The 288,358-nt window shown below is 43.6% G+C and overlaps 1 protein-coding gene across 10 annotated transcripts; it reads right to left on the reverse strand.

The window, feature by feature from the left end:
* Nucleotides 1–2,159: 2,159 nt before the first annotated feature.
* On the reverse strand, nt 2,160–200,868 carry TMCC1 (transmembrane and coiled-coil domain family 1). Of its 10 annotated transcripts, XM_084635337.1 has the most exons (8): nt 200,769–200,827; nt 195,319–195,567; nt 189,415–189,658; nt 159,009–159,066; nt 155,178–155,880; nt 15,341–16,266; nt 6,621–6,756; nt 2,160–3,289 (listed from the first exon to the last, which is right to left on the reverse strand). In XM_084635337.1, exons 5-8 carry the CDS (start codon nt 155,721–155,723, stop codon nt 2,975–2,977), a joined length of 1,923 nt encoding a protein of 640 aa, XP_084491463.1. In that variant the 5' UTR covers nt 155,724–155,880; nt 159,009–159,066; nt 189,415–189,658; nt 195,319–195,567; nt 200,769–200,827; the 3' UTR covers nt 2,160–2,974. The 10 variants fall into 10 exon arrangements, with proteins under 10 accessions (XP_084491463.1, XP_084491465.1, XP_084491461.1 ...); XM_084635339.1 differs by lacking the exon at nt 195,319–195,567 and having other exon boundaries at nt 155,178–155,422; nt 200,769–200,868; XM_084635335.1 differs by lacking the exon at nt 195,319–195,567 and having other exon boundaries at nt 200,769–200,868.
* Between the last annotated feature and the right edge of the window lie 87,490 nt (nt 200,869–288,358).

The following is a 288,358-nucleotide window of genomic DNA, read 5'->3' on the forward strand; positions in this document are numbered from 1 at the left end:
AGGAGCTTTAAAGCTAGAGTCACATTTCCAACAATATAATAATTGTTAAACTATTAGAAGTCATCACAGAATTTCAGATTGAAGGGGGAGGAAATAAACCAAGTGTTCTGCTAATGAAAGGCAAAAACCCTCACGCTAGTCCTGTTAGAATATTAAAAAATAAAAATGGATGCAGCATCATATATGGCATTAACTGCAGACAACTTTTTGGAATGGAAAACTGTTGGAGAGAGAGACACAGACAGACAACATTGTCCAGGACCAAGTAAATGGCCTTCACAAAACAGTTTTGTGGTGAATGTTTCTATTAAGTCCATTACTTCTGGCAAATTGCTTCTTTGCTAAAGAAGATTAAACACATCATCATCGAGAGACTGTAACTGAAGGTAGGGTATCTAGCAGAAAACAGGCAAATACTTCCTTCAGACATTAACAGGATGTGGGTGTATGAGTGTAAAAATCAGTTGGCTTTTAATTCATTCCCAAGTTTGTTTATGTACTAAACCAACTGTATACTTTTATAGTGTGACCTAAACTATAAAGAGGTGCAAAGACTGGACTTCAGAAATATTGAGGCAACAAAGCTCTCAGATCGTGTGTCAAGAGTTTATTACTCTGATCTCCCTACCTTTGTTTCTGTGGAAACCTAACAGGAACAGAGTATTTTTATATGGGTGGATGAAAATTATAGATCTAATTTAGTCAGACAAGGGCATTAAACCCCATCGAGTTTTGCTGTGGCTGGCAACTGTCATCTGTTAAGGGAATTGTTTATACATACACGCTCTCTATCTGCAACTTTTGTGGAAACAGAAATGATTATTTTTGGCTTGAGTCAGTTGCAACTGGCAACTTGTTTTTAACAAGGACAGTAGTGGATTAGTGCACAGTGACAAAGTGAGGTGTGCTGGAATTGTCACAGGGTACCTGAGTTTAAAGACAGAAGTGTGGCTATGAAGGTGACATGCTGAATCTCTGAAGGAGGAACAAGGATGGTTGAACAGCAGAGAACTTTCTTCTCCTGGCTGGCAGTGATCAGAATATTAAGACCTTCGTCCCAGCAGAGAGGGAGATGCTAACTTAGATCTGGAGAATTTCCTGGGGTTTGGGGTAGGCACAATAGCATGAATTCCTATACTTGCTATTACATATTTTAAGTCACTTGGCCATAATTTGGTTCCTACATAGAACTTAGGCCAAGGGAGAAGGAGAACAAAGTCTGATTAAATACTGCAAATCAAGTGAAAGAGAATCCATGAGTCTTATTTGTGCTACAAAGACTTTCACTGGAACTAAAAACTTTACTTTGTTCCAGTGGAAACAGATACTGAGCCAAATTTTTTTTAAAAAAATCCTTCAATATGAAAACTTGCCAGTATCAACAGATCACTGGGAAAAGATGTTGCTGTGACTTGAGTCATATTTGTAACTGACATGTTCTCTAGTGCTTTGACAACGGAACTGTATTAAGTCCTTGCCTTCACGGCTGCAGGAAAGGGGCTCTATGTGGCATGCTACCTGGATACACAGCATACAAACATAAAGACAATGATCTTACCACAGTCTGATGGGATGACAACTTTGGTTTCAGTTATCAGAGGTGCATTTAAAAATAAATCATCAGGGATATTTATGAGGGGATCAGTCGTTTGAATGAACTATCCCTTTAATAGTTTTTCTCTCTTTAAGAATCTGTCTTTCCCCAAAAAGGGATGAGGAGAAATTCCTTGTTCTAAGGAAAACATTCTGAGGCCAGGTGGACAGATTTGGGAATGAGAAATCTAACACCCCATGCCTCCCTCACACCCACAAAAAGGACAGGAAAAAAAATGGCATGACAAAAATGTGTGGAGAAGGAGGAAGTTATTCATGATGCTGCATCTGCAAGCCCAGGAGGATAGTTAAACGGCATGGGAACAGCTATGCCTTCCTCAGACCAGTGTCAATAGAAACTACTTTCCACCCTCCTCAAAACTGTTTCAGGACAAAACTGCTCACACTTAATTATTCACGCAATTCTTCATTTAAAAAACATCACTTCTTTATTAAAGAGGAAAATAATGACCCTCCCAACCCCTTCCAAAAACCCATAATAATAATAATAATAATAATAATAATAAAAAATCCTATTATAGAAACAATAAGGAAGCACTGAGAGTTTGAGTATTACACTCTTCAAGTATGCTGTTCGGATTTTTTTAAATCTGTGAATATACATATATAAAAAAACCTTAAAAGTGCGACCAAGGGCTTTTGCTTAAAGATAAATATTTAAAGGGCTACTTCAAAATACTGTAGTACGACTGTGCAGTTACTGTGTACAGCATGACGCTTCCACTTGGTATGCTTAGCAAGACTTAACAGGCCTTCTAGAAAATTATTGTGTCAGGTCAGCACAAATGGCTGACACAGAAGCTGAGTTGGGGGGAGATCCATGCGTTGTTTTTTCTCTCATTAAGGAAAAAAACAAGCCACCCTGAATCCAAACATTCGGACATGGAATGTGAGCAGGCTTCACAGTAAACATTAGCGTTACAGATTTGCTGTGGTACCATTGTACAAGGCTGTGCACACTAGCTTAATCTTTGCTATTTTTAAGCTAACCACGTTCTCCTCTTCCTAACAGGTTTAGTACTGTAGTTCAAGCCATAATTTAAATTGCCCATTGGTATGCTCCAAATTTTTATTTTATTCTTTTGTATACTTAAAGAATCTTAAGATTTGCATCCAAAGAGAACCATGCTACATAAAAATTATTCAGGATTCTTGCCAAAAAGAGTTCTTGAATAAAATCTAAAAAATACTATTGCAATGCATCTCGCAGAGAAAAATGTTATTCTAAATGTAAACAAATTCACTCGGACACTTTAAAATTTCAGCGGAAGAGTTGCTGACTAATCTTTGCTGCGCTCACTTGCCCGTGAGCGCCAGGGTGGGTGGGTCAGTGGGGTGAAGCAGCTGATTCCTTGTGCCATCATCTGGGGGGCGACAAGAATCGTTCCAAGTAGCCAGCGATGGCGTCCCAGTGCTTCCACATAAAGGCGATGAAAACCACCACAAATAAAGTGCTGAACGTCCTGTTGCGAGTTTTCATGAGGGGGACAACGCAGTTGGCCACGGTAGAGACAAAGACTAGGAGAACAGCCATGACGGCCAGAAGGATGTTGATGAATTTACCCAGGAGGTTTCTGGCAGTGGCATTTTCCAGCCCCTCCAGCTGCACCACTTGCTGCTGCTGCTGCTGAAGTTCCATCTTGGAGATCCTGGTCTGACAGGCTTCTAGCGCCTCCTGTTGGGAAGAATGGGACGGTTATGTTTTCAGTGTTTGCATGGTGAATCACAGGGGTACTTAAAGACTTTAATTGGTGCCTACTGGAATGTAGTTACATTCTTTGGGTCCTGCTTACCCGCTGCAGGATATGAGTCACTCAAACTGATTTCATATCCTGCAGCAGGAGAAGAGGAACCTCATGCCATTTCTCATGATTTATATGACTCCCTCATTAAGTAGGAGCTGGAGGTTGCAGCAAAATACCTGAGTCTGATCTCATTTACGAGTGTTCCTCCATTGACTGCAGTGGAGTTAATGCTTGATTTACTGTGGTTTTCATGTGTGTGACAGGTTGGGGGTCACATCTGTTTCCCCAAATTGATTTTGTGGAAAAAACCCACCATGTTTTATTTCAGCCTCCCTTTTGAGTGTTAACTTGTGTTTCACTGTATATTGTACCAGTTTTGTTAGACTGCATCATCCCTCTTGTGTCGGAGGAGCCTGGCATGTAGCTGTCTAACCCTGAATGAGAGGACCGTCAACCATTGAATAATCTTCCCATATTACGATGATGGAGGTTCTCCTCTGTTGACCATTAATGAAGCTGTGTAAGCAATCCCACAGAGGGTGGGAGAATGGAAAAAACTCACCAGAAGGACCACGAGGTGTTAGAAACTGGTTTTAAAAAGAGACCCACTCTGCCAGAACAAGTAAGGTTGGCCAGGAGGGATCTCGACCCCTGCAGGACACTGACCAAAGTCGAAATGATATTCAGGAATGGCAAGGACACTGGATGGAGGGTCTTGGGTCCAGGTGTTTGTTACTCTTCCACAGATCTGTAAATTGCGTGTACCTCCTAATAGTTTAGCGTGTGGGTGTTTAAGAAGCTACTTTGCAAAGCCCGTCTGGTTTTTCCTGTAACCGTCACCTAGTTCCCAGAGTGCCTGTGTGGGCTGAGTCTAATACCCCAGCCTGGTGACTGCTCACCAGGGAAAATTCAGCCAGGGCTGTAACAGAGGCAAAAGTATTTTCCACCTCTTCAGTGCTATCAGACATTTTAGAGTCAAAACCAGATTCTGCTTAGAGGGATGAGAGATGGGAGCTTTTCAACCTTTTATTCCTCTGTTCTAATGCCGTTTGGGTCAGTAGTTACCATCTGACAGCATCCTATGTAAAATGAGCTTGTGGCACTCGTGTTATCCTTGTTGGCAACCTCAGAGACGTGTAGGACTGAATGGGCTGTGGAAACTGAATTATCCTGCCTTGTTCCTAGAGGTAATCCCTTCACGTAAGGGACTCTTGCATTACGTCTGCCTTTACTGTGCTGGTTTTGGAGTGAGAGGACTTCAACGTCCAGGGCTGTTAATCTAGCTCTGTAGCGGGGTGGTCACCCGCTCCTTCTCTGAAGGGCCTGAAATCAGCCCTAGGAGACGGCTGCTGCTAGGGAAAGCAGCAAGCCTCAGCTGATTGGGGAAACAGCCACCGCTGCGGCCACGCCCATTGCCCTTTATAAGAGGGCAGTGGGCCAGGAGGACACAGTCTTTCTTTCTAGATATTGAGAGGGAGGGGCCTGACTGCTGGGAGCTGAGCAGGGTACCTGAAGTAGAGGAGGGCTGGGGAAAGGCCAGAGGAGCTGGGGAGCTCTGGTCTGAGAAACCCCCAGGCTGCAGGCCTTGATGAAGGCCTAGGAAAAGGGTACTGGGGTTGCAGAGGGCAGCCCAAGGGTAGGCAGGAGCAGCAGGTCCAGACCCTCCTTGCCGATGAGTGGCAATTATACTGCAGTCCGCCCCAGGGATGGTGACTGGCAGTAGCCAAAGACTGAGGCGAGGTGGAGATAGAGGGTGGGGGTTTCACGGGGGTGGGAGGGAGGGAGGGAAAGAGACCCAGATCTGTGGGGGTACTGCTAGGGGGCAGCACCCTGACATGAAAGGGGCACCGGGGTCCAGGAGGGACTCGGGGCCCAGCGGCAAGTGGGACACCGGCCTGCAGAGGGTGCTCCGGAGGCTGGAAATGCTAATTCCCTGGACAACCAGCAGGTGGTGCTGCAGGGTTGAGTCTCGCCCCGCTACAAGCTCCTTTTACAAACACTTTCTAAAATATCTTCTTGGATTCTTCCTCCTTTTCCCCAGTTGGCCATCATTCTCACAATCCTGAGGAACCCCTCATTTGAGCTGAGCAGCACTCAGATGATCCTTAATTGGCTTGGGGCTCACTTTTGAGAAATCTTATTTTCACTACGATAAATCTGAACTCAGGTATCCTACATGGTGCTGCAGACTACAGAGCAACCATTAGGCCAGAGTCCAGGGAGAAACAAGTTCTACCTACCACTTTATTATTTTTAAAATGAGGTTTCAATACCCTATTACAAGAAGTTGTACGTTTATTTCCCATTTAGCCAAATGAACTCTCTCTCCCAACTGTGTCATGTCACCATCCTACCTAAGTCTTGTGTGCTGAAGAATGCAGCACCGTCTAGTGGACTGAGCGCCAGGATTTCCTGAATTATAGTTTCTGTTCTGTCATTTCAGGCAAGTTACTTAACACAGTTTCCTCATCTGAAAAATAGAACTAATATTCACCCCACTCACAGCAGCGTTGAGGATTAAGTCATGTTTGCAAAGTGCCTTATCAACATGGAAAATTTACATCAGAAATGATGAATCATGAAACGGAGGTTAAGAAAAAGGCTACTGATGAATCCCACCTCATTTTATGCTTCCTGTCCTACTTTTTTCTCCTGCCTGGGTAAATCAGAGAGGTGTACAGCCGGATCTGTCTAGCACATCTAAAAGTGAAATCCTGATATTTGATAGGGTAAAGGCCATGGTACCACTGTCCCCAGACGTTTATTTATTTTAGCTTTATTCTAGAAAGGTCATTGTTACTTGTTACATTTCTCTGCTATTGCGTAAAACTCTGATATTGCTGTGGAGGTCAAACTTATCGAGGGCTTCCCAGAGGTTACATAATTTGAAAGCAATAGGCAAAACTGATTCAACCAATCCTGCAGTTGGGTCAACAAATGTAGCCCAAAGAAAATTACTGTGGCAGGTTCCTCTGAACATGGATACACGAACAGTCATGCATATATAGTTGGCAAATACACAATGGCTTCCCCTGCATCAGGGCTGTTAGAGAGAGAATTGTGAGAGCTAAAGGTAGATTAAGGTGCTCTTGAAAGCTCAAGGTACACAACTCTCCCATTCGCCTTTGTTATACTGCTATTAAAATACACACATAAGGAACCAAGAACATTTTGCAAAACTAGGGAAATAGCCATTGCTACTGTGTGCTTGAGTATTCTGAAGTGAAAGCAGGAACTTGCTAAGCCCAGCCTCTCACCAACCTGGATGTCTCGAGCTCGCTCATAGGACTGATAAGCTATTTTCTCTTCCATGCTGGCCAACTCCTGCTTTAGATTAAGGATCTCATTCTGGTGGAGCTCTGTCAGGTCATTTAGCTGCTCTTCTAGTCGTTCACATCTAGAAGTGAGAAACATAGGGGAGTTATTTTAGTGAGAACACAAAGGTAAAATTACACCAACAAGAATCAAGAGATGAGTAGTGGAGATTTTCCTTGAAAACCGGCATGGCTGATATTAAATTATTTATGTTTTCCTTGCCTCTTCACTCTGTGGATCTCAGAGTGATTTCGGACAACAAACTATGCCTCCTCACTGTGAGATAGGTAGATCTTGCCCATGAAGTAGGCAAACAGCCCCATTTTAAAGAGAAAGAAACAGGCACAGAGAGATTAAATGACTTTCCCAAGGTTACAAAGGAAGTTAAGGACAGATGTGGAAACAGAATTCAGAATTCCTTATTCTCAGTCTTGTGTTTTAATCACCAATCATCCTCCATACAACGTTAACACACAGTTCCCCCCCCCCAATACTCAGTGAAGCAATGTGGAGGGTAACAACTCAGTAATTAATAAGACTGAGTAATAATGTCGAAGTCAGAGAATGTGACGGGCTTGTTTGGCATTACATCACTACATGTAAGGTCACATGGATGGATTTTTTTTCCCATTAGCTTCTGAGAGTGATTCCTTCGACTGGCAAAATTACCATGTTCTACTATTTATGAGAAGAGCATGTAAATCACTAGCCTGTAGGCTCATTCTTTAGATTTCCAGTGGCAAGTGGACTGCAAGTGATTCCCATTTGGGGGACAAAGGTTTGAAATGTGAGTTATTCCAAAGGTGAAAAAAGTCTCTCCTGTTAGCAAAACATGCAGTAATTGTTCAGCACTAACCCCACAAAGCAATTGTAACCTTTCAAATGTGAAGTATTTTGCATTTATATATAGCCCTTTCACTTGAAGATTTCAAAGTGCTTTACAAGCAATTAGGTTTCAATACCCCTGTGAATTGGGTTAAAATATTCACATACTTTCTGAACAGTAAACTGAAAAACAGAGAACAAGGACGCAAAAATCCTAAGTTATAGGCACTGTCCAGGCTGGCCTTTTTCCCCCTCTAAAGTTTCCCGCCATTACTGCCACTGGTTCAACTGCTTGAGTGGTAGCTATTGTGGGAACACTCACAATGCAACATAAATCTTCTACTCTCCTTTTAAAGTTAATATTTGATGGTTCACTAACAAATAGTGGCTGACTGACTAACAGGCTTCTGACTCCGTGGACCTGAGCTACCTTTAGCATTACATTGTTGCAATGAAAAGAACAAAACTCTGAAGATGTTTGATGCTTGTTATCTCAAATAGTGGGGCTTTACTTAAAGACCTGACTTTTAAAAATAGTTTGTAGTTGAAACACAGACAGCTTCGGCACGTGAGAGTCTCAAACAATGACAATCATACATGGTCAAACAGTTGGGATGCAAGAGCACATCACTGACTGATGCTGCTCATTCTGAAGAAAGTTCCCAGGGCATCTTCATTGTCAAGATACACCATTGGGAAAAACAACAAGAGCACCTTGTCAGGACTGGGGAATCAAAGAACATGAGAAGCAATGTAGAGATGGACTGGTGAAAAGTTTGGCCAGTTATTTATAATATAGCTGCTTGCTCCCACCCCACTTCCCTTTCCCAAAAATACTTAATTAAAAAATAGTCTGCCACCAGCCAAGCACTCAGGATCAAAATTAACACCCTCCCCCCGACTAACACAAATCAACACAAAGCCCTAAGTGCAGCATAAATTAGGAGGAAAAGTATTCTGCATGTTGATACTTTAAATTTCAAGCTTTTCCAAAAGGTTTGTTAAACAAAAAGGGATTTGAACTTTTACGAAAAATACAGTGATTATGTCTTTATAAGAGACAGACACACCATACAACAGTTGTTGCCAAGAATCTTAAATCCTGTTTTATTACAAACAACTGGATTTGGATAACTTCAGAATATATATCAATCTAAAGGAAACATAAGGAAACCCTGCAAATCTGTAAACCTCAGGATTTGGGCTAACACAATTAGCAAAGAAGCTGGCATTGTGCTTCCTGGACCCTGAAATGAAGAGCTACTGGTTTATTCCAAAACAAAACGAACTTCATGTGACTCCTGCTTGCTAACTTAACAATGCTTTCCCCACTTACAGCAAGGAGCCATCCACAGCTTTTGCAGATTGATTTGTTCCCATACTCCAACTCAACAATTGTCCAATACACAGATTTTAGATATACTTATTGGGACTAACCTTACTCTGTTTATTTGATTTTCATTTCTTATTTTGTTTGTAACAGCTATGAGTTTAAGAGTTGGGGGGTTTTAGTCTATCACATTGGAAAAGATGAAGAGTTGGTCTTATGACAAAAATGCAGGACTGGGAGCCAAAATTTATTTGAGAAAAAGATAAAGAAGTTTAGATTTGGTGGAATTACAAAGTAAATGTCTTATTTTGTCCCTTGTAAAGTCATCTGTAAAGAGGGGCTAATATACACATATACATATACATATACATACACACACACACACATATACACCCACCCACACCATGTATGTGAGGGTGGTAACATCCATGTGATAATTTTCATTTATCAGACATCTGGCTGCCTCTTCTGTACTAATCCTCAATGGGCTATTTAACATTCCTAGCCCCTGAGCAGATTCTAAGAGCTGCCATTTCTTTTTACTTGCCAACCATAAAACTGAAAATCTGGCCCAGTAGTTCTAGAAGTCAAAGGTTACCCCAGCAAGCAGTCTTTTAAACGAACAAATGTAATTAGTATGAGGTCCAACCAGTTCTAACTATAAAAGAATCAATTAAAGCATTATATTGTAGCATTTTGGCTGATGGGTTTCTCATAGCAGGATCCTGCGAGAGCTAACTGTACTTTCCAGTGATGCTGGCTTAAACACTCACTGGTGTGAGGGAGCTGGACACATCCCAACTATATGAGCTCATGATTTTGCTGTTTGCAAACAGGTTCCCCTAATGGGACAGGAACCATGAAAAAAAACCTCAGCAGGCACTTTATTTTGGGTTCTCTACAGAACGGAAAGTCCCTGCTTCTCTCAGTAAACAACTGCCACCTTTCAAAGGATGAGATAAGCAACAGGCTATTTTGGAGTTTGTTCCAGCTGAAAAAGACTGCCGAGGACAAGACCAGGATCTTCCTTGTTCGATGACTCAGTTCTAAGAGTGGGTGGTTAAACTGTCTGGGGCCATATCAGCTGGCCAATGGGCAGGTAGCACAGCCGTTCACATAGCCTTGGCAATACGTACACTGGGACAGCTGGAGCAACCCGCAGTGCAGGGGAAATAAAAAGACAGACACAGGAAGAACTGGAGAGACTGCACTAATACCACCCCACCCCAGGGCTAGTTAGCATAAGAGCTATACTGATAGTCAAGAGCTGAAAAGGGCAGGGAATCAGGCAGGTCACAGAAAACCTGTAGGGTAAGTACTGGCTGGTAAATAGAAACTAAGGCAACACAAAACAAAGGCCATCCACCTGCAAAAAAAGGGTGGGGGTAAGGAGGACATTTAAGAAGACTGAGCTGGACACAGAAGTTTGATGGAAAAAGATTATGGCGCTTGTATCTTCCAATTGCCAGGACAGATGAAAACACTCAGCAAGTGGTTCTCCTAAAAAACAGTAAGTTAGAAAATCTGCACTTTATGCTAGTTTCTGAAAGGTTCCCCAGAAATAGCACACACCTGTTAGCTATTTATAGCTTTTAAGGCCAGGTATGATCAATACAAATCCCCAGCCTGACAAATTAAACCACAATCTGTGTCTCCATCTTCCCTGGAGGATTTCTCTTGAGGAAAAAGAGTGGACTACAGTCCAAACAGGACTAGAGTCAGGCATTCCAGAGTTCTAATCTGAGCTAGGACAGTGGCTTCCTCTATGGCCTTGGGGAAAGCATTTAGTTCCCTCTTCAGTTTTTTCCTCTCACAGAAGTGTTAGCTTCTGTCTTCCGGATGCTTTAAAAGATCTATTAAGTGGTAGGTTTTAATAATAAATTCAGTAGTCACAGTTACTACAATGAACTAATTTAGTTTGCTGTGATTTAGTCTTTCAGATCTTTCCAGATCAGACACTTCTCTGTGCAATTAACTTTTCATCTCTAAGTCTCCCCACTACCCTATTGTCCCCTGCATTCAGCTGAATGAGTATTTAGCTGGTTTCCTAAGATGTATGGGGCTTTGTATGATATCTTGTTCTTACCGAACATTAGTGGGCAAGAGTTCCCCCTACCCCAAATTACAAGTAAACTTTGCTAAATGCCTCCAGGGCAGGACTAACTAGCTCAGCTGACAATATATTAAAGCTCGACCGCCTCCTATTGTATTAGTTCAGGCTGCCATTTTGCTTGTGCTGTAGTTTGTATGCAGCATTGTTACCTACTAAATATGGATGGCTAGTGCTACATGTTGTCCAACAAAATATTAAATTGAAACAAACAAGCAGAACCTCTCTTTATTATGGATTGGCAGATCAGATTCCACATCACTTTGCTAAGGGACTGTAGGATAATAAATAGGGCCCTACCAAATTCATAGACATGCAAAATGCACCACAGACCATGAAATCTTGTCTGGTGTGTGCTTTTACCCTATACTATACAGATTTCACAGGGGAGACCAGTGTTTCTCAAATTGAGGGTCCTGACCTAAAAGAGTTATTTTAGGAGGGGTCACAGTATTACCATCCACATTTCTGCACTGTCTTCAGAGCTGGGCAGCTGGAGAGCAGCGGCTATTGGCTGGGCGCTCAGCTCTGAAGGCAGTGCCTTGCCAGCAGGAGCGCAGACGTAAGGGTGGCAATACCATACCATGCCACGCCACCCTGACTTCTGCGCTGCTACCTTCAGAGCTAGGCGGTTGGAGAGTGGCAGCTGCTGACTGAGGGCCAAGCTCTCCCGGTACAGCGCAAAAATAAGGGTAGCAATACCATACCATGCCAGCCTTACTTCTGTGCAGCTGTTAGCGGTGGCGCTGACTTCAGAGCTGGGCTCCCTGCCGGCAGCTGCCACTCTCCAGCTGCTCAGGTGTGAAGTCAGTGCTGCCATCAGCAGCCACACAGAAGTAAAGGAAGCAGTTTCGCAAAAAACACCCCCTCCCCCATCTCCTTTATGGATCAAGACCCCTAAAGTTACAACACCATGAAATTTCTGATTTCAATAGCTGAAATCATGACATGAAATCATGAAATCTGGGCTGTGGAGCCTGGAGAGGCTGGCAGAGGACCTGCCTACAAAGCCATAGCAAGATGCTGCTGGGGAGGAGTCCCAGAACCTGAGGGGTAAGATCCAAAGTGTTCTGATGGGGAGACTGCTTGGCTTTGGTAGGTGGAGCCTGTAACTGATGGATAGGAGTGGGCTCCTTTCAGCACCCTCTTCTTTGTATCCGTGGCACTAGCTGAGAGAGGTGCTGCTGCAATAGCTGCCACTCCTCCGGGTTGCTCCACTGAGGCCTTTGGAGTGCAGCCATGGTACCCACTACTTCCCCTCTGTGGCTTTCTCCACCTTTTCCTTCTAGGCTGATACTCTGTAGAGCAGGCATCCCCAACGCGGTGCCCATGGGCGCAATGGCGCCTGCTGGGGCAGTTGTGTGTGCCTGCTGGACACTGCGCCGCCAAACTGCTGGAGAACTGCCCACTGAAATGCCGCCGAGAAGCACTGCCATTTCTTGGCGGCATTTCGGCGGCGACGCTTCTTTCCGCTGCCACTTCTCGGCGGCATTTCAGCGGCGGGGTGTCCGGTGCCCGCCACAGTCTTCTGGGAATAGGAATGTGCTATTTCCACAGAAAGATTGCAGACCACTGCTGTAGAGCTTAAAAAAAACGAGGAGTACTTGTGGCACCTTAGAGGCTTACAAATTTATTTGGGCATAACCTTTTGTGGGCTAAAACCCACTTCATCGGATGCATGCAGTTTTTCTTCTCCTGCTGATAATAGCCCACCTTAATTGATTAGTCTCGTTACAGTTGGTGTGGCAACACCCATTTTTCCATGTTCTTTGTGTATATATATCTTCCTACTGTATTTTCCACTGCATGCATCCGATGAAGTGGGTTTTAGCCCACAAAAGCTTATGCCCAAATAAATGTTAGTCTCTAAGGTGCCACAAGTGCGCCTTGGTTTTTTTGCTGATACAGACTAACATGGCTACCACTCTGAAACCTGTAGAGCTTAAGGCACTGGAGGGTAGGAGACACTGCTGTTGGAATGGCTCCACCACCCTTCTGCCCCCTGCAAAGTGAGGGACACAGAATATGTAAACTACAGGGATACCCGCTGCTTCCACACTCACACTGTCTCTGCAGTGGGAATGCAACTGTTGTGTGGAATGGTTGACAATACATTCTATTTAACCTTCCTTTGCCACTGTGGAGCAGGGGAGCACAGAACCCTGGTCTTTGGATAGATTGACAATAAGCATGCCTTCTGAGACAGCTGCTGGACATATGGGAGGAAGGGCTGGGGTTAGGCTTCAACGCTCCCATTTTCCTAGTCAGATGCAGGTTCTTGTCTCAATGGTTGGAGGAGGCAGGGTTTCTTCTACCTTACCTGGGAGCAGGCACAGTTTTTTCAGGGGAGAGCAGGGGTTCAATAACTACAACTGAGGTAGGAAGCGCTAGTCCTGAAGTACATTTGCCCCCAAACCCTCTTTAGTTAACTACTTACCTTGGAGGGGCTCTGTAAGGGGAGACTCTTCCCTGCTATTCACTTCTTGATCAGGAAAGAGGAGCAGAGCAGTGAGATGGCAGAATTTATAGGAGTTATTTATGACAGTCAAGTCCGAGAAGACCATGAGGAACTTCAGAGGTGAATGGGCAACATGAAGGCAGATGAAGTTCAATGTTGATAAATGGCAAAGTAAGGTACACTAGAAGGAAAATTCTGAACTACTCATACTACTACTAAACTAACTGCATCAACTCAAGAAAAGGACCTAAGCATCAGTGTACACAGCTCAGTGGAGATCTCTGTTCAATGGGCAGCTGCAATCAAAAGGCAAACAAGACACCAGGATGCATAAGAGTGGGATGGAGAACATAGAAAATGTTATGTAAATCAACGGTGAGGTCTTGCCTATAATTTCATGCGTGGATCTGGTCACCCTATTTCAGAAAGTATATTGCAGAGTTAGACCGATTCAGAGTATGGCACAGAACAATTAGAGGCATGGAAAGCCCCTCTGATGAGAGATTGTTTATCTGAGAAGGGAGATGACAAGGGAACAAGTATATAAAATAACAAATAGTATAAATATTGTAAATGGAGAGTTTCTGTTCTCCCTGTCTCATAACATAAGAACAAAGGAGACAGATTCAAAACTCAAAATCCTCAGTTTGTACGGAAGGATACAGTGGAGTTGGAACAATTTTTAAAGTGGGGGTGCTGAAAGCCATTGAATCAAACTATAAACCCTGTATATGACGGAAACCACTTCAAGCCAGGAGGTGCTGCAGCACCCCCAGCATTCCTAGGTCCAGCGCCTCTGGAAGGATACTGCAATGCTTGGCTAGGTTTGGGCCTGGCAGCATATGCATATGCAGGAGAAGGCCCTGGCTCCCTTGTTCAGTTCAGCCATGATATCAGAGAGGAAGCTTGGACCATGTAGGACTGAGGTCCCATAGGCCACTGATTCCTCTCACAAGCTATAGTAGCAGCTTTATATACAGATGTATGGTGAAGGGGTCCTACACCTCTGGGGTTGGTTTCTGACTTTTAGCAGTCTGCCTGATGGATATAAGTCTTCCAACTAAGTGAAGCTCCAGAGATGGCCAGACCCACATATAGAGGTGACACTGCAGGGAGTGAGTCTGCTCTCTGGTCATTTAGATGCTAAGTAGAGCCCCAGGAGAAGCTGACTGGGGGAAACTAACTGATCAGGCTGGTGGGCTGGGTGGGGTAAGAACTCAGCTGGCCCCCTCAGAGCAGGGCTGATAAAAGATATACAAGAAGGAAGCTCAGAAGGAGAGAGGGAGGAACAGAGCTAGCTGAGTCTAGTCATACAGAGTCCTCAGAATGGGGAGACCTCTGTTCCCCTCAGGTCCTGCTGAGAGGGCTAAAGATCAACCAATATTGTAAATAGGCGGTAGCATGGGGGATTGTGGTGATCTTGGTGAAGGGGATTTGCAATAAAGTTTCACTGAGAGCACACCCAGTGGAATCAATGCGGTTTCTGGAGGGAAGAGGACGAGGGCAGAGTCAGGGCCCTGTTACAAGAGGATATATCATAAAAGACTTCTTATTCTGTCTCCATGTGTTGGCTGGGAAGAATTATAATCGGAACATTTGGATGGGTACAGATCACAGAGAACGTTTCCCTTGGTGAAGCTAACAAGTATTGCAGGGTGGCTTCCTGGAGATAGATATTTCCGCCCAAAATATTTTAAAAAGATAAATGCAGACCTGCACCACACAAAAGCATTCCCACTGTCTCAATTTTTAACCCTGATTTCTATACTGGGACCATAATGATGGAATTTCCACTACACAAGTATACTCAGTTAGCACTGTCCTGGGAAAGACACAATACATTGCCTGCCCTAAGCTGTTTATAGTCCGCTGAGTGCTTTAGATTTTTACTGCTCTGTAACTCCTCAGTATTTAATATGGGGGCTAATTAATAAAATGCCTACCTGTACCGCTCCTCTTGCAGAGCCTGCATTATTAACGAATAATCCCTCTGATAGTGAGCCTTAAGGTTCTCAAAGGATTCTTCCAGTCTTGCCTGTGTCTCTCGGATCTCTTGAATCTCATGTAGTATTGCATCAAACCCTGAGCTCTGCATATCCAGAGTGTTTGTTTTGGAGCTAGAAGCTCCCACTGGACCCCCTGTGGTGCTATTAGCTCCCACTGACCCAGATGTGGCACTTGAACAGTCCTCCTCACTGCCATATTTTGGGCTTGACTGAAAGTTATGAATAACACCAAGAGTCTTCCCATCTTCTTGGCCTTCTTCCAAAGAGTCCTTTAGATTAGCAATATTGTCCGCACTCCCAAATTTGTTCCTTATCAGGGAGGCAATCTCCCGGGGTTTGGAGACCACAGCCCCTGCTGCCGAATGCGTGGCTTGGGAGAAGCTGGAAAGCCCACCTTTAACACTGTCTACAACTCCTTCACTAAAGCCAGTGACCTTTGCTCCCACATCCTTCAAGCCCTGGTGCATATCCCTGAAGACATCCTTTGGCTGCCGAGGGATTCCATTTTGTTCAACCTCACGAAGCTTCCGATGGTAGTGCTCTAGCTTCTTCTGCAGCTGCAAAATGGTTTGGGCCGATTTCTGGTTCTTCTTCTCAAACACTTGCTTGATGCGGGCGCTCTGCTGCTTGTCAGCATTGTTGGCTAGTTTCAGGTATTCTGCCACATTGTCATCCCGGGCTGTTTGCTCAATTTTGATCTGCTCTGTCAACTTCAGTATCTTCTGCTGCAGGTGAGTGATGGCTACTTTTGTCCGCTGTGGATCCGGGGTCCCATCAACAGAATCTGCGTTGATGCTGCCATCAGTGCTTGAGGCCACGGCACTAGGGGTTTGTGCTAGGCTGCTTACTTCCGACCGCTCAATCTAGACAAAGGGGGAAAGAATGTGAAGGTTAAAAAACACTGGCTATCCTAATTCAAAAACCATCCACTTTGCTGGGCAGTAACCATCAATGATCATAAACTACATTCCAAGATCTTCAAAACAAAAACTTTGCTTAGAGTAATTGAAACTGCACAGAAAAATTACTCTAATGTTGATTTTTAAAATCAGTCATTTCCACCTTGTCACCCACATCTCATTTTTCCATTTCTCTTTAAATTCCCATCTTACAATGGGGGGAGAAGAGCATTTGTGAGCTCTATGTAGTTCATGGGCATCTAAAGGGATGATGCTCAAAACGAAAGGCCAAAAGCCACTTATTTCAAATACATTATACTGAACTGAGGCAATTCCTGACAACAACTTTTATTGCTGCAATAAATGCAAGTGACAACATTGCAATTCATAGAATCATAGAATATCAGGGTTGGAAGGGACCTCAGGAGGTCATCTAGTCCAACCCCCTGCTCAAAGCAGGACCGATCCCCGACTAAATCATCCCAGCAAAGGCTTTGTCAAGCCTGACCTTAAAAACTTCTAGGGAAGGAGATTCCATCACCTCCCTAGGTAACTCATTCCAGTGTTTCACCACCCTCATAGTGAAAAAGTTTTTCCTAATATCCAACCTAAATCTCCCCCACTGCAACTTGAGACCGTTACTCCTTGTTCTGTCATCTGCTACCACTGAAAACAGTCTAGAGCCATCCTCTTTGGAATCCCCTTTCAGGTAGTTGAAAGCAGCTATCAAATCCCCCTTCATTCTTCTCTTCCGTAGACTAAACATCCCCAGTTCCCTCAGCCTCTCCTCATAAGTCATGTGTTCCAGTCCCCTAATAATTTTTGTTGCCCTCTGCTGGATTCTTTCCAATTTTTCCACATCCTTCTTGTAGTGTGGGGCCCAAAACTGGACACAGTACTCCAGATGAGGCCTCACCAATGTCGAATAGAGGGGAACGATCACGTCCCTCGATCTGCTGGCAACGCCCCTACTTATACAGCCCAAAATGCCATTGGCCTTCTTGGCAACAAGGGCACACTGTTGACTCATATCCAGCTTCTCATCCACTGTAACCCTTAGGTCCTTCAAAGAGCAAGAAATAAGAACTAAGGTAGGCTATTGAAAATATGCACATATATACTTCATGTTCTCATCCCTGCGAAATGTGCTATTATTGTAACAATAAAGGGGTCAAATCGAGTCCTAAAGTGAGCCCACCACAGCCTCTTTTCCTGCAGGGGGGACAGACCATGGCCTGAAATGCCAGCATTTCAAAAATATAGTTTACTTGGAATCTTTAAAACTCTTAATGCCTGCAGTAAATAAATTATTTTAAACAGTTACGGGACAGAAAAAGTGCCAAGCCTTGTTTCCATTCAGAACAGGTACAGACCAGTGCCCTTGAGTTGAAGCATCACACTTTTCTTTCTGAATTCAGACTGTATTTTTTATTCTGCCAAGACTAAGGCTGGTTTGGATCAATGTTGAGCACACAATAAAATGAAGCGAGTTGAAAAATGAGCAGGGGCAGACGGAGATCTGCAGAAAGCACTATTGGTAACTATCCAACATACCAATAGCAATAAAAGTGAATGGGTAATTTCTAAAGTATTTTTTCTCAGTACCAACAGCACTTATATATACACATTAACGGCAATTTGCTTAGTAACCAGAAACAGAGATTCCAACTTATTTCCCTTTGAAAAAATGTCTTAATGTTTAAGAAAAATAAAAGCATAACATTTATTTTCACTACAGAATCTCCAACATTAACAACCCATGTTCAGTGTTTTTTCTGCCTCAGTCTTGGTTTCCATTATCTGGTGCCTTTCAACATTCTTACTGTTTGTATGCACTTTGTAAGAAGACATCACAGCATATCTCTTAAGTGTAGAGCACCAACCACTAGTCTGTCCAAGACTTTTCACTTTGGAAGAAAAGGAATTTAACTACAAAGAGTTGTCAATCAAAAGAAACCAACCACTAATTACAGGTTTCAGAGTAACAGCCGTGTTAGTCTGTATTCGCAAAAAGAAAAGGAGTACTTGTGGCACCTTAGAGACTAACCAATTTATTTGAGCATGAGCTTTTGAGTGAGCGAGCTGTAGCTCACGAAAGCTCATGCTCAAATAAATTGGTTAGTCTCTAAGGTGCCACAAGTACTCCTTTTCTTTTTGCAACCACTAATTGATGCACTGTTACAACTCCTCAAGGAGGTGGAAGCTGGTTTCAGTGTAGGCTAACATTTTTGGAAGTGTCAGAGATTTACGAGTCTAGACCCATTTTCAAAAGTGACATGCATTTAGGATGTGGTTTTGCTCCGAAGTGCCTAAATCACTTTTGAAAATGAGACTAGCATCTTAAATCTCTTAGTAACTTTTGAAAATTCTACCTGGTATCCTTAAAATTGCCTACCAAGTGTATACAGTATATCTGTACACATAAACATGATTTTTCAAGCAGAGACTACATGACTTTTGACCCCTACAGGCAGGTTTCCTTTAACATCTTTGAACAAGTATATTGATTTAAACCATAAATGTTCACACCCCATGGATTTGCAGAGATGACAATAGATAGAAGCAGACACTGAAATTATCCTCAGGAGGAAGCAATATAAATTAATTCATAAAACAGACATATACTGATCTACATTGGCAACAAAGTGCAAAGGGAGAAGTAAGAAGAGTGTTTGTTACATAGCTTCCTAATAAAGTGGAAAATACTGAACCCTTAGAGTTGAAAAACCCTTTAGATTTTGCACTCCCTGCCCTCCACCCTGCAAGTACAAGAATGTGCTGTCTCTCATCTAGCGTACCTTGGCTTTTCTGAGACGCAATAACCTTTCCCAGTGCATGGTTTCCACAAAGAAGAGTTAACATGCCTACAACAGCTCTACTAAAAGCCAAGCTCTTGTTCTGATCTGAGTACAGCAAAACTAATCAGTTGTCTGAAGGTAGCTCACTAATCACTACCTGAAACCATGAATCATGTAATTACTTAGTAACTCCTCCCCTTCAAGAGGAAAGGCATTATCCCTGCACAAGGCTTGGGGGTGAAATAAAAACATGACATCATCCCAGCCATGGAAAAAAATATTAAAGGGACAGCTCATTTTTATAACATTCAAAGTAAAGCATTAATGCAAACCTGCACATAGATGGCAATATCCAAAAGCATGAATTTCCATGTTGCCCACTGGACTCAGTTGTGTAATTATAGAAGAGCAATCCCATTTTCAGATACAAAGTAGCAGCTATGAGTTAGGTTGCATGGAGCAAAAAGTGCTAGAGATGTAGACAAAGCAAAAGTTTGCTCTCTTTCTACCATTCATGCTCCTTCCCCACAGTTTATGCTGTAAAACAAGAGCCACATAAGACAAAGGGCATGACAGAGTCATGGCCATACAGAACAAATTACCAAACTCTGATAAGAGCAGTATTAATACAGCACTGCTCTAGGAAATATTTATCAATGAGCAGTGCAATTAGAAGCCTCAGCTTTCCAGATGCAGTTCTTTTCCTGCATAGCATTCAATACATTTCCTCGGTCACAGTGAAGAAACAGTGGACACTCAAACAATGCAGCTTTTAACAACTCTCTTTCCTTGGAAGTCAACGTTTTTCCTTAGAAGTCCCTGGGGCTGTGTATTTCAGGAACCTGGTTACTAGGTAAAATGTAACTCCTGCTCTGTCCCCTAGACTTGACTGCTTTCTTTATGCCAGAAGGCTTTTTCTTTCTCATTGCTCTCACTGTAATCCGTCCAATGCTCTGTGCCTAGAATGTATCAATTTACAAGCCACATATTTCTATTGAAGTCTGTCATTTGAACACAAGGAAATGGTGGGATGTAAAGAAACAAATAACCACGAATAATATGAAAGCTCAAACAAAGGACAGACGAAATTTTTGCAAGAGTGAATTGCTCTGAGTTGCCATTGTTAACACAGCATTCCTGAACTGGCCTATCAGTCATTAACAACTAATAATGTCTATTTGTAACACATACTGGAGATTAAAAGTGCTACATAAGTAAAGAGCACTTCCCTTGGACTAGGCAATTTGTTTTTTCCCCCGTCTTTGAGATGGGGACACTGAGGCCGAGGTTATGTGACTCAGGAATTGGGGTTCAGGGCAGGGAAAAAAACCATCCTTTTACTCCTCCCTTCATGTCCAGCATTTGTATAAAAGGAGGCACACAGTGGTAACTCATCCATTTAAAACAATCTAATTCCTTTCTCATTCTTGAAACTTTGTTATACAAGCTGCAGGAAAAGCAAACAACGAAAAGCCCATTTCACATTTTGTTTCTAGACTTTTTCACTATCAGGTTCTTATGCACTAGTACAATACGGCTGTGTTTGGTACAATGTTTTATAAACTGCTTCCACTGGAATAAATAGAATCAGTGAAACATTTCTACTGGACTAAAGCGGTGTAAAAACAAACTTGCATTTTGGGCTTCATGTGACCTTTAAAGCTCTACATAAATAGGTTGTGAGATTTGCGAAGCATGGATCACAAACATCATAATGGTGCTCATTCTCTTCTCCCTGACTAGCCTGCTGACTGTCTTAAACACTTGGCAGCGCCCCTCACTAGTCTATTTAGATAATTATTTTAATCCAATTTATATCTCAATCTGTAAACCCCACAGGAAACATTCCTGCATTCATTGTAAGAACATGCACTTTGTCAAGCACAAAAAAAAAATCTATTAGAATGAAGCTTCAGAGATAGATTTCCTCCCTCCATGAAGTTTAATATACCCTTGACACAATACAGTATACATACAGTAAGTTGTAATAAATACCCTCCATTAGATAGGCAGCAATCTACTGCACTGTCATAACACAAATTAGTGCTGGGCAGGGTCAACAGGGCCACTTGCTAGTAACCTAGCACTGAAGTTCACTGTTTATTATTACACAAAATCTTGTCTGACATTTGGAAGTTATATTGTTTGACGTTTCATTTTATGTTCTAAAGGATTCTGGGTGCTGGAAACCTAGGAATATTATTCTTCCGTCTGGGGTGACTGTGGAAATATCAGCTACTGACTGAAGCAGCCTTAGTCATAGAAATTGCTTGGTAATCAAGAGGGGATACTGGTTTAAAAAAAAAGAAAGGTTTCTAGGCAGTACCAATAGTTAGTATTAATCTGTTCTGCTAAAAGCACACAGGTTAGCAATACTACACAGAGAATATTAAATCTCTGAGATACAGGCTTACATGTATTTTGGAAGAGTATGTAATTAAGTTTCTCTACTTGGAATTCGTGATTTTCATCAATCTTTTCTTAGGACTGTAGCTCTGATATCTGATTACCTCATCAAGCCGTATATCGAACAAGAACCTTGTACGGGATCCCTGATAGAGTCAACAGATACTTTACATGCAGTTGTGGTTCAGTTTACAATTTCTCTCACTTGACATTCTTACAGAAGCACCAACACAGCCCTGCTTACTCAGTGTGTTGATATGATCTTATCACTCCTCTCAATTGCCTTATACAGTAGCTTTGCAGCTCCAGTGAGAGGAGTCTTTATTAAACTGTTCACAAAGATTTACCCCTTATTGCTGGATTAGGGAAACTAATACCAAGTGCATGTGAAAATAAAAAACTGAAAACTAATGCAAAATTCTCAGAAAATAATGGTTCTGAAAGAGATCAATTTCTTCGATAAATTAATACGGTCTCTCAAGAGCATAAGGTGCTAAAAGTGAGCGGTTGTGGAATCTATCCAGGACATAAGAGACAAACCTGTAGAGAGCAACACAATTATGTTATTTTTCACAAATCAGCTTCTCCCCAAGCTGAGCTTTTACTATAACCATAACAGCAATTTGCACATTTCAATGCTATGAAACAATATGGGATGTTAAACACTATTTTACTATAAAAATAATTTCACTAGATTTTGGTGCACTGTAAGCTGGTTCCACTGGGAGATGCTCTAAATCATTCTAATGCCCCAACCTCTTTCTCTAACACTCCAAGTTGGTTTTCTTTCATGGAGAGAAGGTCAGTGGTGGAACTTCCCAGTGAAACGTTGGGTCGCTTTCTTTTCACCAGCCTGATCAAGATTCCTTAGGGTTTTAAGGCCTTGTTTACATGGGGAAACTGACTAACAGCCACAGCAGAATAAAATATTCCAGAATAGCTGCCTGTGTGGACACTATTCTGGAATGAAATTGATTTTTTATTGTACTACAGCTAGTTTGGTCAAGAAACCCCAAACACTTGGCAAAACCTATATCCTTCAGAACACTGGGGAGTTCTGGTGTCTAAAACTAATGATGTAGGATTACTGAAAAATCTACCTTAGTTAGATGCTATAGGGATGCTGTGGAAGGAATATAATATGTTCAATGTGAACACCTGAAAGTGAGTTAACATTCAATTGCTCATATCGCAGAAATGTGTTTCCCCAATGTCCTACCTAATAAGTCAGTCCAGACAGGCTCGTATGATCTTTTAGCAGCATATGAAAACAAGAAATGTCCTGAAAGCTGTTTTGTCCCCACTATTAAAGGAGACTGGGCCACATGATGACCCCAGTTTTTTTTCCTACCTCCTGGCAGGTGGAGATTGTCTTCTGGATGCCTTAGCTAAAGGGTTTAATTCATTGTTAATTCCTCACTGTTTAAATTGCCAGGATTAGTCCCCTACAAGAGTTTTTCTACATATCTACTCCACAGCGCAGAGCCTATGAAGAATCTTTTTTCCCTCCTCCCCCGCAGTCTTTCTATAGATTATATATACACAGAGTCTTATTTACAGTGTGGTGGGTCGTCTTAATAAACCTTGGTGGGAACATTTCACACACACACAAAGGTACCTGCCGACTCATTGAAAATCCAGACTTACTTTGTTTCCAAGTAGGGCAGCTGGCTTTAAGCCAGTAACAGCAGCGCTCCGGGCACACATGGTTTTAGGAGCCGTTTATTGCAGCTTCTATTCCCTCCTCTCTGCCTGAAGCTTTGAAAACATGACCAAGAAGTGTCGTCTTAGAATAAAAAAACTATGGGAAGGTGAGAGAGGATCTGGCTGTTGCAAGGGAAGGATGACTCTGCTGGGAGTAGCTCTGGGAAGGTGCATAACTGGTTTCTGAGCAGATTGGACAAGTCATGTCTCCTGATGATCAAGATCTCTCCATACGTGATAAACATTCACAACAACTAAACACTCAAGAAGTGTTTGCACTGTATCCCCTCCCCGCCCCAAAAAACCCCCCACACCACCATAGGATCAAAACAGAAGTCATGAGTCTGATTTCCTGTTGAAATTTCCCCTCTCTAAATGAACAGATTCATTAAAGTACATTTAATACAATGGATATACAGTAGGTGGAGAGAGAATCGGAGGATTGGTATTGAAATTCCTAGTAGCCAAGAGCTAACTAATTCACAAGGAATAGACAGACTCTTCTTTCCTCAAAGCACATGAGAGAGTATAGACTCTTGGGATCCCACTGATGGTTAAGAGGCAGTCAAACCATTAATAAAGTGAGATCTGTAATCATCTTTAGGGGAACAAAAATTAAGAGGAGAGAAGAAATCTCTGGCCGGTCTACACTACAGACCTATATCAGTATAACTACATTGCTCAGGGCTGTGAAAAATCCTCAGCCCATAGTGATGTAGTTATACTGACCTAACCCCCACCTCCAACCCCGTGTAGACAGCACTATGTCTCCTGTTGACACAGCTACAGCCTTTAGGGGAGGTGGATTAACTACGCCGATGGCTGAAGCTCCCATCAGCGCAGGAGCATCCTCACTAAAGTGGTGCAGCTGAGCCGCTGCAGTGCAGTACATGATTGGGGATTGGTCCTGCTTTGAGCAGGGGGTTGGACTAGATGACCTCCTGAGGTCCCTTCCAACCCTGATATTCTATGATTCTATGAAGACCAGCCTTTTCCATGTTTGACTGAATCGCCGGCCTACTGCTCTTTAAAGATTCATGTCTGTAGCCACACCCTCTTCAAGCTGTAATCTCATCAATTCCCAAAAGCAAAAGTGGTTAGGGTCAGATCAATAGCTAGCACTACTTAACCAGGGCCTCAGAGTCATGGTAGGGACACCTGGAGTTGTGGTCTTTCAGAGGAGATGTAAAAGTGTGGTCCTGACCACTTGTTTTTAGATCTCCCATGGTAAAGTTCTGCAGTAGTTAAAACTGTCAACCAAATGCTCAGTGTGAGTAATTACATTCTGCCTCTCTGAGTTGACACATTCTTTTAAATGACAGGTTTCAGAGTAGCACTTTTCGGCTAAGTCTTCACTGCCAAAAAGGTAGTGTATCTTTTAAACATAGTGGGATAGCTAATACCTGTTACCCTGGGGTTTAAAAATGACAACGAAGCCCAAACAACAAAAACAAACCTTTTTTAAATCATGAAGACAAAGCATGAGAGAGTAGGAGACAACAAAACCAATCACTATTCTATTCTTAAGAGATTACTTGCTTTTATAGAGAACAAAGTATTTTACCATAAAATCTGATAAAACTTGTTTCTTTGAAAATATTTTATTCATTACAAGAGACAGATTTATCTTTCCCTCCTGTATAAATCACAGCCCATTTTTCTACATGCAATTAGAAATGCAGGTGTCCCCAGGAAACAGTAAGGTTTGTGTATATAAACTCAGTTTTTAAGTTGGTTTTAATTAGCTTTTTACAGTGACAAGGGGAAAAGATATGCTGCAGTCCCATTCCTGGGAATCTCGCATAGACAGACATACAGGGTGTGTGGGGATAGATGGACAAAAATGCCAAGATATGGTACTAAAATAATCAGTTATCTGACATTAGTCAAAAGACCACTGATGTCCAATAGACTGAGTGGTTTCATCATCTTAAAGATTTAAAGTACCCTGGACAAGAAAAAAGTGGCTATGACTGAATTCCAGCAAAGCTGAAATGATTGCATTAGACAGACATTGTAAACAGTAGCAGCTTTCTGATTTTTTGGCAGAGTGTTTTCAGATGGCCAGTGCAAGACACAAGATCAATGTGTATGTACTGTTTTTTTTATTAGGGCTGTAGAGGATCAGTAGTCAATTGTGGCCAGGGTCATTACCATTGCCATCACCTGACTAAGACACTTCCTTTTGCATTCTGATCTGGTTACTGTGTGGCATGTGTCTGCAGTATTATGGATGAGTCACTATATGGGACTAAACCTCCTCACAGTCCCAAGCAGCTGCTACAGAAGGTAGAAACAAGGCAAAAGGAAATTCTGTTTACCTACTGCTTTTCTCTGTGTACTAACTGCTGGTTGGAACATGGGTCAACTGTAAGGTTCCAAATGGATTCAGACCCAAGGATGTTAATGCCTACCTCTTATCTGGAGCTTTCAAGATATTTTATGAGGTCAGAGTTATCCCATTTTATAGAAGGGGAAACTGAGGCACAGAGGGGCAAAGTGACTTGCACAAGGACACCCAGCAGTCCACTGGTAGAGCTGGGAATAGAAGAGTCTCTTGAATCCCAGAGAAGTACTCTAACCATGAGGCCACACTGACCTCCTGGATGTTCCATATATTATCTTAACCTCTAAGAACACAGAGAACATGGCTATTTGTACTGAGGTAGGTTAAAGAGGAAGAACAGGTACAGCTGTATCTCAACACTCCAGGCATTTCTGAGCTTGAGAAATCCCCCCCGAGCTTGAGAAATGACATGGATCCAACACTTTATAAAAGGGTCTCATGTTTGTTTAAAATGAAACATATACCAGGCATGGTTCTCTGATCTAGCTTTAGTTGCTCTCTTCCATTGTTCCATTTTAAGATTAGCATTTCTTACTTTGACAAGCAATGTTCCTTAAAAAGCAAAATTTTCACATCTTACTAATTACATCATACAGTTAACGAAAAACAGGTAGTATTAGATATCCATTCAACAAACCGCAAGTGCCGCATGAAGTGGTGTTGGTCTCTGAAGATGTCACTGTTCCCTTTGAATCAGTAATGAACCAATACCCCAGTATGGCTCTAGGGAGTGCTGTGCTGTGCTTGTGAGGTGCAGTCTCACCTTAGATGTGAGACTAAAATCCTGACAACTTGTGGTTGCTGAAAATCCCGTAACACTTGTTGCAAAAACAGAAGAGTTAACCCCAATGCCCTGTACTAAATCCAATTAGTTTTTGCAGCATTCCTAGCATAGGACAGAAATGATAGCATCTATCCCATATATGACTGTGCATCTCTATTTGATCATCCCACTACATACTACATGAAAAAGCACATAGTAATCCTTCTGAATGAAAGGAGATATGCAAATATCAGGGATTACTATAAATCAGCTTCAACACACACATTTAAATATAATTTGTGATCAACAGAAGGAAGACAGTTTCCACAGTATGCATCCGATGAAGTGAGCTGTAGCTCACGAAAGCTCATGCTCAAATAAATTGGTCAGTCTCTAAGGTGCCACAAGTACTCCTTTTCTTTTTGCGAATACAGACTAACACGGCTGTTACTCTGAAATCTGTCAGAAGGAAGACAGTCACCTACCACAAACCTTACAGCAAGTGGTTCTTCCCTTAGTTGAGCAATGTTTGGATTAAGATTGTACCAGCCCTAAAGACATCACATTTTTAAGATTAACAACATGTGAGAAAGAAAGAAAAACGGTCAACCTCCATGGCAGAAGTTTTCAAATTGTGGTCTACAGACCACAGGTGGTTTGAAGAGAGCTGGCTGATCACATAGTGCTTCCTCATTTGCCACTGCTAAATTGAATTAAAAAGCCGCTCAAATATATTAAATGCTTTCCTAATATTACTTTTCCATACAGGCAATCGCTGTATATGCCACAGGGATGTTATGCAACTGTGAATGGTAGTAAAGATACTCCATAATATTGTGAAAGGAAGAGCGTGTGGTTCACATTATTTGTGTTGTCCTTAATACGAAAAAATCTGAAAACCTCTGATCTATGGAAACAGTTAATCTCAGCTCTGCAAGGCTGGCACAAATAACCACATTCAAATGCAAAAGTAAAAGTAAAACAAACTTTATAAGCCACCAGGAAGCCTTTGACATATGCACTGAGGCTACTACATTTTCCACCCTAACTGAAGTCAGGTTACTTGTGTAATAAAACTCTTCTCTTCAGTCCCAATTGCATTCCACAGAGAAGGAAGAGGAGGTTATTTACCTATAATTGGAGGTTCTTCAATGTGTGGTCCCTATCTGTATTCCACTGTGTCCGAAGTTGGAGAATTTGAAAGTAGGGCGAGCCAGGTGCATGCAGGGACCAGTGGACATTACTTTCAAATTCTCCGACTCCGGACGCTTGGTGTGCAGGCATAACCCTCTCAGTGGACTACAATAGGGACCATCACTTGAAGCAGCAGCAGTTTTTCTGCAAGATTTCACTTTGTGAGAAGCCTTCTTGGCATTATTATTAATCAGAATGAAAAAAAATTTCAGATTGTGCTTTGGTGCTCCATCTACTCAGATTTTATGTCAGAAATGCAAATAGTCTGTGAGGGGACATTACGGCTCACCTGAAGTGGTCTGAGAAATTCTTTAGCTACTTCAGCGTTTATTCAACAGTTAGCCTTTTGATAGAGCATGGAAGATACCCAGTTGGTATCCATGACGGATAGGGTTGCAACAATCTACAGGCTAGGCATTGTGTTGCTGCTCTGTGATATCAAAAAAGGATAATCAGAAAATGTCATGGAGGTGGCTGGCTTCAGATGGAATAGTACAATTAAGGTGCATTAATGTGTGCAACAGTGAAATATCAGAACTGAACACAGCCCTGGTCTGAAAGCACAACACACTAGGTGTGACTTTTCTAGATTTTAATGTAAACAATATTCACGTGAACAACAGAAGAACAGCTTTGTTAGTGTAAGGAGCTATTCTAGTCCCACGTTTTATTTCACTTTTTTAATGCTACATCTGCTTTTTGGAGGCTGCTTATTAAATCTGCACAAAATTTCTCTAACGGTAAGAGGACCCCCTACCACAAGCCTTTGTTTGTCCAGTGCAGAACTACACACATTCTCAATCACCAGCCTTCTGGTTCATTGTTTATGTAACATACAGACTTAATCATTCTTAGATTCTCCATAAACGTCAAGGAGGGGCCCTATAGTATAGATGTAAATAGAGGAAATTTCTGTTAACATGCAAGTCTGGATCAATGCAAGAACAGGTTGAAGGTCCAGAAATTGATAAAGTGAATTATTCATGGAGACATTCTTTTAACAAGGTTTTCCACACAATGCAAAGGAACATACACAACTATATCTTAAGGCAAACTGACGACAGATGTGCTATGAAACAGGAGTTCCTAAAGGCTGAGTGTTCAGTCCCCCACACATTCTTTACAGCTCTACACTATAACATTCTATTCCACATACACATAGGAGCCTTCGGTAAGTCAGCATCTAAGAATTGTTTTGAGAAACTCCTATTATGATCTTTACATTCAAATTCTCAATATATTCAGATCTAAAAGACAGAGCTTGCTAAATCAGACACGTGAACAGAAGCATAGACTTGAGAGTCTTGCTAGTATTTTTAATACTCAAGCTAGTCAGTCAGGTCTAATTGACATTAACAGGACCTCCCAGAATCAGTAACATTTTTTGCCTGCAGCCAACTGCCCCTCAAGGAGGTATGAAGTTCTTTCCTATCTTTGAAAAAGAAAAATCAGAAAAATTGCTTCCAATTTGATTCTTTTGCTTGCCCCAACTACAAAGTATGAGGGACAAACAACTTAGCACCAAGAGGAAATAGCTTTGTAATTTATCCATAGAAACTAAAATGACCACTAAAGCAGTTCTACTGTATATGGTGTGTTACATCATCAAAACTTTATATAGACAATAATCACACCTCAATATCTCTGCATGGTAAACATTTATACCACCAGCTTACAGAAGGGGGAATGACCGAAGGTATATAACTAACCAGGGGCATAAGGACTACTTGCCCATCTACATTATAGGCAAAGTTTTTAATAGGACTTAAATGAACTGTGAGATGTAGGCTCCTAAATCACTTTGAAAATAGGACTTAGGTAACCTTGAAAATTTTCACCCAACAGTTTTCAGTTACAATATAGCTGTCCTGACCCAGTCAATAAGTGGTTCAATTTTGTAATGTAGACGTGATCTAACTTGCTGGTTAAAGTGACAGAGCAACCAGCTTTATTTTCCATATATCTGCAACGCACAAGAGTTCCAGAAAAGGACCAATATTTGAGCATTAGTAAGTGAAATGAAAGAAAAAAAATATGTTTAATGTTGCTACTGCCGTGACCTGTCTTATCAGAAAGAATTAACTGTGGTGTCAGTTACAACACAACCAACACAACACATTTCACATTCTTGCACCTTTACTTAGTGCACTAACACACAAACACCCCCCCCCCCCCCGCACACACACAAACCAACCAGCCCACCCCCCAGTAACCCTGGTTATTCCCTGGATTGTTGAGGTCTACAAATCTGGTACCGCTTGCAAGATCCTATATTCTTCTCACTTTTATACCCAGTTGGCTGAAGTCCTGTATCTTGGTCACCATTCTTCTGGTCTAAGACTGGAAGGGACTCTTTTAGGAATCAGTCACTACTAACTGCTAAAAGGTAAAAGCTGATTGACAAGAAACACATTCTCCCTGAGGAATACATATGGTTCAACCACTGCCCAAGAACCAGAAGCAGGTGGGGTGTGTGGAAAGGGATGAGATAAAGGTGAATATTTATTATGTAGGTGCAATACAGACATAGGATGAGACATGGTCCTCACTCTGAGGAGAGAGGAAAGGGCACAACATACAAGTGTTCAACAAGTGATTATTCACACATTTTACATTTTTAAAAATGATTAAAACTACCTCCAAATACCCCGCCATCAAGACACAATCAGCCAGTTTGACTTCTTGTAGGTGTCACGGTAGAAGTGGGTCTTCAGGAAGGTCTTGAATGCATAGAGTAATGATTTAGTGGATCAATTCAGGAATGACTTCCCAGATGTAAAGAGGCGTGTGGAAGAAAATCACTTGTGATAGGTGGACAAGTGGGACATTAAGACTGACATCATAGGCAACATATTACAAGAATATAGAGGTAGATAAATGAGGACAGAATTATGTGCAGGGCCCTGAAAGAGCTTGATCTTTGAGAGGAAAGAGGAAGAGAAAGTAATAGACATTGCCATATATATATATGGATCAATGCAAGAACAGGTTGAAGGTCCAGAAATTGATAAAGTCAATTATTCATGGAGACATTCTTTTAACAAGGTTTTCCACACAGTGCAAAGGTACATACACAACCAGGTCTTAAGGCAAACTACCGATAGATGTGCTATGAAACAGGAGTTCCTAAAGGCTATATATATAAAATTGACTGAAGGGAAACCATGTGGATGTCAGGAAGTCCAGGGAGCAGGCGGTTACACTAATAAAAACAGGAGAGGAGGTGGATGAATTTTAATTATAGGGATAGATATCTTGAAAACAAGTCTATTTATTTGAAATACAGGGTATAATCATCAGAATGACTACATAAAATGGCACTCTTTTCTCTCATTCCAGTTTCCCCTGTGTATGAGAGTCATATTTGCTTAATTTACTGACAAAACAAAGCTTTTACTATTGTTAGAGCCAGTGTTGGATCATATTAAAGAAGTTCTGTATTAAAATCACAAATGAGTTTGATTCCCCAGAGTTTAAATTCCAGGGTATTACTAATTAAGAGATCTCTTGGTTTTTGGTACTGTTTCTCTCCCTCTATGTGTGAAACTTGCAAGCTGCTAATTGCGTTAGTACATTCTAAGACAGAGTCTGTTCTCAAAGCAGTTCACACAGAGAGAGACTCAAAGCAATACTCTGTAACAACAGAAACAGCACCCAGAGACTCCCCACCCTTTTGTTGTATTAACAATTGTGATTAAAATAGAGCTAGAGGATGTATGTGGATGGATGCGGATGGATGCTTGGTGTGGATAATAACTGAATGATCAGGGAGGTGCCAGCCTAAGAATCCAGTGTCCATCGGCTGAAGAAGGCATCAAGTGGAAATAACCAGAGGACCCCCCGGAGGGCAGACTGGAATCCACCCAACAGCCTCAAGAATGGGAGAACCAAAGAACAAGATAACATCTAGCAGCATGGAGCCGTCAGGAATGTGCTATCTGCTGATTGATTCAGCAACAGCATGATGAAGCAATTCCCATAGCCTGGTATAGGAAGAAATTCCTATAAAAATGGACTCTAGAAAGTGAGAACTTTGGGGTCTGATTCTGCAAACCAACTTCCAGGAGCATCAGATGAGCATCTGACAAGGCCCTGCTCCCTCCTCATGTCCAGGCCACCTGGCCAGTGGCTTGGCATGAGCAATTCTAAGGCTGGTAACTATGCTAACAACCTTGCAGAACCTGTGTGTGTGTGTTTGTATGAATGAATGTGTGAATAAATATGAGATTGAATGGAATGTTATAGCTATAACTAACTGCTTACTATGATTCTTTCTGTATTCACAATAAATGTGGTATTTTGCCTTTTTCCCTTTAATAAGATCCTGCTGGTTTTTATTTTATTGGTATAACACCAGTACAGTCTATTTTGTCTCACACATCAACCTGTTATCGAATAAACTAATGCAGAATATTAGTGGTGAATGTGTAAGGCACAGTAAAGAACAGAGCTTGGTTTTCAGATTGCAGGCTGCAAGTTACATTTGACTTGTAAAATGAGTGAGCAAATTGGATATAGAATCAGTGAGAATAAATATCCAACTTCACAAGGTCATTTTTACAGGATCATTCTACACAGTACAACCACACTTAAAACAAGCGTTTTCCCCCCTTTTAAGAGGAGTCTTCTCTGTTGAAATCTAATTTGTCTTGTTATGTTATCATTTAACAGATCTTTTCTATTGCAATTCATCTCTGACATAAAGTAGTCATTTTGAAGGGTGCAACTACATTTCCATACATGTTTTTGTTTGATACACTGAGAACGTATTTTTAGAAGTGGTTTCTTTTGCAGGTATAACTGTCATTTAACTGAGCTCCACTGTAACCAAAAGCCTTTCTGTAAACTTATTTCTGGATTCATGTAATCAACCACTTGTACTAAAAGATAAATATGTCTTGAAACTGCAAGAAGATTCACGTGTCCTGTCACTGCATTATTTGGAAGTTGTATCTAGAGTTTCTCAATACATTAACCCTTCCTTTAAGCCTTTATAATACACACAGAGTGCACAGCAACAAATTTCTTATTTGCCAGGAAGCTACACAATAGTTTGGATACTGCAGAGGTTGCTTTACTATCAAAATCTGCAGTTTGTTGTTCAAGCTCTAAATGCTGTATGGGAGCCACACTAAGGGCATGGCTACACTGGAAACTTCAAAGCGATGTCGAGGGAACGCTCCCGTGGCTGCGCTTTGAAGTGCGAGTGTGGTCGCGCGCCAGCCCTGGGAGAGAGCTTTCCCAGTGCTCCTGGTAATCCACCTCCATGAGGGGATTAGCTCCCAGCGCTCGGAGCCTGTTTACACTAGTGCTTTAAAGCGCTCTGACTTGCTGCACTCAGAGGGGTGATTCTTTACACCCGAGCCAGCAAGTTAGAGCGCTATAAAATGCAAAAAGAAAAGGAGTACTTGTGGCACCTTAGAGACTAACAAATTTAAAATTTTAAAGGTGCCACAAGTACTCCTTTTCTTTTTGCAAATACAGACTAACATGGCTGCTACTCTGAAACCTATAAAATGTAAGTGTAGCCAAGCCCTAACATCATGCTAGAGTCATGAGATAACGAAGTCGCAAAGAGAAGACCCGCTCAGCTAGTCAGAGACAATGGAGAGCTAATATATGCCATTACAGAACAAAGGAAAAGCCTGCCACCTCCTGCTGGGCTGCCATACACATACATATGCCTTTGGAGACCTGAAAGGGACAAGCTATATTTAATGAGGAAGTTTCATTCAAGAGGTGGCAGTCTCCAGCACAGAAAGGCAGTGGAGAAACTTGTTTAAAAGTCTACAGTAAATACTATGGGTTTCAGAGTAGCAGCCGTGTTAGTCTGTATTCGCAAAAAGAAAAAGGAGGACTTGTGGCACCTTAGAGACTAACCAATTTATTAGAGCATAAGCTTTCGTGAGCTACAGCTCACTTCCTCAGATGCATATCGTGGAAACTGCAGCAGGCTTTATATATACACAGAGAATATGAAACAATACCTATTCCCACCCCACTGTCCTGCTGGTAATACCCAACACTCTCACAAATCTTGGGAGACAGGCCAGTCCTTGCCTACAGACAGCCCCGCAACCTGAAGCAAATACTCACCAACAACCACATACCACACAACAGAACCACTAACCCAGGAACTTATCCTTGCAACAAAGCCCGTTGCCAACTGTGCCCACATATCTATTCAGGGGACACCATCACAGGGCCTAATAACATCAGCCACACTATCAGAGGCTCGTTCACCTGCACATCCACCAATGTGATATATGCCATCATGTGCCAGCAATGCCCCTCTGCCATGTACATTGGTCAAACTGGACAGTCTCTACGTAAAAGAATAAATGGACACAAATCAGATGTCAAGAATTGTAACATTCATAAACCAGTCGGAGAACACTTCAATCTCTCTGGTCACGCGATCACAGACATGAAGGTCGCTATCTTAAAACAAAAAAACTTCAAATCCAGACTCCAGCGAGAAACTGCTGAATTGGAATTCATTTGCAAATTGGATACTATTAATTTAGGCTTAAATAGAGACTTGGAGTGGCTAAGTCATTATGCAAGGTAGCCTGTTTCCTCTTGTTTTTTCCTACCCCCCCCCCCCAGATGTTCTGGTTTAACTTGGATTTTAACTTGAAGAGTGGTCAGTTTGGATGAGCTATTACCAGCAGGAGAGTGAGTTTGTGTGTGTATGGGGGTGGGGGGGATGTGAGAACCTGGATTTATGCAGGAAATAGCCCAGCTTGATTGTCATGCACATTGTGTAAAGAGTTGTCACTTTGGATGGGCTATCACCAGCAGGAGAGTGAATTTGTGTGGGGGGGTGGAGGGTGAGAAAACCTGGATTTGTGCTGGAAATCACTTTAGATAAGCTATTACCAGCAGGACAGTGGGGTGGGAATAGGTATTGTTTCATATTCTCTGTGTATATATAAAGCCTGCTGCAGTTTCCACGATATGCATCTGAGGAAGTGAGCTGTAGCTCACGAAAGCTTATGCTCTAATAAATTGGTTAGTCTCTAAGGTGCCACAAGTCCTCCTTTTCTTTTTAGTAAATACTATATTAACGGAAAGCTGAAATCAATATATTTACTGCAAACTATCTGCAACAAACATAAAGGCAGATTTGGAACTCCATCTCAGGAGGCCCCGCTAAGAACAAGTACTGTTGCTAATATTAGAAGAGGATCTATGAACAAGCAGGAACTGTGCACCAGAGGCAGTAATGGCAACAGATTCTAAAACTGTACTTAAGGCAATATGGTGTGAATCTTCAGTCTTATAGAAGATCCAGGCGTTGCATTCTCTAAGAACAGACACTGATGTATCCAACTGTAGTCCAGCAGGTATTCCCCCTGAAAGCTGAATACAAATAAAATGCTAGTGTCAATGGTAAACAAAACCCTTCCCTGCCCTCAATCCACCCCCCTAAGCTACTTCCTGCACAATTTCAGCTCTCAATTTTTGTGTTAACAGGTACCAGCAGTAGCCACCTCTACGTTACTTTTATTAAAGAGACGGACAAACACAAGTAAGAAAAAGAAAAATGTACCTCTCCCAAGAACTGGTCGCTCTTAAAGAAAATGATGGTCTAGGCAATAAGTGGGGTTAGATATATATATATGCCTCAAACACAGCACTAGCCACTGCTTAATATGTGCATCATGTATTTAGGGACTGGTAATAAATCCAAGGAAAATATTCCCTCCTCCCCCACATGGTAAAACCAAAATGTCAGGCTCCTGGGTTTCTCCTTCCTTCCTTCTGTACACTGGAGTCACAGCAGATCAGAGAACCACCAGGCAAGAACTTGTATACATTTTTCATAGAAGATCAGACTCCCAACCCCCACTCTAGATTTCTCATAAATGTAAGTGGGGAATAGGTCTTGCTGTAACACACTTTTGTGGAGGGGGCGATTCCTGATTACACTGCTTATAAAGGCCAAAGAATTGCACATTTGTTTGTGAAGGTCACCAGGCACTCTGAGAAGCCAGATGACAATTTCTTTGCCTAGTGTCAGATATGATTCTGCAATATGTTTATGTCCTCCTGGAAATGCCTTTTACACAGCTGAAAAAGCAAAGCATGCATTCATATTTAAAGATATGCCTGATCAAAATACCCCCTGTGACACTGGGCTGCTTTTACTAGCCCTAGCTTTCATACTTCATTGTACTATGCAAGGACATACTTGATCTTGATTATAAATTGAAACACTCACTCAGACAGAAGCCTTTTCCATACTTTCCAGCTTCCAAGACGAATAAAAATCAGACCACAGAATGTAACATTCAAGCCTGGAGGAAAACAGGGTTTCCAAGAATAATGCTATAAATGAGGTCAAGTGCTACTGTACTGGAGATCTAAATAAAACAGCCAAATAGGATGCACGGATGTTCCATGATCTTCTCACCTTCACCGGCTCGGAGAAGTGCTTGTCGCAGCACATACAGGTACAGCAGCACCACATAAACATCACTGCATGGCCAATCTGCAAAGTCCTCCTCAGTGCTAGGTACTGCTTGGACAGTCTCCCACACTGACTACACTGCTCCCTACATCTGAGAGAGAGAGGGCTCTGGACACTTGCCTTATAAACAGAAAGCCTTTGCCAAAACAAGCATCACTGTGTGCAGACCTCCAGTGCTGCTGATGCAAACAGTTACACTCAGCACTCATGCACAGTATATGCTTCTCTCCTCCAGCCCACTGGGAGCATTTTGTTTACATACAAAAGCATTGGGACTGTTAGATTTAAAGCTACAGGGCATTCAATTCTATATTAATTACACTACATTTTATTTATGCAGCACTCTCAAAAACACTGAGAAAGGTAACAAACGGACAATGTAGTAAAGTAAAAATATCAGCTGTATAAACAAGATAACTGGTGTCCCTGAGGGAGTGCAAAATATTGGGTTTACAAGAAAATTCTGAGCTGGGATTAAAAAATACCCCCCCAATATCCACCCACACAGCAGGGTATAAATTACACACACCATTAAATATCAGTTGAAACAATTTTCAGCAGATTAGTTTGAAAAGAGGAGACTAAGGGTGGGGGGGGGGGGAGGATATGATAGATAGAGGTATATACAATCATGAGTGGTGTGGAGAAAGTGAATAAGGAAAAGTTATTTACTTGTTCCCATAATATAAGAACTAGGGGCCACCAAATGAAATTAATGGGCAGCAGGTTTAAAACAAATAAAAGGAAGTAGTTCTTCACTCAGCACACGGTCAACCTGTGGAACTCCTTGCCTGAGGAGGTTGTGAAGGCTAGGACTACAACAGGGTTTAAAAGAGAACTGGATAAATTCATGGAGGTTAAGTCCATTAATAGCTATTAGCCAGGATGGGTAAGGAATTGTGTCCCTAGCCTCTGTTTGTCAGAGGGTGGAGAAGGATGGCAGGAGAGAGAGATCACTTGATCATTACCTGTTAGGTTCACTCCCTCTGGGGCACCTGGTATTGGCCACTGTCGGTAGACAGGATACTGGGCTGAACAGACCTTTGGTCTGATCCAGTATGGCCATTCTTATGTTCTTATGACAGCACACCAGGAAGAAACTCCGGTATGAAGGTAACATGGTCTAGTGCAGGGGTTCTCAAACTTCATTGCACTGTGACCCCTTTCTAACAAAAATTACTATAGAACCCCAGGAATGGGCGGGAAATGAAGCCTGAGTCTGCCCTGGGCATGGGGGCCAAAGCCCCAGCCCCAGGTGCGGGGCCTGTAAACTGAGCCCCGCCACCCAGGTCTGAAGCCCTCAGGCTTTGGCTTTGTCCCTGGGTGGTGGGGCTTGGGCTTGGTCCTGGTCCCTGGGCTTCGTCCCTGGGCAGTGGGGCTCGGGCTTTGGCAAGTCTAATGCGACCCCCATTAAAATGGGGTCCCAACCCACAGTTTGAGAACTGCTGGTCTAGTGGGCCAAGCACAGATCAGGAGGAAAGAACTGAGTTCGAATCCTGGCCCTGTCATTGATGCAGAGAAAACTTTGTCAAGTCACTTCATCCTGTACACCTCAGTTTCTCCATCTGCTAAAGGGGATGCTACCTTACAGAGGTGTGGTGAAGGTTAATCAATCATTCTTTGTATTGACAGGTTTCAGAGTAGCAGCCGTGTTAGTCTGTATTCGCATCTGAGGAAGTGAGCTGTAGCTCACGAAAGCTTATGCTCTAATAAATTGGTTAGTCTCTAAGGTGCCACAAGTCCTCCTATTCTTTGTATTGTGCTCAGAAAATGTAAAACAATCTGCGGTAGAGTTTGGTGAAGAGGCACTCCTATCATATCCCCTCACACCATTCCCTGTTATCGTATTTCTCCCCTCTCTCCCCCCGCAATTTTCTTCCTCCAAACCTCACACCAGCCTCATCTTTATAAAAAAAATTCCCCCTTTCTTGGTCTTTGCATCTCCATTCCGTGGCTGCTTCCCGGCCCAGTCTGTCACTCAGCCTGCTACTTAGTGCTGGGAGTGGGAGGCTCATATTAGTGGCTCTATGAGGTTGAAACTCATGCTGTTGAGCCTGAGCTATGTACAGTGATAGACTAATTGAGCATAGGCAGTGAACTGCTGAAGAGCCCACAGTCCTGTATGTGCTAATGGCTCCTGACTCCAGCTGTATTAGGGACCAACAGGAAGGAAAAGCAGGTTTCAAGAGATTGCCACTGCGTTAGCCACAGCAGCATATTTGCAGTCACAGTGGACTCAAGGACATACAGCTTTTCCCAACTCTTTTGCTTCTCTTTTCTGCTCCTTATCCTCTGGACGACTCTGCTGACCCGCAGATACAGAGTTATACAAGCGTGGAGTATATTAGCCAAGCTAAAACACAACTTTGTGCTTTTCCCCTTATGCTGTTTTGTAAAATCCATGCAATTCTTTGTGCTGTGAAGAAAATCTACAATTAGTTTATAAAAATGAGACCCAACAACCCAGCTAAGGGGCAAATTCTATAATAGACCAGCATATCAGCAACAAGAAGGAAAACATTACATGGGGAAAAATTCACTTTCAGCTTTCAACTGAAGGAAAGAGAAATTTTAAAAAAAGGGTTGGCCATGTCCTCTTAATGCATGTTTATGTTAGTATTGGAGATGGTGCTACTAGACAAGCACTACAGGGAAGGAGCATCAAGTGCCTGCAAGGGGACAGAGACCGAAAGAGAGGTTGGGGTGGCAGCAGCGGGAAGTCTGTTGAGATTCAGAGGAAAAAAAACAGACAGCATTGTTACAAAGAAGTTAAAAGGTACTTCAGCTTCACAGAAGCTGCTGTAAAATTAGTTCTCAGGTTGAACGCTTATCTAGCATGTATTCCTCATTTTGAGTCAGAAAAAATTAGTTGGCACCCAAAGCAATGGTATGTTATGGGCCACCTATTTCAAGCCCAGACTCAGAATGGGTGGTTCAACACAGCGTAGTCGAGCACCCAACCTCTTTGTGCACAAATGCAGGCACGCAAGACTGGAGGCCCGCTGGACACGTGGTTCTTGCAAACTTCTGGATGAAAAGCCTCCTTGTTATTTCATTTCTGTTTGGTGGAAGTTCAAACCTTTAATTGGGATTGTCACAAGAAGATGACCTCATAGAAAGAATTCCTATCAAGCGTTCAAACAATGGTGTCTGCTGTGCAACTGTATATTCAACTTAATGCAAGAATTTCCTTAGATAGAATGATATACATGATAGCAGGTACTTGGACAACAGGTGAGCTCTGTTACTCAAAACACTTTTTCAGAAAGTTTAGATGTAAAACTTCAACCAATTTCTACTTCTGCCTTGCCATCAAGTCAACTTAAATGTAGCTAAAAAAACATTATCTCCAGTGAGAATAAATAGGATTAGTAAAGAAAAGCGACTTAGGCCTTGTCTACCTGTAGTGTTTACTCTAGATTAACTATTTCAGTTGGAGGCGGCTTATTTTTCTATTGAAATAGTTAAACTGATATAACGCCCAATTGTGGATGCATTCATATCAGTATAAAGTTGCCTTATACTGGTATCACTATTATTCCCCCTTCCTACAGGAATAGCTACCCCTTTTGTACACAATGCCATGGAGTCCTGGGAGGAGTCTATACCATGCAAAAACCCACTGGTTGGAACACTAAACGTATAACACTTGTAGAGCACAGTGTGTCTACGTACAGCTGCCATCTCGGGTGTTTTACAAGTGTTGATTGCAACACTAGGAAGCAGATCTTTACCGTAGGTTAGGGTTGCCAATTTTGGTTGGATGTATTCCTGGATATTCCATCATGACAATCTTCAATTAAAGGTTAATCTTAAACTCTTGGAGACTCCAGGACAATCCTGGAGGATTGGCAACCCTACTGTAGGTCTGGTTGTGCAGCACAGTCTACAACGGTTTTGCTTAGTCTGAACAGGTAGAAACAATTATTGCGGCTGCACTACTTCACCTCATTCTCCACTACATTGCCACAAAGCCCCTCCTTCCAGCAACAGTGCTTCGGTAGTCAAACAATTGAAAGCAGTGTAATTTACCACACATTTATACAGCACCTAGCAGAATAAGGAACCAACCTTGTTGAGTCTAGGCACAACCATGATAAAACGTTAATAAGAAAGGTGTGTTGCCATCAAAATGGTTTCAAGAATAGAAGATGCAAGAATAATTTCATGAAATTGATGTTCTTATTACTGTTTCCTTGCTTAGTTTGGAAAAACTCCAATATCTTTAGTCAGGTTGTTCAAAATACTGTAAATGATAAAAGATGATCAGAGATATGAAAAGCTGAGACACTCTGATCACTAGAAAGCACTGCTCTAAGAAGTGAAGTACAGCATTTAAACTAGGGGTTTCCTATACAGCGCCAGCAAATGCACTCGAGGGTGCGATTTGTAAAGCACACGAACATGCTGTCCTCTAATTGCCTTTTGTAGATCCTGCTGGCACAGGTTTCAAACAGGACTACATTAATGCAAACAAGGTACCTTTAAAAAGAAAAGGAGTACTTGTGGCACCTTAGAGACTAACCAATTTATTTGAGCATAAGCTTTCGTGAGCTACAGCTCACTTCTCGAATAAATTGGTTAGTCTCTAAGGTGCCACAAGTACTCCTTTTCTTTTTGCAAATACAGACTAACACGGCTGTTACTCTGAAAGGTACCTTTAGTGAGCACCAGCAGGGTCCACATGGCATCAGCAGAGGAATTTAAGAATCAGCCCTCTGCACCATGTAAACAAGCCCCTAGAGAAGGGACCCTAGGAAAGCTGTGGGTAAAAAGCTAGTATTCTAGCCAACACAAAATCTACTCCTTGCTCTTTACCAGATTATGATATTCTTCTCATCTGCAAAACAAGCTTATCTGAGGCATAAGTGAGAACAATTTTACAAAGCTGCAATCCACAGTATTCTCCCAGTAGTTTGACTAAATGTGGGATTCCTACCCCTTCAACTGTGTTACAGGACAACTAAGAATATGAATCAATTCAAATACATCCAGTCTCAGGTTTAAAGCTGGTACAAGGGCAGATGCTATCGCCGCTGTTGTGCGCTCAGTATCACACACACACAGCAAGGTCAGTGGAAGTTGCACAGAGTTTTCACTTCAAAAGTTAAACTGTGCCTGGGTTAGAGAAAGTTATAAAATTCTTTCAGCAAAGACATTTCTCAAATGGAACCTCGTTAGTAAAACACGTCTAGAAAGACAGATGTGAGGAAATGACAATCGTGAGAAGATTTGCCCTGTCACTGTTAAGTGTCTTCGTAGCACCTCACTTTAGTTTTTCCTTACAGGACAACAAGAAAAAGATCAATCTTCCTGGGTAAAAAACCTAGTTTGGAGAGCATTGGAATCCCTATGGATTAGACTCACCATAATGAAGGAACAAAACGTGCAAACAACCCCCCAAAAACTCTCTCTTCAATCCCGATCATCATAGTATCTGAGAGTCTTCCTAAATCTTACAGAACAATAAGAGACTATTGCAAAATTAAACAAATTAATCAACCTACCAGGCTCAGTATCACCTCCATTAAGAAAATCAGTCACATTCCCCATTCAAGGTGAGGGCATGTTTCTTCTTTAAGTTTGTTAGTTATGCAATGGCATTAAGAATGGATTTCTACTGTCACAAATGTACTGAAACATCTTTATAAGAATGCTAAGAAACAAGTCTTCGTTATAAACAAAATTGAAAAGGTTCTTTCCACTCACTGACAAGATGTAACCTGGCAAGTCTGTATGTAAAGCCTCACATCTGCAATGAATTCTCTAGTCTAGTGCTTCACTGCCGATTGTCATGCTTCCCCCCGCCCCTTCTTTCTTGCCTTTGTTCTCAGTATGAAGCCATGTACAGTGGAAGACACTGCTTGCAGCAGTTTAACTACTTCAGCAGAAGCCAGATGACTTGATCAAGCCTTTAACTAACGTCAGGGACATGAACGTTTCATGCGTCCAAGCCAAATACAGAAAAGGCTAATCAATCAATATACAGCCTCTGCAATCTTATGGAGGAGATCATTCAGAAGGTCTTATGTGATGAAAGCACTTAGCTTAAAAAGCCCCAGCTTGAGCGTAGTTCTTGTATACTCCAAAAGGCCTCTTCTTTCCCCTCCCCCTCAGAGTCCTGTTCCAGCTAGTGAGGCCCTAATTTAATTAGGGACTCAGGAGGCCCAAAGAAGAGTCGCTGTCTTTGTCTGCCTGCAGCATTTCCTCTGAGCTGAAGTCACTTAGTGGAACTGAAAGTGGAGGGAGGAGGGCTGAGAAAACAAAGCACATGAATTTTGATGCAGCTTAAAAACTTTTGAGATTAGATGCTCATATGACTACAGTAACAAGAGGAGGCCTCTTTCCAAGGCTGCTTGAACCCAATTAGTTTAGAAAAGGGGGATAGAGGCTAAAGTACTGCATGTGCTGGAAGTTGGCTGTTGCCAAAAATTAAATAATGTAAAAAAAATCAAGTAACAGCAAGAGGCGGAGAAGCAGAGGGAACACTTCAGAGCTGAGTTAAACTCAAAAGCTTTATTGTAAATTTCCCCAAAGTGATGCTTAACATGTGAAATAAGATCTATTTAGAGAGTGATTTTTCAAGTATCCAGAGCATTTTGCACATTAAAAGTATTTGTATATAGCACCACAGGTGATACTCTGATACATCCATGTCTACACTAGAGACCTTATAGCAGGGGTGGCCAACCTGCAGCTCCTCAGAAGTTAATATGCAGCTCTTGTATAGGCACCGACTCCAGGGATGGAGCTACAGACGCCAACTTTCCAATGTGCTGGGGGGTGCTCACTGCTCAAACTCTGGCTCTGCCACAGGCCCTGCCCCTACTCCTCCCCTGAGCCTGCCATGTCCTCCCCAGAGCCTGCTGCATGCCACGAAACATTTGGATGTTTGAATCATTTGGATGATTTGGAGGTGCGGGGAGGGAGGAAGGGAGGGGGAAGCGCTGAACCGCAGAGCTGCCCATGGATGGGAGGCGCTGGGAGCCGGGGGGAACTGATGTGGGGCTGCTGACGTATTACTATGGCTCTTTGACAATGTACATTGGTAAATTCTGGCTGCTTCTCAGGCTCAGGTTGGCCACCCCTGCCTTACAGTGACAATTGTACCGATGCAGCTGTGCTGCTGTAAGATTGCTCATGTAGCTGCTTTATGCTGACAGGAGAGAGCTTTCCCATTGACATAATAAAACCACCGCCACAAGAGGCGGTAGCTATGTCGGCGGGAAAAGCTCTCCTGTCAACACACTTACGCTTTTGTTGGTGTAACCTAAGTCAGTCAGGGGTGTGTTTTTTCACACCCCGTGTGACAGAAGTTGTACCAACAAAGTAGAAGTGTAGACATGGCCTTAGTGACATAAAAACTAGAAACAGGATCACCAGCCATCAAAAGTGCAGTAACAGTTTAACAGCACACAATGCATCAGTTTCTGTTACTATTCCAACTTTATTTAAGACAACCATTAAGGGAAAAAACACTGAAGCAGCAGAAGAATTTAGGGAGGGAGAATAATTATCAGTGATGGAACCAAGCTAACACACACATTGATAAAACATATCTAATTCTTGCTACAAGTGCCACTAAGTCTTCAGTAAACAAGTGGTAAGAAGCTCAGGTTTACATCTCATTTGAAAACCAGCACCTCCAGCCAGTGGCATCATACCAGCTAAAACCACCCAGAGGCAGTGATTCAGGAGTAATGGAAGTCCAACTTTTAGGGTATGCCTACACTTCAAATTATGGTGTAACTGTAGCATGGGTAGACATATGGATGCTAGCTTTAATCTAGCGAGTGCACATAAGAATAGTGAAGATGTGGTGGCATGGACTCCAGCACAGGCCAGCAACCTGAGTATTTACCCAGAATCTCCGGTGGGCTTGTGCTGGGGGCAACTAGCCCACACTGAAGCCCGGTTTGCTTTGTCTTCACTACTACCGTTACCCATGCTACAATTAAGTGAATCTACAATGAATTATACTCAACACCACCAACTTCTGTACTAAAGTGCATGCTACAGTTCTCTTATTCAAGTACTGAACTGACCCTGCTTGGCCTGTGAGATTTTATGGGATTATAACAGAGATGGTGTGGCTGCAGTCATATGATAAATTATTCAGAGTGAAGAATTAACTGGTTCATTGCTAAACACAAATGCAACCTCTGTATAGATGTAGCGTGTGACTTGTCAGTATTCCAGGTGCATTTTTCTCTCATGTACTGGTCTGCTAGACAGCACTCCAGAAGTTGAATCCTGATATAGTTAAGGCAAATTTCTGTAGAGAAAGTTATATTCAGAATTTACTAATTTATTAAACAGTCTTTGTCCTAATTAAATTTCAACTTATTATACTGCTGTTTTTAATGCTTGTTTGATCAAGATTTCCTAATTAGGCCTTCCACTACTTGAATTTGAAACAACTGCATGAAAAGACATAGGGACTCTACGTACAATCTACAAGCAGTGGGAGACAAACGGAAAAAAGAATGCATCAAAAAAAAGAAAAAACCCAACTCATGGCCCAATGCCAAAGCAGCATTCTTTTTAGAAACCACCACAGCTCCTCCAGTATGTGCAAGAGAAATTGGTTTGCTCCACTTAGTTCAAACCTATCTAGTGGTACAAGAGAAAGGGAATCTGGTTAAGGGAGCACTACAGGCTGGGTGAATTCCAACCATAGTAAATTGCAAATTACTGATCTATATCATAATAAATAGAGTTCCTCTTCTCCAGTATTGAAAGCTAGTCATCAGTTGGTTAAGCTAGTTATTTTACTAGCTACCTTAGACTAAAGTTTTATATTCAGACCCTTTCCATTTCTCAATAATTCAGAATGGATTACTAGAAGGCTGACCTAGTGTTTGTGCCAAGCTGTTCAGTGAATGAACCTGTATTGAGGTATCCAGTCCCATTCTGCCATTGCCTGGTGCCAGAAGAGCTGCAATCCCTGAGGAATCAAGACACTTTCATCCAGTTCTCTTGTGGAAGGAGGATAGACTGGTAAAGCCAAGAGGGTGGTATGGACTAAGCCATAGGCGGGGAAAAAAGTGTGTATGCTTGGGTGAATCAAATTATGAATATTAGAATTTACTTTGATATACACCACAAAGTCCTAACACATTCAGGAACTGATTTCAGCGTAGGTCTTCTCTCACACACATGCAATTTTATTTGTGCTTCTATGGACTAAGGCTTTCATGTTCAGGCAACAGAATATGCCTGGATAAAGCCATATCAAACCCAATTTTTTGTTCAACACATAAAAGTGTATAAAAGACACACAGTTAGGAAATTGTTACTGCATATGAGACGCCAATGCAGAGAAAGTGAACACATGCAAAACTGTATGTGCACAAGTGGAGGCTGAGGTGTCACAGAAGACCAATCTGTAAGCACGGCTATAAACCAGTGTTTCCTGAACAGTGGGTCAACGGTTCTAGATGGGTGGCCATATCCTGAGCCAGATTAACCCATCCCTGGGCCCTGGTTTAGGCTGGCCCCTGGCTGGAGAGGGTGAGGGGAAAGAGAGAGCACAAGTGTGCATGTCTGTTTTGGAGAGTGAGGCTGCCCCATGCTCATCCCACAGTGGCATGTCTAGTCCTGCGAAGCTGGGCCTGGCTCTCTGATCCAGGCACCGTGACCTGGTCCAGAGTTGCAGCACCATGCAGGGTGGGTCCAGCTGCCTCCACACTGGGTCAGGATTAGGACCTTAGTACTGCGGTAGAGGTGTACATATGTAATGGTGGATCACCAAAAAAAAAAGGGACAAAACGCAATTGGTAAAAAGTTTGGGAACCACTGCTGTAAGCCATAAGCGACAGCCAAAAATTTTCAAGTATAGAGGAAGAGGATTCCTGTATTATAGTTTGTGTCTATCATATCAAAGGAAATTTGCATAAGAACCTCTAAGCGTACTTGTAAAAGGAATTTTAATAAAGAGGTAGCTGGGAATCAAGTTAAGTGTGCAAAGGAAAAGTCTCTAGCTGTGATTGTTCTGAAAAGCGGCAGTGTAACATGAACAGTGCTTGCCGATTCAGATGTCTAACTGTGGAATCAAACTGTTCTTATGCAGCTGTTTCCAAAAGTCCCAAACAGTATTACTTCAAATAGAGGGACTTACCCTACACATTAGTATTTACGTCCTAAGATTTTTGTATACACACAAAATATGGATGCTACAGCTTTCAGAACATGCAACCCCTCAAAAATGTGTTATGTAACTGCACAAGATGAAAGAACAGATACAGATGGATGAAGCAAAGTCACTCTCCAAAGGAAGCATGGTCTTTAGGGAAACATGCGCGACTGCCTCTTATGCACAGAAAGTTCCAGGGAATGAACATTCACAGCTGCTGAGGGTCGAAGTGACATCAGTGAGTTAAGATCGAGACAGAGAGAAGGGTTGTGAGTCATGGATCCACAGGATCTGTACTATGTCCCTTGGAGGAACTCCTTCTGTGTGGGAGACCCCCAACGGATCCCAATCTTCCTTAAGGGTAGGCCCCATGGCCTTAATACCTCCGAGTCTGAGATTCTAGGCTCCACCACTCTGGTTTCACGCAGGGAGCTCTGGCAAACTAAGATAGACTCCTGGTCAGACTTTTATCCCCTTCAGGGACCAATACCCCATAGCAAATATTTGCCTGCAGCCTTTTTAAAACAGTAGGATTTATTAGCCAACTGTAAGGATAGTCTTGCAAAGTCCTTAGTTTAGCATAACCTTTAGGGAGAGTCCATTCCGACCCCATACATGCTAATACACACACTACTTCTGGGTCCTCTCCCTCCAACTCCTTGTCAGTTCAAGGTGATGGTCCTATGTCTCTTCAGAGGGTTGCCCTTGTGTCAGCCATCTGCCACCTTTCCCCTTTGTTCTCCAGCTGAATTCACAGGTTCCACCTGTTAGGTGTTGATTGTTTGATCCTTGGGCTTTTCATCGTTTCTCTGGAGCCCCTGTTGATATTTGTCAGTTTTGACCAGTTCTTTAAATAACTCATCCATTCCACTCCAGTTGGCTGGATGAGACACACACCTCCTGTCTTCTGCTCTGCTCCAAGAGCAGGTTTAACCCTTTTGCACCACTGAGTAGCAATGCAAAGTACAGAGGGAAACTGAGGCACAGAGGATTCATAAAAATATTACAGAAAATTCCCACTTTGTCATAGCGTATGTTAATGAATTAATGAAGCAAGAGGTCAGAGTGATTCTGAACATTAGATCTGTTCAGACTCAAGGTGGGTCATGCTGAACAAAAGTTGAGAGGATGTCATTTGAGACTGAAGAAAATCTCATTCCACCCTTCACACAGAGAAGTAATACGAGGAGTTAATATTCTGGAAGGTGAAAGGAAATAATTTGGCTGCATTAATACTACTGTCTTCCCTCTAATTTTTAAAAGAGATATTCCCTATAGTTGGAAGTGACATTGGAGGTCTAATTTGAACCAAAATGTAGGCAATGTAAAATAAGGTTTTAAAAGAATTAAACCCAAAGAGGCTTCTAAGGAACAAACAAACCAAAAATATCTTAATTCCAGTTGAAAGTTTTTTTTCAGACAAACATGTCTCTCTCACTGTAAATCAAACATTGTGGTTTCTGCTACTGCATGAGAACCTGAATGTGAAATTCACCAGAAACTAGTTTGTCCAAACTGAAAGAGTGCAAAAAAACCACCCATAAAGTGAAAAGTAAATTAGATTTTTTAAATTTATCTTGTTTTTACAATTTAAAGTGGTCTTTGTAACAGAAAAAGTTTTAGATGTATAATATTAAATACGACAGTATGCCCTGGAAGTGTAAATTCATTACACTTGTTTCCCAGTGACATAAAAAAAAAATGTAACCCTTGTTCTTTATAGATAAAGATCCTCCCCTAAAATCTCAGGTTGAAAAGTCAATGGAACCTGCTAGACACTCAACTTTTTTTAAAAACAGGTCACTTCTGTAGGAGCCTAAATATGGACTTATGTGTTAGGCTTGTATTTTTGAAAATCTTGGTCCTGGATCTTTTGTGATGCTCACAAGCAGGGACTGTCTAAATGTATATCTTTTTAGTATTGAGCATATTGCCAATGTCCATACTTAATAAATTATACCCAAATTAAACAATGACTACTCAGTAGCTACTTGTGTATACATGAACTGTGCAATATAAGCATTCGTCTGATCCATTTGCAGTGTAAAGATAGCACAATCACTGCAAGCTTTGTTTCTTGTTTTTCAAATGAATTTTCCTATCAAATTATTTTCAGTTCTATCGAATTTGCTTTTTCTCTGAATACAACAAAGGATGGCCAGCTCTGCTACTGCATACGGAGTGCAAAGCCTTAAAAGAAACCTCAGTTCCAGTTCAGTGAACCCTGTCAGACTTCAACTGGGTTTGTCAGACTCTTGACACAAATCAACTTACTTTCAGGGGTGCAAAAGGAAAACTGTTTTTTAGTCCTCAAGAATGCATCACTGTACTGATAAGTTCAAAATTCAAAAGGCTCAACTGCCTTCAAATTAAAACAAGGATTCCCCCACTCCCAGGCACTTAATCCCAGTAAAGACAAGACTTTACTATATTTTATACAAGTTATACATTAGAGTGCACTCAAAGATAATCTGAGCTTCAAAAATCAGGTTTTAGCATGACAACCACCCATGATGAAGAGAAGGGACACTTAGTTTTTCTTATCCAAAGGATGGCATCTATAATAGTGCAGTATCCCTCAAAATCTGCACTATGTTAGCAATGAGTGAGAGCCACAGTCCTGGAACCCAATATAGAAAACTCATGCACTTGCATCCCACCCCCCACATTCCTGTTGGAGACTGGGAACAGCAGTTCAAATCTATGGCCTTGTCTAATGGACAGTTGGGCCCTTTAACTTTCCATTTCTGTTAGCAATGATGGAAGCTGCAGGATAGACACGGCTCAGTCATTTTTAACACAGATTCCTTTTAGGCATTGGTAGGTGACGTGGTGGTGAAAACACTTGTGTCTTTCTTTCTACATTACCGCTGTCACAATTGCTACTACTAGCGGTGCTGCACCATTGGCTCCACCAACACTCCTGAGTTTTCCCCAGAGTACATGCAGCCTGTGTGTAAGAGCAAAGGGGGCAGTTAGCCAGCCTGTTATAAATACATGACCTATAAAATACTGGATTTAAATCTTCTAAGTGGACACTGCTTGTGCACTGCAATGGAAAACTGAAATTAGCTACTTCCACAAAACATTTTGCATGAGTAACATACTGAAACATCTGCTGATTTTTTTTGATCTATTAACACATTTCTACAGCAACAAACAGATACACACACACACACACACACACAATAAGAGTGCTGTAGATGTTAACAGGTTAGTTAATTCACAGACTGAGACAAAGACTTTGGTACCATTTGCATGCAGGAGATATAAATATCTGCTCTGATACTAGGAAGAAGAGTGACCAGGTAGATAATTGGATCTCATTTGTTGGAGCTAATATTTTAATGCACAGAAGTTTGGGGTCCAAAAATGTCCTCTCTTCATGCTTCAGGAGTTTCTCTCATTATTTGTTTAAAATAAATTGTCACTGTCTAGAAAAGGATGGGGGGAGGCAGGGAAGGATACGCATTCCATAGCTTTATGCTTTGGAACTTATTCACTGGACCAATAAAAGGGATAACTGTAACATAAAATGATGCAAAGTTATTTTTGCTTGTTTTTTAAAGGGACATGCTGCTATTATTTCTCGCTGAAGTAGATTATGTGACATGATCCTTATAACATTATGTCTAATGCACTTGGAAATACTTCTATATTTGCATGTAAAACGTATAGGAATTACTAAAGCCCCTCAGAATGAACTGAAAAGCCAGGAAGAGGACAGGATAGGAAGTCAGGGTTCTGTGTCCCCTACCTCAACTGCTGACAACTTTACTAGCACTTTAAGCAGTCCAGTGAGCTTTATTTCTGATCTCCCTCAGCAATATTGATATCTTACATTGTCTCAGGGCAGACAAAGAACCATGAGATTAGGTCTTGGCCCGTAAATGAAGGAGAAAATGGAGTTTTGTTTTAAAACATACAGTATTTGCAATCTGTAAATCTGTTTCTGCAATATGTAATATATTAAATATTGGTTTGAAAACAGATTTAGCTAAACTTCTACAAACCATGTATGGACACACTTACAGCAGTTTAGCTTGCACATGGTAATTTACCGATGCAAGCTAAACCTATATAAGGAGCATCCACACAGAATTTTGCATTGGTTTATATAAAACAATCAAAACTATATGGGCTTGATTTTTCAAAATTGGGGTTATTCACAGGACAAACAGGACAATTGCTTTCCTTTCTTTTCTAAGAGGCAGAAGTGGCCTGTAGGCTACATGGAGCGGAAAGTGTTATAAGCAGCGGCAACAATCAACTCAACATATATTATAATTGCTTGTATTACAATAATGATTAAAGGCCTAAATCAGGCCCGAGGCCCCACTCTGCTATGTACAAACATAACCATTCTGAAGACCTTAAACTATAAAAAGAAAAGTTGCACACAAATTAACCAAAAAGGCACCTAATGGTTGCTGTGCCTATTAAAACCAATCACAGATTAGTCACTCGCCATCTGCCATCTAACTTTGCAGGGAACAGATAAGAACAAACAAAGCTTTCCTCTCGAAAGGTCTTTTGATTTAAACTTTAACAAGCCCTGATGTAGCTGCCAGATTGTACATGATACTGTGAATGACAAAGGAGTTGCCAAGGAATAAACAGGTTTGTCCCCTTTTTATTTCTTTATGATCTATAAAGAAGGCATAAAAGGTTTTTTCACCTGCTCAGTTTTAACATTAGAAGTATCAAGAATATCATGTCTGATCTCCTGTGGTTCTGCTGGAGGATTCAAAGGCTGTGAATGTGTATTATGAGCCTACCCAGCCCACAACTAATGAAGAGATGGAGATGCTGAATCTTTTCTCCTGTGTGGAACTTGAGCTAAACAGAGTCCAATTTAAAAGTTTTGAACTATCTGAATAAAAATTACTAGCTTTTATTTGCACAGTATCTCTGATGTCATAACCCCACTGATTCTTCAGTTAGTCACAGAATCCAAAAAAAAACAAGAGATATTTCTAGTTTAAAAAGTAAAGAACTTTTTCTGGAGAAAACCCTCCAGGGCTTTTTATTTATTTTATTTTTTTAAGTATTGGCACATTTTAAAAAACCTCACAAACCACATGATCTTTAAAGGGATTCTATAAAAAGACTGGAAGAACCAGGATCTGATCTTTTTGGCTTTTTAGACATATTTGCAAAGTCAATTTATTTGTTTGTCTTCCAAAATAAATATTTAAAAGCCACTGCAACTCAACATCAGACCCATGTATAAGATGAGAAACACAATTTTGGTGAAAAACAGATTTTAGGTTCAAGCTTCTAAGATGTTATTTACAAACAACTGAAGGGGAAAGTATATTAAAATTATTAAAAATGCCACAACGGAGTCCTTTGAAATGAATGCTTTTTAAATACAGAGGACACAAACTGAACCACAGTACTGCACTAGTGCAAGTGACAGGACATCTCATGAACAGTTACTATCATACTTTACAATGAACACAGATTACTGAGAGTTCAATAGCTACAAGAATGCCTTCAGTAACTAGGAAAAAGAAAAGGAGTACTTGTGGTACCTTAGAGACTAACAAATTTGAGCATAAGCTTTCGTGAGCTACAGCTCACTTCATCGGATGTATTCAGTGGAAAATAGAGTGAGGAGATTTCTACACACAACACGAAACAATGGGTGTTACCATACACACTGTAAGGAGAAAAGGAGTACTTGTGGCACCTTAGAGACTAACCAATTTATTTGAGCACAAGCTTTCGTGAGCTACAGCTCACTTCATCGGATGCATCTAAATAACTGTAAGGAGAGTGATCAGGTAAGGTGAGTTTTAGTCTGGAGAACTTTATATTAAACATGCATGTTATTTAATATTTACCTTCTAATCTAAGATCAGACATTTAGGGTTCTCACTATATCAGGGACTTTTTCCTTGAACTTTATCTAGATGGATATTCATAGTCAACTCCATCTGTCTTTTAAGGATTTCAGGCGCTTGCTTCTCCTAGTCATCTGTCCCAGTCTCTTCACCCCATTATTAACCCCCATATGAAACCCTTTCTCCACTTATCTTCAAAGTTTTTAAAAAAATATAATTATGGTTAGTCTCATGTATGGAACCTGTCCCTTCTTCCTGTACAGACTCCCATAAACAGTTCTCTTATCTTAGCAAGGTGTCCCTCTTGCATTTTAAAGTGTTTTTAATAATCATTTTAGCTTGAGTCACTGTGCAGCACCCTGAATATCAAGGGAGTGAGGGAGGATACTTTATTAACAAATTCCAATCCCAGGTGTCTAAATAAGGGACACCCAACTTCCCACTTTCAAGCTACAAAATGTGGTTATGGTTATAATTAGCCACTAGAGGGCTCCCTGTACTAAGTTAAGAGACTAAAGTTTGTGGAAAGAGGAAGATCATTTTAGGCCCTGTCTATACAAGGGAATTTTTCAAATATTCCTGATCATTGCTAACAGTTCAACTTTACCAGTGTTAGCAAAATTGGGAATACCACCATAGCTGGCTGCTGATCATGCTTTAGATATATTCTGAGCAGGGTTTATGCCAAGGGTGAGCAAACGTTTTGGCCCGAGGGCCACATCTGGGTATGGAAATTATATGGCGGCCCACAAATGCTCACAAAATTGGGGGCTGGGGTGCAGGAGGGGGTAAGAGTTCTGACTGGGGATACGGGCTCTGAGGTTGGTGCCAGAAATGAGTTCAGGGTGCGGGAGGGGGCTCTGGGCGTGGGTGTGTGTGTGTGAGTGAGTGTGAGTGAGAGAGGATGAGGACTCCAGCTGGGGGTGCAGGTTCTGGGGTGGGACTGGGAATGAGGGCTCTGGTGTGGGGCTGGGGATGAGGCAGTTGGGGTGCAGGAGGGGGATCAGGGTTGGGGCATGGGAGGTGGTCAGGGATGCAGGCTCTCTGCGCTGCTTACCTCCAGCAGCTCCCAGAAGCAGCATGTCCCCACTCCGGCTCCTACGTGGAGGTGCAGCACTGGCCAGGCGGATCTGCATGCTGCCTTGTCTGCTGGCGCCACCCCTGCAGCTCCCATTGTCCGCAGTCCCCGGGCAATGGGAGCTGTGGGGATGGCGCTTGGGGCGGGGGTAGTGTGTGGATTGTGGACGCCCTGGCTGCTCCTACACATAGGAGCCAGATGGGGGACATGCCACTGCTTCTGGGAGCCGCGCATAGCGGGGCAAGCCCCTGACCCCATTCCCCGGCTGGAGTGCTGGAGCAGGGCAAGCTCCAGAACCCTCTCCCCAGCGGGAGCTCAATTAAAACATCTGATGGGCCGGATATGGCCAGTAGTTTGCCCAACCCTGGTTTATACCATGGTGCTTGAAAATGCTGGCATCCAGTTTAAATAAGGGATTTCTGATGTTGCAGACTGCCAGTGGAGCTGAACGAGTATTAGCAAAGGCAAGACATTTCTGAAAAACTCCTCTAGTATAGATAGGGCCAGGGTTGTGAAGGTCCTGATTACTACACAGTATGTGGAAGATACGTCACTAGTGCTGCTGAAGTTCTGTTTCAGACACACAATTACAGTATTTTCCTACAAATAATGTATATGGGCATAATGCAGAATAGCATTTGGCTACAGTACAAAGGAGTCTTTCACAGGGACCTTTCAGTTCTAGTTTCAGAGTTCAATACCAATCCAAAAGGCAGCTGAGGTGTGGGAACTTGCTCTGTTTGGGGCTGGAAATGGGCCTGTTTGATAACTTCCCTGCTCAAAACATTCCCAACAGGCCTAAATACCCTGATCTTTTGTTGTCTTAGTGGTAGAGGGAGGAGGATTCAGTAACCTGCAATCCCTACTACCGCCAATGTTTTTAGGGGTGGTCCCATTCTCATCATTCTTTTCCTGGAGAGGCTTGGCAAGGTAAACCCATTCTCCTTCACCATAATCAAATCTCCATTCAGCAGTAATGGGATCCACGAGCTCACCTTGCTTCAGAGGCAGTGCTGAACTTGCTACCTCCACAGCAATGAAAAAGTCAAAAGAGAACATGAACAGAGCTAAAATCATGCCTTCCTCAGAAAGAGATTTGCAACTTCAGCAAGAGGCCGCAAAATGACCACTTTAGAGCTGCTCTGCTGGTTGTCTCCCAAGCCTGCTATCAAAAGGTAAAAACTGCAGAGTTCAGCAATTGCCAGGTGGAGAGAAGGCAGCGCTTCAGGAAAGGGGCTGAATTCCCAGCTACCTGAAGGGGTACAACTGAAAAGCATTCTGAGATTTCCTAGACACACAGCCTAGTGCTATATGCCTTCAAGCCACATAGCTGTCCTTTATTTTACTATGATCTTAATGTTGATACTAAGCAGATAGTGGTTCTCTCTTCAGACAGGTTTGTCTGTTACTGCTGGAACCTACAATACACCCACTTTCTATAATTTTATGGTCTAAATTCCATTAGCTGGAAGGAGGCATCTCAAAATTACCTTATATTTCTCCAGACTTGAGGCCTCATACCCGCTCTCAGTACTCAGGGTGTGTCTTGGGCTGTGCATTGCTGGTGATGGTGTCTACCCCCACCACAATCAATTTTCCAACTGCCATGGAACTTTCTGGGTTCTTTCCCTTTCCTTCTAGCTAAGCACCTCCTGTGGAGTGAACTGATATCTCCTAAGAAAGACTAATGATCCTTTACTGACCGGAGTGAAAAGTCAATGTTCAAATTTGCTCCCTTCCCATAGCCAAACTGGTTTCTGCAGCTCATAATGGAATCACTATCACACTTCTAGATCCCAGCTCAATGTGAAAAATTTGTATGTCACCTATCTGTTACAACTGTCATTTGGCAACATAAAAATCTCTATCCCTTTTGGCTATTATTTGGATTTTATTCCCCACTCTGCAGTTAACTAGCTTTATGAATTTGGGAAATCATTTCACCTTCCTCCTCTGTTTTTTTAGTTTACTCACCTGTAAAATGGAAATAATAAAATCCTCCTTTGTAAAGTGCTTGGAAATCTGTGGGTGTGTAGTGATATATAACTGAATTTTATTGTTAATAAGGATTAATGGCCAATCATCAATTATCTAAATTTTGCCCCCCAGCACACATTATACTATTACTTTCTTAATAGTTAATTAATCCCTTCAGTTCACAAAGACAGTGACCCATTAATCATTTCAGATTAGACATTGCTTGGAAAAGATGAGACTGTTCACTCCAGGAATTCCTAATCAATGAACTGTAATCTCTATACTCTCACAGAATTCCTCCAATGTGTCTCTTCATACACTACCTAAGTGGGCTAATTGGCCAAGCGAATTGAGGCCCTACACTCAACTTGATGACATTTCTTTGTATGAGGATATTTCTTTGTATGTAATATGATGTTTGAATGGTGCATCCAATCAATTCCACAATTTTAGGGACATGGTCTAGACACCAGTGGGCAGAATCGTATTGATTTTGCTGAAAATAGGAAAACTAAAAGGGAGAGACATGCTGAGCCCCAGCCTTTGGTTAGCAGACTCAGCAGCTTCAACCACCTCTATGACTGCACACAGATCAAAGACCTAGTAATGAAACCATTAACACCTTATAACTCCATCATAACACCCCCGCCCCCCAGCTCAGCTTTGCCCATCATCCCAAGAGCGTTTAAAATGTTGACACCCTAAACGGCCTGTCTTCGAGTCAGAAAAAAGAAATAATGGGGGGTGGGGGTAGGGAGGAAGAGATGAAGGGGAAATGGAGGAGAATGGGGGCAGGGAGGGAGACAGAAAACCCCTGGTGTGCACAATGAGAGCGGCCTGCAGAAGCAATGAAGTATGCAACCTTCTAATTCTAAACAGGAACAAAGGAATTGCCATCCTGGATCAGACAGTAGCTAGTACCAGAGGCTTCATAAGAAGGTGCAAGAAAACCTACAGTGGACAATTACATATTAACTTGCCCATAGGGGAACTCCCTCCTCTCCCCCCCTCCACCCCCGCGCCCTCAATTAGAAACTAGCTAATGCCAGGGAACAGGCTTTAGATCCCTTCTAAGGGCTTATTTACACAAGAAATAGGCTCAGAATAAGCTATTCTGCACTACCTTGTTAGGGGCTTATTCCTTCACCCACTTACTTCCCTGGTCCTTCTCGCATGAACAGAGAGCAACAATACCTGACGTCCAAAGGTGCAAACAATTCAATGTTTATTGGGGTGAACTTCCAGCAAGCATGATTCCAGTTTCCTTCCTTAGTGTCCCCCTTCCCCGCTCTGACACCAGAGAGCCTTACCTGTGTCCCTGTTCCCATTCCCCCCTTAGCAAAACATGATTCCAATTTCCCCACCCCCATTCCCCCCTTACTTCCTGAGTGACTGCAGACTATATAGTAAAACTTAAGTTCTGCTTAGCTACCTTAACCAATCATTTTACTGAAATTTAACTAACCAATCCTAACATATTGTAACATCATTATTTAACCAATTATATCCCACCACCTTAATTAATTTACACCCAACAAAATTAACTATACAGCAAACAAAAACAATCACAGAACCAGACAGATTATACAAACAGAAAAGTGTGGACTACAGTGATAGAACAACAGAGAAATGAGGATTTCACATCCCAGCTATTGATAAGTGAGTTCTTGCCAAACAGAATGCTATCGAACAGTTTCCTTTTACATTTTCTTCTCTTTCTCTGAAGGTAATAGGAATACAATCCTGTCCTGATAATGCCTAACAGCGCAATAGCACCTTATTTCAATGTGACTAGTTTGGAATGTGAGGATGTGACCGTTCGCTTCCCAGCTTATGTCCGCCTCTGCTGCTTAGCCAAAGGCCTTAGCCTAAGAACAGGGCATCAGACTGTCACAGTAAGAGAAGGCCCTTACACTGGCAGACAGTGATTTTGATTCTTTTATACCTCTATAACTAGCTAAGTAATAAGAATACACCTAAATTCTTAGCGTATAGGTCTTTACAGACAGGCCTGAATATCTATGTCCTAACATAGCTCCTTGTGTGAAAACTTATTCTACACTAAGGGTATGTCTACACTATGAAATTAGGTCGAATGTATAGAAGTCAATTTTTTAGAAAGCGATTTTATACAGTCAGTTGTTTCTCCCCCTACTAAGCGCATTAAGCCGGCCAAGTGTGTCCACAGTACCGAGGCTAGCGTAGACTTTCAGAGCATTGCACTGTGGGTAGCTATCCCACAGTTCCCGCAATCTCCGCTGCACAACAGAATTCTGTGTTAAGCTCCCAACGCCTGATGGGGCAAAAACATTGTCGCAGCTGGTTTTGCGTACATGTTGTCAGTCGCCCCTCCCTCTGTGAAAGCAACAGACAATTGTTTTGCACCTTTTTTCTGTGTGGGCGCCATACTGATTTCAGCAGATGGTGCAGTAGGGCTGCTCACAGTCGTCATCGAATCACTGCTTCCGCTGCCACTCTGCTTTCCTGGTGGTCTCACAGGGCCGCTTCCACTGCAACTCTGCTCGGCTCACAATACCACGGCAAGCGTGCAGCCCTCTCAGCTGTTGTGTCCTGGCAGCAGACGGTGCAGAAGGTCTGCAAACCATCGTAACAACCACTTCTGCTGCCACCCTGCTCTCCCGGTGGTCTCACAGGGCTGCTTCCGCTGCAACTCTGCTCGGCTGCTCTTGTCTCGCCATACCACAGCAAGCGTGCAGCCCCCTCAGCTGTTGTGTCCTGGCAGCAGACGGTGCAGTAGGTCTGCAAAACTGGTCATCCAACCACCACTTCCCTTGCAACTCTGCTCTCCTGCAGACGCCATACCATGGCAAGCATGGAGCCCGCTCAGATCACCGCGGCAGTTATGAGCATTGTAAACACCTCACGCATTATCATGAAGTATATGCAGAACCAGAACCTGCAAAAGCAGGTGAGGAAGCAATGGCAATGCGGTGACGAGTGCGCCATCCTGGTGGCAATGGGGCAGGCTCATGCTGTGGAATGCCAATTCTGGGCCCAGAAAACAAGACAGACTGGTGGGACCGCATAGGTGAGGGAAGGACAAGGCCACACTGCACTTCAAAACTTATTGAATGCCAGCCTTCTGTTGCTTTGGCAGTTCTCTGGGGTGGAGTGGTTGGGTGCCCAGAGCACGTCCCCTCCCCCCCACACTCTTGGGCGTCTGGGTGAGGAGGCTATGGAACTTGGGGAGGAGGGTGGTTGATTACACAGGGGCTGCAGTGGCGGTCTGTGCTTTTCCTGCACCTCAACCATATGCCGGAGCATATCAGTTTGATCCTCCAGTAGCCTCAGCATTGCATCCTGCCTTCTCTCATCATGCTGCCATCACCTTTCCTGTTGCTCCAGCCATCTGTCCTCACGTTCATTTTGTGCTTTCCTGGACTCTGCCATTGTCTGCCTCCATGCATTCTGCTGGGCTTTTTCAGTGCGGGAGGACTGCATGAGCTCAGAACATTTAATCGCGAGTGTGTTTTTTTCACCTTCTTATCTGCACTAGCCTCTAGGATGGAGATGCTGGTGGCAGCATTGAAACATTTGCAGCTGCAGGAGGAAAAAAAGGGAGAGTAAAATTGAAAAAGACACATTGGCCATTTAAAAGGAGGGGCTGATGTTTTCAGGTTCATGTGCAGCACAAACCCAACTAACCCCCCCTCCCCACCCCCAGACACCCAATTCTCTCTGGGATGATCGCTTCACCCATCCCCCCTGTTAGCCATGCAGTGGGGGGAGGATTTCTTTACAGCCACAGGCAAACAGCCCAGCAGGAACAGCCACCTCTGAATGTCCCCTTAATAAAATTCCCCTATTTCAACGAGGTGACCATGAATATCACCACTCTCCTGAGGATAACAGAGATAAAGAACAGATGTTGCTTGAATGCCAGCAAACACTGGGATCACATGCTGCCATGCTTTCTTATGCAATGATTCCAGATTACGTGCTACTGGCCTGGCATGGTAAAGTGTCCTACCATGGAGGACGCAACAAGGCTGCCCTCCCCATAAACCTTTTGCAAAGGCTTTGGGAGTAGCTCCAGGACAGCTTCATTGAGATGTCCCTGGAGGATTTCCACTCCATCCCCAGACACGTTAACAGGCTCTTCCAGTAGCTGTACTGGCTGCGAATGCATCCCAAGTCTCCAGGGCAAATTAATCATTAAACACGCTTGCTTTTAAACTGTGTATTATATTCACAAAAGGTAAACTCACCAGAGGTGCCTTCTCTGCCTTCAAGGTCCGGGAGCCTGGGTTGGGAAGGTATTGGGTCCAGGGTGACAAACAGTTCCTGGCTGTCGGGGAGAACGGTTTCTCCGCTTGCCTGGTGTATGTTATCATCTTCCTCATCCCCTAAATCCTCATCCCTGTTGCGTGAGACTCCCTTGCACGAGTCCACATACAGGTGTGGGGTAGTTGTAGGGGCACCCCCTAGAATTGCATGCAGCTCATCATAGAAGCGGCATGTCTGGGGCTCTGACCCCGAGCGGGCGTTTGCCTCTTGGGTTTTTTGGTAGGCTTGCCTGAGCTCCTTAAGTTTCACAAGGCACTGCTGCGGGTCCCTGTGCTACCCTCTGTCCTTCATGTCCTGGGAGATTTTTTCAAATATTTTGGCATTTCGTCTTTTGGAACGAGTTCTGATAGCATGGATTCATCTCCCCATACAGTGATCAGATCCAGTACCTCCCGTTCAGTCCATGCTGGAGCTCTTTTGCGATTCTGGGACTCTATGGTCATCTCTGCTGATGAGCTCTGTGTGGTCACACCATGGTGGCCAAACAGGAAATGAAATTCAAAAGTTTGCGGGGCTTTTCCTGTGTACCTGGCCAGTGCATCCGAGTTGAGAGTGCTGTCCAGAGGGGTCACAATGGAGCACCATGGGATTGCTCCCAGAGGCCAATACTGTTGAATTGCATCCACACTAACCCAAATTCGACCCAGCGATGTCAATTTCAGCGCTAATCCCCTCGTCAGGGAGGATTACAGAAATCGATTTTAAGAGCCCATTAAGTCGACAAAAATGGCTTCGTTGTGTGGACGGGTGCAGGGTTAAATCGATTTAACGCTGCTAAATTCGACCTAAACTCGTAGTGTAGACCAGGGCTAAATGTACCTTTCTGCAGTTTAGTTTAATCCATTTTGTAAGAAGATTAAGGCTAAAGTGCCAAAAAAGTGCACACAAAGGGTTTGTCTACACAGCCCTGTAGTTTGGATTATGGGGGTGTGAACTGCAGTGTGCATTATTAGCATGCTGCACTGTAACACCCATATGATCACCGAAGGCATGAACTAAAAAGGAACTTACCTTAACAGAAACAGGAATCTTATTTCGCACCTGTGGTGTCCACATGGGGGAATTACGGTGGGGTCACACTAATGCGTGCTGCAATTCACTCCCCTCCCTCCAGAATCTGAACTACCGGGCTGCAGAGTCAGAGCTTTAGCACAGAAAAAGGAGTACCTGCAGGAAAGCTAACACAGAATAGCTATTGTGCTTTAAATTCTCAACATAGCTTATTTTGCAATAGTTTCCCCATGAAGACAACGCCTACATTTCTTTTGGAACCTATTTAAATGCAACTGTGGATGTTCTCATTTTTACTACAGAAGGATATAATTTTTTAATCCCACTAAAAAGCCTTTCATATAAACCGGTGAAATTCATTGCCACAAGATATTTAACACAATAAAAATGAAATTCCTTTTCCACAGACTTTCCTCTGTCACCTTTCAACTTCACTGGATACTCTAGTATTATGCAATGGGGCAAACAGGAGAACCTGATTTATAGTACCTTTTTTATGCTCATCGTTATGGGTACTCTATTTTAGCTTCAATACTTATCATAGTTAGCACCCAATTCCAAAATTGAGCAATCAAATTGCTATGTTACCCAATTTCCATTTCAGGTATATTTTTAAGGGTTCCTATTTAGATAAGCAAGTGGAAAATGAGTCCATAGTCTTTAAACTTCAAAAACTAAAACAGTTAAGTTACAGTTGACCTTTTCATTGGGACTGAAAGACTGCTAACCTACCAGAGCCATCCTGTATACATTCTTTCCATCCTTCCTCACAAGCAAGTAATTCTTTACACTGTACAACATAAAACAGGGGTTTAAAGCATACTTTGTAATGTCACCATGGATATCACAGAAGCCACAGTCAAGACTAGATGCCCAGTCCATCCGTATAAATGACTACATATTCTAATAGTGCCAGGGACTTACAGTTACCAATAAAGTTGCAACTTAACACACTACAGTGATGGGATGAAGTATTTCCAGATAGGTTTAATCTTTCATTTCTACCCTAGATATTTTTGAAATATCCTTCATTGTGGAGTCTAAACATAATTCTAATTGATATGGATTGTGCTCTGCTCCTCTAATAGAGACTTGCCATAATATTATATTTTACTAGAGTTACTAGAGGGAAACGAAGACTGTTTCAGTTTCTGAATTCACTGATCGTCTACAGGAGGCACAGAGCAGAGTGAATGCTCTAAGACAGTTCTCAAACTTTTTTTTTTCCGCAGACCACTTGAAAATTGGTGAGGTTCTCGGTGGACCACTTAATTATCTTTCCAAATGTTGTTTGTACCGTTAGCTAACTACAGTAAAGTGCTATATTAAACAACTTAAAAGTTTTTTTGTTCTACAAATAAAAACACAACTCATTTTAATATCAGTAGTCTTACCTTTCTAATGCGATGGATGTGCCCTCTCTCCTCCGCCACACAGAGCTGAGGCTGGGAAGGCGGGCTCTCTCCCCCTGGCAACTGCTGCCCTGGAGCTGGGGAAAGTCACCTCTTTCTCTGGCTGCCACAGCCCCGCATGTCCCAAATTCCCCCCACCCCCTCTTCTCAGCCCACTGCCCCCTCCCACCTACCCTCTATATCCCCCAAGGCCACCACCTCACCTTATAACTGTCTCTTCTCCAGGGTCCAGGCACCTAATTAGTGGAGCCACGCCTGTGCAGCTCCACTAGTAAGGTGGGTGGCCCTTCATTCTCTCGTGTGCGGCCACCCAAGCATGCACCTTAGAGGGAACTATCTGCAGACCACCTGAATGGAGCTCGCAGACCATTGGTGGTCTGCGGACCAGAGTTTGAGAACCTCTGCTCTAAGACAAGGAAGCAAAAATCGCCCTACAATCAATTAAAGCTCCTGGGCTGTGTGCAGTGTAGTTTACATTCATGAATACTGCTCAGATTTGCTTAAAAGTAAGTAACTAGAGAATTTTCTAATAAAGTAAAAATAAAAGATGCTCCCAGAAAGTCTCATGATTCTAAAGGAGTTCCATGCCCCTGCCACAGATTATGGAGCCAGAATTCCCATGCAAAGCATCAGTACAGGGTTTATTTTTTTTTCTGTTGCACTAGTTAATGTTCACATGACTGCTGTTTTACCAACAATGGACTGGGCTAAAAACACTGCGTAAGTGAAAATCTGAAGCAACAGATCACTTTGTTAGATATACAGCATAACATTGGTACCCGCAGAGCAAATCTCTACAAAAATATTACTGGCAGGAAGACTAATGAAACCTTTACGTCAGCAAGTAATTTTCACATTAACCAAAGTCCATTTGCCAGAGTTGCTCACTGTAATTAAACTAACATTTGATTAAGACCATGCATTAGTTGCTAATAACTTCATTCCAGTCTAAAAAGGATCTACGATGAGCTGTAAATTAGCCATGAATGAATCATCTAGAAAGACTCCATTACCTCAGATTACAAAAACCAAGCATGTGAATTTAAACTATAAACTAGGACACTGATTACACAGAGAATATCAGAAAATTTTGTTGCTGTTGTAAAACTTCAGAGATAGTGTTCAGTGCTAAGTATTGATCAGAATTTCTTTACATGGCCAGTGTTTGGATTATGGAATAGGCTTTCAAAGTCAGTGACCGGCATACAGTAATTTCTCTTCAAATTTTTCTTAAGAAAAAGATTAGGAATAATTTGCAAGACTTCATTGCTGAATTAATCCCCAACGTGGCATAATTGCTAAACTCAGGGCTGGTCTACACTGGGAATTTACATTGGCATAGATACATCTCTCAGGCATGGGGAAAAAAATCAACCCCCCCACCACCAGAGATGTAACTATGCCAACCTAACCCCTGGTGTAGATAGCACTAGGCTGGTGGAAGAATTCTTCTGTTGACAAAGCTACCTTTTCTGGGAGATGCATTACCTATGCCAACAGGAGAACAGCTGGCTGTGCCGCTGTAGCAGTTTAAGCATAGACACGGCACCCTGAACGGAGGGTCTTATCCCAGAAGCTTATGAAGTTTCACCTGCCTAGCTAGTGACATCGACAAAAGCCTCTGATAGAAGTTGACAATAAGATCAGCTATTACCAGCAATCTGTTAAAACTCAATTCACTGACAGGCGGTTCCATCCCATTCTCACTGGCTGTAAAGTTGGCTGGCCCTCAGATTATCTAAAATGTATGTTTCTTTTCTGTTTTTCTTTAACCCTTTCCTCCTCCACCAGTCTTTCCCTAAAATATGCACCCTCTTCATCCCACATAACTGTTGGTCCACAGGGCAAAGTGTAGATGAAGTTAAATGCAAGCAAGACACAGTCGTGACAAAGAAGAGATTTCTAAAATGATCTATGTGGAATTAAGACGCTGATAAAGGAGGAGACATCAAGTTTTACTTCTCTCTCCTCACTCTCCATGTCAGGACAGTTTTCAATACTATGGATTAGCGAACAAGAACATTGTCTCCAACTGGTTTGAATCCCACCTCTTCAAATGCTTCCCTCTCATTTATGGGTTAGGCTTTAAATCTTCCCCTCTCTTATGGAATAGCATGAAAGTTCTGTTCTTGGCTCTGTACTCTTAACCATCTTCCTCTGGGATATCTCCAAACTAGTTTCAGCCTTGGTTACCTGTTCTGTTCCCCCATGCACTATAAGGTGGGTAGAAAGCTAGCTAGATTGTCGGGCTCAACGGGTAGTGATCAATGGCTCCATGTCTAGTTGGCAGCCGGTATCAAGTGGAGTGCCCCAAGGGTCGGTCCTGGGGCCGGTTTTGTTCAATATCTTCATAAATGATCTGGAGGATGGTGTGGATTGCACTCTCAGCAAATTTGCGGATGATACTAAACTGGGAGGAGTGGGATAGGATACAGAAGGACCTAGACAAATTGGAGGATTGGGCCAAAAGAAATCTGATGAGGTTCAATAAGGTTCGCCTTCCTCTGTAGCATGGGGCACGGGTCACTTGCTGGAGGATTCTCTGCTCCTTGAGGTCTTCAAACTACAATTTGAGGACTTCAATAGCACAGATATAGGTGTGAGGTCTTTTTTAGGAGTGGTGGGTGAAATTCTGTGGCCAGCATTGTGCAGGAGGTCAGACTAGATGATCATAATGGTCCCTTCTGACCTAAATATCTATGAATCTATGAATCTAAGGATAAGTGCAGGGTCCTGCACTTAGGACAGAAGAACCCAATGCACAGCTACAGACTAGGGACCGAATGGCTAGGCAGCAGCTCTGCGGAAAAGGACCTAAGGGTGACAGTGGACGAGAAGCTGGATATGAGTCAGCAGTGTGCCCTTGTTGCCAAGAAGGCCAATGGCATTTTGGGATGTATAAGTAGGGGCATAGTGAGCAGATCGAGGGACGTGATCGTTCCCCTCTATTCGACATTGGTGAGGCCTCATCTGGAGTACTGTGTCCAGTTTTGGGCCCCACACTTCAAGAAGGATGTGGATAAATTGGAGTCCAGAGAAGGGCAACAAAAATGATTAGGGGACTGGAACACATGAGTTATGAGGAGAGGCTGAGGGAGCTGGGATTGTTTAGCCTGCAGAAGAGAAGAATGAGGGGGGATTTGATAGCTGCTTTCAACTACCTGAAAGGGGGGTCCAAAGAGGATGGCTCTAGACTGTTCTCAATGGTAGCAGATGACAGAACGAGGAGTAATGGTCTCAAGTTGCAGTGGGGGAGGTTTAGATTGGATATTAGGAAAAACTTTTTCACTAAGAGGGTGGTGAAACACTGGAATGCGTTACCTAGGGAGGTGGTAGAATCTCCTTCCTTAGAGGTTTTTAAGGTCAGGCTTGACAAAGCCCTGGCTGGGATGATTTAACTGGGAATTGGTCCTGCTTTGAGCAGGGGGTTGGACTAGATGACCTTCTGGGGTCCCTTCCAACCCTGATTCTATTCTATTCTATTCTATTCTATTCTATTCTATGATCTGCTTGTGAGCTTTGGAGTGTATCATAACCACAACTTACTGCATGCTTCATGAGACAAAGTCTTCCTTTAGGTAAAAAGTCCTTTGGTCTGACTGTCATTCTCATTTCCATGCTCAAGGTCAGAAATCTTTGGAGTCATCTTTGACCATGAAATGCCTTTTTCTCCTACAGCTTTCTTGCAGATATCTTATCTCTGGAAAATTGCCAGAACTTCTTCTTACCCCCCTTCTGAAATCTTTACCATCCATTCATCATGATTTTCTAAGGCCAGGTCTACACTACAGACTTGTATTGTACAGTCTTATATAGCTACCACTTCTTAGGGAGATGGGTTAACCAGGGCGATGGGAGAAGCTCTCCTGTTAGCACAGTAGAGTCTTCAATAAAGTGCTATGGTGGTGCAAATACAAGTGGAGTGGCTGCACTGTTGTATGTGAAGGCAAGCCCTAAATCCCAGTTCTGCCCCAAGAAAGCATCCTCAGTGCTGTGGCCATACTCCTTTCACTCCGGGAAGCAGCAGCAACAGCTCACCTTTAGGGTACGTCTACACAGACAAGAAAAATCCACGGCTGGCCTGTGCCAGCCAACTCGGGATTGTGGGGCTCGGGCTGCAGGGCTGTTTCATTGCTGCATAGCCCTCCGGGCTTCGGCTAGTGCCTGGGCTCTAGGAGCCCGCCGGGTAGGAGAATCCCAGAGCCTCGGCCTCAGCCAAAGCCTGGAAGTCTACACAGCAACAAAACAACCCCTCAGCCCTAGCCCAATTTGGCTGGCACAGGCCAGCTGCAGGTTTTTCTTTGCTGTGTAGACATACCCATAGAGTACAAATACTTGTTATTGTTTCCTGTCTAGCTCTAAATCCAATTCTAAATGATCTTACACTCTTCATGAGGGTGTGCTGCATTTTATGTCTGGCTACCAGATCAACACACTCCCTGCATCCTCAAACCGGTTCTCCTATTTTGGTCTCCTTTAAGTTCCCTTCCCACAATTTTCCAAAACAGGAAAGAAGGGTGCTCTTACTAAAGCTTCTTCCACATCCCTGGAACAACTTCCCCTCCTGCCACCCTACAAACAATGAAGTCACTTCTCGTTTTAAATATGGTGTTTAAATATTTCCCTCTGATTTTAGTTTATGATCATCTCTCCATAGTGTTTCATGGTACCATGTACAAAAGCATAGGGTAATGTGAGCTAGCAAACAGTGAGTCACACTGGATATTACACTCTCTCTGCAAAACCAGACTACAGTTCACATTGACTATTTGGCAGATTATCAACTAGATCCACAGGATTAGAACTAATACTATGGCTTCAAATTGAGACTAATCCCCAGAGTGAATAGCATGTGTCACCAATATAAGGGAGCTGTAAATTCCTGTTTTGTAATGGCAGATAGCAATGAACAACATGGCCTTGTCCTGTGCTGAGACTTCTTAGTGACCTAGTATAAGAATCTCAGAACTGCAACACCAAAGATAAACATTTTCTTAACACACAGATCCCAACTCTGGAATTATTTTCAGCAATAAAATGATTTTCCTTCCTTTAAAGGTGACCTGCAAAGTGCTCCCCCGTCCCTTTTTCTTCTAAACTTTAGAAATATGAGGACTGCAAAGGATGATCTTTCTTGATGTTGAGAGAACTATTAGTAGCAGTAGGCTGTTTACTGAGAGATCTCAGCTGAATGGAATGAAGGTGCTGAACCTTTAACATAAACTTCCTTAGTCAAAAGATTACTCACTAAATTACATAGGTATCACCAAAAACATTTTAGCAGATGGATTGAAAGGTCCTTCCCGCTCTAAACAACTCAGCTTTCATTAGTCTCTCACACTAGTTCTCCAGCCAGAGCCTGCCAGCCTAGACATCATCTGAATTCCTAATTCAAAACACCAAAACAATTATTTTTTAAATTTTCAGGCCTTCTTTATAAATCATAAAAACCAATATGCACAAGCCCAATTTCTTTCTTTGCAAGTCACCTTTGGGGTTGTAACGGCTCAGCTTTCTAGTCTGGTGATTTATCAGAGCAATATAAAAGAAAGCATACTCAAATAAAAGCAAATAGTTTAAATGCTTTGGCTATTTTCACATTCTGTCCCAACAAAGCAGCTCTGTGCTCTGCAAGCAAGAACACAGAGGCCAATACAGTATGTCATTTTCATTCCTATGGATCTCCATTTATTTGCAGCCACTCCTCCACCCCTCCCTCTCTGACATTTCTTGATACAAGTTGTAGTTGGATGTTAAGCTAGATGCAGCCGCAGCAGGCTGACCTTTTATAACCTCTGAACAAGGGGAGATGCGTCAGTAATGCTGACTCAAAAGAAGGAGCATAAAAAACCCAACTGTTTCTAACAAAGCTTACATTGAAAACATTAACTGTTAAGACAGAAAATAAATTAAGTTTAAACTCACTGTGTGGAAAAATCTTTATTTGGATCCCACAAACTAGTAAACATTGAGTCTTTTCACTGCCAGTAGCATTAACAGACAATTTTAGTTACTGCAAAAGTAACTTAATCTTCATCTAGTTTTAAGAAGACAATACTACTTGCCAGGAGTCGGAGAAGCATCACTGTTCTATTGTTCAAGCACCTGGTTTCAAAGTCATCCATAAAGACTGCTTGTAAAACCAGGACACAGGTGGAGGGACGCCAGAAGAGGTAGATTCTTGGCTTGAAGAGGAAGGAGTTATGTGAATAAACTGCCTACATAAGAATAGATTTTATGCTATTTAAAAAAAAACCAATCCTAAATATTAATGCAAGTATATTTGCTTCTTCTGGACTTACTGGCAGGCAAATCTGTGCTTGGCATTTTTTGTCAAATTCTGAACATTCTATGCTGCTTGAGACGCAAGTTCAGCATCTCTGCTGCGTACTGCTGCAGAAAAGTCTGACTTCAGCTATCAAGGGAAAAAAAAGTCACTTATCATAGCCGAAACAGCCCTAACAAGGAGCCAAAAGACAAGGACCTTTTGAATTAAAAATGATTTCCAATAAGTTATGGAACCAAAACAGCTTTATTTTGCACACGAGCCACTTCTCATCACGAGAGCTACCCACACAGTGAAACTAAACAAACCTTTTAAAAACAAGTAGTCCATCAATAGCACAATTGGTTTTCTAGTTTTTAATACTCAGAGTTGGGGCAACAACAGATACGGCAATATACAAGTTCCAAGTCTCTCTCCTCACAAATCCAAAGAAATTAAGAAATGTGGTTATTTAGTCACACAAGGGAAAGTACATGATATTTATTTAATTTTGTTTCATTCATAGTAGTAAATAGCAGCTATTATACAGAATTTTAGAGTGCAAATACCAAAATTGTAAGCGGTGATTGACAGAAATGCTGAGCCTAGATATTCATTGCCTATTCACGTCTATCTAGCAAACTAGCCATATTTACAACTCAATATCATCACATTTGAGGGGAAAAGAAAAAAAACATACTGTTTCAGAAGAAGTCATTGAGGTTTCCATACTGGTTCTGAAGTAAATGAAGGAATTTGCAGTCTACGCAAATGCCTCTCCTTAGCTTGAACATGCTGTACTATGGAATGAGGTTAGCAGAGACAGGCTCCAACCATGCTGGGCTGAATTCTACCCTGACAAAGCAGTGTCACTGTAATATGAAACAGGAGTACCCTGTGTATGTTGGCAAAAGCCCTGAATGGATATTCTAGAAATCAACAGCAACTCCAAACAAGTGAACTGCCCTTGTCACATGAACACATCACAAATGTTTTGAGCCCACTAAAAATACTTCCAGTCACTAACAGAGACAGGAGGAGATCTGAAGTTAGGCTCCTGGTCTCTGAAAATGAATAAAGCAAGAGGGAAGGTGCTTCTTGTCAACCTGAAAGTGATCAGGGCAGTTATAAAAAAGTTTTATAACGGGGGAAGAAATAACGTTTTGTTAAAACATAGGTAGTGTCAAATGATCAGAGCACAGGTCTGAAAGCCAGAGCTCCTAAATCCTCACCCCACATTTTACATCAATTTCGTCTAGGAAATGTGGGCAAACTGTATCCTCTGCCTTAGTTTCTCCATCTATAAAGGGGGCGCCAGGGGAGAGAAAGAGATTCTTTACTTCCCGGGACCTTTAACAGATGCAGAAATGAGAAATCAAGTAGATTTAAAGGACCTACAGCGTGGAAAGTTGTGAATTACATGGACAAGTTTGGCAAACAAAACCACCGTCACCCCTTCTGCCAGAACTGAAAATATTAAGCTATTTATAATCAAAGCATTTATGGAAAGCTTTGAATGGCTGAAAATGGGGCCATTGAGTGCGGTAAAACCAGCGCTAATCTCAGTCTTTTTCACTACCCAATTGGACAGAGGCTGCAAGTACATCTGCAATGGCCTCTTCTGGGCAATCTAGAAACTACACCAACAAGCTCTTGGAACCAACTTCCAGTCCTCCTTTGCCAGGATGTTAATTGTTCCCATAAGGTTTTAATTCTGAGGAAGATGGAACAGAATAGATTCTCAGGGCTCTAACAGGGATACAGACCTCTTCCAAGAGGAAAGGGATTTAGACAAGAACTGTATCCTCTTAACTAGGAGACTAATGGATGCCTTGTGTGTTTTAGGGGATTATTAGTTGAAAGTGAGGCAGTGACTTCTAATCATTTTGGGGGGCTGATGGTCAGCTGCTCAATGGTAAGTGACCTTCAAATAACCCCTCCAAAGGGCAGACCCACCCCAAGGGAGGAACTTATTTTCAGACACGTTAATTTATTTGTCCAGACAGTACCAGAACACAGCGTCTGTGTTCAGTTAATTGCTAATCAGCTTGGCTGTCAATAATGTATGCAATCAAAGGATGGAGGTGGGTACCAGTGCCAAGAGAACATAGTGCATTATACACTTTTCTCATTCAAGAGCACGTCACCAGCTCTGTGGATAGGCCATATACAGTTCATCTCAGGGCTTGTAACCATTATCAACTTCACAGTGGTTCCAACAAACTTTTGAAGTGCACACATTCAGCTCCTTGGAGAGCTCCACACCACGATATATTCTGATGCTAAGCTAATTATTCCCACCAATCAAATTTCCACATTTGGTAAGCATCTCTGCCAAATAGTAACATGAGCAATTGCCCCAATTTAGGGAAACAAATATTGGAAGACAGGTAATATCTTCACAGAATGGATAGCTTGAGCTATAACTTGAGTGTTAACCCTGACTTGACTCCGGTCACACACAAAAATCTCTAGCTCAAGTTAAGTGGAGCTTTAAGCTTGAGTTAACTGGCCAGTTAAGGGTGGTGGGTTTGGGTGCTGATGCTCAAGTTAGTAATGCAGTTGTGATGCAACAGCTCAAGTTACAAACTCATCAGCAGCTGATACAATCATTCAGGGTAGTCTACACTCAGACACCTGCAGTTGGCCCATACCAGCTGACTTGGGCTTGCAGGGCTTAGGCTAAGGGGCTGTTTCATTGTGGTGTAGATGTTTGGGCTTGGGGACCCTCCCACCTCGCAGTGTCTTAGAGCCCAGGCTCCAGCCCGAGCCTCGAAGTCTACACCACACTGAAACAGCCCCTTAGCCTGAGCCAGCTGGCATGGACCAGCCACAGTTGTCGAACTGCAGTTACACACTCATTTTAACTCGTGTTGTTTTGAAGTGTGGCCTCTCTCACTGAAGCTAGGCTATCTTGAGTGCAGTAACAGACGTGTACTAAGTTGTGCTAACATTGCAGTGAAGACAAGTCCAGGAACACCATCAGAAAACCTTCACACATAACTGATGACTCAAAAAACTATGGGCTTGGAATATCAAGCACATGGGTTTTCCCCATGTCAAAACACAAACCTGATCTTTTGCCTCACCTTCTACCTTTTCTGGGTTTTACAGGTCTTAAAAGAAGTGAGAAATGACACCTCTGTCATAGTGGTAACCACCTTCTATTATTCCATAGCAATCTCTGCAGGATGATCAAGGATGAAGTTGCTGAACTTTGAAGGGAACCTCATCCTGTCTCACTGCCCAGATGCTGTTTGGCCAATCCTTCAGGGCAGGCTCTTCATTTTACAATGTGCTGAAATGCCTTTCACCTCTGTCCCCAGTTGGCTAGATTTTAATATTTCTAGCCAATTATAAATGTAAACACTGGTGGTTTTAGATCAGGAAGCTCTAAATATCTCTGTATGAACAAAGGGTATTTAAAACATGTTATAAACAGCTATTACAGCAAATTAAAAATGCTGTTAGTATAGCTTACACTGGTATGTTTCCATGGTCTAACAAAATAAACTATCCACCCCAATTAACGTAACTATTCCTCTCATCCCACTTTGCAGATCACGAGCAGTTCAGTTTTAATGACTGGCTTGGTAAGAAGGTGACTTACCCAAGATGCAGCTGTTTCTCAGAAGTTAGTGCTGTATGCTGTAGAAGATTAGAGTCTGAGCAGGTGGCTACAGAAGCTTTTGGGACAGTGAACAACAAGAAGACAAGTGAATATCCCTTAAACTAAACATTCCTATATTCCGTGGGTATAAATATCCACCCATTGCAACCATCCCTCAATTCCATTCTCTACAAACCACACCCCCAGACAGGATTTGATCCGACTGCTGGATCTAGTAGCCTGGAGTATTTCTGTATGAGACTATATTTAGTCATCTTTGCTGACAGATCTATAGCCCTCTTGTATCTTCAGGAAAACAAACTGACCTGAAGCCTTATGTTCTTTGATAGAAATATATGATCTGCAAGTTTATGACTCCTGGATCAGTAGATGGGATGAAGTCTGCTGCTGTGCGTATTTTAAAGATCCTTATTTGGAACCAGAAGAGGCCTTAGGTGATGGAGCTGGCCTGCAAGGGCACAGAGAGTATCAGGATCCCTCAGCCAACAGAATCTCCTGAATAAGGAACACCCAAGTCTTTAGCTCTTCTTCTTGGCTCACCATAACAGAAAACCATGCAAGACTTTGTACTACAATACTTGATTTGTTTGGCGCAAAGAAAGGGAGAGAAACAGTGGGGCAGAGACAAGGATTAGTTCAAATACTGTGTCTCTGCTCACATACAGAGAGCAGGATGGGACAACTCAGAAGAGCCCAGACACATGCAGAACTATATCTGAAGAAGTGCTCCATGTAGCTCAAAAGCTTCTCTCTTTCACCATCAGAAGCTGGTCCAATAAAAGATATTGCCTCACCCACCTTATCTCTCTAAAATCCTGCGGACCAACATGGTTATACCACCACAGCAAATTAGTGTTTGGCAGCACTAGCCAGGCTACTCAGTAGCTGTTTCTGAAGCTGTACAGGAAGTTTTCGAAGTCAGCCAGCCACCACACAGGTCACACACCCAGTTACCCTCTCAGAGCATCTTGAGGGATGGCTGGAAGATTCTAAATATAGACAGCCCTATGAACTCAGAGGCTGATTGATGCGAGACCAAGAGATATCTGATGTGAGGGCTGGGTGGGTCATTACTTTGGATACAGGCTGCCGATTTCCGTTTCACCACTAATGTAGGACCAGTCAACTATTAACTCAAGGGCTGGAATGATGCAAGCTGTGAAGATCCCGACTGTTTATTTGCCAACAGGGTTTTGAAGAGTTTAAAAGGATTGTGATGCTCCCATTCTTCTCAAGCTGTGAAGAGATGAGGTGACACTATATATTATGGTCACTCTATAAAGACTGAAATAATTCTGTAAGATCAGAGGGGAATGTGTATGTATATGCATATGCATGCACAAAGTGGAGAAATCTATGCAAGGAACATGAGCAGACTTACTGCCTAGCAGTTTTTGTTTAAAAGTTAGCCATAGTTTTCCAAATACTATTTAAAATGCTTTATACGACTTATAATAAATAAATCTTAAATACACACAAATTAAGAAACTATGTGGCAGTCCCTTTCAAGTCTACAGAGAATTAACAACACATACATAAAGCCATGATAAGTAAAACAGCCCTGAAGTTTAACTTTGTGTAACAGTTTCAGGAAAGTCCTAAAAAAAAAGACAATCCTTGTCTATGCTTCAGCCAAGAATTAAGCTGAGGTGCAGGAGACAAGGAGTGTAATAAAGTTACGCATAATATTGCTTCAACATTCCCCTAACCCTGTTACAAAACCTTTGAAAGAAAGTCCTTTGCAAAGGTGCTGCAAAGTTATAGGCCTGTAGTGACTCATTTTTGCAAGACAAGAGGATTTCTTGAACCCTATTACGGAAGCCAGGATATTTACACTTTTGGAAAATGGAATATTAGGCTTGAAGGACATGCACACAACCTCACATGGGATGCACTACTCAGGAAGGCTCCATGATTGCATGACCAGCCTCACAAGTATGGGTCTGAGAAGGCAACCTCCTAATGGAGAAAAGACCTAGTCCTAGAGCGAAAATGAATCTGCTGGCTATGGAGAGTAGCTCTGAACAACTAATTTATCCATCAGTGTTTGCCAGGAAGATAATAGCCATCTTCAGTAGCACAGTCTAGACAGTGGATGCCTGAAAAGACACCAAATCTTCTTAGGCTATGGGAAGTGTAATTCCCAGCACACACAGACATACATACACTAGTTCTGCTTGAGTTAGTGCTTAAATATAGCAGTGGCACAGGTGGCAGCTCAGTCTAGCAGCTCAAGTATTTACCCAGGTGGTCAGACAGGATTGTACATGGATGACCAGCCTAAGCCACCACAGCCTGGCCACACCACTATTTTTAGGCATTTGCTCAAACTGAGGAATTCCTGTGCTGGGAATTACATCTCCCAGATGCTATGTAGACATACTCTTAAAAAAAAAAAAAAAAAAAAAGTAAGTGGAGTGACATGGTGATTTCCATCCAAAGTATTCTATTTTCCAAAGGGGTAAATTCCGTGCGAGTCTTACACAAGGTCATAGTGCTAGTCAGTGGCATATTAAAGGATGGCATCCAGGAGTCCTGACTTCCAGTCCCTGTTCTAACTCCTTAACAACACTTTTTGGCTCAAAACCGGATTTTTCAAAGCAGAGAATATATTATGTCTACAAATACGTACTTGCTCCTTAACTTGAGAGTTTTCATCATAGCTATTAATGGGAATGGCTCCTTTGATTAGTTGAAAAGCTTAATCAAACTTTAACAACTAAGTATACAAGAAAAATTACACACTTAAGCCTTACCCAGGAGAGTCAAAAGTGGTGCATGAAAATGCACTCTGAAAAGTTAGTCTGGTGCCTAATTCCACCGGGGTTGTCTTATGCTGTCAAAAATAGAACTAATTTCTACATTGGCATATGGAGTTTCAATCAAAATATCCACTGATCCCACTTACATAATTGAAAGGCACTTTTCTCCAGCATAATGCATAAAATCTCTGCATAATGCATAAAAAAGCTTAATTTGTCTTTTTATAAATGTAATATAAACATTGGTTGCTAATTATTCAGTAATGACATTAATGGCAAGAAAAGGTTTATACCACTTTAAGTACTGCATAAGAAGCCTTTGCTGAAATATCATCAAGGTTGCCAAGATATCTACACCATTCTTTACCAACAGGCTATTTAATCCTTCAATTAATTAGCCCTTGGAACAGAGCTGTGGTTTAATCTAGAAATCAGGTTTGCTCAGAAAGGAAGCAGAAGAATTCTTGACTGTTAATCCTTAGTAACTTGAAATATGTGGCTAGAAAGCATGACAATGTAGTAGTACTTGACACAATGTGGGATTTTTTCCCTCTTATGAGTTAAATACATAAAATATAATGCTTTTATGATAACTCAGACCTGCCCCCTCTTCTGTATCACTGGTGGAATTTTTGAGAACTGTGTGAAGTTTTCCTTTTCAGTCTCTCTCGGCTATTCATCTCTTTGGGCAAGCTTCAAAAGGCCAGTATGTAAACAGAGGCTATCTCCATGAGGAATATTATAGCAACGACCACCTTACTTTTTTTATTTCAGCATCTAAGATAAACAGCTATGTATTATTATATGCAGCTCCATTTGACCTATATCCAAGAACAATGTATTTTTCTTTGTTCCCATTCCCCTCCCTTCCAGTGTTCATAACTTCACTTTTACACTTCACTTGTGAAGGATAGAGAGGATGAGGAATTAAAAAAACACAAACAGATTTCGCACTCAACCTCGCCCTTCACTATAGTGGGCCTCCCTGTAACCTCCTGTGTTACTATAACAAATTACTTAAAATAATCAAAAGGAAATTCATGGAGCTACAATGACCTCAATACTACTGTGAGAAAGATACACACAGGCTAGTTAAAAAAAGGTCACCAGCTCATTTGAGTTCCATTCATTATTAGCTTATGCTGCTAACCAGAATGTGAGAATTACTAAACATCTTTAAGCTTCTCCTGTATTGAAACTGTTCAGTGTGAAGTGATGGAAAATGTATGGAAGGAATTAATATTTAAAGTGCCAGTATGATCAGTAAAGTACCCATGTAGTAAAGATCAATAGATCTGCTTCCTGTGGGTATTTTGAGGCATAGCTTTATGACTCATACAGGTTTTCACTCCTGATAGCGCTGCAAAGTCAGAGCAGCTATAAGGGAGCTGGATTCTATTCTAGTTCACATATAATCATGTAAATTCCAACTTCAGAATTACTGGTAATCAATGTTCCCTCTAATTTTTTACATCCATGTGTGGAATGAATTTTGTCATGTGCACCGATATGGAGGTGATGTGTGGCGGGGGTGGGGCTGAAGGGTTCGGAGTGTGGGAGGGGGCTCAGGGTTGGGTGAGGGCTCTGGGGTGCAGGAGGGGGCTCAGGCAGAAGGTTGGAGTGGGGGGTGAGGGCTCTGGCTGGGGGTGCTGGCTCTGGGATGGGGCTGGGGATGAGGGGTTTGGGGTGCAGGCCTTTCCGGGGGCTGCAGCAGGCAGAGATGACTTCCCCCAGCTCTCTCTTGCCACAGCAGCCTGGAGCAAGAGGTGCCTCTCCCCGCCTGTGTGGCCCTTGATAGCCTGCCGCATGGCAGCACAGCTTAGAGGGAACTTAGCTGGCAATGTGTGAGTCATCAAAAATCCAGCTTGACTTTTAGATCCCAGGTTTCAGGCCAATGCTTAGAAAAACATTTTCACTTATAAACTGCCAAATTTGATCTCGAAGTCACTAAGGGGAAAAAAAATGGAACTCCATGATATCATTTTAAGAAAGATTTTCAGAAGTATAACCACACTTAAAAAAAGTTATCGATCCACCTTTCCAAAGCATACAATACCCTAAGCTCAGGGCCTAAACGCAATTATATGCATGGTAATTTGGACCAGTAGATTTTCTTTCTGTGAACTCTCCCCACCAGTGTGGATAATGGAATTATACTTCCCTTCTCATTCATATTAGAGGCAAGATGACAAACACAAACTCTTCCAGAGAGGATGCCTCTTGCTACTACTTCAGTCTGTAAAGTACATTCATAGAAATCTCTGCTCTAGAGAAATCTAGACCTCATGTATCTACTTTTTCAGTTTGGTGGGGAGCCTTCATCCAGATGGAACACATTTTTCCTGATTTTGTGTACTTGTAGCTATGCCAGACTCATTGCGTTCTGAGGTGGCTCCTTTAAAAGTTAGCATAGAATAGTTGCCAGACCAAACTAAGAGCCCCTTTGACTTCAGTTATTAGTTTTTCCACTTTCACAAAGTTGCCTTAACCCCCTCTCATTTCTGTTGCTGATTGCCACCAATAATGTGATTACTTTTATTTTATTAAAGGTATGTTTAAATAACTGAAAAACTATCATAGAACAAAGACTAGGAAGAGTTGCAGTAAAATTAGAAGCTGAAGCACAAGATGTAGCAGGCAGTACACAGCAACCATTAAAGGTCTGACTTTTTCTTCTGCTACATTGCTATTGAACAAGAAGAAACTTTGCTTTTATCTGGATAATCAACCTAACAATTCAGAACAGGACTCTGAGGGACAAGTTGAGAGGTTTATATGGATTAGCTAACTTTACCCATATGCCAAAGTGAAGTCACAATGGCCTAAAAGTGGATGGAAAAGATGTTTAACTTGCCAAAAAACTGAGTTCAAGGTTCCATATTTATAATCTTGTAACAAACATCTGACATCACTGACGCCTAAAACACCTGAACTCCCTGCTCTGCTTTCGGAGTTACTACTGATGGTATGACTGGAGAAACAGAATCCTGACTTGGCAGGTAAATGAGAGAAAATAATTGCAGTGGAAATTCAACTTTTTCTTGCTCTAAGGAATATTTTTCAAACCCAGGCCCAAAACCTGGCAAAAGTTATATTCATAGAATGATCACATACTGAACAAAAATTATTTGAGGCGCCACACAAACTAGCTTCTACAAGATCAGATCTCCGATACAAGGCATTTTTCCACCACTAGGCATAGATAGGACTTTCATCTGTAAATTGTGCAATGAATTGACAGCATGAGTTTGCAGTCCAATGCCAAACAGGTTCTTTAATCAGAAGTTCAGATAACCTGAGATGTTTATTCCCCTATGTACCAAAGTACCTGCTGCAAAGAGCTTTTATAGTCACTCAGTGTAGGAGCCGGGGAGGAAAGAGGGAGGGAGAGGAGCCAGACTAGAGTCTTAACTGATCTCTTGCTGATTACCAACTGGCCAATCTGACATCAGGCCTCTCAAACACTCTCATTCTATGATAGATGTATGGAGGGGTGAATCCTAAAATAGAAGTGGAACCATTTTAGTCTCTTAAAAGATAACTATTTTATATCAGTATCAGATTCTTCCTCTATCGGGGTACTACATCCTGCCCTTAAATAGTTTTTTTTCTAGTTCCCAAGTACTATATTAAAAAAATTAAATATTTTTATTAGGGTTAGTGTTTCAAACCACACTGACAAGAGTGAGACCTAACCTATTCTAGCAGCAGAGGAATGAAGCACAATCTAGCAATGGTAAGATGTCAAACCCACTTTAGATGTAAGGTAGTGTTGGAAATCCAGTCCAAAAGACCCACTGCAGAACAGGAAATACAAGCTGGTCTGAGGAAACTGTAGACCAATCAATGATAAATACAATGAGACAAGTCAGCATTATTTCAATGCGATATTTCAAGTGTTCGGGGAACCTGCTCCAACTTACCATGTCTCTCTCTCGGCAGTTTTGGATTGAATAGCATTTCATTGCAGCCTCCCTCAATTTTCTCCCTCTAGCTTCCTTTGGTCCCGAACTTCTCCTCCTCACCTCTGTGCGAACAGCTTTATGGTGGGTGTCATGCTGTGGTGCTAATGCAGGGGACTTCATAGTGAAGACCAGCCTATACCAATGAAGATTTAGTGCACATCGCAGCTCAGCTTTTCAGTGGAATCCTTTTCAGCAGTACAAATTGCTCTGCAAAGAAAGCTATAGTGATCAGCCTCTAGGTGCAGGGTTGCCAGACATCCTGGTTCCCAAGGGAAGGGGGGTGGGGCGGGGAGGAAAGAAGAGGAGGAGGGAGGTTGCGGTCTTTCTGATCTCTCACCATTTTACTTTCCTGATGCAGTATGTTGATGCAGTTGTATGAAAGAAAATCATTGGATTTTAGAATTTGACAGGCCTTCTCTTCCTTGATTAGTGTTCAAAATACATTGGTGGGGAAAAATACCATGGTGCTTATTTTTTTTTTAAAATAGTGCTCACTAATGCTAACTGAACCTTAGATCATGCTAAATTCTCAGCATTGCTACATCCAAATTCTGGGCTGAGTAAGGTCACCAGAGCTATCTGTAAAGGATTTTCTGGTTCACCAACAATAAAAACCATAAGGGATGCACAGTCTGTCTGTTTACTGCAACTACTTTATTCAAGTAGCATTATCGAGGAATTTAAGGGAGTTAGGTGTCCAACTCCCATTGAAATTTCATCACTTTCAGTAACTACAGCTCACTCCTGCATAAAAATCTTCTGAAAGTAAAGATGATGGGATAGGCTTGAACAGATGCAGCCTTTGAGAGTTACCATAATAACAAATAGTACAAATATTATGCAGCGTTTCACTGAACAAAGACAGATGACTTGAATGGTGAGGAGGTGACTAAGCACGTAGTATTTTACAAACTCAAGGCAACAGACAAAGTAAGGTGAATAGGTATCCCAGGGAGGTTTTAGCAGCAAAGGGCTGCCTCTCCCAGAGGTAACTCCAGCACAACGAAGACAGACAACACTGAAAATGTACACGCTGTTTCACAGGTCTGCAAAAGAAAACAGCAGAGGAATGGTATACTCAGAACAGTTTGTATGAAGATGCCAAATACATTGAAGTGAAGGAGAAGGAAATAAATTGCTCAGTAGGACACTGTTGGAATTCTGTTGACAAATTAATCAGGAGGATTTAATAAGGAGCCAACAAAGGGCATATACATAGCCCAACTTTGGAAAAGGCATGCAGAAACAACTGTTCTGGGGTGTTCTTAGAGGCCCACTGTCAAAAGCAATTGTGTTACTTTTGAAAACACCCAAGAGCTAGTTTACAGCATAAAGTTTGATTAGAAATATCACAGAAAGGTCCCAGGTTTGTTGCTGGCTGAAGAATGCATATTAAAAATTGTGTTATACTAACCAATCCTAAATTTTCATTTTACAACAATGTAGGAGTGTGCCTGAAGGCAGAAGACCGCATACTGTGGCATTTTCAACACTTACAGAATGAAGCACCACCTACTGAATAAAAATGAGACTATTTCTTGAAGGTCTCTTATCGAAGTACTGACCCAGGCCCATCCTGCCCATGAGATCACAACACAAGGATGTAGCTTTAGCCATCTTGTAAAATTCAACTACTGAGCTGGAGAAGAAAAAAACAGAAAAAAAAAAGACTGAATAATAGAAGCTGGGAATCCATTATAATCCAGCAAAAGTCAGAGAAGTTAATGGGACTGCTTCAAAATTACTGGCTTTGGGGATGAATTTTAATTACTCTACTATATGTAATGTAGGCTCTAATGCCACACTCACTCAAGCATCAGATGGGCATTTATCAATAATGATACTGATTGAACTGAATTAATGGCTACATAGCATCATTAATTGTGAAGAAACTGATTTTATGGATCTGAAAATTTCACACCACTTAACATCAGATTAGAAAAGAGGAGCAATGAGAGATTTCAAATGCCACACAGTGCCCCTTAAGTTATTTGATAATATAGAGTACCTTTAGTGACACAGAATACTAAGCACATACTGAAAATAAAGATTCGTTTAAGGGGTGCATGTAACTTTAAAGTGTTGAAGAGCAAAACTAACTAGTTACAATTTCTCTTTAACAAAATGTAAATTAAACAACAAAATGTAAAGAGGAGCAAAGGTCACATTTTAGGTTGGCTAGTACCATTATCCTGACAAACACAACTGATACAATCTGATACTGAAGAATTTAGGCATAAGTGAGGTACTATTTCTCAGGAGCCACCCCTGTTATTACAACAGAATGAAAAAATACCCACAGGGTGAAATGTGACAAGACACAGAAAATTCAAAGACTGTATCTAGAAATTGCACAATAGCTTGGAACAAGCAGTTTAAGGCACCACACTCAGCAAAAGGACAGCGCACCAAAAATGCCAGTAGTATAAGCTGCCTGATTTCAAGAAGTAATTATACATTTAACTTACTAAATACTTGTTTCATACTTGAGATAGTTCAAAGAGCTTTTGCAACGTGAGTTCACTTTTATAACATGATATGACACAGGAATCAGTACATAATCAGCTGTACGTTGTATTCATGGCTAAGTCATCTTTAGGAAAGCTTAAGGATCAAGTTCTCCCTTTGATTTCTACACCAAGGTATTATCTGTGTGTGACAGGAGATTATTTTCTTTATATACTTTTCAATCAGGGATTCTCCCAGTTTCCCCAACAACAAAAAACAAACAATCAAAATTTTTCCAAGTTGTGCCAGTAGGAAGAACTTGGCTTCCTTTATTCTGAAACCAAACATCCTGTTTGTGAGTTACCACATCAGGCCATTTAGAATACCTGCATAGTACTCGGTAATGAAAGACAAGCTCTCCCACCCCTCCAGGGGTGTATCGTATCTTGGGTAATCCAGCACTATACAGCTGTCAGCAAGAAATTGATCCGAGCTCCGTAAGAATGGAGACAGCTTTTTGAACTAGAGATAATTCAGCACACAGTATCAAACAATCAATCTTGCCGGAGGGTGGAGGGGAAGGTTTACAAACTTAGTCGGTCCACCATAAGCTTTTCCTCCACTTAAAAAACCATGAAGTAATGTTGAACATTATCCACTCCACCTCCATAACTGTACTTTCACCAATACATCAAACTGCACAGCTGCAATATGAGGAGGCATATATGGACTTCAACACGTTGTTCGTGCAAAGAAACTAAAGTACACCAAATGAGCAACTAAAATAGCATTCTTCTTCCCCGCAAGAGATGTATTTATTTAAAAAATAAGATATCTTGATTAAAAGTGTATTAAAACTCTAAAGAACCTATCTGGAAACATCAGTGCAAGCTTTGTTTCAGTCCATTTTATAAAAAAAAACAACCAGCTCTAATCTACTTAAAACACCAGAATGCAAATGTCCTAATGAAAAAGATTAATTAAAGCCAAAACATTATTGTAAGCAAGCAAGTAAAGGTAACTTTCAGAAGAATAACCAATCACATTTTTTGGGAGATGAGGATAGAGGACAAAAGACAAGTCTACACTTAAAAAGCTGCATAAGCACAGCTGCACCAATAAAGCTGTGCGGCTGTAGTGCTTTAATGGAGATGCTCTAAGCCGACAGGAGAGAGCTCTCCCATCAGCGTAGTTAATCCACCTGTCCAAGAGCCAGTAGCTATATCAGCAGGAGAAGCTCTCCAACCAACATAGCGCTACCTACACAGGGGGCTTGGTTGGTATAACTACATTGCTATGGGGTGTGGATTTTTCACACCCAAGCCAGGACCGGATTTAGGGGCAGGCGACCCACTGCAGTGCTGGGCTTGGGGGGCACCGGGTTTGGGGTGCTAATTTTGTTGTTAGTGACAAAAGGGACAATGGAATGTTTGAAGTAACATGTTTCAGGTATTCTGTATGTGGGTTCATTTTTCACTAACCCCTTCCAGAATGTTCTGGACTTTTGTAGAATGATGTGGAACCTTCCAGACTTTGAGAACTACATTTTCCTTGAACCTCCTAGAACGTTGTCAGGCATGCCCTTGTGCATATTTACGGGGCGGGATGTCGCCAGTCAGTCAGTGAGATAAGGCAGACAGAAAAACACTCTTGAACAATTGTACGAACCTTCACTTGACGCTGACACACGGGGATATTCGGACTTCAATGATGATGTCGAATTGGACAACATCAGTCACACTTTACAACATGGAAAGCACTCTCCACAACAAGTTCTCCAATTCATTCATGATGCAGAGCTGAAGGACATTTTTTCTAATGTGTGAATAGCTTTGAGGATTCTGCTCACGCTGCAGTGGCGGTGCCTGCAGGCAGAGATAGTACGTGGAGCTAGGAGCTGAGGGAGGGGAGTTGCAGTCACCCTTTCAGGGAGCTCCCCCAGGTAAGCACCACCACCCCCACCCTATCCCTGAGCCCCCCCAACCCAAACGCCTGCTGCTGGCTGGTGGGGGGCCCTGAGACTGCCCCAGCAGCGGCTAGTGTGCCTGGCCCAGGGGCTGCCTGAGCTGCTCAGGGCCAGGCATGCCAACTGCTACAGAAATCATGGATGTCACGGAAGTCACAGAATCAGTGACTTCATGACCTCTATGACAAACAGGGAGCATTAGTAATAGGACCTGTTCCAAAAAGCTGTTTCAAACAGCTAATTTAGGGAGTCAAAAAGTCTATTTTATAGGTGCAAATTCATGCAGGCTAAAGGAATCTTGAAACAGGCACAAAGGACTGAACACCACAAGGAAAATTTGTAAAAACGATCAACTTGTAATAGCAGGATTATTATAGGAGTGCAATGCCAAACTGATTCCTTACAATAGCTGCTCTCTAGTTTTCTCACAGAAACCACAGATCTGTTTTTAAGGCAGTAGCTCCAACCCCTCACTTGAAGTCTGTTCCATTCTGTGAGGCCACAAAGGAATTAAACAGGCATTTAAACTGTATAAACATCAAGTGTTTGCCTCCTGTAGACCTAAAAGACACCACTGGTGTGATCCAGTGTAACACTTCCTAAGTTTAGGACCTGAACTATTTAAGGCATTTTTATTTAGAAAGTACTGGGGCAAAAATATTCTCGCAAAAATTTAAGAAACGAGTAAATGGTGTGAAAGCCTACAGATGACAAATTCATAGAAAAAGCCCCATTTTCCTATTACTGAGCCTTCTCTATCCAGTACCACTCTGGCACTACGAAGTACTCTTTCACGTACATAAGCAGATCTTCTCCTTTAATCTAAGGGCTAGTCTACACTGGCAATGTTAAAGCTCTGCCACGGCAGTGCTTTAACGTGGCTTGTGTAGTCACGGCAGAGCAATGGGAGAGAGCTCTCCAAGCACTCTAAAAAACCCACCTCCACGAGGGGCGCGGCTCCTAGCGCTGGTGCACTGTCTACACTGGCGCTTTACAGTGCTGAAACGTGCTGCGCTCACGGGTGTGTTTTTTCACACCCGAGCGAGAACGTTGCAGCGCTGTAAAGTGCCAGTGTAGACAAGCCCTTAGTAACAAGGTTTCAGATGTACAGAAATGAAAGGAAACATCCTGTGTATGATCTGCTGTATTCTTTTCTCATTAGTTACTGTTGTCTCTTCTCCCTACTTCAGGCACCAACTGTGTTAATGGATGTGTCTAATATTTTAAGATCTTCAGGAGCCTTGTCTTCCTGTACACCTGTGAAATATCATGCCCACCATGGCCCTGTAAATAATATACAAGAAATATGGTGTAGTCTAGAATTTTAATTAGCTGGCAAAATGCTTGCGTCCAGGCCTATTTAGAAAGGCACTTTGTGGGATCTCCACAACTGTCCTCGGTCCCAATTCTTCTCTTTATCTATTGACTTTCAATTAATGGTGATCTAAAATTTGAAAAGCCTAATTATTTCCTAAATATCACAGAAATTTCTCTTACCGTCCTCCTTCAACAAGTTGAATGAATAACTTTACATACCACTACAATACTTGGGATTGTACATGAGACAGCTATTTACCGAAGATAGAGCAACAAATCTCAAGAACTTATACAGGGGGAATCAGGATCTCCCCAAGAAACCTCAAGACATATTCATCAACATTATTCCTGAGCTAGGAAGCGGATATTCTTCCACTGAGTGTATTCTAAACTCGCTTAAAGAAAAGCATAACCAAAAAGCAATTTAAACGACAAACGTTCTGAAAAACGATAACCCTTCTATTTTAGCCTATTAAGCCATAGTCAGACCCTCTACTGCAAACTATAGCAGATTTTTATTTAGAAAAATCAAATAAGGGACTTGCATTGACAGCTGGAGTTCAAACACAGTTCACAATGTAATTTTATCTGCAGTTTATTCATAGGTAGATAAGAGGTCACTGTAAACATGGTCTCTCTCTCAATATATAAACAGTAACAGTTGTCGTTTTTCTGATTAGGGAAGAAGTTAAACATCCTGGTTTTGACCCTTTATCACTGCTCCATAAAAATATTCTGTGTTGGGAAAACTGACTAACAATATCTCCACCTGCTAATAGCTTCTTCAGCAGTGTGTAAGATTTGGGTCACAGTGTGTGTCTGATTACAAACTACAGCTATTAAAAACAATATGCAATTGCTTTTGCACTTTTACACTATTTTGCACCATCTTTAGACAACACTAATTAGGTTGGGAACTCTTAATATTGCTCCAATTTCTACCAGCGTGAGAGGTTAAGCTCTCATACTCTTCATTTCAGCTCTTTCAGGTTATTCAATATTATCAACCAACAACATTTTTAAATCAAACACAAATAAGCTTCATTTTTAAAGAAAAGTTATTCACTAATGTCCGCAAGCAGACGACGACTGGTTCTATGCAAACTAAGGACTTTATGCAGGGTGCTGAGCAGACCTACTCTCAGTAGATAGCCGTTGTAAGGTGGTAAGATTTTTAACACCTATTGTATTTGTAACAGTGACAGCCGTTTCTTCAAACTTAACCAACTGTACAGTAGTTTTGCACATTACATGCAGGGTATTTCATGCTTAATCTTCTCCATGGTTTGAGCCAACATGCATTTTAGTATCCCAGAGCACAGAACAAATGGAGTAATTTTCACAGAGTCACATTATTTTCAATTGTGACCACTGCATTAGATTGTGATTAAGGTATTTTTAAAGGTTTTGAAATGGTATTGATGATTCCTATCACCTAAGCGTACATGGTACACCATAACACATAAAAAGTCCCTACCCCAAAAGGATTTGCCATCTCAAGGTTTTAATCAAAGCTATGCAGAGCAAGACTCAATACACACAAAATGGAGTATGGCCATTAGAACTTGAATGTTTCAGAGAATATTTGTAGGTGGGTTTTTAGGAAATTTTGAAGTGAGGAGATGGAAGGAAGCTTGCTTTGTGTTGGGTTGAATGCTGTTCCAAGCACGTGGGATAACATGGAACAAGATCCAGAGTTGACAGATGAGAGGAGTGGTAAGGAAAGTTGGGTGAAATATGAAAGCAGGGGTGTGAGCAGGGACAGAGACATGGAGATCTTCGAAGGGAAGGAGAGGCAGCATAACATACATTCATTAATATTTTATCAATAGTTCACTGACAAAAAGTAAAAGGTTTGGGAGTCATATTGAAGAACCAGAAGACTGATGTATAGAAAAGATAGGAAATTCTAATTCTCCCTGGAAAAGATCTGTTACCTATGCCCCAGAAGCAATAAAACAAGAATGACAAAAAATAATGCACTTGGTTTGATTTAAGAGCTATTTGATTTTGACCCCATTATTCCTCTGAATCCCCCACCTCTCAATCACCCCCCCCCCCCCGGCCAAAATGTTTTTTATGGGATATTTCAGGTCAGATCACAGTGAGTCTTCAGGTTAAGCAAGACTCATACACAGATCAGAGGAAAACCACTCCAGCTGGTTATAAAATCAGGCATATGAATGTTACCAGACCTTTCCTTGAAACAATAATACTGGGTGTAGCAATCATTGTTTGGGTGCACTGGCCTCATCTTTTACTGTGTAAAGTCATCCTTTATTTTCCCTTCAGGAAAAAAAAAAATCAGAGGAAGAAAAAGAAGTTCTACATAGGAACTTTACCGAACTCCCTCTGGGCACTCAAAGGGCATCTCTGAGCAGCCTCTTTTTCATGCCAGCAGTGTGCTGCTTAAATTGACTGCATTTATTCAAGAAGCAATTCTGAAGTGGATCTGCCTGTTTATCTGTGGATTATAGGAGATACTTATTCAAGAGAGACCTTTAACAAATACTCCCTTCAAGAGGGCTGATCTGCTTTTAAGTTACACTGCAAAGGATGGAGTAAAGGAACAGACAAAAAACACCACACCGGAGAATTTAACAGCCAAAGTGTACCTGGACAAATAATTTGACAAAACCCTTGAATTATTATTATTTTTCCTTCGAAATACCAGTTATCTGAAATGCCATGAATACAAAGCCAAGACTGTCTATATCATGGTTAATAATACTTTGCAATTTGATAGCATCTTCAGTCCAAAGATCTCAAAGCATTTTTACAATTTATGTTGTTAAATTAAACCTTTTAATACCCATATAAGGTAAGTGTTATTTGCAGAGGGGAAAAATGAAGCACAAGGTCACAGAGATACTATGTCAGAGCTGGGAATGCAACCCAAGTCTCTGAACTCAGTCTTATGCTTTAACCATTAAACCAGGCTTCCTCTCAAATATTTCAGACACATCTGTGGCTAGTACAAGTTTCCTTGACCAGCTGGCAGTTTTTTAAACAGATACCACCATGCTTCAACTTCAATCTACAATGAAAAGAAAAGAAAATTTATACTAGGGAAATCTGCTAGAACATAGTAGCCTTAGACATGGCTAAAAGAATACAAATCCTGCAGCATGGGATGGAATGAATCATGTTTTTATGGGTTCCTGACTTGTGCTATAGTTGTGGATATTTAGAGGGCTAAAGGATGGTTGGGGACCAAAGTTAATGCATGGTTTGATCCAACTTATGCTACCAGAGTTTGAACCATTCCCAAGACTGTTGTATTGTAGCAGAGTTCCCCAAAATGAGGTTCTCTTTTTTAGTGCACGTCACTGAGCAAGGTTTTCTAAATTTGGAAGCCATGATTTAGACTGTGTTCATTTCCAGGCAGGGACTTGTCTTCCCTTTGCTTGGAAAGCTCAGAGTATGTTTTGGACAATACATAAATCAAAATGAACAGTAGTAGTAAATACTGACCCCCGCAAGAAATCCCTGTCAATGTTGGTCAGGGAAGTTGTGCTAATAAACTGTGTTGTTGTTTGCTCAGTGCAGTGGTCCCCAAACTTTTTCCGTTGTGTACCTCCTTATGGAATGGAACCTGTCGACGTCACTCCTGGGAACCACAGCTGGGGCTGGGAGCAAGGCTGTGGCCAGGGCCCGAGCTGGGCTGGGCCAAAGCAGAGCTGGACGCAGAATGGGACTGAGTGTTGCTCCCTCCCTGCCCTACTGTGTGGACTGCTGTGCCCCCCCCCCCCAACAGACATTTCTCCACACACCCCTAGTGGGATGCATCCCACAGTTTGGGGACCACTGGCTTAGTGTATGATTTCAGCAGCAGCATGCACAACGCCTACAAGGATTTGTTATAGCCAAGCCTTGCTCATACCTTAATATAGAACTTCTTTACAACTCTCGAAACGATCTGCTCCCAAGCATAGTCTGAGAATGAAGTGAAGTTAGTATTTGATTTTGAGAAGATCAGATTTACAATCCTTAAGTCCCTTGGCCTCCATTTACAAATAAAAGATTGTGCATAATCGTGTGTGGAATGTTTTGTTTTTAAGAGTGTATTCAGTTACACAGAAGTCAGCCTTATCACCTCAGCAGTTTGGCAGCAACTCTACTTAAAATCACAACTGTAAGCAGAACCTTCCCTTAACCACACAGTTCACACAGCAGTTATGTGAGAGAAGAGACCAAGAGGATCATTTACATTTTCCTGAGCTCTAAAATGAGTGCTTTGTAACTGTAGCCAATTTCAGTGCTGGATGTAACACTAATATCTGATATATTCTAATATCTGACGCCCCTGGCCTCGTTAGCTGTGGTTTCTTCACCACTGTACTAAAATGCTTCTGATTATTAAGAATATCCAGCAGAGGTCCTTAATGAAATTAAGATTTCTGAAAGTAAGATTAATGAAAAGAGACTTTCAGATACCTGTACAAAAATACCATATGTACAGAACTTCAAGCATGTCACACAAACACACTTTATTTTCTATTTCATACGATGAAGTGAGCTGTAGCTCACAAAAGCTTATGCTCAAATAAATTAGTTAGTTTCTAAGGTGCCACAAGTACTCCTTTTCTTTTTGCGAATACAGACTAACACGGCTGTTACTCTGAAATCTGTAAACATAGTTCTGTTTAATGTGTTGGGCAGATATGTTGCTCTGTGGACACTTTTCCACATTCCTTTCACTTAAGCCACTAAGCAAATATCAGATAGTAGTGGTCTTTCGGTCACTACTGACCTGGGCAGGATTTGAACGAGGTAAAAGATATTATCCTATTAACAATTTATTGAGCCATGCAGTCTGTCTTTTCCTCTAGATGCATATTCCTGTAAAGAACAGAGGGGATAGATGCTAGTCATGTTGCTTAATGCATCAGCACAGTATAAGAATCTGAATACAATTAGAACAGTGAACATGTAAGGAATATTTTCTCTTTAGTTTTTAAAGAAAAAAACTTACAAAAGGGTTGCCGCCCCCCCCTTAAAAAATCTAAATAGATCTGAACAGGACTAAAATATCAGCCTCGTCTGAACTAGTTTCATAAAGGAAGAAAACAAGATATAATTGGTATCTCAACAATGAAAAAAACTAGGTTAAAAATTCTGACACCAAAGAAAGCAGCATTCCATTTTCCTCCTGTTTGACTGAATCATAGTTTTTAATAATTCATAGTCTGCTCTAGTCAAGTTCCAAGGCAGGTGTTGGTGCTGCACACAGTCAAACCTCAGTTAAGATACCTGTGATGTGCCCAGTTTGAATAAAAACTGCACAACTCCAGTTTTGACATGTATTATTGATGCTTACACTAGATTCCAAAAGGACACACCCCTTTGAAAAGCCCCTTGCATAGAGTGCACATATGATCATTTCAAAGGGGAAAGGTGGGGAAAGAAGAGACTTAATTAAAACTAGGACTGTCGATTAATCGCAGTTTTAATCGCACAGTTAAACAATAGAATACCAATTGAAATGACTTAATGTTTTGGATGTTTTTCTACATTTTCAAATATATTGATTTCAATTAAAACACAGAATACAAAGTGTGCTGTACTCACTTAATATTATTACAAATATTTGTACTTTAAAAATGATAAAGAAATAATATTTTTCAATTCACCTCATACAAGTACCGTAGTGCAATCTCTTTATTGTGAGAGCGCAACTCACAAATGTAGATTTTTTTTGTTACATAACTGCACTCAAAAACAAAATAATGTAAAACTTTAGAGCTTCAAGTCCACTCAGTCCTGTTTCTTGTTCAGCCAATTGCTAAGAGAAACAAGTTTGTTTACATTTATGAGAGATAATGCTGCTTCTTATTTACGTCACCTGAAAGTGAGGACATACATTTGCATAGCACTTTTGTAGCCGGCATTGCAAGGTATTTACGTGCCACATATGCTAAACATTCATTTGCTCCTTCAGGCTTTGGCCACCATTCCAGCGGACATGCTTCCATGCTGACAAGAGCTCGTTAAAAAAATGCATTAATTAGATGTGACTGAACTCCTTGGGGGGAGAATTGTATGTCTCCTGCTCTGTTCTACCTGCATTCTGCCATATATTTCATGTTATAGCAGTCTCGGATGATGACCCAGCATGTTGTTCATTTTAAGAACACTTTCACTGCAGATTTGACGAAAGGCAAAGAAGGTACCAATGTAAGATTTCTAAAGATAGCCACAGCACTTGACCAGTGGCGTAGCTAGGTGGAGCGAACAGGGGCAGCGGACATAAAAAGAGATGCCACCTGCTTGTACTCACCGGGAGGCGCTTCGGGTCCTCAGCGGCACCGAAGGCCCCCGCCGCCGAAATGCCACCGAGGAGCTGGAGCGCCGCAGGGTGAATAAAAATTTTAAAAAGCACCTATAAATTAAAAAGGCGCCACTTGTGCTCAGAGGGGGAGCAACCACTCCCTCCCTGGCTACGCTATTGCACTCGGCCCAAGACTTAAGAATCTGAAGTGCCTTCCAAAATCTGATCGAGATGGGGTGTGGCGCATGCTTTCAGAAGTCTTAAAAGAAAGAAACTCTGATGCGGAAACTACAGAACCCGAACCACCAAAACAGAAAATCAACCTTCTGCTGGAGGAATCTGACTCAGATAATGTAAATAGACATGCGTTGGTCTGCACTGCTTTGGACTGTTAGCAGGCAGAACCCATCATCAGCATGGAAGCATGTCCTCTAGGTTGAAGCACGAAGGGACATATGAATCTTTAGCGCATCTGGCATGTAAATATCTTGCAACGCCAGCTACAACAGTGCCATGCAAAAGCCTGTTCTCACTTTCAGGTGAGATTGCAAACAAGAAGTGGGCAGCATTATCTCCTGTAAACGTAAACAAACTTGTTTCTCTTAGCGATTGGCTGAACAAGAAGTAGGACTGAGTGGACTTGCAGGCGCTAAAGTTTTACACTTATTTTTAATGTAGGGTTTTTTTGTACATAATTCTACATTTGTAAGTTCAACTTTCATGTTAAAGAGATTGCATTACAGTACTTGTATTAAGTGAATTGAAAAATACTATTTCTTTTATTTTTACAGTGCAACTATTGATAAAAATATAAAGTGAGCACTGTACACTTTGTATTCTGTGTTGTAATTGAAATCAATATATTTGAAAATATGGAAAACATACAAAATATTTATATAAATAGTAGTATATTGTTTAATCGCACGATTAATCCTGATTAATTTTAATCGCTTGACAGGCCTAATTAAAACACGCTTGTGCAATACGCATAAGTTGCCTCTAAGACAAGCTTGTTAATAGGACCCCCTAAAAATGTTCAGTTACTCATTTCTTAAGTCAGTGAATAGCAAGCACATTTGGAAATGGAGCCCTTTGTTCCTACACATTTTAGCTCATTTGTTTCAATGGGAGAGAAAGGGGGTGCTTAACCTCTGAAGAAAACCTGGGAAAAGCGTCTTATATTCTCTCTCAACAGACATGATATTGTTGAAAGAATACTGGAATGAAAATCTGTTGCCATGGATGTCACACAATCCTCAGATTTAAAAAAAAGTCACCAATCCTTACAGTAACCTTCATTCCCAAGGATTCCAGAGGGCTTCAAAAATGAAGACCTGCACAGAATGAACTCTAAATTTAACAGAGCAAGAGACCTCTGTTTCCCCATCACCTCCTAAATAGAGAAGCTGGTCCATTTTGCCATCAAATGAGAGAGTGCTAATCCAGTGAGAAACAAGGACTACATTTTTTTTCAAGAATTGGGTTCCAAACTGACAGATTCAAGTATGTAGAGGATCACACTGAAGTAAATTCTTCAGCATTGGGCTCAAGTAGTAAAAAGTTTCCTGGAATAGAGTTGAAATTTAAATCATAAAACCATACAAAACTTCTAAAAACGTTACAGTTCTCAGATTTTCAGATGCAAGGGCTGTATATGTCTATAAATCTTGTCAAGATGTAAACTGAGCACTAAAGAAGTGATTTAATCAGTGTTTTTAAAATAGTCTTGAATGATTAGGTCTTAACTTTCCTTCCCTTCTGTTGTTTGTGAGTCTAGAAACTGAAACCAGCAGTTCTTTAGTTTCACTCGAAGAACAAGACTCTAGAACCAAGTCTTCAAAAAAAAAATTTTTTTTGTTCATGATGAAAATAGAACTGCATAATGCGCTATATATAATCTCTTCTTTATAGACTGTAGCAGATGCCAAATGGCATAGTATAACCACATCTTACTCCCTCTTATGGAAAGGAGGGATTACTGCAATTTGTTATACAGTTTAAGTCTGTCTTCTATTATGGGTTGAAAATCCTTTGACTGTGGTTTTCCTTAGAGGAACAAACATGAGACACTCGATTTCATTTCCTACTGTCAAACTAGACAATAGAGAGATTCTTCTCAAATTGTGCATCGAACATAGCCTTCTCACTAACCCTCTAAGACAACATCATCATTTCAAGATTTACACAGCAGTTTGGTTGTTAACAGAATACCACCTTTAACAGAATAGCCAGGGTTGTCCTCTTAGTGGACATTCTATGTGCACCCAAAATAGATGCAAGAACAGGGGCCCCAAGTTTACATATTCTGCTTGAATCTAGTTCACAAAGTCAGAAGATGAGGAATGGGCCGGTCTGTTGAAGCATGAACCTTCAGTTAATTATCAACTCACAATCATCAGAATGTGCTAATGGAAAAACGCAATGAAAGCAACTTGGCTTGTTGGGGTGTAAAGAGGTGGAAGTAGAGAGGGCCCACAAAATAATGTGCAGTAGTCCAAACTGGAAACAGTATTTAATTAACCAGCACTAATCTCAAGGACCAAAGAGATGAAACATACAGAACATTCAATCCAAAGTACCCACGGACTTGTGCAAGGGTCCCTAAGAGGTTGTGCTCAACAACCAAGAATTGCTAGTGACCACTCCATAGATGGAAAATCTGACCTCAAGTTGCTGCCATTCATTATTTGATCTTTAAGTTCTACAAACAAAGTGCTTCTGTATTTTTGGTGTATTCACCTTAGAAACAAGCACTTAAAACAATCAATGTAACTGATATTTTTTAAATACTCATCCAAATGGACAGTTTTACGCTCCTGATCTCTCTGAAGGTTGCTACTATAGCCATGAAATCCAACTGGTACAACTAAAAACAGATGTGGAAATTTTAAGTTATATACTCATTTCCCCTCCCTCAAAGCCAGAACATAGCATGCTGCAGCTCACAATTATCCCAGAGGTCCTGAGCAACAACCAGACACACGCCAGAACGAAGGCCCCAGAGAGCACTGAAGCGCCATTGACAGTGCCATTCGTCTACACTACCACCTCCTCATTTTAGCATAATTTATTCTACACAGGGCTCTTTTACTCTGTGGACACCTGAACTTTTGTTTTTGCTTTTAAAAGACACACAGAATCAGTGAGACTATAATGATTTCTTTGGTTGTCTTACAGAAGTTTTCCAGGAAGGTGATATGAATGTGATTATTTTGTTAATTAAAGCAACACTACTGTTAATTCTAGTAAAAATAATAGTCAAAAGGAAATCTAAAAGACATTCAGTGATTTTACAACTCTGGCAATGGGTATTACAATGTTTTTAACAATCAAAATTTTACATTTACACAGAATCTTACATCCCCCAAAAATCCCAAAGCATTTGAGGAACTATATACAAACAAACACCACCACATCATTGAAGCGTAGACACTCCTGAGATCATGGGAAGCAGCCAGTCCAACACCACTCCACAGTACACTGCACAAGTGTGACAGCAGAAGAAGTAGGGAATGTCATGCGATCTCTAGTGTTCATCCATAGCATACAGGACCTGTGTTTATGAAGTCCTTCAGTAGTCCTGTATGGAACTCAGTTTATCTACCTTGGAAGACTGAAGTTCTGAATGGAACCTGTTGCAGGGTGTTCTGGTGTTTCACACCTGATGTTCAGATAACTAACCCATTTCTGGTGTTGGGTGAACTGAAAGTGATCTTTGTGGCCCTCATGCATCATTGTAAATCCTACATTTCCACTTTCCATGCAAGGGATGGCTTTTTCCCCCCTCTATGTTCCACTTCCCACCAGTGCTGTTTGTTTGCACTGCCACCTGTTGCCGATTCTGGGGAAACAATGCCTTGCAACTTTGCCCCACCACCACTGTTCATGATTGGTTTTCCACATCAAAGTTGGAATGGTAAGTGATAAGTTGTGCAATGATTCTATTCTCTGATCTTGAAATTAGCACAGCGTCTCCCTTCTCCATTCTGCATAACTACAATACCTAGATTTAGAAGAAAAATGCATGGCATTATTGTATCAGTCTATTACACGCAATATACTGCATGTTTTTCAAATCCTGTACTAATCTTAAGATTTTACTAAGGAATGCTTTGGATTTCTATGCTAATGAAAGCTAGAGCTTTAACATCTCTTAACAATACAGCCTGGAGGCTGCATCGTGGTTGCGAAATTTTGTGATGGTCCTATTTTTCTCGGGGGAGGGGGGATATCAACCTCCTCTCAAACTTGCAAGACAACATAAAGGCAAAAAATTGGGAGACTTTGGGCCCCTTTCTCCAGAGGATTTGTATTGCATCATAGCCAAAGGTTCCTACATACAAGATTCACATAGTCATTGTTCAAAACCTTTATTAAGGCAGAGTTAAAGTTGATGACAAACTTTGTACCCTTCCAGAATGTCAGGTATACCTACACGTAACTATTTCCTGATTTTGAGATGTTTGAGACCCACCCTGTAATCTTAATTCTGACTTTTGTCCAACCTTCCTCTGGATTGATTAATGGGCAAGTCTAATTCTACCCATGCAATTGCTATGAAGTCAATGGCAATGTGACTGAAGGCAAAAGTTGGCCCATGATCAGCAAATTATGGTTCAATGGTCCTTCAACACTACACCTACTGTTAAAATCCTGAAAATAGTAAATGTTTAAATGTATTAAAAAGCTAGGATGATTTTTGAACTATTTTTAAATGTAAAAAAACCACGAGTTCTTAAATTACGGAGCACTAAAAGATTAATTTGTCATCTGTAACCTGGTATCAGTTCTGGTCATTCAGGTCTGTATGGTAAGATAAAAGCTATGTGAAAGGCTGATATAGTGTTCAGTTGAGCAATGCAGCAGTTGCTCAAACCTGTGACATACATCTTTGTTGGCTACAGATAGAATCTGAGGCACACACAATTAGAGGGAGACATGACAATACGAAATGGAAGGATTATTTGGAACACAGTCTCCTCTCTTTCAGAATTAGGAACTTCTTTAACTAGGGCTGCTGTCACTTAGCAAAGGAGGGTCAGAGTGATTTAGATTTTCTCTAGAATGGCACTGACCATATGAGCTGGGGAATTCTCATGTCTAAAAATAGCAGCATATGAAAAAAATAGGCTTTTAAGACATTCCTTTGTTCAATGGATGAGCCTCCATCTTCTCAAAACAGAGGTGCCCATTTATCTACATAGCTTAGATAAACTTTTCCACCTGCTACTTTGAGATTACCCAGTTTTTACTACATCATCTAGTCATGCTTCTCTGCTCAGTTGTGATACATTGCTATGGAAGAATCATTTTTACACACTGTATGACAGAATGAATGCATACAGTAGGCTATAGCACAATCTGAATTGCTGTAGATATTACACAACAAGAAGTGAGTTGCAACTTCTAGATTAGTGATACCAAACGTGACTCAAATTTTTAAACCGGCAGGGAGAGTACGGACAAAATCATTAGTGAAGTATTTTAAAAATATGTGCTAGCAGTAAATTGTTTTTCTGTTCAGACTCTTTACACTGAGAAGTCTGAACCTGAACGCTTGTAGAAGAGCTGTTAATTTCACAAATATTTCAATTTACAATAGCTTCTCCTTCCTTGAAGAGTTCAGTATTCTACAACTGTAGATTAGGAGTATGTACTTCCTACAGTAGGAAGTACTTTTCCAGGGCCCAGGACACCTCAGCCTCATTATAGGCTAGGTATTGTTTCTTATATTAACGTGCCTGATCATGAGAGATGCCAAGCTCCCACAACTCCGACTATAGTTAATGCTGTACCTGCTATCCAAAACAGGAGTAGAACCTGTCTTGATTTTAACTTAATGTAAAAAAAAAAAAAAAGAATCTAAATCCTGTTGGAACAAGGGTATTCCTATGAAAAGCTCATTTTAAAACAAGAGAAATTGCTTGCAAGTTTCAGTCCCTTTCCAGAACACTGAGCCCAAACACTGAAGACAAATGGGTAACAGTTCTGGACTAATATTTCACGTTTTCCAATCCAACCTCAAATGAACTACCAACTCCTTACCAACTTGAAGCTTTTCATTTCCTCTGCTTCTATTGTTCCACAGCCCACGTGATCAGGCTAAAACAATTTATTCCTGCTGAAAGAAGGAGGTTTTCCCCATGACTCCTTTGTTCTCCCCCAACAGGGCCCTGCTTCTTTTGCATCGGTGACATAGGCAGTGGGCTTCAGTGCACTTCACAGGCATGCACACTTAAGCAAGCAAAAAAATTTAGCACCACTTTCCCATCTGAAGTTTTACAAAAACCAAGACAGACCAAGCACATTCAGGCTTTGAGCACAGCGTCTTTGCAACTAGAAAGAAACATTTGTTTTTTAGCCTTTGAGAAGTGTGGACAATTTGAGGAGACATTTTAGTGTTTTGCGGGTGCTTTGGGAAAATTTTCATTAAAAGCAGTAACAGCTACAGAGCGCAACATATTATCTATAGGGTCTTTCCTTCCCCCCATGGTTGTTTCCATATCAGCAGTATTTAAACAATGGTACAATAAGCCACTTTAGCCATCAAGCTGCTTTGAAGTTCCCTTCTATAACTATTGTACACTGGTATCCAACTTCATGAACATCCACTACAAATCTTTTTTCTCCTCTTTCAAAAATATTTTTTTTAGCTGTAGTGATTAGCCATCCATACAGTCAACATGCTTAAGTGGGTTAAACCATGTGCTGACAATGGACACTTAAGGCAGATGACAAGTTCACAATGGACTCTTTCAAAATCAGGATTAATCTTCCACTTTTATTTCCCCATACCATACGCAAAGTTTCAGAGTAGCAGCCATGTTAGTCTGTATTCGCAAAAAGAAAAGGAGTACTTGTGGCACCTTAGAGACTAACAAATTTATTTGAGCATAAGCTTTCTTGAGCTACAGCTCACTTCATTGGAGTGGATCCACTGAATGCATCCGATGAAGTGAGCTGTATACAGCTCACGAAAGCTTATGCTCAAATAAATTTGTTAGTCTCTAAGGTGCCACAAGTACTCCTTTTCTTTTTACCATATGCAAAATTCATGTTACCTTGATTTTTTTTAGCTGGCAAAACAACAAGCCAATACATTAAAAAATGTTCATCTTTCATTCTTGAAGGATTCCAAAGTGCTTTACAAGTTGTGTGTAAGGAGATCGTATCACCCAGGACTAAGCAGCAGTTACCCAATGGTGATGAAAATATGGAATGTTGTTTTCCAGGGTGCTTTATCACTTCTGCTGGACTGGTCAAAGCACAGATATGCTGTAGAGAACCATCCAACACTGGCAGTGAGACACTGGGTGGCCCAATAGATTTCCATCACTGTAGTGATGGGGGCAGAAGTTACACAAGTACACAAAGTGCATATGGCCCAATCCTTACATAGCAAGTACCAGAGGTATCATAGGAGGGTAATGATGTGATGTGGCATCATAATTACTACCTTAATATTGAGCTTCAAATGAGAGAGCTGATATCACAAGTGCTTTTGGACCGAAGCATAACCAGTAGGTAATCTTTAGGAACATGCCAGCAATGTGCAGTGAAATAGCATTTTTCAAGTTATAACCACGTAAAAAGAGAAGGAGGTTCCAGCATGTCTGTCTACGGCCCATATTCACACACAGGCATTCTGTAGTTTTGTTATTTTATAGAAGACATTGAACCTGGGCTCAAAAATATTTCAGCCCCTTCTTTAGGAACCCATTTAGGGCCTCACTCTTCTACCAATATTCAAGTCTTTCAATGCACGAGAATCAATATTGACTGTAGAACTGGTTTGCCATGTTTAACCTTCAAACAGGTTAGTTCTTCAAATTTTGTTTTCAACAGTTTTTACCACCTCAGAGGTGTTAAAAGTTGTGAATTTTCCACTCCTACAACCCCGGTTGCCTTTTGTGATTTAAACAACATATATGCAGATGATATGGAGAAACAGAATACTTTCTGCTATTATTGAATGTTTTTCATTAATGGGAAGTTTTAGATCTTGAGCCTTATAACGTCCCACTTCTGTATTCTTATGATCCTGGCCTTAACTTGTCAAGGACATGCTCTCTGAATGACCCTTACTATGAATCTCAAACGTTAGCAACTACCCTGTGGTGCTGTAATAGGTTACGTGAGATTGCAGACTGAATTTAGAGCATGTATTTTCCCCTCTTTTTAAAACATGCTACTGTTTGTAACAATACCTCAAGCGATTAAAATCTTGCTCCATTTCTTTATCAAATTTCTCCATTAACTTTATAGGTCCCCAAAGCCTCACAATTCAAATAAATGGCAAAAACATCCAAAATGTTTGTAATCTCAATTCCTGATCCAATGGCCATTGAAATTATGAGAAACGCTCCCATTGCTTTCAATGGGCTTTAGATCAGTCCTTAAATGACTGTATGGAACTTTATTACCGTAGTTTTCATGTTAGCACAACGAATGGTTTAGCTTCTCAGCTTGTGCCTGGAAGTAAAATGAATGTCTATGTTTAGAGAACAAGTTCTCAAATGATTGAAATGTCTGCCTCAAACTGTGCATTCAAGTTTATTTACCTCAGAGTAACAAGAGCTCCCATTGTTTTAATTATCTCTTGGTAACAAAATGATTCTGAAATGATTACTTTCAAATCTGTATCCTATCATGAACTTTATTTACAGGGACTTTAATTTGGAGCCTAGAAACTCTGACTGCTTCCCGCTCTTAAAATTGGAAAGAGGGGAAGATTTGTAGTAATTAAGTATCAGTGCTTTCTGAACATTTTACTTATTGTAAAGCTAAACCAGCTGTTCAGATGAAACCATTTTTATAACCACAAAAAAAAAAGCTATGGAACTGCAGAGAAGATGAAAACTAGAATAAAGTAATGTCTTTCAGGTAACTTAACCAATAGAGCTCCACCAAATTCAGGTCTTTGTCATGGGACACATTTGTATCCCCCCTCCCACCACAAACCTCACCACTGCTGTATAGTTTAAAACAAATAGCAGATCAACAATTACAGCACATAGAAAAGATGTTCTATGTTCTATAAACTTCGAAGAGTTGATGGGACAAGATTGACAGCTACATCTGCCTCGGTGGTCAGGAAAATAGCTGCTATTCCAACAAATCAAATTAAAAAAATATATAAGAATCAGAAGAGTGCAAACACTTGCCAAGAAACATTCTGGCCCAGCAAGGACCCAGGAAGAATGTGTGCAATTGCATATAGTTGTCTTACTCAGATTAGGTTTTCAGTTCAGCTCTTAGTGCACAGTCTGCCCGTTGTCTGATTTATTTGCTTTTCCCCACGTTTTATTTAGGGAGGAGACAGAAAAGAGATAGCTGTGGATAAGAATTTCACTTTTTAGCCAAACACTGATTCAAAGAAAGATGCTACCATGCAGATTTGACGTGAGCTCTGTAATTCAGGGGCTATACTACTGTGTTCTCAAACAGTCACATACCTTACAATCTACAGTGCAGTAGTTACTTGCAGCAGAGGAACATCACCTTCCCCAGTAAAAAGGAAAGGAGTACCAGTGGCACCTTAGAGACTAACCAATTTATTTGAGCATAAGCTTTCGTGAGCTACAGCTCACTTCATCAGATGCCCCAGTATAGATGGTATCTTCAAGTCATCTGGCAGAAAGGCTTGCAGAGGATCTTCTAACATTTTAAAGGTTTCCTTTGGTCTGTCAACATGCATGGCAGTTTTATGTGCTGCCTTATTATTTACTCTATGTTTGGTTATGCAAGGGAAACTTTTTAATTCATTATTTTCCCAGAAGCAGTTTATTGGATGCTAACCTACTTATGATGGTTCACATCAGTTAACTTGCTTACTGAAAAACTGGAGATTTCCTTTGGGTGTCTAAGAACAGATGTATGTATGAAGAGGATGAAAGAGAGGATCACAGACTGCACATTTTTCCTAGGACCCTAAAGGCATAAGACACCTGAGGCCAAGGCATGGAAGTATTTCCACAGTAAAAGTGCCTATACTGGATATTTCTTGGTCTTAAAATAAGTGAATTTAGTGCTGACAAAGTATCTTCCATTGATAGCCCTAGAGACAAATCCTATTCAATGGACAGAAAAGGCACTGTCCAGGAGTGGCCCCAGTGCCCTGCCAATATAAATATAACCTGCAGGGAGAAGCTCTGGGGTGTGTGTGAAAGGATTACCTAAGGTTTTATGGTTGATTCAGATACTGACCACTCTGCTAGAGGGGCATCAATTATGGTAGGATTTTTTTTCCCCGTTTGTTTTTAAAGATATGACCATTTATCTATGAGGAATGAGACTGAGACTATGAACGCATTTCAAGGACGAACACCAGTCTTCAGACGATTACTTTAAAAAAAACTGGGCCATATCTGAACTGCTGATGTAGAGGGTCAGAGGTTCTGGATCCTATCACCATTTCCCTGAACCACGCAGTTTCTCACAGCTGAAGCTTTGGAAAGTGCTTTGTCTGCTAACCAGCAAGCACCTTTTACAAAAGCACAAACACACCTGTGACCAGAATTATTTAGAAGATTCTCACAATTCTAATCATGCCCCTTATCTAAACTACTGGTCAATGCTAACTAAAACTGGATGTCAGATAAGTCCGATAGACAAATTTTAATCAAGTCCTTTCTCCCCTGTACCCCATGAGTTGTTCCTTTTTTTGTTTTTTTAAAGATCAAGAATTGGGCTTTGTTATCCTTTCCCTCAAAGATTTTTCCCATCCTTTCTGAAACAGGACAGTGTGTGTGTGTATGTTATCCTGAACAGCCATCCCGCAAAAAGAAAAGGTAACAAACAGCCAACTAAGATCAAAATCTTTCCCATCTGCAGAGTTTGGAAACAAGCTGGGGAAAAAGGCAAACCAGTTATATCATAAGGTGGTCTTTGTTCATAGGTGCTGCACCCAATGGCTTGAAGTGGTTTCCGTAATATACAGGGTTACAGATTGGTTCAATGCCTCTCAGTACCCCCGCTACAAAAACCTGTTCCAGCACCCCTTTTTAATACTTCCTTTGATCACTGCTGAGGGGAAATTCAAATTGTTATTACTATCCACCCTCCCCACAGGCATCTGTTACAATGTATGATTATATTCTACAAAGTAAACAACCATGAGCAGCAAAATATCACTACAAAAATGCATTAGTTTAAAACAGACTACAAGAGGAATGTGTTTATATCCATTAAGGTTATAAGTCTATTTGGCAATGAATCATCATATACAATTTACCAGACCTCCAGCTGGTATGTAAATGTGTAATGGGGTTTCTTTGGATTATCTAAAGTTTTTCTTAGAGACATGCAGAGACTGATATATTCCTGCCTCTAACCACTAAATACCTGCATCATGGAGCAGGGGAGGCAGCGCTCCTCTGAGTTCATCAGGGCCTATTTTATTTCTGCACCATCATTCCATCCAAGACTCTGCCATCGGTATTGGGAGTTCTTTCCTGTCTCAATGTTTCAAAACTTGTCAATCTTGCTCCTTTAATTGGATGGAGAGGATACTAGTTTCCTTTCAGGAGCTGAATTTGTTACTAACACTAGACATTCCTGGGAGCAAGAGTATGCAATGGAAATTATTCCCAGTCTCAATAGCCACGACTACACTAGTTTAGCTCCACCATTGTGAGCATCAGCATTTGTATCCCATCACCTGCCAAAACTGTTTAGATCAGTGTTTTGTCCAGTCATCAACTGATGTCTTAGATATTAGATAGTGTTAATGCAGTTAATAGTGTTATCTGACATGATGCTGAAAAAGGTGGTAGTAGCTGATGGATCTGTCTCCACTAGGGCTTCCACCATCGTTAACGTGAGTGGACAAATAACGGGAATTTTTTTGCCACGCTTTCCCCTAGCAAAGATGCTGCTTCAGTTGGAATGATATTTATTTATTTTCAAGTTTGATGCTATAACACAAAATCCAGCATGTCAAAATAAACAGAAGTATCTCTCTTCCAGCCATTTGACACATGAAAACGTTGAGTGTGATCATACCTCACCTGAATGTAATTTATGGTTTGGGTTTTAAATACTACCGGAGTATCTGCCTTGCCGGGCCAGCTGGCAGTACCAGCTTTTTACAATGTGCTCGTGTGTGCACACACGCATGCATGCGTGGGCAGGGGACAGGGAGGGAGGGCAGGGTGGCTTGTCAATGAATCACGCCACTGGAAAAATGAGCCTCCTTCATCCAGGAACAGATTCATCTTAAAAGCCAAGCAGTACCAATTTTTTTAAAAAATGGATTCTGTATAAGTAAGTGCTTTCTTAAATCAGAGATCACATCCAAGCTTGCTGTCATGATGTAGCACTGACAGATGGAACATAGCCACATGAGCCCTGGCTCCTGAACCCTGGGGAATGCAGCCACTCTACCATTAACTTACTGGGAGACTATTCCATTGATGAAAAATGAGTGAGCTGGATTTATTTTCACATACAAACTCTTCAAGCCACAAGCAGACAGACGTGAAGAGTTCAAGTCCTTGACTCTGGCAATTTGAAAAAGGACTGATTTCCCTTTTCCCCTATGCAAAAGGATTCCTGGCTCTTTAAGAATCATGATGTCTACCTTAGAACATATTTTGGTTAGGGATTCTAATTTCAGGCTTGTAGTTGTCAGAGTTTAAGGCCAGAAGGGACCACTAGATCATCTGGTCTGACCTCCTATATATCACAGGCCACCAACACCACCCAGCACGACACACTAAACCCAACAACCAAAATTAGACCAAAGTACTACAGCCCACAGCAGACTAGACTATTATGTGCCACAGGCAGAGAACAGGATGGAAGGAAGTATACCAGTGCCCAACGCCCCTGCAATGACAACAAAGTGAGATACACCCAGATAATCCTGGCAAGTGACCTTCACTCATATGCTGCAGAGGCAGGGAGAAAAATCCAAAAGTCACTGCCAATCTGACTGGGGGAAAATTCCTTCCCAGCACCACATATGGTGATCAGTTAATTCCTGAGCATGTAAGCAAGAGTTAGTCAGCCAAGCAACTGAGACAAACTGCTCAGTGTCACTCAAAGGCCTAACCCTCCTCATCCAATGTCCTATCTCTAGCCATGGCCATCCCTGATGCTTCGGAAGAAGGACAAGGAGATAAACACAGAATACAGTGGTGGAGGGAGGGGAATCCATTCCTGACCCCCTGATGGTGTCCAGCTGAAACCTCGAAGCATGAACTTTTAGGAACATAAAACATAAGCCAAAAGTGAGCCCAGAGCTGCTGAGCCCTGCCTCCTACCATTACAAGCAACCCCATTATACAATCACACTCAAATGTGTCCAGCTCTCTCTAAAAACCAATTCGGTTTTTTCCCTCCACAACTCCTAATGGGAAGTTATTTCAGAACCTCATCCCTCTCATGGTTAGAAACCTTCTAATTTCCAGCCTGAATTTGTTCATGGCCAGTTTAAATCCAGTTCTTGTGCCCATATTGTCCATTAGTTTAAGTAGTTTTTCACCCTCTATGATAATTATCCCCCTAATGTATTTATGAAGAGCAATCACATCCCCGCTCAGCCTTCTTTTTGCTAGACTAAACAAACCAAGCTCTTCCAGTCTTCTCTCATAAGATAGGTCCCCCATTCCTCTCATCATCCTAGTAGCTCTTCTCTTCTTCACCTGTTTCAGTTTGGATTAATCATTTTCGAACTTGGGTGACCAGAATTGTACACTGTGTTCCAAAGGAGGTCTTACAGTACCTTGTACAATAGCATTAATACTTCTCTAACTCTATTGGAAATGCCTCACCTGATACCCCTTAGAATCACATCTGAGTGGCTCAGTCATCCTGTGATCGACCCACACACCCAGGTCTCTCTCCTTCTCTGTCACTTCCAACTGAAGATCCCAGCTAATAGCAGAAATTATTACTGGACCTTAAGTACAGGACCTTGCATTTCATACTACTGAATTTCATCCCATATCTGTCACTTCAGACTTCCAGGTCATCCAGATCTTCCTATAAAATATTCCATTCCTCCTCTGCATTGACGATGCCTCCCACCTTCATGGTGTAAAATCACTGGGTTTCCTTAAATAATCAATATTGTATGCTAGTGAATATCTGTTTGTATCGAGGAAATTAAAATTACAGGAATCCCCAGGTTTAGACTACATTCCTCTGCACAATATTCCATTAGGGCTGAGATGAGTGTATTGAAAGAGTCCCCTCAAATGCTCTAGTTTAATAAAAGATCAGTAGCAACCAGAATGAAGGAAATGATCAGTGGACAACTGGCATAAAACTGACGGTCACTGGACCTGCCTTACCTGTCCAGAGTCAAACTCAATGAGGTAGCAAAAAGAGTATAAGGTGGAGAAAGCAGCTCTGAATAAGCACGGCAGGGGAAAAAAACTTGCTTATGGAAATGGGAAAGTAGGAATGTAAAACTCCACATTAGGAGCAAAATAGCAAATTCATGCACTTCAATGCTACAGCTATAATATTACTTCCTTCAGTGACTAAGCATGACATCTTACAGTTTTATCATAGTATGATCCCAACCTCTATTTTGCCATGATCAGTTTAGGTTCCAGTCCCCCAAGTAAAACTTGGTCCACATGAGCAAGAAGGAAAAAACTCAGATGTTGATAACCCACTCACTGCTTCAGGGCAAAGTAGTGATAGACCTCTTAAAAAGTGGCCTGTTTGTCCACAAGAAGTGCCTCAAAAATGAAGGGCCATTCCAAGACTTTGCAACATTCTGGTTAAACTCACTCAATACCATTCCACTTCAACGAAGGGTCTAAATCAGACATAAAATTAGTAATGTCCTTCACTTACTCAAAGTGCAGTTACATAGAAAAGCTGCGTTTGGCATATCTAAGGCTTGGTCACGTTGACGTCAACCTATGTTGAGTACTTGTGGCACCTTAGAGACTAACAAATTTATTTGAGCATAAGCTTTCGTGAGCTACAGCTCACTTCATCGGATGCACCACTGAATGCATCCGATGAAGTGAGCTGTATACAGCTCACGAAAGCTTATGCTCAAATAAATTTGTTAGTCTCTAAGGTGCCACAAGTACTCCTTTTCTTTTTGCGAATACGACTAACGTGGCTGCTACTCTGAAACCTATGTTAGTGTCTACACTACAGCCTTGCTCCCGCTGATGTCCTACGCAGACATAACTCCACCTCCATAAGAGTTGTAGGGCTTATGTCGAAATAGTTAGGGCAATGCAGTGTCCATGTAGATGCTGCCTTACTTACATGGGCTGACAAATTTTAGCTTGTCAACTTCACAGCTCCCCACTGGAGCCCTGAAATGACAAGAAAGGCTGGTAGGTTCCCTGGTAGGAACCCTGCACCTGTCTCACAGCTCGGGCTGTCACACCCCGGATTAGATGTGGGGGCTCCAGCTAGAGACCAGTTGCCCCCCTGTGCTTTTAGCAGGTTGCTGCCCAGGCTCCTGTCTCCACACTGTGAGCCCTGCTGCCCAGCCGAGCTGCTGCCTGGGCTCCCCACTCCAAGCCCAGCTGTCAGATCCTGAGAGCCTGGGCTCCCAGCTCCCCAGAGCGCTCCTAGAGCTATCAGAGTGTGTGCGCTCTGAGTGGAGACAATAGCAGTGTGAAATTGAAAAGAATGTCAATTTCACTGCTGATCGATTCTGTGCTGCAAAACTGAGCCCCTCTGGGGCTCACGGCTGGTGCTGTCACCCCACACTCAGCTGTCAGAGCCCCACAATGCCCCACTTCAGTCAGTGCAAGCACTCCTGGTGAGGACACAGTTCACCAGCAGACGGCGGGTAGTGTGGACACCAACAGCTGACTGAATTACTGTGGTGGCTGTAGGTCAACCTTAGGCCCTATCTACACTGGCAAGTTTGTGCGCAGTAAAGCAGCTTTGAGCGCTGTAACTCCCGAGGTGGACACGCTGCCAAGCCACTGAGTGTGCAGAAAATGTGCAGATGCAGCGCTCTTTTAAAAAAACAACACACCCTGACAAGAGGAGTAGAGTGTTCTGCGCTGGGGCTACAGTGCCAGTGTAGACACCGTGGTGATTACTGCACTGTGATTGGCCTCCGGGAGGTGTCCCACAATGCCTGTTCTCGCCTCTCTGGCCATCAGTTTAAATGCTACTGCCCTGCCCCCAGGTGACCAACCGTGAGCCCCACCCTGTACACTCCTTTGCAAATTTGAAAATCCCCTTCCTGTTTGCTTGGTGATGCGTGCAGTGGTCTCAGTGCATCTTTCCAGGTGGCCATGCCTGCTCCATGCACCAGGTGATCCCCTGCAATGCCAAACTATTGGACCTTATCAGTATTTGAGGAGGAGGCGGCTGTCCAGTCCCAGCTGTGCTCCAGCTGTCAGAATTATACCTATGGACAGATTTCACGGTGCATGACAGAAAGGGGCCATGACCGGGACACACTGCAGTGTAGGGTCAAAGTGAAGGAGTTGCGGAAGGCCTACCACAAGGCACGGGAGGCAAACTGCCACTCCAGTGCTGTGTCCATGAGCTGCCGGTTCTACAAAGAGCTGGACACGATACTCGGTGGCGACCCCACCTCAACTGCAAAGGACCCTGTGGATACTTTGTTGGCTTGCGTGACAGTTAAGAGTGGACTGAGCCAGGAGGAGGCAATCTTGGATGAAGAGGGGGAGGGGGACCCAGAGGCAGAGGATGACTGAGGCCAGAGATGCATGCAGTCAGGAGCTCTACCCCAGAGGAGTCTAGCCAGTCACAGCAGTCGGAGCTTGGCGAAGCACAAACAGCAGAGGAGGCCCCTGATAAGTGGATCTGATTTTGGGAATTGCTGAAGCGAGTTGTTGGGGGCAGGAGGGCTGCAGAAAGCAGGCTTGTCCTCACCTCATGCCCAGTCTAAGCAGCGGAACAGGCTGTTGGTACACTCCCTCACTTCACGGGAATCTCCCTCAGAGATCTCCAGGACACTCTCGTGGAGATACTGGGCCATCTGCTTCCACAGGTTCCTCGGCAGAACTGTTTTGTTTCCTGCCCCATTAACGGTAACTTTCCTGCGCCACTGTGCCGTCACGGGGGAGGGAGGCGGCGGACGACAAGAAGGGAAACCATTGCTGCACACAGGCTAGCCAAATAAGTGCCAGGGCGGAAGCTGCAGGCTTGGAGAAGACTCTCCCTTGATTCCTTGCTCACCCTCAGCAGCGAGATATCTTCCATAACAATCACCTCCTGTGGAAAGTGGCGGGGACAGGAATGATTATCAGGCCCACCCAACAGTACTGGCTCTCCCCATGTGCCCAAGAGCCATGTGCCCAGTGTACAGCAGGGTCCTGGAACAGTGATTTACCCTGCCCCTGCGGCTACTCACCATTGCGGGGGTCTTGAGCCTCATGTGTGCTTGCCTGGGGTCAGCCAGTTAGTGATAGGTGTGCGAGTACTGACTGTTTTAAAGCAATGAAACAGTGTTGTATGTGTTGCAAACAATACTGCTTCTGTAAAATGTTGCATTTAAACTTTACAGAGATGACGTTGGGAGCACAGCGTCCCTCTGTTATTGGTGGCAGAACGGCTGCGCAGAATTAGAAAGCGTCCAAGAAGAACTGAGGAGGACTTTATGCATGAGGTTATGATGCACTCCACAGCCGAGAAAAAAGAATGGAAGGAGTGGCAGGACAGAGAGAAGAGGGACCGAAAGGAGAACGCAGCACACCAGGAAGAAGCCACGGAGTGGCTCTTAACAGGTATGGAGCGCCAAGCAGACATGCTCAGGCAATACTAGCCCTTCAAACCGAGCAGTTCCGCGCCGCCCTCACAGCCGCAAAATTCTTTCCCATGCACCCTCCCACACACAGCCAACACACTCTTATCAGCCTCCTGGCTCCACTCTCTACCCGCAGCATTCCACTCCTGCCTCCTCACAGTCCAGCAGTGTGGACTCCCACAACCCACTGCACTCAACACCCATTCATCTGCAGTTTGGCCCTGCTGAAGTACAGCACCCACTGCATCATACTCATCATAGGAGAAAGTTGGGTATGATCCCTGGACATACACAAATCTGTAGCAGTCTCAGGACCCCTCCTCCTCAAGACCTTCCCTTCCCCCATCACCCGCCCCGCTGATGTTTTTTTTCATTTGACTCTTTCCTCTGGTTGTTGTCATTCTATAAAATAATTGTGTTTGTTTGAAAGCGATCTTTATTCTATTAAGTGAAAGCAAAGAGCACTGCAAAGCAACATACAATTAGGTTTCTTCACTGTGGAATGCATCATATGCACCAATCCTAGCATTACAAGCACCACAATCCCAAGCATAGCAACAAATATTAGTGGCTTTCAGCTTCAAATTGCTGCCTCAAAGCATTCCTGATCCTTATGACCCCGCGCTGTGGCCCTCTAATAGCTCTGGTCTCTGGCTGTTCAAACTCAGCCTCCAGGCGCTGAGCCTCTGCGGTCCAGCCCTGAGTGAAGCTTTCACCTTTCCCTTCACAAATATTATGGAGCCTACAGCACTCAGCTATAAGCACAGGATTATGGTCATCGGCTATGTCCAGCTTCCCATATAGGCATCGCCAGCGGGCTTTTAAATGGCCAAATGCACACTCCACAGTTCACACAATGTACTTGGTTAGCCTGTTGTTGAACCGCTCCTTGCTGCTGTCAAGTTTCCCCATGTATGGCTTCATGAGCCAGGGCCTTAAGAGGTAGGAGGGGTCTCCCAGGATCACAGTGGGCATTTCAACTTCCCCTACAGTGATTTTCTGGTCCGGGAAGAAAGTGCCTGCTTGCAGGTTCTTGAACAGGCCAGTGTTCCGAAAGATGCATGCATCATGCACCTTTCCAGACCAGCCTGCGTTAATGTCTGTGGAACACCCCTGGTGATCCACAAGCACCTGGAGAACCATTGAGAAAAACCCCTTGTGATTAATAATGTACTCAGTGACTAGATGGTCTGGTGCCAGAATTGGAATATGCGTGCCATTGATAGCCCCTCCGCAGTTTGGGAAGCCCATTTGTGCAAAGCCATCCACAATGTCACATTGTCTTTTGGAGCAGGATGTGATTAATGGTCCTGCACACTTCCATCAACACGAGTCCAAAGGTAGACTTTCCCACTTCGAACTGGTTAGCGACCGATTGGTAGCAGTCTGGAGTAGCCAGCTTCCACGGCGCAATCGCCACGTGCTTCTCCAATGGCAGGGCAGCTCTCATTCTCGTGTCCTTGCGGTGCAGGGCTGGGGCAAGCTCATCACAGTGTCCCATGAATGTGGCTTTCCTCATGAGAAAAATATTATATTGCTTTCACAGAGAAAGTTCTGCAGCCACTGCTCATCATCCTAGACATGCATCACAAAGTGATCCCACCATTCAGTGCTTGTTTCCCATGCCCAAAAGCCGCATCCCAGTGTAGTCAGCACCTCCATGAATGCCACAAGCAAACTCTTGTCATAGCTACTACATGTGGCAAGATCAATGTCACATTCCTCTTGACCTTGTAGTTTAAGGAATAACTCCACTGCCACTTGTGACGTATTGGTCAGTGTGAGCAGCATTCTTGTCGACAGCTTGGGATCCATTCCTGCAGCCCGAAAGAGGCAGGGCAGGGTGCACAGTACACAAACAGTTGAAAGACGGCGCCAAATGTGGATGGAAGCACAGGGATTGCTGGGATGTGAGCAATGCATCACAGGGTATTGGGACAAGACCCAGGATGCCCCACAACCCCTTCCGCCTTCCCGCAAGTCTTAGTGACGAAAGAGAAAGAGATGCTCTGTGGGATAGCTGCTCAGAGTGCACTGCTCCGAACAGCACGGCAAGTGTGAACATGCTATTGCACAGGCAGCTGTCAGTATGAACACACAACAGCAGTTTTCCTTCGGCGCTGTAACTTTGCCAGCCTAGACGTGCCCTAAGTTAAGTCGACCTAATTTTGTAGTGCAGACAAGCCCTCAATCTTTTTCTTCACAAGCAGACCTAAAACGTATACATAAAATGAAATGGCATTTTTTTTATTTGGAAGACATTTCCTTGAACACGGTTCCATTTATTTCCATTATATTGCTTTCACAACCTGGGCTTAAACATATGGACAAAGTCAAGCCACATAAAGGGGGATACAGTTGTGCTCCATCATTCCAAGAGTGAAGGAATTCCCACACTACAAACAAGGCAGCAGGAGCACTTCTTGAGATTTTGCTATTGGGCTGACAGTAATTCTTAGCCGTTTAGGGGTTTTCAAAGAATAAAGAAATGGAGGGCAGCAATGGAAATTAACATACTTGAAAAGGCTTAAAGAAAATATTGTTTTTGGAGCATTCCACACTATAAGACAAAAATTAAGATACGGTTTATCCAAAACCAAGTGCATAACTGGAATTTGGCATGCTCACCTATTTATTGAAACAAATTCACACGCCACTAAGTGCTTTGCCTTTTTAAGGTTTTACAGTGAAAGGTCAATATATTAAGGCCACAGTTTCTACCACAGGAGACTTCCTAGAATGTCCAAAATTCCATATACGGACACTCACATTGGCAGAAAGATGCAAAGAACAGGCAGTTACACACAAGTATCAATATGCACCTCCTAAAAAGACACCAATATTTGGTCTTTTAAAGTGCATGACAAATGCAACTCAAAGGAATTAGTAACAAAATTGATTTCTTCTGGTAAAACCTTTTTCTTGTGGAGTGGACATTTCATAGCTCAATACAACATTATGTACTGTATGGCTCTGATAAGTATAGTATCCGAGCACCTCGTAACCATTAGTTAACCTAATTGAGAAAGGGAAGGAGTTTTATCCCCATTTTACAGATTAGGAATGGAGGCCCAGAGAGATTAAGTGACTTGCCCAAAGGTCATGCAGGACATGTGTGGTAAAGTTGGAAATTGAAACCAGCTCTGACTCTTGGTGCTGTGTCAAAAGGCCACCTTTTCTCCCTTTCTGTGGCTCTAGATTCCCCTTTCTAGTTTTATATTCAGTGGTGACAATTTCTCAGCATTTGTAAATCATAATTCTGTGTCATTCCATTCTCCCAATTTAAATTCCTCTCCTTCAGATTCATCTGGAGATCATCTTTACTTCATGACTGTAAGAGTACATGACATCACTATACACCCATTTAACATGTCACATTTAATCCAAGAGGTGACTGCCTGTCAATGATGGGTGAGCCAATACCTATATCACTTTGCCTACTTTACATACATTAAGGTTAAACTGCCATGTAAAGCTTTGAGATCTTAGTGTGAATGGATTGTAAAACTATTCTTTTATTTGATCTATACATTCCAGCTTCAGTCATTCTGCTGAGAAATCTGCTCATAGTAAATAACACCTAGCTTTTATATAGCACTTAGCAGATCTCAAAGTGAATTACAAAGGGTATCTTCCCCATCCTTGCAGATGGGGGAAACTGAGGCACAGAAAAAAGGTAAGCGACTTGCCCAAGGCCACCCAGCAGGCCATTAGCAGAACCAGGAACAGAACCCAGCTCTCCAGAGTCCCAGTCCAGTTCACGAAAGAGTGAGATCCATTTTGATTGCTCCTTTATCTAACTATAATTTCAAGCAAACCTATGATGTGAGTAGGCAGGTCCCACTTGGGGCAAAGGAACACTGCATGGACCATTTTGTAAACAGGTGTGATACAATTCAGACTAATTCAGTTTAACACACTATTAAGCCACCCAGCATGAAAAGGGCCAGATGTGTTTAACACCCCTATGAACAGTTTTCCTAGGCTAGAAGCTGAACTCTGTTTAAATAATATGATCCCATTCACCCTGTTTGGCTCAGTTAGCCAGAATGGCTTTTAAAACAGAGATCAAACTGGCAAAAACAGTCTAAGCACAACTAAAATGCGAGGCTCATTATTAACCACACAGTCATTTTTTAGGGCGAAATTAAATTTGTGTATTGTCACTGAAGATTTGCTTTGTTTGAAGGCACAGTTCGTAGTACGAAACAATGTGAACAATTAAAGGGAAAAGATGTAGGTTTCTCCTTTTCACGGCCACTTGGAATGACCATAGTTCGGTATTTTACAGATGCTGATGAACTCCAAGGGACAAAGAATAACAGTTTATTGCAACATCATAGCCTCTCTCAACATACTGTCTGCAGAGAACAAGTTTTGACCTATTTTAACTGCTGATCACAGCATTTTTTAAGTTAAAAACCCTTTATACAGACTTTAGAAAAGAGCTTCAAATGTCAAAAAAATGTTAAATACAAGGTTAACTATGGTAATATCTCTTTTCAGAGAGAAGTCTGTATAACCTATATGATTAGAAAGAAAAGAATGGGGTTGCTATGTCTGGCTTGTAGCACCAGCATACTCACCTGAAGGTCACTGCACACCCTCATTTTATTCATGGGTTAATTTTCCTGAAGCAGGCTTAAGTGTTTTTCAGATTAAACCCATTGGATTTATTCTATGATAAATCTACAAAACATGGATTAAATACTCACTTCTCCAGAATCACTTCTTAAAACAAAGAGGCACACATATATAGTTATTAAGCAGCAAAATCTCTTAACATCTCCTTTGTTCTTAATTAACATAGTCAGAAAGCCCTGCCTAATACTTCAAAGTGAGGAGTACAAGTTTTCAGGTGGATGCCTGGGACACTTTGTGGTCTCTCCTACTGGCTACCCCTACTACTGAAACTCTAACGGACATAAAGCACATGTTTAAGTAACCATCATGTTTTGATTTGATGTATGTCCACATGCTGGCATAACTGTTAATTCAATTCCCTCTTTCCCACAGCCCCCTCTACCCCAAACACATCAGCAATTCAAGTTGAGAGAGGAAGCTGCAGCCTCCCACAAATCTAGAGCTCCAGTTCCAGCCTAAAGGGAACAAAACCTGTGCCTACCAATGGGCAGTCCGCCTTAAAAAACCTTTGTCTGTCTAAGAGAAGAGAACAAAAGGCAGGGCTGCGTCTCCCACACAGACTCACCCACCTCTGTATAAGCAGAGATTTTACTGATCTGTAATCAGAAAAGGAAGCTATAAGTGTCATGCATATCACAATTACAGATACAACCCACCTTTGATAGCTGCCTCCTGAGGCTAAAGCGCTGAACCATGGTCACCCTCTGTCTTCAGACAAAGCAGTCCACAAGAGGGGAAGGGGGGGCGGGGGGAGAAGGGCAAGATTGACAGCTACCTATAATTGTCTGAAGCAACACATCCTCCAGGCTGTCAGAGGGACACGACTAGGTGAATGTTTTGATAGTCCTAAAACTTAAAGCCACTTCATTGTTCTTTAAAACGATCCTGTGAAATCTACAAGCAGGGAAAGTGGGAGGGGCAGAAGCCTGGAGCTGCTCACCCTGTGCCAAGCTTTTTTAGCACTTCCTGTGAGTCAGCTGTGAGGGGTCCAGACAGACGGACCACCCCCTCCTCAGATTCACTAGCGAGCATTGCTGTGGAGCCACCTGAGCCTTTTAGGGACTGACTGGCTGCTCTGGTTATTGCAGGGTGGGGTTTGCAAAGCATCTGCCTGAAGTGCAGATAAGGAGGTTAACCAGCAGCCAAAAAATCCTTCCAGTGATTAAATCCCCCCCCCGCCCCCCAGGAGCTGTCAGCTTCAAAAAGCAACAGCTTCCTCCTCAAACCCCCGCCCCACACACAAATTAATCAGCTCACCCCTCTCAGGGAGAAGAAAGGGTTACTGTGGCTAGAGGAAGCGACTCACTCCCACCCTTGGGCTCAGCAGCTGCAAGGCTTTGTCTAACACAACTGGCTAGAGATTTCCTCTTATTCATAGGGAGGGGCAGCCCTTCAGGAATGAATATCAGGTGCAGGGATGCATATCACAGCAGTGACTTCAACTCTGACTCCTTAAACAAACCTAAGACTGACTCCAGAGGTGTTTGCTTTGTTCTGGAGGTTTAGCAACCAGGAGAAAGATTAATACAAAACATGTCAGCGTAAGCACAGTGACAGGAAAGCCAAACCACCACCATCCTGAAGGCAACAAAGGGCTTGAAGTTATGAACTGTGTTACTGCAATTAATCAGTTTAACTCCCTCCTCCCCCCTCAACTCTTTCTTGATTTAATCCCATCGTGAGTTACTCCAGATGATACATAAACCACCTCCATATGAAGGTGGAGGCTAAAAATTCATTTCAATTCAACCTACTAGCTGTGCACACACACCCCATACCGCTTAAACCATTAGCTGAGTGAGCCATGCAGGGGCATGAGTGGAGCAGTGCCAAACTGCATGCCTAAATTTCTGGCACAAAGGTTGTTTGAGGGAAGGCAGCCACAAGGCACTGAACTTTTGGAAATAAGCAGCACATGCTACTGATCACAGCACACATGTGTGGCAGCTAGAAACATGGCCACAACCCAATGTGGGCTGATCAGTCTAGGGCTTGGTGTGATGGATGACCAGTAAGGTAGCCAAGCCATCTCAACATTTTCATTCACTGGGTAAAAAGCTTTCCTATGACAGGCACAGAGATTTCCTAAAAGCACCCTCTTATCCCACACCTGGTCTAGCCCAAGAATTACCTACTGTTATGCTACAGTTATAACTGCCTACAAAGCTTTAAGGGGCAGGAACTGTAATTTATTACACGTTCATACAGCACCAAGCACAATAGGGCCCTGATCTAGTTGAGGCCTCTAGGCACAACTGCAATAGCAATAAAGCAATTCAGAGTTAATGTAGACACTCAGGCTGTGTCTACACTGCCACTTTCAGTGCTAAAAGTTTAGTCATTCAGGGGGTGTGAAAACACACACCAAATAGGCACTAAGAAAAGGAGTACTTGTGGCACCTTAGAGACTAACCAATTTATTAGAGCATAAGCTTTCGTGAGCTACAGCTCACTACCTCAGATGCATATCATGGAAACTGCAGCAGGCTTTATATATACACAGAGAATATGAAACAATACCTACTCCCACCCCACTGTCCTGCTGGTAATAGCTTATCTAAAGTGATCATCAGGTGGGCCATTTCCAGCACAAATCTACTTGCACTATATTGATGACATCTTCATCATCTGGACCCATGGAAAAGAAGCCCTTGAGGAATTCCACCATGATTTCAACAATTTCCATCCCACCACCAACCTCAGCCTGGTCCAGTCCACACAAGAGATCCACTTCCTGGACACTACAGTGCTAATAAACAATGGTCACATAAACACCACCCTATACCGGAAACCTACTGACCGCTATTCCTACCTGCATGCCTCCAGCTTTCACCCTGACCACACCACACGATCCATCGTCTACAGCCAAGCTCTGCGATACAACCGCATTTGCTCCAACCCCTCAGACAGAGACAAACACCTACAAGATCTCTGTCAAGCTTTCTTACAACTACAATACCCACCTGCAGAAGTAAAGAAACAGATTGATAGAGCCAGAAGAGTTCCCAGAAGTTACCTACTACAGGACAGGCCTAACAAAGAAAATAACAGAACACCGCTAGCCGTCACCTTCAGCCCCCAACTAAAACCCCTCCAACGCATTATTAAGGATCTACAACCTATCCTAAAGGATGACCCAACACTCTCACAAATCTTGGGAGACAAGCCAGTCCTTGCCTACAGACAGCCCCGCAACCTGAAGCAAATACTCACCAACAACCACATACCACACAACAGAACCACTAACCCAGGAACTTATCCTTGCAACAAAGCCCGTTGCCAATTGTGCCCACATATCTATTCAGGGGACACCATCACAGGGCCTAATAACATCAGCCACACTATCAGAGGCTCGTTCACCTGCACATCCACCAATGTGATATATGCCATCATGTGCCAGCAATGCCCCTCTGCCATATACATTGGTCAAACTGGACAGTCTCTACGTAAAAGAATAAATGGACACAAATCAGATGTCAAGAATTATAACATTCATAAACCAGTCGGAGAACACTTCAATCTCTCTGGTCACGCAATCACAGACATGAAGGTCGCTATCTTAAAACAAAAAAACTTCAAATCCAGACTCCAGCGAGAAACTGCTGAATTGGAATTCATTTGCAAATTGGATACTATTAATTTAGGCTTAAATAGAGACTGGGAGTGGCTAAGTCATTATGCAAGGTAGCCTGTTTCCTCTTGTTTTTTCCTACCCCCCCCCCCCAGATGTTCTGGTTTAACTTGGATTTAAACTTGAAGAGTGGTCAGTTTGGATGAGCTATTACCAGCAGGAGAGTGAGTTTGTGTGTGTATGGGGGTGGGGGGGGGTGTGAGAAAACCTGGATTTGTGCAGGAAATAGCCCAACTTGATTGTCATGCACATTGTGTAAAGAGTTGTCACTTTGGATGGGCTATCACCAGCAGGAGAGTGAATTTGTGTGGGGGGGTGGAGGGTGAGAAAACCTGGATTTGTGCTGGAAATGGCCCACCTGATGATCACTTTAGATAAGCTATTACCAGCAGGACAGTGGGGTGGGAGTAGGTATTGTTTCATATTCTCTGTGTATATATAAAGCCTGCTGCAGTTTCCATGATATGCATCTGAGGAAGTGAGCTGTAGCTCACGAAAGCTTATGCTCTAATAAATTGGTTAGTCTCTAAGGTGCCACAAGTACTCCTTTTCTTTTTGCGAATACAGACTAACACGGCTGTTACTCTGAAACCTGTCAAATAGGCACTGTCACATTAAAATGGCTCATGGGATAGCATGAGACCTTGTGGCCTTCAAGAACTGAGGTCAGATCTTGTGGCCTTCACGGCCCGAGGGCCTCACCCTTCTGCACCCTCTGTCTCTCTTGTGGGGATGAGGGATGGTGTGCTAGGATTCTGAGAGCTGAGTTTTTGGAGGGTGGACTAAGGAGAGCCTACTCTGAATTACAAATAATATACTAAGGAGCCCTGTAACCCCTGCACTGGAACCAATTAAATTCCTGATATTGGAGAGTATGGGTGATGGGCAGGTAGCTCCCCTCCCCGTGTTAAAATTTAATAAAAGTTTCAGCCTGCTGCTTAATTCCATGCTACAGCTCACTTCATCAGATGCTGCAGATCTAGCTGACTGCCTGTTTTGCGGGGGGGGGGGGAAAATCAGGAAGGATTTTTTTTTCTCCCATGGACCAATTGGCAGAAGACCAGTGAATTTTTTGCCTTCCTCTCAGCACCATCTAGCCACAGTGGTTTAAGTAGGAATGTGCTTAGTACCTAACTGAGGTAGGTGGGTTGAGTTGTTTGTTACAGTTCATGGCCAATTTCCAGTGTGGTTAAAAGGATAATATGAACAGTCCACAGAGGTAAAATGCAGGATTTTGGCAGCGGGCGTTGGACTTATGGGATAGCATGAGACCTTGTGGCCTTCACGGCCTGAGGTCCTCACCCTTCTGCACCTTCTGTCTCTCTTGTGGGGATGAGGGATGGTGTGCTAGGATTCCGAGAGCTGAGTTCATGGAGGGTGGACTAAGGAGAGCCTACCCTGAATTACAAATAATATACTAAGGAGCCCTGTAAACCCTGCACTGGAACCAATTAAATTCCTGATATTGGAGAGTATGGGTGATGGGCAGCTAGCTCCCCTCCCCTGTGTTAAAATTTAATAAAAGTTTCAGCCTGCTGCTTAATTCCATGCATGTCTTGTCTTCATTTCATTACAATGTCTGCATCAATGCATATTCTGTTGTGTAATGTGACATCATTATTCCGACTTTGCAAAAGGGGGAACTGGGTCACAGAGACGAGGCAACCTACCCACGGTCACACACAAAGTAGTAAGCGTTAGCAGGACAGAACCTAAAGATACATATATGCCAGACTGTAACCAAGTCCCAAATAGGCATTGTCACATTTTAGGCCATGTCTACACTACAAAATTTTGTCAACCTAACTTACATGGGCATACAGCCACTACAGTTATTAAATTGCTCGTCTGTGCACACTTGCCTCCTTGTGTCAGTGCTGTGCACCCTCACCAGGAGCACTTGTATGGATTGTATTGTCAGTGTGGGGCACAGTGGAATGTCTTGTGAAAGCCACTAACAGTCTATGTAAGCAATGCAGTTTCTACACCAACACTGCGTCAACCTAATTACGTTGACCGACTATGTCACTTGGGGAGGTGGTGTTACTAAATTGGTATAGAGAAGCACTTATGTTGGCAGACGCTAAATTTAAATGCAGACACTTCTACAGCTTACGTTAACCTAACCATGTGGTGTAGACCTGGCCTTTGCTTCAGGACTGAGGTAACCCATGCTAGCTAAAAATGCAGTGAGCAGATTTCTAACCAGGATGGAACAAAACAACGTGTTAAAATTTGACCACCACCAGAAATCCAAAACACAGAAAATGGGCAAAATTCACGACACTGGGAGATAAAGTAACATTTCTAAGCATTGAGCTCTCATTTCTAATGGATAGTTCTCTCTCATGCTGCCTTGTCATGTGAAGGGACACTGGACATTAAAATCTCAGCAGGTGATACAGCCGCCTTCTGTTAAAAGGCAAAACGTCTCTGCTTTATTTTCAGTCTTACTTGCTTTCCACTGCAATTCAGTTCAATGTCTTTTTTGCAGAGATGAAAGAGATAATGCATGCTTTCTTACAGTCTTATTTCAGTGTTGCTTGACAGTTCTTAATGATGAAAAGCTAGCCTAAAAAATGCACTGCTTGCATTCAAAACACTACCTGTGGTGAGATGAGCCACATGTATACTTCTGCCGGGGATGCGAAACAGCATGCCCCTTACTTTCCCCCCAATATTTACAAAGTCATTGGCCAATATTATACACCTACGTTAGTGCTATTTTGACATTTTGATGTGGTGGTTGGATATTTCAATTCAAAGTTTTCAAATGTGATTACCAAGATGAAAAAGAAAAGAAATCCTATCTGGATGAATATGAAAAACCTACTCAAAGATTCTTTTTTGATGTTGGAAACAAGCTTCAGTAACATTTTGTCCAAACTATATATTCCAATATTTTCACTATAGAACACACCTGGAAAAATAAGTTCTCAGGTATCAGAGCTCAGACTTAACCTATTTATTTTGTCAGACCTCTGGGCTACTTCCATTTTCTCATACTGCATTTTTGAACTCCCAGATTGATGTCTCTTCACTGTACATATGTTGTACAGCTAAGTTCACCCAAGATTATGAAGTTTGCTTGAGGTGGATGTGCTACTGAGCAGATTAAAACAAGCACTCATGATTGCCTTTCAACATCCTTACCCACAAAACACACCTTCTGCACCACCATCATGGGGGCCATCTGAATGCTGTTTGAGTTTACCTGCGGTTAGCAAGTAGTTACAAAGTACAATATGTCTTTCCTTTCTGAATATATTGGTATTTCACATATCTGAAGTCCAATGATACACAGATGGTGTCTAACTTCCACCCATATGGAAATTACCTTAGCATGAAAGATTTTGGATTATCTTTTACCCTGAAAATGGAGAGAAAAACAATGAGTCACTTACTGCTTCACAATTTCAGCAAGAAATTTGGAACAATTAAACTAGAAATCCAAGCTATGTGGTGAAGATATACTGGATGCTTCGGAATAGCCAGCTGAAGCTCCTCCCAACTGCTGGAGTCAGGAGCACGTTCAGTAGAATCCAGATGCTTTGTATAGAGGTTATGATATCACCAAATGCCCAGTGTCTCCACCTACTGCTGCGTCCATCACCTGCGGTTTAGGCTAGCACAAGGATAGAGAAAATTGCCTATAAGCTCAGGGTCCCTGCTGGGAACTTCAGGATCAGATACAACTTTATACGATGGTTAGTCTCTAAGGTGCCACAAGTACTCCTTAACTTTATATGAATACACCACTTTCTTCAAAGCACTGTCTATGGATGATGGCATTACAGTCCATATCTCTCAACTTGCCAAAACTGAAATGAGGGACACCATCTGTAACAAAAAGACCCAAAATGAGGGGCACATTCATACAGGACATTTTAAATACTACAAGAATTCTTCCTTTAGCATAAGGCCTTGTCTACACAGGAAAGTTCTCAGTATAACTTAAGGTGGGACTTTAAGCCAATAAAGCTAGAGCATTATAGCCTCCCTGCCCCCTCCCACCACCACACACACTCCACGTAGATACTCTTATTGCAGTGTAAGAGTGCCTTACTTCAAATCTTCAAATTAGCTTATGTCACTTTGGAAGGGGTTTACATTAAATTGAGAGAAAAAAACCCATTTCAATAAGAATAAGAGTGGCCACGTATGGAACTGTAGAGATATAACTATGCCATGTAAACAAGGCCTAAGTAACTCCTAACACTACCGTTTCAAGATTATTTATTTCTGATGTAAACAACTGTTAACAATAAAATTGATTGGATGCCAAATGTGTGGAACAGATAACTTTGGAACTAAAATAAATGACCTCATCTCTCAAAATGAGGGACACTTGAGAGGTATGCTATATTCCTATACATGCGTACATAAAGTCACATGCAAGAATTTAGATGGGTTTAAGGCTAGAGTGCCAGTCTCTTAAAGCCTCAAACAACAGTGTGGATCAAGTCTAAAAGGCACTTGGATGCGCTAGGAAAGAGTGATGGAAAGGTCATTACATTCCTCTCTCTAGAGTGCTCACAGGGAAAACTGAGGAAAGTGATTAAATACAGGTGTTTATGTAACTATAATCCAGGATTAACATTTAAAAATTCATGCTATGCATATTTCAGCATCTAAATTTCAGCTGCAACATCCCAGTTCAAACCACTGTTCAATGGCATCCTGCCTCTAGCAGTGGCAAGTCCATGATGTTTCAGAAGGCAGGAAACAATCTCCATTTCCCCGCCCTCCCCATATAGCACATACAGAAGGTATTCCTTCCAAATCACTCTTCAAAATGCTCTCTCTTCTACAGCAAAAGAAAGTAGCATGCAACCCAATTACTACCACATTTAGTATGCATCCGATGAAGTGAGCTGTAGCTCACGAAAGCTCATGCTCAAATAAATTGGTTAATCTCTAAGGTGCCACAAGTACTCCTTTTCTTTTTACCACATTTAGTAATTGTCATGCAAAGGGTACATAGTGATGGAATACCTGTAAATGACAGAACTGAAATCCTAGAAAATCCTCAGATTCTTGGGGCACATACCAGACATTCACTGGATTCCATATATAATAGGTGCACCATTTTGCCTTTTGCAGTGGGTTCAGATCTTTTTGATCTGCAGTTTGATTGCATTCCAAAGCCCTCGTATGTTCCATTAAATTCTTATTGCAGGAAATAGCTATATTTTAGCTACTCTCTACTTGGAAAATTGCCACAAAGTTATTGCTGTTAAGACCAGAAGGCTTTTCAGCATTCCTGATGCAGTATCATCTCTTGGGTTGAAAGCATAGGTGCCGACTCCGTTGGTGCTCCAGGGCTGGAGCACCCATAGGCGAAAACTGGTGGGTGCTCTGCACGCACCGGCAGCTCCCCACCCCAGCTCACCTCCGCTCCACCTCCTCCCTTGAGTGCTCCGGGCTCTGCTTCTCCCCCTAGCCCCCAACGCTTGCGCTGCGAAACAGCTGTTTCACGGCGCACGCACTGGGAGAGAGCGGGAGGAAGGGGAACGCAGCACGCTTGAGGAAGAGGCGGGACCGGGGCGGGGATTTGGGGAAGGGGTCTAAGAGGGGCAGGGAGGGAGCGGGGCCGGGGCGCGAGCACCCACTGGAGCTGGGGAAAGATGGTGCCTATGGTTGAAAGTAACTTCTCTGATGAACTTTCTCCATAGTATATTGAGCTCTGATTTGTGCTGGAAATATATCTGGTAGCTCCCAAGTGAAACATGGAAACAGATTATCAATAACAAAGCTTGAGAAGGAAGTGTGGTTAGATATACTCACATTAGCCAATTTAACAGTGTAGTAGCAGCACATCCATTAGGGTCACTGCGCCCTTTTAACTCTTGTATCTATATTTTCCTGTGTTCAGCCCTATCTCAACAGAAGGAGGAACAGTATTGGGTAACTGCTCTACTTTTTTCCCCCAATCCTTTTTGGCCAGGAGATTGAGACAGTTTTCCTTAAGTGGACCTTTTTTGTCGAGGTCCAGATTTCTTGGTCAATGCATAATACAAGAAGTGTTAAAACTACAGTAATAGGATCTTTAGAAGCATCTGGTCTACTCAGATTTATAGGTTAGAGGCTATTAACGATCAAGTGTAGGCAGCATGTACTAATGGGCTGGAAATCCAGAACCCAAATTCTTTGCTCTACCACAGACTTGCTGTGTGACCTTGAGCAACTCACTTTAACTACTCTGTACCTCAGTTTTCGTCACTATAAAATGAAATTATATCCTGGCCTCAGAGAGGTGCTGGGAAGTAAGTTAATATGTGCATAGTGTCCTCAAGTTTTGAAGCATCAAGTAAGTATCACCATAACTATGGATGGAATCTAATGAAACTTTCAGTGGGACAAGAGCTGGCTGGGTGTTTCTTCTGACAGCAGCTCCCTCCCTTACGACACTGTTGTACTAGAAGGTGTTGGTGGCTGCCAGCAGGCATCTCTGATTTATAGGCAATCACAACCTCATAGATGGATAGATTCCCAGGCAAGAAGGGACCACTGTGATCGCCTCCCATATATCACAGCCATAGAACTTCCCAGAAACAATTCCTGTTTAACTAGAGCACATTTTAGAAACCCATCTAATCTTGATTTAAAAATCGCCACTGATGAAGAACCCAATATAACCCTTGGTAAGTTGTGCCAATAATTAACCACCCTTCCTGTTAAAAATTTATGCTTTATTTCCAGTCTGAACATGCCTAGCTTCAACTTCCAACCACCGGATCTTGTTATGCCTTTAACTGCTAGACTGAAGACCCCATTATCAAATATTTGTTCCCAATGTACCTACTTACAGACCTACAAGTGACTGATCAAGTGACCCCTTAGCCTTCTCTGTTAAGCTAAATGGATTGAGATTCTTGAGTCTATCACTATAGCTCCTTAAAGCTGATGGTCTCTCTCACTCGCAGAAGTTGGTCCAGTAAAAGATAATACCTCACCCACCTTCTCTCTCAAATATCCTGGACCCACATGGCTACACCAGCACTGCATGCTTGCCACCTTTAATTCAAACTAAAGGGAAGAATAATCTCCATTATGAATAAATGTTGAAACAACAGAAGCCATGGTCCTAGGCTCTGGAATGCATGAGGAAGGCCTGAGCAAAAACTAACTCAGAGATAAAGAGTGGTTTTCCTGGGGTCTGATTGCAAATGCAGGGGCTGGGCACTGATTGGTTCTGTGTGTGTTTGTGGGTCAGAACAAGGAGAAAGCCAGCAGAAAGCCAAGAAAAAAGCAGAAAGCCAGAGAATCACTGGTGAACATGACTCTGGGAGGAAACTAAGAGTTTCTTTTGAGCACAAGACTGGCTGGAAAGCAGGCTTAGATTTCTCTGAGCAAGGAAACTGCCTGTCTGTTCCTGCTGTGTTCAGACCAGGGCCAGATTAACCTTTTGTGGGCCCGGCACCAAACATATTTCTGGGCCCCCATGCAATAGAGCATGGTGCAGGGAGGTCAGTCCCCAGACCGAGGGCCTGGCTGGGGCACCTCAGATGGTGGCCCCGCTCCACCCAGTGTGAGGGCACCATTTACAAACTGGCAGTCGCCAGATGCACATTGGCCTGCCCAGCCCTGTGCTGCCAGCATGGCCCTTCCCCTTGGGGGAAGGCCCACACCACCCCACACAGCCCCTCTGCCCAACACCCTGCAGGCCTGCCACCACTACTGCATAGCTCCCTGCACACCACCACACCCCTGCAGAGTGCCCTCCTGCCCAGGACCCCCCCACAACTGCCCCTCTCCCTAGCACCCCAACTCACACAGATCTCCCACCTCCACAGCTCCACTACCACAACTACACAGCACCCCACAGACCTCCCCCACTGCTCAGCACCCCCTCACAGTACAGACCCCTCCAGAGACCCACTCCCCCTGCCCTACCCCTGGCCCTGTTGCGGAATCACTCTGGCCTCTCAGGAGCTAGGCTCCCTCAGGACTCCTTTTCAAGCTCTGTCCTGGCCTTGGGCCGTCCTGACTTTTTTTTTTGACAAAAATGGACATTTGTCCTGTTTGCTCTTGCCAACTGATCAGTCATAGAATCACAGAATATCAAGGTTGGAATAGACCTCAGGAGATCTAGTCCAATCCCCTGCTCAAAGCAGGACCAACACCAACTAAATCATCCCAGCCAGGGCTTTGCCAAGCCAGGCCTTAAAAACCTCAAAGGATGGAGATTCCACCACCTCCCTAGGTAACCCATTCCAGTGCTTCACCACCCTCCTAGTGAAATAGTGTTTCTGAATACCCAACCTAGACCTCCCCACTGCAACTTGAGACCATTGATCCTTGTTCTGTCGATCTGAGGTGCCGGACAGCGAGGCTCAGGGTCAGCCCCAGTCCCAGGTGGCACAGTGCTCAGGGTTGGGGGTCAGCTCCAGCCCCAAGCAGCAGCGTGTGCAGCTGGGCAGGGCAGCAAGCCCCAGCCCCGGTGAGTGGCATGTGGGCTTGGTGGGGTGGGGGAGGGTGTCAGCCCCAGCCCCCAGCGGTGTGGAGCTGGGGGCGGGGAGGAAAAGGAGCAGCAACCCCAGCTGGGCAACACAGGGCTCCGGCTTTTAGCCCCAGGTGGTGGTGTCTCTGGCGAGCCCCGCGGGGGGCAGCTTTTGTGAGTCCCTTGCTGAGAAGTTAGGTCACCCTATGTGGAGGGGCCCAGTCAACTGCCAAGCCCCCCTCTGTATCCATCACCCCTGCCCCAGCACTGTCCCGGCTTCTCCATCTGTCCCAGGCAGCTCGGCTCCAGGGTCAGAGGCAGGTGGGGGCCCCACAGATGGTGGGCAGCAGTAACCACCTGGAGCCAGAGCTGCACTGGGGTCTGACCCAGGGGTGGAGAGGAGCCCTTTGCCGGCCTGCAAGCCAACTGGAGCAATAAGTGGGCGGGGGAGGGACCAGGAGGCAGAGAGGAGCCAGCGGGCTGGTGGGGCCTCAGGACACAGCACATGGTGCCACTGTAAACCTGATACTGGTTCAGAGAAACAGAACTTTGCATACATTCTTTGTAAATAAATTGGACTGCATCAAAGAAATACCCGACAATCAATTCCTCCTCCTAATGCAAACAACCTGGCAAGGCCCTGAATATTGGCTAACTGCTCAAGTCAAGGGGCAACAATACAGTCCTAAACAACCTGTTAACACCCCAAAAAGAAAAGGAGGCACCACAGAGACTAAAATTTATTTGAGCATAAGCTTTTGAGAGCTACAGCTCACTTCATCGGATGCATTCCCCTAGTACCTCTGCTCTAGATATGTAGCTATGTTTCATAACACAAAGTAAATCCTTTTCTAGTAGGACATGGTATTTTGTTACAAGAGTCTAGAACACATCTGTGAAGAAACATTCCCTCTTCGCCCCCCGCCCAACATATTTTACAAATGGAATCAAAATTTTAAAAATATTTATGTTGGTGAGTGCAAAAACATTCTAATGCATGTCAAATCATAACTTTCACATTTTGTACATACAAACGCCTACATCATACCTTCTACAGAACGAAGAAAGGAAACTTAGAATAATCAGTGCTCAAACACTGGCTTCATTCTCATTGAAATGGAAGTGGGCAATATACCTGTTGATTTATCAGCATTATATGGGAAGAAGTTTTAGTTATTTTACTTGTGTCTCTGCCAGCTATGTATTTTGCTTAACTAAAAGTGTCTTCAATTTCTCAAAGTATGAAAAAATTCACATGTAAGAACATAGATGTACTTCAACAAACTTACCAACAGGTTTAAAAATACATTTTCTTTGTGGCTCAACACATCAAGAGCTCTCTTCTGGGAGAAATGAAGCTTCATCTTCCTTTTTCCAAACTCCTAGATTTTGTTAAACTCAATTGTACATTTTAGCATGAAACCAAGACTTTCAATTGCAGCACTTTACTCCAGAGCCCCAAATTTTCTGGGTTACTTGTGATTTGTCATTGGTTACACTTGTAAATGGCAAGTCATCCCCTTGTTACAGCTAAAAGCAATAGAGAGACCTGCGCTGGCTAGAAGTTACTTTTTCTATATCGTTTCATACAGATCAAGATTCATTACTCCAGTGTTCGGAATTCTTGATGGTAGAACACAAAACCCATCACTAGTAATAATAATAATAATAATAATGTACTTCTCATTACTTGCTCTTGTCACCGTAAAACAAAGTTTACTAGCTAACCATGACAGGTTAAATAACAGAACCCCAACTTTTCTGCACCCAGGAAGTTGGACATGCCATAAACATATGGGACTCCCCCAGACTCCATGGAGGCAAATCATAAGGTGACAGAAGGAAACGGGAAAAACCAGCTAACCAAGGAGCTGAAACCCTTTGATGGAGTTAACATCTCTGTCAAAGAGAACTAATGTTATTTCACCATGCACATGGCACCCAGATTTGGTAACAGTAGTAGATGAATTAGAAGAGGGGCAGGAAAAGAAAATAGACTCACCAGGAGGGAATAGGCCAAAAAAACCCACTTTACATTCTATCAGTGCTCCAGCACCAGACATAGATCTTAGATAGGTGGAAAAAGCTTTCAAAGCAATGCTATATTTAGCAAAAGCTAGGCAATTAAGGTTTACACAAGAGGGTATGCTCTCTCTCTCTTCCCCTCCCTCTAGTTTATACAGGTCTAAAACCCTTGCAGCAGAATTTAGGGCCTTATTAAGAGCTCTTCCAACAAAGCCAGCCAAATGGAAAGAAACAGCAAGACTGTGCTATGTAATCAAGCCTGGCAGAAACAAAGACAGAAATCCTGATGGCAGCACAGCCTTCAGTTAATAGGAGACACCATTTGGTATTACTTGTTTAGGATTATCACATCATAAATCTTTTAGCAGACTACAGGTCTCACAAGCCACACAGCAAGATTTTTTTCATGGCTTAAATCAACGATCAAATTCTAAAAATTATAGGACTACAGAAGAAATTGGTGTGAGCTAATTAAATACTTTCCATTAATATAGTGTCTGAATTAATTCACACTGTTTAAATGAAGCAGTTGTTTAACCTAGCACAATACCACCACACAATTGTTTAGGTCAATAAGGGAAGGTTGCCCCAGTCAGTTGAAACCACAGGAGGAATTTAGGGAAGCAGAACGTAAATAGCAAAAGCAAAAGAGTTTTGACCAGGTCACCAGGACTAATATGCTACAACTCCTGCAAAACGCACCACGTGTTCTTTAGTGACAAGGAGTGGTCAGGATAATCTTACTAAGAACGTTTGTGCTGAAGTATAAAGTTGTAAAACAAGAGAAGAGATTCCATTCAGATTAAGAAAAGGAATCTAAAACATGTAGTTAATGTGAGAAAATACTCCCATTGTTACGGTTGCCAGGTATCTGGTTATTGACCAGAAAGTCTGGTTACCTCCAATAACCGGCCTCTGCCACCGAGCAGGCTGGTGGTGGGAAGAGCAGCAGCTACTGTTGGAGCCTGGAGGAGCACTCAGCAACGACTCTGGTGCAGAGTGAGAGATACCAGTGGCTCCCCCGCCCTGCCCCAGTCACCCCTCCCTCCCCCAGAGCATGGCTCTCCCTCCCCGGCCTTGCCCCAGTCACCTCTAGAGCCCTGCTTAGCTGGCAGTGGGAGGGAGGTGGAGAGAGCAGCGAGCAACAGCGGGGATGGAAAAAGAGGTGAAGCAGGGGAGGTTCCAGCACTCAGCGCCCAGTTTTCACACATTAGAAAGTTGGCCCCCGTGCACAGAACTCGCACCTCTAGATCCCTTTAGAGAAGGACTATACAGCAAAGAAAACCCTGCGGCTGGCCCGTGCCACCTGACTCAGGCTCACATGGCTCAGGCTGCAAAGCTGTTTCATTGCTTTGTAGGCATTGGCTCGAGGACCCTGTGAGATAGGAGGGTTCGATAGCCTGGGCTCCAGCCTGAGCCTGCAAGTCTACACAGCAATGAAATGGCCCTGCCGCCCGAGCCCTGTGATTGTTCCAGGCAGCTAGCACAGGCCAGCCACAGGATTTTCTTTGCTGTGTAGACATACCCAAAGAGGCCTCTGAAAAGGCCTCTGCATGCAAATAAGCTTTATCTTGTGACAACAGTTCTCAAACTTCATTGCATCATGACCCCCTTGAATCATAGAATATCAGGGTTGGAAGTGACCTAGGAGGTCATCTAGTCCAACCCCCTGCTCAAAGCAGGACCAATCCCCAACTAAATCATCCCAGCCAGGGCTTTGTCAAGCCTGACCTTAAAAATATCTAAGGAAGGAGATTCCACCACCTCCCTAGGTAACGCATTCCAGTGTTTCACCACCCTCATAGTGAAAAAGTTTTTCCTAATATCCAACCTAAACCTCCCCCACTGCAACTTGAGACCATTACTCCTTGTTCTGTCATCAGCTACCACTGAGAACAGTCTAGCGCCATCCTCTTTGGAACCCCCTTTCAGGTAGTTGAAAGCAGCTATCAAATCCCCCTTCATTCTTCTCTTCCGCAGACTAAACAATCCCAGTTCCCTCAGCCTCTCCTCATAAGTCATGTGTTCCAGACCCCTAATCATTTTTGTTGCTCTCCGCTGGACTCTTTCCAATTTTTCCACATCCTCCTTGTAGTGTGGGGCCCAAAACTGGACACAGTACTCCAGATGAGGCCTCACCAATGTCGAATAGAGGGGAACGATCACGTCCCTCGATCTGCTGGCAATGCCCCTACTTATATAGCCCAAAATGCCATTGGCCTCCTAGGCAACAAGGGCACACTGCTGACTCATATCCAGCTTCTCGTACCACAGTAGGTCCTTTTCTGCAGAACTGCTGCCGAGCCATTCGGTCCCTAGTCTGTAGCGGTGCACAGGATTCTTCCTTCCAAAGTGCAGGACTCTGCACTTGTCCTTGTTGAAGCTCACCAGATTTCTTTTGGCCCAATCCTCCAATTTGTCTCGGGCCCTCTGTATCCTATCCCTACCCTCCAGTGTATCTACCTCTCCTCCCAGTTTAGTGTCATCTGCAAACTTGCTGAGGGTGCAATCCACACCATCCTCCAGATCATTTATGAAGATATTGAACAAAACTGGCCGGAGGACCGACCCTTGGGGCACTCCACTAGATACCGGCTGCCAACTAGACATGGAGCCACTGATCACTATCCGTTGAGCCCGACATCTAGCCAACTTTCTATCCACCTTATAGTCCATTCATCTAGCCCATAATGACTGAAGAACCATTTTCAGACAACTCTAATACCTATCATTATCAGTCACCAAGCTGCCTCACCAAGCTGGAGAATAACTGGTAACCCCAAACTGCAATATTTTGGCTAGATGTTCTGCCACCTTTAAGAAAAGGAGTACTTGTGGCACCTTAAATTTCAGAGTAGTAGCCGTGTTAGTCTGTATCTACAAAAAGGATGCATCCGATGAAGTGAGCTGTAGCTCACGAAAGCTTATGCTCAAATAAATTTGTTAGTCTCTAAGGTGCCACAAGTCCTCCTTTTCTCTTAACAAATTTGTACTCCTTTTCTTTTTACGGATACAGACTAACACGGCTGCTACTCTGACACCTTTAAGAAGCGAGTCTCTCCTTTCAGCTTTGTCATAGACTTTCCCCCACTAATATACCTTCTTCGGGATTCCACAAAAATATATATATATATACACACACACACACACACTTTATATAAGTCATGTATAACGTTCAATTTGAGTGAAAGAGTGCACTCGCCCAACTATGGAACAACCACCCAGCTCTTTAACAATGTAACCTCCGCTCTCCTTCTCCTCAGTTTGCTGCTTACCAAGGAAATGTTGCTGCCCCATCATGGAGTGTCTGAATGTTTTCCATGTAAGAATGAGTCTCCAATCCTGTCAACACTTACATACTTAACTTTACATATTAAAGCATATATATGTTTATGTTTACAGGATTCAGGCATATAATGTCCATTATGGCTGTACCCTCAGCTATGCTGACCCTGGTTTCTAACAGTCACTTCTGATATGTATCAGTGACTTGTAACAGCAGCATATATTTTCTGCCACATACATAGTTTCTACTCTTCAGGGTGGACATTACTACTCCACTTGTGGTAATTTAGAGGAATACTCCACCAATGCCAGAAATTCACTCAACTATTTCATTAAATGAAAATGGGAATTTAATGTATAAGATTCTAATTTCTATATAAATCAAAAAAGTTAAAATCACTCCATTTTTTTTAAAATGGATTGTCAAAAAAGCAGTTTCCGCTTTGTTTGTCCTTATATTCATCTCCTGAGGTAGGTCAGGATGGAGAAAATTCAGACCTAGCTAGAAACCACTGGAAGAGACTTTCAAAGTTATTTAAAGTAAATTTGATATTTCTATTAATAGTTTGGTTCAACTGCCAGCGGTCTTTTTATACACACACACACACACACACACAGAGATTATATTATATATAGTCATTTAAAAACAACTTACCTTAGACTACATTTCCAACTGTTTCTAATGAGACTTGAATTTTCTGTCTTAATCTGCCTCCTGCTGGGAACTTGCATTAGCATTGGCCTCACATTTCAGATACTTTGAGCAGTAATTGCAGTAATTCTTAGCTTTAGAAAAGGGTAGCAAGTAGTTTAGGTAAGAAAGCGAAGTCACCACTATCTCTAAACACACAGATGAACAGCTCCATATCTTATTGGAAAAAAGTGTTAGAAAATGTTGCGGTGGGATGACAGGCCAGGCTAATCTTGAGATACAGTAACTTTCTCTTTGAGTAAGAAGCAGAAAGACTGTAAAAAGATAAGAGATTTCTTAATGTTATCAGATATATACTCACATAACTTACTTTTCCTGTAGTTCAATGAAATGTAAGATCCATACACATTACAAAAAAGTTATAATAAAAATTTGTATATTTTAAATTTATTAATATCACATATGGTTACATTTTGTTTAGGAAAACAGTGTTCTGTTCAAAACATAATTGCACAAATTTCTTTTTAACATTTTAAAATTAAATCCTTTTTATAATTACTAGTCATTTGCTGGGAAATGTACATCGATTTCCATACCTGCTGTAGGGAGATAACTTTACTTTTAAAATATTACCTATACTATAATAATTTAGCATAGTCTATCTCTGAATACCAAATTAGCTCAAAACAACTTATTTTTAGAATGATGGTAAAGTGAACCATTTGTAGTGTCATGAATTTTCAGAAAAGGTCCACAGCTCCCTCTTTTGGCAAAATAAGTGCTGCTACAGAATTGATTTTAGAATAGATTTTGGAAGCGTCAATTAAAATGGGGTTTTTTTTAAACCCATTTTGTTTTAAAAAGCCGCTTTGCAGGACACTTTTACTTTGAGTAAAGTAAGAATTCCAGCTACTGACAGTGTTGTTGCTGTAGAGATTCAATTTACTTACCAAGAAAAACTAACATTTATAAAATATTTCTCTTCTAGTCACCCTACTTACACCTTGTGTTGTAGTGTTATTTCCAGGTCAGTCACAAACAAAGGTACAGAAAGAAAAGGAGTACTTGTGGCACCTTAGAGACTAACAACTTTGAGCATAAGCTTTCATGAGCTTATGCTCAAATAAATTTGTTAGTCTCTAAGATGCCATAAGTACTCCTTTTCTTTTTGAGGATACAGACTAACACGGCTGCTAGTCTGAAAAAGGTTCAGAAGTGACTTTCCCAAAACTTACATAAAGTTTAACAGAATAAAAAACAAGATCTCTTGCCTCCCCATCTCAAATTTTAACCAACAGGCACAGCTCCCTCAAATTAGCATTTATTTCCTTTACTGGAAACCTAATGCAAACAAAACAAAATACGAACACCTCTAGGATGCTCAGATTTCTCTACCCACTGTATTTTGTTCTGTCGCAGGTGGTTTGGTTTTGGCTGTGGGTGGGTGGGGTGGTTTTGTTTTGTTAACTTGTCTGCCCTATACACACAAAACTGTATAAAAATGCAGTTCACAGGACATAAACATTGAATTTTCATATTGCTGCTAAACTGTTAAAAAAATAATTAAGAAGTCACTACCAATGGTGGGAGGGAGGATTTAAGTTAATAGACTTGGGGCATGTCTACATTGCCCTGTATTTTGAACTACGGGGTGGGGGTGGGGTGGGAGGGAATGGGTATGAATTACAGTGCCGCACTATAACTCCCCCATGTGAACGCTGCAATTGCAAACAAGCTCCTCTTCAAACAGGACTACATTATTGCAATCCCAGTCCTTAAAAGTTTGTGCCCACAGCATCCACATGGGGGAGTTACAGCACAGCCCTCTGGTGCACAGTGCTATTTATACCCCCATAGTCTGAACTATAGGGCAGCGCAGACATGTCTTAAGTCAGGAGACCAGGTCTATTCCAGCCACTGACCTTAGACAAATCACTATACCTTCTCAGTTTACTCATCTCTAAACATAGTATCCCCACCGCCCCACCTTTATAAGCATAGACACTGAAAGAGACACTATTACCATGAGTCCCAGTAAATTAATTTTCTCTTTATTGCACTTTAGATCCAAATTATTTGGTTTATTTTTTTTTTCATTTAAGGCTCCTGGCTGCAAGCAACATGCAAGAAACACACGGTTGTGTTGCAAGCCTATGTGCCTTGAGCTCTCTGGGAAGTAATGTTATGTTTACACTAGGGTCTGGTCTACACCAGAGGTGTTCAACCAGTGGGGTATGTTTACCCTGGGGTACTTTGAGGTCTTCCAGGAGGTACATCAACTCATCTAGATATTTACCTAGTTTTACAACAGGCTACATAAAAAGCACTAATGAAGTTGGTACATAAAATGATTTGTTTATACTGCTCTGTATAATATACACTGAACTGTAAGTATAATATTTATATTTCAATTAATTTATTTTATAATTATATAGTAAAAAATGAGAAAGTCAGCAATTTTTCAGTAATAGTGTGCTGTGACATTTTTAGGTCTGATTTTGTACGTTTTTAAGTGAGATGAAATTTGGGGGGACACAAGACAAATCAGACTCTTGAAAGGCATACAATAGCGTGGAAAGGTTGAGCACCACTAGCCTACGCTACACAGTTAGTAAATTGCCTTAGGTCAACCTTCGACCTAATTAAGTCAGTCTCTACACTTCAGCTTTGCTCCCATAGATTAAAGTGCCCTACTACACCAACAAAGTAACTCCCCTTCCACAAGAGATGTAGGGCTTATGTTGGTGTAGTTAGGGCAACGCAGTGTCTGTGCAGTCAGTGCATACACACACTGGCTTGTTGGCAGTCTTGTCAATTTAACGGCTCAGCTGGGAAATTGATAAGGCTGCCTGGCTCCCAGGAATCAAGAAGCTGGGGCAACTGGAACCCACTTCCCAAGGGCAAGAAACCAAGGCAGTTTTCCCCCTGAGGTAGCTTCCCCCCCACTCCCAGCAGGGAACAGGGAACCAGGGGGAGAGCCGCAGCTCGCTGGGATTCTGGGAGCCTGTGGGGCAGCCAGACTCCCAGCAGGGAGCTGCCAGCAGAGCTCAGAGATCAGGCTCTCAGCTCCCCACACTGCCCCTCTTAGGTTGATGGAAGTGCTCCTGAAGAGGACACGCACTATAGATTCAAAGAGGGTAGTGTGGACATACATCACTGCAGTAATTACTGTGGTGGCTGTATGTCAACCTAATAATCAACTGACTTAGGTTTCTAGGGTAAACATACTGTAGGATTTCCTCACCCTACCCCACACAGTTGCATCTTTATCAAGGGTAGTAATGATGGGTAAATTAGCGCTGACAAGGTGCCAGTGACTACTGGTGTTTTAACTACAGTGTAACGTACATCTGCTTTTCAAAATTCAGGCCGGGTTCTTTATATAATGGTTGCAACAATTACAAAACTTTTGTGCCTCAGAAGTACTGAAATATGACTGTGATGAGTGCTACAGAAGTAACTATATGTATAAGAAACACAATAGTGCACAATCAGACGGGTGGGCACACTTTACCAAGAACTACATGGAAGATCAAATTTCATGGTAAATCAGAAATGTGTGTGTTAGTGAGTTAGCTACAATATACCAGTACTGCCACTGGAAACAATGGGAAACGGAAGTACAGGGGTACAGGAAATCTCTTGCCACCACAGTTCATACCAATATGGAGAAAATAATCTCACTTAAATGAAATTAAGATTTCAGGTAGTTTGAGTAGTTAAGTACAATCTAGTTCTTGGTCAAATCTCTGGACTTGAATGGTTTTGGATGGTCTTTTGTTCTTTGAAGTGGAAGTAACACTGCCCGTAACGCCACACATCCAAGAAAGTTGTCTTGTTACCAGCGATTACGTGTGTCTGCAATTCACTTTCTTGTGCCTCTGAAATACCTCAGCTAAGGATGTACGGCTGGGTTTTAATACTGCCTACAGAAAATTGAGTTTTCAACTTCATAATTGAGCAACGATGCGACATTTGTGGAGGAAGTGATAACCACAAATAGCATATGCTCTGAGCTAAAAATCATAGTACTATATTACAGAGAAGTCTGAGTTAGAAACAGCCTATTAGGTCATCCAATCCACTTCCTCACCAACAAAGAATCGTTACCTACAGTACATTTTTAGTGCCTTGTCCATTTCAGTTCTCGCTGTCAGTAAACACCCCCACTCTGGCTATTCAGTCTGGATTTTCTTCGTCTGAATTTTATCCTGTTATTTCTAGTGATGCTCCCTTGATCATCCTGACCTTTTCTTTTCAGTTTGTGGCACTATTATTTATTGTATTAAATACTTGCAGATAATTATACAAACAGTGTAGTACAAATCCCTATAAAGCACTGGGTAACTAGAATAAAGCATTGGGTAATTCTATTTTTGGAGGTAGAGAAGGGAAGGGCTGAGGGAATTTATGTAAAAGCCAACATACCAAACATGAGGAAAAGATGCACCACACATTAATTTGCCCCATTGAAAGCCCCTAAATTCCACTGCTATGGTTTCAACCTACAGCATTATAGACCTGAATCTATTTATCTTCCCATAAAACTAATGCCATCTTAAAAGCAGTAACTTCTTTACTGAACTTATCTTTAGCCTCTCTCACAAAGCAACAATTAGCTGTAATCTGAAAAGCACTTGGAATATTGAGATAAGGTTAGTTATTCAGTAAGGACATGGTCTTCAGATGACCATCAAAGCACAAAAACTGGTCCAAGAAAAGAGCCAGTTAATGGTTTGTTAAATCAGCCAACTTCTTATGGAAAGCTAATCTGCTTCACTCACTGGTTCTCAAGCACCAACATAATGCTGGGATGTTTCAGTTACAAGCTATGCGTATTAGCTCTGAACCAAAAAAAACCCCTAAACACAAAACTCCACATAAAACCCCCAAAAAACCAAAAGGAATTTCAAATATCTACAGACCTCTGTCAATCTTAGATTTCATAAAAACCTCAATCATATGAAAGCTAAGCTTTAGGCCTATTCTGACATGCCCCAGTAATTAGAGACATAAGGTGAGTGAGGTAATATCTTATTCGACCAACTTCTGTTGGTGAGAAAGACAAGCTTTCGAGCTAGAGACCTGAAGAGTTCTGTGTGGCTCGAAAGCGCGTCTCTTTTACCAACAGAAGTTGGTCCAACAGAAGATATTACCTCACCTGCCTTGTCTCTCTAATACCCTGGGACCGACGAGGCTACAAATACGCTGCATATATGTCCCAGTCATGATATTTTGACAACAGGGCTTTTGTTTCTTAATGATAAAGACTAAGGGAAGACAGATGACAGTGATACAAATTTTTTCTGAACAGTACATTTAACATTTTCTGAGAAGTGTGAATTACTCTTTAAATGTAGAAATAAGGGAGGCTTAGGGGTACAGGAAATCAATCCCTCTCTCCTTACGTTGTATGGCTTTGATCACCAGGTGTTTTTAAACCTCCAAGATGTCATTACTGTAGCTCAGTAAAGTAATTCTAGATGTGATACATTGTGCTGAGGATTTAATGGAGTTTAATCTAATTGACAGGTTTCATTTACTCTGCCTGGCCCTTTTATTGTTCAATAAAATAAGATTTGCTTCTCCTATCACGGAGCTCAAAACTGACTCTCCAGTACTTTGGAATGGAATTAAGCACTAACAAATTCAAATTTTAATGAAGCATTTTTCTTCCTTATCGTAAACCCACAAACCTCTCTGTATAATTTACATGTAGCTGTTGCCAACTAAACTCATGCTGAAAAACAGAAGTGTGATTTCACTGCCCCTTGGGGTCCAATTCTTATGGAAGTAATACATTAATACACATGTACAATGGGTTATAGAATTGCTTGTATTATCAGTCCTGCTGTTGTAAACAGATTTCTACAACCAATTGCATTCTAGCTTCAACTTAGACAAGGTCCTATTGCTTACTCAGCAAGCCTGGGGTAATGGGATAAGTTAGTTTCTGCAAATTTCTGCCTGATCACAGTTTCTTGGTGTTAGAGGCTATAGAGAGCATTAAATACTCTTCACATTACCCAATTACTTCAATTTTATTTTTAGAACCACTTATCTACATCTCTGTGAGGTTAATCTTTGCACACAGTTTTAAAGAGTTGCTCATGTTTCATGGATATACTCAGAAAACCATTCTACTTCTCTCATTTTCTGTATTACTTCTCTCTATTTATTAAGGCAGACATGCATGCAGTCAAATATTACCCACTTGAAGCCATAAGACTTACTGAAAGTTTTGTTTTTGTGAAAACTGAGGATAATGTAGGATGAGGCTGGATCAGTAGGCTTTAGATATGAAACATCCAGTTTAGATTAAGGGGCTTTCATCTTTTAAAAAAGGGTAAAACTGAGACTGAGAACTTGTGGTCTTTGAAGAATTCTGATTTCTCTATGAGAAATCCCAGTGTGCTGTCCAAATTGTAACTCAAATAATCAGTCTACTGACATGTCCCATGGAATTTCAAGGTATTCAAATTCCTCTTCTAAACTGCTGTGTAGCATATATGATGTTCAACAGCTGCTGCATTCCACTACAGAGGTGGCTGAAGTGTTCCATATATGCCCTACCTACTACTTCACATTAGTGTGTGGCTTAGTTAACATTTGTAAAATATATTTTGAAAACCTCATATAAAGAAATTACAACAGAATCTTTATTAATTCATGTGGATGCCCCTCATGTTTATTCAAAAGCAGCATTGTTTCTAACTGGTTTCCAGGGTTTGATGAGGCATGTCTAGATGTTTGTCTGTTTCCCTATAAAGGGCAGTAAGAGACCTTCCTTATCTCATCTCCTACTCCATAACAACTAAAGAGGGCTCTGTCACTGGATGTCTTCATTTAATGCTGCCAGGGTTGGATCCTATTAAAAAGAAGCCTGCTAAGATCAGCGGCTAAGTCAGAAAATGCATCATATAAGCTATTTAATTTAAGTATTTAGTGATTCCTAGTTCACTGTGCTGTAAAGTCAAATTGTGCAGTACAACTGTCACTGTGCAGAAAGGAACAGTCTGATGCAGTGGTAGGGGCAAGGAGAATCTGAGGAGGTATTTTGCAGTACAGTAATATTTGCTATAATTACCTGCCAACGTTTCTATTATGGAATCCTACTGTTGGGTGATTTATAACGACTAAGAATTTACTGTAAGCTCAAAATGTGGCAGGGAGAAAAAAAGTTCAAGGAGTTGATGTTTTTTGTTTCTAATGACATACTTTCAGATGCTTGTAAATCAAACTGCCTCTTCCTCCCTCTACCCCCTCCACCCAAGAGGACAGTTAAGGCCAAAATACCAGCCCAGATTTTCAGCCTAAACCCTTAAATCCAGTTCTTCTGTAGATTTATGTTAGAGTCATGGTATGAAATGTAATTGCTTGTAGTTGATATTACAGATACATAAGAACTAGACTGAAATCCTTGGGGTTTGTTTACTCAGGGAAATTTACCACAATAATTGTAACAGTTATACTGCTAGTTATACTGTATAACTCCCCAGAATAAGAAGTGTCCACACCAGGAGTTACACCAGTAAACTTGGGCTGGTAAATTTCCCCACATAGACAAACCCTTAAAGAGTTGTATACACATGGGAGTTATTCAGATACAACTACTACTTAATAATTATATGTGGACACTTATTTCAGCATAATTATTCAGGAATAGCTATTGTACTTTAAATTCACAACCTACCTTAACACAAAACAACTGTCAAGTGCAGACAAGCCCTTAGATACATTAGACAGTCTCATTCAAGAATGCGCCTCACATTGGTCAAAGATTTCTCCAGGCGTCTATGGGTATATCTATGCTGCAATTAAAAACCTGTGGTCGAACCAGGCCAGCTGACTCAGGCTCTTGGGTCTGTTGAATTATGGTGTAAAGGATCAGGCTTGGGCGGGAGCCAGGGCTCTAGGGCCCTATGAAGTGGGAGGGTCCCAGAGCTCAGGCCACAGCCCAAGCCTGAACGTCTACACCACAGTTAAACAGCCCCTTAGCCCAAGACCCTTGAGCCAGAGTCAGCTGGTATGGGCCAGCCAGAGGAATCTAAATACAGTGTAGACAAACCACAAAGCGTCACCATCCACTACTTCTCAGCTGGAAAGATGGTAGTTCCAGCTTGGAAACTTCAGTGATTGGTATATATGAGGGGAACGGAAGGAAGGGAGAAGATCAGAGTCTTCAGTGTTTCGAAAGGAAAGACCACTGCCAACAAGTAGGGGAAGGTTTAAAAAGGATCTTTAAGTCTCCCATAGGATTTACATTTCTATATTGCAGAACTCGATCCCCCAACTGGAGAAAAGTTCAATTAAAAAAGCAGTTATGACAATAACTGCCACATTCTTGAAGGATGGACAGATCTTATTTCTACAGATGGATAACAAATCTGTGGATTTTTGTATCTTTGGGGTCTAATGCAATGAAAAGATACCATGTACCAAAGTAATTATTTAGCAATACTGAGAGTCATCAACTGTCTGGGATTGGATGAAATCTACTTATTGCTAGAGACTGTGAAAATAAAAGCAGGGTCTTGCAAACACAAATATTCTAATAGGCATTACTCTCTCTTCTCATACAAACAGTATTTCAGATAATTGGCAGTTAAACAACATTGCAGAGTTTTATAGCTCCCACTCTTGCGTTTGAAAAAGGGCACTGTGTTGAGGCAGGGAGCAGCCTAGCCTGGTGCGGCCACGGTCTTTCACTGCGATGCAGGAACTAAGAGATTAATTTCTGAGCTTGTAAAACAACCTTCCGCCTGCTCTTGACCTATCAAATCCGCAATTAAGCCATTTGCTGCAATTTGACCGTTTATCTTCTCTTGAGGTCAGACTCTCACAACCATCAATATCCAGTCATGGCTTTTTAATTGTTCAGAACCACCACCACGCACTTTCATTGTTCAGAAAAAAACAACACTCATGGTCTGGTATGGTAGTCAGATTTTTGCTAGGATATGCACAATTGTTTATTTAGGTTTTCTGGATGCATATATCCAGGCACTTACACCTCTAGCTTGAGGGAAAGTTACCTGCTATTGTCCTGAAATTCTCCCTATCTATCCATCAAAGGCTTCTATACTGCACTGTTTGTCAGGATATAAACAAAACTACTTGTTTTTTCCCCTCCCAATACATTGCCTAAGTCTTCAAATGAACACAAGCCTTCTTTCCATTAAGGTATTGTATTTATGCTCTACAGGAAAAGTTTGATGCAAGGACCTTGAGCACACTCATTATCTCAAGATTCAGGTTAAGCCTGAAAAACAGTAGTTTGGTATTAAGACATTTAATAGTGCCACACTAACTTTTCCAAATATCAGTTTAGCAATACTAAAGACAAATTTCTACTCACAACCTTTAGGAGGCAGTGTTCCCAGGAAGTCAAAGGGGGGTTAGATCAAAGGGAGAGCTAAATGGTCTATAAAGTTACATACTAATCATTTTAGAAATCAGCTTGTTTAAAGTTGTAGGCAAACAGATTACGCTATTCACCTCCATCTCAAAATTACACTGAAAGACTGCACAATCAGATTTTTTTTTTAAAAGCCATTATTCTAGAAGCATACATGAGAGCATTTCTGGAAAGACTACATAAACACAGACTCTAAATAAACTTGATACATAAATGACAGGTTTCAGAGTAGCAGCTGTGTTAGTCTGTATTCGCAAAAAGAAAAGGAGTACTTGTGGCACCTTAGAGACTAACCAATTTATTTGAGCATAAGCTTTCGTGAGCTACAGCTCACTTTATCGGATGCATACTGTGCAAAGTACAGAAGATCTTTTCTATACACACAAACCATGAAAAAATGGGTGTTTACCACTACAAAAGGTTTTCTCCCCCCCCCCCACTTTCCTGCTGGTAATAGCTTATCTAAAGTGATTGCTCTCCTTACAATGTGTATGATAATCAAGTTGGGCCATTTCCAGCACAAATCCAGTTTCTCTCCCCCCCCACCCCCATTTTTTCATGGTTTGTGTGTATAAAAAGATCTTCTGTACTTTCCACAGTATGCATCCGATGAAGTGAGCTGTAGCTCACGAAAGCTTATGCTCAAATAAATTGGTTAGTCTCTAAGGTGCCACAAATACTCCTTTTCTTGATACATAAATGAAATTCAGTCTGAAGTTAGTAACCAAAAATCCAAACCTATTTCAAGCATTCACATAAATGACCATTAAAACTTTTAAGACAGTCCCCAAATACAGAACATTCCAACAGGAAGCAAGAGCAATGAATGGTACCTTGGAAAGCTGCCATATCAGGGTCTCTCTACAGGAGAGTACATTGAACTACAGTTGCAGTGACAGGCTTTGAAGTCCTACTGTCTCCAGAATTTGTATCAGTTATCCATGGCAACTCTTCTGGCAAAAGCAAAAATCTTCAAAATGTTCACTAATCTTAACCCAGAATCTCATCTCATTAACATTTCAATTTGAGAAGAACGAGCAAAGCTTTTGCCAACATTGTAAAGTTAAGAATTAGTTTTAACCCCACTCTTCCTTAACCAGAAAGGCAACCAAGTGACAGTTTTGAAATAGCTGTAACAGAGTTAGAGTGTATTCAAAAACTCCAAAGAATTGAGTAGCTGTAGGTCATGCAGAGGAATGTGTTAGGGTGAATTCACATCAATCTAACTTCTTGGCAGTATCAGAAAATGTCAGCCAAGGGCTTCCATCAAGTGGTCTGCCAAGACTGAGGCGGACAATGGTGTCCACAGCAGTGTTTACTTCCTGAATGAATGAATTCACACCAGTAACACCTTTTCATGAGACTGAGGCTTGATGACAGAAGATGAAAAGATGACAATTTGGTGGAAGAATCTTATTTAGAAAGAAACAGCTGTTGCACTTTTGCAATCATCTTTTCTTTTGTGAAGACAGAATGTTTCTTCCGTAGGCCTAGTGTCCATCTGTTTAATGTTTCAGCTCAATAAATGAAAACCAAAGAGGAAGAATCTACTACCAGAAGTTCATAAGCATCCTCTCCTCTATTTTCTGATGGAGCCATCCAATGTTAGTATTTGCTGTAAGAAGTCTCATCATTCCAGAGACAGTAGTTACCTCTGTTTTTCTGGTCCCTCCTTTGAATTAACCAAAAAATAGTTTGAAAACAACATTTAAAAAAAAAGTAAACTTTGACCAAAGTCAGTAATCCTTACTCTGCTCACCTCACCTCTGGTTCCTTTGTGAGCCAAGTGCTTGTCCATTGATCACTAAATCTCAGGAGCCTGGCCAGTCTCAAGAATATTTTGTATTCAGCTACACTGTGTTAATACTACTTTTTCCCCCACTCTCTACCAGCTAGGCAGAGATAACAAGCCTCACATTGGGAGGAGGAAAAACAGACATTAAGCATCCCACTCCAATATCCACCAGGAAAGGCCTATTTGGCAAATGTTAACAGCACCTAGGGCAAGTCTCCTTGATGGGGAGTGGAGGGGGGCAGGGAGAGTATATTTGCCACATAAAAGTGCCTGGAGCTGGCACCTTGCACTCCCATTTCATTTAATGGAAACTGAGGATGGGGATCATCTCAGGAACTCCTCAGCTCCTTGTAGGATCTGGTCCCAAGGGTAAAACTTTCCTTTTGGAGCTCTACTGTGGATTTTAATTTCCAGTACATTACTCTCCTAAGGGGAAACCTGTGCTTGTATGGAGAGAGCAGAATATCAGTCAAGATCCACTGTGTATGAGAAGAGAATTTTGCCTTAAGTTAACAAGCACCATACAGGGTGAAGGATGCGCAATGGTTCAGGCATTATCACAGCCCTCATGGCTGTAAGAGAATTCAGAGTGGATACTTCTGGTCATGGAGCCCACAGAAACTTTCTACAAATTGTGAACTTGGATACCATAGTTTTGCGATGGGGCAACTTCAGTGCATCCATCACTCAATAGCTAACTCGTTATCCCTAACAGGAGCTGTGCATATACACCGATATAAGAATCCCATGTATGTCATGCCAATCATTTTTAAGACACCACCATTCTGATTTCTCAGCTCAGTAGGATGATGATGAGGACAGTTTTATGCAAAAATATTTAAATTCACACTGCTTAAAATATAAAAGCGACTGAAGTGTCTAACATAAGACTTTATTACATTATCTTTCATGCTACGACACTCACATTTGTCAATTTTTTCATGGAGCCTGACAACATGCAGCAGGAATATTAAACATGCAAAATTATGTAAAGGAGATGTTAGAACAAATCCAATTTGTGGTTTTGTGATGACATATTACCCTTCTATTTCAATTGCAAACAGAGAGCAGAAAAATGGAACAATACAGCAGAGACCATAAAAAAATAGTTCAGATAGTGAAGATTATTAAGAACGTACAAGGCCTTATACTGCAAAGTACTCAATGTCCTCAATTCCCAATGGGAGTTGAGGGTTCTCCATACCACACAGAATTGGACCCACCTAGTGCTTTGCATCTTCAAAGTGTTGAGCCGACATTAACTAGCCATTGTAACACCCATCCATTCTTAAAAACACGTGTGAAGCATATGACAGACAATTCTCTAAAGAAAATCTTGAAGGGAACTTAGGACTTATTTCTCAGCATGTCTGACCACCTGTCCTTGTAATATAATCTGAACAGCTCCCCGGCCCAATTAAAAAATTACAGTGCTGTGCAGATACAGAGAAGCATCCTTGGTATGCCTTAGTTGGTACAGTAAGAAGAACCTTCTGCATTGTACCAAAAATATCAAGATAATTTTGTTGCCTTCAATAATACTCTATCTTTTATATAGATTTGATTTAATAAGTACTGACACTGTGTTAGGCATTCTATAGATTGTGGAGGAAATACGGGTACTTGCCCCCAAAAGCTCACATAACAATAGACAAAGCATCCAGAGACCAGAAGATTGATTTACAACACCCATAAGTGTTCCCTAATATATGAAGCAATACTTTGCAGTGATTAGCCCTGATTAGCTTCCTGGAATTGTGTTTTATACAGGGGGCTGAAAGAGGAGAGAACTGAGCCTTGCACATAAAGAAAGGAAATTAGGTCCAGGCATAAAGGGACAACACTGAAGAAGACACAAAGTAAACACTGGGGAGAGGATATTGACAGAGAAGTTTGATGTGCTTAAAACTCTCACCTAACTGTGAGGGATGGCGAGGAGGCCCAACAGACTAGATACCAGCAGGCAAAAACAAAAAAATACATCATTTAAATGACAAAGGACAGGCACTCTCTCAATATAGCGAGAGAGCATGGGTAGCAGGTGGAGCTCCCTTTGGGGAGGCTAGCCCCTGGCTTGGCCCCTTCCGCCTCCACCCCACCCCACGGCTGGAGCCCAGAGACTCCTGATCCCCCATGGCCAGAACTCCAAGCGCCCCCCCGCCCTTGGCTGGAGGAGCCCCAGGCCACCCGAAGCCCTGATCCCCCGCCCCACCTGCCCAGAGAAGCCCCGGGACAGTTGCAGCTGCGCCTCCCCTAACTAGACCCCAAGCCGACCCAGGGGAAAGCCTCTTGTCCCAAACAAGCTTTTGATATGCCCCATGCACATTGCGGGGTGGCTGAGGAGGCACTGTGCGCTTTTCAGCTTCCTGGGTTCAGCAGTAATCTCTCTGGAGTCCAGGATGATGAACCTGAGAATCTGAATAGCACATACTGCCGCCTCAGCCACCCTGGAACCTGCATGGGGCATAATAAAGCAAAAACTTCCCTTGCCAAACCCCACAACCTATCATTCCTGCTGCCCATGCAAGAGAGCACTATTGTACCTGACTGTGAAAATGACCCTTTAAAGTCTCCTTCAAATGCATACTTCCATGTTGGACTTTTTGAATAGCCTGGAGGTCTGGCTGTTCAAATTCAGCAGAGAGCCAGTCCACCTTGCCCCTCCATCCTGGTGGCAGCTTTCCCCACTTTGCCTCAAATATATTATGCAGTACACAACAAGCAGCTATAACTATTGGAATTATTTTTTCCTCACTGAGATCTAACATAGTGAGGATATGCCAATGACCCATCAATCCACTAAAAGAACATTCCATAGTCACTCTGCACCTACTGAGTCAGTAGCTCAATCTTTCTTTGGCATTGTCCAGATGGCCAGTGTATGGCTCATGAGCCAGGGAGCTAGGGGTAGGCTGGGACCCCCAGAATCACTATGGGCATCTCCACATCACCAGTGGCAGTCTGCCACATGGGAAAGAAGTGTCCCTGCATGCAGTTTTCTGAAAACTTCTGTGTTCATAAAGATGCAAGCATCACCCACCTTTCCCTGTCCAATCCACACTGATATCAATGAAGTGTCCCCACTGATCCACTAACACTGGCATAACCATGGAAAAGTATCCCTCTCTGTTGATGTACTCAGCAGCAAGGAAGGCTGGTGCCAAAATAGGGATATGCATCCATTTACTGCCCCACTGTAGTTCAGAAATCCCATAGTTGCAAATCCATCCACTATTTCTTGCACACTGCCAGGAATGAGAGATGATTAATGGCCCTACACAATTGTCTGACCAGAGTCCCAGTGTGGATTTTCCAACCTCAAAATTATTTCCCACTGACTGGTAACAATCTGACATTGCAAGCTTCCACATCATGATCAACACTCACTTCTCCACTGCCCAAACAGCTCCCATTATGCTGTTCATTATGCTGTTCATGCACTGCAATGAGGTTTTTGCATCCAGAAGTGCTATAGACACCACTCTTCATCCCAAACCTGGATTACTATGTGACCCACTAATCAGTGCTTGTCTCAGGCCCTGAAGTGGTGCTCCACTGTCTGCAGCTGCTCTGTGAATATCACCAGCAACCTGGATCCACCCTCCCCCCCACACCTCCCGTCCAACAAACTCTCCTCAAAGACATCCTCATCTTCCTCATTGTGATCCCAGTTGTTGCAGTACTTCTTGGAGATCTACCTCCTGTATTTACAATGCTCATAAGAACAATGCTGAGCTCAGTGGACTCCACGCTTCTGTCAAAGAATGAAAAGCACTGTGAGAGTTTGTTGGATGTTTTAAAAAGGCACAAAAAATAGGGGACGTGGAAGGCATTCTGGTCTGGAGAACATTGCATGCTGGGAACTTGACCCTTACCTCCCAGAAATCCCTGGACTAATCATTACTATCCCACAAAACATTGCAAAAGTATACCAAAAGGCAATGTGACAGATGGCAGCGCATAGCACACAGGGATACCTTCCCATGTTGCATATCACTCTACGGATACACACACACACACAAACTCCTGGCAAGTATGTGCATCGCTGATGCAAGCAGCCAAGTATGCACACGCCCAAGTGATATACAAATTTAGGCAGCTGTATGCCCATGTAACTTGTGTTTGCAGTGTAGACATGGCTTAAGTATAGCAAAATGTTTACAACTCACAGCTCAGAATTAGGACTTTGTGGCAATATTTAACTGAACATAAAGGGCTGAATTGCCACTTATTTCAACATGTTAAAGTGTTATTACAGAATCTCTGGAAAAAAACAGGAAGCACCACTCCTCTTCCAAAATGAAAAAGGTAATGATCTGAAAACTGGAAGAAAATATCTAAGATGGGGAATCCAGAGAGGGTATGTCCGTTGGCAGAGTAAGTGATTTTTTTCAAACCAAGCACACGAAGGATCTGGGCAAGAAAAAACCCAAACTGAACACTTCCACCTGCAAAAAACCCTAAGCAGTATTGTACAACTCTGATACAAACAAGTCTTCCACATATCTGATGGAAACAGAAGAGCTACACGTCAGAAATTCTACTGTAAGCAACAAATAAATAAGTGTTGTCCCGTGACCACTGTAAGTGGGTGAGAGCCCAACTGAGGAGAAAAGATCGAAAACCAGGAAAAAAAATGTTTTGACTGAAATTCCCGTTTATTATGTAATTGCATCAGTATTAAATCACAGGCCCCATATGGCAGCTTCACTTGCTATTTGCATGCAATTATCTCTTGAAGAAAGTAGTACATAGCAGTGACAATGTAAGTTACAATCTTTCCTCAGACACTGCCATTCAACTGCCATCAGTATCAGGAAAATGAAACACTGTTAGTGTTATTTCTAGGATTAATAATACTTTTTAAAATTATTTAAGAGCTTAGGCCATAAAGGACTAACATGGTCAGTTAAACAAAACCACAGAAGCTTGCTGAGTACTTTTTACCTGAAACTCTCAATCTGAAATTTGCTACTGATTTCTTTTTAAAATAAAGCTTTTAAATAAAGATAGCCCAATAGCTTCACCTTTTGTGTTCCAGAACTCCTACTAGCTTTTATTTGGATTGCAATTATTTTAAAAGATTCAAAGTACACTCGATTGACATAGGCTGGAATAGGACCCAGGAGTCTCAACTCTGAGCCCCCGATCTGATTAACCACTGCCCTCCACTTGTTATAAAAGAACCACTTATGTCTCCTTAAGTTTCCTATGCACTTCACACAAAGTAAACCATGATTCCAGATGCAATGCTTTTACAGTCTCAAGTGAGACTAGACAGAGGGTTACAAAAACTAAAGGTTAAAAATATGAATTGCACATAAAAATCAGACATGCAGAATTTAAAGACAGGCTTTACAAATTTATTGGGTTCACTATTTTTAGCTTTATTTCAATTCTATCTTACTTTTTCTCCATTAAATACACTTTTCACCCCTTCCCTGTGCTATCATTTGAGATTACATTGTACTAATTCTGCATATAAATTGTAGCAAGAAGTGAGCGCGCCAAATTTTGGCAATACAAATCACGCATGACTCTTGCAGAAAAATCCCTCTAAATGGCCACAGAGGAGCAGACAATGCTGAATTAATTTTTCAAAAGAGCAAAACACCACATTTTGAAATGCTGATTTGACTAATGGGCTGAATGATGGTATTGTGGTTGTACTGAATCATAAAGCAATGAACTCTGCTAGTACACATGTATCAATGACTTGAAATGTACATGTGGGGTTTTTTTTAAATGTACTACACATTTATACTGTAACATTAGCTAAATATTGCAGCTTTAAGTAATTTTTAACATTTCAGACTGCATGCTTAATCTATGGAACAGATTACAATAAAATTCTTGTTTCAGGCAGAACCGATACGCCTACATCATTTCTGCAAACACAGCCCTTTATGCAAATCCCAGGCAAGTTGCTCACTTGTTAGTTCTGTAGCAAACTTTTTTGCTTTTCATTTAGAAATTCCAACCAATAGGGCAACATTTCTGCTTTACTTCCAATGGAACAGAAGCTATTTACCTCCCCCCCCATCATGCAGATTAGTTTTAAGGGCAGGTCATATGTCTAGTAAGACCTCTGAGTAAAATTATTCAGATTTCATAGCATTACTGGAATAGACATTGTAGAGCCCTGTGGGATACAGAGATCACCTTCAACCCTGCCTTTGTGAGGCATTTTAAAGGTATGCATGAAGCACCTGCATACCTCTTCCAACCTCCACTGCCTAACAGTCTGTTACACAGCATTGGTCTCTGCTCTAGGGAAGCAAGTGGGGCTTCTCACCTGTAACATGTAAAATTTGTCTAGAGAAGAGAAGGAGCTGCTCCTCCTAGAGCTCTTTCCCTACCTATTTTATTCCTGTGGACTAGTTTACAGTTCATTAAAAGAGCCGCGTGCAGTGCCAGAAACTGCACAGGCAGGTACCACGGCATCTTCTGCCAATGAATCACAGTCCTGACCCACAGCAACTTTAATTCAAGGTCCCATTCTTAGTCATAGAAAATTAGGTCAAATGGTGGATTTGTTTTATGATGTGGATAATCATCCACCAATAAATCAAATGGGATCAGTAAATTCATTCTCACTTGTGACCCTAATAGTATTTGAAAACAACTTCAGAGAAAGATTAAACGACAGGGGAGGGACAAAGGGAGTTGCCCATCATCTAAATACTAATGACTTCCCTCTCTTGGTTTTTACACTGTGTCCCCACCACAGTGGTATTTAAGTATTTAAAATACTGTAGGTACTCTACACAAAGGTGACTTTACTTTCTGCCTCTCTCCCCTGTACAGAGGAGGACTGATTAGAGCATTTCATTCCTTTTATTCTTCTGCCCGGGTCTTCTCTCCTGCATAGTAAGAGTAGACAGAAGCATATGCATGTCTCACTGATGTTCTGCAGCTACTGGAAGAACTTCAACATGTGACATGCCAGGCCCTCATGATAGGCACTGGGGACTGTCACTGAAAATCAAACACTCTGTAGGGCAGGGTGTCTGCTTTCCTAAAGAGAATGGTCACTAAACACACACAGTATTAAAAAAAATCAAAAACTAATGACATTGCCAGTTATTGCCATTTTAGAATTACCTCTTAGTTAAGGTTATGGTAAATTGATGAGAGTAACTAGAACTGAAGTTCTTATTAATGACCTGTCTTTCACTAAAAGACATCACTGTAGATTTGAAGCAGCCTTTGAAACCACAGGGTTTGCTGCCTTCTGCAGAGTTTTGTTAGTGTAGAAGTAATTTTTGGCAGGGAAAGCGAAGGAACATGCTTTTGTAGTGGGATAAGACTTCAGTTCAAAAACTGTTTATATTTTGCATGAGGACTCTGATGGACATTTATATAAAATGAAAATTACCACATATCCTGTTGTCAGGGTTACAGGGCAAACCTGCACCTTAGACCCCTTTTACTCTCTCAAGCACACCTCGGAGGTGACAGAACCGGCTTCCTGCACCTCACTCTGGGTGCAACCATGCTATGCAATGACTCTCAGACAACCTCTGGGCTGCAGCCCCCCATTTCCCAACCATGTTAACGCAACTGGGCCAGCTCTGTTTTGGCACCTCTCGTCATTATAGGTAGCTATGACCAGCAAGGTGGTTAATGGAACTCCAACACAGCTTATTCAAACAAAGTATTATTTATTTACTCACCCAATAGTACAAAGCATGCAGATCAAGGGTAAAAAAAATAAACATCTACATGCATATTTCCCTTCATATAACCGTTAATCTTTCCTGCGTTTCACCTAAACTACTTACGTCCACTGCAGGAACTGTGTGCAATAGAAACCTCTCAGAGATAGCTCTATACAGTGGGATCTGTTTGACCCAGGTCACAGCAAAAAAGCTTTCCAACAAGTGGGGGGAAGATATAAAAGAGGGACAGTGACAACATGAGGCGTCCTCACTCTCTCTACGACACCATACCTGAGGAACAAAGACTGAACTGTGAGAAGTGATGGTCCCAGGCTAAGATCTTTAGCCTATGTAAGAAAACCTGAGAAAGCCAAGGCAACTTGTGCCTTAAGAATCTGCCAGCCTGTTTATCACTCAGGGTGAGAATCTGTTAATTTGTATACTACCTATGTAGTGTGTTAAACTCAGTCTGCAGTTTTTGTTTATTTACTAAGGTAAACTGCTTTGTTCTGTTTGTTATCCCTTTAACCACTTAACATTCACCTTTTGTAGTTGTTAAACATATTTCTTGTTAATAATAAAACCCAGTTTATGTAATTTCTAACTGGGGGGCAAGACATCATGCACATCTCTCTTCACGTTGAGAAGAGGGTGGATTTTTATTAGCTTGAGCTGTGCAGATTTTTCTATACAGTGCAAGACCGTATTATTTTCGGTTTATCTCCCAAAAGTGGTATGCACATAAGTGCTGGGAGAGGCCTCTCACACAGAGCTGACTTCAGTCTGTGACTGCAGTGGGGTGTGTCCCTGTGTGTGTGTGTGCTGCAAGAGGCTGGAGAGTCTAATTCAGCAAAGCAGGGAGAGGGAACCCTGGCTGGTTGAGCAAGAGAGGCTCAGTGAAATTCCAGTACATCAGGTGGCACCCCAGAAGGGGGCAGTCCAACCCGTCACAAATACCCTGTCCTAAAATGAGAAACTCAAGGCACACCAACTTGAATATTTTTTTAAACTAACTGATGTAGAAACAAATGCAGATTCTGATACATCACCTTTTATGAAATTGTTTTTTTAAAGGTCTTTTTAAAAAAAAAAGTGCGTTTTTTCTGCTCCCCAGATCATTTGAACTGCCTTTCCAGCAGATGAGAAGCTGACTATACAAGCAAAACAGTGAAACTGACTAAAAGGCTGGCAAATGCACAAAGTGAACTGAAAAAAATAAGAATTTTTTCCCTACTAATTTCTCAGCTGTAGTCCTCTTACACATTACTTATAATTTTACTGGGTACAACATGTGACTTTCAACCTGCTATGCCTCTAACAGAGAATGGAGTCTGTGAGCCACATTCTGCCACCCTTATTCACAGGGTAGCATCCTGCTCCACAAATATTCCCAATAAAGTAAGGGTGGCAAAACACAGACCTGTAACATGAGTCCAGAAGAACATTGCAGTAGTCTTAACTTGCTAAACCTGTTGAGTACAATCGGTATTGCCCAATAGTAGTTTTTTTCAGTGGGGTTTGCTGCAATAGTTCACTTGTCACCAAGCAGTTCCATGTTTTTTTCATAATGTACAGTAGCAGTGACAAATTTTTGCTACCCCTGGGGAACTGCAAAATCTACACTCCTCATGGTTCATACTGCACAGTAACAATGTCATTGTCTGTTCTGCCTCTCTGCTACAAGCAGCCCATGCCTACCAAAATACCCAGCACAACACCTGACTTGATTCTTATATTGATTCCTCACTCTAAACTAGTGCATGGAATGCCTGTATTTCATGATAATGTTAATCTTCTAACGGAGCAATCTGCAGAGACAGAGATTAACATTCCAGCATAATCATAGTGACTTCAAAAAGGAGAGTGAATGTTAGGTAGATGACAACCCAGCAGCAAAAATCTCATCAAAATGAGAGTTTCAGTCAGCAGGCTCAATTAGCTGACAGTGTTAGTGGAAGTCAAGCAAATCACTATTTCAGACTCGGAAAAAAGAACCCTCAGTAAACCAGGTGGTTTTGGAAAGGAGCTCCCAGACTTGGGAGAAAACCATGACATAACTAACATTTAAAATATGCTAAAATACGCAATATCTTACTAGTCAAAAAGTATTTTGGATGATTAGCTTTTCAGGGCAAGGACAGTCTCTTACTATACATCTGTACAGCACCCAGAACAATGCGGTACTGATACTGATTGGAACCTTTGGGTGATACCAGAATACAAATAGGTAGGATACAGACCATGAACACTAGGTACTGATTCTAGCAGTAGTAGCAAAAAAAGTTAGCAGCTTACAGCACAGTTAGGGATCAAACAAATCATATATAGAATCAATATCCAGTGACCCTGGTCTGTATCCTATTATGTATTAGGTACAAACACCGAGCAAGGAAAGTTTCAGCCCAAATGCCCTACCTATAATAGAAGCACATAAGTCGTCTTAACCATTGTCTTAAACAGTGAAAGACAGCACTTTCATGTTCTTATAACATGGTTGGTCTAAATCTTACCATACATTTTGAAACAATTTTACCTTTAGGCTGAAAGTTAAACTCCGACAATCTGGCATTATGAAAAAATATGCCAAATATGCCATGCTTCTGGAACAAATTAAAATGTTCCAACTGTCTGTGGCAAATGTTTTGAGAGGTGGTATTTTCCCAAAAGGATCTTATTTGCTGGTGAGCTAAGTCTGCTTATTTTAAAAAAAAAAAAAAAACAACCACACGATTCTTGTAGGCACAACTCAAATCCAAAAATTGCCCCTCCTTCCTGCCCTTCCCCCCAAAATAGTGGTTAGGAAGATCAGCCAAATGGAATGGGAAGAGGAACCCCATTCTCCTTAAGTCAGGAGGAACACTAATTGGAGGGAGGTAGGAGGGGTGGAAGACAGAGGGGGCAAGAGAAGGGCCACCTCTTCTGGTGAAAGAGCCATCTTATGTGGCAGGCACTATTCAATATGTGGTGCCTTTAAGTAGGAAGAGCAGCCACCAATGTTGCCTTTCAATTGTCAAAGGTAATATGTACCAAGGCGGCCCAGGTACACATACTGTACCTTGTCAAGCTACAAGCATTTCAATGCTTTTACAATACAATATAGTATACAATACCACAAAAACAAAATGACAAGTTTTATCATTTCCAGTGAAAACATCACATTCATTTCCCAGCAAGTATGCTCTAAGGCACAAGTAATGTCTCCTGCAGATAAATAAGTTTAAAACCATGGTAATTTAAGTTCAGCTCCAGTGATAGGCTGTCAGTCATCTTAATCGTTAAACTACAAACAGTGTTACTATAGTTTTTGGCTTTGGGTAATTAGGTCCTTATGAGCTCTCATGTCTATTACCTCCCACTAAAGTCTCACAAAATATGAGCCATGAGCCTTCTCTCAACAAAAAAGGAGCCACCACAAACTAATTTAAAACCAGTGAAAGGTGCTATCTTTGGTAGAGTTCAAGTATGAAGTCAGTACTCTTTAAGGATGTGCATTCCACATTACTATTTATTGCTATTCGACTAAACTCTGTCATGAAATTAAAGCCACAAACAGATACCGCTCCAGGAACTGAAGCAGTCTGCCTATCTTAGGTGGAATCTTTATTCTATTGATATGTCTGCATTAGAATAAAATTGTAATTAATGCTAATACTTTAATTACTGCCTATATATGAACAGAATTCTCATCATGCACTAATTTTTGGCTAAATACCAGGGAAAGCGTAGACAGCGAGACATCAGACTATGGAATAGTCCAAGGAAAGTAGCTGCACTTTTGTCATTTGGAACATTTAAAAGTAAACTAATAAGTCAACAATTCAAAACCTGTGATGTCTGGTAGCAATTGACAACTGCCACCATAGAACAGTCAGATGTAAGCAGTAACCACTGCCCAAAATGTCACACACACACAACTGGTACCAATTACTACCATTCTTGGAAGTCTCAAGGGAGAACCCGTGGACTACCTTCCCACTTCTCAGGTGGCCCCTCCAAAACAAGGTTTAGTCTCATCAATGGAGCAGTGTGAGGAAACTTTCAACCAATACTGCTGTATCCATTCTGTAATTTAAGAACCTCAGTCTCCACTACTATTAATTTTTGAGAGGTTTTGTATTTACTAAAATGGCTTCAAGAGTTAAAGAAATCCAATTCTCCATCTGGTTAATTATAGTCGTTTATACTAAATCAAATTAGACTTGGAAATCAGTTTTGTGTACTTGAAAATACTGTCCTAATTAGAGTATTTGTTTCATCTTTGACAAAGCATGATGAAAAATGTAGTAATGAAGTGGCAGGTATTCCTTATATCTTTAACAATAAACTCTAATTCCAAGATCTTGTCCCTAACGCATGGATTTATTAGGGTCCTAATCCCTCAAAAGCTATACTTTATAAAAATTATAAAATTTTTATCAACATTGTACAAACATGAAATCCAATAGTGCATCAGCTCTGCATCTGATTTGTTCTGAGCTAGATTCTTATAAGTTATTTTAATAAAGAACATAAAAACCAGAATATATTTACCAGAACAGCATGTTCTTTCATTATCACATTTATTCTCCTGTGAATAAAAAGTATGCCCTCTTACAACACTTATCTGGACATATGAAGGCTTTTTATAAATAGTACCACATATATTCCGGGCATTAGCCTTGGTTAAATCAGAAGGCTAATTTTTCAAATGGAGGAAGTTTAACAGGCAGAGATGAATCTTTGTTTTCCTCAGTCAGCACTTTTAAATGTACCAAGTAAATCGATGTAGAATAGAAGAAAAAAAAGTGCAAGACAGACTTTTCTCAACCTTACCCCCATCAATCCACTAACTGAAATAGCTTTGCAACCACATGTTGGAACAGATACCACTAGACAGAGACTACATCACTTGTAAACACTTTCTCACATAGATTAGGTAAACTAAGACACTATTAATATAATTCAGCTTCCTGGCTGCTCTAAACAGGATCAATCAGTTTACATGGCAGCGTGAAAACATCTTAAATATAGTCCCACACTGAGTTCACTAAAAACCCAGGTTTTGGGATAGTTTCTCAACATCCAGAGTCTACTTGGATGGATCCATAGTTCCATTCACACAAACTAAACTGTCAATTTTTCTGTAATATAAAGAAGGCCAAAGAGTTACCCAACTTACTAAATAAAGATTTGCTGTAGCAGTCTAGAATGACAGACACTAATAAGAGGTAGAACTAGAACAGCTGTTGCTGTCACCACCATTACTTCTTTGATTATGGAACACAACATGACCAATATAATGCACTAAGTGTAGCTCTCCAGTTCTGGAGAACAAATGCACATAAAATAAGTCACACATCATTTGAGAAAAAAAGACGTAATGTTGGAATCTTTTCAAGCTCCTTGCTCCACTGGTGAAGATGCTATTTTACATAGTAGCTCTAGTCTATGGCAAGAGAAAAACTTGCTTTAAAAGAGAATTCAAACGGTTTAACAAAACCTAGAAGTAGACTGATAATAAATAAAGATCGGTCTGGGTAACTTACCCGCTCCGCTGCTGTGGCCTCCTCACCAGCTACACAAACAGAAGTCATCTCCAGCACAGACAGGTTAATAGGAGTATCAGTGGTGGAGGAAGACCTGGGCCGGCCTGAATGCATATCTTGGGAAGATTTCCTGTTGATCTGTGGGCTTCCCTTTGGGGCATCCGACTTGCCTCGCCTGCTATGGAGGCTTGTCCCTCTCTTCATCTTAGGTGGCACTCTGATCTGCTGAAGCACTCGATTCAGAGCTGTGGGGTGGGTGGAGACACCATCAATTTCAGTACAGGTGCTTTGGCTTTCCAAATCCATTTCGGGCTCCATATCGGCCTGAGTTTGTTGCACATCATGTGGAGACACTGAAGACCTCCTGCGCTGGTGCTGGAAAAGTTGCTTCAAGCCTTGGCCAATCACATTAATGTTCTCCAAAGCATTATGAGTAATTTTGGACAACTTTTGCTCAGATTCGTGTTGTTTTTTGGTATCTTGATCTTGGGATTTGCCTCCAGGATCAGGGTCGTCATAGATCTGTTCACTGCCAGAAGGCTCCATTAGATGACACCCAACACGTTTATTTGACAATTCATAAACACAGATGTCCCCTGTCTTTATGTATTTTTTTAAATGCCAAGATTGTCAGCCAATTAGGTGTGCAATTGCTTCAAGAGCGACTACACATGCAGCTGTGCCACGGAGGTCTCATGCTTATCTAATGTTAAACAAAAGAGCCAATATTACACATCCATGCAGAAACTAGCAGGTTAAAAAAATCAATACAGAAAACATGCTGTTAAAGTCTCTCTCTTTTGTTCAAGCATCCTTCAGCCATTATATTAGAATCATGTATGCTGTGTGCAGAACAGAGAGGCTATGAAAGGACTGCTCATTCTTTATCAATGAGAAAATGTCCAGGACAGGAGGTGAAGCTGGGGAAAGTGAGAAAAAAGTTAAAAATGCTTCTCATGAAAAACAGGGAATGCATGCAATAGAGCCCAGAACAGTACCTGATAGAACTTGAGTCACTGGGATTCAATATTCATAGTTACATGTTATGTCATAATAGATTAATCGCCACTGCAAGATTAATTATCTTATCAATGATCTGATCTTCAAATGTAATAGCTGTTCTAACACCTATCATATTTTAGATATACTGGAAAACAGAGTAATGAGTCCACAGCTCATTACCAACTACAGCTGTTTATTTCCAATCAAATACACCATGGAATGGCTCATTACTACTAGTATCCATCAAGGCTACAGGTAACTGGATGCTAAAGCTTGCCTTCAAGTGGGGACAGGGAAGCTACTTAGGTGTAACTGGTATAATTTGGTCTATAAAAGTATCTGAGCAAACAAAAAATGCCTTTCTAAAAGCAGATTACTAAGTAACTAGACAGACAGAGGCAGCAGCACAGACATTTCTAGCTCAGCCATTTGAGAAGAGAAAGTGTTCAGCTTCTCCCAGCAAGTCTCAACCCCACCTCCCCCCTTGCTTCAGATGGGAGTTGCCCACACAACACTGACTGCAGTTGAGTGCTAAGATGGTAACACACTGCAGGAGGAATGCAGCAAGGGGATGAGGAAGGGAGCACAGAGGATCTTTTACTATTAAAAGCAGAATATTTAATGGGGGCTGGAGTGAGTGTGGGAAGGTTCACATTACTGCCATAGTTAATGAGATCACATGCACAGAAATTGGAGGTTGTTTTCTTGTGGGAGAAGATTTTGATTGTGCTTCTATAAATATATACACCAAATCACAGAAGTCCGCTCTCAATCTTGGCAGGAGACAGCATGAAAAAACCATGATCTTATTAAAATGCAACATATGTTTAGGATTTATTAGAACATTCATTTTAATCTTAACATAGCTGGATTGAGAAGGGATTATGATCCAAGATCTCCCTCAGTTTTGTGCACCTTAGACATAACACAATGGGTTAAACTGACATTCCAAGGAAAATTATAGCAGGCAGCACAGCAAGACCAACCAAATGAGCTGCATCAAACTCCTCCTCTTGGATGCCTTAGCAGATGGAGGCAAAATAAAGTACAATATTTAACAGGAAACATACTTTCTTGTGTTGTACTTTTCACCTGAAGATTTCAAAGCATATTGAAAGCATTAAGCCTCAAAAACTTTGGGGGTAAGTGTATAACCGCATTTTAGACTGAATGGCAGACTAAGGCACAGAAAGGTTAATGACTTGACCACATTCATACAGTAATTCAGTGGCAGAGCTAGTAAAATCTAGAAGCTCCAACTCCCAATGCCTTTGTTTGAACTGCTTAAGAAAACCCTTCTCAAGAGACCTGTGTCTTTATGACTAAGGCTACGATTATGTCACAGAGGTTTGCAGAAGTCACAGAATCCATGACTTCCAGTGACCTCCGTGACATTGGGGGCCCCCCCACGGCTGACCAGCCGCCGTGTAGTATGAAAAACTGCTGACTGAATTTGCTACATAGGGTGTACTGAGCATGCTCACACGAACTCAGCATGCTCAGTAACCTCTGCTGATGCCAGCAGCGGGCGACCCCTGCAGGAGCCCAGCCACCGCAAGGGGACCCTCCTGCAGCTGGCCCAGTCCAAATCTACGTCTCTATTCAGGCTGAATTTTGGAAGAAAAGGCAAAACTAGAAAACATTTTCCATTTCATTCAACATGCAAAATGGTTCAGTTAACAAATCCCAGTGGTTAACAAGAGAGCCCCCAAAACTGTGTGGCACACTAAACGTATAACTTGACATATGATCCATACCTCCATATTTACTTTAAGAATTCCCAAAATATTCATTATTCAGGCAGTCCTTGTTGAACAAAGATGGCCAACTTATTCGCTAAATAATATCTGTATCATCTTCTGCCATGGCACATTTAATAGCTTACTGCTGGTAGCTTTGTTGATCAGTTAAAACACCCGTAACTAGAGGTACATGAATTATTTGGTGAAAATCACTTACCTGACCAACGTAGCCCTTTTTCTGTTTACAAACTAACCACAAATAGATGATTTTAATCTTTTTATATTTGAAAATAGTTTGACATAGTTTGATGAATAAAACTTGTTTGCACACAGTCTGTTTGCAAACTGGTCACTAAGTATTCTCTATGTGCATTTATGACTGGATTACTAAAATGCCTTGACTTGTTCCTGGTTCCTTAGTGGCAAACATAAGGAAGTCCCTTTTTCTGTTTGAAAGTTACCTGCCTAACTTTGTATTTTTGTTTAATGAACCTACTGTTGGGCAAAAAGTCCTTTTCAAAATAGTTAAGACATGCATTTGTTCTTACAACTATTTACTTGTGGCTAGCCTTCACTTTCCCGGAACAAATAAAAACTTGCTCTCCCAAACACACACAAATGAAAGACTGTGAATACCAGCACAGTTAATCACTGCATTTTATTTGACTGAACATTCACAAGTGTTGTTTGGTGTGATCACCCCATTTATAGCCATAACACTTTAGATAACATCTATTTTGTAGATCTTGTCTTAAGTACCTCAAATTTTTCACCTAACAACCTTCACATTGTCCTTTTGGGAGGAAATTAAATACAAACCCTTTCAGTATCTCTCTCAAAAGTCTGCAAATCTGGTTAATTAGAGAAGAAAGATGGCAACACATCAAATTAATTTTGTAATAAATCCATATATGCTGTCAAAGACTTGACTGAGCACTTTACAACACCTTCCTGATTACATCTCAAAATGCATTCAAATATTCCTTCAATCGGACAGTTATTTCATAATAGCTTTGCGAAGTAAAGCTGCTCAAATTGAGCAGTTGGCAAAAATAGCTCAGAAGTGTAAAAAACATTTGATACTTGCCTCCATCACTTGTCCTTATGCATGGCTGACTGGTAGGAGCCCCTCCATTGAACAGAAGCTGCAAAAGAAATTGGACATGACGTCTAGCTCTTAGAAGAGATAAATGTATATATTTGGAAAGAATGATATAAAATGAGCATGTTCTAAAACTAAATTTAAAAGACAGATTAAGTGCACCAGGAATAGGCTGAGCTTTCTAAAACTGTTTCAAAGTAGCCCAAGAGAGATAATTAGAACTGAAGTTTAAACTAAGTCTTACAAGATTAATTGTGAAGTTCATGTGAAGGACTGTTCTCTATTTCTCAGAATGTATGGTCTTTGGTATGTGTACACAGCATAACTGGATTTCAAGCTAGAGTCTGCAAGAACAGACTGGTGTGCAGCCATTTTTCTTTCCCTTCTATTTATTTTTAAAATGTTCTGGATACAAGTTAACCAGCTTTGCTCAGTGTTTATTTTGGGCTCCCCTGCCATTTGAAATAAGACCACTTTTCAGCTCATTTATCTATTAAGCTTCTGTGCCTGTCACTTTGTCTGAACTGATATTTTGTTAAGTCCAATGACAATGCTTTGCCATGAATCACAACAGATATCTTCAAGTCCACTACAGCAACTGTGTTGCCCTCCCCCCACACCTTTTCCAGTGATGGAAGCACATAAAACTGACAAAAGACAAAAGCAGCAGCGCTTTACCGTGGGGAGCGGAATAGCTCCCAGCGCTGGTGCATGGTCTACACTGCCACTTTACAGCGCTGAAACTTGTAGCACTGGGGGGGGGGGGGGGTGTTGGTTGTTTTTCCACACCCTGAGTGAGAAAGTTGCAGCACTGTAAAGTGGCAGTGTAGACAAAGCCTAAACTATGAAGCTTGAGCCCTCTTTACAAAGACTTGCTAATGGAGCCTTGAATGGCAGCTCTAAAATGGAATGGGTGCAAGAGATTTTAAAAGATTTTGGGTCCAGACTTAGTGGAACTTGCTGCATCTCAAGCAGCCAATACCGCCTTGTTTTCCTTTCAGAAAGAAAGGATAGTATATTTTCTAGCATCTGAACAATTCAAAAAGTACACTGATAATCTGTTTACCATTTTCAGGTGAAAGAGAATGACAAGCCTAATGTGAGGATGTATGTTTGCTACCAAAACAGCATTGAAAAGAGGACTGGGTGGCTCAGAGAACTGGTAGTGCTTTTCTTGAGCAGATTTTCAAGAGAGCTCAGATTCTATCTAGACCCCTACATGAAGCATCCAGGTTTTCAAGTGATCAGCATACAGCAAGTCCTTTGAGAACAAGGGTGCTAGTATCCCTGTGAGGTGGAGAATGGATAATTCAGTCTCTATGGCCCATTCAATCCTTGGCCTCTTTTCCAAGACTACCAAAGAGGTTTATCATTGGGGAAATTTTTTGTATATGGTTACTTGACCATTAGGAACCTGACAAAATAAAAATAAAAAAATAAACTAATCTAACTAACCATCACTCAACAATTCATGTAGGTCACCAAAGAGCTTTAGGATTATTAAAAATATGTAGTAACTACCCATCTGGGCTACATTTTAACTAGTGACCTAGAGATGAACAAGAGTGGCTGGATGTACTTTGAAAATCTGGCCACTTTACTTTGGGGTCTAAATCAAACCGGAGGTCTTTTGAAAATCTGTCCCTTCATTCCTAGGTCACTAGTTCAAATCAAACCGTGATCAGTAACTACCAAAGGCTGTTACTAATCCTAAAACTCTTTGGAGATGTATGTGAATTGAATGTGGTGCCCTCAGTCAGACTGCTAATGGGAAGGAGATTCATACGAAGGATCCCAACAAAAAGCCTCTTTTTGGCAGTCTTGGCAAAGAGGTTAAGGATTAAATGACCTTCAGAGTGAATTATTGTCTCACCTGTCCTGGAAGGGCTACAGATGTGCCATGACAGTGTGGGGGAACTAGCACCTCTGCTACCTATGCTATACCTATTCTGCAGCTAAAGACTTCAATACTCAGTGCCCTCCACTATGCACTTTTCCATAAGCGTTATAATTAGAGGGGAAAAATATGCAAGCTCTACGAATACATTAGCACTAAGTGGAAGGCTGCAAAGACAGACAGCACTTGTAGTAAAATTGGGGGTACTCCACTGATTTATCACACCTCAGATTCACATTGCTAACGAGGCAATTAAGAAAAGAATCACCAGGATCACTGAAGTAGGATGACAGAAAATGGGGGGAAAAAACCAAAAAACACATTATGAGAACAAATATGAACAATTCAAAAGTAAAATGGTTCAGGGAAAACATCTTGACTTAAAAGGATTTACACTGGCATAAAACCAGTGTTACACAGTAAAGAATTAGGCCCCCAGTTTGAAGTGGTTCTAATATACATTCTTGCCATTGGATTTTTCAGTTACTAGTTGTCTTACACTTAATCATAAACATAGAATATCAGGGTTGGAAGGGACTTCAGGTCATCCAGTCCAACCCCCTGCTCAAAGCAGAACCAATCTCCAACTAAATCACCCAGCTAGGGCTTTGTCAAGCCTGACCTTAAAAACCTCTAAGGAAGGAGATTCCACCACCTCACTAGGTAATCCATTCCAGTGCTTCACCACCCTCCTACTGAAAAAGGTTTTCCTAATAGCTAATCTACACCTTCCCCACTGCAACTTGAGACCATTACTCCTTGTTCTGTCATCTGCTACCACTGAGAACAGTCTAGATCCATCCTCTTTGGAACCCCCTTTCAGGTAGTTGAAAGCAGCTATCAAATCCCCCCTCATTCTTTTCTGCAGACTAAACAATCCCAGTTCCCTCAGCCTCTCCTAAGTCATGTGCTCCAGCCCCCTAATCATTTTTGTAGCCCTCCACGGCCCAAAACTGGACACAGGACTCCAGATGAGGCCTCACCAATGCTGAATAGAGGGGAATGATCATGTCATAAGTAGGCAATGCCCCTACTTATACAGCCCAAAATGCCGTGAGCCTTCTTGGCAACAAGGACACACTGTTGACTCATATCCAGCTTCTCGTCCACTGTAACCCCTAGGTCCTTTTCTGCAGAACTCATGCCAAGCCACTCGGTCCCTAGTCTGTAGCAATGCACGGGATTCTTCCATCCTAAGTGCATGATTCTACACTTGTCCTTGTTGAACCTCATCAGATTTCTTTTGGCCCAATCCTCTAATTTGTCTAGGGCCTTCTGTATCCAATCCCTACCCTCCAGCATATCTACGACTTCTCCCAGTTTAGTGTCATCTGCAAACTTGCTAAGGGTGCAATCCACGCCATCCTCCAGATCATTAATGACAATATTGAACAAAACCGGCCCGAGGACCGACCCTTGGGGCATTCCGCTTGATACCGGCTGTCAACTAGACATGGAGCTATTGATCACAACCTGTTGAGCCCAATGATCTAGCCAGCTTTCTATCCACCTTATATAGTCTTCATCCAGCCCATACTCCTTTAACTTGCTTTAATGTTTTGCCTGCAGCAGAGTGAGTACATTTCTTCAGAGAAAGATTCACTGATTCTTTAGATAAAAAAGGTCAGTATGTTCACTTAACATGGCTACCCAGCCTTCCCTGAATCTTAGCTGAAGAACTTGAACTGCAAATAACTATTTTTCTTTTTAAATGTAGTTTCCTGACTGAAAAAATAAAACTAATGTAATTTTGTAAATCTGATGTGCATGAAAGTAGAGTAATGTCTATGCTTCCCACACCGTTCTGACCAATAAAAATTAATCATGACCTGCTATTCAAATATATGGTCTTTCTTAAATATTTTTCGTGTATGCCTTTTAACTTCAAATTATTTTTTTGGACTGAAGTTCAACTTCCATTAAGTTTTTAAAAAAAGTCAAACCATAACTTATAAGAACTGTCCAGTTTTTGCCAATTAAAACTTTGGACAGCTATGCTAAGGCATTATAGAACTCAGTGGGTAGACAGAATCTTAGGATTCTGCACAGCCTTCACATCATATAATCCACTTTCCACAGGTACTAAAGACTGATTTGGAGATTTATATTGTGACAGTTGCTCGCCTTTTCCCCTTCTTGACTCTGGTAAGGATAAGTCATATTTCCTAGTTCCCATTAGAAACCATAAATTTTCTCCTGCATGCATTTTCCATGAACAAAAACCTCCACAGGGACTGGTTTAATAAAAAGCTTCAGCTTGTAGATGGTTTCTTTCATGAGAAGTAGTCAAAATCTCAGCCTATGGGGGGGGGGGGGGGGGACAAATGGAGATGCCCTGTCCCAGTTCAATCTGATCAGATGCATATCAGAGGCAATTTTTTCTTTCTGTAACAGATCAAATATTACTGGTGATGATTGTTCCAAAACACAACGTGTTGCTGCAGAGAGGAAGAGTTACATTCCATTCCCTCCATTCTTTGCTCACTTTGCTTTTAAGAGAGTGTTCAGTGACATCACAACATCAAAAGTCAGACAGATTTCTGAGATCTAAATTAGCAAAATATTTTGCAGAGATCAAATTTCTTGGTCCAACAAATTTTGATTTAGTTGTTAGATTGCTGCATTGAGGGTTAAGTTTTACTCCCAATATATCTCTCCTTTCTCACAAATATAAACACTTGCAAGTAAAAGCTGAAAAACAGCTTAAGGTGATTCCAAATAACTCAACAGCTTAAGAGCAAGACCACTATAGAACTACAGGATAAAGAGGAGAGATAATTTCCTTTATTTTCAACATGAAAAAATAAAAAATTCTGCCTTAATTTTGCAGAATATTTTGTAGTGTCACACATGTTGCAAATGCTAGGTATTATTAGGGCCCTCAATAGTGTAATAGCCAAGCTCAATTAGCCAAGACACTATTGTTATTTTTGCTTCTAAAAGGTTATAAAATATTCACTCTAAATCAGCAGATCCTACTGCAAACGGCTAGATTTGGGCAGCAATTTTATGCAGTTACTTATCCAGTCTCCTGGCTGGAGATAGTGCACTTTACTTCAGTTACTCCCAGGGAGGGAAAATATTAGGAAATGAAAGGAAGGATAAGAAAAAGCCCAGTCTATTTCCAAAAAGCTAGCCCAAAAGGGATTCTGTACCAAAGCATAAAGCTTAATAAGTGAGGCTGGAAAGGCAGTATGAAGGCATAGACACGTACGGTAAAGTACAGTATTATAGGAACACTGGTAAACAGCTTCAGTTGATAAGAGGGATTAAGACAAAAGGGTTCACTGTTTAGCAGAATCAAGCAGCAAACTAATATAGGAGGCATAACTGTGGGTGTGTACAAAACTGGTAATCCTTTCAGAAAGAGGATTTGGGAGAAACCAGAACAGGTGTAATGTTCTAAAGAGCTGTGGTTTGGAGAACTCTCAGAGGAAGTTGGCAATGGGCATAACTGAGTGAACTGACCTGTGTGAACAAATAAATAGTGAAATGACTACGTATCTGGCAAAACAGGTGTATTTGGTCACAGTGCTACAACAGAAGAATTTGAAGGCAGCCAGATTGGAGAGTTACATTAAATGGGAAAAGGGTCGGGGGAGGATTATAAAAATATTACTACCTATGTATGAAGAACGTGGGACAGTTAATGGGAGAGGGGTAAAAGGGGAAAAGTCAGTAAGAAATATATTGAGCAGAGGACACACAGGTTCTAGGACATGTACCACCCTTCATGTAGATTAATGAAAGATAAGACTTGCTGGAAGTCTAGTGTTTAAATTACCAAAGTGAGACACACAGGAGAAGCAGGGACCCAAAAGCAATCTGGGTTGCACAAACTTTTGTCACAACACCTGAGATTAGTTTACTCAGAATGAGAGAAACAAAGGGAGTGCTGCCAAAATGGATAAAGGATTAAATGAAAGGAACAGAGGCAGAAAGCCTTAGTAAACTCGAACCACTGCAGATGTGAGAGGTAACAAACTGGCTGCAGCATAAGCAATGTGTGCCCCACCTTCTTTTAGGTACCATATTGAAAATTCAGAAGTGGGTAAAAATCTCAGGAGTGGCTACATCTGATGAAATAGAAAGGGGAGGCCAGTATGCACCAAGGAATCAAGAGAACTAATCCACAGTGGCTTGGTTAGAGAGCTCATACCATTTAACGCTCAGGTGCCACCCCTTAAGTAGGGGCCCCAAAGCAGTCCCTCTCATCCTTCTCCCCCTACACCCAGCCCCACACACTTCCTTGACCCCCACCCCTTGCCTCTGCACCCGGACCTACACTCTTTCCCCCCTGCACCCATATCCAGACACTCCCTTCCTGTTGCCCCACAACCAGCTCCACATTTTCCCCCCCACACCGAAGCTCTGAATTCTCCCCTCTGCACCCAGCGCCATGATCTCTGCACCCCAAACCCAGCCCAAGCTCTTACCCAGAGAGGCAGTCCATGAGCCTGAAGAGCACCATCCCTTCTAGAGGTCAGGTAGTTCTGGAAGTACCAAACCCCACCCTCGTCCTGCTTCCCCAGAAAAACCAAATGCCCAGATTCAATTCTGCGATCCTCCTGGGGACTCGAGGTTCCTGATCCCCCCGCCCTCCACTTCTTCCCTGGGAGCTGGTGTTGCCTGGTGCCCATGGGTGCCAAAAGTACTGCAAAGGCGGGGACCAAGCAGGTGCATGGGGTTGCAACACTACTCAAAATTTGGTCCAGCTGCCCCTCCATTTTGAGAGAGGGGCAGCCAGTCCAAATATGACTAAGGGGCGTAGCGACCTGGCACATGAAGTCTCAGCACCACTCAAATTTGGCCTGGCTGTCCCTCTGTCAGGATGGAGGAGCAACTGGGCTAAATTTCCAGCTCCAGTCAGGGGTTGGGAGGACTGGGCCCCTCCCTCCCTCGTTGTATAGCTGATTCAATTCACTATCTTGCATCTTATTGCAAGCAGAAACCACAGCTTAAATGGGAACAGAGAAGAGAAAGCGGAGCAAAGGAATCTAAAGCCAAATAAAAATATTTTTCAGACCACCTCCACACTGTGAATGTAAAAAATATTGGAATACATGAAGAAATTAGTATTTAGCATGCCAGACTATTTTCCCATAATTTTCATCATAAATTGTTAAATTCTCTTAACTTATTCTTGAAATTATCCAAAATAGTAAGAAAACCAGGAAAGTGCTGCATATGAATTCGTAGAGCCCCTTCTCTCTCTCACCACAAAAGAACTGTGTTACCGGCTATGTCTATACTGTACTACAGAGGTAAGTCGACCAAAGTTACGCAATCCCAACTCCAGCCCAACTTATTGCGACATTCTCCCGTTGACTTACTTTACTCTTCTCATTCCGGGTGGAGTACCGAGATCAAATGGAGAGCGCTCTGCCGTCGATTTAGCGGGTCTTCAATAGACCCGCTAAATCAATCCCCGGTACATTGACTGCCAGAGTGTCAATCCAGCAGTAGTATAGACATAGCCGCAGATTTGGCAGGAACACTGCCTAGTTATTAGAGTAAGGGACAGAAGACTGGCTGAACCAATGATGCCAGACTCTTCCAAAGAGACCTGGGGTAAGTCAACCTCTGTACCTCAGGGTTTCCCATCTGTAAAATGAGAAAACAACTGTCTCCAAACAAGGGGAGGAGTGTTAAGGTTAAAGTTGTAGAGATACTTGAATAAAATATTCTGTAACCAAGCAAATATTTAGCATTTCCATTTAAACCAATATAAATATACACAAAGTCTTATCACTATGTTAATTATTCATACTTATGATGAGACAGTACTCAATTTTATAAATTAGCACGTAAACAATTATAAAAACCAAGGTAATCACAAAATATACTTTGTTAATTCAATATATATTTTAAACTACAATAGAAGACTATTTATAGTATAAAAGTAGTCTAGTTTATTGTGTGAAAGTATTGACGTCACAGGAATAGAAAATCTTACTACAGAACCGTGCTATTGAACTAACTGGGAGAGATTGCCATTTGTGTATATAAATTAGCAGAGTACATAATAACTAGGTTTTACTTAAGCCAAAAATAAAGTTACATTAAGTTTCAATGATGTGTTTAGCCCTGTAAAAATATAATGCAGACAATCCATGTTCTGGAATGCTCACAATCCTATGTTATACTCATGTGACTAGATTTCAAAATCTACTGAGACCTGTCCCTAATTTTCTTTGGACAAATCTGCTGAATGCTTATAGTTTTGGTAGGGCAATTCTTTAAGTCATTTGGAAGGGTATTAACCATCTTCATGCTTTCGTGGGGTGGGGAGGGGGAAGGAGAGAAGCCACCTCTCCTTAACCTTCCACCACCACCCCCATTAACAGATGGTATTTAGAAAGGCTCACCTGCAGAACATTTTATGCTTTGGTACACAGGAAATGTATTCATCAGCTCTATTCTTGTAACCATTAATTCTTCACATGCTTCTACTTTATATGGGGCAGCATGTTCAGAGACTCATCAAAAAGTGTCTCAGTGTAGCTAATTTTTCATCACCACCCTTACCCAATCCTAACACCTGCATAAGTATTTTCTGGCTATAACTTTAGTTTAATAATAGTGCTGACCAATACATACCGCCCAAATAGCCATAAGGCCTAATAAGATCAAAGCTTGGGCTTGGAGTAACAAACTACTCGAGTAAAAGAGTACTAGCTACTGTGCAATCTCTTTTGCCATAATAGTTTAGGAGTGAAAGACACCTTACTGCTTGTACTATTTCAGAAATGTTTCAGAAACTATTTCATGCTGACGTTCTAGAATAAAAGGCTCTTTGTCCATACATAGCATCAAAGCCTCAAAACCATGGTTTCCCACACAAAGGTATCTTTGATTATGCTGCTAGTATAGAGGACAGCAATTCTATCATTAGGTTAGATGCGTACAGTACACCTTAAACACAAGTATCATCATCATAGCTAGTTCTCAGATAACATCTGTTCAATTGTGCAGCACCTGTCAAAAAAGCTTACAGAATGTTAGAAACCACTAGGAACGGGACAGATAATAAGACAGAAAATATGATAATGGCACTATATAAATCCATGGTACGTCCACACCTTGAATACTGCATACAATTCCAGTCCCCCCATGTGAAAATATATATATGTTAGAATTGAAAAAAATACAGAGAAGAGCAACAAAGGCTTCTGTGGAGCCTGCAGGTTCAGGGCATGAAGAGGCTGGAAATCGCTTTCTCCCTGCCACTCAAGAGCTTAGCTGAGGGATGGAGAGTCTTCCCCATGCCAGTGCTGTGTGGGGCTTTGGCACATGCAGGGCTTGGCTCCTCCTGGCCAGCACCCTGGGCTGGAGGGTCTTGGGCTTTTCTGGGGCGCCAGCCCAGCCAGAGGCAGTGGGGGAAGGAAGGAGCCTGCCAGCCCGGGTGTTGATGAGCTGAGAGCTCTTACCAGGGGCTGGTTCTCCGCCCAGCACTGGGAGTGGGACATGCTCCGTGGGGGGGATGGATATGGAGGAACAGTGGGGCTGGGGGGGCAAAGGGGCAAAGCAAGGAGAGGGGGAGAATGTAAAGGGCCAATGCCAATGTGTGGCAGCAGAGGCAACGTGTAACCACCACCACCAGAAACAGGGCGGGGCCCCACTGCCTGAGAGCCAGCACACAGCAGGGGCTGCACCGGCAGACCTGCAGGGGGGAATGGCTGACCCAGTACATTGCATCTTTGCCCCGCCACCAGGTTTGCACCCCACCCCCTGCCAATAGTTATCGGGGGGGGGAGAACAACAAAAATATGGGACAATTTGCCTGTTTTTAAGAAAAAGTCAGGACACCTGCAGGAGGGCTTAAGTATAGGACTGTCCCTTTAAAAACAGGACATTTGGTCACCATAAATAGGTCTATAAAATCATGAGTGAAGAAAGTGTTATTTACCCCATCACATAACACAAGAACCAGGTGTAAACAAATGAAATTAATAGACAGCAGATTTAAAACAAACATAAGGAAGTACGTCTTCATGCAACACACAGTCCATCTGCGGAAGCTGTTGCCAGGGGATGTCGATAAGGTTAAACATATAACTGGGTTCAAAGGAGAATTCGGTAAATTCATGGAGGATAGGTCCATCAGTGGCCAGGCTCTGGGTGTCCTTAAATCTCTGACTGCCAGAAGCTAGGACAGGACGAGATGGGACGGATCCCTTGATAATTGCCATGTTTTGTTCATTCCCTCTGAAGCATTGGCACTGGTCATTGTCCGAAGGCAGCATGGGCTAGATGGACCATTGGTCTGATCAAGTATGGCCATAAATACCAGTGATCAAAGTTGTTTTTCTGATCACTGATCCAATGTCAGTGCATTGAAGATCTGACTGATCCCTAAAGTGCACTAAGGGTATGATTACATTTCAAGTTTGAGTTGTGATTCCCAGCTCAAGACAATGTACTTGCACTAAGCTCTCATTGGACTAGTGCACAAAAAATAGAATGTACCCACAGCAGTGCAAGCTGCAGGATGGGTTAGTTGCTCTGAGTATATGCCCATCTAAGACACAAGGCACGTATTTGGGCTGACTAGCCTATCCTGCCACTTGAGCTGTAGCAACTACACTCAATCACAGCTAGCATGATTATGTCTCCTTGAGCTTGGAATCACATTCCAGCTCAAAGCATAGACATACCCATATGTGCAGTTTTTGTACCCTGTTTCAGTAGAGACACACATTTTAAAGGCCTGAACATATTGTTTTATTTATCCACTTAATGCCTACATGATTTTAGAGGTCACTATCTAGAGCATAGCTAGAAAGAGAAACCACGACTTCAGCCATTCTAGTAGCTATGCAGTGATACCAACTATTAATCACTAGCAATTAAAATATTGATGATGAAAAACTTGTCAAAATCAAAGTGGGGCGGGAAGCAAGATTAAAGTAAAAAATATATTATTTCAAGGTATATACTTGTTGACTAGTCAGTACTAGTAAAAGATTTCAGGCATTCCAAGAGTATACAGCCTTTGCTTCTACACGAAGAGACTACATATTGCAGGGGTGGGCAAACTACGGCCCAGGGATTGCCCCCTGTGGTGCCGCAGGCCCCGCGCCACTCTCAGAAGTGGCTGGCACCACGTCCCTGCGGCCTGGGAGGGGGGGAGACAGAGGGCTCCATGCATTGCCCTTGCCTCCAGGCACTGCCCCCCCCCCCCGCAGCTCCCATTGGCTGGGAATGGGGAACCGCGACCAATGGGAGCTTCGGGGGAGGTACCTGGAGGCGTGGCAAGGGCAACATGCAGAGCCCTGTGCTCCCTCCTCCCCCAGGGGCTGCATAGGGACATGGTGCCAGCCGCTTCTCGGAGGGGCATGGCGTGGGGCCAGGACAGGCAGGCAGCCCGCCCTAGTGCGCGCCGCTGCCACCCTGGAGCTGCTTTAGGTAAGTGGCGTTTGGCAGGAGCCCGAACCCCTCCTCCACCCCACACCTCAACCCCCTGCCGCACCTCACACCCCTCCTGCACCCCAACTCCCTGCCCGAAGCCCCCTGCTGCACCCTGTACCCCAACCCCTTTCCCTGAGCCCCTTCACACCCCACACTGCTCCTGCACCCAACCCCCTACCCTGAGCTCCCTCCCACAGTCCGCACCCCTCCTGCGCCCCAACCTCCTTCCCTGAGCCCCTTCATACAGCCCGCACCCCTCCTCTGCCCCAATCCCTTGTCCTGAGCCCGTTCCTGCACACCACACCCCCCACACCCTGCACTCCCTCCTGCACCCCAAACCACTGCTCTGCATACAATTTCCCCACCCAGTGTGGCCCTCGGCCCAAAAAGTTTGCCCACCCGTGATATTGTATCTTGAGCAAGTTACTGGTTCCATCAGTTGAGCAGCTTTTTTTAAAGGACTGGTCCAGCCATAAAGGGTTTCCCTTAACCCCTGAAGAGTCAACATGGATCCCCTTATTAGCATCAAGAGCAGTACTGGAACTAAAGTTACCTTCACTTTTTAGCACCATTGGGATTTTTATGAAGATCCCTAAGTACAAATAAATTTAATCTTCCACATTTTACAAGACATAAGATGTGAACAAGCCCTTGTTAATACTGCAAACACTTTTGATGCATTCAGCGCATGTGCATTAGCCTTACAACTAGACAAGGAAAAAGTTCACTGGCGTGGCATGAACTCTATTTGCATCATAATTGATTAGAAAATTACTGATTTTATATTTGTCCATCAGAAATATTTACCCAAAAGGAGTTTTGCAAGGCTGCAGTAGATTCACTTCCTCCTTATGGAACTGTACAGATTCAGCTACACACCTGGCACTGGACATTTGTAACATTCACACTATTTTGTGACTAGCTTTCAAAATATACCACATAACTTCCTCTCCTCTTTCCTCCCTCAAAATCAAAACAATGGTGACAGCCAAGCCAGTTACAGCACTTCCTTTCAAAAGTGGCTCTGTTCTTTGCTTCCCTGAGGCTATTTGTGTAGCTAAGCTTTTCATCAGAACTTTTGGTGCCAACTCTTTTGAAAATATAAATCAAATGAAAAAACCCAGCTCACAGGAAGATATTACAGACCATTCTGTTTAGAAAAAAGTCCACTATACAAGGTGTGGTCTAAGTTTAACTCTTTATTGCATAGGGCATCTGTCAGGAACATCTCTGCAGACAAGAGTTGGTATGGTCTAGTAGTAGTTCCCAGTCAGAAAGGCAGGAGAGCTAAATTCTAATCCCAGCTCTGGCAAGGACTAATTCAGGCAACTCACTTGACTTCTGCAACTCAGTTTCCCCTTCTGGAAAACCGTAATACTTACCTACCTCTGTAAAAGCATTGTGAGATCTACAGGTGAGAAGTATTCCAAAAGTGCGAAAAACTTCCCCACAGAGCTAAAAATCACAGTGGGTGATATCAAAAGCAACACTGACACTTTCAATGTCTCAAAGCTGACTCAAATGTCAAGAACAAACTACAAACAGTGGAAATAAGGGCATTTCATTGCACTTCCCAAGGAAAGACAAAAGGCTACAGGCTAAAATAGAAGTAGAATTTGGGATTGGTTAAATACTCAAATGCATTGCTCATGATAGTGTGGAGATGGAATCTAATTTTAATCCCTTGATGAATCTGCTATGTGACAATGGCAGTATATGATTTGGAATGAACTAGCTGCTTCAGTTCTAAACATACCCAGGACTGGAATAAGAGAATCAGAGAAACTCAAAGTGAGTTGCATTGGCAGACTTGTATAGTATACTGGCGTAACTTATAGAAAATTGCTTTCTTAGAGGGAATGACTGAAGGGATTTAAAGTGGGGTCACGAATAGAGATTTTTTAGATTCAAAAGTCAGCAAGACAATGTAAGACAGTAAGTAAAAGCCATAAGTAACAGGTCTGTCTTACTTTTCATCAACAAAAATGTGTCTTGCATATTTTGCATCAGGTCAGAAGAAATGCAAACACTTTGGTGGTAGTTTTGCTGCCTGCCAACTGCTTTTCAAATGACAGCAATCAGTGTCAGGGAAGAAATTGTGTAGAGTCACATACCACCAAACACACATTATGAATGGTTTAAACTAGTGCTGTAATTCCTTCACTTTGGAAAGCACATTTACAAAGTGATTTTAAAAAAAAAACAAACTATCCAGGCCTGGAGTAATAAAATCCTCCCCCTAGATCACTACTAGATCTTTCAGTGCTCAATAGTTGACTTACCTATGGGGACAATAACAGAAGACACTTCAGACCAAGAGTAGTTTTTCCACACAGCTCAGCAGAATCACAAAACTTTTTTGCTGACTTCACCATAGTCAATATAAAATGTACAAAAACTCTGATGCACAGCTTTAGTAAAATAAATTGAACCATTCCACTTCAACATGAAACAGCTTAGAGGACTGAACGTGAACCAGAAACTCTTAATCAGCCGTAGAATGGAAAGATATCCACTGCAGACCCAAATTATTAATTTATTTTACCTCTCCAGTTCCTAAGCTGGTTCTGCTTTTATGAATTATCTTTGAAATATGTACCTAAAGGGCTCTCCTGCTAGATATACAAAGGAATTATTTTGAATCTACCAAATGAGGGTTAGTTCCCCTGCAACTGTTGACGTGGACCTTAAAGTTCTTCTGTGAAAGACACAGATGGTTGTCATTTGAAAAGCAATTGGCAAGCAGCAAAACCACCTCAAAAGTATTTTCATTTCTTCTGACATGATGCAAAATATGCAAAACAAATATAGAAGTCTGGCCTATGCTGCTTTACTGACTTTTCAGTCTGAAACACTGCTATTCATGCCCCACTTTAAATTCCCCAACCACTCCCTCTAAGGGTTAGTCTACACTGGCAATGTTAAAGTGCGTGGCTTGTGTAGGCGCAGCAGAGCAAAAAAACCCACCTGCACGAGAGGCGTGGCTCCCAGCGCTGGTGCACTGCATACACTTTACATACATACTTTGCAGCACTGAAACTTGCTGCGCTTGGAGGGCGGGGGGGCGAGGGGTTCACACCTGAACAAGAATGCTGCAATGCTGTAAAGTGCCAGTGTAGACAAGCCCTATGAAAAATTTCCTTCCCGACTGAAATTTTCCCAAATAAACCAAGCAGGGAAGCTTGTCCGCTCATTATGGGGATGGAATGCATCATTTAAAATAGGTCTAGTCTAAAAAAAGTTTTTAAAATTAATTTCACGAGATCTTAATTTTGGGTTAGACTTTTTACATTGATTTTACTAAGAAGGAATCCCTCCCACTAGTGCTGCATACAAAAAGTAGTTTAAGTCAGGAAAGAGCAGCACAACACAGACACCTTTCAGAAATCTATACAGTGCTTCATGGAGTGGAGAGAATTACTCTTGCACGAAGTTTTTCCAAGGAATGTGGAGAGCCAATAATGATTACAGCACAAATTAGGAGTCTTGCAATATGGGTTCTATCCCAACTATAGTACAGAATTTCTGTAACATCAGGGAAGTCAGCTGACCTCTGAGCTTCACCTTCTGAACCAAGGGGATACTCACGTGTATCACAATGATGCTGATTTATTCAATTGTTTCCAAACTGATCAGAGGTCTTCAGGTGGAAGGTGACACAGAAGTGCATGTTACTGATGTACTAAACCTGGATCAGGGTTCACATACTTTATCAGGTCACCTTTCTTCACAGCTTTTCAGCATCTCCACTTGGAAAGCTTTAAATAACTAACTGAAGGTCAGAGACTCAATCTAGTAGATTGGTCCAAACAGGTTGTTTCATAACAATAATGAATGACTACACATCTTGGGTTTATGAGGCTCAGAGGCTACAAAAATGAATGTTTAGTACATACTGATAAGTGATAGAGTTGTTTTTGGCCTGTGGCCCATCGTCTCTTCCTGCAAGTCTAATTACAGCCCCCCCGCTGATGCCACTGATTTTCATGGACAAACCAGGGCTACTGAGAATAACTCACATGCATCCACACACTAGCTCTTTTTGAATGACTACTTGTTAAGAGTAGCCACACTGGAACTGTGCTTAACTTGTCCATTTTGATTTGCAGAAGGTGAGCTTGACAACATGTTTGCAAATGTTTTGATTCAGGTGTTCATGCACCCAATATTTCCATGCAAAGCCACCATATTTTCCCCATTTTCAGGTCACAGTTTAAACCATAAATACCTTCCCAAGAGAAGCAATTGGAGGGATAATGGATTTGTTTGAAATGAAGCCCAAGTTCACCCAAAACTGAATAGAGGCTCAGGTTTACAGCCCAAAGCGGGCTAAAATCAAAGCGGATTCCTTAAGGGAGAGTCATACGCCTGTAGCCCTGATATTACAGTATGTATCACTGATCAGCCTTTTTATTTCTATATCAGTTAAATACTTTATTTGCAAATCTAAAGCTAGGATTTGGGCAGCTGCCTATTCAGAATATTACTGACTCTGAACTGAGTAGTTTCAGTGTTTTAATCTGCCTTCATACTATTATAGTTTAGTTCATTTGATTTTTTTGTTTAACAGTGGGGTTTATGCCTCCTGAATTTTCCCTGTGACTAGTCTTGATGTATGTTTGAAGAATGCACATATTAACTACACAAACCATGTGTATCCTATGTATATACACAGTGGTCACCATTAAAAAGTTGATGTTTATCAGCAATTACCCACATTGAAGTATCTGGGGCTATCTGCCATGGTTAACAACTCACAATTTGATTCCTCACATATTTTAGTAAAGAACAGCAACAACTCACCAGCTAACTACAATAATAGGGTTGTGGTTATATATTGGACAATACATCTACTGTGGGAAATGCCAAATATGTTGTAAGCAGTAGGCATGTATGGGTAAGGTGGAGGAAAATGGCCAGCAAATACACCTGAAAATTACTAACTAAACCCCTGCTTGGAATAATTGACAGTAGATTCTCATTTTTTTTCTCTATGGTCTTTCGCAAAAAGAAAATGAGTACTTGTGGCACCTTAGAGACTAACCTTGTGGACCTGGTAATTTACCATGGCACATTCATTTTCATTATAATATTTCAGCATGAGAGATAACACTACCCTACAGTATGCTTGAACCTGCACTTCAGTTCAAAGATCTGGTTTCTATTATTCAGTGGTTTGCAAAATTCAATATTTCCCACAGGATCTTTAATGTGAATCAGTGACATTCTGCTCTAAACTCTGTGTAGAAGACTTCGAGCCTGTCAGCAGAGCACAAGACGACTTGCAAGCAATTTCCTTTTTTCAGAGGTCTTGCACCATATATAGTGGTATCAGTGTATGTTCCTTCCTCTGTGAAGTGTTTGAGCACACCAGAGCTGCAAGATACCTCAAGTCACTTGTTCATGAATACCGAATAAGTGAGTCTGCCCTCTCCCACTTGGGTTTATTCCTTCAATGAGCAGGGGCGGGCAGTGGGGCGGTCTGTTTGTTTCAGGGGAGCCTGGCTGTTTAAAAATAGCCAGAGCTTCGCGAACCAGCTGAGCAGTGGGGGACAGCAGAGCAGCACACAGCAGTAGTTTGCCTGGGAGTTCGCCTGGAGTGAGCCCAGTGAGGCTTACATCTTGCCAACTTCTCTGAGGAAGCTCATAGTAAGAAGGTGATATGGAAGCGAGGGGTTCAGCTATTGTGACCTGCACTGGATGTGCCATGTTTGTCTTTCTTCCACAGGACAGAAGCGACTGTGTGTGTACAAAGAGCAAGCTAGTCTCCATACTGGAAGAGAAGATTGAAGGTCTGGAGCAACAGATAACGACCCTGCGTTGCATACGAGAAACGGAGAATTTTCTGGACAAAAGTCAGGATATGCTTCTACGGGCACAAACGGGCACAAAGCTCTAAAGATTTAGAGCAGGTTGCACAGCAGAGCCAAGAGGCCAGTGAAGAAGCCTGGCAACATGTGACCTCCAGAAGAAGGGGGAATGTCCGGGTTCCAGCAACACGGACACCGGTAACTAACCGCTTTCATGTTCTCTCCACAGGTACCGTTGCGGAGAGTGGACCAGATGATATGTCTGGGGGGAGAAAGCAGAAGGAGACTCCGCTGGTTGGAAGGCATGAGATGCGCTGTCCTGAGATGGGGGGTTCCACGACCACCACTCCCAAGAGAAGGAGGCGGGTGGTGGTGGTGGTCGGGGACTCTCTACTCCGAGGGACTGAGTCATCTATCTGCCGCCCTGACCGGGAAAACCGAGAAGTCTGCTGCTTGCCGGGGGCTAAGATTCGCGATGTGACGGCGAGACTGCCGAGACTCATCAAGCCCTCGGATCGCTATCCCTTCCTGCTTCTCCACGTGGGCACCAATGATACTGCCAAGAATGACCTTGAGCGGATCACTGCGGACTACATGGCTCTGGGAAGAAGAATAAAGGAGTTTGAGGCACAGGTGGTGTTCTCGTCCACCCTCCCCGTGGAAGGAAAAGGCCTGGGTAGGGACCGTCGAATAGTGGAAGTCAACGAATGGCTACGCAGGTGGTGTCGGAGAGAAGGCTTTGGATTCTTTGACCATGGGATGGTGTTCCATGAAGGAGGAGTGCTGGGCAGAGACGGGCTCCACCTTACGAAGAGAGGGAAGAGCATCTTTGCGAGCAGGCTGGCTAACCTAGTGAGGAGGGCTTTAAACTAGGTTCACCGGGGGAAGGAGACCAAAGCCCTGAGGTAAGTGGGAAAGCGGGATACCGGGAGGAAGCACAGGCAGGAATGTCTGTGAGGGGAGGGCTCCTGCCTCATACTGAGAATGAGGGGCGATCAGCAGGTTCTCTCAAGTGCTTATATACGAATGCACAAAGCCTTGGAAACAAGCAGGGAGAACTGAAGGTCCTGGTGACGTCAAGGAATTATGATGTGATTGGAATAACAGAGACTTGGTGGGATAACTCACATGACTGGAGTACTGTCATGGATGGTTATAAACTGTTCAGGAAGGACAGGCAGGGCAGAAAAGGTGGGGGAGTAGCACTATGTAAGGGAGCAGTATGACTGCTCAGAGCTCCGGTACGATACTGCAGAAAAACCAAAGTGTCTCTGGACTAAGTTTAGAAGTGTGAGCAACAGGAGTGATGTAATGGTGGGAGTCTGCTATAGACCACCGGACCAGGGGGATGAGGTGGATGAGGCTTTCTTCCGGCAGCTCGCGGAAGCTACTAGATCGCATGCCCTGGTTCTCATGGGTGACTTTAATTTTCCTGATATCTGCTGGGAGAGCAGTACAGCAGTGCATAGACAATCCAGGAAGTTTTTGGAAAGCGTAGGGGACAATTTCCTGGTGCAAGTGCTAGAGGAGCCAACTAGGGAGGGAGCTTTTCTTGACCTGCTGCTCACAAACCGGGAAGAATTAGTAGGGGAAGCAAAAGTGGATGGGAATCTGGGAGGCAGTGACCATGAGTTGGTTGAGTTCAGGTTCCTGACACGGGGAAGAAAGATAAGCAGCAGGATACGGACCCTGGACTTCAGGAAAGCAGACTTCGACTCCCTCAGGGAACGGATGGGTAGGATCCCCTGGGGGACTAACATGAAGGGGAAAGGAGTCCAGGAGAGCTGGCTGTATTTCAAGGAATCCCTGTTGAGGTTACAGGGACAAACCATCCCGATGTGTCGAAAGAATAGTAAGTATGGCAGGCGACCAGCTTGGCTTAACGGTGAAATCCTAGCAGATCTTAAGCATAAAAAAAGAAGCTTACAAGAAGTGGAAGGTTGGACATATGACCAGGGAAGAGTATAAAAATATTGCTCGGGCATGTAGGAATGAAATTAGGAGGGCCAAATCGCACCTGGAGCTGCAGCTAGCGAGAGATGTCAAGAGTAACAAGAAGGGTTTCTTCAGGTATGTTGGCAACAAGAAGAAAGCCAAGGAAAGTGTGGGCCCCTTAATGAATGAGGGAGGCAACCTAGTGACGGAGGATGTGGAAAAAGCTAATGTACTCAATGCTTTTTTTGCCTCTGTCTTCACTAACAAGGTCAGCTCCCAGACTGCTGTGCTGGGCATCACAAAATGGGGAAGAGATGGTCAGCCCTCTGTGGAGAAAGAGGTGGTTAGGGACTATTTAGAAAAACTGGACGTGCACAAGTCCATGGGGCCAGATGAGTTGCATCCGAGAGTACTAAAGGAACTGGCGGCTGTGATTGCAGAGCCATTGGCCATTATCTTTGAAAACTCGTGGCGAACGGGAGAAGTCCCGGATGACTGGAAAAAGGCTAATGTAGTGCCAATCTTTAAAAAAGGGAAGAAGGAGGATCCTGGGAACTACAGGCCAGTAAGCCTCACTTCAGTCCCCGGAAAAATCATGGAGCAGGTCCTCAAAGAATCAATCCTGAAGCACTTACATGAGAGGAAAGTGATCAGGAACAGTCAGCATGGATTCACCAAGGGAAGGTCATGCCTGACTAATCTAATCGCCTTCTATGATGAGATTACTGGTTCTGTGGATGAAGGGAAAGCAGTGGATGTATTGTTTCTTGACTTTAGCAAAGCTTTTGACACTGTCTCCCACAGTATTCTTGTCAGCAAGTTAAGGAAGTATGGGCTGGATGAATGCACTATAAGGTGGGTAGAAAGCTGGCTAGATTGTCAGGCTCAACGGGTAGTCTGACATGGCTCCATGTCTAGTTGGCAGACGGTGTCAAGTGGAGTGCCCCAGGGGTCGGTCCTGGGGCCGGTTTTGTTCAATATCTTCATAAACGATCTGGAGGATGGTGTGGATTGCACTCTCAGCAAATTTGCGGATGATACTAAACTGGGAGGAGTGGTAGATACGCTGGAGGGCAGGGATAGGATACAGAGGGACCTAGACAAATTGGAGGATTGGGCCAAAAGAAATCTGATGAGGTTCAATAAGGATAAGTGCAGGGTCCTGCACTTAGGACAGAAGAACCCAATGCACAGCTACAGACTAGGGACCGAATGGCTAGGCAGCAGTTCTGTGGAAAAGGACCTAGGGGTGACAGCGGACGAGAAGCTGGATATGAGCCAGCAGTGTGCCCTTGTTGCCAAGAAGGCCAACGGCATTTTGGGATGTATAAGTAGGGGCATTGCCAGCAGATCGAGGGACGTGATCGTCCTCCTCTATTCGACATTGGTGAGGCCTCATCTGGAGTACTGTGTCCAGTTTTGGGCCCCACACTACAAGAAGGATGTGGATAAATTGGAGAGAGTCCAGCGAAGGGCAACAAAAATGATTAGGGGTCTGGAACACATGAGTTATGAGGAGAGGCTTAGGGAACTGGGATTGTTTAGTCTGCAGAAGAGAAAAATGAGGGGGGATTTGATAGCTGCTTTCAACTACCTGAGAGGTAGTTCCAGAGAGGATGGTTCTAGACTATTCTCAGTGGTGGAAGAGGACAGGACAAGGAGTAATGGTCTCAAGTTGCAGTGGGGGAGGTTTAGGTTGGATATTAGGAAAAACTTTTTCACTAGGAGGGTGGTGAAACACTGGAATGCGTTGCCTAGGGAGGTGGTGGAATCTCCTCCCTTAGAAGTTTTTAAGGTCAGGCTTGACAAAGCCCTGGCTGGGATGATTTAATTGGGTATGGGTCCTGCTTTTGAGCAGGGGGTTGGACTAGATGACCTCCTGAGGTCCCTTCCAACCCTGATATTTATGATTCTATGAAGGAAAAAAGCATTCTGAAGAGACAATCCAGTCAGCTGTTTGGACATATGAAAACTAACATAAGTGATTAAAATACATTGCACAATCAATTTAGGAGCATTCTATTCTTTTAATCCAGTATGAAAACATCAGTAGGTTTATATTTAGAGTCAGATTTCAAGGCCAGAAGGGATGATTACAATCGCCTACTAGTCTGATTGCCTCCTGTGTAACACCGGTCACAGAACTTCCCCAAAATAATTCCTAGAACAGATCTTTAAGTCAAGATTGGCTATTTTTCTAAAAATGGTGTGCTTGAGAATCCACCACAACCTTTGATAGAGTTATTAACCACTGGAATAATTTAACTGTTAACATTTTATGCCTTATTTCCCATCTGAATTTGTATAGCTTCAACTTTCAGCCTTTCTGCTGCTAGACCAGGGGTAGGCAACCTATGGCATGCACGCCAAAGGTGGTACGGCACACAAGCTGATTTTCAGTGGCACTCACACTGCCCAGGTCCTGGCCACCGGTCCAGGGGTGGAGACGGGGCCCTCAGCATTTTAATTTAATTTTAAATTAAGCTTCTTAAACATTTTAAAAACCTTATTTACTTTACATACAGCAATAGTTTAGTTATATATTATAGACTTATAGGAAGAGACCTTCCAAACCTGTTAAAATGTATTACTGGCATGCGAAACCTTAAATTAGATGAATAAATGAAGACGTGGCACACCACTTCTGAAAGGTTGCTGACCCCTGTGCTAGACTGAAGAGCCTATTAGAAGATATTTGTTCCCCAAGTAGATACTTCTAGACTGCGATCAAGGCTCCCCTTTAACCTTCTCTTTGTTAGGTTAAGCAGATTGATCGCTAAGTCTATCACTATAAAGAATGTCTTATAAACTTTAATCATTTGTGGCTCTTCTTTGAACTCTCTCCCATTTATCAACATTCTTCTTGAATTGTGGGCACCAGAACTGGACACAGTGTAACACCAGTGACTGCACCAGTGCCAAATACAGAGGTAAAATAACCTCTGCTCCTACTTGAGATTCCTGTTTATGCTTCCCATGATTGCATTAACTCTTTCGACCACGTCACACTGAAAGCTCTTGTTCAGCTGATTACCCACCACGACCCCTAAATCTTTTTCAGAGTTACTGCTTCCCAGGATAGAGCGCCCCATCCAAAAGTATGGCCTCCATCATTTGTTCCTATATTCATATATTTACTTGTATTAAAATACATTGTGTGTGCACAGTTTAGTAAATGATCTTGAGTTCTCTGAATCAGTGACCTTTCTTCTTCATTATTTACCACTCCCCCAATTTTTGTATCTCTGCAGCTTTATCAGCTATGACTGTTTTCTTCCAGGTCACTGATAAAAACGTTAAATCGAAGAGGGCTAAGAACTAATTCCGGCAGGACCCGCACTAGAAATACACCAGTTCAATTACTCCCCATTTAGTTACATTGTGAGACCTATCAGCCAGCTTTTAATCCATTTCATGTGTCATGTTAATTTTATATCCTCTTAGTTTTTCAATCAAGATGTCATGTGATACCAAAGTCCCGCTCCTCACAGAAATCTAAATATATTACATCAATACTATTACCTTATTTATAATCTCATAAAAAGTATACCAAGTTAGTTTGACAGGGATCTATTTTTCCTAAATCCATGTTGACTAGCATTAATTATATTACCCTCCTTTAATTCTTTATTAATCGACTTGTGTATCAGCCGCTCCATTATCTTGCCCAAAATCTATGTCAGACCAACAGGCCTATCATTTACCAAGTCATCCAGTTTCCCCTTTTTAAATATTGGCACAACATTAACTTTCTTATGGAACTTTGCATTTCAACGCTTATTGAAAACCCAACATTAACAGTCCAGCCCACTCCACAACTGCCTTTATAAAAACTTTTGGATCTAAATTATCTAAACCTTTTGATTTTAAAATGTCTAACTTTAGTAGCTGCTGTTTAACATCCTCCAGAGATACTAGTGGAATGGAAAGAGTGTTATATGACATGACTATATCTCCAAATACTACACTTTGAGATTGGAAACACTTAAATCTAGAAGGAAAATTACCATATAAGTTACTATAAACAAACCAGTATTATAGAAACTGAGGAGGCATTCTTACATCATTTTATTGATACTGAATTAATTTTTATAGCATTTTGAAGACAAAGTGATATACTCATAGTAAATTAAATATTACTAGATAGAGAAAAAAGCCTGGATCTCAGACTCTCCCTGCCACTATACATAAAATTCTGTTCTATTTCTTTTGTTTCTATTGTCTATAGTGATATTAAAAAAGGATGTTGGACAATCTCAGTGGCAAGGTGTGAACTACAAAATGCAGATCAATTACATTCAGAAAAAAGTATTCAGTGATTGCTAAAACTGAACTTCATCCTTTAGAAACAGTTAAGTCTATGGCCCATGGGCCAAGAGGAGAAAGGAGGTCTATACAACTGGATTAGGGCATTCTGCTATGAAGTTACAATGGCTCATGTAGCCAGAGGCAGTGTACGAGTTCAAATTCACTATATCTTCCCAAAGACACCTGACTGATGACCTTAAAAAAAAAAAGCCCACAGCTACTACTTGCCCTTACAAAAATCTACTTACCCACTCACTTTGGGCACATTTTTAAATGAGTAATCTTTTGGGTTTTAGCATATTAAAGACAGGCATGTAGATGATGTGCCTGAATAAGAAGGACTAAGATCAATTTTTAAGGCCTCTGTACAAGAGTAATTAAAGACTGACAGAGGATTATACAAAAGAACTAACATACTCCTTTGAGCCTGTCATTTGTCCATCGCATAAACCCCTAGGTGCATTTACAACAAGTCAGTTTGCACTATGGTAATACAAATAATAAATAGTTGTAAGTGTTATGATGCCAATAACTAGCTATAAGGACGCTCCAAGCTTACAGCTACAACAGGAATGATTAATGTAGAGGCAATGTCTCAAACCAATAACTAGAACCATCTCTAAAAAACACAACTTTCCCCACCTGCCAAACTCATTTGAAGGCTTGAGTAAACAAATCGGCTTTCACTATGCCCTGATAATCAGACTACTGACCAATGTGGGAAGCAAGCTCCAAAGTTAAGGGCAGCCCATAGAAAACACTCTGCCCACATCTAAGACCTTTCAGAATCAAAGACTAAGGGTACATCTTCACTACCCACCGGCTCAGCAGCTAGTGATCGATCTATTGGGGATCAATTTATCGTGTCTTGTCTAGACGCAATAAATCGATCCCCAAATCAACGCCTGTACTCCACCTCGGCAGGAGGAGTAAGCGGAGTCGATGGGGGAGCCACCGCGGTCGACTTGCCGCCGTGAGGACGGCCAGGTAACTCGAACTAAGATACTTCGACTTAAGCTATGCGAATAGCGTAGCAGAAGTTGCATATCTTAGTTCGAAACCCCCCTCCCCCCGGCAGTGTAGCTCAGGCCTAATTGGGGTAACTGGTTAGGCTTGTAGGCTGATCAGCTAATATACACTCAAGGATTCTGGACCCACATTGCTTATTGAAAGAAATGTGACTCAATGTCTTCTTAAACAATTTATTAAACGAAATAAAAGCATAGATATCACTAAAACTAGGCTACTGTTTGTAATGCTAAACTAAAAAAACAATACAATTGTCCAATCAAGATGAAATCAGAGTTAGCATCAATATTGGATTCATATTAAATCACATTTGATGAATTATCAGCATAATACAACAAATAACCCTTATAAATCTTAAAGAAAGCAGCTAAGGAGGTGACTGTCTATTTATTATAAACTAAAGAATTTTATCAAAGTGAATCAAATCAGAACTTGGAGCTGGTTAAATATTTTAACACTGAAAAAAAAAGTATCTAATATCGGAACCATAACCTCAGAACCAGTTACAAAACTTCCTCCTGGGACAACCTGTTTGGCAGTTTACAGCTGACAGTTTTAAGTTTCTTGGGACTCTCAGAAGATAGCACATAGTCTAATTATCTTTATGAGACTGTGTTGAGGGCTATTTAAGTTAGGGTAATTTTCTAGTGCCTTCCCTGTGCGGACTTTACAAGTGCTCATGCACGCTATGCACACCATCACACCCTAAAATTAAAGAATAAAAAGGCTGGGACACCTCTCAGCTAACAAGGACAAAAACAGAAAAATAAGGCCAGGTCTACACGACACAGTAAGGGTGACAAAGTACCTTGAGTTAACCTAGCTGCGCAAGTGTCTTCATTTAAATTTGGCTCCCGCTGACCTAAGTGCCTCTCTATGCTGATTTAGTAATGCTACCTCCACGAGTGGTATAGTGCAGTGGTTTTCAACCTTTTTTCATTTGTGGACCCCTAAAAATCTTCAAATGGAGGGCTTTGGAAATCAGTCTGTGGACGGCCAGGGGTCCACGGACCACAGGTTGAAAACCACTGCAGTAGAGTCATAGTCTATGTAATTAGGTCAACAGGTCAGTGTTGAAACTCAGGCTACATCTACACTACAGCCTGCTGTAAAGATCCAGTAAAGACCCGCTAAATCGACAGCAGATCGCTCTCCAGTCAACCCCTGTATTCTACCCCCGACAAGAAGAGTAAGGTAAGTCAATGGGAGAAACTCTCCCATAGACCGCCCAGGGTGTAGACCCCATAGTAACTCGACCTACTGTACGTCAACTCCAGCTACGTTATCCATCTAGCTGGAGTTGCGTAGCACAGGTCAACTTACCGTGGTAGTGTAGACATCGCCTGCGTTGCTTATGTCAACTGTTACTGGCTTTCAGGAGCAGTCCCACAATGATAATACAATTAATACATGCACGCCTGGTGAAGACACGCACTGCAGACACAAGGAGTCAAGCATGCACACACAAGCAATTTAATAACTGCGGTAGCTCTACGCCGACACAAGTTAGGTAAACATAATTTTGTAGTGCAGACATAGCCTAAGATAACAGGTGGTTCAAAACTCTTCAACTCTTATAATCTTATACATCAAGTTCCTTTAAAACTCAGCAGCAATTTACTGCTTAAAGTCCTTTAAATTAAATACAAAAAATATTAGATTATAAATGTAGGCCTTAGCATAGGCTGTCAACTTCATACTTTAAACAGTTTTTTAAAAATCAATCTGTATTAATGTAAATTTTAAAAATAAATTTTTATCAACCCTCCGAGTGAAAGGGTGACCGTCACCAGTGTATTGAAAGTTATGCACAAAGTCCTACAAAAATAATTTAAAGGACCCTGGCAACTAACAGCCACTCAATATTCATCAATCAAAATTAACATATTTGAACATGTGACCAGATATCATTGTCTTAAAAGTAATGTAGTTTTTTTTTTTTTTTTAGGAACTGGATGTTAGATCAAACAGCTTATCTTTAGAAGTTTCCATCTTGATAGAAAAAAGGTACTGCAAAGCTTTAAGATAAAACCTATTTACAATAAAAATAGAGTTTGTATCAGGTCTGTATTCCCATATATGCTATTTCTCTCACAGGTCTATTAGCAAGAATCTGTTGACCTTAACTGCCAAAGAGGGGCACAGAGAAAGGCAGGTCTCAATTAGCTTTCACCTCCTAGGGCTTTATAGATCAACACCTTAAATTGCATCCAGAAGTGAACATGCAGCCAGCACAGCTTATGTAGCCTTGGTAAGCTATTAAACATCAAATGTCAACAGCACACTATTTAGTGCAATGTTTTGAATGGAGTCCCTCCCGCTAGCCTTGCTAAGCTGTGAGCTATTACATAGCCACAGTTTGCTTGTGTAGCCCCATTTAGCACCACTGTAATCCAATCTGGAGGTCATTAAAGCAGGGATAACTAGGCAAAGGGCCATACTTGAGGGAATGATCACAGTGCTCATACCAAGTACAGACAGAAAAATACTTTGGCCGCTGAAGCAAGCTGGAACACCAGGAGAAAAGGGGAATGCAAGAGAAGCCCTAAATCATGAGCCTTCTTAAAGCAGCAGCAAAGCCCTTCATTATTATACCGCCCCATGCACCATCCCTGCCTTACTGTTAAGCTACTCCACTGAAAGCCAATGTCAAGCTCCAACCAGGTCATATTAATCCAAATGCCTATCCCGGACAGACAATGGGAATGTAGAGCCATTACACTGGATCAAATTAAAAGGATTTGTAGAATTTACTACCTATGCCAACCGTACAAAATACATAACAGGAGGTATGACAATACAGTGCTATGGAACGCTAAGATAGCCCTTAGGATTAGGAGTTACACATCTGTGCCTATGGTATCTCTAAAAAAAAAAGCAAAGAACAATCACTTGAGTGATCCAGTCTACACTTCCACTGCCTGAAAAAGTAAACAGCAACAACGAAGGCTGTCAATTGATTTAAGAGTCAGTCTGTACAACTATCCTTTGTCCATCACTAGCAGAAAACCAATGAACAAAACCAATAGAGATTTGGCCTGAAACTGTATATGGAAAAGCACAGGGGGAGGGAAATCTGAGGACTTCAAATATTGCCAGAGCACAGGTAATCCACCATCTCCAATGGGACTGAGCAGATTTTGGGGGTCCTGATTTGACCATTCTCCCCTTCTTTACAGCTAGATAGGAGGGGGTTTGAAAATATTTCTGCTGTAACACAGGGTCTTGGAAGGAAAGGTTAAAAGCCACTGCATGCAAGTCTATCCCTGACCCTCCCAATAACCTCATCCTAAGGGTATGTCTTCACTAGCAACGTTAAACTGCTGCCACAGCTGTGTAGTCACAGCCCCAGCACTGGGAGAGAGCTCTCCCAGCATTGTTTTAAAAAAAAAACAACAAGGGTTGTGGCTCCCAGTGCTGGTGAACTGTCTAAAATGCCACTTTACAGCGCTGCAACTTTCTAGCTCAGGGGGGTGAACCCCCCCTTCCGCCGAGCGCTGCAAGTTTCAGCACTGTAAAGTGGCAGTGTACACAAGGCCTAAGCGGAGCTTCGGGGAGGGACACAGTAAGCAAGATCACGATCTAGGATGTTTCTTGATCAAGGGCCTAACAATCACTCATTTGACAGACACTGGCACCTTGCGCTTCCCTTAGAGGGGATTGGTTATTTCCTCTAAAATCCTACAAGCCTAGGGTGTACAGATCTAGTCCACTGGCCACAACCAATATTCTCCAAGCACCTGTAAAATTTCAGTAAGCCAAACTGGCCAAAGCTCACCCACAGTCAATGCACTGTTTGCGTCCCCACATGAAGACAGTCCGCAGCTGAAGCGGAGCAGTTGCCTCTGGGATGTGGGAGGGGATGAAAGGTCATCAAAACGAGAAATGCTTGAGGTGGCAACTCATTCACTAAACCAGGGGTGGCCAACCTGAGCCTGAGAAGGGGATCAGAATTTACCAATGTACATTGCCAAAGAAATAAATCAGCAGCCCTCATCAGCCCCCTTTCCCCCCACTCTGCCTTTCCCAGCACCTCCTACCTGCCGGCAGCCTTGCTGATCAGCACCTCCCCCTCTTCCTATGCCTCCTTGCCCGCTGCGATCAGCTGTTTCGCCCCGTACAGGAGGCTCTGGGATGGAGGGGGGAGGAGCAAGGGTGCAGCAGGCCCAGGAGAGGGAGCAGGAAGGGGCGGGGGCCTTGGGGTAAAGGGCTGGGGTTGAGCAGTGGAAAGTTGGTACCTGTAGCTCCAGCCCCGGAGACAGCTCCTAGGCAAGGAGCCACATATTAACTTCTGAAGAGCTGCATGAGGCTCCGGAGCCACAGGCTGGCCACCCCTGCACTAAGCAATGCTGCTATGCTAGAGAAATTAATTCCCACAGCATTTTAAATTTTCTGCCTCTGCCCCCATTTGAATTTCAGGATCTTACGTATGCTCCGTATTTTGTATTAAATTAGTGTAAAAATGACCTAGGTCATGTAGCATGTTGTATATTTCAGTTACACACCAACCTTTAACAGGCCTTTCCTTCTCTTCCTCTCGTCCCCCTCCCCCTGCAAATAAAAGAGGTTGAACCATCATACTCTTCTAGAACAAAGACCTGCCTTGGCTAAATTACAACATAGTGAGGTGGAAGTAGATTTTCTGCCTGCCACTGTTAGTGGATGTCAACATGAAAGTCCAAGATGGAGAGAAAAGATGGCAGTATTTATAAAGATTCATAAGGAGAAAAGACAGTAGGTAGTATCATTGCACACGCAGTGTTTCCTCAAGGCTTGAAGATACAAACCTAATGGATGGAAATAATATATTTCAGGTTCTTTCTTTCTTAATGTAAGAAAGAGACTCAGCTAAATGGAACTGGAAGGCAAATAGTCAGGTAAACTGCTGACTGCTCTCTAGCCCCCAAGCAGGGAGGCATTTTCATGGGACAATCAAGTCTCTTTTCCTGTTCCCATTATGTTATATGTGGAGGATGGTCTTGTAGCTCACACATGATAGGGAATCCTGGCTCTGATGGACTTGTGACCTTGGGAAAGTTACTACTTCTCTGAGCCTGTTGAATTCTGTAAGAGAAGGATAATATTTACCTATCTCACAAAGGGGTGCTCTGAAGATTACTAATGTTCATAAAGCACTTTGAGATCTTGGGAAAAAGAAAGTATTTTAATTTTGTTTCAGACTAAATGGTTGACAGACAAGGCATTAGCACAAGGAATATGAATCAGGTATGCCCCAGTTCTAGTCACCATTAATACAGACACCTTTGATTTTGGACGAGACTTTTCATCTCTATGCCTGTGTCTTCATCTATAAAATGGTGAAAATACCATCTGCCTCAGAGAAGCACTGAGAGATTAGCTATGTTAATAAAACACTGAAAATTAAAAGCTCTATGAAAGTTCTAAATCACTGTTACTTAAAGGAGTGAAAATGTGTGGATAAAGGACATCAGCTACAAAATAACTCGCTTTTTTGAAAGAAACCTTTAGAAGATTCCTGCAGTAGGTTCAAATGAGGTCATCTTACATATAATGCAATTCTGATATTCTGGTGCTAGTGATGCATCAGTGCACATTCATCCAATTTATTCTCCAAAGTTCTTTATATTTTAGCAATATGTATTTAAGAACTGCATGTCAAGGGTTCTTTTTCCCAAGGAAAGGAAAAAAAACCTGTCAGAACAAATTTTCTTTCTAGTTTGATTTTCCTCCACTACACAAATAAAAATATTGTTTAACTACAGCAAGGGGGAGCCCAGGTTTCAAGAGTTTGCTTTCTGTTCAGCTATATAACAATTTACTACAGGGCTTCTTTACTTTCCAATTCCTGTGCAACTGAAATTGTGTTTCATTGCCTACACTGCAAGGTGACACCACCAGTTTCTGGCTCTAGTAACCAAGTGCCATTGTTTTATTTCCCACTTTAAAAAAAAATGCATTATTTAGGACTTACACTATCTTTTTTTTTTATATATAAAATGATGCTAAGAAGCATACATACCTCCAACAAATAACCACATTAACTCTTCTTTTCTTGCATAGAAGTGCTCGCAGTTATAATCCAAAAATCTTCAAAAAAAGTTTCATTTTAAAAAGTTGGAGATAAATTCCATCGGAAATAGGACACAGTCTGAGGTGTGGGTGTAATTTGCCTTCTAGATTTGTAGACAGCTGTAGTTAATACTTTAGGTCAGTTTCAGAGCAAACCTCCACAAAAATGCTTCTTTGTACAGGAATAAGACCTGCTGGAATTAACAAGCATAGCAAGAAACAGAAAAATTATTAATAGCTGATGGCTGCTGTTTCACAGACATATACTCATGGTCTGCTAAGTCAAAAAGTCTGATGCAGAGGAAAGAGAATTAACTATTACTTGGAACACTGAGCTTTTGACGTAAGTGCCAATGCCTTGTTAAAAACAACACCGGACTCCTTGTTGTTTTTGTGGATACAGACTAACATGGCTACCCCCTGATACTTAATGCCTTGTTAAACACCACCACATTTGAAATCAAAGACAGAAAAAGAATCCATTAAAATTAACACCCAAGCCAGTCACTTTGAGCTATCAATGTAGAGATGGTGAAGTAGGGGGTGAAGAGTAAAAGTTCTTTAAACCTCAAGAATTTGTAACTATTATGGACTGTGTTACCATCATAGCACAGACTACCTTGTTTCATGGACACGTAAAAAGTGTCTCTGCTTCAAGGAATCCAAGGCCCAAAATGTTCATAATTGCATGTGCATAAATATACAGAACTATACTGTTTGCAAATGTAATTGTGGTAAGTGCTTGTGTAAATTATGTGCACCTATTTTTTTTTTAAAAAATCTAATCCTAAACAGTAACTTAAAAGTGAAAGATCAGATCAGACTGCCCTGTAAGAACAACTTGTTTGTCCTCTCCCTCCCCCCTTTTACAGATTTGAAAGTTTTACCAGAAACTTGTCAGAACCCAATAAGGAGAAAGAAAGCGTCTTGTCTTTCATCCATGCTTATGAGACCCTGGTGAAAAGCCCAACCCTTAGTCCTCAACCTAAGCTGCCTGGACTCCTACTAACATACTGCCCTGAACTCTGCTCAAAGTTTAACCTTTTCCAGTCTGATACATTTCAAGTCTCCCTCCACACCACTGTTGGGAGACTATTCTATCTTTTACCCCACCCTCTCACCATACCAGTGGCATCTAATTGTTGGGGTGTTTCCCCTATCCTTCCTCTTCTGCCATCTCCATTTTTGGAGTCTCTCCCCCTATGAATAGCCTGAGTATCTGTTTCTGATCAGCTCTGCCAAACACCAGCAAACTGGAGACTTATTTTTCAGGACTGCCCTTAGGGTTCTGGACAGCAGCCATGAAAATGACCAGAGATTTGTCAGTTTCAGACCACTGAGGCCTGACAAAGCTATGAACAAGCCACTGAGGCACTGAACTGTGTGCCAACTCAAATAGCACTGCTTCAGTTCATATTCCACAGGATTTAGCAGATATAGGATGAAATATTCTACTTTGGAAAAATTGTTCCCCTTTAGAAAACTCATTTACAATCTATCCTGAAAGGGAGAGATTCAGCTGTATAATTTCCATTAAGCAGACATACAGATAAGCTTTCTGCACACTGTTTTAAAAGCATTTCCTCCTTCATGTCTAAAGGATTGAGCCCACATAAACAGGGATCCAGGCTCTTGGGCAGCCATTCCATACAATCCCTCAGAATCATACTATAAAAAGCCTCATTATATACTAAGGAATAGCCTACTACATTATAAAATGATCACTGTCCATACTGCTGAGTGAAATAGTAAACAATGGAAGTCAGTCCCAGCATGGGTATGACCTGAGACTCAGCATATGATGCCATATCACACAAGTACTCAAGAATTTCAGTCTTGTTACTGAATTTATTTGCTTTGAACTATAGATTATTTACAAATTTCTGTATCTAGGTACCTCCTTGGGTTTTGTTTTATTTTCTCCTAGCAGCATGTTAAAGGAAAATAATTCAAAAAGAATATACAAGAGTGTTACTATGTACTGCTTGGTGATATAAATTTCTTTCTAAAGCAGGAAAGACTTTGGCTGTATGCTCTTTGTATAAATTACTGACCTATCATTTTAACCTTCCTGACCAGATGATTAAGTCTGAGGATTAAAAATTCTTATTTTTTTTGTTGAACAGATTTGTAGTACAGAGACAATATCCAGTTTTTTTAAAACCGTTAGATTTTTCTTAATCTTAAACAAACCATTTAGACCATAGACTTGACGCAGAAGCTTATTTTGGATCATGTATCACTGTTCCCAGGCTGCCAACTTTTACAGTAACTTTCAACTCTAAACTTTTTTCCTAATAGCTGATTTACCAGCCACTAAATCTTGGGTTTACAACAAATACTCATTTAACTGATGTGTGTGAATCTGCAAAGGTATGTGAAATAAGACATTTCTAATAAGAGAAAGGTTGAAGTTAGGGGATGGGGATAAAATTAGTTTCATGAAGCAGGGGGCCTGGATACTGGGAGAGTGGGGCTTGGTGGGATGGGGCTCCAGGTGTAGCTGGCTGGGGCTCAGTGGTGTGGGAGTCAAGGGGCTCATCGGGGTAGTCCAGTGCAGGGGGCAGTCTGGGTGCAGGGGTGGGGATCTGGATGCAGAGGGTGTGGCTCAGTGTGTTGAGGGTTCAAGTCGGTGGGGCTCAGCAGGGAGTGATCTGGGTGAAGGGGTGGAGGTCCAGATGCACGGGGTGGGGCTCTGCAGGGGGATCTGGGTGCATGGAGGTTCTGGATGCAGGGGGTGAGGGGGCTCAGCAGGGGTCTGGATGTAGGGAGAGTGAGGCTTGGCAGGAAGGTCCTCATCCGGGGGGGCTCTGGATGTAAGGGGTGAGGCTCAGTGGTGTGGTCTGGGTGTGGGGGAGGGAGGGGGTCCAGATGCACAGGAGTTGGGTGGACAGGGACGCAGATTCCTGTACAGTGACCCCTCTTCTCCCGCAGCTGAGGAGTGATAGGGGCAGGGTGCGCGCGCAGAGCTTTTTGCAGCTGGGGGAGGTTTCTGGGGGTGGAGCTAACCTGGCCCCAGTCCAGCTGCTCCTTGCAGGGGAAATGGAAATCCCAACCTCCCCCACCACCAGCCCAGCTGGGATTAGCAGCTGAGCCTGGTGCAGGGTAAGAGCAACAGGCCGGGGGCTCCCCACCCAGCTGTGATTTACCTCTCCGCTGGCTGCCCTGGGCACCTGAAATGATGCACCCGCACTGCTGGGGAGGGGTGCATGACTGCTCTTGCGGCTTCCCTGTCAGAAAGTCATTTTTCTACGTGGAAGCAAAGAAATCTGCAGGGGACATGAATTCCGCACGTGCACAATGGCGCAGAATTCCCTCAGGAGTACATATGGGACCATAAATGAGGGGGTATATGCAAGACAGAGAAAACAGTGGGAAAAAGGAAAAGATCCTTCGGAAATCAGAAGAAACCCTTATGTAGTGTAGAAATCTAAGTAGTGAGTTTTAACTTTGGATGCTGATCAGTTTTACTTTTCAACTCAATTTTCAGCAGTGACTTACCTAACAACCACTATTCTGTAAGTGATCACAGCAAGATACAAACACCAAGTTCAACTACTTAAAGTGTGAACACTTCAACAGGAAGCTCAGTCACTGTGTAAATTTCAGAGACAGACAGCCAAAGCAGTACAGTTAACCCATCTGTAAGCACTGCATAGTGTGCAACAATTCTCTCGGAATTTGTCTTCCACTGTGTTTGGAAAACTTCCAGCACATTTTCTGTACTACCACAGCCTACGTAAATACTACACTTCATTGAGATTCACTCACACCTATTGTAGGTCTGAAACATGAAGCATTTGAAATATGTATGACTTTAGCATACTTGCCAAAAACTAGTTAGTTTGGGTATTTTTAGTATATACTGTGTCTATTTTTCCAGCTGAAAAAAGTTACAATTAACATACAACGTATAGCCTGAAAAATGTACAGCCATCACTGCAATAGGAAACTTTATACCCTTTTAATTATTATTGAAGTAGTGTGAAGCCTTGGAGTCCTGTTTGACTCATCACCAAGCCTAGTCAGTCAGGGAGCATCAGTGACAAAAAGGATCATCTTCCACCTGTTTCCATGTATTTGTCACTTCCAGATTATACTGGCTCAGCGAACTACAGTAATTAAATTAGGAGGTGCTCAGAAACAAAACTGTATGATAGTTAAAAAGATGTCTATCAGGGGACTAACGCTACTACGCAGGAGGAGCAACAGAAACACCCCAGCAAGAGAACAAACATTAACATTTGGCTATGCCACAGCAAAAAAAAGGCATTGGGATTCCGACCAGGTCATATCAACCACTGGTCAATAGGTGTCCAATATAAACTGGAAGCCCCCACTCCATCCTCAGACTAATAAAAAAGAGAACCATTCAGCATCAGTTGGGTAGCTACAGCAAAGGTAGATGGTGTCTGCTGATTTGCTCCTTCATCACCCTTGTAACCTTTCCAAAGGAGAAGTGGATGCTTTTATGCCCCTGCTGCCAGCTTTGTGTGTATGGGATGGTCTCTACTACCTAACCTATGTTAACCTCCTTTTATGTCCCACTCCTACATGAGTAGCTTTACTGCTGTTCAAAGCTGCCTCAAAGTGAGATAGAGATGAGCTCAATTTCCCTGTCTCCTCAACTGTGACGCTATCGTGAACCTTGTTAATGCACTCTGAAGCAGCTTGAGGCCTGGTCTAAACTGGGGGTGGGAGGGTGAGCCAAGTTGGTCTAAGTTACGTAACTTCAGCTATGAAAATAGCATAGCTGAAGTCAACGTACTTAGAGCTACTTACCACGGTGTCTTCACTGCGGTAGGTCAACTGCTGCCGCTCCCCCGTCAACTCCGCCTATACTTCTCACTCCAGTGGAGTACCAGAGTTGACGGGAGAGCGCTCGATTTATCGCGTCTTCGCTAGACGCGATAAATCGACCCACAGTGGATCAATCGTTCTGGAGGTAAGTGTAGATATGCCCTGAAAGAGCTATAAGCAGCAATGGCAGCATTAGGTCACTATCATCTGTTCACAGACTCAGGAAGACCTTATTACAGTCATTCCCTTTCAGAGTGTTATAGAAACGGAAAGAGCTACAAATGTTTTTAAAACTTACATTCTGTTGAAATGGCTGGTTTAGCCTTCTGTATGTGCATCCCACTTACCAAAGCAAGCAGATATTTTAATTCCTGGTAGAGTGTTACTTTCCTCTTCTGCATTTCTCCTAACCTTCTCTCCGCTTCTCCCGTTTCCACTCTGGTGTTCACACCTTCACTCATGCAGTCACCCTATACAGTATATGCAACAGCCTTCAACTTCCTGTCGACCATGCAGCCTCCTCCTACTCCAAATCTCCACAAACTCAAATCCTCCCTTTGCTGCCTGTCAGTGCCAATGATTCCTCAACCTACTACATATGATGTGTTGCTCCCATGTTTTGTTTTTGACTGTGGAACCGTAAACTCTCTGAAGCAGGAACCTTGTTTTCATATCTGTCAGAAAACACTTGATTCATCATGTGTTTCAGGTGTTACATGCGTCATTGCAGCTATACACAATAGTTAAAACTGCCAACAGCCTACTCTAACCTGAATATATTTCAGAGTGGTAACCGTGTTAGTCTGTATCAGCAAAAACAACGAGGAGGTGCCACAAGGACTCCTCGTTGTTTTTCCTGATATCTTTATACACTCAGTGTGCTGAAACAACTGTCTTTCATGCTTGATCCCTTCCCTGAAAGTGATTTTTAAAACAATTACAGCCTATTTTTTTAATTCCTTGATGACTACCAATATATTGAGTGAGACTCCATTCAGTACTCGACTTCTTACACAAGAAATATAGTTAACGGGGGGGAGGGGAATGGACATACCCGCATGTAGCATTTAATTAGGGGTTGTCTACACCAGCACTGCAACTTTCGCGCTGCGGGGTGTGAAGAACACTCCCACCCCCGCTTCTGGAGTGCAGCAAGTTTCCGCACTGTAAAGTGCCAGTGTAGATGGTGCACCAGCGCTGGGAGCACAGTCGTGGAGGTGGGCTTTTTCAGAGCCACTTTAAAGCGCTGCCAAGTGTAGACTAGCCCGTACTAAAACCAGGGAAATCAGAAATTGTCACGAAGCTGGAAAAAAGCCAAATAACCAAAACATGTTATCTAGGCATTTGCAGAACTGTTGCTGCTACAGTATCTGAAGATACCACAGCATCACCACTGGCACGGAAGGCCCACAAAATATTCAAATTTTCTGTAGATTTAAGCAGCATCTTTCACAAAGGCATAGCAAAGCCCAGTTCGACACACAAAGGCCACTACTTTTCAACTATTAGCTAGAGAAGGTGGAGCTCAGAAACTCTGCCCCCACCAGTTACTTCCACTCTCTGAACCACATCCATAATCCACTGCTGAGTATAAGGAGCCCTTGCTTTTCCTTAGATTCACCTACACTAGCATCTGACTCACAGTTCTCCTCCTCCTACTCCCCCCAGCCTTATTCACTCCCTTCATTGCGAAATTCAAGACAGCTCCAAAACATAAAGGTGTCAAGCACAGATTTTTTTTTTTAAACAACCCCTCCCAAAAAAGGAGACGACAAACAAGAAAGTCGCTGCCCAGCACGTTTATGCTGAAACTTGATGATACAAACAGTCTCAGTTGACGTTTAACAACAAAACAACCTTACACAGTCCCATTTTTTCCTCTGCCCATTTAAAGCATTTGATTCTTGCTATGGGTATTCCACCCTGGAAAGCAAGAGCAGAGACAAGTTGTTTCCAATGGCAGGAAACACAGTGGGGTAGGATTAGAAGAGCCAGTTTGAACAACAGATTTAAGGGAGAAGAGGCAGTGACATTAAACTATTCCAGGATATGATTACTAATGCTGAGGGGGCACATCCCCCCACCCCAACACTGAGAAGTTGCTCCCTCCCTTTGACTTACTACTTTCCCCCCCAGACATCCTCCCCCTCCTCCAACTGGATGGAAGGCCTGTTCCTCCCCCACTCCAGAGCAGACAGTTTATTTTGGGGCAATGAGACCAGAGACCCTTAGGGCCAAGCAAGGGTGGAGGCTGGTAACAACCAGCTGGAAGGGGGATTAGTGACCTCCAGGAAAGAATTCACCCATCTGGGAAGAGAAAAGAAGTAGATTCAACCCCCAAAAGGAAGAGAAATGCGAGCGCTCAGCCCTGGGGAGGAGGAAGGGCAGAGGGATTCTGTGACAGAGACACAGAGCGGAGCATGGGCTCCAGGCCCTGTGGAATAAGTGGAGGGGGACAGGGATGGAGGGGAGCTCAGGCCCTGGGGGAGACAGAAGGATAGTTTGTGGGGACGGAAGGGCAGTTTGGGCTCCGGGGAAGGGGGGGATGGAAGGGCCCCAGGGAACAAGTGGAGCAGGGGGGAACCGAGGGAGCTCAGGTCCTGGAGAAGATGTAAGGGTCCCAGGGGGGTTGGGGAGAAGCTCAGGCCCCAGGGGGGACCGAAGGGGACCTCAGGGGGGATGTAAGGGCCCCAGGGTGGTGGGGGGGACAGGGGGAGCTCAAGCCACAGGCAGGACAGAAGAGGAGCAGGGGAGAACAGAAGGGGAGCTCGGGCCCCAGATATAAGGAAGAGGAGCAGGGGAGGATCCGAAGGGAAGCGAAGGGGGAGGGGGAAGGCGAAGGGGGAGCCCGGGCCCCGGGGGGAGGGAGAAGGCGAAGGGGGAGCCCGGGCCCCGGGGGGAGGGAGGGGGGAGAAGGCGAAGGGGGAGCCCGGGCCCCGGGGGGAGGGAGGGGGGAGAAGGCGAAGGGGGGGAGGGGGGAGAAGGGGGAGCCCGGGCCCCGGGGGGGGGGGAGGCGAAGGGGGGCAGAGGGGAGCTCGGGCCCGGGGGGGGTGAAAGGGGAGCACGGGGAGGCAGAGGGGAGCTCGGGCCCGGGGGGGGTGAAAGGGGAGCACGGGGAGGCAGAGGGGAGCTCGGGCCCGGGGGGGGTGAAAGGGGAGCGGGGGGGCAGAGGGGAGCTCAGGCCCAGGAGGGGAAGGGGAGCAGGGGGGGGCAGAGGGGAGCTCAGGCCCGGGAGGGGGGAAGGGGAGCTCAGGAACCGGGTGAGCGGGGGGGGGCGCTCAGGAACCGGGTGAGCGGGTGGAAGGGGAGCTCAGGCCCAGGGGGAGGTGGAAGGGGAGCAGAGGGGGCGGAGAGGAGTTCGGGAAGCGGGCGGGGGGGAGAAGGGAACCGGGGGAGGAGGAAGGGGAGCAGGGGAGGGGGCGCGGAGGGGAGCTCGGGAACCGGGGGAGGAGGAAGGGGAGCAGGGTGGGGGCGCGGAGGGGAGCTCGGGAACCGGGGGGGGGGGGTGGAAGGGGAGCGGAGCTGGGGCCCGGGGGGGGGTGGAAGGGGAGCGGAGAGGAGCTGGGGCCCGGGGGGGGGGGGTGGAAGGGGAGCTGGGGCCCGGGGGGGGGGGGTGGAAGGGGAGCTGGGGCCCGGGGTGGAAGGGGAGCGGAGGGGAGCTGGGGCCCGGGGGGGGGGGGTGGAAAGGGAGCGGAGGGGAGCTGGGGCCCGGGGGGGGGGGGTGGAAAGGGAGCGGAGGGGAGCTGGGGCCCGGGGGGGGGGGGTGGAAAGGGAGCGGAGGGGAGCTGGGGCCCGGGGGGGGGGGGTGGAAAGGGAGCGGAGGGGAGCTGGGGCCCGGGGGGGGGGGGTGGAAAGGGAGCGGAGGGGAGCTGGGGCCCGGGGGGGGGGGTGGAAAGGGAGCGGAGGGGAGCTGGGGCCCGGGGGGGGGGGGTGGAAAGGGAGCGGAGGGGAGCTGGGGCCCGGGGGGGGGGGTGGAAAGGGAGCGGAGGGGAGCTGGGGCCCGGGGGGGGGGGGTGGAAGGGGAGCTGGGGCCCGGGGGGGGGGTGGAAGGGGAGCGGAGGGGAGCTGGGGCCCGGGGGGGGGGGTGGAAGGGGAGCGGGGGCCCGGGGTGGAAGGGGAGCTGGGGCCCGGGGTGGGGGGTGGAAGGGGAGCGGAGGGGAGCTGGGGCCCGGGGGGGGGGGGGTGGAAGGGGAGCGGAGGGGAGCTGGGGCCCGGGGGGGGGGTGGAAGGGGAGCGGAGGGGAGCTGGGGCCCGGGGGGGGGGTGGAAGGGGAGCGGAGGGGAGCTGGGGCCCGGGGGGGGGGGTGGAAGGGGAGCGGAGGGGAGCTGGGGCCCGGGGGGGGGGGGTGGAAGGGGAGCGGAGGGGAGCTGGGGCCCGGGGGGGGGGGTGGAAGGGGAGCGGAGGGGAGCTGGGGCCCGGGGGGGGGGGGGTGGAAGGGGAGCGGAGGGGAGCTGGGGCCCGGGGGGGGGGGGTGGAAGGGGAGCGGAGGGGAGCTGGGGCCCGGGGGGGGGGGGTGGAAGGGGAGCGGAGGGGAGCTGGGGCCCGGGGGGGGGGGGTGGAAGGGGAGCTGGGGCCCGGGGGGGGGGGGTGGAAGGGGAGCGGAGGGGAGCTGGGGCCCGGGGGGGGGGGTGGAAAGGGAGCGGAGGGGAGCTGGGGCCCGGGGGGGGGGGGTGGAAAGGGAGCGGAGGGGAGCTGGGGCCCGGGGGGGGGGGGGTGGAAAGGGAGCGGAGGGGAGCTGGGGCCCGGGGGGGGGGGGTGGAAAGGGAGCGGAGGGGAGCTGGGGCCCGGGGGGGGGGGTGGAAAGGGAGCGGAGGGGAGCTGGGGCCCGGGGGGGGGGGGTGGAAAGGGAGCGGAGGGGAGCTGGGGCCCGGGGGGGGGTGGAAAGGGAGCGGAGGGGAGCTGGGGCCCGGGGGGGGGTGGAAGGGGAGCGGAGGGGAGCTGGGGCCCGGGGGGGGGGGTGGAAGGGGAGCGGGGGGAGGACGGAGGGGAGCTGGGGCCCGGGGGGTTGGGTGGAAGGGGAGCGGAGGGGAGCTGGGGCCCGGGGGGGGGGGTGGAAGGGGAGCGGAGGGGAGCGGGGGGAGGACGGAGAGGAGCTGGGGCCCGGGGGGGGGTGGAAGGGGAGCGGAGGGGAGCTGGGGCCCGGGGGGGGGGTGGAAGGGGCCCAGGGGGGAGCTGGGGCCCGGGGGGGGGGGTGGAAGGGGCCCGGGGGGGGAGCTGGGGCCCGGGGGGGGGGGTGGAAGGGGCCCGGGGGGGGAGCTGGGGCCCGGGGGGGGAGCTGGGGCCCGGGGGGGGAGCTGGGGCCCGGGGGGGGGGGGTGGAAGGGGAGCGGAGGGGAGCTGGGGCCCGGGGGGGGTGGAAGGGGAGCGGAGGGGAGCTGGGGCCCGGGGGCGGGGGGTGGAAGGGGCCCGGGGGGGGAGCTGGGGCCCGGGGGGGGAGGGTGGAAGGGGCCCGGGGGGGGTGGGTGGAAGGGGCCCGGGGGGAGGACGGAGGGGAGCTGGGGCCCGGGGTGGGTGGAAGGGGAGCGGGGGGGAGGACGGAGGGGAGCTGGGGCCCGGGGGGTTGGGTGGAAGGGGAGCGGAGGGGAGCTGGGGCCCGGGGGGTTGGGTGGAAGGGGAGCGGGGGGAGGACGGAGGGGAGCTGGGGCCCGGGGGGTTGGGTGGAAGGGGAGCGGGGGGAGGACGGAGGGGAGCTGGGGCCCGGGGGGTTGGGTGGAAGGGGAGCGGAGGGGAGCTGGGGCCCGGGGGGGGGGTGGAAGGGGAGCGGGGGGAGGACGGAGGGGAGCTGGGGCCCGGGGGGGGTGGAAGGGGAGCGGAGGGGAGGTGGGGCCCGGGGGGGGGGTGGAAGGGGAGCGGGGGGAGGACGGAGGGGAGCTGGGGCCCGGGGGGGGTGGAAGGGGAGCGGAGGGGAGCTGGGGCCCGGGGGGGGGGGTGGAAGGGGAGCGGAGGGGAGCTGGGGCCCGGGGGGGGGGTGGAAGGGGCCCGGGGGGGGAGCTGGGGCCCGGGGGCGGGGGGTGGAAGGGGCCCGGGGGGGGACCTGGGGCCCGGGGGGGGGGTGGAAGGGGAGCGGGGGGAGGACGGAGGGGAGCTGGGGCCCGGGGGGTTGGGTGGAAGGGGAGCGGAGGGGAGCTGGGGCCCGGGGGCGGGGGGTGGAAGGGGCCCGGGGGGGGAGCTGGGGCCCGGGGGGGGGTGGAAGGGGAGCGGGGGGAGGACGGAGGGGAGCTGGGGCCCGGGGGGGTGGAAGGGGAGCGGGGGGGAGGACGGAGGGGAGCTGGGGCCCGGGGGGGGTGGAAGGGGAGCGGGGGGAGGACGGAGGGGAGCTGGGGCCCGGGGGGGGGTGGAAGGGGAGCGGGGGGAGGACGGAGGGGAGCTGGGGCCCGGGGGGGGTGGAAGGGGAGCGGGGGGAGGACGGAGGGGAGCTGGGGCCCGGGCGCGGGGTGTGGAAGGGCCCCGGGGGCGCGAGCGAAGCCGAAGCCCCTGCAGCCGGAGGCGGGAAGGGGCCATTTACCGGCTTAGGGGCGGGAAGCGGCACCCGGTCCCCGGCTGCTCTGGCGGCGGCTGCCCCATTCCCGGCTCCCGGCGCCGCCACCACCACCAACCGTCCCGCCCCACTGCAACGCGTTACGTCACCACGCAGACAACGAGGTCGGTCACGCAGTGTGGCGTCAGCGGGCTAGGCCAGCTCAGGACACGCCCCCCAGCAGTGGGCGGAGCCCTCTCCCCAAATCAGCGCAAGCCCCGCCCCTCGTGGGAGCCGCGTTTTGAGACCCTCTCCCCCTTGTGGGAGATTTGGGTTGAGGGGGGTTCCCAGGTGTGAATTTGGCCCCACCTGACTGAAGGGGGAGGGGTGCTCCTGTCATACAGTCAACTTTTATCAAGTGTCAACCGTCATTCGGCATCATTCGCCACTCAACCCAGAAGCCAAGGACTAAAAACTACAACCTGGACGAGCCGACCGCTAGGGTTGCCAACTTTCTAATGGCACAGAACCGAACACCCTTGCCCCGCGCTTGCCCCACGCCTTCCACGAGGCCCTGCCCCGGCTCACTGCAGCCCCCGCCCTCTGTCCCTTGCTCTCCCTCACCCTCACTCCCTCATTTTCACAGGGTGTGGGAGGGGGTGAGGGCTCTGGCTGGAGGTGCAGGTTTTGGGGTGGGGCCAGGGATGATACTGTGAGCCCACAGTATTCTTGCCAGCAAGTTAAAAAAGTATGGCCTGGATGTCTGGACTATAAGGTGGATAGAAAGGGGGCTAGATTATCGGGCTCCTCCGGTAGTAATCAATGGCTCCATGTCTAGTTGGCAGCCAGTATCAAGCGGAGTGCCCCAGGGATTAGTCCTGGGGCCAATTTTGTTCAACATCTTCATTAATGAGCTGGATGCTGGGATGGATTGCACCCTCAGCAAGTTCGTGGGTGACACTAAGCTGTGGGGAGAGGTAGATAAGCTGGAGAGCAGGGATAGGGTCCAGAGTGACCTAGACAAATTGGAGGATTGGGCCAAAAGAAATCGGATGAGGTTCAACAAGGAGAAGTGCAGAATCCTGTAGAGTCCTGAAGAATCCCATGCACCGCTACAGGCTGGGGACCGACTGGCTAAGCGACAGTTCTGCAGAAAAGGACCTGGGGATTACAGTGGACGAGAAGCTGGATATGAGTCAACAGTGTGCCCTTGTTGCCAAGAAGGCTAATGGCATATTGGGCTGCATTAGTAGGAGCATTGCCAGCAGATCAAAGGAAGTGATTATTCTGCTCTATTCGGTACTGGTGAGGCCACATCTGGAGTATTGCATCCAGTTTTGAGCCCCCCACTACAGAAAGGATGTGGACAAATTGGAAAGAGTCCAGCAGAGGACAACAAAAATGATTAGGGGGGCTGGGGGAGACGCTGAGGGAACTGGGCTTATTTAGTCTGCAGAAGAGAAGAGTGAGGGGGGATTTGATAGCAGCCTTCAATTACCTGATGGGGGGGTTCCAAAGAGGATGGAGCTCGGCTGTTCTCAGTGGTGGCAGATGACAGAACAAGGAGCAATGGTCTCAAGTTTCAGTGTGGGAGGTCTAGGTTGGATATTAGGAAACACTATTTCACCAGGAGGGTGGTGAAGCACTGGAATGGCTTACCTAGGGAGGTCGTGGAATCTCCATCCTTAGAGGTTTTTAAGGCCCAGCTTGACAAAACCCTGGCTGAGATGATTTAGTTGGGGTTGGTCCTGGTTTGAGCAGGGGGACGAGATGACCTCCTGAGGTTTCTTCCAACCCTAATCTGCTATGATTCTATGAGGGGTTTGGGGTACAGGATGGAGCTCCAAGCTGGGGCCGAGGGGTCTGGAGTGTGGGAGGGGGTTCTGAGGTGGGGCAAGCGGTTGGAGCGCAGGAAGGGTTCAGGGTGCTGGATCCAGGAAGGAGTTCGGGTGTGGGAGGGGGCTCTGGGCTGGGGCAGGTGTTGGGGTGCGGGAGGGGATGCAGGAAGGAGATTGGGTGCAGGACGGGGCTCAGGCCTGGTGTGGGAGAGAGTGAGGGGTGCAGGCTCTGGGCGGCTCTTACCTCAGTCGACTCCCTGGAAATGGCAACATGTCCATCAGCTCCTAGGCACAGGGGTGGCCAGGCAGCTCTGCATGCTGCCTCCACACACAGGCGCTGTCCCCGAATCTCCCATTGGCCGCGGTTCCCAGCCAATGGGAGCTGCAGAGCCAGTGTTCTGGGCAGGGGCAGCATGTGGAACCCCCTTTGCCATCCCTCCACCTAAGAGACCACAAGAACTTGCCGTCTGCTTCCAGGGAGCCGTGCAGAGCCAGGTAGGGAGCCTGCCAGCCCCATGCCAACCGGACTTCTAATGGCCCTGTCAGTGGTGCTGACAGGAGCCGCCAGGATCCCTTTTCAACCAGGAATTCTGGTCGAAAACCGGACACTTGGCAATCCTACCCAGAGCATCATCAACTCCTGCAGCTGCAAATGACCCCAATACTCCTGGGCACCTTAGCAGAAGTAAGATTTAAATCAGTTGAAGCTTTTCTGGAGGGGTGACGCAGACAGGAGCAGGGAACACATACAGGCACATGTGATTTCAATCTTTATTCAAGATAACCCAGAAGTGATAGGGTTAGTCTGCACTATTTTTGGGTGGGGTGGGGATGAGATCTTCAATGTTAACCCAAAGTACCTACCAACACGGTTTTTATGCTTTTGCTGTGGGTGGGGGGTATATATGGCAGTTTACATTGAGTCCTGGAAGACCTCTAGCCATCCCTCACTACAAGAATGGATGTACAGTGCTGTGTGCTACACACATTGAAACAGTTCAATAGCTGTCTCTCGTCTCTGCTGCCCGGGTCCAGCTATGCTGAAGATCTTGATTTAGGCAGCTGAGGGCAGTCCCTGAAATACAGTGAAGCATCTGCTTGCTGGATAGTCTCCTTTTAGATGAGATGGGTATTATATTTGGAAGAGAAAGAAGAATAAGAGGGCAGCAGATACAGGCAAAAGTAACTTCAAGTACTGCGCTCTCCAGTAAATGGACAGTGTGCTCAAAGGTGTAGTGCATAACCCATCTATTTTGTGGGTTTCTGTAAGGCCGTAACTGCTCAATGTAAGCTCTAATCCAGAGGGAAAGCAGAGGACCCACAAAATCCTTGTTTGTAGCCCAATCACTTGCATTTCTGCTTCCTGGATCATATTGTTATGCTGGAAGGTGTCAATGGCTGCTATCAATCACAGGCCTGAAGCTGATGGGTATTCTAAGGGTGTGTAGTAGGGTAGGATGGTTAGTGGTGGCGATGCTGGGAGCTGGGGATGGGACAGCCACCACCAGAGCAGCCAGCAACACTAAGGTCCCTAGGAGAAAATGGGGAGCCTGGTCAAATAAATTATATGGTCTGATTTCCATCAGGGCCAAGCAGGCCCCACACAGCCTGGCTCAGAAGACTATACCTTCGGGCTAGCTTTGCCTTATGGCCACTTCCTTTTTTTGTGTTCAGTCCATCTCAGCTGGAATAGAGAATCAGGCCTAGTGAATGAATTTGGCCCACAGTAGCTTGCCCAAAGTGTTTTAGCTCCGGCACTTTGCTTCTACTCTCCTTCTTGTGATGTGAGATCCTTCTGCAGCGGGAGCAGCATTATTAATGCTGTACAGTAGACCCCACCAGGAGGGTGTACTGATTAGAGGGATACACGGATCAAACAATGTGCCTTTTAGAAAAGACGAAAGCAACATGGTGGATTTGTTTCACAACAATGCCACAGATCAGAACCCAACAGAGATTATTACATTCAGCTGATCTGTGACATTATCCAATGTGACTGTGACTGTGTATTTTTAGAAGTTGTAGTCCTTTGTGTGGAAGCTGATTTGATGAAAAAGTGGCCTTGATCTGGGTTTGTCTGATGCAATTAATGTAGTAATGGTGGAAAAGTCTGAAATTTATATGACTCATTAAAAATAATACCCATTTCTTTTGATGTTAACATTCATATTTCCTCTTAAATCACATGTATTAATCTACGCTGGCCAATATTCCTCCCTCTACTCTTCTTCCTCTGTCCCCCCTCCCTACCCCCACCAAATCACAGCAGGCCAGTATAGCTGGAGGCAAAAAGAGAACTCTGACTATGCTGTTAGGGTGTGGAGAGTGGCATGAGCTGCATTTTGAATTTAAGCACTGCCAGCTGAATTTATAGTCACAGGAGGACCAGCAAGTACATGGATCTTGACATGCCAAAAGAACCTAAAGGCAGGAAAGAAAAAATCTGAGGATCCTTGCACGCTAAAGCTAATACCCACCATTGACAATGGCACTGCTGAGCTGTGGAAGCAGAATTCTATAGTGGGTGTTTCACCATTTAATAACACCCCATTCATGCTCCAGTGAATGGAGTGGCCAGTTTCAGTAGTCAAAAGACATCTTATGCTTCTTCATAAATGATTAGTCCTCTAAGGTTCCCTGCTGTGCACTGCATGAGGATTTGTAGGATCTAGAGAAGTGGTTCTCAACCAGGGGTATATGTACCCCTGGGGGTACACAAAGGTCTTCCGGGGATACATCAACTCATCTAGATATTTGCCTAGTTTTACAACAAGCTACATAAAAAGCACTAGTGAAGTCAGCACAAACTAAAATTTCACACAATGACTTGTTTATACTGTTCTGTATACTATACTGAAATGTAAGTACAGTATTTATAATTATATGGTAAAAAGGAGAAAGTAAGCAATAGTGTGCTATGACAATTTTGTATTTTTATGTCTTATTTTGTAAGCAAGTTCTTTTTAAGTGAGGTGAAACTTGGGGGTACGGCAGACAAATTAGACTCCTTAAAGGGGTAGAGTAGTCTGGAAAGGTTGAGAGCCACTGATCTAGAGCTAATGTCAAGTAACTTAGGGACAAAAGGTAGGGGTGTTTTTGTTTTATTGTGTTGTTTTCCTTTATTGTTTTTACAAGTTTAGAAATTAACAAGAATGTTTTTATCATGTTTTAAAACATCAGTGTAAACTATTTTTGGGGCTGTAAACATCCCTCTTTGGCAATTAAATCCCAAGCACTAGGATACTGTGTCTGTGCATAAGAACCAGAGAGTGAAACTGATGCGTCCAGTTTCATTGCCTAAAACTAGAGGAATACACAAAGTAAACAAACAATATAAATGGTGAGAAGCAGATAAGATTTTTTTTTGTTTGTATTTATCATTTCATAAGAAATGCACCATTCAATAACTTATTGAGGTCAGACCCCAGGTAGGCAACAGTTTGGCTTTTTATATACACCAGACTAAGAATAACATCACTAACAATCCTGTTAAAAATTCAAAAGCCCCCAGATCATCTGTGGTTTTAATCGTTATGCAAAAATGACAGACCAGGCATCGAAGCAAGTAAATATAACATGACTAGACCCTATATAAAGCGATCACATATTGCATGTTTTTGCATAGTTACTTATGTTTTAAAAGAGGTCAAAACCAGCATCTATTAAGAAGTAGTACATTTATAAATAAGTAAAATTGATTTTAAATGTTTAGCTTCAGTACTTAGTAATAATTTTTGAGTAATATATGGATGGCATTTCATATATATATTTCTGTTCTATTTTATGGAACTTCTTATACTACACCCAATATATATATATGAATTTATTGGCCTGATTTTCAGAGCTACTGAAGTAAATGGAAACACCTTTGAAAAATCAAGCCAGTTCATGTGTACACACATGCACACACAGGTCAGATTTTTAGACCTGCATGTGTATAAATGTGTACAAGGAGCCACATCCTTAGACAATCCTCTGTTTTAGGAAACCACCCTAAAGTATCCATGTGAAAGAATTCAAGGGCACGATCTGGTCTCCGGTAATCAAGTGGTTAACCTAAAACCAGATTCCCTCTCTCCTCACATAGGTGCATAGGAGAGCAAGCTGGAGGATTGATTCACCATTGCCCTGCACCTTGAGCAGTCATTTATACCGGGGCAAAATTAATGTAAGAGATTATTCTGATTTGGTGGCACCTTGCTCTGGTGTAAATAACTGTCCAAGATGTCAGGCAATGTTGAATTGAGCCCTGTAAGGGGATCTGCTTGGGAAACAGAGGTGGGAGAATGCCTTTGGAATTCTGGTCTACACAACCAGTGATGGGTCTGGCTTGAGCCCAAAGCTGGGATGTTTCCTTTTCTGCTACTTACTTGGCTTGCTAGAGGAAAACACATCACTGACTGACTATTCTTTTTGCTGCTGAATCATTCCACTAACTTGCAATCCACAAATGTACTAAGCACAATTCTGCTTAACCTTTATCAGGCCACCTTGATAAAGGCAGGTCGGTAACAGGGGTAACTGTTAAACATGCCCTTCAGTAAGATGAGTGTCCCTGTACTTGTTGGGATCCATCCTCACTCCTTCTTTCCTCTGGAGGCTTTGCTGCTGTTTGCTACGTTTTTTTAACTATACTTTTATATGTGCTTCCTTACATCTGAAGTTGCTGAGAAGAGCCTGAGTAGTAGATGGTAGACTGGGACTTGAAATCTCTCATCAGTAACTTAACCAGAGGGTGTCCGGATGTCCCGATTTTAGATTGAGGGTCCCGATTTTTGGGTCTTTTTCTTATATAGGCTCCTATTATCCTCCACCACCTGTTCTGATTTTTCACATTTGCTTTCTGGTCGCCCTACCTAACCAGGAGCTACTGTTAAATGTAATGTGTTGATAAATTGCATTCAAATCAAACCCTATTTCTTTAGTCACTATAAAAACTAGCACTGGATGGCTTCTGGGCTATGGTTTTGAAGGGTCCAACATGCATTAGCTGTATTGCCAGAAATGGTGACTGAGATGAAATCCATTGCATAAACCGCGTGATCTGAACTCTACCAAACTTTGAAAGTAGAAGGGTTTGAAATCAAGATGGTGACCCTGACTTCACAGCTTGGGTCCCTCTTTAACTCCTCTATATTATGACTCATTGACAGAACTACCAAGGTCAGGTCTACACTACAAACTTACACTGGCATACCTACATCGCTCGGGGGTGTGAAAAATCCATACACCCCTGAGCGATGCAGTTATGGCAGCCTAACCCCCAGTGTAGACAGCACTGTGTTGACAAGAGGGCTTCTCCTGCTGACATAGCTACCATTTCTTGGGGAGGTGGATTAACTATGCCAATGGGAGAAGCTTTCCTATCAGCATAGCAGTGTCTTCATTGAAGTGCCGCTGTAGGGTTTTAAGTGTAGACCTGCCGCAAGAACTGCATCAAAACAGAGCTAATGCTTAGGGGATTGGGAAATTCCTTTGTCCTGGTGAAGTCTGGTCTGTTCTCTTGGGTCTGCTTTTGAGTGTGTGTGATAAAGGGTACAGGAGATACCCTTTTTTTTATAGTTTTTATAGTTCCTGAATTTTGCCTTAGCAGGCAACCAATGAATGGCAATTAGTCATTTCATTTAGCTGCTCAGTTTCAGTGTTTACTTTGCATGGAGGAGACCTGATAAGAACTATGCACACAGCATAGTACAACCCAAGGAAATACAAAGTCACCTAGCAGGATTTATCAGAGTTTGTGAATGGAGTCTCTTCTGGATTGCACTTAGATGTACCTGGAACAAATAATAGTGCTTAAACAGTCTATGTAAGTGTATTCTTCTCAAATCTTTGCTTTGGCTTCTTACCCCTCTTCCTTCCCTTCCCTTGAAGGGATATCGAGAGAACAGTACAGATGGGGAATGACCTCACTGCATGCTTTGATGGAGCAAAGCTTATTGAAACTGGATCTTGCTTTGCTACCTCAGTCGTATTTGGGCACCTCAGAGTCTTTCCACTTCCCCCCGCGCCCCCCCAACTCCTTTACCAGGCAGTAGCATGTTGAAAAATCCTGGATAAAAACCACTCAGATATTTGGTATGAATATACCAAAATCCTGCCAGCACCCACGTCAGTCTCATCCCTACAGCCATGCCACCGTGGGCTGCGAGCTCATCAGATCTCCCAAACTCAATGAAGAACATCACCACTGAACTGGGAGACGTCTAAGGAAAACAGAGGCTGCAGGAAGTAATACGGATGCCTTAGCAGATGGCACTCTTCCTTCAGAATCAAGACAGAATCAATGCCCACTCCTTGTGCTTGGGGGTGCTGTGTTGTTTGAGGTGCTGTTTTATTTCTCATACAAAAGACAGAGGTCTTGATGCTGGCAAATAATATAGATTCCCTGGGAACAGGACTATTAGTTTTTGTTCCTTGGTTTAAATCCAACTGAGTTAGTACATTTGGTATCTATACATCCCCCTCTGATTTCAGCTGGATTCCGCTTTTTGTCTATGATTGTTGTGTAGTTTTGCTGTATGCTACTAAACAGCTGCTATTTTCCACCCCGGAGGTGGTTGCATTTTAGAGGTTCATATATGTGTGTGTATCCTCCCACTGTTTCTTCCCTTATTTACACCACTAAATTCTGCAATGCAAGCATATGGGTTACACATGCAATTCCCAAAGTCCCACACAATATTTGGACATACATAAATAGACAGTTCTGGTAATTTGTTTATACAAATATGTTAAATACATGCACAAAGTTAGGCATGCAGTTGCATTCTGATTTTTTAAAAATGTTAGATGAACGATTGCACATGTAAATCTTGTCCGGCAAAATGTGTTTCATTATCACCCTCCCTTGACAGATTCCATCCTTAGCAGCATTTGCTCAACTGTAGGCGGGGACAGTATCTGTTCTTTTAAAATTAAAAATAAAGCAGCACAGTCAGCCTTGTTAGCAAACACAATGCCGATCTCTTGAGCTTTTTTTTTTTTTTTTTACTTCCGTCACTCTCATTCCAGCAAAAATGTCAGCAGTCATAATAATGCTGCTTTTGTTATTATGTCAGGAACAAAAGCTGCTGTGCAGCAAAGCTTACCATTACAAAAAAAGAAATGTGTCCTGCAGGGTTTAACTGAAAATGGGCCAGCAACTGGGAAAGTATAGAAAGCAGGAGGGGGGTCAGAAGTTCACTAAGAGGATTTTCAGAAATATGCATGCAATAATCTTACTTTAATGGCAAAACCACACCTGGTAATTGGGTAAATCTGGAGAGACTAGATAATATGAGAGCCAAGGTTTTTTGAGACTTTTTTGCTATAAGCTAGTGAGGAGCGAACTTCAAAAGGGTCCAAGATATAGACCCAATAATCACAGACATTTGAACTAGAGCAGGAGAGGGCAAACTACAGCCTGCGGGCTGGATCCGGCCTGTCAGGGCTTTCAGCAGGATTGCCAGCAGGATTGCCAGCATTGTGGCACAGGGGGGCTAAGGCAGGCTCCCGGGAGTGGCCAGCACCATGTCCCTGAGGCGTGGGGCCAGGGCAGGCAGGGAGCCTGCCTTAGCCATGCTGCATGCTGCTGCCACCCCGGAGCCACTCGAGGTAAGCAGCGCCGGGCTGGAGCCTGCATCCCTGCACCCCAACCCCCTGCCCTGAGCCCCCTAACCCCCTGCCTTGGGCTCCCTGCTGCACCCCTCCTACACCCCAACCCTCTGCCCTGAGCCCCCTCCTGTACTCCACACCCCCTCCTGCACCCCCAACCCCCTGCCATGAGCCCCCAACCCCCTGCCCATAGCCTCCGCCGCACCCCACACCCCTCCTGCACCTCAACCCTTGCCCTGAGCCCCTTCCTGCACACCACACCCCCTCCCACACCCCGTACTTCCTCCCGCACCCCAATCCTCTGCCCCAGCCCTACATTCATGGCTCTGCATACAATTTCCACACCCAGATGTGGCCCTCGGGCTAAAAAGTTTGTCCACCCCTGAACTAAAGAGTGATCTAAGCAAGTAGGACTCAGATCCAGATGTGAACTTTGAACCTCTTCAATGGATTAGCCCAAAATTCCAGAATCCAAATGCACCCAAACTTTGGGGATACTCAGAACCATATTGATCTGGACCTGAACTTTACAGCTGGCCTTTCTCTCTATAATTATAGAATCACAGAAATGCAGGGCTGGAAGGGACCTAGGGAGGTCATCTAGTCCAGCCCCCCATGCTGAGGCAGGACCACGTAAATCTAAACCATCCCTGACAGGTGTTTGTCTAATCTGTTCTTAAAAACCTCCAATTATAAGGATTTCACAATGTCCCTTGGTAACCTATTTGAGTACCTAATTATCCTTATAGTTAGAAAGTTTTTTCCTAATATCTAACGTAAATCTTCATTGTGGAAGATTAAGCCTATTACTTCTTGTCTTACCTTCAGACATGGAGAACAATTGATCACCATCATCTTAGTAACAGCCCTTAACATATTTAAAAACTGTTAACAGGTCCCCCCCAGGTCTTCATTTCTGAAGACTAAATGTGCAAGTATTTTAAAATCTTTCCTTATAGGTCATGTTTTCTAAACCTTTTATCATTTTTGTTGCTATCCTCTGGATTCTCTCCAGTTTGTCCACATCTTTCCAGTTGAGGCCTCACCAGTGCTGAGTAGAGTGGAAAATTACCTCCCATACCTTACACATGACAATCCTGTTAATACACCCCAGAATGATATTAGCTTTTTTCTGCAACTGCATCACATTGTTGACATACTCAATTTGTGATCCACTATAACCCTCAGCACATTTTCAACAGTTCTACCACCTACCCAGGTATTCCTTGTGTTGTAGTTATACCTTTGATTTTTTTTCCTTCCTAAGTGTAGTATTTTGCACTTGTATTTACTGAATTTCATCTTGTTGAATTCAGACCAATTCTCCAGTTTATCAAGGTTTTTCTGAATTCTAATACTGTCCTCCAAAGTGCAACCCCTCCCAGCTTGGTGTCATCCACAAATTTTATAAGCATGCTCTCGACTCCTTTATCCAAGTCATTAATGAAAATGTTGACTAACACCTGACACAGGACTGACCCCTGCAGGACCCCGCAAAATACGCCCTTCCACTTTGACAGCAAACCATTGATAACTACTCTTTGAGTACATTTTTTCAACCAGTTATGCACCCACCTTACAGTAAATTAATCTAGACCACAATTTCCTAGTTTGCTTATGAGAATGCCAGGTGGGACTGCGTCAAAAGCCTTACTAAAATCAAGGTATGTCACTGGCCTCCTGTCCACTAGGCCAGTAACCTTATCAAAGAAAGAAATTCGGTTGGTTTGGCACGATTTGTTCTTGACAAATCCATGTTGATTTTTACTTATCACCTTATTATCCTCCAAGTGCTTTCAAACTCATTGCTTAATAATTTATTTCACTATAGAATCATAGAAGATTAGGATTGAAAGAGATCTCAGGAGGTCAACAAGTCCAACCCCCTGCTCAAACCAGGACCAACCCCAACTAAATCATCTTACCCAGGGCTTTGTCAAGCCGGGCCTTAAAAACCTCTAAGGATGGAGATTCCACCACCTCCCTAGGTAACCCATTCCAGTGCTTCATGATCCCTCCTGGTGAAATAGTGTTTCCTAATATCCAACCTAGACCTCCCACACTGAAACTTGAGACCATTGCTCCTTGTTCTGTCATCTGCCACCACTGAGAACAGCCTAGCTCCATCCTCTTTGGAACCCCCTTCAGGTAGTTCAAGACTGCCATCAAATCCCCCCTCACTCTTCTCTTCTGCAGACTAAACAAGCCCAGTTTCCTCAGCCTCTCCTCGTAAGTCATGTGCCCCAGCTCCCTGATCATTTTTGTTGCCCTCCGTTGGACTCTCTCCAATTTGTTCACATCCTTTCTGTAGTGGGGGGCCCAAAACTGGACGCAATACTCCAGATGTGGCCTCACCAGTGCCGAACAGAGGGGAATAATCACTTCCCTCGATCTGCTGGCAATGCACCTACTAATGCAGCCCAATACGCTGTTAGCCTTCTTGGCAACAAGGACACACTGCTGACTCATATCCAGCTTCTCATCCATGGTAATCCCCAGGTCTTTTTCTGCAGAACTGCCGCTTAGCAAGTTGGTCCCTAGTCTGTAGCGGTGCATGGGATTCTTCCTTCCTGAATGCAGGACTCTGCACTTGTCCTTGTTGAACCACATCAGATTTCCTTTGGCCCAATCCTCCAATTTGTCTAGGTCAATCTGGACCCTATCCCTACCCTTCAGAGTATCTACCTCTCCCCCCAGCTTAGTGTCATGCATACCTTCAAATCAGCGGCACTGCTATGGGTACCTGCATGGCCCCACAGTATGCCAACATTTTTATGGCTGACTTAGAACAACGCTTCCTCAGCTCTTGTCCCCTAATGCCCCTACTCTGCTTGCGCTACATTGATGACATCTTCATTATCTGGACCCATGGAAAAGAAGCCCTTGAGGAATTCCACCATGATTTCAACAATTTCCATCCCACCAACAACCTCAGCCTGGACCAGTCCACACAAGAGATCCACTTCCTGGACACTACGGTGCTAATAAGCGATGGTCACATAAACACCACCCTATACTGGAAACCTACTGACCACTATTCCTACCTACATGCCTCCAGCTTTCATCCAGACCATACCACACGATCCATTGTCTACAGCCAAGCCTTCCTCTCCTCCAAGTGCTTCAAAATGGTTTCCTTGAGGACCTGCTCCACGATTTTTCCAGGGACTGAGTTGAGGCTGACCGGTCTGTAGTTCCCCGGGTTCTCCTTCTTCCCTTTTTTAAAGATGGGCACTATATTTGCTCTTTCAAGGTGTCAAAGTTAAGTTGACTGGTCTATAATTCCCCGTGTTCTCCTCTTCCCCCTTAAAGATAGGTACTATGTTTGCCTTTCTCCAGTCCTCTAGGACCTCACCTGCCCTCTGTGAGTTCTCAAACGTAATTGTTAATGGTTCAGAGATTGCTTCTGATAGTTCCTTAAGTATCCTAGGGTGAATTTTGTTGTGCCCTGCTGACTTGAATACAACTCACATATCCAAATATTCTTTAACCTGTTCTTCCCTTGCAGTCCGTTCTGGCTTTCAGTCCTTGCAATCCTTTCCCCTTGTTGTGTTAAGCAGCTGGTCACAATTAACTTTTTTAGTGAAGACTGAAGCACAATAGGCATAAACACCTCAGTCTTCCTCCATTATTAGCTTTCCTTCTCATAATACACATCCATATAATGCAGGCCCTGGAGAAACGGTATTTCAGAGAAATGCTGCAGAGAGGAAATGCATGGTGTGCATTGATATCATGAATCATGATCCACGTCAGTTTATCTGGGAGTCTGGTTACCCAGAGATCAGGTGAACATGATTATACGTTAGGACCTGCATGTTCAAAAGTAATTAGTGATTTTGGGAATCTCCGATTTTGGGTACCCAACCTGAGATACCTTAAAAGGGGCCTGATTTTCAGAAGGTGGGTGTTCAGTCCTTTCTGAAAATCAGGCCCCCCTCTGGAGACTCAAGTTGGAGCACCTAAAATCACTACACAATTTTGAAAATTTAGGCTAGATTTATAACATTTATTTAAAATTTAAAAATTTATAACATTTATTTATTGGCCATGGACTTTCTAAGCATTAGAGCACAATAAATCCTATTTTAAAATAATGGTATGTTTGTTTTTTGAAAGCAATTGCAGGTAGAAGAGAATACTAAAACCGCTGTTGTGGCTTATCAAAAGTGCTTGTAAAGGAAAGACTTCTATGCTCCGTTTGCTGGCATCACTGTTTGCTTGAGCCCTGCTCCCCCACTCCGCCCTGGCAGGGCTGGCATCGCCGCTTTCTCTCCCCCCCCCCCGCACCCTTCCTCCACACCCCACTTTTTTGACAAAAGTGAGCATTTGTTCCTTTCTTGCCAACTTGATCAAAAAATTCCGGACGGCTGGGACAGGGCTTAGAAAGGGACTGGTCTGGCCAAAATGGGACGTATGGTCACCCTACACTTCCAAGACCTCCCTGCCTTAGGAGGGAGGGCTTTCCATAGGCAGCATTATACAAACAGTGAGTGCTCCCTCCAATCCTGCCCTGCAAATACCAAACTCCAGCAACCTATTCCCTCTGATCTCTGAAGACAAGATGGTTCATTGGGGCCTTGAAGCTTTTGCAGCCAGTACTTTAAAGGCTCTAAAATTTTCCAGTCAAAGCTTTGAGAGACAGATTTTCAAAGCCAGCCATGTGCAGTTGCATGCATAGATTTGTGAAGGGCTTACTTATTGTCACATGCAAGCACCCTGTGCCCAACACTTGTGCAAAAATACTTGATTATGGGCACTGACTGATTCTCTGCTTATATAAAATGCACAATCCTAACTGTGAAAACCTGGCCTTGGATATATTTAGTCAGTCTACACATTTTGGCAGGGGCAGATGCTGGCAGTACAGGTCACTGGTTAGAATGGGGCTGAGCCGGTGGGGGGGGGAGGGGGGAGGACTGCTGTTGTGAGCTTAAAAGCTGGCCTCCCTTTGGCCAATCAGGTGATCCTACCACAATCCAGCTGACCTTGTTAATCAGCCAGGAGGCTAGCCTGACTAGTCCACAGGCTCAGCAGAAAGTGCTCAATCCTGACACATCTCCCTCCTTCCTTCCCCACCCTCCCCAAATAACTTCCAACGTTCTTCTCAGATATGCCTGATATTATTCCCTTTGCTTTGCTGAAGGACACCAGATATGTATTTCTGTTCTTCGAGGAAGACCATGTTATGGGGGAGGAAAGAATTAGAAATGGTTAACAAAATGGCTCCCAGAAGAAATGCACTGAGGGTGACTGACACACATTACCCTTCGACGAACCTGGGCCTAGCTTAATAAGGTTGAGAACACGACTGAGACTGTCTAATCTGGACACCTAGCACAATCCAGACAACAGGGCAGGTTTGCCTAAGAGGTTAATTCTTCTCTCAGCAGAGCTTTGCTTAAATGGGAAAAGTGAGCTAATTAATGCATTATTAAACACCACTTCGTACCAGTGTAGAGAAAGAACACTGGGTTTTAAAACATGTTAGACAGTCATGGTTTAACAAGGTTGGTATATATATACACATCTGTGCACCCTGTCTTCCACAGGAAGAAAGATGTCAGACCCACAGAAACGGGTGTTTTTCTATAGCACCCTAGTAGCTCAGTTAGCAGGATTGTTCATTTTGTTAACCATGGGGAGAGGTTTCTTATGGAGCTGAGGTTTGCAAGTTGCTGGCAGTCTGCAGTTAGGTGATGATCCTGCTGTCTGATGGACTGGTACTTACACTGCAATTCCTTTCTATGGTGATGTGAGTTACTATATAGAAGAAGGGGAGAACACATGCCCAGAGAGGAAACATTCCGGTTCGTTTTTAATCGTCTTCTTGATGAAGCAGAAAACCCCACGGAACAAGACAAACACCAAGCTCTGGCTGTGCTGTATTTAGTACAGTTCATGCTCCAGAACTCCCAGAGCACATTGTAAATATGGTAAATTAAATCTCATTTTCATGCAGTTTTGCATGCATGCCAGAAAGTAGGAACAGGGGATTGGGGGAGGCATTTCCTCTGAATACTATTGGACCTTATACAACACCATTCTGAAACGCTCGGTCAGTTTCAACATGATTCTGTTAGGAGATGCTGTAGAGGCTCCCTCTGGTGGATAATAATACATAAAACTGTTCATTGAGATTTCCTAACTGTAAAGCACCAACCCAGGGATTGGATTTCACTCTGAAGAATTGACAGTCCCATGGAAAAGCTCTCACTGGGACCTGAACAAACAATGGTGCAACATAGCAAAATATCTCTCATACCATATGAAGCAGGATGGAATCATAAATGCGTGTTTCAATTCCACCTCGTCCAAAATCTTTCTCCAGAGCCAAAGAGAACCCACTCGTACCCTTCCCAATTTGCCCTGACTCTAGTTTTTCTGGAGCCTTATCCTGTCAAGGCATCTGTCAAGGTTCCTTCCCCACTCTGAACTCTAGGGTACAGATGTGGGGACCTGCATGAAAAACCCCCTAAGCTTATTTTTACCAGCTTAGGATAAAACTTCCCCAAGGTACAAACTATTTTACCTTTTGCCCTTGGACTTTATTGCTGCCACCACCAAGTGTCTAACAAATATATGACAGGGAAAGAGCCCGCTTGGAAACGTCTTTCCCCACAAAATCCTCCCAAACCCTACACCCCCTTTCCTGGGGAAGGCTTGATAAAAATCCTCACCAATTTGTTCACCTATGAACACAGACCCAAACCCTTGGATCTTAAGAACAATGAAAAAGCAATCAGGTTCTTAAAAGAAGAATTTTAATTGAAGAAAAAGTAAAAGAATCACCTCTGTAAAATCAGGATGGTAAATACCTCACAAGGTAATCAGATTCAAAACAGAGAGAATCCCTCTAGGCAAAACCTTAAGTTACAAAAAGACACAAAAACAGGAATATGCATTCCATTCAGCACAACTTATTTTATCAGCCATTTAAATGAAACAGAATCTAACGCATATCTAACTAGATTGCTTATTAACCCTTTACAGGAGTTCTGACCTGCATTCCTGCTCTGGTCCCGGCAAAAGCAACACACAGACAAAGAGAACCTTTGTTTCTCCCCCCCTCCAGCTTTGAAAGTATCTTGTCTCCTCATTGGTCATTTTGGTCAGGTGCCAGCGAGGTTATCCTAGCTTCTTAACCCTTTGCAGATGAAAGGATTTTTCCTCTGGCCAGGAGGGATTTAAAGGTGTTTACCCTTCCCTTTATATTTATGACAGCATCCATTCAAGGTGTTTTACAAGCCCTTCACAAATCCCTCCACTCCCGCTGCGCAGGTTGCCTGCACAAAGCCTATTTACTCCAGCTTTGTTCAGGGACTGACATTTGGATCTTGGAGATGTAACTTGGCCCCTGTTTGTGGAGAGCACATTATAAGTGATGCAAAGCCTGGCTGGTAACACATGCAAGTGAGCCAACACAAGCACATTATAAGTGATGCAAAGCCTGGCTGGTAACACATGCAAGTGAGCCAAAAATGGGATGGATCTGCCCTAGTGTAACTCAGGGTCCTGGCTGCTGTATTATGTTCCAATTGCAGATTATTAATCATGGAAGCTGGCAAACTAATCCAGTACCCATTGCAATTACTGATTCTGGACGACACAGTCTACGCACCAGGCATGGCCTGAGAAGGCTGGGGTCCTGCTTTGTCACAAAGTGGTAGTTTTGAACAGTGCAAACCTGCCTGGAGCTGTGACACCCAGATTAGAAGTATATAAACTAAAGAAGTTTTTTTTTAATGTAGGAACTGAAAATTCATCACATTTTCCAGAAATGCTCTGTCAATGTGTCCCATTAGTTCTAGAGTGAATCTGTAATCTATGAGTGTCTCTACTGGAAAACATAGCTAAAAGAAGCATCATTCTATTTCCTTCATCTTCTCACCAATGCTTAACATCCAGAGAGACATGCAACAGTCTCCTGCTAAGTGAAGTCCCAGTTAGTGCCACTACAAAGGGTCTGGGTGATGTCAGTCAAGCCAGAGCATGTAATGTGGTGAGATCATGTTTTCTTTCAGCAAAAATTAAAACTTGTGTGGTTGCATCTTAAAGAAAGAGATGGAAGCCAAAGGAAGTATAGAATGCTCTAGTTAGTCAAGAAATCTCTGGATGCTACTTAACATGGGTAAACTTGAAGCTGACTTTTCAAAAGTCAGTGGTAGGAAGTGGACAGTGGTGGGTTTACAATAGACATAACTGCAAGGTTTTTGGTGTTCTGAAGTGAGAAACTATTGAGTAGCCGGAAGCCGGACCTAACCCAGAGCAAAGTAGTAGGAGGTAGCAGACGGATAAAGTGGGAGGATTCTTGGCTCATAACCCAGAAGTCCACCAATTGTAAATGTCCTTTCCTGGGTACTGGTTGCCTTGGACCTCTGAGAACGCCTCCTTAGCGGCTCACATAATCCCTAGATACCAGGGTGTTCGATGAGCCTGGTGTAAATGCCTGGAATGAAAGTCCTCAAACTTAGGGGAAGCTCAGACACACAAATCTGGAGCCAGACTTTGTAGCTGACCCTCTGTTGCTATAATAGTCAAAACTCTGGCTATGACAATGCTCCTGAACTTTGGTTTGAATGTTACCTCTCATGCCTACTCTACCAATGTATTATCCTCAAACTGCAGTGAGGATTAGACCCATCTGATGTGCAGCAAAAGACTGGTGTACTTCAGTGCACTCCAAGGAAAGTGAAACCCTATATGTAAACCATGGTGAAGTCTTTTGCAACAAGGTTTATGCAAACGGACTTCCCCCAAACACTGCCAACCTTTGCTTCCATTATTCTTGAAATCAGCAGCTGCCTTCCATCCAGAAAACATTTCTTCTGAGCTCTTCTTCTCTTTGTTATTCCTAATGCTTTGGATAGCTGAACAGGACCTGAGAAGCAGGAACAAACAACCAGCTTCCATTACCAGATAGTCTCTGAGCTCTGACCTTGATGTCAGAGGACCAGGAAAGCGTCCCGGTGTCTGGCATGACTCTGAGAAGCTACTGTGATCTGAAGTGCCTTTAAAAAGGTACAATCCATCCTGCCTTAATGTATTAAAAGCACTTAATCCCAGCTGGGGTATATCAGAGCAATAGAGTATCCCCAGTTGGGTACTAGATGAGCTGTAATTTGATTTTTTGGCCCCTGTGGCTAAACTGCTGCAGCTTTGCTCTTGTGGTCCAGAAATCCTAGGAAGCCTTCAATGAAATTATAGCCTGTAATACCCTGAAGGGTGCACTTTACTCCCTGGATAATGGTATAATGCAATAGTATGCTGAAAAACAATGCACTTTTATTTTAAAAGTGCTCTGTCTCTTGTGAGCGCTCCAGCCCTGCCATTAAAATTAATAAAACAAAAGTAATTAATATAATTAACGAAATATATAGCCCTTTCCATCTGAGGCTCTCCAAACAAGTAAAGCTCATAGCAAGCATGTGAGGGAGGAAAACGTGATTAGCCCCATTTTACAGATGGGGACCCTGAGGCACAGAGTGAACAGCCTACTGTGTTATTGACTTGCAGCAGTTATCTGTGTATTACACATAGGGGCCTATTCCTACAGTTTATTAAGGTGCTACTATTATGCAGTCCCTCATACTTGAGATTTTGACTCAGCTACCTTAAAGGAGCAGAGAACATATCAAGAGTCAACTAGGTGCCCAACAAAACTAGTATACTTCTTACAGTTGCCTGGTATCACCTGGTCAGTCTTGTACTAGCACAAAAGTCATCTGCCAGAACAAAGAGCAGCTGGGCTGGATTTTTTACTGCTGTAAATCCATTGACTTCAGCAGAGTCACACCAGCAGAGATCAAGTCACGTACTTTCACCACATTAGAGAATAAGGAAGGCCATTATGGATCTGCCATGCTCATGTTTCTTTCCACGGCCAGTGGAAAAGAGTAAAGGTGGCAAAGATCTTTTTTTTTTTTTTTGCATACTAAACCCAATGAAGGTCTGCCTCATGCTGTCATGATGGTGGCATCAGAAATAGTTGAATGGCTACTGCAAAGTAAATCATTAGCGCTACTGGCTTCCTGCTGCTCAAATGGCAAAGTCCCAAGCAGCATTGCTTATTTAGAAATTAAAGCCAGTTTGCCTCAATGAAACTCCTTGTATCGCTAGATAAAGTGTTAATGCTCATCATGGCATTCCAGCATTGGGGCCAGCCTTCCCTCATCTCTACATTCTCATAGCATTCACTACATAATGGACTAAGTCCTGGTCCAAATGAAAGTAAAGGCAAAACTCCCATTGATTTTAATAGGACCAGGACTGGATCCAATGTATCAGAATGAGCAATTGACCCTACAGTGATGCATTGCAGACCTTCAAGTATCTGTCCCGCAAGAAAAGCTTAGGGTGTCTGTAATGTAATGTCCTTTATATATTTCAAAGGAACTGGGGGGCTTGTAGGAAATATAGCTGCACAGTACTTCACACCTGATGCGGATACGCCTTAACGACCACAGTAATTTTTCTAAGAGAAAGAGGTGGAAGACGCATCCCAGGGGAAGTTTAAGACTGGACTGAAGCAAACACTGGAAGGCACAGGTGCTGGTACTAGGGGTCCTGCCGCACCCCCTGGCTTGAAGTAGTAATAACAACTCAAAATACATGGTTTCTGCCTTCAGCACCCCTACTATAAAAATTGTTCCAGCACCACTGAAAGAAGGAGATGGGTCTGAACAAATACCCTGATCAGAACATGCCTCAGTTCCATTGTAGCTCTTCAGCAGCGCACCTAGCTGCACCTCTTGCTGCTTCTGTTGTGTGGCCCCCGGTGGCTACTGCAGTGGGCAGTCTTGGGCTTGCTGCCATCCCTCCATACACCAACTTGGGAGGGTGAACAACTCCCTGCTGAAAAAGGCCTCTATGCTTCTTGCCTCCTTCATCCCTCCTGGATGGGAGGGGGTCTCCAGATGTAATGGGGTCAGCCACCTCCCTAACAGCCCCTCCGTGGCTGGGGTGGCTCTGCAGCACCCTGTCTCTATTCCCGTTGCTGAACCTCTCACATACTCACAACAGGCATCCACAAATCCAATAACAGCCCTTTTGAGGATCTGGTTTATTACTATGAAGTTCAAAAAAACCACAAAAGAGTCGTTTACCTGGGCCGTAAACTGGCACAACCTTTTCTCTCTAAGGTGCTGCCTTTTCAGACACAAGGCCTGTCCTGCCTTCTTTGTCTTCCCCCCGAAAAGAAAGCAGAAAGTCCAGCCAGGGCCTTCTACCCAGCCACAACTCCCTTCCTCAGGGACCACTGCCAGAGACTCTCTCTTTCTGCAGCTTCCCACTGCAGCCCCCTTCCCTTGCCCATCTACAGGCCTCTGTTTTTCTAGCCCAGCCCCCACCTCAAGCCTGGTTTAGTTACACGGCCATCTCTAACTACGTGACTTATTCCATTTCTCTCCACCTGAGCAGGCATATCAGCTGTGTCACAATTTTTGAAAATCTGGCCCTTATTTAGGTGCCCAACTGGGAACTGAGCTATTCTGCCTCCATTATGGGAGCTGAGATTGACAAATTGGCCCTGAGCATCTCTGGAAATCTCACCCCACTGTAGGGCTGCAAGAGAAGGGAAGGTTCCTTGTTCCCTCCTTCCTCTCTTGGGCACCTGCACAGAGTGTGCCAATATGTAGCTCTCAAAGGGTTGGTCTCCAGGGCTCTCCCAGGGTCGTGAGTGGTCTCTGAACTCACCCAGCCTTGGGTGTTCAATCTCCAGGCAGTTGACATTGCAGGTCTGGTTGTGGGAGACTCTGCCCTTCAGCTGAGGGCAATGGGAGTCCAGCCCTTCCCAGGCTGTCAAAGATCCAAAGGGAAAACAAATGAACTGCCACAAGCCCACAGTAGGCCTCTCTTCCTCCAGGGAGCCACTGGCAGGCCATAGCCCTACACAGTGATCATATGCAAGTCACTGGGTAACAGTTCCAAAGTATGCCTCCAACATCAGGCCCAGCTTCCCCTCAGGGGACTTGGATAGGCAGCGGTCATGCAAGCATTCTTCTCTTCAGGAGCTGAGAGTTGAAGTCTCACTCTCCTCCCAGGTCTGCCATGACGCACCTTTGCAGAGGTGGTAGGGCAGGGCTGCTCAAACCCAGAACAGTTTGTTAGCTCTTGCCTGGCCAGTTTGAATTTTATCACAGGAGCCCCCTGTCTTCTTAGGATAAGAGGGACTATTTCCAGGATTTGATTGTAAGAGTTACTAGTAATCCCATCCCTTTTGTATAAAAGCCCTTTGCATCCCAGCTATTCCTTCATCCCTCTTTTTCCTGATTCATTTAATTCTGGTTTCTCTCTGTATGTACATTTACATGGGGGAGAGAGGAATAAAAAGAACAAGAAGGGACATGGGCTAGCCTGGGAAGCAAAGAGCTTTATGCAAAGTCTACGGAAGGTGCCAATAACGCTGTGGGAGTTGCACTTATGGGCGAAATTGGGCCCCTATGTTTTTCAGTAGTATGCCTGGGTCCAAACCCATGCCTGGTGGAACTCCATTTACAGCAATAGAGTTCCACCAGGGAGCAATTGTATCACTAAGAACTAGGTCTACTTTTATTATTTGATTTACAGCAGTCCTTGGAGGCACCGATCTAGATCAGGGCCCCATCGTGCTATACAAACAGCAGGTGCTGTCTAAACAGCGGGTGCTATTGTTTTCTCAGGGAAAAAGAAATATCTCCTCTGTGCTAAACCAAGTCATTAGAAGAAAAGAAAAAGAGGTCAGTCTCCAAGTCTGAAGAATTATTACCCTTACTGTGTACATCTTCAGAGGAGGGAAACTATCTATCATGTACCTGTTCCCTTCTTCTTGGCACGTTAAGTAGGTTAACTTCTCCATAATCAATGGGACAAATGCAACCTGGATGTAACTCTGGCCTTCTGTGGAGTTACACTGAGGATGGATTTGGCCTAGTGTGTCCCATTTTTTGTAGCATCCTCACATTTTTCAAAGAAAACCCTCCCTCCTTATTGCTGCCAGGCACCTGCTGCTAAATAGGGCACAGCGAGAGAGTGCTGCACTGGCAAGAGTTGATCCAGCAAGGTGAGAAGAGTCGCCTCAGTGAAACCGGAGGTGAAGTGCAGTCACATTACACATCTTCTTTCAGTTCTTTTTCATTCTATCATTCTTTTTGGGGGGGTTGCTTCCAAATTATAGCTAAACATGCTTTGGAAACTCACATTTCTGTCATTCTACATTGCGTTCGCTTTTCCAAAGGAGCAAGCACTTAAATAATCTGGGTTACTCTTGTCTCTTTTTTTGCATGACATAGCCATTATTATTAGACTACTTCTGTCATCGTGCTCTACCTGCGAAAGGGCACTGATGATCTTGTTGGCTTCTTGCCATTAACCTCAGTCTGCTGGCTTGAAGATTGTTTATGCCCTTTCAATTCTTCTGGGGAAATGTCTGGTGTGCAAACAAGAGCCGATTAAGGAGCCTGTGCCTGAGCCTACAGCCACAAAGACAACCTGTGTCTCCTAGGACTGCTCCATAGTGAATTCACTGCACCTGTAAGTAAATGGCAGTAGGAGAGGATGGTAAAGGAGCCCACTCAGTAAGTGATCCCCACTTTAGCTGTAATTAGCAGTTACTGGTTTAAAAAATGCAGCTAACATAATTAATGTGCATGCTACTCCATGCCCGTCCAAGGTCTCTGCTTAGTAGTGCTATTAAATCCCTCTGGATTTCCCTAGTTAGTTACCCAGTGAACATGTAGGGTGACCAGATAGCAAGTGTGAAAAATCAGAACAGGGGGTGGGGAGGGTAATAGGTGCTTACATAAGACAAAGCCCTGAATATTGGGACTGTCCCTATAAAATCTGGACATCTGGTCATTCTATAAGCATGTGAGACCATGGCATTAGGTTTGAAACACCTAGATTCCCTGTACCATAATTTCAAATGCTGGGAGATCTGACAGTCTAAGATACAGTTGATTCATTAAGTCCCATGCAGTGGAGTAGGGCAGTGGTCACACGGAGAAACCTGAGGACCTATCTGCTCCTCCTGGGCATTAAAGACATCCAGGAATTTTTTGTAGCAGTAGGAGTTAGCCCTTGTGTCTTGGCTAAAATAGGTCCCTTTTCCAAACTGTTCTGAAAATACCATGAGCCATTTGCCTACCTGAATGCTGCTCTCCACCCCAGAGGTAGCCACGTTTCAGTGCGAGGTGAAGTGATTCAACAATGTGTATAGGCAGAAGTGCTTGGACTCCTTTGGGATGAAAGGTTCTATTTAAATATAAGATATTGTTGAATAGTAAGAAGAAAAGCTACTTTGCATAGAAGTTAAATGTGTCTATAGCCTGGTGTTGGTCACAAAGTTTCTTTTAGCCTTGGAGTAGGAACGTGTCATGGTGGCAAGGGAATACAATTATATATAATATGTAATTGTATAAAAATATAATTTATGGAAGTTTTCAAAAAATAGATGTCTGGGAGAAATTTGAGACAAATTGTTCATCATGGCACAGCATGTCTGTCAGAGAAAAGTGACTGATGCCCTTATCATTGTTGACATACTGCTCCAGATCTAAGCAATTGATGGAGTAATATCTATCCATATAAAACAAGTCATTTTATTTCATCTCCATCTATCTCATGGCCACCACGTCCATCAGAAGAGCATGATGCCTTTCGCAATCTCACTTTTAACTTTGACAAATTGCAGTTTCCCAGCCTCAGTGCAATGAAATGAGGATTTCTGTATGCCTGTGGCCTAGAAGAAAGCCTAGGCCTACTTCACTCTGGGATAGGTTCCTTTCCACCTGGATATTATCCTGTGAGGCAGTGACACTTCACATTAGAGATGGAGCTGAATCAGAATAGTGAGTCCTGCTCCCAGTCTTTGAGCAGTTTGGATCCAGACTGGAACATCTGACTCTTTGGCCTTTCAGTTTAAAGAGCTGAAGAGGAACCCCGGATACCTCTGAGTCTGAGAGACATAAGAGATGTAGATTTGGAGCAGATTCCAGATCCAAACATAGTGATTCAGGCTCATCTCTATATAATCCCCATTCTCTGCAATCACCTGGCAAAATAAAATGCCCTCCTATGCACTTCACACCTAGAATACGTAACACAGCCATGGCAACCTTGGTCTCACATTGTTCTCCTCTGGATCTCATTAGCCTTCCTCAATACCTAGATCTATGAGAGACCCTACTGGCAGAGTCTGTCCCAAAAGCAATCATGCAGATATTTGCTCTGTCTTCTGCATGTGAAGCTCACCTCCCCACTGCCTCTGAGCCACTAAATCACACTCTCTTTTCCAACGTGAACCTTTCCTTTCTCTCCATGAAACCTCTCTGTAAAGCATTCGTGACAGTGGGATGCAAAGACCATCTATGAAACCAGGGGCTCTGATGCTGCTCTCAGTTACACCAGGGAGCAGCGAGAGGCACAATCCCTTCCCTGGTCTTCTATAGAAGGCTGCAGCCTGCAGCCAAGTGCAATCTGTGACCTGGTGCAGTGGGGGTGAGGGCATGGGTCTCTCTTTTCCCCACCTCACCCCATTCCCAGGGAGGCACAATTCCCAGGGTATAGTTTTGACAGGTTCTTGTGCAGGACACGCAAGGGTGGAGGTTCCTGGTGGCTTCTCCCTGCCTCACCCCAGCCTCTCCCCTATGCACAGGTCTGTCAGTTTGGCCCACTGACTATCACTGTGATGTCTCAGTGGGGGGCTGCCCTCAAACTGCACACCTGGACTCTGGTTCTTTTGTGTCCCCTCTAACCCTCACAGCCTGTATAACAGCTTTCCACATGGCACTCTTTGTGCTGTCAGCATTAAGCCATAAGGGATCCAAGGAGCAGCAAAATTTAGAAACAGACTGGTCCCCTTCAGGTGTCTGGGGTCTTGATTAGAAATTCTGGTGGGCTCAGCCCAGCTGATGGGGGATTCGCCTTCTACACATCATGTGATCAGTGTTTAGTCCCATACAAACCACTGTCAGGAAAAAGACAACTTTGTACCATTCAACCTTCTGCCCAGTATCATGGAGACCCTTCTTCTGGGCATAGCTAATTTGTATAATTTTCCCATGATATAGGGGTATTTAAGGAAAGCACTTAGAAACTTCTAACTTTGGAATACTGGACAAAGATAATGTATAAAATGAGCGTGTCTAATTGGACACAAACCATTGCTAGCATTCATCAAGAGATAGTCCTATTTCCTCAGGATTACTATTATCAATATTTGCTATCCCTTCGGCTAGCTAGAATTAGATGTCTGAAAGTGTATCCAGATTAGGTGAAGTAACGAACAGTCACTTACAGTTATAGGGCCAAATTCACCTCTTGCACCCTGAGATGCAGCTCCACTGATGTCAGTAGAGTTGCACCAGTACAGCAGGGAAAATTGAGCCCCTGCTCTATATGCATACAATTAAAGTGCTCTTTTCATGTCTGGGTTACTGGTTCAAACCCAGATCATCTGGTGGCTGGTCAGCGGCCCAAGTAAAGTGAGTTGCTAGTTTTGGCCCGATTCCTTAGAAGTATCTTCATGAAAAAACTCGTTGGATTGTAATCTCTTTGGGGCAGAGGTCGTCTTTTCGTCCTGTGTTTGTACAGCACCTAGCGCAATGAAGTTCTCCTCCATCACTAGGGCTCCTCGGTGCTAAGGCAACACCAGCAATAAATAACTACAGTGGGCTCTAACTGTCCCCCTTACTGCTGGCTGCCTTAGCAGAGAGGCAAAGAACTGAAGGGGCCATGGAAACTATTCTCCCCTCTCATCATAGAGCTGAGTCCTTCCAGTCAGGGCTGAGGCTTATCATAAGGGTTGTAAAGTGAAAGCTTCACCTGCTCCTGTCTGGTTAAACAGAGGAGTCTCCGTCTCCATAGCAATCAATTCACTGCCCTTCAGCAGCAGTGAAGGGAAACACCCACAGACTGACACTCGCCTTTAGAAACAAACACAACGTAAGTGGACAAGAGTTTGTTTGTTTATTTGCATGATAATTACAAGAGACTTTCAATTCCAGCAACAGAGGCAAATGAATGGCTTCCTACTGAGGTGCCAAGCCCCCACCTGCATTTTTAACTCCAGAACCTTTCAGGGAAAAGTTTGTAGCTTCTTTCCCGTTTATTTATTTCCCGTTTATTCCCAAACAGGCTGGGTTTGGAAATGGGGCTTTTCTATTGTAGACTAGACCTGGAATGAGTGTTTGGGGCGTGTCCATATTAACCAGTTCATTCAACCATGCGGAAAGCACTAGGGTCTGTTGTGTTTAACTCATGTTAGTTAACATGATGCTTTACCCCAGGGCTGACATGGTCTTATGGTGTATACTGGAAAGAGCTTTCCAAGCAAATTGTGACTTGTCCATGTCTAGGAGCCTTTGTGTAACTAAAACCATGATCTGGCCCCAATGTGCTAGTTGTTTTGGGGCAACTCCAGAAATTTCCCTTGAGGGGGCAAAGCCTACTTCTTGGCACTTATTGATAACCTCACTCCCTTTTAGAAGCTTCACTGCCTGGTACAATTTTTAAGGTCATGCCTAGGCAGATATTAGAATGAGAGAAAGACATGCACACACACACGCGCGTGGGGAGAGAAGGGGGGGAAAAATTATATTCCCTTCCTTGTCAGGAGAAAGATTGAAGGTGCAGGCTGAATAGCAGTAAGATGCAGAAAACAAGAGTGACAGACAATGGAAACAAGCAAATCAGTGCCTCAGAGAGATATGGTTGCAGGGGGGTGGGAAAAAGGGTTAAGGAAATGCTAAGTCCATTGGGCTTCAAACTTTACAAAAACATTAGTTTCCACGATATGCATCTGAGGAAGTGAGCTGTAGCTCACGAAAGCTTATGCTCTAATAAATTGGTTAGTCTCTAAGGTGCCACAAGTACTCCTTTTCTTATTACCAGAGGATGTTTCTCTGGTGAAATTTTTGGTATGACCCAAATTTCTCCATCCCACCCTCTTTCTTTTCAGTGACGTGGGCCAGATTCATATCTTAGTTGCAACGATGTAAATCCGGAATCACACCATGGAATGACTTCAGATTGATACCAGCGCAAATGAAATCAGCACCATTGGTCTATTGTCCTGCCCACGCTCCTGTGCCAGAGCAATGAGGCTAATGTGCTAATTCCAAGCTATGACATGCTCTGTGGTGGTCACCCAGCCCTACTCTGACTGCAGTAACCCTAGGACAGACTCTCTCTTTACTGGGTGTTTTGGCTTGGAAATGGGACATTTTACTGCTTTGTAAACTATTTACATCCATCCAAGCTTCTCACATTCTTGGTAGTAAAACGGGGACATTACTAAGAAGCTTTCTGCTCACACAGGGCCCGATCCTGTGAAATGCTGAGCACATGACTCCCATTCAGCTCAGCATCCTGCAGGAGGCACTCAGCCTCTGCATGCCCAGCTGTGGTGTTGGCATAGCAACAACTTCTAAGGAAGGACATTTTATTCCTTTTGCTCAGTGCAGTCCTGACCCAAGGCTGGGCATGGTCCCTTCTGATAACAGGGTGTCCAGAGGAGGCTCTTGTTATGTTAAACAAGGGAAATGCATTGTTAACCTGCAATATGACACAGTTTCTTTGAGCCTGGCTCTGAAGGTGCTGAGTGCTCTCCAGTCCCACTGAACTTGAGAGCTCTCAGCTCCTCTCAGGATCAGGCCCTTCTGTAATTTTTACCCAGGATTCTAGAGTTCTGCAGATGTCCCAGTCTGCCATTCTCTGCATCTGGCTTCATGATGACCAGCCCCATTCTGCTTCTGAGTACAAACATTGCTATGAATCTCACACTGCCCAGTACTGTTCATACCCGTTTGATTTTTTTTAAAGGTGATTAATCTGGCTCGGTTTAGGATATGAGTAGCATTTCCTAAAATTACTGTATAGTACTTCGCACTTTCCATGTTAATGCACTTTTGAAGCATTAATTAATTTAGCCTCAACACCCCTCAGAGATGGGGAAACAGCATTTCCCCCCATTTTAAAGAGAGGAAAACTGAGGCTTAGAGCGGCAAAGGGCCCAATCCTGCAAAGTGCTGAGCACTTCAAATCTCAGTGAAAATTTCTCGGGCCTAGTTCTGATCTTCCATACACTGGCTTCAGGACCATCCCTAGGAGGGTTTGGTGCCTGGGACAAATCAGCGCCCAATGGCTTGGGGGCCCCGCTCTGCATCGGTAGCTGGGCTGGATCCATCCTGGTGCTGGGCTACCTGCTGCTGCTGGCAGTTGCTGGCACCTACCACAGGGCTATTGTTGGGCATAGTGCCATGGCGGCTCAGGGCTCCGACCAGGGCAGGGGACTCACTGCACCAAAACATGGGCGATAGAGCCCCAGGCCTGCAGGGCGGCAGCCGGGACCCTGGGGGGTGCTGCAGCACCCCTCCCACGCTAGTTCCCATACCTATGTCTTCCGGGACCGACTGCACCAGCCAATTGCACCGGCCTGCAGGGGCCCCCAAAGTGCGGGACCTGGAGCGGCTGCCCCAATTTGCCCTACCCAAGGGGACGGCTCTGACTGGCTTGAGTAACTCCACTCACTTCAACAAAGTTAATCCTGATTTCACAGGTGTACATGAAGTCAGAATTAACCACTGGAATTACTCCCTCCCCCACACCTACTGAAAAGATGATGTTGATTATAGGGCTGGATAAGCAGTTTGAAAAAAAAATTGCTTCTCAAATGACTGGAAAGAGTGCCATCTGCTGTTAAAATACTGCCCTTTATATCTGTATTAAATTATAATGTGGAGAATAAGTTATTTGTATTTCTATTACAGTACTGCTTGGAGTCCCTGCTGAGATTGGGACCCCATTGTGTGATAGTACCTTTCCCAAAGAGTCTAACTAGACAAGACAGTCGAAGGGTGGGAGGGGACAAGGGAACAGAGAGGTGAAGCAACTTGCCCAAGGTCATAAAGCACATCAGTGGCAGAGCTGTGAACTGGATCCAGGTCTCAGTTCCAGTCCAGCAGAGCCAGTGCTAGGCATAAACAGACCAAGAGATTGGTTCGGGCCCTGATCAGCTCAAGGGGGCTCCCTATTTGCTTTTTTAGTATGTGTTGGGGGGCGGCAAATATTCCTGCTTAGGCCCCTAATGGGCTAGCACCAACCTCTCTAGTCCCGTGTCACATCCATTGGATCATATTGCCTTTCCATAGTGTAATGGAATCCCTACAGTCTATATTCTTCAGTAAATGTTTCAATATTCATAGAAGAATACATGCAAAGGTGTAAATCCCAAAGAACTGTGTGGTCATCCAGAAGCTCTTCATTTTAAGTGTGCAGTTCCTGATGGACAAAAGGCTATCAGGGCCTTATCCTCTGAGATGCAGAGCACCCTTCACTAGCCTATATTGATGTAAATTAGTGTACGTTTGACAAGTCTTATGTATTGTAGAAATCTTGCAGAGGTCACTGTTGAGAGGCTTTGTAGGAGTATGATATAAGAACAGATTTAGGAGAGGAAAGGATTTGTTTGGCAGATCAGAAAAGGGGAAAATAAGTGAACGTCCTCTATCCCTTTGCAATCCAAACACTGGGCATTGTGTTAACGGGTGAGAAACACAAAGTGGTTTCTGGTCTAATTTCACTGCATATGCTGAGCAAGCTGCCAAAAATAAACAAAGATCAAGAAAGGAGAGAAGTCAACTCGTCTGTAAAAATTCTTTCTGTTCTAACAATAACATAGGTAAGAATTTTATAAAGCATACAATTGTTGCCATGGCAATGTCCTTGTAGCTTTCCATGGGCTCCCACAGGGTACCACACAAGCCATGGAGCTGCCCAGCTTGCATCCATTTCCACAGTGACATACCCAGGAAATTCAAACCTTGAATTTCTTTCTTTCTGATTTCAGAATGTCCACACTAGTGATCGGATTTTCAAAAGCACCTAGCGTTGGCCTAATGCTGCTCCCATAGAAGTCAGTGGGAGTTTTACCACTGAGTTCAGTGGCAGGAAATTTAGGCCAGATCTACACATCAAACTTACATTGGTATAACTACTTCCCTCAGGGATGTGACAGATCCACACCCCTGAGCAGCAAAGTTATACCGACCTAACCCCCAGTGTTGACAGTGCCACGTTGGCAGGAGACGTCCTCTCGCCAACATAGCTACCACCGCTCGTTGGAAGAAGTTTACTCATGCCGACCGGAGAGCTCTCTCTGGCTGGCATAGAGTGGCTAGCTGGGGGACCTTACAGCAGTGCAGCCGTACAGCTGTAAGGTTTGTAGTGTAGACGTAGCCTTAGATTAATGCTGGGCTCTTTTGAAACTCCCACACTAGAAGTGCCCCCTCCAATACCTAAAACACAGCAATCCACAATTACACTGAAACGCAAACACCCCCTGACAACCATCCATGCCATCCTAATCCATTCCCACTCCATTATATCACCAACAACATATCCCCCATCTCACCCTTTCCCCAAATCCTTGTGGGAAACAACAAACAAACAAACAGAAACCCCAGACGCTACGAAGCAAAGAGATTGCAAGGAGTGTCAGCAAGGTTAGATCTGACACTTCCCCTTCTGCACAACTTCAATTGTGTGTGTGTGTGTGTGTGTGAGCTTCATGCTGCAAAAGAAAAGGCGGACTTGTGGCACCTTACAGACTAACAAATTTACTTGAGCATAAGCTTTCGTGAGCTGCATCCTTTATATCAGAGAGAGGAATGACACTTTGCAAGCACAGGGAGGCAGCAGTGTCACAGATAACATTTTATGCTCCGCAGTAAAACTTCATCTCTTCCCAGTGGTAACTCATTCACCAGTACACTCTGGCTCTTATGATGGGTTTACAGCTGCTTTGCACTGGTGCTAAACTGGCTGATGAAACCAGGTTTATGGTTGCTGTTCAGTTCCTGAGTGATGCGAGACAGCCAGAACATACCATCTAACTTAGTTATGATGTATACTAAACTAGCTATTAACAGAGGTTACACACTAACCGTTTCTTCGTGTTTGCCCTTTGGAGCTCAGAAGTTGCTGCACAGTCTGTGTTACATGGTTAGGTAGGTCCCTCAACTATCTCCATCCCTATCCAACTCATCAGTCCAAGCCAGTGACTGCTCTACAAAAGGGCCTGTCAGGATGCAGGCGGTGCTTGATTTTCACTCACCACCTTATTCTTGGCCCTGTTATAGATTCCTAGGTCTATACGCTCCTCCTGAACCCCAGCTGCATGATGCAAGGAAGCAATTCTGCATTGAGCCCATGTAAATGGGGAAGAGGGCTAAAAGTGACATAATTTCCCCTTGGATTATGCTGTCTGGGGCCAGAGTCTCAGATGGAATAAATCAGTGCAACTCTACCTGGCCCATTCTTGTTAACCAGACAGTCTCTCTGGGGTGGGGGAAATGGAATAGACAGACACTGTACAGGCCTCCTTCCCTGGAGTTCATCCTGTTGCTGTAATGTGATACAGGGCTACATTACAGCTGATGCTTATTAATCAAAGGTGAACACAGAACCCATCAGTTTGACTTTGCGCAAGTGATTCTCACTCAGCCTGATCATTGTCTGTTTTCAGCTCAGAGACTTCACTGCCATGAGCATACCTCACTGTCATCTCTTGTTCTAACAACTACCAGTGCCGGATCACACTTTGGCATGTGCCCGAGGAGCGGGTTGGGGCAGTCGGGGGGAGGGGAGCCACAGAGGGAAGCCAGGGAGGGGTCATTTGGTGGGTATGGGGCTGTGTGTGGAGCTGAGGTGCAGGCAGGTATTTCAGGAATGAGAGGTGGGGGTTGGGATAGTGAAGAGAGGCCTTATCTAAACCAATCCCAGCCCAAAATAGATTCAGGGGCTGGATAGAGGTTTAGGTCAGTCAATAATCAATAAACAAGCCAACCATTATTAATACCTTACAGTTCTACAGTGATTTTCATCTAAAAGTTCTTTACAAAATTAAATGCAAACTATCCCCCGGGATCCCTTTATTTCCACTGAAATGCAGCACATCTGGGGCTGGATATGGAAGCAGCAGGCCTTAGATTTAATTAAGGATGCTTGAACTGGTTCACGGAACAGACTGCAAAGGACAGACTTGTACGGCGCATTTCCTAATTGTTTCTGAGAGACTTCTGAGTGCGTAGGCTTCACTCTGGCTATATCTATATGAGCTGAGTATTCAGTTTCTGTCCCAGAGCACACGGCACACACATGGGCCAAAAGCCCATGTTGCCTGCTCAGCGTACTGCCCATTTTAACTGCGTGTGTGTTGTGTGTGGGAAGGCGATGGGCTGGTAGTGTAAGGGGCAGTTTTACGCACAGCCTCTGGCATGTAGAACTGAATGTTGCTGAGGCAGAGAACAGACCAAGCTAAAGAATGGTGCTGATACAAGTTAGGCTGCAAAGTTCAGATGTGGATCAAAACTTCTAAGTTTAGCGTGTTCAGATCCAGGACTGTAATTACATTTAGAGTTCTACAGACACTGATGGGTCACTTCACCTTTCTGTGGCTGAGATTTCCCATGTGTCAACTGGCAATAATAATATTTACCTTTGTAAAACACTGAGACCCTTAGATGAAAGGTACTAGAGATGTGTCAGGTATTACTAGAATAGCATGAGAAAGGTTATGCCCCTGCTATTTCCAGGCTTAGCAGAAGCAAGAAATGTCCAGAATTTTCACGCTAATAAGATTTGTAAGCCAATTTTACAGACCCAGTTTGATCCAGGTTGATTGGAGAAATGGCAAGTTTTAGGGCACTTAGAACCAAACTGAGGTTGAAACTCAGAGGTGAGGTCTGCAAGATGATGTAACTTAGATCCCCTAGCACGAATGTAAACCCCCTTTAATCTACTCCCACCAATTTACCAATATGAGTGTACCTAAGTTAGTGTAACATCATAGGCTCACAGACTTTAGGGACAGAAGGAACCATTAGGATCATCAAGCCTGCCTTCCTTCATGATACAGACCAAATAGTTGTACCAAGTAATTTCTGCATCAAGCCACAACTTCTGGCTGAGCTAGGTCATATTCTTATAAGAATACCCAATCTTGACTTAAAGACTCCCACCACCTCCCTAGATAAGTTGTACTAATGGTTAATTACCTTCAATGTTAAAAAATTGCACCTTAGCTTTTAGTCTGAGAATGTCTAGCTTCCACTTCTGGACACCAGTGTGCAAGGTCATGCCACCTAGAGGATGGCATTTTATAGAGCACACCGCACGGAGGATGTCATTGTGTGATGTGACACTGGCAGGCGTGGAGCGGTGCGCTCTGCAAAACAGCATATTCCATGCAGGTGCCATTAAGAGTTAGAGACTGATTCCCCTCTTATTACACCGGTGTAAACCTTATTGCCTGGAGTAGATTTGCAGAATTCAAGTGTAAAGCCAATGTAAGTGACAGGAGAATCAGGCTCACCGAATCAAACTCAGATGTGATGTGCAAGGGATGGTGGTGTAAGTTACACATGGGTCGATGAGTGTGATTCTCAGTAAATATGAGTATAGGTGTTTAGAAGATGACCAAATTGTTGCAGCATACACTTAGAGGGGCCTGCAAGAAGGTTCAAGTTACGCTAGCTCAGATTCCCTTAAGATTTGCTTCTGAATATTGCCCTCAAACTTTCTGAGGCTTGCTACTTTAAACTCTCGTGCCACTGAGCTAACCCTGTTAATGTAAAGCAGCTGCGTCCTTTGGGGCATTCTGATCATTATTTCTTCATGGTAGCTGAATAGCAGCCTCTCTCTTTGCATTGTTTGAACATAGCTCACGGACTGCATAAGTTTGATGTAGTGGAAAATCAAAACTCCTAGTTTTAATATTATAAAAAGATGTTTTCTATTCTAATAGCGATAGGATCTATATATCCCACCCAGGCAGTCAAAGCATCAGGAGATTGTTCAGGACTGTAGCAGAAGTAAGATTATATAACCTATGTAATTAGACTGTTTTTAATTATACAGGTGGCCCTTACTTATCAATTTGCGATTCCCAGGCTCTGTAATTAATCTTTCAGAGTGTCACTGCTCACGACACACCATTATCTCGTATTGTTTCAATGAACCTCCTACGAATTCCATATTTCCCCGCTTCAGATATTTGCATTATGTAAATCTGAAAGCGAATATTATTCTGTATCATCTCTTTGAACCTCCACTCATCTTCCGCAGACAGGAGATCTTCCCAGGTGCTTTTGGGGAAGGGAAGAAAGCTGGGATCCAGATTTAACTGCTTGTGGTGGGTAGAAATGTAACTGTGGATACTGATCCTGGCCATGTTGCTGGCATGTGACCTTCTTAGCTTTGACTCATGCCATGTAACTTAGGCCAGGGAAAACAACTGGTCTTTTACCTGCCTTCTTGAGTGTCACACCCTCATTACAGCAATGAAGAAACTCAACCTGGTAGCCTGGAGCAGTGGCTCTCAACCTTTCCAGACTACTGTACCTCTTTCAGGAGGCTGATTTGTCTTGCATACCCCCAAGTTTCAGCTCACTTAAAAACTACTTACTTACAAAATCAGACATAAATATACAAAAATGTCACAGCACACTATTACAGAAAAAGTACTTACTTTCCCATTTTTACCATATAATTATAAAACAAATAAATTGGAATATAACTATTGTACTTACATTTCAGTGTATTGTATATAGAGCACTATGAACAAGTCATTGTATGGAATTTAAGTTTGTACTGATTCTGCTAGAGCTTTTTCTGAAGCCTGTTGTAAAACTAGGCACATATCTAAATGAGTTGATGTAGACCTGTGCATACCCCCAAGGATACACATACCCCTGGTTGAGAACCACTGGCCTGGAGCATTCTGGTATAGATGTAAGAATGAAGCATTGGTAAAAAGGAGGAATCTTTGTCTACTGCACGTGTCCCCACTCTTCCTCCTTGAATGGATGGAACCCGCAGCTTCTTATGGGTTCAATGGTCAGGCTTTGCTGAGGTGAGGGCAACAAACAGATGTTATTCAGGGATCTTTGAAGGCCTGAGGGGAAATAATTTGGCTTCCTAAAACTCATCAACTGGGCCCAGTGTGGGTTTGCACAGAGCCATTCCACTCATATTAGTGTAGCCCAAGGGGCTTATGGAATGCTGGGGCTCCAGCTTGTAGAGCAGTTGATGAAAAATAGCTTTTCAACCAAAAGCAGATTTTTTTGTTTGGTCAAAAATACTTTTTGGGGGGGCGGGGGGAGGGGAAACAGGAGTAAACTAAAGAATTCAACATGAATGAATTTTTACTTTGTTTCAAATTAAAATTTGTGTTTGTCCTTTTTTTAATGAAAGGTTTGGGGTTCATCCTCTCCCTCCCTTTTTTCCTCACTTTAATCCCACATCCCCCATGACACGACACACACTGGAAAAGAAGGGAGGCGTTGAAAAGTGGGGGAAGCCACAAAACTTAATAATGAAAAAACAAAATGATTCCCCCACCCAATTCAGAAGTACACAAAAAATTGTTCTGAAGTTTTTCATCTTTAAAAAAGGAAAGTTTGTGAAAAATTCAAATGCAACATTTTAGTTTTTGCCTCTGAGACGGGGCAGAGTGACCCCGCACTGGTACCGCAAGGGTTAATGCTTCCTTCCTGGCAGAGGAAGCCCCACCCTGGAAGCCCTGCTGGGCATGCTCCAACTGGAGAATAGGTATAAAAGCCTGTAAAGGTGTTTAGTCTGGGTTGACTACTGGAGGAGAAGGAGGTATATTGTCAGCTTCTGAGGAGTGACACCCAATGCTCCAGGGACCAGCCAAGCTGGGATGCACCTGGCATCCCAGATGGAGGTCCTGACAGGTGGGGATAGACTGGAGCCCCCCCCCCCCCCCCCGGAGTGGAGAACATGATGGTGAAGGTAGGAAGTCACCCAGAGGGATTTTTGAGACAAGCAGCATTAAAGCTGCACTGATGCTTGGTATGTTGTGGGTGGATCCCTGCTGAGCTAAGTGTGAGGGGAACCCTGCCAATAGGAGAGCCCTGGGTTGGGACCCAGTGGAGAGGGTGGGCCTGGGTCCCCCTACCACTCTGACCATTGGGATCCACTTCCCTGCCTGAGAGGTGGAGCTATGGACTCTGGCTGCTGGGCCACACTGCCCAGAAATGTGGGGTGCAATGCATGGACTCTGGCTGTTAGGTCTTGCTACCCTGACCAGGGGGTGAGCACAGGGGAAACCAGTCATTGAGCCACATCAGGATGCCCTTAAAGGATGGGTGTGGGGATGTAACAGTGGTGAGGCCCTGACACCCCATCCACCCCTGCCACAAAGGGGTGCTGGATCTGTCACAGCCTCCTTTTTGCAACAATTACATTATATCTTTTAACCAGCCCTGCCTGCATGCCTCCTACCTGGGAAGTAGAGGGCTGTACATATATGTAGTGTGAGACCCTCTGGCTATTGTCCTATGCCCACTCCTACATCTATCCCACCACCCTACTAATTCACCTTCCTCTTATCACTCCCTACAGCTCCACCCAGGGGCAGGGCAGATCCTCTTCTTTCCTGGGGCCCCTGTTGACAGCCACACTGGTCTGACAGTGGTCTGTTGTTCTGTGACTCAGCCCTCCAGCCAGGGGACATGTTCTATGTCCACCCCTTTTTGGGGTATATAACGAGTCCAGTAACAGGGTAGCCCTGTGGGTTAGGCAATGGTCTCCCCTTGGGCTGAGGTCTCAGATCCTTCTTTTCCCTAGACTCCCTATATCTGGGTCAGTTGCTGCCTTTGGCAGCCCCTAGGAGTGGATAAGGAAATCCAGGCCCTGGGTCCTGGATTGGAAGCTGGTGGTGCAGGACTTAGCCCATCCCCTCCACTAAAGTGCTATATTGCTGCCTCCTTGGATCACTTCCTGCTAGACCCCTCTTGACTAAAGGGTCAAGTGAAGTCCTTAAATAACTGGAAATCAAGATAAAGTCTCAGACCTTTGGAGAATTCCAAGTCTCTTCCCTTTGGGTTTGTTCTTGTCACTGCAGCAGGAGCTCAGAGTAGGTCAGTTCACCTCTGCAGTCTGCCTTGAGCGTGATCTGGTTTGTTCTGCTTTTAGGCTCCTCCTGCAAGCCATGCATGCTTTGCAGATGTGGTAGGGTGGGGCTGGCTGGGCCCAGAGCAGCAGCTTAACCCCTTCCTTACTGGTGCAGGATTTTTATCCTTCATCACATAGCTGCAAAAAGAGGCCCCATGGAGCAGAGATCTATCAGGCACAGGGAGTGTGGTGTCACTATACATGGGGGATCTGCACTCGTTCTAATGAATTTTGACCTTATGCACTGGGAAGGGGAGAGGATTTGGGATACTGGGAGCTCCACATGCATCTCTAGGATTTGTACATGCAAGTGCAAATGGATCGTTATCTGCGGTGCACATGTAAGTACAGGGTTTGCATGTATATTTTTTGGGGAAAAAAATCAGCCCTAAGTAGGCCAGAATCTCAGATGGTGTAAATTGGTGTAGTTCTATTGACCTCAGTGGAGCTATGTTGATTTACAACAGCTGGGTATCCTACCCAAGTGTTGGAACAAGCTTTTTTTCTTATTGTAAACTTGTACTATGAGTGGGAGGAACAGATGTGTGTATATATAGACATTTAACTGAGATTTTACTAAGTAAAGTTTAGAAGCACAAACATCAAAGCATGCGAAGACAGTTCTGTAGGTACACTATTGTCTGCTTCTAAGGAAATATTGCTAGTCATGGGTTTGGATATGACTCGTAGCTATTCATCAACAGGAACTACCCAACTGCTACTAATTAGATGGATGTGAACTAGACCTACCTCTTCTGGATTGTCTTGAACTTTAGGAAAGTTTGGTTCTACACACATTTTGCAGCTGGGCCCCATTCCCATCCTTAGCTGAACCAAAACCCTGGATCCAAACATCACTGAACTGTGGAAGAGTTCAGACCCATTTCATACATTCTCTGTTCAGGCTCATTTTAAATCTATCATTGAGACAGGATAGACCTATACTTTACAGTTTGGCTCCCTGGGATCCTCTCCTGAGGTGAACATCTTCAGAGGACCCCCAAAGAGCACCTGTCAGACAACACTACTCCAGTGCACCCCAATACAGCATTATTGCTAAATTCTCGAACTGCAAGCAGTAAGACTCTGCAAGAACAGGGTTATTTTGGTTCACATAATACAGACATGAGACCAGCTACTGAGAGTTGCTGATGCTCAGCACATCTCAGGATCAGGTCATAGGCTTCTAAAGATGAGGACCCAAATCCTCAGCTGGAGCATACCCAGGCAGTTCCATTGATTGCAGTGAAGCTCCCCTGATTTAGATAGCTGGGGATCTGGCCCAGTGGAGTCAGTGTCTTTTAACAAGACAACGTGGGCTCTTATTCCAGTGAAATAGACAGTTCATCCCAGCTGCTTTGGGGGTTGCAAACCCAAAAGCTGTCCTCTTAGGGTATGTCTCTGCTACAGTTACACCCATGGCTGTCCTGTGCCAGTTGACTTGGGCTCCTACTAGGATGCTGTTTAATTGTGATGTAGCTGTTAAGACTCGGGTTGCAGCCTGAGCTCTGGGACCCTCCCACCTCTACATCACAATTAAACAACCCCTTAGCCCGAGCCCTGCAGGCTCGACTCAGCTGGCACAGGCCAGCTATGGGTATCTAACTGCAGGGTGGACATCCTTAGAATCCTAAAAATAGATGCTGGCCTTTGTTTTAAATTGATGGTAGTTATTTCTAAAGAGCTAACTCATGGGTCATGTAACAGCAATGGTTAAAATGGATCTCCTTTGCAGTGTGTTCCAAGGCCCCAACTTTGCATAGTTCCTCTCAGTCTTGTACTCTAGTACTGATGCAATTTGAACCCTCGCTCTGCAAAGGCAGAATCAGCAAGAGGGAGGTTTGTTTGCTAAACCTAAAGCATTCCCTTCACTGCTCTTCCACAAGCTAGACATTTGCAGTTTGCTGCCTCCTGGGGGAGTTACAAAGGAAGTTTGGCATGTCTGTTTGAGACAGTGTGGTGGATGGATCGCAACATAACATAAGGTTGCTTTGTGTAAAAACAAGCATCCCACATGCATACAATATACTGCAAGCTACAGACAAGAAATCCAGGGTGCTGGATTTGTTTACATCCATTGATCCATGCATAGGATCAGACAATGCTGGCAGACCAAATTAAGTCTCCCAGGCATCCTTCTACAAAAGTAGTCTCTAATCCCCTCTGTGTGATCTAGGGATGCAGTTGCCCTTTCATGTGATGGGGGGGGGGGGGAGGATATTTCAATTCAGAATTTCTATAGGGTTTTTCTCTCTGCTGCCATGAAATATATTTATTTTTCATGTTCTCAGGACAGACCCAGGTATTTCTGCAATCTCTTGGGTGTAGTAACGTGGTAAGAATATTTGAGTAAGGTGATCAAATAAATCTTCTACATTTTTTACGTGTGTTAAATACTAATTTAGTGTTTGACGTAGTTTTAAATATAGGGACAGATCCTGAGCTAGTGTCAAACTGGCATGGCTCCATGGACTACAGCCTTGCCTACACACACGAGCGGTATTGCTTAACTACACTGGTATAGTTAAAGTGATACAACCTGTAGGATGGACGCAGTTTGCCACTATAAATGTCTCTGCAGGAATAAATTATACCAGTATATCTTTATATCTGTGTAACTACAGCCACACTAGAGGTTGTAGCAGTATAAATATGTTGGTTTAAAAAAATCAGATCCCTAAATGGCAGTTATACTTGTATGAAAACTGTGTTTCGGACACCAATTATGGATGTGGCTCACAATGTGGCATCACTTCTGACGTGAAGTGGTACAACCCGGTTTCAGAAATCATTTACTATTAGCCTGGACAGAACACTCAAAGGTATGCTGTAGCTAACAATCCCACACTGATCCCCAGTGGATGTGACTTGTTTTCTGCTTCTAATGTCTGATACAATTCACTGAAATTATGAGAAGGTTATTTTTGTTACTGGCAAAATAATCCCAAACCTCCTTATACACTGTACTCCTATTGGCATCATGGTGCCCCCACACCACCATTCAGCATCTACCATGTTGGCTTGGTCTATCCTTAAAATGTATATCGACACAGCACTGTTGGTCAGTAGTATGAAAAAACCACACACCTCTCACTGATGTAGTTATGCCGACAAATCTGCCAGTGTAGACCCAGTTGTGCTGACAGAAGACTACTTCTGTCAGTGTAGCTAATGTCATTTTGTGCCAGCAGAACAACCTCCTTCTCTGTAGGCTGCATCTACACTAGAGCCTATACTGGCATAGACTCTCTAGTGTAGACATAGCAATAGGAAGAGCCCTGAGATGCTTACAATCTGACAAGACAAAGGGTGTGAGAGGTGAAGTGACAGAGTCAAACCTTTTGATAGCTGGATCAGTGACGTGGGCCCAGTCTTGCTGTTTGTGCCCCCAAAACTCCCACGGATGCCAATGAGTGAGGGCATAAGGAATGAAGGGCTGGATCCAAACTCAATTACTGTATATATTTGCTTTACAATCCTGCCCTCTCCCCATCCCTGCTGCATAAGCTTTATGGAAGGAGAAGAAAAGAAAAAAAATGGAAACCTAACAAAGTCAGAACTAACATTATAGAGAAACTTGCATGGAGAGAGAATTAAAGAAAGATAATTAACGTGACAAAAGTCATTAGCGGAGCTGCAGCAATCAAAGAGGGCAGGAAAATCTCTGAAACAATAGAGAATGAGAACAGAGAAACAGAAGGCAATTAGAGTGGAAAGAAGCTGCACTGATGACAGCAGAGATGGGACAATTTGCTAAATGAGAATCTGAACCCGATTTTGGAACAGCTCAGAGTTAGGAGAAAGGGTTGGGGTTTGGTTAAGGCAGAGGTGGCAGTTTGGGCCCAGATATGGGTTTGCCTTCTGAAGTTTCAGGATAACCATGAATCTAAACCATAGATCCAGTCATCTTCAGGTGACCCCATAAAGATTCAGTGGGAAAGGTGCACACAGAAGGTAAACAGTTACTAATGAAGGGAGCTTGTTGACTGATAGGGTGTTAACATGGCTACAGATACTGATGAAGGGGCCATGGGCAAATTCCTGCCCTGTCTAACAGAAGTTGGGCCAATAAAAGATATCTCACCCACCTTGCCTTGTCCATATGTATTTAGATAATGAGGCTGCAGGCTAAAGCTTCCATCCCAAAATTCACCTATTTCATTCAGATCACATAAGTGATCGTGGAAATTCAACACATTGTCCAGCTGCAAAACTATTTCTTTGAACCAAACTGAAAAGTTTGTTCTAAGCTACTTGAGATGGGAAAGCCAGGGAGGACTTTTAAATCTACCCTCATCATGGGAGCTAGGTGAAGCTAAAGGACTCCCCTCCCCCCCGTACGAAGCCATCTCTGCTTCTCCCCAGCACTACATCTGGAGTAGGACACTGAAGGAAAATCTTGCAGCCCAAACATGGGGGACTATGTGAAGTTGATAATGAATCTCATTAGGGATGAAGATTGGGTCCAGAGCACACTGGGTCCCAGCTGAGACCTAAATGAATGTGAGGCGGCTGGCAGCATTCTCACCTCTGCTGCAAATTATTCCCCCAAGTTCTTGATGAACAACAGATGACTGGTAGCTGCCAAGGCATCACTGGAACACACAGCGGGGGGCAGAAGAAAGAATATTGATCCAGTTACCAGAACTGTGAGCAACCGGCAGGGTTTGCTTCTGCAAGAAGAGGGGATCAATACCAAAAATGACAGCTTGGCAGGAGTGACTTGGTGGCCCAATGAATTCATCTCCTTGCTGGTAATCAAGACTAAACTCCCCTTTTCTCAGGTTTTTAGGGAGGCAACAATGATGCTTCCATTTTTCAATACAGGCATCTTTTGCCTGACTTTCTATTCACTTTTATGGAGGCTGCATGTAGAGAAGAAAGCTTCTGGCATGGCTCATAGGGGGCGGATTAATTTAAAACAGCTTGATCAGTTGTTTCTCAGCGGCTCACCATACTCTTGCTTCACCAGGAATACAGGAATGCAATTTACACAGCTCAATTACCAGTTCAACTTCCTGCTGTAAGCATCTTTAGTCAACCAAAAGGTGACAGTATTCCATAGTAGCAGCCAACTGCACAGTGCAGTGTTTGGGGGCCATTGCTAGATGGAGAGATGCTCCAAATTTTGCAACTTCAGCTCCTTTTTAAGAAATTAGTGGCTCTTTGGAAAAGCAAGCCCTTGACTAGCCAGTTTGTGGTCTTTATTATGAGATGCTCAGGACCCCGTGTCCCTACTTTGTTCATTCCAGATTTGTACGTGCATGAAGAATTCACACACAGATGCAAAATACAAGCCTATGTTACCCATAAACAATCACTGCGCCTCTTTATTTGCGTTGGGGTAGCATCTGGGTGCCCCAGACAAGGTGCCTGGCCCCATTGTGCCAGGCATTGTACACCATGTAATAAAGATAGCCGCTGCCCCCAAATTGTACAACCTCTGCATATGATGAGGCACTGCAGCCGACTAGAACACACAAGGACGAGGCAACAGTGAAACAATTGTGATTAGCCTATTAAGCAGCAGTCCCAGCACACCAACTGTCTAGCTGGCAACCCTAAGAACGTCTCTCCCCATCCTCTTGAAGTTTATCTGATATCTCAGCATTCAAGGCCTGTTCCCAAGAGATAGTGAGCTGATTTCCATTCTGTACTTCTCAGGATCAGGCCCTAATGTAACCAAGCCGTTTGCTGCACATTTACCTAGATAGGTTTTTGCATACACACCACTGGTACTACAACTGATCCTTCAGTGCATAAAACCTATGGTCCTATTGCCTACCTGGCCGGGTAGCGGGTCCCTTATCTTCCCACTGGGTGAGGGTAGCATTATGCACACCAGTGACTCTGTGCAAAAGGGAAAGAGGCAAGGGACTCTAACACTGATTAGAGCTGGGCAGTTCTTTTTTTGGCAAATAGTAAATCTGCCAAAAAAAAGTATTTGGGGGGGGGGGGGTCAGGAAAACTATTCGGGAGTGCAGACTGAATTGGGGGAATAGTTACAGCTGACTTTTTTTTTTTTTTTGACATTTCATTCTGACATGTTTCTCCCCAGTGATTTCCAAAGTGAGATGTTGATTTGAAACTACCTTTGGAAAGTTAGTTGTGACTCAAATGAAATTTGGACTGGTGTGTGTGGGGGGGTGTCATTTTCTCAAGAAAAACTGAAAATATTCAGTTTTGATTCAAAAACTTACCAAATTTCTGGAGGATTTTTCAGCTTTAACCCCTACCTCCCCCCGCCCCCGGCCTGTTATTCACTCCTCTTTAGGACTGATGCTGTTCCAAGAGGCCAAACTTCCTTTGACCTGCTCACTTAAAGCCAGGTATTTGTCCAGCTTTAGCCCAGATGCATCATTTTGTTCCTTTGTTACTTCTGAACACTTTTTCTTCCTCTGACTGAGCCAGGGCTTGATGCTAAATATTACATGTGACAAGCACGAGAATAGCTCCTTGTGGACCTCCGAGGAGCACTGGGTGTTGAAACTAGGTCTCTGCTATACACATCTGGAAGTACTCATGAGAAGACTCCTCTCTGCTGTCAGCTTTTGAAGTGACCCATTCTGATACCCACACATGCAGCAAGAGTGACCTTAAGAGAACACCAGGGTTTGGTAGGACACTGTGACAGTGCAGGGGAATCTCCAGGTTAAGGTTCCATATGCAGCAGAGCACAGAAGTAGCTTAGAGACAGCAGAGTGATAACTGCATTGGAGGGTGCTCATCTGCACTTTCCTGCATAGCTGTCACTGCAGTGTTGCCAGCACCCAGTGCCGAGAGGCTGAACAACAGCTTGAGTTGGTTCATTACCCGGTGTGCTGCACCCAATAATCACAATGGGGTGGAGAAGCAGAAAAGTTTATTTGCAGCTGCAAAAAGGTACAGGGAGAATAAAATCTCAAATCCTGTACACAGAGCAGGAAGTTACACAGGCTTTTATACATCCTTTTTCCCAGCATACTTATCCAATAGCAAGCTGCCCCAAGTATCCATATAGCCAGCCAATCCAGTTCCCAGCTAGTTTCCTGATTCTCTGTATCATTTGTTAAACTATACATAAAGCTGCTTTATTCAGCATTGTTCTTCCATATCTCCCCTGTTTGGACTTGCTTAGTTTCAGGCAGTCTGACTCTGCAACATACTGTTGCAGATTCTCCGCATAACTGCTGTGTGTGCCTCCAGGTGGAGGGGCCAAGGACACTTGGGCCTAGCACGCAGAGCTGCTGCAAGTGCCTCCAGGCGGGGGGGGGGGCAAGGACACCGGGGCCTAGTGCAAGGGGGCTTCATCGACACTCGTGGTCTTCCATCCCCTCGAGTTACCTAGTGGCCATGCCCCAGTTTTCCCAACAGTAGTGAGGGGGGTAGTTGCAGAGAACAAAGGGCCTCCTCTGTTTCAGGAGGTGGGGCTCTGAATTGCAAGGGGTGGAACAGCCTGACACGCGAACACTTGCAGCAGGCTGCCATTGCCATGTCATATAATGTTTAAATACAAATTTCCTTGTCAAATACAAGCTCTCTGTGCCTTAAGAACAACTTACTAAGCCTCGGTCACTGTCTAGCCTTGTCTATGACTAGAGAAGTTTGGCCCCACTTTGTCCCTCCAACAGTCCTGTCTCACCCCCCACATCCATGTACTAAAATGCTCCCCACAGCGCACAGATGAGCACAGCACTGGTTGGATTAGCCTTTCTTTGAGCAGGCGCGGTGTGCTTCAGGTGTCCAGGGTGGATGCAGCCTTCATGGTTTTCACATGGTTTTGCTGGGAGAATTCCTAATAGTCTTTCCTCTAAGAAGATGCAAATAATTCCTGGACTGAGAATTAAAACTCCCACAGGCTCACTGGGGAGAGCTCAGACTGAGTGCAACGCAGCAGGGTGCCGCCCTCCTTCTCCCGCTCCTCCCCCCATATTGTTCAAAGGCAAAAACAGGGCTATGGGTGCTACCAGGGTTTTCTAGATAATGAGCAGTAAGGAGTTTTTTTTAAATGTCATCTCATTTATGTGCTACAGGAAGTGGTGTTGGTAATGTATTTGTATGGACTGATACGCTATATACTATGGCTAAGATTCTCCAAAAAAACAGGTGCCTAAGTTAGGTTTTTAAGTTTAGGCTCCTAAACAAGTGGTCTGGTATTCCACTGATTCCAGACTTTTGCCTGAATAAGTGAGCAAGTCAAACCCAGAAGTCGTTGTTTTTAATCTTTATTCTCTTTCCCTTCACGTCATCTTAGCTGTAATTGGAAGGCCAAGATTCAGCCTCTGGTGTGGGGACAGGAGGGGATTTTTATTTTGGAGCTATAAAGTCCTAAAATATACAGGAAGCTGTGACCTTAACAAGAGCAGCAAGAGTAAGTACAGTGGGGCTATAAGTTTGGTTGGAGATGATTGCTATCTGATTGGATGTTAGTCCATTCTGAGCTAGTGAATGCTATATAATCTTGGGCAAGGCTTGAGTGGCATCTGTGTGCCAGTCCATAGAGCAGAAGCCTCATGTACCAGCACGTGCTCTGAGCTGCCCTAGGGGAACTAATTAGGAACACTGAGTACATCACAATCATGACTAAAATTCATGGCTCTACAAGCAATTTTTGTATGGGCTAACTCCAAAAAGGTGCTGAGCAGTAAAGGTCCCAGTAGGCCAGAGGCTGGTTTCAGCTACACCAGTGCAGACCTGGAGAAATATCTCAGCTGACTGCACGACTGAACAGTGCTGTTGGCTTAACATCCTGTGCGGTCTTGACGTTGATTTAACAAGCAGAGTGGCAGCAAAATGCTGCATAATCAGGTAGAGCCACTACTCACTGTTCCAGTGGGCATGCCCCTTGGAAGATATAGGAGTGTCCATATTAGTCTGTATCAGTAAAAACAAGGAGTCCTTGTGGCACCTTAGACTGACACTTATTTGGGCATAAGCTTTCATGGGCTATAACCCACTTCATCAGATGCATGGAGTGGAAAATACAGTAAGCAGGTATAAATATACAGCACATGAAACAAGAGCAAAAGGCCTGGTATGAGAAACATGCCAGAGAGCGTTCCTTTGGAGTAGGTGACCAAGTCATGGTCCTAAAAGCACTTCAGGCCAATAAGATGGAAGCAACATGGGAGGGGCCATTTATGGTCACAGAGCCCCTGGGAGATGTTAATTACATCATAGCATTCCCAGGTCCTACTCTAAAACCTAAAGTATACCATGTTAATTCTCTAAAGCCCTCTTATTCCTGAGAAACCAAGGTTCTCCAGTTTATAGCCCAGGAGAGAGACAACACTTAGTGGCCTGAAGGAATCTACTATGACGGAAAAAGCAACGGTGGCATGGGGGAGGTGAGCCTTTCCATGACCCTTGGGCATAAGCAGCAACAGCAAATCCAGGAGCTGGGCACCAGCTTCACACCAATATTTTCATCCACCCCAAGATGGACAGAACAGGCACACCACTCCATTGACACAGGTGATGCTCACCCAATTGGAGCCCAACCCTACTGGATGGCTCCTAAAGCCAAAACCACAATAGAAAGGGAAATCAAGACATGTTACAGATGGGTGTAATCCACCCCTCTGAGTGCATGGGCCTCTCCAGTGATTCTGGTTCCCAAACCAGATGGGGATTCCTGCTTTTGTGTGAGCTACCATAAGCTAAATGCTGTAACCCACCCAGAAAACTATCCAAAGCCATGCACAGATGAGCTGTTGGAGAAACTGGGACATGCCCAGTTCATCTCCACCTTAGACTTAACTAAGGGGTACTGGCAAATGCTGCTAGATGACCCAGCCAAGGAAAGGTCAGCCTTCATCCATGTAGGGCTGTATGAATTTAATGTGCTCCCTTTCGGACTGCAAAGTGCACTCGCCACCTTCTGGAGATTGTTAGGTAACTTTCTGGCTGGATTTGGGGAATTTGCAGTTGCCTACCTCAATGTGACTATGTTCTCAGATTCATGAGCAGAACACCTGGAACACCCACAAGCTGTCTTCCAGCACATAAGGGAGGCAGGATTAATCGTTCAGGCCATAAAGTGTCAAATGGGTGTAAACAAGGTAACGTACCTTGGACACCAGGTGGGTCAAGGTACTATCAACCCCCTACAGGCGAAGGTAAATGCTAGCCAAAATTGGCCTGTCCCTAAGTCAAAGAAGCAGGTCTAATCCTTCTTGGGCTTGGCTGGGTATTTCTGATGATTTGTACCAAACTACAGCCAAATTGCCACCCCATTGACAGACCTGACCAGGAAAAAACAACCAAATGCAGTTCAGTGGACTGAAGTGTCAGGGAGCCTTTAACCAGCCTAAGGCTGCCCTTATCTCTGATCCTGTACTGAGGGCCCTTCAACTAACCGTTCATCGTAACCACAGATGCATCCAAGCGTCATGTGGGAGCTGTTTTAATGCAGGAAGGACCAGATCAACAATTCCATCCTGTTGTGTTTCTCAGCAAAAAACTTTCTGAGAGGGGAAAGCCACTGGTCAGTCTCAGAAAAAGAATGTTATGCCATTGTGTAAGCTCTGGAGAAGCTACGCCCATATATTTGGGGATAGTGGTTCCATCTGCAGACTGACCATGCTGCACTGAAGTGGCTTCACACGGTCAAAGAGACTAACAAAAAACTTCTTTGGTGGAGTTTAGCTCTCCAAGACTTTGATTTTAAAATACAACACCTTTCAGGAGCCTCTAACAAAATGGCTGACGCACTTTCCTGGGAAGGTTTCCCAGAATCAGCCACATAAAAATGTCCCTGCATTCTAATCATTGTAGTCCTTGAAATGTATAAAGTACTGTTTAGTTCTTCATCTAATTATTAGTGAAATGAGAGGTGCATGTATCTTATTAACTGTTTCCTAAACCTCCAGAAAGAAATCCCAGCCAGTGTGGATCTGACCTAAACCAGGCTGGCCAGCACCATCTGTGATTTTGGGGGGGCGTGTGATAACTGAAAGTAAGGGGGAGGTAGCTCCTTTATGAACACCTAGCCAGTCAGTTAGTTGTAAAATCTCTCTTGGTGTCTGTTCTCTGCTTGCTTTACCTGTAAAGGGTTATCAAGTCCACAGGTAAAAGAAAGGGAATGGGCATTTGACCAAAAGAGCCAATGGGAAGGTAAACTTTTTAAAGTTTGGGAAAAACTTTCCCTTTGTCTGCTCTCCAGAGAAGGAGACACAGAGCAGCAATGCTGAGTAAGGCATGAACCAGGTATGAAAATTCATCACATAATACCTAGAATTACTTACTTGAAACCCCCAAATATGTAAATTAGGAATGTTTAGCTAGGTGCAATCAGGTTTATTTCTTTATTTGGCTTGTGGATTTCCTCTGTGCTAACCCCAGATGTTTGTTAGCTTGTAACCTTTAAGCTAATCCCCAAGAAAGCTTTTTTGGAATTGCTCTTTTAAAATCTAGCAAAAGCCTAAGTTCCAGATGTATTTTTTTCCTTTTTTGTTTTTAATCTTTTTTTTAAGAACCAGATTGGATTTTTGGTGTCCGAAGAGGTTTGTGCACATTGTTTAGCTGGTAGCAACAGCTAATTTCCTTTTTCTTTCTCAGCTCTTACCTGGAGGGGGGTTGAAAGGGTTGAGGGTACCCCACAGGGAGGAATTCCCAAGTGCTCCTTCCTGGGTCCAAAGGGGTTTTTTAGCATTTGGGCAGTGGCAGCATTTACCAAACCAAGGTCAGAGAAAAGCTGTAACCCTGGGAGTTTAATACAAGTCTGGAGTTGCTAGTATTAATATTTAAAATCCTTGCAGGCCTTCACCTTCTGTACTCAAAATTTTTGAGAAGAGCTACTAAAAGATAAAGGCAGTGTACTGTAATGACCTGGCCAGAAGTACTGGCCAATATTGAAATTACTCATGGTGCTGTGAAAAGACATATCCCACTACTCTCCCCTCTTTTGTACAGAATCAGAATGGCTCAGCTGTTTGTCACATGCCTGACACTTGAAAGAGCAAGGAGTGTCTCCTTTAGTTCAAGGGCCAGGGGACTGCATTTGGAGTAGTGGAACCCTGGCTTCAGCCCCACTATCCCTGCAAGTGGGCACAGTGTGCAGGAGAGAGACAACCATGAACTCCTAGCTAGCTCTGGATTTGTAACAAGATATTCTTCATGCCTGAGAGGGCCGGGTAGCCAGAATACCTGATGCAGAGACTGTATGAACTTGATCAAAATCAGACTCTGTCCCTATTCATCATATAGTTGTAGCTATCAGTCCTCAGTAGAGGCAGCTAGGAAAATGTTGGATGAGGGGATGCTACCCCTTGCCAGTTTTCTTCTTCCTATTCCCAGCACAAAAAAGCTAGTAAGGTAAATAAGCTGCAAAATTCCTTATAGTTTTGCTTGACAATGACTCCTTTTGCATGATGCAGTGATTATCTATAGATTCACACACACGCACAGAGTCCAAGAAGATTAAGACTATCATCATTTTCCCAAAGTACTTAACAGTGCAAGGACCTTCTTAGTTTAGTTTAAGATGCTTTGTGGAACCAGCAGCTATATGTACATACAGAACTGGGGTATTATATAATAGGACTCCACCAGCAAAACCCGAGACACACAGCCATGACACTTTGTGCCTTTCAGAAGGTTAACTGCTAAAATGCTCAGGCTCCATAAAAGAAGCTGCCTCGCTCATTGATTTAATCAAATGTTGAGAGAACAACATTAAAGTCTTTCTTGGCTTCACATTAAGAAGTATCAGGAGCTTTTCTGCTCCCTATGAAGTGTCACTGGATTTGTCCATTAAGGGCTGAAAGCAGACGCCTCTTCATTCTTTTCAGGGAATGGTTAGGTTCCAGAGTGCAGAAATAATGCATTGTGTACAAACAGGAAGGCTTGTTAATTGGGCTCATAAGGTAACATTAAAAACAGCTTTTGGTCATGTTCCCCTGAGTGCATTATTCAGTCAATCAGAGGGAAGGTACATTAGAGATGTCCTGCTTTACTGTAACTTCCAACGTGGCGTGGAGAAGCAAGCAAGCAAACAAGCTGTAGTTCCCACTGGGTACACCAACTGAGCCTTGATTATTCGGGGCCTCGCTTTTGGACAAGACTCAACCTGTTGCAGGGAGGCTCGAACAGTTTTTAGAGTGGGGTTGCTGAGAGCCATTGATCAAAACTGTAAACTCTTTACATCATGGAACCCACTCCAAAGCCAGGGTGTGCGGTGGCACCCGTAGGTCCAGCACCTATGACTTGTTACACAATTTGGTGGCTACCAGTATTTTATGCCTGCAGGGGATTGTGGGCTTAACCAATAGGAGTTAGGTGCCCAACTGACTAGCAGGTACAAGAGGTAGGTAGACCTCTAACTCCTAATACTCGCACCTGTGGTTCATTTTGGGGGCAGAGATGTGCCTGTGAAAAGAGAAGCTGGATTGAGGCCCTGCTGAAAATCAACCTGCTCAGAGTGGATGTCAGCACTGGACAGCTAACCAGGATCTCTGGACAGCATTGCACAGTGCACTAGGTGCATTATGTACGGCCTCTGCTATTCTAAGAATAAAGTAGAAGGTGTTAGTTTTGACCTACCGAGCCCTAAACTGCATGCCACCCTCCCTCCCTCCAACCCAAGGCGCTCTCTCTCTCTCCTGCTGCCGTCGCAATCTACAGTGGCATCGAAGCTGGCTCTCCCTCTCGATAAAGGATGCATCCAATGAAGTGAGCTGTAGCTCATGAAAGCTTATGCTCAAATAAATTGGTTAGTCTCTAAGGTGCCACAAGTCCTCCTTTTCTTTTTGCGAATACAGATTAACACGGCTGTTACTCTGAAACCTGTCAAGGAAGGCTGAGGCTGTTGTAGGATTTGTGTAGGTCTGGTAGGAAATTCCTACATGGTAGTGAAGAAAATACTAATGCTGTTGTGCTTTTAATGTGTTTTTAAAGTAAATAAAATCAGAAAGCAGCAGGTATTGGACACTGCTGTAGGCAGGATACTGGATCTGATGGACCATTGGTCTAAGCTGGTTTTGTAGAGCAAAATGTGTGCTGTGGGGTGCCAGGATATCCAGTCACTTCTGTACAAATTGTTTTGCAGCTCTCTCCCTGCAAGTGTATTTGTATGCACCATTCTCCTCCCAGCAAGGCTTGCACAGCTTGTTCTATTTATTTGATTAATAAGGGAACTTTGTAATTAAAGCTGAAAGACAGACTCTTGGCCCATCAGATAAAACAACAACAACAAAAAGTCCAATTTTATAGTCTGGCAGAATGTTTGTTCCAGTGAAGTTTGCATTTTCTAGGGCAGGTCAAAGAGCTGTCAATAGGACATGCACACTAATTAAGGGAAATGCAGCACTGGCTGGACAGTGACCAAAAAATGCAGTTACCATTGAGTGAAACAGAGAGAGATGAAGCTTATCATATAGGCATTATAAATAGCATTTTCTGAATGAAAATCAGTTTAGATTGCAACCTCTTCGGGGACACATGTTGCCATTTACTATGCTTATCCAGCACCAGGCACAATAGGACACCAGCCTGGCTGGCCCATAGATGCTCCTGCCATGAATTCTGTGGCACACAGCATTGAAGGTAGGCCATAGAACATCTCATATCTAGGACACGAGTTTCAGTCTACAGCAGGCAAGTAGCAGTTAAATTTGTTACCAGCCAATGGCTGTTTTGTGTCTGTGAATTCAATGAAACTGTAGTACTGGGAACTGTGCCTTTAAGGGCTGAGCTTCCCAGACAGTGTCTGGGAAGGGCACTGTGATGCTTTTGTCCTCATGTCCAGCCAGTTCGAAGTGGGAAATGAACATAGAATAAAGGAATCTCTTGGCTTATGCAAACACTAGAAGCACTGAGTGATCACTGAACACTACAGGATCCCCATGGACTTAAATTAGCTGCGGGTCTGGGCCAATAAATTCACATGAAAAGCAAATATCCTTGTGACATTACGTGTATCCGCATGATCATGGGAGCGCATCAGCTAGCCAAGGAAAACACCTATAAGCAATTTTAATGTTCTTCATTAGGGCTTGTTTCTTCCACTGCGACAGGAGACTTTCCCGCACCCCTCTGCAATGAGTTCGGATGCCTCCATTGCAGTAAACAGGCTAGTAGCATAGGGGCCTGGGCAGCTTTGGGAGTCTCAGGATGCCAGTAGCAGCTTGGTCATCTTGCCTTGGTCACCCTTAGGAGTGACAATATCAGCCAAAATCACCCCTGCCTGTGCAACAAGTGCCGGGATTCATTGCTCTTCTCCCATGCCCGTTCCCAGCATCTATTGCGTCCATGCAACAGCGCCCCTTCCACCTCCCCCCAGGCCATTCTGATCGGGATTGGAGCTGTCAAACGGTGCTGGAACAAGGCGCTCCAAAGCGAGAATGACAACTGGCATTTCTTGTTAAAGGTATTTAGGGGGATACTAAGGGAGTTTGGAGACTTATCTTTCCCCCTCCACTGTGACTGGAAGTCTAATGGTGTAGCTGTCTGTTTCAATGAGCAGCGTCTGGTGTGGTGGCCTTGAGTGGTGCGCTTTCCACGTCTGACCCTGATCAGGAGGAGAGAGAAGAGCTCTAGCGAGGACATATTCTGTAAGATCCTCCATGGCCTCAGACTGTGAATGCTGGGTTTGGAGGGGCCATCTGAACGTGACCACAGAGACTGAGACTGGAGAGAGCGCTTGCTTCAAGGGAGGCAAAAGGACCAAGACGTATATCAGGAAATGCACCAGGACATCATGAGTTTGTTCAGGCAACAAACTCAGATGTTGCAGAGTATTACTGACTACACACCCAAGGACCTTGGACTCAGTAGCCTTGCCCGTCCCTAGAGATCTTCTTGATTGCATCTCCCTACATCCCCCAACATACCAGGTGCAGCATGGTGTACAGCCTTAGCCCTACCACTCCATGACTGACAACATGGAGAACAATAGCTACACACACCCGCCTGTGAAAACCACAGGTTGCTGTATATGTAGCAACAGCCTACAACATTATAGTAGGTTTTAGGCTCATGGATATAAATGGTCACTGTTGACTTACATTTTTACTTGGGGTTTTAAAGTATGGTTCACCCTGTTACACTGTCGGTAAAAGGTTTTTAACCTGGTGTGTGTGTGTGTCTGTTTCTTTGCATGCAATAAAGTTCTATTTTTTTTTTTTAAATTCAGAGTGTCCTCATTAATTTCCACCAAGCATTACAGAGTTCATAGCGGGAGGCAAAGACCCACAAATATTTAATCTCAGTAAGTACACATGCAAGATATTTCCATAAAAGGTTCAGACAACGCTATGGGGGCTGCGTTCAAATAGTCTTTGAAGGTTTTCCTCAGCAACATAGCTCCGCACCAGGCTCTTCCAATAGCCCTTGTGTCTGTCTGTTCAAATTCAGCAGGCAGACAGTCCACTCTGCCCCTCCACCCTGGTGGCAGCTTTCCACCCTTTGCCTCACAGATATTATGCAGTACACCTCATGCAGCTACAGCCATGGGGATGTTTTTCTCACTGAGCTCTAATCTAGTGAGCAAACAGTGCCAGCATCCCTTCACTGTACCAAAAGCACATTCAACCCTCATTCTGCCCCTGTTGAGCTGGTAGGTGAATCTTTCCTTGGTACTGTTGAGGAGGCCAGTGTATGGCGTGCAAGGGATAGGCTGGGTCCCTGAGAATTGCTACTGGCATTTACACATCGCCAGTGGTAATCTGCTGGTGAGGGAAGAATGTCTCTGCTTACAGCTTTTTGAGAAGTCCTAAGCATCATACCCATTTCCTGAGCAGCCAACATGGATCATCCCTGGTGATCCACTAGTGCTTGTGTAACCATGGAAAAGTCTCCCTTGCTGTTGATGTACTGAGTGGCAAGGTGGGCTGGTGCCAGAATAGGATATATATGCTGTCTATCATGCCGCTGCAGTTTGGGAACCCCATTGCTGCAAATTCATTCATTATTTCTTGTACGTTACAGGGAGTCACAGCCCTGAGCAGCAGGAGACACTTAATGCCCGTGTACACTTGGATAACATTCCCCCCTTTCCCCGCCAGCCATGGATTTTTCAACTCCAAACCGATTGCCCACTGACCAACAGCAGTCCAGCATTGCAAGCTTCAAGAGTGTGATTGCCACTTTCTCCTTCACTGTCAATGCAGCTCTCATTTTGGTGTTCTCTGTACTGGAGATCTGGGGTGAGCTCAGCACACAGATTTAGGAATGTGGCCTTTTGCATCCAAAAGTTCTGCAACCACTGCTCATCACCCCAAGCCTACATTATGATGGAATCCCACCAATCAGTGCCTGTTTCTCAGGCCTACAAGTGACAGTCCACTGTATGGAGCTGCTCCATGAATGCCAGCAGCTATCTGGCATTTTTCTTCTGCTGTGTGCATCAACATTCAGTTATTGTTCTTGCACATCTTCCTCCTCCTAATCCTGATTGTAGTACTACTCAGTCAAGCTCTGCAAATACAGGAGAATCATGTGTCCTGTATTAGCAACATTCATGAGAATTGTGCTGAGTTCTGCAGGATCCACTCTTGTGTCAGAGAGATGGTGGAGACTGAAAAGCACCACCTGGGACTGTAGGAGTTTAAAAAAATTATGGGATGTGAAAAATATTATGGGATAGAGAAAGTAGCAAGGGGAGAAATCCCTGGCTTCCCGAAATCCTACAGTGAATTGCTGTTATCCCACAAAACTAGAAAAATGTCCCATACTGCATTGAGCCAGATGGTGGCATGGAGCACATTGGGATACCTACCTGTGGTACACCACATTGTACGTTGACGCAGCCACTCCTAGTGAGTATAAGCACCCAAGTGTGCAGGTGCCCAAGCCATATAAAAACATTGATGCTAGAAGCCAACGTAACTTGCATTGACCAAACTTTGTCATGTAGCTATGGCAAAAAGCAGCAAAGAGAGCAAAGCTTTTCCAGTTGTGAGGAATTAAACTTATCTAAATTAAATGCAGGATCGCTAATGAAACAATATTTATTACACACTTCATCACCTCCCCATGGTTAAATATAATTGAGTTATGTTCTGACTAACTGCAACCAGCATGTTAAGAACACGGCAAAGCTGCCCCTTCTCCCAATGGTTCTGCAAGACACACCAGCCACAGTTAATTAAATAAGCAGTTGGAAACGTCTTTTAATCAGCAAATAACAATCCATGGCTCTTGCACTTATTAATAAGGAAAATGCAATTAATTGAAATCCTGGAATTATTGGGCCAGAGTCTGGTCTCAATGACACCTGGGTAAATGCAGAACAAATCCATTGGGCTGATGCTTCAGTCCTGCTCCTGGCATCCTTTACATGTGTGCAAAGGGGTTGTAACCCTATCCAATCAATAGTTCTGGGTATTTCACATTGCGGCTCCTTTGTGCCACTTTGCCAGTGGAAAGGGGCTGTAAACATATCAGAGCTGGTAACTGGGGAATTCCCCAGTGTAACAAGAATCCATGGGGGGTGCAGAGCCTGTGTAGTGCCTTTCTTCCTCACCTCGGTACAAGGAGCATGGCCAGATGAAAGGGTGTATGGCTGGGACACTGCTGCAGTCTGGCTATTTCCCAGAGCAACTGCTTGGGGCCACAGGCTGCTGGTCATAAGTTAGAGTAGCTGCTGGAAGCAGGAGGGGAGAAAGAGATGTGTCAGTGTGGCTCCTGGCTGGCCCCAGAACAGAGGGAATTCAGAAGAGGAGTAAAACCACCTTCCCCACTTCTATTTCTGCTTTAAGAGCAGATAGACTACATGCCTGCATCCAGCCGCTATGCCTGCAGCCAGCCTCCTAGGCCCTGCTCAGCAATCCACGTTGGTAATGGGATTCTTCCACAAATTTCTTATACAAGCCTTTTAAGTCCTGGCTGCTTTGTTTCAAGTGCCAATCACACTGTTCTCACAGATACTGCCCCCTTCCCTGCCCCCCTTCAGAGAGGGTAAGGGTTGTGGTCAGACAAGTAATCGCCAATTCATATTTCAGAAAGTGCCCTTGGCTGGTAGTCTTTAAAAGTTAATGGGCTGGTTGTGGGTCTCCATTGTATCTCCAATGTAGCGCTATTCACAGGTTGACAGTTCTTAGTCCTCTCAACCTGGACACATCTCTGTGACCCACACCCAGGCCACTCAGCACTTATTCCTCTGCTCCCCAGCATGTGATTTGCTAGATACTTCAAAGAGAGATGCAGACCGTGATATCACTATATTTACAAAAAGAAAAGGAGTACTTCTGGCACCTTAGAAACTAACCTTAGAGACATTTATTTGAGCATAAGCTTTCGTGAGCTACAGCTCACTTCATCGGATGTGAGCTTATGCTCAAATAAATTTGTTAGTCTCTAAGGTGCCACAAGTCCTCCTTTTCTTTTTGTGGATACGAACTAACATGGCTGCTACTCTGAAAACTATATTTACAGTTAATTTAAATGTTAAGATCTTCTTTTGATATCTGAATTAACAGAATACAGCATAGACAGGAACTGTTTGATTACATTGTTAACCTCTAACAGTATATATGTAAACACAAAGACACAAACATTATCTAATAATATGTTCCTAAAGGTTGAATTTTGGGTATTTATCCTGCAGGATGCTTAACCCTTTCTGGCCAGGTGTCACAGTTATCTTAATTTTATTATTGCTATTCCAGGATGAAAGAGATTCTTTTGCTGTAAGAGATGCCCAAAGGATAAAGATCTCCCAAGCTATGCTTTCCAGACTAATCAGAATACCCTGGCCATGGTCACAGGTCTGCTGTCTGGCCAGATGACAGATCAAAACCACTTTCCACTTCACCTGATTAGTGGAATAAATTAGAAAGGCAGAGAGCTCTTGTTTTTAAATCTTGCAAGGGAAGAAGAGAGACTTAATTTAGAGACATCTTGTACTGTCAGGAGAAGCTAAGTGATCATTGATTTTTTTCCAATGTTAAGGTTTGTGTGTGTCGCTTTCGAAAAAAGGAAATGTTCATTATGTGTGTTCTCTCATTATTCCCAGATCAGATGCAGTGTTTGTGTCAGATGTACTGGGGTGGAACACACCAGCCTGTAGAGGCTGGGCCTGAACTCTCAGTCACACTCATGTAAGATAGGAGTATCTCCATTGAATCCCGGTGTCAAACCTGTGTATGTGAGAGGAGGATCAGGTGCAGTCATTTTGCAAGTTCCAAGGCAGGAGAATCATGCCCTGTATCTGCTTTCTCATATGGAAACTTCACTTCTGATCTCTTATTTTATTGTTCTCAGCCTACTGTGAAGGCCCTTCTGACTAGAACTATCTGGCTGCTCTTTGTAGATGGCAAAAAATAACCATGGTAAGATTTTTGGGGAGACCAGGATCTAATTTTGAGGTCTGCAGAGCTGCTCTCTAGAAATTTAGCTCTAAAATGATAGATGGGTTGCCATTGTCTCCTGAGACTCTGAAAGTTTGCACCAAAATGCTCAGACACATTCACTTCCAAAATTATAATATGGAAGTAATTAGTTTTGTAAATGAGAGGAAATTACAGATGATTTTTAGTGTGTTTTCTTCTAGAACATAACAGGGCAGGAAGTGTGAGGTTGTATCCCCATTCATAATGAACAACTGTATTAACAATGTACTTCCTACATCTTTGCTACTGTGTTTATAATTCCCTGAAATTGAAGTGCACTGAATGGCAGTGAACACTGTAGGCACCTGGGATGAGCTACTCTCACCAGGGACATTTAGCAGCATTACCCTTACAAATTCCTAGCCCGTTATGCATTTCTGTAGACATGTCTCTAGTTTTAGAAAGTAATTCTTGCTTGTTAGAGACAGTGCTTCACTTCCCAACAATCTTAAATTCTGGAGAACTTCAGATCAGAGACCAAGTGCCCTTTCTCTGCATGATGGGGCAAAACTACCATCCCAGAGCCAGATACCCCTGGATTTTGGAAGTGTTTCAGAGGTGGCGTTGGATCAAATGCTGTGGTTTGGGACCTCTTTCATCTAAAATTGTAAGTAGGTAAAATGGCTGTTTTTAGAGGAAAAGCTTTCAAGTAAGCTACTGTGGTTTAGTGAATCAGGCAACTGGACTAGGAATCAGGCTACCTGCATTCTGTTCCTGGCTCTTCTACTGGGTGATCTCAGGTAACTCACTTAATCTTTCTGTGCCTCAGGTTCCTCATCTGTAAACTAAGGATAATGGCATTTACCTGCCTTTGTAAAGCACCTTGAGCTCTATAGATAAAGATGATTGTAAGAGCTCAGCTTATCCTGCCCAGTATCCAATGCTCCATGCCTCAGTCAATGGTCCTCCACAGGGTTGTTTGCCACGCTGATGTTTTTGACTCTCCAGTAGAGGTTTCCTCTTCCAGGCATAACAAAGACCAACCAGCAACAACCACCACCAAAACCAACAAACAAAATATCTAAGGCAAATAGGGTGTGATCATGAATGTACTTATGTGCCTAGGTCCTGTTTTTAGGCACCACTGCAACCCACAAAATTCCACTCGCCTTCCGTCTAACCAGGAAAGTGCCGAATGAGTTTAGGCACATTCAAGATTTTTTCCTCGGGGTGTGCACACTGCGTCCTCACTCTAAGTGCCCGGGCACCTATCTTCTGCCTGAGCGTGCACACCGCTGACTCTTGATAGGCGTCTGGACAACTATTTCCCACCTAAGCTACAGAGCGATTCACAAACCAGGAAAGATTAGACCTCTGAGTCCACCTATTGGATCGGGCCCCTCACACAAAACAGCCAGAGGAGGAGCAGGCCCTCCCTTATCATCTTTAGTTAAGTGGATAGGGTCCTCACCCCTAGTTCAAACCCTCCTTCCTCCTGAGCGGGAAAAGGGATTGGAACAGGGATCTACCACTTTCTCAGGTGAGTGCCCTAACCACTTGGCTATAAAGTCATTCTACCTCTCTTTTGGGCCCAAATAATTTTTAAGTATTCCATTGTTTAATTAAAATGGAGAGATTGTGGGAGGCCCCCATCAGAATATTCCATAGTCTAGTGGTTAGGGCAATCACCTGAGAGGTGGTAGATCCCTGTTCAAACCCCTTCTGTCCTTAGGTTTAGGGGGTGGATTTGAACTGGGGTCTCTCACATCCTGGGTGAGTACCCTCATCACTGGGTTAAAAGGGAGGTCCTCCTCTTCCCCTCAGCTGGTTTGTTTCAGGTCCTGCACACAATTTAGATGGTCAAGCACCTTCCCCCAGTCTGGGTACCACTAACAGAGAGAGGTGCCTCCATGCAGCCTTGACTTAGGTGCCTATCTCCAAGAGGGAGGTAGGACTGAGCACACCCTTCTGGTCAGCGTCTCCCATTGGCTAGTTTCCCATCCCCTCAGCGTGTTGGCTTTGTAGATCAGTCTAAGGTGTCTCTCTCAATCCATTCGTTGTATAGGGAGGCTGGGTGCCTAAACTCAGGCTTTGTGGGTTGCTCTCTTGTTCCTGTGATTTTCTAGGTGCCTAAAAGTTAGGAAAACCTAAGTCAGCATTGCAACACCTAAGTCCCTTTGTGCATTCCACCCATAGCCTCTCCCATCCTTCTCCAGGCCCAGCAGACCATGAGCTTTCAATAGCCCTCTTACTCAAGATTGCAGCTAGTGGTCCTCCACCCTTGTATCGGGCACAACAAATGCGTAAGGAGCCCAGTGCCTCCCCCAGACACCAGCCCCGAGGAGCATAGGCACAGGAACTAGGAGTGCGGGGCATGCTGCAGCACCCCCTGGTTTTATGCCAGTCCCGCGCCTGCCTCCAGCTGTGGCCCCACCCTCGGCCCTCTTACCCCTGTCCAGGTCCCCCCCTCCCGGAGACACGGCCCTGCTCCCAGCCCCAGCTTTGGGGGAGGAGGTGGGTGGACAGGGGCAAAGGGGTTGGCTTTCAGCACTCCCACTATTAAAAGTGTTCCAGCACCACTGCCAAGGAGTCAACTAATGAAAGAGCCACCTGCTCTGACCTTGCCTCCCTACTTCGCTGTTTCCTCAGGACTACTTCCTACCCTGCCCAGGAGGCCCTTTCCTTAGACCTCAGCATCCTCTCTTAACTCCTTCCTACACTCTGCCCAGGCTAAAGCTCTTGTGACTCCATTTCCAGACCACTTGTCTAGCTATTGTTCAGCCCCCTCCCCACCATAACTCTAGCCTTTCTGACTATACCTGAGCCAAGAGCTTTGCCTTATATAGTCCACACTTGCAGCCATGTGATCCCCCGTCACTTGACCCCTCAGTCATGTGACCCACTTGAAGGCAAACTCTAGCCTTAAAGGGCTATGGACCTGTAACAGGTGGGCTGCCCATACCTGCACTGGCCTGCGTACAGTCTGCGTTGTTCTTTGAAATGATAGTTTGTATTTAACAATCATATTCTTTTGATTCAAGCATTTGTTCAGTGTCTGTTCAGTGTCCAGCATCATGAGGTCCTAGTCAGTACCGCAATGCAAATAAATAACAATTTCATAACACAGAAGCCGGAGCCTGCTGTAAGTTACAACCTGCCACTTTCTGATCTGCTCTCTGCAGACCAAAGCCCCACAAGCTGCTCTTTGGTCTGAGCAGCCACACCCCACCACTTGACTCAACAGTGCCAGATGCTCCACATCCAACGAATGGGACAGATGTTGAGGTGGGTATTATTCTGCCATTCAACATTCTGACGTTCTTACAGTGCAACATCCTCATCTTTGCTACAAACTTCTTTGGTCCTAGAGAAATGTTACACCTTTAAGAGCGCTCTATTTTTGGCTAATACAATCCTGAGAATTCAAAGCTGTGAAACGGTGGCAGGTGATAATGGAACCTTTTCTTTCAAGTTCTGATGTTTCTTGTCATCTTTATCTAATTTCCTCTTCCTTCCCTTTGGAAGCGTGCCTACATTATTGAGAACACAGACCAGAACTTGCTACAAAATGATTGGTGTATGAAAAGAGCTGCATGCTAATGCACTGCAAAAATCAGTCCAAGTATTCCAGTTGTTTTCACATTAGCATCATTCATACAAGACAAGAATAGTGATCAGCAACTCTCATTGGTGTATAAAAATCACGCTCCTTCTTATTGGGCTCAGGAGCATGGCAATGGGTTACAGACCCTTTCACTGTGTGATGGCTCATCTGAATCCAGCATGGGTTGGTAATGATCAACATTCACCATCTAATGGCTCTTTGGTGGCCTTGGTTAAGTGTGTTAGTTGCTCCAGTGAGCAAATGTCCACCTCAGTGAAGATCCTCATTATCAATCTCGCTATTGCAGAGATACAGCTATTATTATAAAATAGTTAGGACCCTTATTCATATTGAGTAGTACCTTACTCCACAAATGGTCAAGTTTATTTCAGGTTTCAGAGTAGCAGCCGTGTTAGTCTGTATCCGCAAAAAGGAAAGGAGTACTTGTGGCACCTTAGAGACTAACACATTTATTTGAGCATAAGCTTTCAGTGAGCCTATTTGCAGAGTAAGGTGCTGCTTAGTGTGAATAAGGGAATCAGAACCTGTGTATTCATATGGTGCTTTAAAAACATAGATAACATCTATGCTGTGCCTCAAAGAGCCTAAAAGGACTGTGGAAGAATGAGCATGTCCTTTCACTCAGGTGTGAGGAGGGAAAGAAAGCTACGCAGGTTACAGGTATCTTCCAAATACCTTGCAATGTTTCTTTAAGTCCTTTAAGGATTTAAGAGGAATGCAACTTTATTACTTCATTCTTTAAAACAAAAGAACCAAACTTCAACTGTCTGGTGAACCCAGTGTTCCAGTCAGTATATGTGGAGAATAATTGTTACTGTAGATAAGAGAAATTGACAAGGAAATTGGTCAGATTATTGTTTTGCTGAGCTTAACCTCTTTACTGTATTCTTTTTCTCTTTTTCTTGTCCCTGACACTTTCTTATATTGAGGGATCTCACTGGAAAAGAGATTTTACCCAATGTGATACATCAACTCTTTAATAAAAATACTCAGGATCCTATTTGATCTGTACTGGTCTAAGTATCTGTCTATTTAGTTCTTATAATTGTGAAAAAGCTCTGTACTTGCCTCCATGGGTCCCATGTTTCCTGGCGGATTTCGCTAGCCTCAGAGGCTCACCGTGACCCTGCACATAACCCTTCTCTCTCTAGAGACAAGGGTCACAGTCTACTGAGCCATTTTCATCATAAGCCAGCAAGGGAGATGAGAAGTTATCTTTCCTTGCACAGTCTCTGTTGTCTCCCAGTCTCAGTGATTAATCAGGGGCAAAGGTGGTGGTGGGGGGCCGAGCCCACCCTCTACACCGGGTTCCAGCCCAGGGACCCTAATAATATCAGCTACGGTAGCTGACCTTTTAGAAACATGACATGTACAATTTCCTGGGCTACTTCCCCCACAGCAGCCCCCAATTCCTCAAGCTCCACTTCACCCTTACCTCAGGGCCTCCTTCCTTGTGCCTGATATGGTGTGTACTACTCAGCCTCTCCAACAGCACAACTTCCTCCCACAGCTCCCGACATGCACACCCACCTGACTAACTGGGAGGCTTTTAACTAGTTTCAGCCAGCCCCTGATTGGCTTCAGGTATCCCAATCAACCTAGCCTTCTCCCTGCCTTCTGGAAAGTTCTTAATTGGCCCCAGGTGTCTTAACTGACCTGGAGCAGCTTCCATTTCACTTATCCTGGTACCAGGGATTTGTTTCGCCTGGAGCTAATATATCTATCTCCCACTACTTTTCTATAGCCATCTGGCCTTGCCCCATCACATAATGTATGCAGTGGTGTTGTAGCTGTGTTGCTCCCAGGATATTAGAGGGACAAGGTTTCTGAGGTAGTATTGTTTATTGGATCAGCTTCTCATGGTGAGAGAGACAAGCTTTCCAGCTTACACAGAGCTCTTCTTCAGGTCTGGGAAATGTACTCAGGGGGTCACAGCTAAATACAAGGTGGAACCAATTTTTTAGCATAAGTCATTAATACACATTTCAAGGCATGTTCAAGGAGAAATAGCCCATTAACAGCTCTCCAGTCTCAGAGAGAGAAGCTGGAGGGTGGGGTTAATGGGTTGTAATAGGTCATAAATCCAGTGTCTCTGTTCAGGCGCTGATGGCACCGCTAAATGCTGTGAAGTGCCTGTGGGATTGGGTACACCTCCTAGCTTTCTACCCATGCCCCTTTGAGACTGTGAACAGAAGCTAATCCCCTCTGGAGACATAGGAAGAGACTCTGTCCTACTGCATGCTTGGAGGAGTTTCCCCTCCCCATCACAGCACACCTGTGCAGTACAGAGTAGGATCTCCCCCGTAATCTGTTCAGGAAATTATTGTTACAGGAGATGCAACATTGCCGAGACAAAGTTAGACAGCAGTAAAAACTTGTCAGAACAAGTAGACATAAGAAGGAAAGAGAAAAGGTGAGGAGAGAGTAATGGTATGAAGATTTCCCCAATGAATATTCCCGTGCTTAATTAAAAGCTTGGGAAATGCAGCTCCTTTGCTTTCATATCTGTGTCAGTGAATCGGAATGGATCACATTAATCGTGGTTCCACAGCGTGCCCCTGCCTTTAGCAGTGAAGCTGGTACCAGACAGAGAGCACTGCAGAAAGGCACCATATGTATGTGCAGATCAGGCAGGCAAAGTCTGCCCAAGTCCAAAGGCAACTCATTTGTGCCGAACTGTTTTAATTCCTTCCTGTCATCGGAGAAAGAAATCTGTATCTTTTGTCATCCATATGATGTGCCTGACAGGGCTGCTTGCCCCACACATTTTCCTGCTCTGAGTTTAATACTGAACACTGAGCTACCAAGTTGAAAATCTTTCCCAGGGTTGAGAGTTCCAAGCTAAATAGAGCACATTTCCCTTGGTGGCTGTAGTAATTTTGCTTCTAAGGAAGCCTCTTGTACATGAGTGACTAGATGTTTTATCTTTATCATGCATTCTGACTGAGCTTTCTGCCTTGAGCACCTTTCGATGTGTGGGCACATATCATGAACTCGCAAGAAAAATCAAGTTTCAGAAGGGTAGCCGTGTTAGTCTGGATCTGTAAAAGCGGCAAAGAGTCCCGTGGCACCTTATAGACTAACAGACGTATTGGAACAAGCTTATGCTCCAGTATGTCTGTTAGTCTATAAGGTGCCACAGGACTCTTTGCCGCTTTTAAAGAAAAATCAGGGCTTTGATAATCCCACAGCAAAGTACAGCTGTTGCTGTTCCCAGACCTGTATCTCACATTGATCAGCCTGTTGCTTTAGAAAAACTTTCTCCATTCTGTATATGGTCATTTAGAGTGGATAAGAAAAACTTCTTCATGGTGAAGTCTATTAGAATGTGCCCCAGTGGAACTAGGGGAAGCTCGATTCCCTGGAGGCATTTAAAGCTCGGCTAGATGTAGTACTCAGTAACATGCTAGGGAATAACCTGCATGAACTCCCAGGATCTGGACTATGATCCCCAGATCCTCAAAGTTATTTAGGTGCCTGACTCCCATTGATTTCAATGGGATTTAGGTGCCTAAATACCCTTGAGGATCTGGGCCTAAGTCACCTACACTTTTGCTAACTCTCATTGATGATGGGCCAGATTTTGCTACCTTCACACGTTGAGAAATACCTTGGTCTGTAAGTAGCCCAGTATGGATCCCTAGGGGGCACTACTATTTATCTTTCTCCATTCTGAAAACTGACCATTTATTCCTACCCTTCATTTCTTGTCTTTTAACCAGTTACTGATCCATGAAAGGACCTTCCCTCTTATCCCATGACAGCTTGCTTTGCTTAAGAGCCTTTGGTGAGGGACATTGCCAAAGGCTTTCTGAAAGTCCAAGTACACTATATTTCCACTGGATCACTCTTGTCCATGTTTGTTGACCCCTCAAAGAATTCTACTAGATCGGTGAGGCATGATTTCCCTTTACAAAAACCAACGTGACTCTTCCCCAACAAATCGTGTTCATTTATGTGTATGATAATTCTGTTCTTTACTAAAATTTCAACCAATTTGCCTGGTACTGAAGTTAGGCTTACTGGCCTGTATTTGCCGGGATTGCTTCTGGAGCTTTCTTTAAAAATTGGTCATATTAACTATCCTCCAGTCATCTGGTACAGAGGCTGATTTAAGCGATAGGTTATATACTACAGTTAGTTGTTCTGCAATTTCATATATGAGCTCCTTCAGAACGCTTGGGTGAATACCATCTGGCCCTGGTGACTTATTACTGTTTACTTTATAAAAAGAAAAGGAGTACTTGTGGCACCTTAGAGACTAACCAATTTATTAGAGCATGAGCTTTCGTGAGCTACAGCTCACTTCCTCAGATGCATATCGTGGAAACTGCAGCAGGCTTTATATATACACAGAGAATATGAAACAATACCTATTCCCACCCCACTGTCCTGCTGGTAATAGCTTATCTAAAGTAATCATCAGGTGGGCATTTCCAGCACAAATCCAGGTTTTCTCACCCTCCACCCCCCCACACAAATTCACTCTCCTGCTGGTGATAGCCCATCCAAAGTGACAACTCTTTACACAATGTGCATGACAATCAAGTTGGGCTATTTCCTGCACAAGAGTGGTCAGTTTGGATGAGCTATTACCAGCAGGAGAGTGAGTTTGTGTGTGTATGGGGGTGGGGGGGAAATGAGAAAACCTGGATTTGTGCAGGAAATAGCCCAACTTGATTGTCATGCACATTGTGTAAAGAGTTGTCACTTTGGATGGGCTATCACCAGCAGGAGAGTGAATTTGTGTGGGGGGGGTGGAGGGTGAGAAAACCTGGATTTGTGCTGGAAATGGCCCACCTGATGATCACTTTAGATAAGCTATTACCAGCAGGACAGTGGGGTGGGAGGAGGTATTGTTTCATATTCTCTGTGTATATATAAAGCCTGCTGCAGTTTCCACGATATGCATCTGAGGAAGTGAGCTGTAGCTCACGAAAGCTCATGCTCTAATAAATTGGTTAGTCTCTAAGGTGCCACAAGTACTCCTTTTCTTTTTGCGAATACAGACTAACACGGCTGTTACTCTGAAACCTGTTTACTTTATCAATTTGTTCCAAAAGCTCCTCTACTGATACTTCAGTCTGGGACAGTTCCTCAGATTTGTCACCTAAAAAGAATGGCTCAGGTGTGGGACTCTCCCTCATCACCTCTGCAGTCAAGACACATACAAAGAATTCATTTACCTTCTCTGCAATGGCCTTGTCTTCCTTGAGTGTTCCTTTAGCACCTCTATTGGCTCCACTGATTGTTTGGCAGGCTTCTTGCTTCTGATTTACTTATATTTTTTCCCCTGTGTCTTTAGTTAGGCTATGTCTACACTACGCAGCTTTTAGCGACACGGCTGTGCCGCTAAAAGGCGCACAGTGTAGCCCACAGTGTAGTTTTGTTGTTCACTTGCCAGTGTAGACAAAGCCTTAGTTGCTCTTCATATTCTTTCTTGGCCTACCTTACTATACTTTTGTGTAAGTCCGACTGGACAACAGGTCAACCAGTGAAAAGGAGTGGAATTTTGTTATACTTTTACGCTTGACTTGCCAAAGTTTATGCTCCTATTTGCATCAGTAGGATTTGACTTCCAATTTTTAAAGGATGTCCTTTTTGCACTGCTTCTTAACTGCTTCTTCTACTCTGTTATTCAGCCATGGAGGCATTTTTTTGGTCCTCTTTTTAATTTGGGCTGTACATTTACTTTGAGCCTCTATTATGTTGTTTTAAAAAGTTTCCATGCAGCTTGAAGGCATTTTACTCTTGTGACTGCTCCTTTTAATTTTCGGTTAACTAGTTTCCTTGTTTTTGTGTAGTTCCCCTTTCTGAAGTTAAATGCTACTCTGGTGGGCTTCTTTGGTATTCCTCACCTCCTCCAAGGATGTTCCATTTAATTATATTATGGTCGCTATTACCTAACAGTTCAGCTACATTCACCCGTTGGATCAGATCCTGTGCTCCACTTAGGACTAAATCAAGAATTGCCTCTCTCCCTGTGGGATTCAGGACTAGCTGCTCCAAGAAGCAGCCATTAAAGGTGTCTAGAAACTTTATTTCTGCATCCCACACTTAGGTGACAGGCACCCAGTCAATATGGGGGTAGTTGAAATCCCCCATTATTATTGAGCTTTCTATTTTTCTCTCTCTAATCTCCCGGAGCATTTCGCAATCACCATCCTGGTCAGGTGGTTGGTAGTATATCCCTACTGCCATTCTCTTATTATTCTAGCATGGAATTTCTATCCATAGAGATTCTACAGTACAGTTTGATTCATTTAAGATTTTTACTATATTTGACTCTATGCTTTTGTTCATACGTAATGCCACTCGCCCACCAGCATGGCATTCTCTGTCATTCCTATATATTTTTTACCCTAGTATTACCATTATCATCATTCCACCAAGTTTCTATGATGCCTATTATATCAATATCCTCATTTAGTACCAGGCACTCAAAATCACCTATCTTATTAGTTAGACTTCTAGCATTTGTATACAAGCCCTTATCAAATTTGTCACTTATTAGTTGTCTGACCTCCTGTGATGTAATTGACTGGGACTCTTTCATTTGACTGTTTCTCTTCAGTTCCTACCTGTATTTTATCAACTTCTATCCTCTCCTCTTTACTAGGATATAGAGAATCCCCATTAATGGCAAATTGCAATAGGTGCCTGAATCTGATCAATATGGTCTGTGGGGGAAGGAAGAATGAGGTAACGATATTTTGAGCATGCTTAAACCAGCTAATTTCTCCTATATTTTGAATTGAGAAGCAGCAGCCACAGAAAGTAATTCACATGAATATCTCATCCTCAAATAACTTAACGAGTTGAATACAGCAAATACCTTCATTGCCTCAGCCATTAAGCAGACCGTTATGGAAATGTTTACCCATCTGCTATATTTTCACCCCATTTTTCATTCTTGACCTAGCCTAGGCATGACTAACTGTAGGAGATGTTTGCACATTCTTTGAGGTGTATGTGAACTAAAGTTAGTTGCTTTGGGCCATCTTCTTGGCCATTCCAGAGGTGGCCTCTGCACGGTTTGGCAAGGGGGTGTGCAAATGTGGCTTTAAGATACCTTTATGCCCCCCTATGATCCTAGCCTGTCCAAGCACAATGATGAATTATGGGTGGCTGGCTGCCCACAGCCTCTGGACTCACTTAAGCAGCTGGGGGTCTCTGGGGCATTGGGAGAATCTCTGGCCATGTCTCCCAAGCTGTGGGCCAGGAAAGGGTGTAGCATAGGAGCTCTATGCCCTTTGGAGTTTCCCCCATGCTGAAGGAAGCTTCCCCCTGGCAGATAAGACAGAATCATGCTGAAGCATGGCACAGCAGCTATAGTGGGCAGCCGTGATCTGGCCCTTTTTTCTAACAGTCTGACACCTATTGACTTGTCTCACACACAGCATTGCAAACTGGCTTGGATGATTTCCTACAAACATATAAAGCTACTTGTTTCAGAGTAGCAGCCGTGTTAGTCTGTATCCGCAAAAAGAACAGGAGTACTTGTGGCTCCTTAGAGACTAACAAATTTATTAGTGCATAAGCTTTTGTGGGCTACAGCTCACTTCATCAGATGCATCAAATGGAACATATAGTAAGAAGATAAGAAGATACACATACATACAGATAAATTGGAAGTTGCCATACAAACTGTGAGAGGCTAATTAGTTAAGATGAGCTATTATCAGCAGGAGAAAAAAACTTTTGTAGTGATAATCAAGATGGCCCATTTAGATAGTTGACAAAGAAGGTGTGAGGATACTTAACTTAGGGAAATAGATTCCATTCTATGCATCTGATGAAGTGGGCTGTAGCCCATGAAAGCTTATACTCCAATAAATTTGTTAGTCTCTAAGGTGCCACAGGTACTCCTGTTCTTTTTATAAAACTACTGTCTGCTTTGAGACACGGTAGGTGACTGTTCAGACCAAAACAAGTTTCATTTGACACGGCTGTTGTGGGGAAGGTCAATAATGGTACTTGGCTAGGTAGTTGGTTGAAGCCCGTATCACAGATTGGCTACTGGCAGCTTCATAAAGCAGAAGCATCGGGAACAAATGCTGCTTCAGTCAGAGCAAGAAAGAGACCAGGGATTGTATTTGTATGAAATATTCCACTTCCCCTGAAAGGGTTAACAGCCTGTACTAGCCGCTAGCGTATTGCTTTTCTGGCTGACGCAAATGAAGGAGATGCTACCTGGTCCCCTCCTGCCTTGTCTTGTTGAGATAATCAAGTTGGAGGAACATTTGGCATACACAGTCCATAGCAGCCACTGCTTGCCAATAACAAAACCAAGTTATTTCCTGATCATCTAATAAACACCTTCCCAGGGAGATCAGACTGCAGAAAGTTTGTCCTGTCTCTTTGGAGGGACAATAGAATGGACCCATTTGGACTTTTTCCCAATACACCCCTTCTGCAAAGGAAAAAGATTGTTACAGACTTTTGCCCCCATCTCCCCAAGTTAGGAACAAAAGAATCAGCAAAACAGTGACAGCAAGTGAGCTGGAATTGAGCTCAGTCGGAGTTCCACTCAGAGCTGGGTGGGACATGCCTTTGAAGTGTCCAGCAGTGGGCATTATCGGAGACAGGATGCCAGACTACAAGGGCTTCTGACCTGTTCCACATTAGTGGTTCTGGTAGTTTCTATCTTCCAGCAGAGAAACAATGCAGCAGAGAGGTGAGGGAGGAATGACTATGGCCCAAGTGGCTTCAACGCATCTTCCTCCACGCATCAGAGAGACTTTTATTACTCTGTCTCTCAGCATGGGAGTCTGATGATCAACCACATCGGAAAGAGCCTGTGTTTCTTCGCTAAGAGAGGGCAGGAAGAGTGAAATAAGCAGGTAGAGGCTGGGAAGGAGGAGGACGAGTGGGCAATGTACTATAGTAAACAGGGAATATATGCTGTAGGGAACAGTCCTCTAGTAGGTCTTCCCTTCTCTAACCTCCCTGATTCTGGGACACAGCATCTTCTAAGACAGGACTGACACTACAGCAGAACAGTGATGTGACATTGGTCAACATATTCAGATGTAGCCACTGATTTTGGGTGCCAACCTTGAGACACCAGGGCTGAGTTTCGGAAAGCGATGGGCAATGGGCACTAGCATCTCTGAAAATCCTGGCCAAGGTTTTCGCAAGCTGAGCACCCAAAATCAGTGCGACCACTTCTGAAACCCTTGCACACCACACTATGGTAACAACAAGAGCTCCAAGAATGAGAACTGCCTACTATGCATAGGACCTATTTCATCAGGATTATCGACAATGACTCTCTCACTAGGAGGATGGAGTGATTATTATCAGTGTTCTGTTTAGCTTGCTTCATCACCTTAATACTGCTCCAGGCAAATCCTAGATCTACGCTCTCCTACCCCACAAAAATGATGAGTTCTGGTGTGATGAAGTAGGGGGTTTTCCTGTTGTTTTCAATGGTTTGCATTCAGAGGGCATGGGGCTCAGTTTCCCTGTGTGTTACTGGTTTAACAAGGTGGTGGGAGAGGGAGTTTGTTATTACAGAGGGCCAGTGAACAGCCTGGAGAATGGATACCCCAGTGACTGGTGACCTGGTGACCAGCCTGGAGAATGGATACCTCAGCAATTAGTGACCTGGTGACCGGGAGGCCCAGCTTGGGAGTCACTAGGTGCCATGACTGCCCTGCTTCTCAGCTCCCATTACTGATCTTGGAATCTGACTCTCAGTTGACCCCTGGAATCCCAATACCTGGTATTGAACCTCCGGTCTGATTCCTTACTCTGTCTCTAGCTCTGACCCTTGTCTTAATTCCTGACTCTGACTCTGATTTCACCCTCAGCTTGATTCTTGACCCTGATACAGGCTCTGACCCCTGCCTTCAATTCCTGTCTTCCAAACTCCTGCCATTAGTCCTGCCTACGTTTTTCCAGGATCCTGACGAAGTCTGGATGAGAAGGGGGCTCAGCAATATAGTGGTAGGTGGTGTGACTGCACCTTGTGATCCATGGGCAGGACCACGGTCAGCAGCACTATGTGGCTGGAGTGAGAAGTTTGCTTTGGTGGCTTTCTCATGGGCTATTTGGTGATAGCCCACCTGCCTCAATTTCCTGGTGTAGCATCTACCAGCCAAGAGGGCCAAGTCTACATTAGACTCTTACCATGTTGGCACACAGTTGTCAACAATTGTTCTAAGTGACATGATGCTGGGCATGGTTTGTCCTGTCCTACACTGACCAGGAAACGATACTTTTAGGCACAGTATTCACTATATCACCGTCTTTATTCTACATTCTCTAGACAGCAGGGGAGTTGGGGGGTGAGTTGCACTGAAGACAGACACTTAATATGGTGATAAAGATGGAAATATCTGTTTCATATGAGTGTCTTTAAGACATTAAAGGTTGGCTATTCATTTCAGGGTGCAGCCTGATGTTTTATTGAAGGTTTTGACAGCTGATCTCAGTTCAAGGAAAACTGTGCAAAACTTGTAACCACAAATCCATCATTTCAACATCAGGCCAGGCATCTTTCAGAGTTACTGCTGTCAAACAGGCCTGCTTGGCCATGTCAGTCATTTTATTCATCAGTTTATTCCCAGGATACCTCTTTTCCCGATTCTCAAAGAAATGGATTATACAACTGAGTTTAAAAAGGCCAACACCAATCAAATAATTGTAAAATACATCCCTGTATCATGAGCCAGGATAGAACAAAACATGGCCATCTCCAACATATTGGAATTGATGATAGCACAGGGCAATCATACTGATGTTTATAGCACCAGAGTAGTTAGGGGGTTTCTTTGACACATTGTTGGGATACATCAGAAATACAAAATGATAAACCCAGTAAAGCAAAACATCACTCAAGTGTTTGAGAAGCACAGAGGGGAAACAGGATGAATGTGGAAAGAAAAGATACCACTTTTGATATATACAGTCTCTCTTTTCTAAGGCATCCCACATGGGGAAGTAGTTGGGGAAGAAAGAATTAGATCAGAAACAAGTTTTGCTTCTGGGAAATCACTGGAATCAGTTCACAGGGGCACACATTTTCTGTAAATGCTCAACCCAGAACCTTAGGCCGGTGGGGTTTTTAAAGAAAGCTACACCAAAAATTCGGATGGAGCCACACTTCATTTAAATATTGTGTTAGAGAAGACTGAGCTGCAGTATGCAGAGCAATCACAGGGCAAATCGACACCTGGGCTCTGTTTGAGATGAGTAATACTGAGGCATGGTGGGACAGAGCTTCTCCCACTACGAGGTTGCAGGTTCCAATGAGCTGGTAGCGAATGAAAGAGCTTCAGCGCTGCTCTGTGGCCTGGCTGAAATGAATTGGTGGGGAGAGGATGACTGTTACAAGACTCACCATCCCAGAGCATCCCCTCTCAGCATAGCATGGTATTGGAGATGCTCTGCCTGAGCTTCCCCACCATACTCTTTGCCCTACTCCAGCCATAGGTATGACTTGGCCCTCTGGCTGAGCTGCTTGAGAGAGTTCAATCCCTTCCAGGGTAACAAAGTCTTTTAGATAAAGTCCAATAAAAGCCCTAAACAAAGGACTCCTCAGTACAGCTGGGCTCCATTTTCAGTTCCCCTTCCTCATAGGAGGGCCCTAGTTGAAATGGCCTGTCTCACAGCCCACCAACAGGTACCTGATCTCTTGTCCTCCCATCGGTTTAGTCCAGGCCGACCTTCCTACAAAGGACTCAGGACAACCATGGTCCTCAGTCAGCTCCTGGCCTCAACCAGGCTTCCTGCCCCCATGTAAGAGCAGCCTGTCTGCACTCGTCCCAGTCAGCCCTTCGCTGCTGGTCTTTCTTACTCTGAAGTCCAATGCCCAGCACAGGTGTAGCAGGGCAGGGCTAACTGAATAGGGATGACTGATTCCACACCTCCTGGCCCTTAAAGGAGAAGGCCATCCTGTTCCAGTGACTCAGTGCATTTCTTAGTATGCGGGTATCTACATCACCCGAAAATTAACCATCCCAATAATACCCTTTCTTGCCAATATCAGCAATGAGGCCTATGGCTGAATGGGTATAACTGTCATCTTATCAGCCCTAGAAGAAGCCAGGTGAAGGATGTCGCATATGAGCAGGAATTGTTTCGGGAAAACTTAGACACACTCAAACATTGACTCTGTGGCACAGACATGCAAATGAAGAAAAAATAGACTTTAATGGAGTTATTCCAGATTGACACCAGCATAGCTGAGAGCAGAATTTAGTCCCTGGTCTTAACCATTAAAGATGCAGTTGGAAAGGATGCAATAAGTGATAAAATATGCATGATTTCTTGTTAAAGTATGAGTTGTCTGTGGTTTTAAATTTCAAATTAAGGCCCCTCTATGTAATTCTCAAGGTCATCTAGAAAAGGGAAAAAGCCAAAGAATTCTTAATGAAAACCATCTACAATGCCAATGAAATTAGATTTGCATAAGGCTATTGAAAAAAGGAACCTAGGTCCAAATGTATGTGGTATTGCCATCCTTCATTAAGGTTAACAAGGCCCCCAGGCCCTTCACAGTGTGACTCACAGAGGCTGACCTGATGTGACATGGTAGTTATCTGCCCGAACCCATCAGAATGACTGGGTACACCTCCAGATTTGCGTAGAGATAGACTAATACTGGGCACAATGTGAATGTCAGTGAGAATTCTGCTCCCTCTTCTGCATGTTTTACTCCTTTGCCTTCTCTCATGTGTATAAATTACGTGTATTAATGTAGAAACATAAGGGTAGCAGCTTACACACTTCAGCAGGTTTAGCATCCAGCACATATATTTTAGAAGCATGGAATATAATAGCGAATCTGGAATATAATTCCTCCTTCCACACTGGTTTTTTTTAAAACTTCTACTACTTTACCAAGGCAACAGGAGGAAACAGGAAAACACAACAAATGTGGAAAAACACCAAAGCAGTGAAAAGAAAAACTGAAAACAAAATGGAAAAAAAAAGTACATATAAAAAGAGATTGAATTTCTCATGATGTGATTTTAATGAAAAACTAAATATTTGGGGGGAAAATCATGATTTATTATAAAAAATATTTTGTGGGAAAAAATTATTTTACATATTGTAGCAACCTTCACCGAACCCTAAAACAGGGTCCCCATCTAAAAGCAAAAAGCACTGCCCAAGCTACGGGGTGAACACAGAATGCCAGCCACAGCCCTAACGAGGGGACACCAGTAGAATCCTAACCCTAACCCCAGCACAGAGCCAACATCATCTGGCCCCTAGCCTAACCCCAGACCAGGACCCCAGTGAAGCCCCAATCCTACTCCACAGCCTCTACCCAACCCCTCCTAGCCTGAGGCTCCCAGCCAGCCCCAACCCTAACCCTCACTCAGGACCCCCACACAACCCCAACTCTAACTCTAGCCCACAGCCTCCACCCAACTTCAACCATAACTGTAGCCAGTGGCCTCCACCCAGCCCCGACCAACCTGGGGTCCCCAGCTAGCTCCAACCCTAACCCTAGCCCAGGGCCTGCAGCCAGCCCTTAACCCAAGCCCAGAGCTCACACTGAGCCCCAACCCTAACCCTAGCCCAGGGCCTGCAGCCAGCCCTTAACCCAAGCCCAGAGCTCACACTGAGCCCCAACCCTAACCCTAGCCCACGGCCCCCACCCACCCCTAAACCCTAACCCTATTCCAGGGTCCCTGCACTGGCCCCAGCCCTAACACTAGCTCAGGGTCTCCTGCTGGCCCCAACTCTAACCCTAGCCCATGGGCTCCACCTTTGAAGTGCAAGAAACCCACCACCCTCCCCCACAAGGCAAGCCTACCTCAACCCCAACCGTCAACCACAAGGCCGTTCTGCAACCCTCCCCTTCAAACAGCCACTTACAATATCTAGAGAGAGAACACATATAGATAAGATTGCTAACATCGTTGTCTTACTTAAACTGCTGAAGAGGGAACGCTGCAGCATCTTTAGCTGGACACAGGAACTGTTAACATTCGATATCTGAGTGTCCTGTGATAATAATGCAAATCTTTAGACCCACGTAGAAAACTCCCGGCAGATTAAATTATTTTTCTGGCAAATGGCAAGTCCATAAAAATACCGGCCAGGCTGGTCAAATACTGGCCAGGTGGTAACCTTGCCCCCAGCCAGCCCCACCCCAACCCTGGCTCAGGGCTACCAGCTGGCCGCCCAGGCCATCACCCTTGCTCAGGGCCCCCAGCCAGCTCTGACCCTAACCCTCACCTGGGGCTTGCTGCCAGCCCCAATGCTAACCCTAGGCCAAGGCCCCGTGCCGGTCCCAATTGTCTCTGAGGGTATGTCTACACTGCAGTACAACACCCGTGGCTGGCTTGTGTCAGCTGGGTCGGGCTGCAGGGCTATACATACAATTACAGTGTAGATATTTGGGCTTGGGCTGGAGCCCAGCTCTGGAACTCTCCACCGGGCTCCATCCTGAGCCCGAATGTCTACACTGCAACTTTATAGCCACACAGCCCAAGTCCAAGTAAGTTAGCCCAGGCCAGCTGCAGATATTGCATTGCAGAGTAGACATACCCTGACTTATGCATGGGATGGTGCATCTTATGAGTGATCCTTCTCAGGACCAAAGGCACAAGCTGGCCATTAGTCATTTAAACCTATGCAATATGCGTGTTAAATCCTACCTATCTGATTTAGTACATTCTACATAGTTGTGAGTACACAAGGCAATGGAAAGTCAGGTCCATTGTTTCCCAGAGCTGCTGGGAAGTAGAATATTTGTGGTTACGTATCCTGTGATATCAGCATCCTTGCAGGATAAATGGAAACACCGTGACACACAAGACCACAGTAGGCAAATCACATGCTATTTTAAAGCAGAATCTCAAAAGTGAAACCAATAATGAGAGAGATGGCTCTTATTTATATTGGTGTAAATCTGGAATATTCCCTTAACTGCAATGGATTTAAACAGTGTAAGTGAGATCAGAATCTGGACCAGTGTCTTTCTAGCTTTAGCTAGACTGGGGACCGCCTGTCACTACAGAGTCCCCCAGGACAGCTAGTTTATATGAAGACTCTGTCTCTGTTGTTATCTTGTTCTCCTGTCCTGTTTGTTGGTTATCGCCGATTGTGAGATCTCTGGGGCAGGGACTACCTTGGAGATATTTGTTTGTATAGTGCGTAGCACCATGGGACCTGGATTCCCGATTAGAGTCATGAAGCACTACTGCTATAACCACATTAGAAGTCTGCTGAATATTTCTGTTACTTTACAGCTTGCAAGGTCTGGATGCTATTTTTGTTAGCTTTCTTAATTATGTCTCATTAATTTTAGCGGACCCATGTCTCCACTCCATCATCAACATCCTGAGTTTTTCACTTAATAGTGCTAGTTATTACCTCCTGTTTGAAAAGATGTTCAGCACAGCTAAAGGAACATAAACAGTTTCAGTCTCTTTGTTTGTCTACCTGAGCATATTAAAGTTGCCTCCGAGTTCCCTGCCGGCTCTGCTTCAAGCTGGATAAGTCACCTAAGGCCCATCCATAGCAACGCACACAGAGAAAAATCAAACCAAATGAAATGAGATTAAGGGACTGATGGTAGCTCAGGGGCATAAATTGGAAAAGATAGTCCTCTAGGCCTGGAGGCTGGTGCTTAATATAGGAGACTTACATGTGTGACTCAGACACCCCTGTCTGTAATGACATCTGCTACGAAACTAGATGACTCTGAAGCATTTTGCTCCTTTGCGTGCTAGTTTTCTTTCTAACACAGCTCAGGAATTGATTGCTGAGGTCACCCAAAGTGTTTGTCATTTAAACCAGCAATGGTTCGATAACTTATTATTTTCAATCAGGACGAAACTAAATTTTCATTGTTTCTCATTTCGGCTTCACCCAGGAGAACTGATGCCCACAATTGGTTTTATTACTGAGGTATGTGATAGACTCTAGTGTGGGCTGGAATGAAAAAAAAAAAAGCCAGACCCTGGGGCAGAATAGATCAACAGGTTCTCTCTTCAGCTTTGCTTGTGTAGAAGAGGAGGCCCCTTGGTATTAGGTCTCCTCTTATTGCCTTTTTCTCCTGGCTATGTACAAATGAAGATGGGGTTACAGAAGAGATGGAGATTTGTGAAGGATCAAGGGTTTTTGTCCTGCCCCCTATTGAGAGCTTACATGGTTTGCCCCAGTTAAATCCCTGGCTCTTCCCCACAGGGGTGCATTCAGATTCCACTCCCCTGCTGCTGCTGGGAGATGCTTGCTGCACTGCTCCTCTTCCCTGTACAGCGAGAGCCTTGCCCGTGTGTCTGAGTCAGTAGAGAAGGGGCTAAGCCACAAAGTTCATCTGTGGAGCCAGAGTCCAAGTGTTTGGATGCAGTACTAGATCCACCCCCACAACTTAGATCTCAATCTCAGATCCACAAGGTCAGTTATTTTGGAGATCAGTTTCTCTCTCTCATTGTCTCCTGAATAGGAGGATTTATTGGTACCTCCTCCAGGCCCTGCAGACTCTTGTTCCATGACTTGTCCTTTACAGTCTCTTAGTGGCCTTGTATTCACACTGTTGGCTTTGGAGAGAATCCCACACTGCCTTGATTGTAAGCTCTTCAGGCCGGGGCGTATCTCTCAATGTATCTGTAAATCATCTAGGACATTGTGGGCATCATATTAATAAAAATAAATCAAACAATAGTGATAGATTCCCAAGCTACTGCGTTGTGCTCATCTCTTCTAGCCCTAATTCACAGCTTTCCAAAGATCCACTGGGAAATCGCTTGAAAGTCTCTGCAATTTCTCCGACCTGTGAGAATCTGTGCCCTGGATTGGCTGGCATTGTGATATCAACTCCTGGAGGGTGGAACAGAAGAATTAAAGATTTGCCATGACAGATCAGACCATTTGTTCATCACATCCCGTATCCTGTCTGATACTTAAGAACGAGAAGTTAAAACCCACACTATGGCTATAATGACTATATAGAGTTATAAGAAATAGCCAGCGCAAATTTGTCAAGAACAAATCATGCCAAACCAACCTATTTTCCTTCTTTGACAGGGTTCTGCCAAAGGTGGCACGCAAGCTGATTTTCAGTGGTACTCACACTGCCCAGGTCCTGGCCACTGGTGCGGGGGGCTCTGCATTTTAATTTAGTTTTAAATTAAGTTTCTTAAACATTTTCAAAACCTTATTTACATACGACAGTAGTTTATTTATATATTATGGACTTACAAAAAGAGACCTTCTAAAAACATTGAAGTGTATTACAGGCATGTGAAACCTTAAATTAGAGTGAATAAATGAAGACTTGGCACACCACTTCTGAAAGGTTGCTGACCCCTGGTCTAGGTTTACTTGGTCCTGCCTTAATGCAGGGGCCTGGACTTGATGATGTCTCTAGGTCCCTTCCAGCTCTACATTTCTAAGATTCTATGATAGTGCTGGCAACTATGCAATGCTGTACATGGGATGAGGATCAGTTAACACCCGGAAGCATGAGATTTGATGACTCCCATCTTAGCCTTTATTGATACTGATCCATAAAGATAGCCCTTAAAAAAAATCCAGATCACAATCGATAACTCAATGGACCAGTCTCAACAAAGCTGGCACAGAGTGGTGTAAATGCCATCTCCCTTTGCCAGCTGATCCATCTTTGACCTGGGTATGGAGAAACACAAGACCAGTAGAGGTGCCATGGCTGCCCATGCTCTGGGTTTCTTCTTGGGAAAGCTATGGGGGGGTTGCCATGCACCCTTCCCAGCAAGTACTACCCACGGTTTGGGTGAAGTGGGCCTCCAGCAGGTTCCCAGGCAGAGAGAAGGTTGGATCCACATTCCAATTCTACAGACACCTTCCTTGATGGACTTTCTACCCTGGGGACCTGATGGAAGCCAGAGCTGAACCTGGCCCAGAGACTTTAGGAAATGATGCCTCAGAACCGCCCTTGAGAGAGTATCATTATTCTGGGTGCACCATTGGCTGCTGTGAGGTTCAGCCATGACTGCTTCTACATTGACCCATCAATCACCTTGTGAATTTGCTGTGATTTGAAGGAAATACCTCCCCTCCATCCCATCTTAAAGAGCTGCTGCAAAGTCACAAACCCGAATCGTAATACAAGTCACCTTATTTCCTCCATCAAATCCCAAATAAAGTCATATTTGATGTTTGTAAATGGAAACAATTTTTTTAAAAACACCACTCCAATCTTTTCTAAAACACCAGTCTCTCATATAAACAGCTAACACACTAATCTCAGGGAGGCCAGCGTAGCATCGTGGAAGCTGGTTAACAGTCTAAATAAAAAGTGGCTGAATGTTTAAGAAGCTCTTTTACAGAGAATCAGTCAGAAATAACAAACTCAGCTGAGCAAAACCACTACTGAGATTTAGGAAATGCAGGGGGACATTGAAAGCAGGGGTGTCAATAGCTTGCTGAAAAGAAGGGAGTAGAGTGTCAAGTCTATTCGATGAAACTGAAGATATTTCAGTTGACATGAGGTGTGATGCCAGGAAGGCACATTGCAATTTCAAGTAATGGAGATGTCAGTTATCTTGTGCACTCAAATAATTCAGACAGAGATATATTATCATCTCCAGCCTCTTCGGAGGCTCAGCACTGACACTGGCATTTGTGGAAAACTAAGAAGGCACAACAGGAGAAAACAACACCACAGGTATTTGGACACCAGAAAACTGCTTTTTAAAAAGTGGTGGAAAAATAGCCATCTAGTCTGTTTGCATATGGTGTTACCTATAATTTGGAGGTCCGGCCTGAGATGAATTCCTCTTAGGCTATGAGGAGGTAAAGGTTGTCCCATCTGCTATGTTTGCCATAAGATTTCCACTTTTAGCTATGGCTGTTACAGTGAGCTCTGCTCTTGAGATCATTGGAAGTGCATCAAAATGTGTGCTTTCTGACAAATGAGTAAAGTACATCATAGAACAGGCTAAGGGCAGTTAAGATGGAAGGGCTAGTTTGTTGGACAATCCTGAAGATCCCCTGCTGTGAAATCTTGGAGGATGCACAGATGATCCGTTTCTAGCTCCTGCAATATGAATTGCCACAGGTCTTTTAAGTGTTATAGTCAGTTCTCATTTGTCAAAATACTTCCTCTGCCTGCCTCAAGAAATCAAGTCTATGCTAATGTCATATTATATGACTGATTTTCAGGCACCATCATATTAGAAATGTCACAATACCAAGAAAGAAAGAAAATAGTATTTATTGTGTTTTTCTGAATTTGGGAGTACTGAAATTTTAACATGTGTTATCAAGGAAATTCAGAAGTTAAATGCTACTTTGGTAATATTTCTCAATATCATCCAGTGAATAAAAGATCAAGAGCTCCAGTCACTGGGCCACACCTGGGCATTTCACTTAGGTCGCAGAAAGGAGAAGGCTAGAAACAGCAGTAAAAAAGCTACATTGCTTCAAGTAAGCCTGCTCAGTTGTCAGCCTGCAACACCTAAGAGAGCTGATGTGAGGAATGGCCCACGGCCTAATGGTTAGAGCATGGAACTGGGAGTCGGGATTGCTGAGTTCTTATTCTGGCTCTGCCACTGACTCGCGCAAGACAGTTCACCTCTCCTGTGCCTTACTCTTCTCATCTGTAAAACAGATAATAATTCTTAGCTCCTTCGTAGGGTCTAGGGAAGCTTTATTTCTCAACATCTGTCAAGTGTTTTGAGATGAAAAGGCCCTATTTGAGCCCCAAGTATCATATTATTACATCCACACTAAGACCAGCCTTCCTCTTTTACCATATCTTGTGCTGAACATATTTATTTTGCTAACACTCAAAGTAAAATAGTAACTGTACAGCCATTAAGCATTCAGACAGCATCCTGTGAGTCCACTGATGCTAATGAACCTACTGGGCATTAATATGCTTCTATCTTCTTCCATTATAATGCAGCAGACAGCATTGCTAAAGCCTTTCTCTAGGTAATGAAAGCCATTTCACATTTCAAATGCTCTGATTAAAAATGCAGCATTGTTCTGCACTCATACAACCACAATCTGAGAAACATGTTTCAAATGCTGAAGTGTGTCAGCCTTGGTTACTTGCATTCAGTAGACAGAGTTTGCCAGCGATATTATTTGGCATCTTAATAGTTGCTCACAGATCAACTCAAATTTAATTCTGCCTGTTTGGATGAACATAATAATTAATTTCATAATGCCTGCTTAATAGGTTTGTCAGGAGATCCTGCCCATCGCTGTTTTGTGTGTTTTTGTTATGACTGATAATTACAAGCTTCTTTAGATGACGAATAATTTGTCAATGTAACCTTTCCATTGTTCTTTTTCTCTCCTTGTAAATGAGCACACTCATTCAACTTGTAATGGCCACCAGGCAACTGAAGCTGAAGCCGATGATGACTGCTCCCTTTCCTCGGTAGCAGCCACTTTTCCACAGTGCAAGAGTCTGGTGATGCAGGTGGCTCGCAGAGGGTAATACGAAGAGTGTTCCCTGTGCCTCATTTCCACCCCGCCTGGAGTGCAGCCAGGCTCAGCATTCAGCCCACACTGATCAGAGCACTGCATGTAAATACTACAACATGGTTTCCTTCTGGTGTGGACAGCAGAAGGGAAGCTCCCAGTGATCTGTTCCTGTGCTCCACCTCCCCAAAGAATTTATGTTAAATAACTGCAAGTCATACTGTGACATCAGGGTCTGAAAAAGTGATAACATCTGCCAGATGCTGCTGTGCTTCATGCTGTGTAATATTGTGACAAATATCCTCTCAAGTTCGCTGTTATTTAAATTCGGAGGAATCCAAACTATGAAGCAAAATCAGAGTTGAATTGATTTGAGTGATGTGAAAAACCAAAGGACCTTGTGCCAGAGTTCACCTTAGCCGGATTAATGATTGATAATGCAGTAATTATTCAGTTTATGCAAATGAGATGCTGTGCTTATAAGATAGGAGGGATGAATATTCTTTAGCTCCATTGTGGTAATCGGATAAGAAACCACCTGGAAAAACGTCTCTAGCAAGGAAATAAGCCCTAACGGCTGAGTCCCAAAGAAATGTTGGCATTTGATTTATAGGAATTTTGCTTATTCTGACATGTGGAGCAGACATACAGGCAAAGGGGGAAACATAAATATGTTTATTTACGGGATAAGAAACCACCTGGAAAAACATCTCTAGCAAGGAAATAAGCCCTAATGGCTGAGTCCCAAAGAAATGTTGGCATTTGATTTATAGGAATTTTGCTTATTCTGACGTGTGGAGCAGACATACAGGCAAAGGGGGAAACATAAATATCAGAACTAGAAGCAATTAGTTCTGTTTTAAATAATCTTGATCTGGACCCGCTCCTGCAACTCATGTTGAGCCATACTAATGGGACTGCTTGCATCAGTGCTATTACACGGTTGCAGAATTGGGCCTTAGTTGTCTACTATCAACAAGGCGAGTCTGATTCTTCTCTGGCACTGGTTTTACATAGGTGTCACACCATTCACTTCTCCAGATTTGCTCCTGACTTATGACAGTGAGAGGAGAATCACCACGGCAGCACTGTTATAAGATTCCATATAACTGTGGATAGTAATTCCGGCTGACTATTTGCTTATAAAGGAGAAGTGTTGCAACCTGCCTGGCACATACTATACCTGGGCCCTCCCAGCAGAGCTAAATTAAGGCAATCCAGGCTCTAGGCACACACCCCGAATGGCTCCACCCCCACACAGCAGCCTGAGGACACCCTCCCACACTGGAGAGTCATGTGCTTCACCCACTTATCCCCACCATAAGAGCAGTACACCCCCCCTTCTCAGGTAGCAAGGGGGGGCGAACCTTCCAGAAAAGCAATGGCAGTGGCATGGGGCTCCCTTTGCCCCATAGGAGCAGCAACAGGGGGACCTACTATCCTCTACCAGACAGAGGGTACAGCTAGGTTCCCCCAAATCCTTACCCCAGCAGCTAGAATGCATCTGGCTTGGCTGGATCGACTGGGCCAGCTGGACTCTCCTGTACCTGCTATGCACAGTCCTGTATTAGGATGGTGTTGGTGGGACAGTTGGTTGGGACGGGACTGCAGAGTGGTGGGACTTGGTGTGCTACACTCCAGAAAGGGGCATGGGGCAATTCACTCCATTCTGTGCTATTGGCTCAGGCAGGCATCACTGCACTGGTCACACTTGGTTCGTGTTTTCAAGCTTTTTTCCTGTAAAGCTGAGGACCAGAAACTTAGGTGTGTGAGTTTTAAAAAAAAAAGCGATTTAAGCACAAGACCCCAGGAACATGGCCCTGTAGTGCCCATGTTTTAAATCAAGCCGTAGCCTCCTAGGTAAGATAAGTACCACCACTTGGGATGTATTGTAAATGATTTCCCAGTTCAACACCTAGGCAGGTATTGCACAGCCAGGCGGCCAGTGCCTGACAACTCAGCCAAGATGTCTCTTCTGTTTGATGCTGGGCAGACAATGAGTAGGATGCATGCATGGATTTAAAAGGAGTAGTAAATAACATAGACGCTATCTTTATATCAAACCTGCTAATCCTTTTCCCTTCTCTGTATGTGTGGGGAGCACTGCTGAATTTTAGGGTGTTCACTGTCTACACCAGCTCTCAACCTTACCTGTGCCACAACTGTTTTTCTGCATGTAAAAGCCAGGGCCAGGGTTAGCGGGTATCAAACATGTCAGTTGCCTGGGCCCCCATGCCACAGGTGTCCCCGTGAAGCTATGTTGCTCAGGGCCCCAGCTTCAGCCCCATGCGTGGGGCTTTGGTGTTCTGCCCTGGGCCCCAGCAAGTCTAATGCTGGCCCTGCTTGACGGACCCCCTGAAACCTGCTCGCGACTCTGGATCCCTGGTTGAGAACCACTGGTCTAGAACCAAGTTTTGCAGTGTGGGCCCCTCTTTCCTAAAAAATAATCTGGTGGGTTTTAAGTTTGGTATGTGGAGCCTTGTCCAAACTTTTCCACCGACACCTGCAGGTTGCAGCTCTTAGTAACCATCTCACCTCAACTGCCTTAGGGGTTGTTTTTACTCTGTGCAACAGCTTACCCCATTAGGTCATGTGTACTGCCTCAGTTCCCCCTTCTTGGATCCCCATAAATGTATAAATCCCAACATCACAGAACATTCCTTTCTTCCCCATATGGGGTCTGCTTTATTAGACACACACCAAAGTATAAGCAGTTGCTCTTCATAGAGACCGTGTGTGTCTGGCTCTGTCATCAACGAGCCCTCTGCTTGGTTCATAGTCATTCATCTCTGCAGGTCTTTCTGCAGCCCAGCCCCTTCTAGACTCTATAATCCATCAGCCCTTTGCCTGGCTACTTGGAAGACCCACACGTGGACTTCCACCAAGTGTATGTTGAGCACCACATGCGAAGTCCTTCCCCAACCCTAGGTCACCCTGATCACCACTCTTCAGTGCCTAAGCTACAGGAAGCTTTATGTGTGGTTTCCTGTAAGTCACATGCTTGCTGGTAGTCATGTGCTCTGTGTGTAGAACTCTCCACTTTAAAGGACCAGTGTTTTTAACAGATATTCTGAGGCATGCACTCCGGAACCAGTGTTCTCATACATGGGGTAACTAGCATAAGTCAGTCAGTGAAGTTACATTCGTATAAAACTGGTGTCAGTGAGAAGAAAATAGGTTCCTTTATCTAACCTGAAAACTGATAGTTTGACTGCAATACCCATATTCACTGAAAGTAAGACAGAGGATGCTTAGAGATTCCCTGGAGTTTTCTAAGGTGCTTCTTCATCATTGCTAAATTCTCTAGCTCTAGATTTCTATTATACTGTGATGCTAATCAAAAATTTAATTATATTGCATCTGATTCCACAAGGCAAAGTATCTCTTGGTGAGCTCCTTTCCTTCCTCCCCTAACAAAGAAAAAAAGTTTCATGATCTCTATTGGAAAGTTGAAGGTGGAATGGGAATACTGTATTCATCCAGTTAAGTTTCTCACTGCTGCATGACTGGCTAATACAGCCTTTGCAGGCAGGCACTGAATTCAAAGCTAGAATGGTGGCGGTGGGGTGTGTGTGCAGGGAACAATTAGAGGGGTTGCTTTTCTGGCAGCTTAAATGGAAAGGGCACAATTGAATCTTGGGATATTCAATCAGGAGATTGTGTGTTTCATTTCTGATACAATGGTTATTATGTGACTTGCCTCTTGTCACAGATCTGGCAAACAGATTTATTTTATTGCTAATGCACGTACTGGCTGATATTAGATTCAAGAGAGAAGTTTAAGCATTCAGTTATATGCATACACATTTAAAACTACCTGATTGTTGAGATCAAGGTGAGAACAAATGGCATATTCTGATTTACAGTGTAACAGAAATCAGCATCTAATCTATATCTAAGGTTTATTTAAGTCACCTTTTCCTATGGTATCTAAGTATAGAGGATATGGCACCTGGCCCATGACATGAAATCTGTGTAAAAGGAAATTTCAGTGCAAGATGCACTGAATGTCTGGGTGATCACAACTCTTTGACTCTCTGTGGGGGAACTGAGAGAGAGAGAGTTCCATTCAGGGAACTGCAAACACAGTGAGATAAAACCTTTGGGGAAAGATTTGGGAGTGCAGTGTCACCTTACCAGCAGTTTGCTTCCCTATCTGCCAAACTGATTATTAAGGAATCCAAATAAACAAAGGACAATGTCCAGGTCTGGCTCTTCTTGGGAGAGAGCTCCATATAGCCCTTCAACTCTGGCAATGTTTCACAGCTCAAGAACGTAAACCCAGACCAATCAAATTACATGGTTGTAAAGGACCCTTGTCTGAGGCTTTCCCTCCACACTGTGAGGGGTTCCCCCTGTGCCACAGTAAATCCATCTCCCCCAGGGGTGGTAGCTAGGCCAATAGACAAATTCTTCCATCTGCCTACCACTGACTACACAGGGGCATAGGTCATCTAAACTACCTCACTCAGAGGTGTGGATTTTTCACGCCCCTGAGTGATGTAGCTGGGTCAATCACATTTTCCAGTGTAGACCAGCCCTGAAAGGATAAAAGCAATACATTGTCCACTGAACAGCTGAATCATCCCCCTTTCATTTTTCTTGCCTGGCCCATTGTCTCAGTGAATATTCCTCAGCTGGCTGTCTTTTCATCCAAGCTGGCTGGTGGGTGTAAGCTGCAGATGGATGACTCCTGGGTGTAAGTCCCGCCCTGAAGACCAAACTTTGCCTCCAAAACCAAACCTAGTTGTCACCCCGCTTGAAGGGCTTTGAAGCCTTTTGGGGTTGCTGCTGGTCCTTATCCAGAAACCAAATATTTTCTCTAATGGGGGATACAGGCTTTAACCCTTATAATTTCCCCAAACATCCCTCTGGCATGCATCTCCCTGAACCTGCAAGGAAAAGGAATGAGGTCTCTGCCTGCACATACCAGGAGATTCGCAATGAGGCTGTTTCAAAGAAATAAAGGAGAAAAGGAAAAGAAAAAACCTGTGGGAGTTAGAAAAAAGACAAATATCTGGGAGCCAGATCTCCAGCTGGTGTAAACCTGATTTACACACATCTATGCTGATTTACCCCAACTGAAGAGCTGGCCTCTGGTTCTTAATTTCTCACTTACTTCTTTCTGGAAGTCTCTAATACATCCTCTGGGCCAAATTCAGTGCAAAGTGGATGTGACTCCCTTGACTTCCCTGGGAGTTGACTCGGTTTACAGCAGCTTTTAATATGATCACCGGAGAGGAGTCCGGTCAGCCCTGTTAGACTTTCACAGACTTGACAAAGGGCTACGCCAGGTAAATGATCCAGATTGACAGAGGATTTACCTTTGCACTCGCCACTCAGATATCAGCTTGGAATTCAGCCAATGAGTAGCATTGTTAACAGAGTATTTCTGAACTGCAGGTTAATCAGTAAAGAAAATACTTCTGAGACTTTCCCTTAAGTCTTCACCCATTTATGTCATTCTCTTCTTATCTTTATTTTAGGAGCCAAACTCCTCCCTGGTGTAACAGAATTGAAACTATTACCTCAGCTTTATCCCCGACTCAGTCTTGAATTTGAAGTCAGTGGACTTACCCCAGGGAAGGATTTGGTGTCCTGGGTTCCTAAATGTTCCTGATGTCAAATTGAATGAAGTGGGACTTATTACCCCCCAAAATCCACTGTGGTATATTGTACTTGCCTAAATGAGTTCTCTTTGTAAGCTCAGATTTATTTTAGAAGCCTTGCAGCTTCACAAAACCATCTGGCATTTTTCTCAGCAACATTATAGAGAAAGTTTCTTTTATGAACAGAAATCAACTTCTTTGGATGTTTTTTCATTTCCCAGCAAAGATAATATTTAAAACAGAGTAGGCAGTCACTTCATGAGTCATTGGTTTATCTGAATCATTTGAAGCATGGACGGTAGCAAGGAGATTAAGATACTTTTATGTAGCAGGTAAGTGAAATAAGCAAATATCTTTAGCAACCCCTAATTTGAGATACCCA

The sequence above is a fragment of the Lepidochelys olivacea genome, assembly GCF_965140295.1.
Source record: "Lepidochelys olivacea isolate rLepOli2 genome assembly, chromosome: 7".
Classification (NCBI taxonomy): Eukaryota; Metazoa; Chordata; order Testudines; family Cheloniidae; genus Lepidochelys; species Lepidochelys olivacea.

Bases quoted from the DNA above. Each gene is read 5' to 3' on its own strand.
- TMCC1 (XM_084635335.1), bottom strand. From the start codon at position 155,723: ATGGAGCCTTCTGGCAGTGAACAGATCTATGACGACCCTGATCCTGGA. The intron at 6,757-15,340 runs GTAGGCATTTTA...TCTCACTTCTAG, and splicing joins CTGCAAGAGGAGCGGTACAG to ATGTGAACGACTAGAAGAGC. The intron at 3,290-6,620 runs GTTGGTGAGAGG...TCTTCCCAACAG, and splicing joins AGCGAGCTCGAGACATCCAG to GAGGCGCTAGAAGCCTGTCA.